Below are 288,358 nucleotides of genomic sequence, written 5' to 3'. Positions count from 1 at the left end.
CTCTCTTTCTGGGGGAGGGGGCAGGGGGTGGGGAAGTTACTGCAAAACTATCATAGGGCAGAGATGCTATTACAACAGTGAAGGATTTTTCCTGTAGTTTCTTAGTACCCATCTGCAATAAATTTTTATGAGGGTTTAGAGGAAATAGAGGCCTAGGCTAACGGCTAACCAGCAGGTTCAGTGGTTTGGAAAGCTGTGCAGCGTAGTTACTGGCAAATCTTTGTTTTATCCATCCTGACAGGTTCTGCCATATTATACAGGTATTTATTTTTCTAATGCAATATTATAAATCATTGTCAGGTCATCAGCATTCCCACAGTCTTCCAAAGTATTTTTGTGTCTGCCAAAGGTTCCCACTGGACCTATAGGCCTATAGAATGCTATATAAGCTCCTTTAATGGAGCATGTAGTGCTGAACTGTGCTCTGCTGCAACATTCCCGCTCAGAGGAAGAAGTGTAAGGAACGAGGTGGTCCCAAGAGTTGTAGCTTAAGGATACCACGAGACTTGTATTTAAGACCACCTCTAGTAATAACATGTCTTAAATCATCATACCAAAGTAAACCAATGTTTTACTTTAACATAAGCTTTTTTTCCTTTCACCATTTACTTAAAAAAGGCTCATCAATTAATTTGGTTAATAAGATGCTAAGTCATCCTGTTATTGTACTGCACATGCTATACAGTCTTAAATCCAAATGTTTCTTATGCATTTGCAAAATAAAAGCTCTTCACTCCTCTGTGTTAAGCAAGTCCCATTGGTTCCATTTTATTTATAGGGGAGCCACAAATAAGGTTATTTGCCTAAGGTCAAATTAAAAATTTGTATGAGGATCCCAGGGTAAAGTAAGACACCATCAAGAGACTCGAATCTCTGCCAGCCGCCAGAGGACCAGCCTCCAGCTAAGAATAACTGGAGTGCAATGTCTACTGACCACACGTCTTCCTTTGCCTCATTGTTCAGCCCAACGTGAGTCACCTTTCTTTTGCTTTGGGTGAATGAATGTTTTCCTTCTTTCCCTAAACTGTGGTGGAGCACTTTAAAGAAGTGTTAAAATAAATAAATTTAGTTTACTCATTATTTTGTGAGAATCTTACTTATCTCTAGGAGCTGAAATTATTGACTCTACCAGCTAATAAGACAACAAAAGTCCCAATAAATAGGAAACGGCATCTCAGATGCCGGGGTTACCAGCATCATACAGTGTTGCTTATGCCACACTGCAGCAATGCCACAATGCTCTTGTGCTGCCCTGCTTTGCTAAAGATTAGGAGATCAAAGCTACAGCCATGCTAAATGATTTGAAGTAAAACAGGCCCTTTATTTTCAGACCATCTCAAGGGCTTTTGAAAGCAGGAGGAAACAAAGTGACAGTTAATGGATCTAGGAGGGCCTGACCTGAGGATAAGGTTAAGTGGTATAATAATCTCCATACCAAACTTGGTGCTGTATAGCAGCTTCCCCTAATGTACTTGGTCACTAGGTGAACCACTGAGGGAACTCACAGATTTTCTGCCAATACCATTCAGATCAAAGCTTAGAGTTCTGCTAAACATAGGAACCCTTCCCTAAAACCCTCTCCTTTTTCTTCATTAAAGACTACTTTCCTCCATGTTACCCTCACTGATAACCTTGCTGTTATTTCTTATTCACTTCTGTGCACTGTCCTTTCTTTAGTGCTTTTGCCTCCAAAAATCTATCACATTTTCTAAATCTAAAGCATTTCTTAGATTATAGGCTTTCTTCGTTGAGAATCAAAAAGCTAATGCATAAGTTCTCTTTGTTTGGCTTTGTTGTTACGGAAGGGAATGGTCTGGCTGAAGAATTGTTTCTTTACAGCGAGTGCTGGATGGGCATATCAGGCAGATATTTTTTTCTTTTTTGAAAGAAAGATAAAGCTACCTAATGAATTACAGTTTCCCTAGGTAATGGCCTCCTTGTGCTTGTTGTTTAGATCAGCATACACAATATTATCCACAAACCTCATTAAAGGAAAAAATGTTTTAATGTCCTTCTCTCAGAGACATTACACATATCTTCCCAGTGCAGGAAAAAATAGCTGAGCTAAATATGGAATTTCTCTGAAATAAGAAAGAGACCGTTTTGTTTCCAACACATCCCAATTCAAGCCAATCATACTCTTGGTATACCATTGGGTTAGAGAAGCTCTTTACCTTGCAAGAATAACACTGACTTACTCTTACTGACATACAATGGTATTTCAATATGTGGAGAAGAAATAGTCATCCAATTAAGAAAAAAAAACAGACAACAAAAAAACCCCCAGTGAATAGAGGTACGAAAGCTTATCCTGCTAAAGACAAAAAGTGAAAGGAACTCTACTCATGCCTCGTACAGATCTCTTCGCTAAGCAAGATGACAGATTTAGTGTCATCAATTCAGGATGATGTATGAAGTAATAAGCATAACAAAGTCACTACATTGAAATACTATATGCTATCTGAATACACTACCTGAAATTTCAAAAGATCAGGATATGAAACAGGTAACAGGATCAGTCAAAAGAACCACTGGGGTAGGAGACCAACATTTGGTACGTAGACAAGGAAGGACTTTCATCTCAGCTAAGATAAGCAGACGGAACTTGAATAGTAAGCTACATGGTCAAGTAGATGGCCAAGAAAAATGGAAAGGAATTGGAAAACAGAAATTATAAGAATAGTCCTTCTAAGAAAATTATTAATCTCCTAGACAGGATGAAAAGGCTACTAAGAAGTGGTTTGGGAAACAGTGGCAGCTGCAATCAGAAAGCCTACTGTATTCATAACAAAGGAACACAGATATTCTGCTCTGACTTGTCCATGAACTGTGCAAGTAAGAAGTACAATCAGAAGTTTGAGACATTTACAAAGTAACTCCGCCTTTTAAATTTAAGTGCTCATACGAGTCAAGGAAAGGAGGGAGAAGATTCAGAAGTGGTTGCAAGTTTTTTATAATGCAAGCATTAAAGATAATATGGTTTTGTTTTGTTTGTCTTTTGTTCAGAAAAGACATCTGCATAACCTGTCATCTCAGCCAATTGTTCCAGAAACTCATTCTTCTTTCCTAAAGAAGTCATGTGTGATTGATCTCTGAAGCAACTGCTGAGTTACAAGCCACAAATAACATGGGATTTCTCTTTGTTAATGTTCTCCAGCAAGCCTAACTTTTTCATTTAGACTGTAGTTGTCAAAGCTCATGCTTTCAGCTCTGGAAAACCTTTGTGTGGCTCATTGAGTTGCCCAAGGGAACCACTGTATAAACACACTTTACAGATTTTGTGTCAAGGGATCTTCTCTTCTATTTAAGCCTCAAAAGGTCCACGTATCTTCAGTTTGGTTTATTTCCCAGAACTGAGGAGGGAACACAATAGCAAAGGGAAATCACACTCACCCCAATCCACAAGACAGTTCATAACTGAGATGCTAATGCACAATCATTAGGCTTTCAGACTGACACAGAGGTCTGGGAGGAGAAAAAAAATCTTCTAAGTCTTTGATGTCTCTGTCATACCATAAGACCTAGGAGGAGCTCACCACTCTGAACCCATTCTTAGTGTTCATTCCGACAGGCATACTTTCTGGCAGCACCTGAGTAACCTTAACTCTGCCCTTCTTCTAGAAAAGCAGTCACAAACCCCACTGATTTTATTCCACCTTATGTATCAGAGATACACAATAATACCCTTTTTTTGTTGAAATACTTTTGAACAATTTGCCATTTATATAACCATGTAGATCTACTAAATCAAAGATGCACAGAGATAAAAGAACAGTTTTTAGAAAGTCACAAAGCAAAAAACATAATAAAAGAAAGCATGAATCTGATTTAAAAACCAAAGGTGCTGAAAATATAACAAACTGGAAAGAAATAAATTCAGAGTCTTAATAAAACAATAAGTGTGGCAGAAAGAATAATGAAACATTGGAAATTATTTATGGTGTAGTGTATCACTCTATATATCTTTAGAGAAAGAAAATATCCAAATTACCTCAGCTTTAATAATCATATTCCCAGTGACTGCAGATGAGGAACTTTAAAATGTATGTGTAAGACTGGAAATGGTTATAAAAGATCAGAGGCTTTCAAAATTCGCTGTGTACCAGGTCTGGTGAGTGCAATGCCAAGAGTAACATATGTAATCTGATCTGACAGTTTTGTAATTTTCCTTTGTTTGAGGAGATCCTCATGCAATGAAAACGTACAGCATTGTGCCAAAACTGAAAAAAACTCAAGAGGTAACAACCACTAGTCAGTTTCTCATTGGCAAAGTATAAAAAGAAGATGAAGAATTAATTACATTAAGAAATCCCAAGGAACATGGTTTAGATTAAAAGATGCTCTTTTCAACCAGTCAGCTGGAAGGTTGATGTAGCACTGTTCATGCAGATGTTTGGAAAGTATTTCACAAACTCTCATTCTGGAGAGTGCTTCTAAAGGCTGTTGCTCTTCCACTGCTCTGTGCCATCTCCAATTTATCTTAAGTATAAAATAGAAAAAATAATAGAAACTACAGCTTCTAGTTAAATAGGAGGGGTCTTTTTAAAGCAACACAATAAAACATAAGACATTATGGTCCAAATCTAGATCCAGAATCTATAGTAGGTTGGCAGGTCCGCTTTTACCTATAAACAATAAAAATGAAGTAAAAGCCAATCTGTCAAAACTCAGCAGGTTTCATTCAGTCCCTTGGCTCAAATTGGCTTCATGCAAACACTGCACAGAGCAGTAAATTGCTATACTGAAATCTTGGAGTTCAGACCTGGTTGTGTGGTTTATCTTTAAAAATCTGGTTCTATATTACTCTCTGGCCAGTAACTTTTAGCAAGACTATGCACCTGGTAACAGCTCTTTCTTATCTTGGTGCCTCAGCCCACGTCCACCAGCAGTTTCTGATACATTCAGTGCTCCACTGTAGTCACTAAACATTAAGCACACAAAAAAACTACTAAAGTAAAATCTCAAGAAAAGGAGTAAGACAATGTCAGACATACAATTCTGAAAACAGTGGCCTACCTTCCTTGTGAGATTATGACAATCCTAAGTGGCTTTAAGACATTTCAAATTGGGGTTTGCCAAGGCAAAACTATTCATACAGTAGAGTAGGTTTCTTCCTACTCTGTGTCTTGTTCCAGCAAGTACTACAGCAACCATTCTCAAACACATTCCATTCTCAAAGCAGAAAATATTGGGAGAAAAAGGGTTTTGATCTTGACCTGTCCACAATGTATTAATTCAGTATTGCCCAAGTCAAAGGAAATGTCTGTGTCCTTGGAGGTGACCCATTCTGCTAGCAATTCTTTATACACAAGTGACTTAAAGTGACTAGACAAGGAAAAAAATGTCTTGCAGTGTTAACATTTGTACAGTAGTGATAAGAGGGAGCTCAGAGCTCAAGAAATTAAGTTCTGCTGCCTGATCAGGCTCTGCTTGGGATAGATCCACAGGACTATCACTAGAGCCCCTGCCAGTGGTGGCAAGTGTGCAAAGAGGAGGTGGTGGGGAGAGGGCAGCAGCACGTAGCAGTGTGGAGTTAGCAGCAGCGAGTGATGGGGAGGAAGAAGATGGATAAGGAGGCATGCAGAGGAGGAGAGGAATGAAGGGGAAAGGGAAGGCTTTTCCAACAAGTTTTGGTACAAAATCATTAGGAATCTCTGAGCCTGTGTTTGGGCCCAATTCTGGGCCAGTGCTCTAAGGTTCTGTTAATTAAGTTTGCAACTTCTTGATAAAATTCTGTCTTTCGATTGATGAGGAGCTTTGAGTGCTCTTCAAGTTGAAAGGTAAGAGTTTCCTCTTCTCTCAAACAAAAATAAAACCTGCTTACTGGTGGCAGTTCAGCTCTGAAAAAGTGACAAGCCAGCTCTGACTGCTTACGTTCCCTATCCTACGTTTTCCTGCAGTGAACAAGAGTCTGCTCTCCCTCTTAGAACCCTTCTCAAATTATGCCTTTTCCTTCTTTCTCTGCCTTCAGGCCAGACCCAGGGCCAGGTTCTGCAAGGAGAAAAGCTTCATGTGTTGCTTTCCCACTACCAGTTCCCCCATTCTGACTTTGTAAATTTTTCTGTATCTTTTCTGATCATTTCTCAAAGTCTGTCTCTCTCTCATTGTCTGGAAAAGGTATTACCTAATGGCAGTACCCCAATAAGACAATTTCGCATTTACTATCCACATTTTGTTGTCACAAGATGGGATAAGGGATGACTCCTGCGTTAATGAAAGAGAGGGAAGGTTCCATTGACTTCACTGGGGTCAAAACTTTACCCTCAGGGACCTATGGGTAGAGATGGGAGGGAATTTCCATTTTCACAGAGAATTTGCAACCCCTTAATTGTGTTGAAAACCTCAAATATTTTCTTCACAGGGCAAAGTTCGTATCTTATTTCAGATGAATGTAGTGGCTGAGCGTCATCTGCTGCTGGAAAACCTTTAGAAGTTACTTAAAACCAAAACAGGCATAAAAGAGAAGAAGGGTGGGAAAGGGTTGTTTGCTATTAAACACCAACACAAACCAAGCTGGGCTTTTTGTCTATTCCCTTCCCCCATTTTGTTCACACAGTCCTCTTCACCCTTCAGACAGCTGTAGAATGCTAATTTTTCTAATCACTTGGAGAATGAAAACTATTATAGAAAACAACTGAAATATTATTTTAAACCTCGTTTAATGAGCCTGGATCCACATCTATAAATAAACTCCTAATCTTTCCCTTCTTAACTTCCAAGAATGGTAGTTCCCACACCCTATACAACCTGTCATATTCAAATTGAAAGCAAATATTTGAAACTATTTTCAAAAAGGGTTGTTTTATTACGAACTGGCAGGTGGGTTTTATGAAGAAATGGTTTTAAATAGAAGTCTAATTGTCCTCTTTTCACATGTTTAGGATTTCTTTTCACATAGCAGCAGATGAAATGGATGCTTAGAACAATTCAGTGAAATGATACTGTAATGATAAAGCTCAGACTGGCTTTATTCTTTGTTATACTTTCCACCACTTTCTGAATTTTAAGGAATTCAATTATTCTGTTTTTCTCAGGGGTAAAATCTGTATGCGTGTAAACCCTCAGTTAGTACTAATAACAATGTGAAAACCTTCACACATCAAAGATGTGAGTACGTGCTTTTGTCTATACTAATGGTTTGAGAGAAAATCTTGCTAAATCAATGTGGTTTGGTGGGGGTTTTTTCCCCCCTCTTTCTTAAGTTTTGTTGCCTTGATTAGATAAAAAATAATAGGGGGCTGTCAATCTCTTTTCTTTTCAGGTCTTCTCTGTCTCTTTCTAAATTAGTTACAGCCTGCTTTTGGTAGCTTTATAGCCAGCCTGACCTAATTTAATTACCATGACTTGTGTGGCTTAAAGATAAATAGTTTTATTCAGTCTGCCTACTTTTGTATAAGTTTTCCCTTTCACACATCTCTCTATATTTTGGCATTGAGAATTCTTGTCCTCTGTTCTTTGGTAGGTTAACACAAGGTTAGTTTTATAGCATTGTCCATATTTTCACAAAAAGGCCTTTGACACAGTTCTGCTTAGTCCCTGCTTTGCTACATCTGTTTGTGCACTGTGAGTCTGTGGGCCTTTGTGGGACACAAACGAACATTAGCTGGGTCTCAGAAGCCTGCGATGGAAAATGCATACTCATGCTGATCATGAGGTAGAAATCATCAAAGTCTGTTCCTATACCAGCTACTCTCTAAGATTTTTTTCTTATTTGAGGAAAATACTTCCAAAATCAAAGCCTGAGACACTACAGAGATAGATTGGAAGGACTGGAAGAGTTAGGGTGGTGCCGATGGACCGATTACCACTCTGTTCTTGTAAAAACACTTGACAAGGCAGTACAGATCTCCTGCTCATCACAGGTTATATTTTTGTCCATTCCCGGTTTAAATGGCAGATGAGGCCCTCATCAGTAATAATTCAGCTTAATAATAATAATAAAAATAAAAAATGTAAAAAAACTCCCTAACACTAGTTCTGCATGTCTTTTGTTCAAAGGATGCTTTGAAATTATAATATAGGGTGGGATATGTGCTGTGCTTGAGAATAAGAAATAAAATCAGAGTTGTGCTCTTCATAGACATGACTTCCCCATAGGGGTGGCGGTAAGTCCTTTGCCTGCATTGGAAAGCTCCAGTCTTAAAACAAGCTGCCCAAGGATGGCACTCAGACAAAACATTTGACAGCAAATATATTTAGATAAAAATCGGCACGTGTTGAGCTATCCAGGAATGCATGAAAAAATTTTGCCACTCCTTTACAAAGGTGACTCAGAACGATGACACTGGCAAAAAGAAGGTAAAGAAATGCATTTCAATGACATTTCACTTTTCAGCCATTTCAGGTCATTTGTACAAACACAAAAAGATGTTTTGTTCTGCAGATGAATCAAAAGGGATATCATTAAACCAAGTTCTAGAGAAACTATGTATACAGTACCTGAAAATAAACACAGCCAGTCTTTGTGCACATCAGAAACCAACGTGCTACAGATATAAAGCAGAAATAGTATTTCCATGTGTTAACACCTACGGTAAGGAATGAGTCCATTGACACTTCCATGCTTGGAAAAAGGAGAAGCAAACAATCCCTTTTCAGTCATCATTAACTACAAAACCCTATGGAAGAAATGAAGGGGTAAACAAAAACAAAGGAACATACATTTGACTTCTGTTTATACTAAAATAACCCAACAATGCAGGGATGGATTTTTCATAAATGTCCACTGGTGCACTGCCTCAACTTCTCTTAAAGCCTTTGACTGGCTTCAATAAACAAAGAGTTTGATTACTAGTCACTTCTTTTGAAAAATCTCACTGAATGCTTTACCTTTATCTAGGTCTTCCCTTCACAAATGGCACCAAGCTAATTAAAAAGCATCCACCTCCAAAGTGCAGTGCTACATCCAGTCAGAAAACAAGCTGCTGTGACTCTGACTGGCTGGGGTCACTGGGGCAACCCCCTACTGTTGTTTTTGTTTGGGTTTTTTGGGTTTTTTGGGTTGTTTTTTTTTTTTTTTTTTTTTTTTTAAAATACTCCTGCTGAGAAGATAAGGTTTTAAAGGCTCCTCAGATAGATGCAGACACACGGGAAACTTTATGGCACACTATTAATCTTTCTTAGAAAGATGAAGTGTTGATGTGACCTTGATGAAATGTGAAGCTGCCATTTGGAAGGGGAAAAAAAGAGGAGACCAGAGTGCTCCAAATACAGTATTTTCATCACCAAGGTACATCTATGACACTGAGACTCTCTTTTCACTAAGAAAAATGCTTACTTTGATTTCCAATGTATATTTGCTTGAATTACGCTGTTTGCAGTTGCCCACCCCCACCTCCTCTCCTAAGAGATTTATAAGAGTGGGTCTCTCTTTACTAGCTTGGAAAACATGTTTCTTGGCCTTCTGCTGAACTAGCACAAGTGTTGCTGGTAGCAGGTCAGCTGTAGCCAGATTTTTGTGTCTTCTCTATCATGGAAGATAAAAATAAGTATGCCCACACTCATGTTCACAGTGATGAACAAGACGTCCATTAATTGGGTAGCCTTCCCAGACATTTGTTCTCCTCTTCAGTCATGGACCAAACAAGAACCTCTACTTCATGCACTTCTACTACTTCCTCAAAATTGCTGCAGCCATACAATACAACTTACTAACCTGGTAGAGACACTCCACAGACTTGGGGGGAGGGTTGTATTTTGGAGGTGTTTGCATGTTTTTAAAGAAGATCTAAAAGCATAAAGATGGCATAAAGATTGAACTAAATGTTCTGGCTCACTCAACTGAAATGCAACTGTATGCCTGTGCCTGTTCCAGATAACATTTGCATCACCAAAGATTTTGTGTTAACAATTACAGAATCACAGCCTGAAAGTGTACAATGTAAGAAGTAATGTACTTCATCTCTGTAGGACAAAGTAATTTGATATATCTCTGGCCTGTGGAATGTATTGGCACTTAGTCTGAATCTGATTAATAACAATCATACGCTTTAAATACTAAAAATAAAATATGAAAAATAAAACCCCTAACTAAAGGTTACTTTAAACTGTGACATAAATGGATATAAGATCTTCAGTGACATAACTTGGTGGTATGGAAATGCTTTCAAGGCTGTCCAAAGATACAAATGCTTTACAAAGAGATATGTCCCCTATACACATATTCATGAAGTTCATGCCAAGAATATTGACAAATCCTTCTACTACCCTGTTGGACACTTCAAAATACAGAAAGCAAGCGACCAGATTATACAGCTATAAAATCCTATTTAAAGAATGGATTGACCGGGAAAACATGACTGATAATAATAAACAATCAAAAAAAGACTACACTTCTGTTACATCCCTGTAATCACTGCATTTTTTTTATAATCTCACATACAACATTCAGATGGATGTTAGTATCACCGTACAAAGACTATCTCCATATAAATATATTTAGTGTTCATAGGTGAAACACTATAAGTTTTGCAGCAGTTTAAAAATAATTCTGCTGAGGTTTACTGAAGTTTTAAATACAAATGTAGATACATAATTTAGAAGTGTAATTTCATGCTTTATCTTGATACTGCTAGAAGAGCCTCCAAACCTTTTTAAAAAAGGCATCTACTTGGGTTTTAAAAGAGTATATTTGAAGTCATTAGCAAAAGAAATTGCTACCGTTAATTCTGACCTACCACAGGTTTTAAAAGAAAGGACAAACCGTGAAACTTAAAAGAAAACTCAACAAATGTGTTTTATGAATCCATGTGCAATATTTTGGTTACAATGAAATAAAATGCTGATATGTGCCAGACACCCTGAAGTTGCTCTCCTGTGACTAATTCTTCTCAGCTAGTTTTTAAATTAATCTCCCAGTGCTTGGCCTCTTCCCACCTTTGTTATTAAACTAACAAAAGCAGTTTATACTAACCACATTATAAGCAAAGAAGTAAAATAAAAACTTTCAAGCATTTGCTTTGCCCTGTTGGACTGCTTTACCTAAAAGCACATTATTGTTGAATAAAATTCCATACATAAAAATTTATTTCAATATATAAAATGTTTTGTTTCCAAACGTGATACTCCAATGCTTTGTTTGGGTATTGTTGGTCTGTTTCTCTGAAGAGAATATTCTAAGAAACTTACACAAAGCTAATCTGAGTAGCTGCAAAATTCCTAGGAAGCTGATTTGCTTCAGAACATAAGATTACAACATTTCTGTAGGTGAAAAAAACCACCTGAACCAAACCCTTCATGTGAACTTTTCAAGAAATACTACAATCCTCAACAAAATCACAACCAATGCATTTTGATAAAGTGTTCAAAACTTCAGCCTGAGGATGTATTTCTCATATAAATAGGTTCACCAGAGGAAATCCAGTCTGAGACATCCAAGTGGTCCCAGCCAGGCTTTCACACTATCCCTTTTTTATTTAATGATCTTTATGTGGAATTTTTCTTTGACTGAAACAGTGTATAATTTCAGAGTACCAACTCATGAACACAGATCAGAGTTCAACAGTTGAGGCAGCTGTCTTTAGCCCAACCTCTTTCTTGTGTGCCACTGCCTCTGGGGAAGAAAAATGTGAGCCAGAAGAGACAGGTAAGCACTTCCCCAATGGCTCAAGCTCAGTTTACTATGGTAACTTACAGCTACAGTTCTGATAATAACAACAACAACAACAAAAAATATTTACACACTGTATGGTGAAGAAGGCACCAGCAGTAGATAAGAACAGCAGAAGCAGGTACACAGAAACTAAGATAGGAAAGATATGTGGGACATGGAAAACTGCGCTGAAGGATTGGAATGATAGTAACTGGCCTCCTCAAGAGGTTCTGACAAAGACAAGGCATTCTTGGCAACCGTGACTGATCACTTCTACTCTTCTTTCTAGAAAAGTGTAAATCTGCTTCTTTCATCTGTCCAGAGTATTTAGATTTTAAATGTTTCACAGAAGGCGACCTCTTCCAGTATGAGAATGCAATGGTCCTCAATCTCATCTGGTGTCTATAGATATTTTCATTTTACCAAAAGTAATGTTAGAAAAGGCCGTTCCTTATTTATGTATCTTTATTACATCCTGTAAAAAAATGATGTCAGGATGAGATACGCCATGAGAAAAGAAGTATAGACCGATTGACTGAACTGTATGTGGATCAAACACTGACTGCATTTGGCAGAAGTGCACATCTGGTCATTACTGCAGCCAGATTCAAGAAAATAAAGGGCAGAATATGGCATGGATTCCACTGCTCTGTTCGTGCACAAAAAACAGCTGATATTTTGATGTCTGAGGTTACAACATGTGGCTCTTCTAAAGAGCAGACGGCAACCTTAAGGAGTTTGTTTTGTTTTTCAGATGAAATCTGACATGCATTACATGTGAACATTTGGAAGTCATATTGTTCATTATGCAATACATATAATTGCTTTAACTTTTATAGTATGCAGTCATTAAACTGACTTTCAAAATAATAGAACACTTAACAAAACCCTTACTGACATGTGACCCAATAAAGATGAATGAGCATGGTGTCTAACTTCACAAACACTGTTTACTTTAGCATAGGTGCATACATCCCCTTTTTAAATCAGTGGTGATGCTTGCAAATAGAAGGGGTATATAGGAAGCAGGCCACCTTGTGATCTATGAAGAGATATACACATATAAGTATACATTGTTTCTGGCACAGATTTATTTTACTCAAGATTCTCTGAACAGCAGGTAGAGATCTGCTATGTGAAACAGTAGGCCCCAGCCAATTAGTCTGTGACAGATAAGAACCCTTCCTTGATTTGTGCTGTTGGGTTTATATGTGGTCTGTTCCTTCAGCGATTTCACGCTCCCCTCTGACTTCACTGAAATCTAGTTTTTATCAGTTGGGATTCTGGCATTCTTTCTAGGTGCAGCAAAGAAATACTCCATTTGGAAGGAATAAAGTATGATTATGTGGGCCTTGCTTCTGTCTTATGGTAAGGAATGCTTTTGTAGTCCTACTCCTCAAAAAAATCTGTGAGCAAGGAAACAAACTAATTTACTATACACACAAGTGTACGCTTTCAAAGCCCCACAAGGGGACTCAACCAAGTAACATCCATTAATATCTGTAACAGCAGCAAGACTCAAGTATGCTGCTTCAGAAATTTGCCTTGCTATAGCTGTGCAGAAAAGGCTCCTTTAAAAACAGTCAAGAAAAGTTTAGAAAGTCTCCTACATCAATACCTTGCATTGCTTTTGATGTCTGTGCATCACTATGTTCTCAAAGTTAAGAAAAGTAGTTTTTCTAAGACAACATCCCCAAGGTACATAAAGACCCCCTGGGGTATGTTACATTGTTGAGATGGCAAATTCACTCCCTACATTATTAGTTCACGCTCCAGATAGGGGAACTTGTACAAATTTAGACTAGACTTGCATTATTCCACTACATCAGCAAAAGCAGCACCTCATGCTTTCCTCAGTAAGATTTTAATGGCATAAACCCCAATTGCCATTTACACCCATAGAAAAAGTAAAAGATGCCCATGTTTCTTTCCCTTGGATCTTACGGCACTGTATAGAAAGAGCTAGGAAGGCTTCATCCTACATTATGGAAGTGGAAGGAGAAGGAAGGAAGAAAGGGGAGCGATACTACACATCTTCCAAGAGCTGAAGAGGAGGGATGACACTCAGGAGCAGCTGGGACTGAAGGGTAGCTGCTTTTCCCTGGATCAAGAGCTCTGAGGGATGGTTCTTAGCTTCCACTGCTCCTTGAGTTTGGGAAGGACACTAAACCTTGCCATTCTTGGATATTCATTGATGGGAGAGCAAGTGCCTGTCAAGTATCAGTGCTTGCAGGTGAATTCTGAGCTGAGGAATCCCTGATAGTTGTACCTGGACCCAAAAGGTTTCTGACTGAGAAAACCAGCTCATTTATTAGACAGGCAGAAATGTGGTCTGGTGAACTCTGGGGGTGGAGAAAGGCTATTCTAGTTAAGCAGCTGTTACTGACCAAGGGTCTTGCTTCTGCAGCCAGCAGGATTCCTCATTGCTTCTGACCTCAGATCTGCTACCAAGGTATACAGTTTCTACTACTTAAAGCAGATTCATAGAATAATTTAAGTTGGAATAAACTGCTGGACATTATCTAGTTCAATCCCTTGCTCACAGCATGGTCAACTTCAAAGTTAGAATGGGTTGGTCAGAGACAGTCCTGTCAAGTTTTGACGATCTCCAGGGACAGAATTCCACAGGCAGATCCTTCCCGTGCCAATCCACTGTCATCATGAGCATCTGAGAGGTACAGATGTAGAAGACTTTATCTCTTACTGGGGGAAAATACTGCTGAACAGCAGATGGGCCAGTGCCTGAGACAACTTGCTCCCTGGTTAACAGCAGTATTTCGAAAAAGCGGACAGCTCTGAGGGAACTGGATGCCATCCCTTTCCACTTACTTTGGTCAGTGGGGACCGAGACAGGAAAATTCAGAATCACTCAGAACAGCCATGAGTGAGGACTCCCTAGTCCAGTTTTACATGGTCTTGTGGACGTACAGGAAAGTACGTCCTTGATGATTTCACATCATCACACTCAAGCAACCTCACTGGGTGTGTTTGCAGAAGACCATCCCTTCTCCTCCACTCCACTACTTGGTCTCCATACAAAGCAAGCCATGCATGTTGGGTGGCTGGAGGACAGTCCTCTGGGTGCTATAGAGACTATTTACTCTGCAGACAGAAGCTGCTTCAGGGACCTTGTACAGAAAATACTAGTCCAAATGTTCTAGGAAGCAAGAACTACCTTCTCATATACTTCTACCTTAAATTAAAAATTAAAAGCCCTGGCACAAAAATAAAATTGAAACATTTACAGTTCTTTTTGTTACAGTAGAGAACAACTTATTTTAGAGGCCTTACAGGAGAGATTTTTTTCTTTCTTGTTGTTGTTAACTTGATTTATTTATATGTATCCTTAGAAGTTGCAGTCAAACTTCACACAAAAATTATTTCCAAAAAAAGAGGCTCATGCTTCTGGATAGAAAACAAGCAGAACTCAGATTCAAATTCCTCTTTTACTTCTGTGACCTGGGGCAACTACTGCTGCCTTTTTAAATATGCGTACTTCTCCTGTCCCTGGTGATAGTTATTAATACAGTTTAGGGAAAGTGGTGATAAAGATCAATCCCCTACCCAGAAAAGAAACATTAACTGCTTCTTTCATGTCTTCCATAGTGAGTGAGCAGCTACAGTTTCAAATGATCCCCAGATGTTTACTACTTCTTGTGCTCAAAAGCAGTTTAGGCTTTCTCCAGAGCAGCTGTGCCATGTTGGGTATTTCTGGTTACCCTGCAGACTTCAACCTCTTGTCCTCTGAAGAAAATGTAAAGGTCAAACAGAAAGTCTGTGTGGTGTAGAAGTCCCCAGTGAAAAATAAACCAAGGATGGTCTCTTACCATTGGCCAACTTAAGCTATGCCTCTGCATGCTAAACAAAATATTCAAGGAATTCCTACAGAGATGGGTATGTGAACATTACAAGCTTTTCATTTAATTACAGAAAAGTTTAATGATTCCAGTAAAAGAATAATTGCTGAGGTTTCTCAGAACAACCATGTTATTTTTCTGGTTCTTCACAGCAGTGTTTTTCTATTTCTTTATTCTTAGTCAGAGCTCAGACTTCTCCTCCCTCATTCCGCCTGTCTGGAGTCCTTTCTTCATGGGGGCACAAATTTCTGCCACTTTGGCCATTACTGGGACCCCTGTTCACTGTGTGCCACAGCACAACTCCCTGCAATTAGGCCTGCTTTCTCCTTCTGAGCTGAAATAGCTGGGGAGAGGGTGACAGGGCTGACTGGTCAGAGTAGCTGCATGCCAGAGGCAGAAAGGCATTTTCTTAAATGTGGGAATTGATCACAATATTTGCCTAGCCTTGGGTTTGTGAATCATGATGTCAGACAACGCCAGTAAGCCACTGATCACAGCTGAGGAGCTAACTCAAACTTCAGGGGACTTTCTCAAGGCCTTTAGGCTTCCTCAAGAAACTCTGGTTATGCAGCTACAGTAATGACATGGACGGAAGTATAAAAAGATTAGTACTGTTCAAATAGATTTCAGGGCCAGTGTGGCATAATGTGTATCTGGAATCAGGAGATAAGGAGATACCTGTTATCTGTTCTGTTATTATTTGTCTGCCCTCTGAATGCAGTATGATCTGTCTGAGTTAGCTCAGAGACATGGGAAAGAGTGAAGATCCAGAAAACTGGAGCAGATCAAAAATCCTACTTATCTTTAAAAAAAAAAGGGGGGGGGGGCAGGGAAGTGGTGGATGGCATTTCAGGAGATTATAGTACAGACAACCTAATCTGACTATCTGGGAAAACATCTGGAAAAATTATTACAATCAATTTACAGGCACCTACAGCACTGTAAGCTGAAAAGCAAAAATTTATCAAAACCAAATGCTAACGTAGCTTACTTTCCTTCATTTACAACTGGCCTGGTGAAGAGTGAGAGGCTTACAATGTAAATCTGCATGGCATAAAGTTTTTGACACAGTCCAACATAAAAGTCCCAAAAGAAACTTAGATGGATGGTCAAGATTAAAAAACAGATGCAGTTATTGGAGGAAAGAAATACTCAGAAAGTAGTTATCAGTAGTTCACTCACACACAAAGAGATACTAGAGAGGCCAGTCTACCTTGTGTACATATGACACTATATTACACAGTAGTAGGAAACAGTAATTACAATATGAACAGCAACAAACAAGGTCACAAAAATGCCTTCCAAAGCACATAATTTTCTGCAAACTTTTAATGTGACAAAATTGGTTCTTCTCTTAAATTTAAAATATATCCTTTACTGCCTTCCTTTTTTTTTTTTTTTTTTTTTCCTGATCAGATGGTTTCTTCTTAGAACAAACATGAAAAAGCATAAATTAAACTTCAAAGTTTTACAGTTTACCATGTCAGCTGGTCCTGTGATCAGTGACACTTACCTCCATTAAGGAAAATCCTACATGTTATTGGCAAGTCAGATAATCGGGAACCACAATAAGGAGGCGTGATCACAACATTCTGCTTTTTACACATAAAATATTCTCTAATGCCCTAGAGAGTGACTGCAGTGAGGTACTCTACTCTGACACCATTGAAAAACGCATTATTTTCCAGTGCTTATATCAGAAAACTATATAGTACACAGAAAGAAAATAAGTTGGCTACTAATCTTGACCCCATAAGCCTTTAAGAATTTTAATATCCACAAACAACATCAAAATTTCACTTTGTAATATCACTGAAGACAAAGTGACCAGCTCAGGCTGTTGTCCTAAAGAACTACGGTGGCTGCGAAACCTCTGGGCAAAGGACTCACTTCATGTCTGGGCTGCTGCGCCCTTGGAAATGTTGACTTGCCTGCTCATTCTCAGAAGTGACAGTGATAGCTGGGGAAAACAAACCACTTTTCTATTTTACATGTACATTGATTTCCTTTTACCGTTAGTTACATTATAACAGATTACCACATCAAGCCAGCAGAGATATCACTATAAAATTTTCAGATAAGGCCCCGAGCAAACACAGGAATCTAACTTGGTATATTTTCTTTGAAAGTATTGCTATATTACTATTGATATATTACTAATCCTAGATATGCTATTTTTACATATATAATATAAACATAAAACACTTATAGCTATACCTAATACTATACATCTAGTATACTATATACAATATGAACATATTACAAGACTAAAACTATCTTATTCTTTCATCCCTCCACCACTGATCTTTCAAAAATGCCAAAAAATGAGTATAGTCCACCTAAGTTTGTAAACATGATGACAGCTAACAGAAAAACGAGAAAAATAATATACTTCCTCCTTAGCTGCTGCATACCTTACGTTTTCCTGTATTTGTCCAGATAAAGTCACTATGAAGAAGTCAGCCTCAAGCTGTTCGGCAGTGGCTGTGTTCTTCAAATAGGACACTATAAACTGTTTGTGTACTCAATCTTCACAAGCATGGCTTCCCACTGAAAGCAGCATCAAAACCAAAAATTAATAGGTAGCATTTACATAAATACAAGGATAGATGAAGGAAAAAAAGTCTTCCAAGTTAGACGATGTTTATAAAGCTAATAGATAATGTTTCAAGCAAGAAAAGCATACTGTTAGGCTCAGAACACAAATACACAGCAAAATTAAAAATAGTAAAAGCAACTTTCATTTTACTTCTTTTCCCTTTGCATTTGTCCTAATTAGCCCCTGATGACACGAAGACTTACCTTTACAAATGCTTAGTCCCGCTGGAAGCAATTAATACTGATAAAAACAGGCACTTTCCAAGAGCTTTTAACCAGATTATTACCTGAAGAGCCCAAGAATTTTGTCATTATTATAAACAGGTAAGTAAAGACAGATGATCATACTGTACAGACTATTAAGATTTTTTACCTTCTTGGTATGCACTATTCCTCTCCCTCTCTTCTTGTGAGGAACACTGCCCAAAGCATTTAGCGCTGTGTGAACAGCACAGATGAAGAAAAAAGTATCCCAAACCATGGTAGGACTCAAACCCAATCTCTTACACCTGGTATGGTGTGTATACCTTAGAGGATGTAATGAAAAACATCTGATCCTAATTTCAGGGCAATTACTCTGATTGAGCACAACTGAGCTGGGCTCCTCTCTTTAACTAATGCAAAGACGGCAATTTGACTTAATTGGAGCAGACCATATGGAAATTAAGCATTTATATATATTGTTAAAACATTTTCTTCATGCTACATAGGCAGGCTTAAAATTGACTTCTCTGGTCATGTGTGACAACCAGAATTAACCAAGTTGTTAAGTCTCTGTAGGATCAGAATCAAAATACTATTTGAAAGGTATTTTGAACAGACTCCATGATCTTGTGAGGCTGCCACTGTTTACTGTGTTAGAGGAAAGCCGGCTGAATTTGGCTGCTGTTTGTAAAATTTTGTCAGATGGGCTTACAGTTACCTTACACACAGCCTACTACACACATCACAGCTTCCACTCCATAACCAGTTTTGGGTAGGTCTGTGTATGTTTTAAGTATTTGCCTAAAGGGCTTCTAAATTTTAGTATTACAAAAGCATCCATGGAAAGTATCCTGCAGTGTATGCAATTTGATCTTATTATCTTTGCTTATACTGAGAAGGTAGTAGGATGGCCCTTGCACACAATAATGTGTTCCCAGTGGGAGCAGGAAGGTTTGAATAAGACTGTCTTAACACAGCATGGTTCTTCCAATCAGTAGCCTGGCTCAACATAATGCTACTCTTTATTCTACTGCTAAAATATTATACAGGCAAACAATTATGAACAGAATAGTACCTAGTTCAAATGTGAAACATTCTCATCTGTTAGCATTAAATGTTAATAACTGTTGAGTTAATAATCTATTAATACTGGATTATTATTAGTCATAGGTTTGTTCAAACTGAACTGTGAATTCACTTATTCAATTATTCCTGACTACATGTAATTTTACTCTTATGGCAAAAACATGTTACTTGCTGATGTATTTCACCCAGCTTGTCAGAGGCAGGTGGGAAGGCTCTGAAATGCATACACCACAGACAGAAGTCTTCCAATGCAAAGAGGCCAACCTTCCCTGCTGAGAAAGCTGAAAAAACAATAAAGTGCATTGTTGATTCTCTATGTATTGGGAAAAGGCAAATTTGTAATTCTAAGAATTTAATACAAATCAGAGTCTCTCCCATACCCCTGAAATGGAATTGTGAAAGGGACACTAAAATTTCCATCTTAGAACTATGCTGACAATTTGGTATTGTGGATTGCTGAGAAAAAATGGTAGAAAAGCCGAAAAGCAATTTCATTAATAATTTCCACACTGTTTCTCCTGCTTGTGATTCACTTTATTTCAAGTTTTCTTTCCTCATTCCCATGTCTTTCACCTTGTTGCTTTAGCACTTTAAAAGAAAACTTTCACTTCCAGATTTCCATTTCTTTCCCCAGTTTTTGCCTGTTTCGTTTCCCTCACATTTTAGCTCAGGGTAAATGAATTTTCAAAATTAGCTAGATGGCTATAGAAGAGAAAAATGTGAACACAGAAAAAATGCATATAATAATTGCAAAAATAATTTTTTTAAACTTTAAGAATTGCAGAAATATCCTCACTATTTTAAAATCAGTTTCATTGATGGGGATCCTACTTTAAAAAAAAAGTCTAGTGTTAAATATTAACATTTTGCTCCAAAATACCTATCAGCTCAATCATAATTAAGTATGGGACCACCTGGTTACTTGAAACATCAAGGATTTTCTGAGTCCTCACGAGCTAAGTTGTCTTAAAAGCTAGAACGACCTAGTTTACATAATTGTGCAGGCCACCTGGTGAGGATGTCCAGGGAAGCATAAAAGAAACGAGCTTCCAGTCACACACCTCCTCAGGATTAACTGGCTAGTAAAAGCCACAAGGCAGGAATCAAGAATACGTTACACCTTGTGGCCCCTTGTAGGAATTAGGATAAAAGGTCTTCACCCTTCAAGCAGATAAGGCAACAGCACACCTTTAACTGGCCAAGACAGGAATGGGACTGAGTAGTATGCATGTAATTAAAAACAGATTTATGGACTTCCCAGAACAGGACTAGGTTCCAACAAAACAGCCTTCTGTTTGTCCACCACCAGGAAGGGTGATTCTAAGATATCATGAAGCTGCCAAGACTGTGGGGCTTTTTAAATTTTCTTCCATGTCCAAATTCTTCAGGTGTCTTTTTTAGGTGTTATTTTTGTATAGATTAGCTTGTGGTTTCCATCCGAATTCTCAATGAGACTGCAGTTGCAGTGTGACCTCAACCTTCTTTTTTCTTTTTTTTTTATTTTATTACTTAGCACAGATTTTGAGATAGGAAATAATAGCAAGCTATTGGGCTTGAAGACAATCCCTAGTGGTACACACTTTAACTGGGGTATAGCTGTTAATATATCTGTGATATAATTCCCCACAAGTAAAAGTTAGCCAGAGAGCCTACTTACTCAAAGCAAAATAATGGTTAGGGCAAATATCCTGGGATCTGTAAAAACTACTGTTTCTAAAATTAATCTCCTTTACTCTATGAAAGAAAGCTATAAGAATTATACACCTGGGAAGTTGCAAAGAACACTGTATTATAGTTAGTTAAAAAGGACCAAACTCTTCCCTCATGCAAACTTCTGAAGCCAATGGCGTTACAAAAGCAGTGGGTTTGGCCTGCAGCATCTGATGGGTGATAGGTGCAGAAGATCTTAGGGACAGTTAATGCAGCATTACTGTATTCTATAATTTTGTAATAGGTAACAAAGTAGCCTTAAGGGGCCTTTACAGTAAAATGACACACTTCTACCTTTGAAACACTGGGACTTTCTGGCATAGTCTGACCTATTTTCGTGAGTAGGCTTGAACCATTTGGGCAAGCTCAGTGGCAGAGCAACAGAGTCTACAAATGGTTCCATTGTTCTACCCATCCACACATCTATCCCCCTAAAATACAAACTGGTGATGTGTAGACGCTGTCCTGAGACTTCTGATCTGTGCAAACTAAAATCAGCTCATACAGATGAAGAAAAGTACAGCTGAATGGCAGTACACTCCCTTTCCCCTTTCCTGTATTTCAAACCACAGTGACTCCCTGTGCACCCATGTTGAAGACTTAAGCACCAAGGACACAGTTTTAGAGCGTGTAGAAAGAATGCAGAATTGTATTCTGTGTCCTTTACATAAGGTGCACAGTAGTGACGTAGGAGATTCGCTCTTTTGTGTTCAGATAAATTTTTAATCCATCTGTGATAACTGCATCTCATGAAACTGTACCTGATTAAACACCTTTCCTAAAATTTATAGACTTCTAGAAAAGGAATTAGAAAGAGTTAAAGGACCACATAAGTATCTATGCTTCATTCTTTACTTCATGAAATGCTCTGGATGCAAAGCCACTTAATTGTATTTCAGCACCTTCTACAAGATACAGATTTTACTTTCTTAACCAGGGTTCTAAAGGCAGTTGTTTTTCTTCTGTGGCAAAAGAGAGGTAAGTGCCACCAGATAATACTGAGATTACACATAGATCCTGACTAGCACCAATACACACATGTATGCACATATATATGATTCATACGTCATTGTAGTGCCTGGTCATACCCCTCAGAAATGAAGGCCCTGCTCAGTGAAAGACTGCAGATGAAGTGAGCATGACCTCCAGCAACAATGACAGAGCCTGTGCCCTAACCAGCTGCAGTCAGACAGGATAGAAAGCTAAGCAAACAGAAAACTGTGGTGGAGATGGGCAAGATGACTGCAAAATGAAATAAATAAGCGTTAACAGAAAGCAGAAAAGTAGAAAGCTCAGCTTGTCCTTACATGGTTCAAGCTACATTTGCAAGGGAACATGCTTTCTACTAATAGAAATAAAGATCTTCACTGATAGTGTTTTACATGAAACTGAAGAATAATCAGTTAAGACAGAAATAAAATGAGTGCATGAAGTGCTTTGCAGAAGCTCGTACAACCCACTGTAACATTCTGAGCTTACTCAACACTTTGAAACAGAAACTTAACATTTCAGCAGAAGAACCCAGCTCAAGAGTCCTTGAAATTGGCTTTTGTTCATCACCCATAGATTATCTACTCTCATGACCCCCCCTTCCTTTCTCTACTCTCTTCTTTTATTATTATTCACGATTTGTCAGCAGCCAAGAAATTCCTTCAGGTTTCAGTGATGAAGTGCTTTATTTAGACTAATTGTTTCATTTACTTTAAAAGAACAAAGAAATATGTCAAAGTACATTTACTCTTTTGAGGCCATTTTTGGATATCTGTTGCCAGTTGTTATGATTTCTGGAACTAAAAACTGTTAACTTTCAAAAATATTTTAAGTCAAAGCAGCACACACTATAGATATTACGGAGACATAGTGAAAAGAGCATCAAAGTTCTTGCATTTGTGCCACTATACATTTCACTTTACAATCACTAATTTTCCCAGGCTGCCTTGGCAGATCCCAGCTATGATAGCACTGAATTCAGGCTCTTCATCCTCTGCTCCCTGGATGAACAAACAAGATTCAACAGAGCAACTTCTGCGGGAAGTGGAGTACAAGGTAAGAGCAGGGGAGAAAGTAGCATAAACTGGTACAGAACTATAACATCAGGACAGTGGAAGAGAGGCAGGAATTTGGGACTGGAAATGGGAACAAAACAATACTATATGAAAATACTATTAGTAGACAGGGGGATGGAAAGAATCATTGAGTAGGCACAGGTTGTCACAGGTCTTCAGGCTTGAGACAACATACCATGGATGGGTAACTTTGCCCGATCATTTAGCTACGCAGGCTCTTGCGTTGAGCTTTAACTGAGCTATATCGGCTAAAGAATGGGAAAGCAGGTTTCCCTCTTAACTCCAGTGAAACTGGAGCTGCTTACATTTCAGCTGAATTTGGCGCTCAGTTTCTTTTTATTTCTTTCTTTTCTTGGTACAGATAACAGGCCCTCTCCCATTCTGGGTGAAAGGAAGCATAAACTGAAATGGCTTACAGAGAAAATAAATTAAAATTAATTAAAAATTGACTCAAATTTAAAAGAAGAGTTTGATAAGGGCTATAGACAAAAATCAGGCTAATAGCAAAGTAGGTATTTTTACATATTCATTCCGAAATTGTGTTTCAGGGACAACTCACCTATGTATCAGCCCAGTCAATCATCTCTAACTGGTCTCCTAGAAAACATTAAATTATATGTTCACCTAATAATTTGCATCATGGGTTGTAAGAACATGGTTCAGGTTGAGCATGCTCTGTTCATCCAAAAAAAATCTTGAAAATCATTATTTCACTTTTCCTTTGACTGTACCTGGAGATGTATCCATTTAAACTGTTCTCTAGCCTTCCATCCCAGTGCCTTTGTGGCTAACAGATTAAAACCCTCCTAGCAAGAGAAAGTAATGTACCTTTTTGTTATGAACTTTTATGGCATTACTTCCTTATTATATCTGTACTCAAGAAGAATGTTAACAGCCATTTAAACTCAACAATTTGTGTGTTTCTGCATACTATACAGTTGTTAAAGGAATAAAAAATAAACCTCTATGTCATACTTTCTTAAGCTGAACTTCTTGCCTCATTGACAAGAAGTTACCTGTGATACTGACTCTGTGATATATTATAGGCTTTTGTGCAAGACTGAAAGGAGCTGGTTTGGTGCTACAGCTGATTAACCCTGAGGCAAGTAGAATAAATAAGAGAAAAAAGACTTAATTTTTACAGTTTACAATTGTGAAGTGTACCCTGATATCATACACACATAAAACTTAATGGCTTTTATTTATTCTTGCCCTTTATGGACAAACCAATTAATGCTATTGTGTGAAGCATACTCTACTTGCCCACTGTGTCGTCTACTGAAAAAAAAACAGTTCCCATTATTTTGATGCACCACCCTAACATGATCTCTAGTACATCATATCTTCAGGTGATGTCTGCAGTGGAGTCTGTGGCAGCTCTTAAATCAGTATTTATTTCACTGATGAGAGACATCAAATTGAAAGAGATTGACTTAGTGTCCTGGTCATGCTCCTAGCCATAAAATGTGACATACTGTGCCTACTTAGGTATCGGTATCTGGAGAAGTGACAATTCTAGAGGGAAGACGTATCATTGCTATCAGTTCTGCTGTGCAATAAAACCTGTGTTCAAGTAATAGTGCCTGCATACAGCATATTTAAACCAATATTCTTTTAGCTGGAGCAACTTAAGAGTGTTTCTTCTTTCAATGGTCTTTGGTGTTTTCTGGGAGATTTCTTTCAAGGAGATTATCAAGTTTACACATCATTCCACAGCTACCTCTGAAAATAAAGCAGTTCAGTAGTGTGGAGATGCAGCTGGTAATACCCACAGTTATGCAAGAGGCTGTGTACTCTGGAAGTCAGCTGCAAAGTTTTTAGGGATATGGCCACATTTTCTCCTTTTTGCTATCTACCAACTTGAAGATTTATTTGTCCGTCAGACTAATACTTAAAAACAGAGGACACATGAATTTTAAACGGAATTACACTGAGAATTTGCCTGTCACACTGAAGAATAGACTTGTTTCTTTGATATTTTTCTTTATATAGATCAGAAAATAAATAGTATACCTGCATTTTTTGTCACATACTAGGGCACAGTTGTATAAATGTTGCTTCTGCTCATCTTGAAGCCAAACAGACTGTAGTTTTTTACTCAATACTTGAGCAAACCTGAAGAAAAACTCATACAAGCAGTTCTGGTTTTTTTTCCTGGCAATCACAGCGAACCTGTCTTTTATAAACCGTTCAGGCTGTATAGACTTGAGCTGCAGCTCATATGGTAAGAAGCAAAGAGGATTTTGACACCATAAGATAAATGGAATGGAGCTGTTCTGGCTCACTCCAGTAACCACAGGAAGTTCTTAGATGGCCAGCAGTACGTGAGGTGAGTCCTACACAAGAGCAGCCCTTCCTGACTTCTTATGTGATCAGCTGAAATTTCAGTGCATATCCTCAGACTATTCAAAATGTAGTGATGCATAGAAAGCTAACAGTTACATTGGAATGTTACTCTGATATCAAGTTTATAGTTAATACTGAATTAAAATTTGTTCTGATTTGCTAATGTATCATTTTCTGTGAAACTAGTTCGCGTTTTGAAAGGGATGTATGTATTAATTCTCAACTCTCATATTAAAGAAGTACCTTGCATGGGTTAAGAAACAAATACCTGATATTGATGATGGCAGCAATGAAAAGAAATTCCAGTGCTTAAGTATAAAATCATCTCTCCAGCAGTAGCCGAGCACCCTCCTTGACTCAGCCTGCTGGCTGGTCTGAAGATTTCTCCACAGGGCAGAGGAAGAAAGATTGAGTACATAAATCATCTTCTTCCCCCAGAGTACATCCCATAAAGTCTATTTATTGCAGAGTTCTGTGGAGGCAGATCCTGTAACACTAGGTTTTCAAAAAGTATTTACTAAAAGTCCATGGCTGAAGTCCAGGACTGCAGTTCAAGACCACATTTACAGGCATCTGACAGGCATTGCATTCACCACACCAAGCAACCCATCTAGAGGAATGAACGCTACTTCCTCCAACAGACGACCATCTTTGTAATCTATTAACATCACACATCACCCCTTCTGTCCTGCCTTCTATGATTCCACATTCCCACAAGCAAGGAAATACTGAACTGTCGCTTTCTTTCAGTTCTCTAGCTTCGTAATTTCCACCAGCTTGCTACCATCAGGTTTACTCAAGACAGCTCCCTCAGATTAACAACCTTTTTCTGACAGAGTAGAACCAATACAGAAACCAAGGAAGAACCTAAGGCTTTCCTGGTAAGACACGCCTGTCCCATCTCAAAACTTTGCTGAGCACAAGGATATTCCTTTTATTCAACATTCACATTCTCTGAGAGTTTCAAACACATAATTTTTGGTACTATGGTACATTACACCTTTTGTGCAAGTTTTGCTCCAACTTCATTTTTCACACTTCATTATTGTCTCTTTAGTTTCTGTCTTTCTAGGCAAATAAGTAATTTCCCTTCACTATAGTTTGTCATTCTTTTTCCCCCCCCTTCTTTTTTGTCTTTTGGACAGCCTGACTCTTCATGGTGGTGTCCTTTGACTTGATTCTGTTCCTCAACTGGGAGAGATATATTAACACCAGAAGCTTTCCATTCTAGGTAAGAGGGCAACCTTCTCATTGGAGACACTGTCTCTCCTGTTCAGTTTTACATTTTGCCTTGTTATTGATATTAAAACAACAATGAATGTTGACTGCTTATGGAAATTGGGGACATAATTCTCACCATAAAACATTTACCAGAGTAAACTGAACCCTGCAAACAAATTGATTTATACAAGGGGAACAATATAAAAGCTATCAGCAGGGCACAGGTTTATTTTATGCAGATGTACAGTTTGCATATTATGGGACTCAATAGCACTCAAGTTTCCAATAACTTTTTTTGCTTGACCAGTTTTCTTCATTACTTATAGGTCCCTACAGGATTCAGAGCTGTTATTACAAACATACATGTTACAGAAGGAACACAGCCTGACATGCATAGCTTTTAATAAGGTTTTCATCAGCTGCTTTTACTGTCATTTTTTCATTTCTCTTACACTCTGCTTTTAATGTCTCAGTCTTCATTTGATACTGTAAAACAAAAGGAGTGCAATACTACCACAAAATGTGTTCATGGCTGAATATAAAAGTAACCACACAATGTACTTGAAGCATGAAGGCTCTGTAGGCAATTTCCATTCCTGTTTGCATATGCGATCTATGCATCTAGATTAGAAAAGTTTTCCTCTTTTCCTATGTCAGACTAACCCTGTAAAAAAAAAACCATTCTCAGAACTTAGACTCATAATTGAAAATAATCCATATTGACTTTTCAGTCTAACACTCAAAAGTAAGCATGCATATTTGTGCAAAGAATTTTGTGAAATCTTCCAAGACCTGCTCTTCTGAAACTGTACATTACAAGTTTATGTTCAAAACTCATTCCATCTCAAAGGATATGAGCCAAAATAAAGTGTCCTTTTATCACTGAGGAGTGATTATGATGTTCTAAATTTTAACTATTTGAGGTAACAGTCAGCAAAACCAAAAAGCAGTTCTCTATCCTACCACAGATGTCAATAAAGTGAGTGCCTGATGGTTGTCAAGTCAGGTCCACAGGACCTGAAGGCAAGTTTATTCTGGCTCTAGGACACAGCTCTGACTCATACCAAAGCAGCATACTTTAGGTGTGGCTACATTTGCTAAAGAGTGATCTGTACCCAAAATCAAATGTTTTGTCACGATCTAAACATTTAAAGGAAAGAGGTTGAAAGAAGTTGTAGCACATTTTTTCTAGATGTTTTCTTCTTTGGTATGGGGTATAAATTGTGCTTGCTCTTCAATGTGACATGTTTCACTATATGAAGGGTAGAAACAGAGTGAAGCTTCACACTCTGTGGTCAAAGGAGGTGAAAAGGCTTGCAGTGGGATTGCATCAGTAGGTAAATACACTTCTACTCACTTCAGTGGATTTCTATCAATGATCATCCTTACTAAACCTCTAGGCTTACTAAACCTTACTACTTTTCCTTAGTTCACAGCTTAGTTCTGATGCATGGGGTTGGCTTTGTCCCAGCTATGCTCTACCTCCAGCCGTTATGACAGATGAGGGATTCAGATTCATAACCCCTTCACTTGCATTGGAAATGGGTTACAACATTCTAGGCAAATCTGTTTTATTTTTTCCATCCCCATAAATATCAGCAGGCACCATGAAATCTGACCTGCATTAGCTCAGATCTGATACCCACCACTGATGCACTGATCACAGCACTGCCAGAAAAGGGTTATGTCGAAGTGTTCCGGACAGCTTTACAGATTGAAAATGCCGGCGCCAGCATGCCCCAAAATAATCTCAAAACTTGACTGTTGATACAATAAATCTGAAGAAGATGTATCCAACAACAGCACAGAATGAAGAAAAGCTGTGAAAGGTGTGGGGGAAGCTGGGCGGAAAAAAAAATAGGCTGAAAAGTGTGAAGCTGGTGTTCACCACTATGAATATTGCCTAATTATTTTGTCAAGAGCTCTCCATTCATAGATCATGCTGTATTCTTAGTCACATATCTATAACGGTGAGGGAACACATCCAGAATTAGTCAGAACAGCCTGTCAACTAAAATGATTCCCAAATGCTCTGATACCTTGCAACCTGGCAAGTAAACCTGCTGCCTACAGATATTCCTTTTAACATCCGTTGGTGTGATGATTCTAAGCATGTGCTCATGCATTCACACTCACAAAGACAGGATATTGCCTATCCTGCTACGTTCTCTAAAGCAAAATTCAAATAATATGTTACCAAGGATGAGACTCTTGAGAAGTACGTTCACATCACTGCAATACTTCAACAAAATTACAGCTTTATTCCTCTTGGCTCTAGTTGTACTGCACAACATCCATAGGACAAAGGAGGATGGTGCTGAAATTCAAAATAATAACCTGAAAATTCAGAAGTGCTATGTTTCTTAGAGCAGTGAAGCATGCCAAAGGCTGCATGAAGTTGTCCCTCTATAAAAAGAATGAGAAAGGTTTGAAAACTTTCTTCCATCATTGGCAAATTCTGACTGATCATCAGGAAATTTATTAGTACACACTCACATATACACATACCTACTGTACTGTGGAAGTGAAATTCAGTAGCAGATCATTACATTGAGGCCTAATAGTGCATGATCAGAAATTTAAGTGTAGCTAGTAAAATACCCTTCTTGCAAAAATCTAACTAGATTGTCACAAAGAGAGATAATTTGTAAAAAATCCCAAATTCCTACTCTGCTGGTCATTCACTCATGCAAGCAGCCATCCTGTCTCTCTTTAGCCTCTGTTAATGTAGATATTAAGTTAGATCTCAGATTTTATCTGCCTATAATGAAGCTCTCATAGCTACTAGGAGCACTCAGTGAAGTTATTTTACAAGACTTCGCTCATATGTCAGAAGCAATAGTATTTTTGTTATTAAATTTTACTTTGCCATGGCATCTACTTAAGACTGCCAATTGCAAGGTTCCTAAGACATTCCTGCTCCTACAGTTTGATTCAAGCCTTAGTAAAATTAAATGGGTATTTTGCGTCAGTTCTGATTGCTTTAAGCTTTCGATGTATCATCAGACAAAAACAAACAAACAAACAAAAAAGCCTAAAACCAGTCAAGAAATATATGTTAATTACCTTTTTAAAACCCTGCAGTTTACAGTGACATTTAATCCATCTTTCCAGAGCTTTAAATTGACAAGTATGTAATTACATTGGACCAGTGATAATCATAGACACAAATAAAATAAATCACATTTAAGATAACCTTTCTTAATCGATATTTGCCTGCAATTATTTATCTATTGTCTGTATGTATATTATTTCCAGTCAAGAAACAATTTCTAAAAATCTTCTATTATTAAATCATACTTTTCTAAATGAAAAATGGTATCATGGGTTCCTTAGTTTCTTCTATCCTAACTCAACAGTTGTTTTGAAAATAATATACAAAAATTCAGCCTGATTGAAAAGGATAAGCTGCAATATCAGAAGCATAATATTTTGCTTTACAAGAATTTTTTTTAAAAAGTGAACTCTGTTTTATCTTGTGAATGCATTTTGGCTAAAACAAAACGTTGGCCTTTTCTCAGCTGCCACGTGACCAATTAATAAAAAGACCTAAGATCAGAGGTGGTTAACTTCAGCATAATGAATGCTAGTCTGCAAACAGAAATCACATCAATTCTGGGATTAGAGCTGACTTCTATATTTCCCATTTTCAGTCTTCATTCCTTCTGGTTTATTGTTGGTTTTATTTTTTTTAAAAAAAATCTTGCTTTCTTTAATTTAAATTCCCTTGCTTCCTGATCTTTCTATAGTAGTGGCATTACAGTGCAAGTAAAATAAAAAGGACAGCAGAGAGTAAGGTCTAAAGGGCGTGTTCATTTCCCATCATCTTTACTTCTGCCAGGTAGCACGATTCTGACATGGCCCTCGCAGGCCAGACAGGATGCTGACTGTGACTCCCATGGCTTAGGGATGATGATGACAACACTAAGCTTTCCTCTCCTCAAGTAAAAACAATGGATGCATTTTATATCTGGAAACAGCTAAATCACACTGGCACGCAAAAAGCCACCTAGAAATGCCTTAGAATAGTTATTTAGGCATCCTGTGTCTGAATGCTCACTTATCTCCAAGAAGAACTTTCATTGCTAATGGGTAGGTATAACCTGCCTCTCTAATCGCTCCCCACAGATCTTTGTTTTCCATCCCCACCCTTACTTCAGCAATTAATGAAGTCAATGTAAGTCTTCCCATCTATTGCAGAAGGCTCCAGCCTTGCCTCTGAGAGCTGCTTTCAGTTCTCTTGGCTAAATGGAATTCGTTACTTTTGCAGCATTACATATTAATTCATACCACCACGTCTGACAGTCCACCTGGGGGGCAGAAAGGTTGTAATTTAATATTTTAGTCTATAATGTTCATTAAAAGATGTGTGTACATTAACTGAATGAAGGAGTTCACAGAAATTAATTTTTATATACTAGAGTTCAGTATAAACTAATGAGAAATAAAGGAATGCTAGTCACCACACCATAACAAAACATTCTCACATCTACACATGCCCCTGGAGAATTGTTAAGTCATTCTCTGTGTAATGGATGTCTACCAACAGTGGGCTTTGTTGTCTGAGGTGACTCACCTGGAATTACTTAATGCTTCTAAACGAAGCCAAGGAATGTTAACATTTTAAAGAGCTCAGTGATACAATAAATCCTTACACTGGATTTACAGTATTGGCATCATATTTAATTTTAGTATCTGTAATGTTTTTCCACTTTACATGTAGAAAAGTGGTGGAGGCATTACAATTAAAGTCTAAAACACCTCTCCACTTCTTCTGAAACTTCTTTTTCCTCCTCTAATCCCAAAGCTACAATGACATTTTTTTCTGTATTGATCCACCATTATCTCAGGATAAACAGATAGCGATCTTTAAAATTATAATCTGTAATATGCAAATTGTCACACCACATAGACAAATTACTGAAATTACACAAAAGTAAATGGAATAACAAAAGAGTCTTCTAAACCATATTCCTAATGGATATTAAACAACTGTTTTTGCATGCCATGTTTATTCCACCTTTAGTGTACACTCCTCAGGACAGATGATTTCTTATGGTATCTGAATGCAGCAAATTCTGTGAAAATTTTCATGCAGTAAATTTACCCAATAAACATTGGAAAAGATGGCCTGGGCCTAAGAACTGTTGAAAACCAAATAAGCATTTCAATTCAAGTTGTTTTGAATTAGTCCACAAGTGCAAACTACCTTTTGTAAATAAACATTTCAGAATATTAAGTCATAAAATACTACTACTTTCTTGTTCACTACAATATCTGCTTCCCAATATTATTCACCTTCCATATTATGTATCTATATATAATAAACAGACCTTTTCTGCAAGAGAGACTTAATATATTGAGACATTACAGTTTTCTTAGTATGCTTCATACTCTTCCCAAATTTGCTATTGACTCTAATGATCTATTATCCATTTTTAAGAGACTAACTAATCCAACAGCACCTCTTACAAACACCAGATCTTTAGAAATGCATTACAATGGACTCCAAAATTCATGATTCCTCTCACCTTTGACCAAGATGCAGAGTTTTCAATGGCAGCTCCACGTTCTCACATGAGAAAAAGAGATTACTCCCTGAATGTACTTGGGCTCCATGCATCTAATGCAAACATCTAGCAGTCCCTTGGAAATTGTATGCTACCATACAATTATTAAACGGATTTTTGTACAATGCCAGTGGGACTTTCCATTTTTAACAGTTTTCTGCTCCAGTAGCACCGGAGAAGAAAATGTCCATGTATTAGCAATAAACACTATTAACAGATATTCACTAATCGTAATATTCCACGATATGATATCTGAAGTAATACAATAATGCAAGCTTCAAACCCATGTACCAAAGAAAGCATTTAACTTCCACCTGTACTTGTATATATTACTCTTGACTGAATGCATAGAACAGGAGAGTACCGATGAAAAATTACAAAACAAGTAACTCACTAACCACTTCCATGTATAATCATTTACCTTATAGTAACAATGATGCTAATTTAAGCATGGCAGACAGCTCTCCACCACTACAAATGTATTCTTACATAAGCTTTCAAATCCCTGCATGTAGGATCTCAAGACTCTTTAACCCTAGGAAGCTATCTTATTAGGCAGTCAGAATTTTCAGATCTTTTTCTCCTCAAAACCAAAAAAATAGACCTAAATCTGATACATTTTTTGAGATCAAGAATAACAAAAAGTCAGTAAAACTGACTAGTAAAACCCAGTAATACTAAGATTAGTGTCTAAATATTATAGAACTACTTCCTTTTTCCCTGGCTTTTTTTTTTTTTTCCTTTTTTTTAATTTGAAGAAACTTCACATGGTGTAAAATAAAGCCCATTCTTTTCAATCTGGAATAGAACCAGAAGTTACCTACTATAAAACAACTAGGAAGCCTATCCAATTAATGAGGCCTCTGTGAGACTTGTTGGGGTTTATTTGCTGGTTATCGTGGAGGGTAGTGATGCTGATGGAATGTGAGCACAGGTACTGTCACTCCAACTGCAGCGCCGTTCCAGACCTCGTCCCAAATGGAAACAAAAACCAGTTGTGACCATCAGAAATCTGATTAATTGAGAATGGCATTCTGAGCCAGGTGCTGGTGACCCAATGACTGGGAATTGCCCTGGAGGTTTGAAGCCTCATGTCCTTCCCAGGGTAGCAGTCACACATACAACAAAACTGCCCAGTTAAATTACATTAGCCAACTACTGTTTACAAATTTCAGGATCACATACGGTCTGCCCATTGTTTGGCACAGATAAACACAATCAGCCCTGGCATTTGAAGCCGCTGACAGATTGCCAGCCACTGGTGCAGATGGTGGCAGCACAAGAGCGCTAATTACCGATGACATTAATGATGAGGTAACCTGTCTCTCTTCAGCTAATAAATAGATGGAATGTGTTTCCTATTAATTTTTTTTTTCAGATAACAAATTGTTTAGCTTTAATGGTAGAGAGCAACAAAACCAAATTATCTGTTCTTTGGAGAAATTTTTTTTCTGCTAATTGCTCTAAACAATCGATAAAAGAATTACAACTGGCATTATCCCACTGAGAACAGAAGCAGAGAAGTCAAAGTCAATTAGCTTCCTATAGTATGATGCACTCAGATGGAAAGAGTCATTACAACAGAGTGTAAAAGTCAGACTATAAAGTATGCAGTTCCATGAACAAAGCAGATTTGGATGGAAAATCTAACAGAGGGTTTTTACATACCTGTCAGGTTTTCATATATCATCGCAGTTTCTAGTTTTTCCTTAGATGTTTCCAAAAAAAGGTAAAAAACAGTTAAGATTATGTCCTTCAATCTTAGAAGGCTGTGTCTTAGGAGCACACTAAGGTTATTAGTTTTCAGAAGTCATGACTGAGAAGCTTCTCATCTATGGAATAAAACGAACAAATAACCAGCTCAGTTTTCATTCAATGATCCATTAGTACAAATATGATAAATATAGAAAAGCTGAGGACTCCACAGTGGCTACTGAAATATTATGCAAGTGGGCAAAATAGCTGTCATAGTTGACTTCCCAGCCTTTTCTCCACTACTCTCGGAATAATATAGGGCAACCGTTGTTGTCACATGATCAGTGCTTAATACAGAGGCTATGCTTCAAGTGGGGAGACCACTTCATTGGGACTGCGAGTCCCTGCCTTGTATAAGCACCAGATACCACCTGCGTGCTGCATGACTGAAGCATCCGTCCTCTCAGAAGCAGGACTTCAAGCTCTTGCTGAGTCCCTGAAAGCCCTGAGAAGTCAGATTCCTGCATCCCACAGGGCCGTGGCTCCTGGCCCCGCTGAGCAATGCCTCTCACCAAAGCCCGCAGCCTGCCCAGAAGGAAGCAGCCGAGAAGCAGTGGCCCCCATTCTCGCACACTAGCCAGCTAGCAGTCTCTTGGCCCTGCATGTGCAGGAACCCTGGCCATCCCATTCCAGACAGGGATGCTGCATAAGAAGTTGTGATAACCTGTTTCATAATTGAGAAATGGTGACGTGTATTTTTGCATATATCCCCATTTCCCCCACTATGGGTTTATGATACCACAGAAAGCACATATATATCCACATAGATATACACATACATAAATACAAACTGACTATTCAGGTTGAATATTTTAACTAAAAGCAATTGCATCAAAGCAGCAACCATGTAGCAAGGACAAGTCACCTTCCCTGGAGCTATTTAAAAGACATGTAGACGTGGTGCTTAGGGATGTGGTTTAGTGTTAGGTTTACAGTTGGAGTCTATGATCTTAAGGGTCTTCTCCAACCTAAATGATTCTATGACCATCCATATCAGAAAAAAACCCCAAGCACATAAGATGCAGATATTCTGCTAGAATAACTTCTTATTGCTGTTTTATTTGATTTTACTCAAATGCATGAAGCTTTAGACTTGCTTTTATTTTTCAAACATTATTCATGGATTATTTGTTGCTTCCCATGCATTCAATTAGGAAAGTAACATTTTAACACACTTTGTGTTGAACATAACTTTGTGTGCTGGAAGAGCCAAGTTCCCATTATTTCATGTAATACCTTGCACCCTGCAGTTTCTCATCAGTGAAAAGCTTAGTAGCATATATTTTGCCCTGGAAAACTCAAATCACAGAGCTTTACATGAACCCTTGACTGATTTAACATCTCTCTTGGGCTGACTCTTCCAGTAAGGATTGGCTAAAGAGCCAAAGTCCTCTTGCACAGGCTACTTCAATGACAGTGCTTGCCTCCCCCAGATCATTCCATCAGGACACTTTCCTGCACAGGTTTAATTTTCTACAGCAATGTCTCTAATTTTATACAGGGTAAAAATCACTGGTCACCCAAGGTCTTCTTAACACATTGAGCAACGTTTTCAGCAGTGATTGTATTTGAAAACACATTATTGCCCCACTTTCTTCTTTATGCTGTTGCACACAAAGGAGTCAAATGACTTTTTCATGCAAGCACAATTGTAAAGGCATACAAAACTTCTGTTAGAGGCCACCTACTTCTTCCATGAGTTATCAGAAACAACACAGGCAGCCTATTTAGAAGTGAATAACAATGAATGGCTGTTCTGGGCTGGGAAAGGTTTACATACATCCTCACAGTTCTCTTTATTCAGAGCTTGTAAATAATAACAGCATACAAGCCCTACAGCAACTAATTTAGCACCACATTGTGACTCCCTCTGTTTCTTTCCATTTGCCTCAAGCAAAGTCAAGTTCTAGTGACCTTTTTTGGCGAATATATGTGAAACTGGTCTGTGTGACCTTGGTACTGTTCCGTACAAAGCATTACATACCTTGTACAAAGCAAACAGTACAGTCTGTTGACCATGAAATTCCTATGAGTGGGCTTAAGTTGCTTTGTCTATGCATCAGTGAATAATTAAGTGTGGGACTAAATTTTGTTGAAAAGGAAAACAAACATTTTATTTAGTTTTGTTGTAAAACATTGGTAATTCAGGGGCTAATTCTGCTGCTAAGCAGAAAAAGGAAATCTTTAAGGAATGAAAAAAATTTACTATATTTAAGTTTTCAGTTTTTCTCCTTAGCCAGGATGCTTTTAAAATGAAGACATGATCCCTCTATGGCTATATGCACAACAACAATTAGTTAAACCACCTGTAACATGTTATATTTCCCTATGCAAAAAAGAGCATGTGGTACTTAGATCAGATACTTGGTACAAAAGGAAACATCTCTCTTATATAGACTGTTCACAAAGCCACTTAGGAAATTTTAAAAATTGCTCTGAATGTCTTGCTTACTTTTCCAGCAGAGATGTTTTCTTCCTGTGCTAACACAAGACAGATTTCCACAGAACACCAGCTGAGTGCTAACATTTGTTCTTTACAACATATCCCTCTACAGATGAGACTGAATTCTGCTTTCTTTCTCATTTTGGCAACTACTGTGTAAGTAACAGTTGCAGTGTCATTCTGAACCACAAGTTTTGCTTATGAACTGTAGAATATATCTCATGTTAGACTGCTTTTCTTCCTTAATGCTGGAATCCTTTTATTTTATCATTTCCAGATACACAGGGTGGATATCTAACAAAACCTAAGTCAGCTCTTACCATGCAACTTTTGTTTTCCCTTCATAACACACGAAGCACTCCTGAAGTGTTTCTACAGATGAAAGGAAATCTTCTATCCTACTTTTTGCTCATCTGGGTCACCTGAAATGCAAAGTGCAAAATTAAATTCCTACAAACAGTAAAACAGTTCATTCCTCTTTCTGCACTCTGCTACAATCCACCATGCACACAATGTGGTAATTGCTTTTGCTTGACTTGTTCAAACAGCCATTTTCATGATGTGACAGCTAGGGCACTAATATATTTATGCCCTTTGTAATCGGCCAGCACTGCTTGTAATTAGGTGCAAAGTTAATTAAGTGCAATACATCTAATAACTGCCTGCCAGTAATTGTAAAGATTGATTTAGCACATGAACTGTCAAGGTGTCAGAATGGTGTGTTAAAAAATAAGTTGCTAACAGAAAAACAATCCTGCCACAAGCCAGAGAAAAGCACTGTGACAGTGAGTCAGTTGAGAAAAGGAAAAGATATTCAATACTTACTATTTCTGACACTGGGAAATGACCTCACCTGCATGTTCATAAGTTGTATCTTGCTCTATTGAGCAAGGAATTGAAATATTTTTTTTACTTACCAGCCAATGTCTTCTATAGACAACCCTTCCCTTAAAAGCTATACATATGGTATTGAATTTTTTAAAGTCTTTAAATGTCAGTATGAGAACAGATTTAATTTTAAAAAAATAATTAATGGATAAAGAGAGTTATAAAAAGAACCAAGAAGGCCCTAAGACTTACAGTTTGTGTTTAGGGACCTGGTTTTGCTTATTTATTTTATTGTACAAAGTATAGCTTTTCTTCTACTGAATATAAGATAACATGATGCGTATCCCAAATACATATATATAATAATAGCATAAGTATGCTTTAGTTGTTTGTGCTTTAGTAAATTTCACAATTTCAATTCTTCACCTGCGAAAAAAACATGTTGTTCATGATTTTATTCACTACAGGATATCCTTTCTCCAAACCACAGTTTCAAACTACTTGTTCTTGGCTTCAGCTGTTAAATTGTGCTTTTATTTATCTCTTTGGTTTTCTTGAAAACTGACTCCTCTCCTAATAATTGATGATCCCTTCTCCATGAGCACATTGTGAGTTTTCCAGCTCCATGTTCTTCTTTCTTAAATTCAGTTTTGATTTGCTCAATGTTCCCCTCACCTCCACCCCTGTATGTTATCAACTGTAAAATGTCCCTTTCCTCATGCTAGGCAGTCAAGGCAAGTTTGGTCAACAAAAGCATAGTTGGTCAGTGGGGTGGTGGGCAGAAAATGAACAAATTACACAAATACCATACATAGAATAATTTAGCACCAGCTGTACATCAGATTAGAAGTTACAGTGAGCACAAATGATGACTTACATATGTACATAAATATGTGCATAGTTCAATAATACTTTATTACACACAGATGTATGAAGCTCAGAAAATTATAAGATATCAAGAGGGAAAGCATGGACAATGTTCTGAAGCATTTTTAAGCCAGCAGATGCAAATAAATTGATGGAGTTTGTACACATATAGGATAGCCCACAAGCCCTGAGAAATAACCTAAGTTCAAGGACAACATTGCTACTTCCAAAGCAATCATCAGTAAAGCCTTCTTTCTAAAATACTTCATAAAAATCAATGTCAGATAAGCTAATCTTTGTGGTTAGTTATTACAAACTGATATTTGATCAGGGAAATTATGCTCTAGATTGACATGAAATTAATAATGCTTGTTGTGTGGTGCCCAATGACAAAGGTAAATGCTAATAGCTCTGAAATCCTAATGATTGCCAAAGTACTCTTCCGAGCTTTGATTAGTGCTTGTGTTGTGCAATTATGCTTTTCTATAATTACTGTGAATTACCATCATGATATTATTATTCTCATATTTTTTATTCCTCTGAAATTCTCAGAATTTCCTGCAGCTAAAAATGGATTTCATTTGCATTATCACAAGCTTTGATTGTTTAATGAAAAATAATTCCATAGAGACCATCATGTCAAATTGTCCATTTAAAATTTTCCTGTTACCTAGATCATGTTGAAGTGTCCCTTCTTTCATTTATCGTTTGCCGTTATTATCACAGTCACTGCCCTCACCTCATGCTAGATTTCTCAGACAAGGAAAAATTGAAAGACATTTTTATTCATATCCCTGTCTTCTGCCTGGAAGCCCTTTTTCTGCATGTTCTCCCTTTTCCTTAAAATTCCTGATTTGGAAAGCTTAAAAATGCCAGGATTTTTCAGACAAAATGTATGCAAAAAATACAATTTGGTTTGATTGCTGTAGTGTCTGCAGAAGGCTACCTCAGACTTGTTTAAGACTTAGAACTATGCCCTAAGCAAGTGAGATGACCAAGGGCCATCCTTGTCTATGCCTGATGGCTGCTGGATATTTCCCCTCTCAATAAATACACGTAAAAGGGCAAATGCGTGCTTCTTAGGAACGTCCACCCCTCTGCTAGGGGCACAGCTACGTCTGCCTCACTACTGAAATGCTTTTGGCAACTATGGACATCTTCAGTGCTTTTCAGTGCTATAGTGGCTTTAGACTTCACAAGATAGCCTAAAATGACCACCATCTTTCAAAATGAGTCTTCATTTCACTCTGCTAAGCATAAAGCAGATTTCAGGACTGATTTTCAAGGTATTTGCATTCCCTGTGAGCAAGTACTGATCAACTTATCATTAATCAGATGGCTACTTAACAGCCTTGCGAAAAAAACAATCATGAGATTGCTTCACCTTCAGAAATTAAAAAATAAATATATAAGCCATTTGTTTGCATGTTTCCCAATGACTTTTCCTTATGCACAGGAAATTAGACACAAAACACTAATTTTTGTAGTCTTATTTTTTCCTATCTGTAGATACTGATTTTCCTCCTTTCTCAATAATTGTACAGAGCATCTGATATCTTATGAAGCAACAGTGGTTTTCAGGGCTCCCAAAAGCTTTTTCCATGGCAGCTTTCAAAACACGACTGCAACTAGGTTGTAGGGGAACACTCAAACCCTGTATTCAGCAATGCTGTAATGAAAATTTAGCTTAAACCAGGCTCAAGGCTGATCTTCAAAGAACTGTTTAGAAGCAGAAAGGAAAGAGCAATTGACTTCAGTAGATTACTGTATACTATATGCATTTCAAAATGTGTACAGTCCCAGAACCAGCAAAATCCATCTTGCAAAAATCATGGGAAATGTGGGTTTATAAGAGTATGTAGGGGCTTTCTCAGAGGCACTGAGTTTAGTAATTGTAAAAAAACACCAGGCAGACATGACTTTCAAAATTAAAAAGCATGAAAGTATCCTACAACCTAAAGAAGAGGCCATCTGATAATTGAAAAATTTCCCCCTACATCTATCACTTCTGCATGAAATCCACGTATGTTTAAATAGATGGATGAAAAGAGATAGAAAGACAGAATCTATTCTTCAAAATTTAGTGACATTCATTTGACTTTTTCTTGGTTTACATAGATGGTTTGCACTTCTACTGCAACAAAAATGGAAAAATCTTGTGACCTTTGCACAGTTCTGGTCTCATTTAATAAGTTTCTCAGTCTAGCTCAAGTTTACCATCATTTTTCTGCCTCTACATTAAAAGCCTTCACTGCAGTATTTCTACTAAAACAGTAATTATTTTTTTAAAAATAGATATTTTTGAGCTATTTTGTGACGTATTCACAAATACTGGACTAAAAGATGGTCTAGAGAACTAAACTTGTATTACGTATTTTGCTACATAGACACAGAATATTATTTTGTTATTTTGCCTCCCTCGTTTCTTTCCAATCTTTTTCAACTGGTTCCATTTTCACCTCATATATGCATCTGATTTCTCTCTCGCATACACGAGTCTCCTACGCAAAGTGTTAATATAACACGTGTGGTCACAATTTCACACTTGTATATTCAAATAGGTTCAAAGTTAGTCAGAATAAGTTTGACCATGCCCATATGTATACTGGAGATGAAAGCCCCAATCAGCTGAAGGAAAAAAAACCCATTATTTTTTAAAAAATCTTATGTAAGGATACTTATCCCTTAAAGATAGATTTTTTTCATTTGCACCATGGATAATAACAAATGGAAGCACTTCATCTATAACTTTATCGTGATATGGGGAAAATTGAGCCCACATTGAATATCTATAGATTGCCCCTTTCAAAACAGTGTTCCACCAGCAAGATTGCATGATCGCTAAAGGATGTTGAGTTTCAAAGTAGCAATGTACACTCATGAAACTACGTCTTTTCATCTGTTTGTGCTGCCAATCTATTCTCATTGCCTCCTAGATAAATCACTATTCCACTGAGCTGTGTACATGCCCTGATGAGCGTCTGCTGCATGGCCATTTCTGACTGCCTGAAGTATTGATTTTGTATCTCCTAACCCAGCTACAGCTGCTAAGTGAATGAACACGACAGTGACACTGACAGTAAGATTTCATCCCAGTTTGCTTCATATCAGTTCTGCTTGAAGTCACACTGTATTAAGAAGGGCTGTTATTTTTAGGTACCCAGAACAAGGTTACATAAACAAGTGGGAAGAAGTCATGCATCGGGCACCGACCTTGCCAGCAAGCCAACTTTCTCTAACTGGAACCAGTATGAATATAAATTATTAGAGAAGCTCCCACCCATACTTCATGGAAACTTCCACTCTACCACCCACATGGTCACTAGCCAGTCCTACCCCTCATATGGGAGGTCAGCACAGATCCTGCTTGTTTCAAAATTTTTCTTTTATATTACAGATCAGCTTCAAGAGCCTAGGAGAGGAGCTAATCCTACACACATGTGCCTCTGGTGAGATGGCAACTATCCCTGGCTAAGGAATTAACACCCCTTTTAAAGTTATCCTCTTTATTCTGAGCTTCCAACAAACAAATCAAATCCAGCATTTAGCAACTGCATGTTTCACATCACCAAAAGCCCTTTCAGATCTTGAAGCTGTACACACTGTCTGCTAGAATAACCTCAGGCATTCTGTGACAATTGAATTATAACCAGCGACACCCTCCTTCCCATCCCATTGCACTGAGTTACCTCCACTGTCTACAGAGAGGACTTCACATGCTTTCATGCAGGCAGCAATGTGCTGGACAACAGAGAGAACATATTATTAAATATTTCTTTTATCTTCACTTACAATAGCCACAAATTTAACCAGTCCTCAAATATTTTCCATTAGAGTATTGCAGCCACAAAGGTTCCAAGCCTTGGAGACTAAAGGGGTTTTAGGTGATTATGGCTCTTCAGTCACTTCTATCTAGTCCAACCAAGTGTATCCACAAAACCTTGAAGAAAATATCCAGTCACATGCCACAGCACAAGATGAAATGTACACAATCATCTGTGCTGCTCTGTTTCCTTCTAGGCCTCCAAGGTACAAGTTTAGCTGTTGACCTTTCTAGTTTAAACTTTGTTTGAGGATGTTACAAGTATTTCAGCTCCTGAGTGTTTGCCTGTGATTGGAGAGACTGCAGCCAGTGAGCTGGGTGGTCCTTTCTAGTTAGAGGCTTTTCTGGGCTCTCAGGAGCCAACTATGCTAATCCGTCACTGAACTCAGTGTGCGTGAGTAGCCATATTACTTCATTATTGCAGCCTACAGTGTAAGTGTGGAGGGATTTCCTTTCTGTATAAATTGGACTGTCATTGACTCTGGAGCCTGCCAGTAAATAAATATTTGCACAATTTTTTTAATTATCCTGGTACTACTTTGTGCAATGCTTTACATGCATGCTGGCGGGATTGTTCTTCCTTCCCTCCAAACGTACAGCAAAGGATGGAAGAACAGCCTGAATGCAGAGACATGAAGAAATCACACAGAGTGCTGTATCCAGATTCCTTCAGACGTGGAAATGGTCTGAACAGTTCATACCCATTATCATATGGATAGTCCATTTACAAACTTTTATAAATCTGCCCAGTTATGGCTAGAGCAGTGACTCTAAATTGTCTTGTGGGCAACTCAAGCACATTTGGGAGAGGCAGTACTGGTCCAGGAACTACTGCTTAGCTGATGAACAGTCTTGGATTGATCACTTTCCTCCCAATGTTACTATGTCTGTTTGCAAAGTATGGAGTTACTTAAGGGTAGGAAGGTGTACATAAAAGGTCATTATCATTATTATTATTACAGGATACTCTACTTTTCACACTCCAATGAACTGCAGGAAGGTTTAAAAACGTGCTGCTGTTATCAGTCAAAACCATAAAATAACAAAAAAAAATAGCGTTTTATTGGACAAAGCTGATTCTACCTGTCAGCAACTAGAGACACCTTATGTAACTGTGGCCAAACTTTTAAAAGTATTAACTTTTTCTAGGCAGCTAGTGTGTTAGAGTCTCACTAGAATACTACCAAAAAACTTCAGTAGTTGCATACACCTTTCTAAATCCTTACTTGGACATTCAGGACGATATGCACTAACACATACAGCTTCAATTCACTTGATCAAACAGCTGTGAAGTCACGAGGAAGCTCCTGACTGGCTACCTGAATAATCCTTTTAGTGGGAGTCAGATATACACAACACACCATTGTGGCTGTATCTGGACCACATTCAGGTTAGTATGTGCTAAGATCTTCTAGGCAACCCAAGTTACGCTGAAATGGGTTGACACAGTTGACTGCTCTCAGAATACCACCTGAGTCACACATTTTGTTAGTCAATTCCCCAACTGAAATTTCAGTCACAATGTATAATAAACTAGACCAGTCACCTAACTGTATTTCAAAGTGGGTAACAAAAGAATGTAATCTGTTCTAGATAAAAATCAGACCATGGCCACCAATCCATAAATCTCTTTGTACCATCCTGAAGGCAGACATAGCACCAGAATGGCAACATTTTGGAGACTCTGAAATTATATTTACCACAGAGATGACAGATGAGATACTGCAGAGCAAACATCACTGGACTTGTGGCTACTACACTGAAAGAATACTTGGTAGCACAGCTGTGCTGCCAGGATGCACGAATAAGATTGAAGATGTAGCAAGTTTGAAGGTCTTCATCTGGTTGTCCTGCACTACATTAACTAGCCCAAATATTGGAAAACAGAAGTTTTCAGCCTTACAGATACAAACCAAGGTCATACAACTAAGCAATCTGTAATCACAAGCACAGTAGAAAGCCAACATGCTGAAGCAATGTTGTTGACCCAGCCAGCACACTGTATTCTCTCCCTCTGAGAAGAGCCTGGCAGGCAAATGAGTGCCAAAAATGTTTACACTCCTCTGCAAAAGAAGTACTGACCTTCTCATGTAGAAAAAAAGCCTAGGTAGCTATTTGATCTTCCCTCAGTTGGTTTTATAGTTTTAAAAATCCTTTTGTCTTAATGCAGCTATCAAACAGAATCAAACAATTTGAAACTTGCTTTTACCAAAGCAAATGCATGATCATCATCCAGATGTTGATGGCAGCAAGACAAGCTGAAGGAGACCTGTTGTATCTGAACTGCTGCATGCAGACTTGCATTCTGGTTGAAATCTTCACTAACACAGAGTGAGCTAGAACACTGAGCTGTATGTTGTCTAGGGACAGAAGAAAATAAATATCAAAAGAAATTTCAAAATTAGACCAGGAGCAAGGAGAACACATGGATGAAGAGCAGAATGTTCAGAATAGTAAGACTAGGAATGTTTACAATGAGAGCTGGTTAGAAACCATGCCAGAGGATATCTCTGAGAGATTACTAATTTTCCCTGAAAATGAAATTTATCACAGGTGGATATTTATTTCTCCTGGAGGAACTGGGCCTGGCTCCAGCGTTAAGGATGTCATTTCAGGGGCTCTCACCAGGAGGCCTCATCCGAAGGACCCCAGATGTCCCAAAAGCCAAGCAAAGCCAGAAGCAAGCTAGCAGGGGAGTTTAAAAATTCTGCCCCGAGACAGGTCTGGGCAGCTCCAGAACCCACAGGGACCAGCATCTGTTGTAAAGTCTGGGGGACAAACTTAGATAGAAATGCCATGTTTAAATCTTTCCTACACCTTACATTGTGGAATTCCTGACCAAAAAAAAATAAAATACTGTTGTTGTTTTGGCTTTTTTTCCCTTAAATTAAAAGATGACCAGATTAGTTGAAGAATTTGTTTTGGAAATCCACAGCAATACTTAGGGGTCATGACTTTGACTAATGCTATTCATTGTTCGCAGTTCTTACCTTAAGCTGCTAAAGAGTGTTATGTTGTCCTCAAATCTCCTGTTCTCTGAAACTTTTACCTTTCCTCTTCTTTTTAACCCTCACATACTGTTTTTAAAAAGCATCATTCCAAATCTCACATATTTTTGTGATTCAGGAAATAAAATATTCCATTTTTTTGCAAGTTTAATAGCTATTGTGTTGTTGAGTAAAATGGGAACATCAAATACAAAAACCTCAACTTTTTTAACTAATCAGGGAACTTTCAATCTTTACCTCAATAAACAGAGCTGCTAATCTGTCTTTCCTCTTCCAAGGCAGAAAGATGTTTCAACAAACAAGGAGAAAGATGGATGAGAATGTTAGAAATAATAAATATTATTAGCTGCCACAAGAATACTGAGAAATGTTCACAGCTAAGGAGGCTTTGGGAGTGATTTGTGTGTGATGTTTTGTTTTGTAATCAGTTTGATTTTTTATAATTTTTATTTCCTTCTGTTTCCAGCAGCACTGCTCTCCCGTGCATCTGGAGTTATCAAATAAAGCAGACTCAGTATCAACTTATTCCTAAATTGCGACATACTAGGTCTTTGCTTTCTAAGCTTAGCTTCTATCAAGAGTTTAAAGATGAAAACAAGTATCTTGAAATTCACAAGAAGAGCTTTCTGACACAAAACCGCTATCTTGGGTACCTATATCCACTAACATCATTTTTATATTATTTTCAAAATACATTTTAACACCACTGGCAAACATAAAAATAGCCTTTCAGAGAGTGGAGAGGTTACTTTGACTCTGGCACCATCTACTGAAAAGTGAATAAAAGTGCCTGGACTACAAGACCAAGAAAAGATATATTAATCAAGGAAATATGCCCTAATTTCTTCTTGCAGTGTGAATATTTTTATTTTCTCATCACCAAGAAGGATTTAACTTACACCTTTCAAAAATATTTTCTTAGCTTCTCATTACTGTTGATATTCATCAGAGTGCAATGATATAATGTAAAAGGATCTTTCCAGTCCGTAAGATAACCAGTATAAATAAACAAAAAGTTGCTTGCACTGACTTTGCAAGCAATTCTTCACCACACAGACAGTGAGGAGGAACAAGCCATTTCAGTGTAACTGCCAGGAATGTTCTTAGCTGTGCAGAATCCATTAAAATATGAATGTGGAAAAAAAACTCACACAAAGGCTTAGTTTAGAAAACTGCTTTCTTATTCTTGCCTTTCTAAAGATTTCATTCTCCCTTCTAACTGAATAAACTCTCCATGCATTAACATGAAAACCATAAATGATAAGGAACTGTATTTTGTGATTAACAACTAAGTTGAAAATGTTTCTAAGTAAAAGCTTAGAAAATCGAACCTTTTAACCTATTTTCATGGTTACTGAAAAGTAGCAAAGTTGAGTTTCATAAATTTTTGCTACTAGTGAAAACCGTGTATTCAAACAGAGGACAACATTTCTACTAAATAAGAGTTAAGGGGAAAATAGGCAATTATTTTGCCTCTGTCTGCATGTTTATACAGAACTCACTTAAAAGGGGAACAGAATTTAAACTAAAATCAAAATGCACAAGGACAACTAGGGGTTACAGCATATTCAGAAGATGAAGGCAGAGGTTAATAAGTAAAAAATGCTGCAGAATAATAAGAATTGATCACCTGTACCTCTAAGCAATGAAATTAAGACAAGGAATATTGTCTTAAGCCTGATGGACATTCAGAAGAACAAAGCTGTCATGCTCGCGGGGTCTGCTGATTAATGCTTGGCTTTAGCGTAACATAAGATTTATTGCATTTTGCCTAAAGTGGGTAATTGAATAATCCCTCTAAAAAGCAATAATTTTCCCATGAAGTTCATAAAGTTAATACACTCCAAATCTCCAAGCAGCAGAAAAGAAACAGCTAAGCGTCTACCTGTGGAAATTGTTGGATGTAATTCATAATGTACAAACGTCACTTCATAGAAGTTTGTTATTAAAGTGTTTTACAGGGAAGAAGAAGAAATAATTTTAAAATATTGTCTATGTACACATATCATGATTAGTTGAATGAACAGTGATTTCTGATCTCACATCTTTTTATATCACAGTAGCTGTACTGAATCACTGAACACTGTTCTCATCTTATATGGACTAAAATCAAATTGAAACTCAGATAGCCTGACTCAAAATCTGTTTATTTTTGTTAGTCTTTCAAGCTGTACTGGCAGTATTTCCAGTTGCTGGGAAATGGGAAAACAAGTTCCACATGTACCACATAGGCTCTTGATATCAATGGGAATATGGGGGAAAGGAAAGAAAATTCATAGTGATTGCTGCTGTGTTTGGGATTTATAGAGCATATCCTATAAAATGCATGTAAGACTTAGACAATCAGCCAGAGCTAGCACTGTACCATCTAGTAATCACTATGAACAGATGGAGGATATAATCTGTGTCCATGCTCCAGAGCAGAAAACACCAGAAGGAATATCCTGACAGACCAAAGAGGAAGGCGATGTGTCCTCTTCTTCTGGACTGTGCTCTTCTAGTTTGTCATACCTAAACTAGACCAAAGGGGCATACAATAATGACCATACTCCCTAGGGTTGGATTTGTACCTGTACAAAGGTGTACGTTAGACTAACAGACCAAAGATGTGTCACTTAATTAGTTTATGCAAAAAGAAACTGAAAAAAAAATATTAAAAGCAGCATTTGGACAACATGTGGCAATCATAAATTCTTCTTCAGGTGATGATGTTCAAAACAACAGAAAGCAAGTTGCAATATCCTCAAATCTAATAATATCAAATCTATCAAAATCCTCAAGTTTCTGTACTCAAGTAACACCTGTAACCGTTACCACACCTCTAGACATTCTTCTCCAGAGAAAACACTCTACAGATTTTGATTTTTGAGAAGAAAATATCAAGCACTTAGACTGTCACTAAGAATGCTGTATACATGAAAGGCAAAAATCATGCTATTGCAGCAGCAGGTGGACTCTTCTTCAGATCCTGAAAGATGGCTCTAACTAGCAGAACTGTTTCACTGCAGCCCAGAGTCTCCAGCAAGAGTCATTTTTGAAGACATCTTACATGCTGCAACCTTGATGTCTGATAATCAGGCTGCTCCTGAGATCAAATTAATAAAAAAATTGTCAACACGTAAATGATACGGGCCCATAATGTTGTGATGCAAGTCATCCACTAGTATTTTAAGAATGATTGTAGGAAGTACTATTAACTACTACAGTCATCAACTTGTGCACATGTTGTGCCTGATTTGGGGCCTGCTCCATTAAGGATACTGATATCAAATTTGTTCTAATATTTTATTCTAATGCTGACCTCTTAGCCACACATGACCAAAACAATTCTGGGGCAAGGCAAGTTCACTGTGAAACTTCCAAAAGACTTCAAAACATTAAAGTAACAAGCTCTTTTTTTCTAACAGTGCCCTCAAAGACACAGCCAAACAAGAATGAATCATTTCTAATCTGTCAGAATGTCAGCTCACTGCCCCATGGAGAATGTGCACCAACAAGAGAGGTTAACCATGCTTGGGAACACATGCCATGATATTCTAAATATTGAGTCCTATAACATAGGTAGAGAAATATTTCAAGCTTCAGTTTCAACAAAAATTTTGAACTCTGAATTACCTGCATTTTCTCTACAGGCCCTAGGTAATATTACAATTCAGAGATGCAAAATTATTAACTCTAACCCAATCATGCCCATAACTGTTCCAAATTTGGTTCCAAGTATCATATCCAACTGTTTGGCTGGAAGCTTCCAAATTCATAAAGATCAGTATAGGACAAATTCAATCCTGGTGTTAGTGGATGCAACTTGGCAAAAGCCAATGCATTCACAAAAGCTCTGACAGGTAAGCATTTCTCAGATGGTTGGAAGCTCTACATTACTGTATGGCACATACTATCTAAATCTAGTTAGCGCCAAAAGAACAAAGTTACAGTGTTTCTCTTGTGAAGCATCCACTAATTTATTTTGAATAGCAGATGCAAAACCATAACAAAACCGAATTCCGTAAAAGAACACTTAAAGTGTAATTCAGAACAATTGAATAAAACCAGAAAAGCAATAAACTGCAAAAAAGCTCAAGGAAAAAGTCAATTCACAGGAAACCAGTTGATGTACTTCAGCTGTCTAAACTGCCCTCTTGTCTGTGCCCTCATGCATGTCAGAAATGCCCACACAGCCATACCAACAGCTGGCGGTATGCAGCTATTGCATAACATGCACCAGAACGTCAAAGGACTTAAGCTGCACTGGAGAGAGAGAAATGAAACCCAAAGAGGAGGAACAATGCTCTTCTACTAACCCTACCGACTTAAACCCAAAAGCAAGCCTCTTCCCCAATGGGCCTCTGTAACTGTCCTGGTTTCAGCTGGGATAGAATTAATTTTCTTCCTAGTGGCTGTTATAGTGCTGTGTTTTGTATTTAGTATGAAAACAATGTTGATAACACATTGACGTTTTCAGTTGTTGTGAAGTAGTATTTACACTCAGTCAAGGACTTTTCAGCTTCTCATGCCCTGCCAGTGAGTAGGCTGGGGACACAAGAAGCTGGGAGAGGACACTACCAGGACCGCTGACCCGAACTGGCCAGAGGGATGTTCCATAATGTATAGTGTCATGCTCCATATATAAAGTGGGAGGAAAGCTGGCCAGGGGCCTCTGCTTGGGAAGTGGCTGGCAGGTTGGTGAGCAATTGCATTGGTCATCATTTGATCTACATATTATTATTATTGTTGTTGTTATCATTATCATTATTTTCTTCCTTTTCTCTCCCATTAAGCTGTCTTTATCTCAACCCATGTTTTCTCACTTTCACTCTTCCAATCCTCTCCCCCACCCTGCTGTCAGGGGGAGTGAGCAAACAGCTGTGTAGGGCTTAGGTGCCAGCTGGGGTTAAACCATGACAGTAACACACAGAGAGACACCACCTCTTAAATGAGGTCATTGTGTCTGTCAAAATTTTCATAGCTTCTCTGTGTCACACTGTCTGAAAACATTTTCTAGAGACCTGCATAGCCTCAGCTCCTCAGTGAATGTAAACTAGTAAGTCCTGGAGTACAGTCAATGGCTCCAATACCTAGCCACAACAGATCAGAACTTGGACTCCAGTTTTCCACATAGCTTTTCAATCTTTGTTTTTCACCTGGCCATGACAACAAAATGGACTTTTTGCTGGGGTGTGCAACTTACACTTCCAGTATTACCCTCAGTGGATTACAGAGTCAAGAAAATTGTGATTCTTTTTTCATTAATGAAACAATTCTCAGGCTGGATTGCAGTGATACAATACATTTCAGACATTCTTCTTCTCTGAATTAATGCACATGGGACTACTAATGTAGTACTTTTGACATAAGAGATCTTTTCTGATTGTACACTTTGTGTTACATAGCTTTACTAGAAACACTAATGGAAACATTAGATTTCTCTATTCATATTTTTCACTTTCACTTTGAACCATCTGGTAATCTCAGCCAGGTATGAAGTAAATTACGGATCTCCAATACATTTTCAGAACACTGTCTACTACTTAGACTAGGTAAAAACCACATTTTAAAAATATGATATAGACATTTAAAATTTGAAAGCAACGTTATCACAACATATACAGTAAGATAATGGAAGAAGGAGGGCACATTTTTGGTACTGATATGTACTTAGAAAGAATTATACCTCCATCCTAAAATCAGTTTTAGCATAATACTGCCTTAGGAATTCTGTGCTAAGAAAAAGACCAGATGGGACATATTGGTCCAATACCTCTTAGGGAGTAAAGGTATTTGGGTTTGCTCCTGTTAGGGTAGATTAATGTCACGAGAATGGCTATGAGAAATATGGGAGCTGTTGGCTGAAGAAAAATTACTCAATCTTGAAAGCAAGCAAGCAGTGTGGGCCACCAGTAAAGCAGTCCTTAGTGTAAGATACTGACCTCTTTTGTAATTTCATTGGTTTAAGAATTTAGAGTTCTTACCCATGTCGGTCCAAACCATGATAAACGTTGGTTTGTGTTTCCATAAAAAGTCTATTGTATTTTCTAACTCAATGGAAGAATTGCTTGGTATTACACCACACTCTTCAGGGCTGGCAGCAAACTAGGCCTGACTGACTGATCAGTATTTGTGATGCCAAATTTGCATTCTACATCAAGAAACCAAAATGCATTCTTTGGTGTTGAATTCAGGAGTTTGTGGTAACACAGTACCATATGTAGTAAGTTCTGTTCCAGATAGCACAAAAAAAATGGCGCGAGAAAGTCACAGAATCATAGAATCATTTAGGTTGGAAAAGACCTTTGAGAACCATCAAGTCCAACCATTAAACCAGCACTGCCAAGTCCATCACTAAACCATGTCCCTAAGCACTGCATCTATGCATTTTTTAAACACCTGAGGGATGGTGAATGAACCCCCTTCCTGGGCAGCCTGTTCCATCCTGGGCAGCCTGTTCCAATGCTTGACCACCTTTTCAGTGAAGAAGAAGAAATCCATGCAATCATGTGGGCAAATTACAGTGAAGCTCAGTGGGGACCATACAATAAAAGAGGATGGAAGTTTGGAATGGCTCAAATATTTGGAGGGGAGAGGACAGGATTGAAAACTGGGAGTAATGTGAGACAGAAAATCTTGCCAAAATATTTATGTGTGTCTGACCTAGGTAGGCTAGATCTTCAGATGAGAATCTGTTTGTAACCAGGGGCAGCTAATAAAAAGTAAAATTTATGGCTTTCTCATCGTAAACACTGTCCCAGATGTTCAACCACAAAGTACATAGGTTCACCACCTAACCAAATACGAGGAAGATCAATAAACCAACATCAGGGTATCCTTTTACCAGTAAAGGCAGAATATTTGACTAAAGAGCAAACAGTATATGATATCTCAAGTGACACACTAAAACTCTTACCATAAAATTATTGGGGATGTTCATATGAGAATTGCAATATGAAGACCAAACACCGTATTTTTTACTCTTCTCCTTTACAAGAGGAGTAACAGAGCAGGTCTTGAAACCTGGACAGGACTGATACTGTCCCTGATAGGTTATGAGAAGTTCATATAATGAGATAAAACCCCTAAAGGATGAAACATAGAATCATGCTGCCCTTTTATTTGTTCGGATGTAATTTCACATGGACTTTGATCTACACGCTAGCAATAATCTATTTCCTGAATTTCTGCACAAAGAATAACATTGGAATTACTGTACCTGTGACCCCAGTGCTGTACACCACAAAGTACTCTATCACAATCCTTCACTTCACCCATGAGCTGGTTTCCAGGCAGGCATTGCTGTCTTATGTATAAATCTGATTAATCACTGTGCACCCTTCACATTCTACAGCCAAGAACATCCAGAGCTTTAACTGTTGAAATACAAGATTTCCCTTGTTGCTTGCTGAGGAAGTCCAAAAAGCCTCAGCCTTAGCTCAAAATGCCTGTTGTCACTTGCAAATAAGCTTTCTGCTATTATTCATAAATTTTAGGGCTAGATGCATGAGTATGTTAATCCTCATGATAAAACAGCAATAAACTTGCAACCAGCAAAGGTGAATAGTCCCCGCAAATGATGGAAGACTAGAATAGATTTGTGAATGTTTATGTGGACCAAACTTCAATCTTTTGTAATATTTGCCAGCAGATAGTTTTCTGTTTGCCTTTTTCAGTGTTGAGGCTTATGACCTCTTGTTACATTTTACATAAAAATCAGACTTCCCTGCTATTGCTTATTATACACATTAGAGAATTTTTGCTACTGAATTTTCAGAGATCATTGATGATAGACAGGTTGAGTACATCTTGCCTCTAGTAAATTTGTGAGGATACCATATGCCTGGTCCTCCTAAACTGTCTTAGTGTTTTTGGCTCACAATGTAACGAGAATGAAAGATGACGACTTATTCCATGTGAGAGACCTTAAGAGTTTATTTGGAGGGAGGGGGGGGGGGGGGGGGAACGACACAGTTTTGGAAACACATAGATGTTGCAAATTTTGGTTCTGCTTTGCATAGGAGATAAATGAAATGCTTGTCATTTGCTGAAAAGCTAGAAATAAGCAGACTGAAAAGAATTACAAGAGTTGTCATCATTTCTCAAAGCTAAATTAGAAGATCAAACAATTTAGAGGGTTGATCAAGGTGTGCAGAGACACACTTTGGTTTTTTGGTTTGACTTTCTCATAAGCATAGCACAATTAGCTATTCTAATTGGTAATTTGCATCTCAGCTACTTTTCCCCATCCATACCCAATGATGCAGTATGATGAGGCTCAGGTTTTGAGCTCTAGCCCACTGTTTCTGGTTAGCCAGGGCTTGATTTCAAGAATTCGGCTTTCAAGGTCTACAGGTACACAGATGCAAGAGGTATTAATGTAGTTTTTGGACCGCAAGAATTGATTATACACTCTCTTTGTAGACATACATAGCTGATGAGTATTATTTATGTAAAAGGAATGCACTGGAGCAAGGGAAACTTGGAAAGTGTAAAATATTCCATATTCTTTTAGACCATTTTTGCATCTAATGCCAGGTGCAGTTTTAATAGTCACTTTCTAGCTACGTTATTTTCTTTTAATCACTTATACCCCAGCATAGAAAGGGTTGTTATAGCTTCCCACTTATGTGTTGATGAGTTTAATTTTATTTATTGTCATTGTATAATTTTTCATGGAAAGAAAAAATCACATCATTGTTTGAATAATTATATTCTGCAGCATTCTGTGGCAGTGATGTGAGGCTCCATCTTTTTCACTGTTACTGACATTACATTCCAGCATTATTTTATCAATATTTCAGTTGCTAACATTCAGTCCTGTAAGTGTTTATATGCATGAAGTATTCTTCATCAGTTGTATCTCACAGTGATCCTGTTACCTAAAAAGGAATGCAGACAATTTTGAATGGGAAGCCCAACAAATTGTTAGATCCCTTCTGCTTTCCTACTATATACTGCTGCTCAACACATCAGAAAAACATCTCTGGTCAGACCAAAGGTCCAGCTAGCTGAGTAGCACATGCTTAGGAAAACAAGGTATTTAGAGATCTATCCTTCCCTTCAGATGCCCTCTCAGGTCCTGGCGCTAAGTCACTCAAGAACCACCTGATGGCATCTAACCAGGCACCTCTTTTCTCTTATTGGAGCAAGTAGATTCAGGATGGAGTTTATTTTTCTGTGCTGAGATTTGTGAAGCCTGTCAATCTTCATGCTACTTCCTCTTAAGTGTAATAGCCTGACATGCGTTACATGCTCCTGACTGTGGAGACCAGTTCTGGTTGCACATAAAACTGATCTGTTGTGGGATTTGGGATAGGACACTTTTTGTTTCCTCTCATACCTAGTACTGGCATGGTGTTTAACATAAACAGGTTTCAGCTGAACCTCAGCATTCTTGTAGCAATAGTAGTAACACTGCACATTGCATTTCTTAACCAGTGAAAATAATTGCTAACATGGAACTCGGCCCCTTAGCTCTCCACAGTCAGCATCTATATCTTCTTCCACTACTCTTCTCCATGTTGACAACACTTCCTTTTACCCTGTTTCCTCTTTTTCCCCTATTTCTGCTGGTATCAGAGGTAGATATATACTGCCAAAAGCTAAATTTTCCAAGGTAAAAGAGGTTTTCTGGGATCTTGGTAGCAGATCTTTGCTTCTGGAATGAAGTAATTTTACTATCTTTATCCTATTACAAAAAAAAGATGGGACAAAGGGGATTTAAAGACAGCTGAAGCCTATAGAGAAGCTGCGAAGAGCCCACCTTTGCGTTGTATAGTAGGAACCCAGTAATCCACCACACTGGATTTACTCATAAAGTGGTTTTTTTTTTTCCATTTAGTTACAGTTTCAGCCTTTCCTTTAAAGACCACTGCTGTGTCTGTCTTCAATAGCCCATGTTTCTGGATCAAAACTTTCTTTTCTTCCTTGAAGGATACTGCTCTTTATTATGTCATTTGTAACAACAGAACTATTAGGCTAACGTAAATTTAGTCCAAATTTCACTTCCTTTCACGTTCCGTTTTTCCTGAAATGAAGTAGATGAGAAAAATACAGAAACTTCAATGGGAATAATCTTGCACAGATGGAGGGAACCCAGATGCATTTAGTAGAGCAGCTCTTTGTCAGTCAAAGGAGTCCAAAGGACAGATGTGTTGTTTGTTAATCATTCAGAAAACCCTTGTGATTAGGAACTCCTAGATCTCAAAAAGGCCAGCCAACTAAAAAGGATACACTGTGCTTCAACACTCATAGTAGCCCATTTGGGAGAATAAGACGATTCCTTGCCCAGAAGTAAGAACAATGTAAATAAGGTTATTATACCTAAAAATCAGAGTGCATGCCCTAGAGGATGAGGATATTTCAGTTCTATAAATCAGCTAGGAAGAGCTGGCAAAGTTCATTGTTCAACTGGCTTACAAATTTAACAAGAAGACTAGTGCAGACATTTCTTTGAGAGGCTTAAGGAAAAACAAAGGTAGAATCAAGCCAATTAATTAAAACATTATGAAAGGCAAGTGAAAGCCATTAGTAAAGAACCTGAAAGCAATACACTGTGATCCCCAGAGAGTATCCCCCAACTGTACAGAGTATAAGGGTGGAGGAAAAGCAGAGCATATCCAATGTGAGCTAACATAAATAAAAGCACAAAGTCATGTGGACTATAGAAAGGGTTTAGAAAATAAATGTCTCCATTTTATATAATTCATGTGATATCCTGGAATTTCTAACTCCTGTTACATTTAATCAATATCATAATAAAAATAAATTTTTATTATTAGTAATTATTTGTATTACTTAGGACATGATCCAAAATCAGGGACTCTAGTTGCTAAACAAACAAAGTATATAGCTGCTGTCCCCAAACATGGACAAATAATACAAAAAAAAGAAACTAAGATTAGTTAACAGTATGATCAATCATTTCAGCACATCTGCATACTTGCCTTCAATATTTCTGTAGACCTCATGACCAAGTATCAGAAGCTAAAGAACAGTTTTGAAGTGCCTTTGCTAATTCACAGGGAGATCCTTCTAAACATAAAAGACAACTTAGAAGAAAGCACAAGATGCTTGTCTGGAAGTCTGTGTAACAGGGGAAGATGCTCTCATGGGGAAATCAGTTTGGCAGAAGTAGCAAAGCAGTGATGGAGCAGTGGCTCACACGGTAACTGGAACAGAGAAGAGGAACAGAGTTGTTGAGCCAAGTTGATGGTAAAGCATTCAAGAATGGAAGCTAATGGAGAATGGCAAAGATTTAATTCTGGACTAAAGGAGACAACTGAATGTCCTTGTTGAGAGATTATCCAAGGTTAATATGTAGAAGGAAAAGATGAGGAAACCACAGGCACAACACCCCCACCTCTCCACCCCCCAGAAAAGGAGGAGGGAATTGGAGAGGATCTGCTTGGAGGATGTGCTGAGGGAGTAAATAAGGAAGTAGAAGAGAAATTAGGAGAAAACAGAGGCACAGCAGCCAGACCAGGCATAATCTCAAGCAGACAAGCACAGTTGGATGGGTCAAAGAGAAAAAGCAGGGACACTGGTCAGAGACACCACTAACTCTGGATAGAGCTTCAGTCACACAGAGTTATGAGGCAGCTGCAACAGCCACTGACAAAAACTGGGCTCAAATACGCACCATATTTAAGTATTGATACTCACTCACTGGTACTGCACAGCAGAATCATTCCTTTTTCTTGTTATTCTCAGGTATAAGGACTGACTGGGTATTGAACAGCTTTATGATCTGTCTCTGGGAGAACATAGCAACAGAAATGATACATGAACAGTAGGACCTTGGTTTGCAAAAAAACACGGATTAAAAAAAAAAATCTTTGTACACATTTTAGTAATTTTTTTCACTCCAAGTAAGCACTGAGCCCTGGAAATAAACAGATGAACACACCACTGACTGTGTCATAGGTAAATCCATTGGGAACAGTTTTCTTCTACCCTTTTTCTACAGATCTGAGTTAATTATTCACTGCAGGTTTTATTTGTTGTGCTTATTCTTCATGTCATGGCCTAAAATATTTCCTTAGTCTCTTAATCAGTCTGCCTCCTTACTGGTTGCTGCCCCTCCTTTTAGAAATTACTGTACATATCTCATTTGCAAAAACAATAAAAGATAACAGTTAGCAGTAGCAGGGGAAAAAAACCAACCAAACAGAAACAACTGGGAAGTTTCCTCCTCTCTAAAAATACTACAATGAGAATAAGTTCACTGTAGCATGTTACTGTAGATCATGAGCCTGCTCATTGTAGCACTGCACCTGAGGGATAAAAGTAGTTCTATAGGTCTGATCAACCAGAATTTAAAGTTTAGCTATTTTATTACACCAAATTAATCCACATATGAAGAGCTTGGAAAGATGTTAGAACATTTTATAATCAGTAATACTAATGTTCTCTCATTATGCATACAAAATATCCTGGACGATTATATATTCAGTACATTATTTTCTTGTTTTGATTTGTTAGGATAGACTAAAATCTCACTGTCTAGTATCTTCCACTGTTCTATATTTTCAATCTTCCCATCTCAGTTTTGTTGAGCTGAGAGTTACTGAACAAAGAGTAGGGAAAGAAATTCAAATTCCATTGTCTTCTACTCACAGAGGAAACAATCAACAAAAATTTGCACTTCCACATCAAACACCTTCACCCACGCTAGGTCCAAGGGCAGTGTAGTAATTTACAGCACACCCATGCATGCTCATGAAAAACATATTCTTTTTTGTGTGTGTGTCGGTTTTTCCATACACCGTTGAGGGTTTTGGACAGAATAATGTTTACAGCAGTAGTGAAACACAAAAAAACCCCACTGTGTTGACAAGTACAAAATTACATCAGCTAACATATCACCTGGTTACCCTTTTACAGTTTTTGAAAATGCGGAAGAGATTTGAGGAGCCACAAGCTACACAGCAGATATTCAAGTTTGCACCTCATGCTTAGCAAATCTGAGGCAAGGTTTTGATCCAAGGGAAACTGGGATTTAAAATGTTTGCCCAGAATGGCTAAGTGACTTCCCCACAGTCAGATCTAATGTGGGAGGCCCTCTACAGACAACATCATGAGTAAATCCAAAATGAAAAGAAGTATTCTTCCATTTACTTACCCACACTCTGCACTGAGTTTTTATAGATCAAATAATTTAAGTGCAGGTGAAGTTTTAAGAAAGTAAGTAAAAATTATTAGCTGTATATCGAGAATTATAGAAGAATGCAAAAAATTTTGATCATGGGATTTTGATCCTGCTAATTCATTTCAACATTTAGGTCCTCATCATTTCAGGCATAGCCTACACTAATCATACATGTTTAAGAAAAAAACTCATGTCAGGTAAGTATCATCTGCCAAGAACATGTATTTTTTAACATTCTTTAGCATGCAAGGAAATACTAGATTTCCATGAATTCACCGTTACGTTTTTACTAACAACTGTGGTGGATGTGGTGGACAGCAAGTAATAAGAGATAGGCCAGCACAAAAGTAAAATATGTGAACACATCGATTTATATAAACCAGCATTTGGCTATTACTGTTGGTTTTGAGGAGCAGTGTTGCCAGCTGTCACAAAATGCATAAACAGTTCATAATCTGTAATCGTTCCTTAGAAAGTTGGAAGACTATAAGGAACCAACTTTTCTTCCTCAAAATCTTCCATGGATCATGTTATTTAGTTCTAAAATGGACAGCTATTTCAGAAACCATATACCAAAAATACAGAGGAAAAAGTAAATTTCTCTGTTAAACCATTTTGCAGAGTAGTCTGGACAGTTAATTCTGGGCATCATGTCCTAAAAGGTAGCAACTGTTATAAAATACATAGGTCCAGTGTAAATTAAGTATATTGGCTTATTTAAATTTGTGAAATTAATCTAGGTCAGGTGACTTCACCAGATGAGTGTCTACTTCTGAGTGCCTTCACAACTTGTCATTCTTAATCCACGGATTAACTCAAAGCAAGCAAAACTGTACCAGTTAGGCAAATTCTACTGCTCCATAAAAGCAGAAAGTTTAGACTTCAATACAAGCTGAGCAACAGTAAACAAACATAAATCTTCACACTCTTCATGCCACTGTTGCTTATTGCCACAGGCCAGATTTCACCTCCTTCTGTTACATTACTTCAGAAGCCATATAGCTATGACAGTTCATAAGCATAAAGGACAATTTATGCCAGATGGGGAAAATAGCTTACGGATGAGCAGAGTCCAAGGGAAGACAAAAGGAAGCAAGGCCCTATGTGGCACAGATATACTTCACAGCAGAAATGCATCAGAACTTATATTCAGCAGAAAGTACAGAAACAAGGCAGGTTTGAACCTATGGAATCTACAGAAGGATGTAAGGACTGCCCTACTGACTCAGAACAAAGGGCCCATACTGTGCAGTGGGCTAACCTACAGTCGCTAAAAGACAGCAGGTAAACCTGGCCAGTTTTTCTGGCCCACACAGAATCATTAAAAATGGCTGAGGTTATCCTGTTCACCCCCTCTGCTCAAGCAGGGCCACCTAGAGCAGCCTGCCCAGGACCATGTCCAGACAGCTTTTGAATATCTCCAAGGAGGAAGACTCCACAACACCCCAGGCAACTTACTCCAGAGTTCAACCAAAGTGTTTCTTGTGTTCAGATGGAATCTCTTAATTTGTGCCTGCTGCTTCTTGTCCTGTCAGTAGACACTACTGAGAAGAGCCTGGCTCCATCTTCTATATTTCCTCCCATCAGGTTATTTATACACATTTGTAAGCCCCCTGATCCTTTTCTCTTCTCCAGTTGCAGCTCTCTCATCCTCTCTGCACATAAGAAATGCTTTAGTCCCTTAAACATTTTTGTAGCCCTTCACTGGACTTGGTCCAGTAAGTCCATGTAGAGACATGGACTGGGGAGGCCAGAACAAGACCCAGCACTCCAGATATGTCTCACCAGTGCTGAGTAAAGGGACCTCACCTGCTGAAAATACCCTGCCTAATGTAAATCAGGAGGCTGTTGACCTTCTTTGCTGTGATGTCACATCACTGGCTCATGTTCAGCTTATTGTCCACCAGAATGCTCAGGTCCTTCTCTGCAGAACTGCTTTCCAGCCAGTTGACCTGCAGTTTGTACTGGTGTCTGGGATTATTCCTCACCTGGCGAAGAACTTTGCACTTCCCTTTGTTGACCCCCATGAGGTTTCCTTCTGCCTGGTTCTCTACCCTGTCACAGTCCCTCTGAATGGCAGCAAACTCATCTGATGTATCAACTGCATAATTATCTGTGTGACTTTGTGCAATGATGTGGGCCCACTGAGGTTTTGTACAGTAGCATAATGACACCTTTTGTCTTGTTATCAATATTCTCTCAGGGATGCCCAACATGATGTTGATTGTTTTGGCTGGCATAGCACATTAAGCCAATGGTTTTGTGGAGCTGCCGATGATGGTAAGATCTCTCTTTCCTGAGTTATAACCTCCAGTTCTGAGTCCAGGATTATGTAAGTACAGTTTACTTTTTCCCAGATGCATAATCTTTCAGTAATTTACACTGACACTTTTCTGTCACTTTTTGCCAATCTATTTTGTCCCTATATATTTCTATAATGTAAGCATGGCATTTTGCTAGCTAAGCAGCTTAGTAGCAGCTACAGACTTGAAAATCTCACTGCTCTAGCCTCTTCTGCATGGTGCCCATGAAGACATGGAATAAAATTTTTGTTTGCACTTGTAATGGTTGAAGTAATCACCAAATGCTATCCTATGCTTTCTACCCTTTCACCAGCTTTCAGTCCATAAGCAGACTCTTTCTGCAATTCCATGGTGACTCAAGTGTCTTTAATAAACCTTTGTATGAAAGGTGGTCAAAAGCTTATTTAAAACCCAGTATGAAAATCCAGTACGTCCACTAGATCCACTTCAACCACATTCTTTTTTACATCCTTGGAGAACTCCAGTAAGCTAAAAAGTCAGGATTTCTGTTTAAAGATGCCGTGTTAACCTTAGCCAGACTGCTTTCCATGCATTCAGAAATCTTTTTTTTTATTATTATCTCCCATCTTGCCAGAGAAGAAAGTCAGAGTCAGTGGACTGTAATTCCCAGGATCGCATATAGCACACTTCCCTAGGTAGGATTTACAGTGGCAATCCACAGTCCCCTGGCAGTTACTCTTTGCTATGTAGTGAGGCTGTAATACTTCACTGACAGCTCTGTAATTTCACATTATCTATTCGTTGTGCAATGGTTTTCTAACGTTGAATCTAGGACACAAGAATACAGTGCTGAGTAGTTTTGCTCTGAAAATCAAGACTTTTTAAAAGAGTTTTGGGTTTCCAAGCCGATAAAACTAAACTTCAAACACTTATTACCACTCACAAGGTCATGGATGAAGGACAAACTACTTTCCAGAACTCCTCCAGTTTCCTGTCTCTTCTCATAACTATATTATGCAGCAAATGAAGGCTCCTAACAGTCATGGCATGAAAAAAATAGCAAACACAGGAAGATCACAGAAATAGTCAGACTATGCAACAGAGCTATTCAGAGTTGGTAGTTTTCCTTTGCAAAAGCTTGTGCAAACATTCTGTTCAATTTCATATCTGTGGGAGTTTGCATCCCCCACATCTAATTTTCAAAAACAAACTCACACAAACCCTTATTCTCATAATAAACACCCCCTGCTACATCTCACCTAAATTTTCCATGGAGCTGAGTTTAATAAAAGTTGGATTTAGCACCATTATTTGGATAAGACTTGTTGTAATGTTTCTGATAATCCTTTTATTCATCTGCACAGAGCGGCATAGAATTTGGTGTCATGACACTTCACATGACAAGAGTTCTAAAAAAAGATAATTTGAAGATGAGCTTAGTGATTCCAGCATATAACCCCCCCGCCTTTTGCAAAGGAGAAAAACCCCACTGTTCACACTAATGCCTTCTATGTGTAGTATCAGATGGAATAATTCTGGTAAAATACAACACAATGTTCAAAAATATTTTGTTTCCATGAACAAATTCTAGTTTCTGGACAATATACCTCAAATCAAATTTATCTGTGATGCTACCCATCACTACTGTGCCACATTCGACAATTTTTCTTACAGCAGCAGACATTCTTCAAATACTGAAAGGCAGGCAAAGTTTATAGGTGCTAACGTTCAGTTTTCAAATAGTTATAACTGTACTAAAGCTTAAGGTTTAGCATTTTTAGTTAACAACATTCTACCACACTGTGATCCAACCAAAGTAATCAATTACCAACGTAATCTGAGATCTTGCTCTTTGAAAATTATCCTGAGTATGACACAGTGCAGGAAAAAAAAAAAAAAAGATTTAAAGTTGTCTAGTATTATGATGACATTGCAAGGTCCTTTTCCTTTGTTACAAGTGCTTTAGAACAGCTTATTTATGAAAGTATGCACATCACAAACAACAGTGTTTCATGACAAGTATCACTGCTGAAAGACTTGGTTTACTCACGTTTGAACGTGTTCTCTCTGAAACTATAGCTCCTAGTTTTTCAGCCTTCTAAGTACAGTAGAAAGCACTATATTGTGTTTCTTTCACCAGAGACTTTGATAATGGAGCTCTCTGTTCATGCTTCCTTGCTGAAGTTTGCATTGCCTTAGGCTGATTTGGAAGGCCATCTGGAAATTGCAACTGATTAATTAGCTGTGAGCCTATGATGTGAAGAGGGCAGATGGAAGAACACAGTACTTCATTGCTCCCTACCCTGCAAGAGCTACCAGTCCAATACCTGATCCACATCAAGGTCCCAGTCTCTTTCCAGGAAGATTTAGAAAGATACAGATAAGCCTGCCACAGTAATTGTATTTCCTTAGCTGCTTTTTCTCCCAGCTCCGTTTACTGGAGATACCACTGACAAAGATGATGTCTAAAAACCATGAGAGAGGGGAGCTGTCAACAGTTTCTTCAGCAAAAGTTCTGGCTTGCAATCCACAGAACTTAGGCAAAACCAGCATGGTTTTACATTTATCGCTCCTAGATGTATTCCCAAATGCAAAAGCTGGGGTATTATAAACCTAAATTTTGTCTAGTAGAAAAAAGGCATTTGAGAATCCTCCTGGCCTGTGTGTATATACTGGATTCACTTGCACACATCACACATACACTCATAGTTACTGCCTATGATTTTCTGGCCAGAGATACAGAAACCCTTCACCAACATCCTGGTGTTGTAAATATCGCAACTTAAGTACTAAAAAGCAGTTTTAGACCAAGGAGGGGAAAGCTATTCAGCTTTACCTCCGCACCAAGCCTTTCACTTCCCCTCTCTCCATACACTCTAAGTGGGAAGGACAAGATGAAATTAATATCAAGTTAATCTTGCAGACATCTCTGAGAACAAAGACTTCCCCTCTAATGCTTTGGATAATGCTATCCTTGTGGTCAGCTTGAGTTTACAAAGTCAAAAGAGCTAGCTGATCCCTTTGGCCTAACAACTGCGTGAATAATGTTAATAAAAATAATACCCAAAAGACTGGAGATTAAAAAAAAATAAATTAAAAAAAATCACTCTGTTTTTCATTCTCCAGTTTAGGAAGTGAGGAAGGTCTGAAGACTAAAAGAGCACATGATAAAAATCTTAAAAATATTATTGCTATTGATAAGGTAATTACATTTTGGAGCTCCAGTCATGAACCACCACATTATCTAAGGTCTTAGGCAATCAAAGAGAAATATCTGATACAAGCAAAGTAAGAGAGACAGACATTACTTACTCCATTTAGAGGTATAACTATGCATGAACTACAAGTAATCAAGTGGCTCTTCATTTCTTACTGGATGCAATACAACATTGCAACAGATATCCTAATAAAGGAAGTCTAAGTTGGCTTACAAAGCACATTTACACAAAGCAAATTATTCTGTTGTTCTCTCCTTACTATTTTGTCAGATAATTTTGCTTGAAAATTAAGACAGATAAGCAAAGAGGTATCATATTTGATAAATAGCTTTTTCTGCACAAATAGTATCACAGCATACCAGCTTAAATTTAAGTCTCACTTCTTTCAGATTCATCGCTGATGAAATATATATGCATAAGCATCACTGAAAACTGTACTTCCACAGGTTTTCCAAGAAACCTGGTCATAAATAATGACTTTAACTTAAGATCAACAACATCAAATGCTTGCCAGAAGACGGCTGGTAAGACAGTGATGCAGAATTACAGCACATCTACAATTAAAGTCGAGACAATATTTAAGACATTAATTCTTCAATAAACATGTTTAAAAATACCTCATTGTACTTGGCTTAAAATGATATTTTGGTCCAGATCAAAATATAAGGCTCAGTATTTGTTCAGCATATTCTTTTTCTCTCTTTGCATTAGTAAAAAGCCCATGTTTTGAAACACTAAACTCCTGACTAGAGACAGAAAAAAGCTACCTGATGTCCACTCAAAAAAGTCCGTCCTTCCGTACTGAAAGCAGTCAACCTCTGCCTATTTTACCCTGTCATACTTGCTGACATCAGCCTTGCCATTTTCCATTTGTCAAACAGCCCACTGACTAGCTATTTTAAACTAATTCCAGGACTAGACCAAGGGAAAGAAAAAAACAGTATATTTGGCTTGCAAAAAATTTCCATCTCATTAATATTTTCAAAGTGGGTAAGTCTGAAGATCTCTTTTTTTTTTTTTTTTTCCTCAGTAGGAATGAGTCCATACATTAAAGCTCTTCAGTTCTTTTCTTGTCCATAACAAGGTGAGAAGTTCAAGGCTTCTGATACTAGCTAACAGTAATATATATGTATGCAAAACCTTGTTTACCTTTCCCTCCTATTCTTCTTTCCTCTTCTTCCTTCCCTAAACCACCTCAGTGCCCATGCCTTGACATGTTGAACTCCACAGGTTAGGCTGCTTTTGATTTGCGAGGAGAGTTACAATAGTTAATTACAGAGCACGGTCTTCTGTGACTCAAACATTTTGCATTTATAGGCTCTTGATATAGTCCAGAGCAAGAGGCTAACCCATATTTAATTTGTCCAACACGTTTCTGGTTAAAGTTCCATCAAATGGGTGACTGGAATCCCTCCGATTCAGCTGGAAAAGTCACTTTGAAGGAGGCGTTTATTAGCAACATTTGCCTCAGTCACAACAGGAGGCCCTGAGGGCCTGGGGAAAATCAGTGGTTGCTTATAATAGTCAAAACCAGCAATTCCCCACAGGATAAAGTGTCAATAATAGGTTAGATATTATTATTTGGAATTGATTTTACAGCAGGTATAAAATTAAAGAAAATGAGGCTGTTTCTTTAGGCAGCAAAGGTCTGTGCTTTGAAATGCCCTCTAGCCTGACCCCCGCAGCCCCAGCCCCAGGAACCGCAGGGAGGCTGCAGCAGGGCTTGCCTCCCAGCCAGTGTGCCCAGTGCAGCACAGCTGCTCCACATCGAGCATGATTAACATAGCTGAAGGCCCACAGCACTTAGCACAATTAAATCAACAGGCTGTAGCTCATTCCTCCAGCATGACAGGAAAAAGGCGCAAAACCCAGATGCCTTCGCTTTCTTCTATCTTTATGTTTGCTGGAGCGATTTTTGTGAGTGTTTAATCCTCTCTGCGGCCCAACATTCACACGGAAATTTAATGCATGTGGTTTTGACTGAAAAAGTCCCAAGCCAGAATATCATTAGCTCACAGTCTTTCAAGTGATATATTCAGCAGTTAATTCTAAGGGCCTTCTACATTAAAATAAGAAACATTTTCAGCAGTATTGTGAAGGAATGTACTGGGCAGCCTGTAACAATTAATACTTCTCATTTCTTGCAAATGGACACTGCAGAGCACCTCTACAGAGACCACCACAAACTCCTTTAGCAAAAGGAGCACTGTCAGGCTGCTGCATCTTGAGAAAAAGAGATTCTGTAATCTTCTACATTGTGTTACTCATGAGGTCTTTCACAGTGTTTTACTTTCTGGACTGTCCTGAACGAGAGAAGACAGCTTAGTAAGAGAGTCCTGCCACATCAGACAGAATGTATTACTATTGTAAATGCGACAAAAATTCTTTGCAGAACACAGCAAAGACCATCCTTAAATATCTATAGAATAAAAATGACCTTACTGGATAGCTGCATTAAACAAAAATGTGGATACATTCTCTCCCTTTAGCGTCCCAGCCAGGCGTGGTAAGCAAAAGTTGCTCTTGTTCAAGCCAACAGTTATTATCCTTTCTTGATTGTTTCACTGTCCCTACAAAATTTAATGGATACTGTTCTCAAAAGCATTAATGTTCAAATGTATCATGGAACTTAAGCTCCTCATTGACAAACACCTCTAAAATTCAGCCTAAGCTTAAGTCTTGAAATGCTATAGGCACTTAGAAGCCGAGTCTCAGTGGAACCCTGATACTCGTAACTCCTTTCTGAAAACAGACTGGCTCATAAATCATTGAACATTTTGTCCAAAACAAAGGCTACATTTTTGCCCTGTTGTAATCAGGTACAAATCCACTAGTCCAACTGGATTTATTCCCAGCAATATCAGGTCTAAGTTTCGCCAACCCTATGTAAAACACTTACTGTATAAAACTTACTTTCAATCCTGTCTTTTTCTTTTGAGGTAGTTGTGTGGATTCTCTTTTTTAGATTTTATTTTCCATCTTTATTCCCCTCTCTCTTTACCTCCTTCATACCTTCCTTTTACATTCTTCTCTTTTGTTAGTGTTTCTATCCTCATTCAGTGCTTCTGCATTGCCCCTTTTTAATAAGACTTCAAAAGTTATTTTTATGCCTGTTAAAACTGGGAAAGTAGGACTGAATCTCCTGATGAACACAGTATTTTGAAAGAAACCAGACTGTATCTAGAAAAGGTGATTTTTGTTTTCCTTTTTTTAAAAAAAAACAACTTTACTGCTTTACCAGTCTGGATAGGTCCTCTGGGTCTGAAGATGGAGACCATAGTGCTCTTGATGGAGAAGGTAAAAAGTGCACAGCCTCAGTGAAGAATAAGATGATGGAACATTTGTTCTGTCCACACCAAAATGCATTAGCCACAAAAATTTCTTCTAAACCTGTCAATACATTGCCTTTTTCTCAAGGGAATCAAATAAATGTTTGCATACAGGAGGTGTTTAGACAGATGTTAACAGCACATCACGGTTACTGACAGGGGCCTGTGAGCACCACAACCCACTGCAATGTTCTTGATGTTTGACAGCTTTGCATCAGCCTGTCACCCAGGTCTGTCCTGAGCTTTCACACCAGAGGTGGTTGGATCCAACAAAGAGTGGAGGAAAAGCTGAGAACTCTTTTTTCATACACATTTGGAAGTCCCAGCAATAAGAATGCCAATACAAAGTCTTGGTCATCCAGCACTGTTTAACAGAACTTGATGTGGCCTTTATTCTCATACTATTCACCTGTGTACAGAAAAAGTGTGTCTTGTACTTTCTCTGCTTTGAGTTGCAAACTAGTTGTTAAATCTTTGTGACAAATGTGCTCTTATTCAGTAGCAGGGACTGTTCTCAGTCTGTTGATACTTCAAGTATATCTTACATTCACCCTCATTCTCTTCCCTAAGCTGTCATCGGAATATGAATCTCAGAGCTGGGGGGACTTGCTAAATTTTCCTCACCGTGAGGTTTAGGCAGACTTTTCAGAAAACAGTGCTGGCATAAATACACATCTGACTTCAGTGCTACAATGCCTAGCTGGGATGAGAGCTGAAGTAAAAAATGGGTAGTTCCACAATTATGATACAAGTATCCTTCTACCATACACAGAAAGCAACAAAAAACCCGTCCCACCTTGCTCCCTCACTCCCCATTATCAGTGCATGTCCTCTACATTACAGAAAAAGAAACAGCCCTTACGGGACCATAATTTGATTTACATCATCACATAACCAATACATTAAATAGTTGTTGGAGATTATTTTTGCCATGTCCTTGGTGCAGTGCTTTCTGATGAAGTGTGCACAAAACACACATCTGGTCTGTAAAGCTATGGAAATGCTGCGTGAACCATATGGTAAGGGCTGATGAAAAAAGAGACCAAGTGAAATCTTCAAGCCTAAATACACTTGCCAAAGTTGGGGGTCAGATTCTGGTAATAGCCAGTACCAAGCTGGAATAATGTAATAACAAATGTGTGATGTTACATAGGTCCAAATATAGCAGGGGATTCCAGCGTGAAACCTAATGTGCCACACTTCATTAGGTGAAGCTTCTAACAATCATATGACACTTCTAAAAAAAAAAATTTATCAATACAACCCATGTCAGTGTGAAACTGTGTAAGTTTCCATGTGTCTTTTTACAAAAAGTACCAATTTAAACAGATTTTGCCACTTTTATGAAAAGAAGCTGCTAGGTTTCTACCTGGGATTAGGATGTCTGACTAACAAATCTTCAAAAATGCATTTTATGTTCATTGATATCCTTGAAGAGCTTTGCAACCAAATTTACACTTAAGTATCTCTAAATATGATATGAATCATTTTTCAAGTAAGATACTAAACTAGCTAGTTATATTAAAATACTTTGGAGTATTTTGGCTGTTTGGATTTGTGAAAGAGATAAACCAATAACAACTTTTGATTATGTAAAATCAGTGTCTTCTGGTGGCTTCGAAACTGTTACTTTTGATTATCAGTGCCAAGACTCAGGCACACCTTTTTAAGTTTTCAGTTTAATTTTACATATATGATTATTTCACTTTTATTTTTTACATAGGAGCAGGTAGCTGTGCTGAGTTCTGGTATTAATCACACATGGAAACAGAAAACCTGAAGTAAACCTGGTAGCATTTTAAGAATCCAGCTATTGTGAATTCATCTGGAATTCATTGAGCTACCCCTGGCTGTAATAAATTCATGCTGTATTAGTAGTAACATCACATATATGCTAATAAAATAATACTGATCTCAGTAGAACATCAGTTGACTCAAAGGATTAGTTTAAGATCAATTTTCTTTTAACTATGTTTTTAACATAGCTTTCTACTGAAGCACAGCTTCCCACAAGACAAAAAGACAAAAAAGATCAGAAGAAAAACATGCATAAGAAAATACACAATGTCATTTTTGTCTCCTTAGGGAAGATACAAAAAGCATTAGAATCATATAGTCTATCCCCCATGTAAACAAATACACTGTGCTTATTTATAAAATAATTTTCTCTGTAGGAAACAAAACATTCAACACTACAAAAGTGAACATGTGTAGATTCAAGAGAAGTATTAAGACGCATCCAAGTAAAAATTATGTAGCTCACTTAAAATGAAAAAATGATGCAAAAAATCTGTCTGTAAAGAAGTACTGAGCAGTATCATCTGCACATTTCTGCTTTGTCAGGCATGCTAAATAAGAGAACACAAATAACATGCAGAAGATGGCACTGGTACCAGCTGCATGACTGGGATATCGTAAGTAATGGAAAAACAACAGCTTGGATACTCTGTGTTGGAAAGGGAAGATGTACTTAACTGTTTGCTATGTCTTGTGAGCTCCAACAGAAACACCAATGTGACTAGCGTTACCCCTTTGCAACTTGGGTCCTGTTCACCTAAAAATTTATACTTCTTTCCTTAGATGGCTAAGATGAACAGGCTGATCAGACATCAAGGCTCACATCCACTTAATATAATCAATCAGCACGTCTAAGACCAATGAGAAAAAACAACAGGTCTTCCCGAGTCTACTGATTCAGCATCACTCAATAAAGGATAAAAAGTAAAAATAAAGAACTGGTAAGCTCACTGCTGCTCATGTTTTTATGCCAGCCTCAGTAATGTCATGATTCAATGCTATGCCAAAGGAACAGTGAAATGCAACCACAGAGAAAGAAACAAATGTGTCTAAAAAGAGACCTTGTCTCCTAACCAGCCAACAGCCAACTAAATGTGCAGGTACACAATTAAAAGCATATGAGTGAGAATTTTGTTGAAAAAAATCTTGCAATTCCAACTTATATTTCTATCTACTCTCCTCTAGAGAACCTGGAGGGGGCAGGGGGAAAAGGCATCTCTCTTTTTCCCTGTACTTTGAAAATAGCCTGGCTTTCTTCATTTTTTTTTTCAGAGAAAGAAACCACTGCAGGGAAAGGGGAAGGGGGGAATAGATAAATAGGGGATACCTGGTTTGGACAATTCTACTTTTCTCAGATAGTATATTCCACCTATGGACAGCAAGCCTTAGAAATCATCAACATTCCTTATATCAAACAGCTGCACTTTCTTATCCTTTTATTTCAGATTATCTTCCTCCCTGGTTCTATGAATCAACAGCAGAAACAGCTCTTAGCAGATTTTAGGGCTGTGATCATAAAAAAAAAATAGTCTGAAGACCTAAATCAGAATTCTTTCTTTCTTAAGAAGCAAGATTTACACATTCACGTATCATCCGTGCATTCATGTTTGAGCCATCCCTCTCTAACTTTAAAGCTCCACCAGCCTCCTTCAAACAGATTTATCATAACAGTAGAGATCTCAAAAGATGTTAAATTTCTACAGTTTTCAGGAATGAAGAGAAAACGTAACCATGTGGGAAATGAATTATATCTCCCAGCCCTTTGTAGACCATCAGATAATCACACAGGAGGGTATTACAAATGTCCTAAATGCAGAAAAAGGTTGAAGGAGGTCTGCAGTTTAGCAGACCTCAGTGAATCAATCCATTTCCAAGCCATGCTCTTAGTCCTGTGGATTTTTCTAGAATCCTCTTCTATTTCATGCGTCTCATTCCTCTTCTCCTTTCAGATTAGCTGGCAATGCTTCCACGGATGCAGTTCTTACAGTAAGATACTTACAGTATCATCACTTTCACAGTGACTTTAATTTTAATAATCATAAGGTATAGCAAGATATAACAACTTAAAACTTCCCACTATGCAAATTTAACAACAGCTTTTATTCCTGTAGGTCACCTATCTACTGCTCTAAACTTACATTTGTGTAAACCTTTTAATCAGCTTCCAAATGCAAAAAAAATATATTCAGGCAATCTATGCCTACAGGACATGTGGCCTACTCTAAGCTCTGAAAAACAACACTGAAAGTGAAATGGACAGAAATGGGACAAACGGAGGAAACATGCAGAGACAAGGAAGAAAGAGGAAAGGCAAATGGGAACCCAGGCTTGCCTCTGTCCTCTTCAGAGATAAGGCAGCAGAAACCCCGTTTTGTTTATTTTTTTCCAAAATTAGTTATCTGATGGAGGCAATACTTTGTACTGATCTATTTTTCACTTGCAGTTACTTCAAATACTGAGGTATCGGTATCTCTTCACATATTCCGCATTCCTTAGTGCTTGTCTCAGTATTCACAACTATCCTTCTGTTGTGGTCCTAACCATATTCTGAATTTCAGTGCATGACCAGGAAGTTCCACTCCCTCAGTGGCATCGTTATGATAAAGCTTGCATTTAAGGGAAGTATCACAGTAACAAATGCTGTGGCTTTATACTACTCATCTACTACATTTCTGCAAAAAAGCTCAACAGGGAGGTCTGCCAAGTGTCCCCTAGGATAGCCTTTGTGTAAAAAGGAGTACTTTGGAAGTTAATTAGACACAATCTGGTTTTTATACTGAGTTTAAAAAAAACAATTAGAGTTAATGGGAATTCATATGATTCTCATTCAGATTTGTTTGACATGGTTACTGTTATAATTCAGTTTTTCATAGCAAAACAGCAAAATGGACATTAAAAGTGACGGAACAGTGAAAGAATCCCAACTCCCTGGAATTCAATTTTCTTACAGCAAACCTACCCCTTGTGTAGGAGTTGTGAATGCACTGGGGATTAATTAAACAGCGTAAGAAAGATATACTGAACATATGGACACAACAGCACTACAGAACTTGCTAACATTTCCCAAACCATTCAAGCAGGGAAAGGAGACCTCCTTTGTGGAGCAAGCTGTCTCCTAGCATGTGTGAAAAAGACCATTGTTACATTGCCTTCCTCAAGCACAGCCAACAGCGAGGACAACAGCAACAGCCTCCCTTTGAAGACACACACGCTCAGGAGATTAACTGAACTAGAAGCGGCAGAAACTATTAGCGGCCACCAACCAAATTATATAATTAGGTTTCCAAATAGTACAGCACTTTGATCACAAGGGCTACGCTGTGCAGCAGAGAGCAGGGAAGAGTTCCTTGAACCAAATCTAACAGATTCCCATGCTTCAACAATGGGCCAGTGCAGTACTATTATCCCTGAACCCCAGCTGCAACTGGATCCATAACAGATCCCCAAGTCTATTTTAGGACAGGTATCTGCTTTTGTTTGCAAACCACCTATTGTCAGGCAAGGAGAAGAGGCTGTGCATGCTGTGGACAGCCAGGATGGGGCTATGAATAAAACTGGAGTAATGCCACAGGAAGTGGGACTCTGGAAAGAGGTTAGTGCTGAGCTGGGACACCTGGCACTACAGATACCTTGCACTCCAGGGACCACTTTACCTACCCCACTTTAGCAGAGGTTTAGCACCACACTAGGATAGTAATAGGCTCTGCAAGGGTAGCACAGATCCCAGACTAATTTTGACACTGAACAGTAAGTCGAATCAAAGGTTTCTCCTCTTCTTCCCCTCCTCCAATGAAAACAGTTATTTTGGCTCAAAATGTTCACGGAGGAGAGTTCTCATGGGTAACATTTTGTCTTTCTTAAGAAAAAAAAAGACATAAATCACTAGATTATTTTATTATAGGCTTTTCTCCACCTTCCTCACATTGAAATGGTTATTTAAAATGTTTTGATGAGCTTCAATTTAGTGCCATGTTTTTAAGTGCCATGTAAAGGTAAAATAAAATAATAATAAAATTTAAGACAATAATAATGAAAAACTACCAATTCACACTTACATATTTTTTTCTAAACTGCAGCAAGAAACCAAACAGTCTGGAAGCTATGTCCAGCTATCCTGGACAGAAGGTATGCCATTGTAAGATGTTAATATTTCTGTCCTTGTGCTAATACAGTCACTTGTCCAGGACTAGCAGAAAGCAAATTATTCTGTATTTCTGAAGTGCCACATAAAAATTGCCAGCTCTGGATGGATCTTGTGTAGTCTTGTGTGTTGCACACCCACAACTCACCCCCTCTGAAGCCTCTTACTCCCCCTGATGAAATGTCCACCTCGTCAGTCCCAGCAACTGAAACACTAGTAGCTCTGAAAAGGCCCTTTCTCAGACAAATGCCTTCTAACCAGGACAACACAAACACTGGGGCAGTGTACACAGCCCTTTACCTTTGCTGCTCTTAAATATGATTCCCATCTGGAATGTGCTCTACTGGAATGCTTTGGAATCCTATTCAATCATTACTGGGGAAACTACCCCTTTGTTTTCACTTCAGTCCCTACCTACCTACTTATTGTTCCTATTCATAGAGCTTGATGGCAAATGATTAAATGCAAAAAAAAAAAAAAGTTTCTGTCAAAATGCTTGCTGGATTAAATAAACATTACATTTTGATGAAAAATGAAATCCCATTAAGTTCCAATGTCATTAACCTCAAATCTTTCACTTTTTTCACTGACATTTTCACATAACTGTATCTTCTGGCAATACTGTATTTAGCCAGAGAACTTCCAGCTAAATCTAGGTCTTAATCTGTCTCAGAAGCACTGACTTCGTACTCCAAAACTCTCCTACATTTTCCATGAATCTAATATATGTGTTTACAATACACTTTATAATCCACATAGGTTTACATGATCATGGTAAATTTTGATGTGATGAGCACAAAAATTATTTTTCTTGCAATCTACCCAGTAAAAACTTTTCAAAAGATACATATCTCAAAAAGTGTGCTTTAATTTAATTTCATGTAGATCAGAAGTTAAGAATAACTTCAGTAGACCTTCCTACAGAAGCAAAAATCTTGGGTTTATTCCAGTTACCATGTCTGGATCCAGACATTTGTACAGACTTCTGTATTAGAAGTTCATAATCTTCTGATTCTCCCCACTCCCTCCTTGATTAAGTACCTCCTGATAGACAAAATTTCCTGTAACTTTTCACAGGCCACATAATAACAAACTCAGACTACCGATTATTCTGTGCATTATAATACTGTACTTTCCTTGGACTGTGTTCTTGAGCCAGAATCAGACTTAAATTGTGTGACCTCTTTTAATAATACCAACACCAAACACTCCCTACAGGGTTCTAGAAATACCAGCTTCACAGCATTTACTAGACAGTTCCAACCATCTTCACACACTCATGGAATGACTGGGGGGTTTTACAACTGTCGGTTATAACTATTTCTATCAAATGCAGACCCAAAATACGGTGAATCATGACTAACTTTCAACTTTAGTCTTCAGTTCACAATGGCAAGATCCGCTGGCGCTCTAATAAAAGTGGCACATGATGCCATCTATCATATTCCAATATGCAAATACATGCTCAGTGGATTTGTAATTTGGAATTTTTGTAATTTTAGGGAAACACCTAAGAACATTTTCCATGAAATTGTCACTTCAAAAGTGTTAATTTCATGTAAACATGGAACAAAAAAATCAAGCAACCTGGAATTCGTGGAATATACAGCAATCAAATGAAAGCTGCAGTCTGCTTGTACAGGAGAATAATCAAGAAACAAAGCATTCAATATGGGATATCACTCAGAACAGCACATGAAACAATGTTTTTTCACAAAAACCACTCTGTTCGCACCACACCAAAATATTCTTTTAAAGTGGATTTACATACTGAACACTAACTCAGGAAAAATCAAACAATTAGACTCTTATCCTTGTGCATGTAGGTAATTTCATTAACATTCACTATGGCAAAGAGTGTTTCAATCTCAATATTTACTCTATAAGACTGATCTCTGCATTAATAAAACTAAGCTTGAGGCTCGTCCTATCTGAATGCCTCTATTCCTGACCCTCCTTTCAACATTAATATCCAAATAGATTTACGAGCAAGCTGATCTCCTCTAGAATGAAATATATCCAGACAAGCTGAACATAAAGAGGAGAAGAAAATACTCTTTCTCTGCAGGAAATACATAATGCACCTTTTACAGCATTCACTGTAAAGCAGGCTGATGTGCTAGGCTCGTATACTGATAAAAAGCTGCTGTTTCAATCACTTTTAAACAGAAACTATATGAGCACCAGCATAATTTATTGACAATTAAATACATTTACTAAAGCTTCCAGTTTGGATAACTTATAAAAACTAAGAGAAATACCATGTTTCAAATATCATCTATTCTTATTGTTTCTTGTGAGTTACTGAGAGACATCTGGCTTCACAGGTATTGTGCCAAAGCCTGTTACTGTTTATATGAATGTAAACATGGTTTAACTATACTGGTTTCATTGTGTAACTGAGCTTGCCTTGCTGAATGTTCCCATAGAGGAGAAATGAGATATTAAGCATCATTCCTGAAGGTATTACGATGTGAATTTCGTCATGTCATGACAAAGGCTGCAGGCTTTCACTCCTTAATAATCACATGTAATGTTATATTTGCTGTGTTAACTTACCCAAGTGTTCAGGAGAAAGGAGAGACTTAGAGACAGAGGATGGTCAAGCCCAAACCCTCACTATCAAACCACCACTCACATACTCCATTACACAACCAGTTAGGATTCTTGCCACCACTGAGACACTGGAAAGGTGAGGAGTTCTGTTTGGCATTTTGTTTTCTTGGACAGAAGCAGCCAAAGATTTCTTCACTTTACAAAGATGCCAGACTTTGCTGTCGACCTTCCCACCACCAGGTGCTGAAAGCAGCAGAACCACCGTGCTGTCATTGACAAGGAAGACGTCACTGATCATCTCTGAAGAAAAACAGGTGCATCTGGCAGGCTTAACTCTTCTGTGGATCCCTGAGGCTTCCCCTGTTCTGCCAAATTTTATGAGAAAACGAAGAGACTCCAAGTGTTTCTATGGTGTGTAGGAAATGGCTGGGGCTGTGAACCCTTAAATACATCCAAGAGACAAAGGAGACTGCTTAGTCCCAGAGCCTTTGTGCCCAAAGCCCTTAAGATACCTATGGCGCACAATGCCCTAAGAAAGAAATCGCAGCGCTCACAGAAAAGAGACACAAAATTAAAAAAACCCAATCCAATAGGATTTTGAGAATTCCTCCTTAGAGAAAAAAAAAATGTTTGGTAAAGCTCTTTATCCAGAGCTTTCTTGTAACATTTTCATTAGTGGTCTGGGCCATGGGGCAGGGTGTACCCTCAACAAGTTTGCTGATGATACAAAGCTGGGAGGAGTGCCTGATGCACCACACGGCCATGACAGGCTGGAGAAATGGGCTGACAGGAACTTCGTGAAGTTCAAGAAGAGGCTACGCAAAGTCCCGCACTCATGAAAGATTAAACTAACCCCCATGCACCAGGACATGCTGGGGGCCAACTAGCTAGAAAGCAGCTGTGGAGAAAAGGATCTGGACACCAGGTTGAACACAAGGCAGCAGTATGCCCTTGCCACAAAGAAGGCCAACGGTATCCTGGCCTGCACTAGGAAGAGTGTTGCAGCAAGCTGAGGGAGAAGATCCTCTACTTGGCACTGGTGAGGCCACACCTGGAATACTGCATCCAGTTCTGAGCTCCCCAGTACAAGTGAAAAATGGAGCTACTGGAGAGAGTCCAGCAACAGGCCACTAGGATGATGAAGGGACTGGGGCATCTCTCCTATGAGGAAAAGCTGAGAGAGCCAGGACTGTTTACCCTAGAGAAGATCTCCATCCCTGGAGATATTCAGGAGTCGTCTGGACATGATCCTAGGAAACCTGCTCTACGTGACCCTGCTTGAGCAGGGGGGTTGGACTAGATGACCTCCAGAGGTCCCTTCCAACCTCAACCATTCTGTGGTTCTATATCTCCTTCAAAGTGCTAGAAATAACATGTGTTATGAATAAGTACATATTGAATTACATGTGTAACCTTTTCACTTCTATTACCTGAAAAAAGCATCAGAGAAAAAGGGAACCAAATCCACCAGAGTGTGTTGTGTGTATACATATATTCGTATATATAAAACCATGTCTGAGAGAGAGTAATACAAAAGCATATAACACTGTAAATACAAATGAGGAATATTTGAAACTTGTCTTACTCATGACTATTTCACTGCCACACACCATGTAAATTTATGCCTTTCCTGGTTTCTTACTTTATTCAGAACTTTGTTTTTAATTTTCCTCAGATATAGACAGATTTGGATGATTTATAAAATCTGCCAGCAAGCTGTTGCCAATTTTAGCATATACATGATTTAGACCTGGTTTTAGTTTAATTGACATTTTGCTTATTTAAAACACAAAAATTGGACACCGAGGAAAAAGCACTCACTTTTAACAGGATCATGGAAATATTAGCAACAGCAGTCCATAAATCACTAAAAATTATTTTTAGATTCCCAGAGAACGAACAGCCAGTGTGTCAAATAGAATGAAGGTTGGATGGGGAAGGAACATGTTTTCCTGGGAACAATTATTTAGCTTCACAAAAGCAAATCCAGTTATAAAGGGCAGTTCTATTCTACCAAGACAAATTAGGAAGAAATTCTTTATCATGAGGATGGTGAGGCGCTGGCACAGGTTGCCCAGAGCAGCTGTGGATGGCCCCTCACTGGAGTGCTCAAGGCCGGGTTGGACGGGGCTCTGAGTAGCCTGGTCTAGTGGAAGGTCCCCCTGCCCATGGCAGGGGGCTGGAACTAGGTGATCTTTAAGGTCCCTTCCAGTCCAAACCATTCTATGATTCTATGCTAAGCACAGTTTCTAGTGTTCCACTTAATACATTAAACCAAATATAAGAAAATTAATTCTCAAGCACATGAATAAGTAACAATACCTTTATCAAATACAAGACAAAACTGGGTCCATAAAAATCTGAATTTAGTGCTGTTACAGACACCAACAATTTCAGGCTACAAATCTCAAGAGGAAATAAGGGAGACATGCAGTTCTATGCCACAACTGCAGTCCATGTCCTTCTCCTCTACCCAAAGGCAAGGTGAATAGGGCTGCAACCAGGAAAAGAAAGGGGGGGGGGGGGGGGGCGGTAAAAGGCTCATGACGGGGCTGAGTAGGGACTGATACTGCCTGTTTTAAGGAACACCAAGCGTTATTTAACAGAACTCTGTAGAAAGAAAAGCTCGGGTAGCTCTAGCTAGGTCACAGATCAGCATTTTGTTTCAGACCAATACACACTAGCTTTTATCCAAACCTGGCCATAGTAACTTGTGGTTATTATTCATTAACACAGGGGTCAGGAGCTGTTTGTGAATTAGAACTTAATCAAGTTTCCAAAAATGCTTTTTAAATCGCATCAAAAATTGAATTGTAAAGGTGGAAAGCGTGTCACTGCCTTCTCAGATGGCCTGCAAAGGCATGCATTGTCATCTGCACACAAACACAAGTTATTCCCTTGTCACAACAGCACAGACATGAGCTTGGCCTATGTCTAGTAAAGTAGGTACAGTTGATATTTATGAGCTTTTAACATACTGAAAGTTAGCTAAACCATGCTTAATCACAATTCATCATCTCAAGAAATGGGGCCATTTTTTAGTATGTAAATTGTTTGCCTGAGTCTCAAAATACTGTGCAGGCAGTAGTTTCTCATTTGTGATTTCTCCACACAAATTTAAAGCCAACCATTTTCCAGTTCTGGTTGCGCTTAGCAGCTGTAAAATTCAGTTTATACTAACTACACATACGAGAACGACTCTCTCAAGCAGAGGTGGCTGATGAGCAGTACCCAGACAAACATCACAGAATCTTTTATGAACCTGTTATTTATGGCAGCATGACTACTGCAACCCCATCTTGAAGTAGGTGAAATTGAAAAATGGGGTCAGAAGTAAAAAAGAGGTAACATGACACAGCAAGTCATAGGTAAACGAGAATGTGAGAGTAAATCCTGTGCTTCCTGAGCTCTAGTTTCTTGCATACTCCTAAGAATGCACCCATATAGAGGTCATCTCTGTTAAATTGTTTTTGTTACTGCATGTTTGAAGTTGCTACACAAAGCTTTTGTCTACAATGCTTACCCACCATTAGATCATGCCCTTTGGCTCTACAGCACCCTGTTTAATGTTGGAGGATATCTAAGTAACATGTCTGCTACTGCATCTTTCCTCTGAGTTTTTGTTTAAGACTAGGTCTGGTTTTGTTACTATCAGTGTTTTTTCATTTTTCATGAAATATCAGCGCCACTGTCACTGGAGATGAAGTAACCATGTGTATGTCCTCTACTGCCTGCAGAGAACTTAGGTAGATTATTTTTCCTCTTTGTGAATAATGGTGCCATTTGCTTGGTAAATATAATGCAAAATCAGCAAGGGTAATGTGTAAAAACCTGCAGGTCAGCACAGATTATTACAACTTCCACATTCATGTGCAACCTGGTTGGCCAAAATGTGCCCAAGGACGCAGCAAGGTTAAGGCTGCTACAGAGATGAAATCTAAACATCATCAGTGTAATGCAAAACGCGTGTGTGGCAGTAACTGGAGACAGCCATTCACAGGGAGATAGAACTTTTGGCAGAGGTCAGCAATCTGGTCATGCTGTCAAGTAGAGCGAGTTCCATGTAACTTTGGGCATGGTGAAGAGAATACAAAAAGATGCAGAGCATTTTCCCCAGCAAATTAGCACAGGCAGCAAGCAGATATGGTAAATCATCCTGCAGCACTTTAGGAGATTATTTAGCTAATAACAGGAGACACGTACCCCTGAAGTTTACTATGATCACTAGGGCAGCATATCCTTATTATTGTTTCCCACCAATATTGTTTTGTGGGGTTTAAACATTGCTTACAATGAAAATGTCATCTAAACAAATGCATCTGTCGTTAAAAAGAAATATTGAAAGGGATTTTTGGTCATGAGTTTAATTCAGAGCAGATCTCAGTAACTTTAGATTTTACCAGTACTGAAAAGCTTACGCAAAGTGAAATTGTATGGAAAATAAAGTATGTGAATCACAAAACTTGGCAGCTGGACTGTGATTCTGGACTCTCTTTGCCAGGTCTGACCATTAAAACTCAATCTCTTCCTTTTCCCTTCTGTCTTCAAATGGATTTTCAATTCCCTTTTGTTCTGTGGCATAGTTTCAACAGATGGGACAAAGAATGTTGCCCAGCCAAACTAGCCTAAAGTTTGATGATGAGAACACTTCTCTAGGCATGGGAGACGAGGGTTTGGGTATCTTCTGGATACAAAAGTTACTGAACCTCAACCTTCCCAATGCTAGAAGACTTTTCATACCATAGTACTAAATAAGTGAGCATGAGCGTCATCACTGTCACATCTCTAAAAAAAAAGAAAAAATAGAACCTCTCTGTTCTTCAAAATAGAAGTACAGCAGTGATCAAGGCATCTCCAAGGTAGAAGTTGCAGAAATGGGGTGTACCTAAGCTTGCAGGACTTGTAAATCCTTTTTTGGAAACTTAGATCAAAACTGATTAGCCTCCCTGACAAGCAAGGCCGGAAATGAAACAGAGTGCTGACTCCCAGCCGCAGTAGCCATAAGGAACAGCGTCACCTTGCAAAACATTGCACAGTCACACCGCAGGGTCCCTGCGGAGAGCTTGTAACAAAAAAAGAAACCCTGGCCCAATATGTGGCTTAAGCCAAGAGCACAGCAAAGCAATGACACCACCACTTGATGCAACGGGGTAATCAGTTATAACTCAGCTTTAACCCTTTCTTGGTTTAACAGATTATATTGCATTTCTGCAAAAACTGCACTAACACTGCATTTAATTAAAAAATACTTCATTTTTTTCTCTCTGACAAATGTTAGATCATTGCTTAGGTTGCTGCTTCATTACATGCAAGTCCACATCCATGGTCTTCTTCATTTACATCTTCACAGGCTTAAAGAAACTTATGAGATCAAAGACGTGGCAAATCATTCAGCTAACACAAATGAATTAAACTTTGCTGTAGCTTAATGATTTTTTCCTTGGTAACAAGAGTGACCTGAACCTCACAGTAAGTACCTACTCTTAGCCTACCTGTCCACTAACTGTCTGATTACAACCATGGAATGGCTTACCTTAAGCAATAATGCCATGTTTTCACCCAAATCAGATTTCAAGGAAGGGAGCCTAAGGAACTATTAGCATTAAACTGCTACCCCCGTGACCAAGCCATGTGCTTTCCATTTTTACACTCCTAGCAATGTCATATCATGAGGTTTGGATGAGGCCATCCATTGTGTGAGAGATGCAGAAAACTAGCACGAACTTTCAAATATTGTTCCACTTTCTCTAGTTTTTTTTCTCTAAAAATTTTGCCAGTACTAACATAACAAGCAGTGAATAGTCCTTCTGGGGCCATTAATGACTTATAAAATAAGTGATTTTATTCAAATTGTACTAGCAAATCCTTTCTTTGCTTGTTTTCCTAGCTGCTTTGCACATGGTCCCACTGTCCACCCTGAAGTTATTTTTTTAAGGGCAAACAGAATCCAAAATAGTCTTCCCTGGTTTCTTAAGTGGCTGCCAGACTGAAAATGAATCAAGGACTAAACTCTAAGAAACACTTACATACTTACTCATTATTTGATGAGTGTCATTAAAAAAATAATTAAGTGGGACATTTCACCTTCCTGTGATCTACTTGATTAATAGAGAGAGAAGAGCTTCTTTACACTTCAAGCAGAATTGTATAAGCTTTGTACCTAGCTCAATGGTGTTCTTGTGCAAAGCCATCTTCTTTAATTGCTTTTAAGCTATCAGTGTTAGTAAGCAAATATTGCCACAGTTTTCAGAGGAAGGTATTTTTAACAATCCGTGTCACTTCTAGATTGTTCATATTTATTCTGCTATTAACCAGCAGAGCAGACAAGTTCTGGTGAAGACATCACTGAATGTTTAGAAGTCAGGCATTGTCTCTGTGCTATAGGATTAGATTTCCCAAGGCTGCAATGTGCAGTGAGAGATGCCAGTAGTGAGATGGAGAGGAACAGCTCAAGGTATAGTCCCAGCACAATGGCCTGGGTGCCTCACGAAATATTTTAGCTCATCTCACTGTCATGACACATCGATGGCCATTTGTTCTTCCATTTTTTTTTTAAAGAAAGGCATGCATAAATTTCTCAGAGCACACAAAAAAAGATGCTTTTCTTGAAACAAATTACGTACTTTGAAGAATTCCTCCTTCCATACAGGAATAGCTATCTTATTTAGAAAGTTATTCTTTACCATTTTCTTAATCTGTCCAATACTTAGGAGATAAGAATTTGAATATTTTGCATGCCTGCTTTCCCTAATGGTTATTATTATGACAACCAGGCACTTAACTCGCCCGGGGATTTAACGGTAGAAAAAAATGCATAAACACACCAATTTTCAAAAGGAAATTAAGGAATTACTCATATTTTTGCTTAAAATATTTCTAATGCTAATAATATGCTTTTCACAATATACTTACCTCTTCAGTCATCATAATTCTTAGGCATTATGTAATACAATTATGTAATTGTATTCCTTAAAACAGAATTAATTGAACAAGTCCACCATGGTTATACATCAGAAGTGACCCAACTGGAAAGCAATTACTAAATAACAATTGTCACCTAACATGCTGTAAACATACAACTGGATCCTATCAAAATTCCTTATGGCACTATCAAGGTATATTTACTATGCTACCAATCTTCTGGACCCTTTTGCTCCTCAGTATCTGATGACCCATTGACAGTCTAAGCCTCTGCTGATAAATCTCTTGTAGTACTCTTTAGAAGACCTGTTTTGAATTTAAAGCTAAACTGTGGTATACTGGCTTAGAAAGTCTAAACCACCTGAGAACTCCTCAGTTTTCCATTAATTTATCCATATGAAAACTTCAGATGTGACAGGAGTTAACATGAACTGGATTAACATTCATCTTTCAAATTATCAACTTTCAGCTTGGGAATTTAGTTGTAAAGGGGATTAAATTGTAAAGAGCTGGATTCAGTGGATTTCACATTACTTGTTACCACTGTAACATGACATCATCACGTACTATGGATTTTTCAAGGCATAAAAAGCTCATTCAAATTCTGCTTTTTCTGAGTCTGAACAGGATTCCTGTCTTCACTTGAAAACTTTAAAAATAATTGTTCATCAGTTAGTCTTGAGTGCAACAGCAACAAAAAGTAAACATCAGAACTGGGTATCAGGTTAAATATTTCCTTCATTCTGGAACAACGTTTTTAAAACTAGCAAAAGAAATGCATCTAAAACTTTTCTAAGCTGAAGTAGGTAACAGTGAGACGAACTCACAGCAGTTCAACACTGAACTGAAACGATGCAGATAATATATGTGCCTGCTGCCATCTCCCGGTAGTTTAGAGGTAAAACCATCATAAATGTACTAACTTTTTTCCTACTTACCCTTTAGAAAAAAATGCCAGGTCTTCGCCGTGGGCCGGGGGTGTGGGATGTGGAGAGAAAGACACAGTTGAATGTTGTTTTACAGAAGTATCTTTCAAAATGCTCGAAATCCACAAAAATTTCTTTCACTGTACAAGGCTGCCAGTATCTGGATGCACCTACCTTCTTACATTGCCTTAAATAAGGAAACATTAAATCAAATCTCTTTCATCTTACAGAAGAAATAAGTAGTTATCTGAGTAAGTCTAACTTCAAAATACATTCAGTACCACTGATAACATTTTAATTGAAAATTAATTTTAAGTTTCTACACTGTGTGTAAAACCAAAATAAGGAAGTCCCTTTGATAAGTCTACTCATATTAGAAGTTACAGTGCAGCTTATTAGCCCATACCAACTTATTTTAAAATATTTTTTTTTTAATGAATACTTAAAATTCCAGACAATCTTTCCCAGTCGCACCACTCTTTCACCCCTGTCCATGAAAGAATACAGTATTGCTTTATGCAATAAAATTCCATGGTTTATGTTTTAAAAAATAGCATTAGCCAGCTTGAAAAGAAATACAGTTATTTTGACAGTTGCCACAAGGTATCTGTACTTACCCTGCAAACTTTAACACTAAGACTGTTGAAAACAAACTGTACCAACAACAACAAAAAAGAAAACAAAATGAGCTTGGTAATAAAATGTCTGTCAAAAAGTGCAGTATTTTACATTGATTCTAGAGTTAATTTCAGAGAAGAATACATCACCAAAGGAAACCTGTGAGAGGACTATGAAGACACAATGGAAGACAGTAAAAAAGCTCACACACCCCAAAGCAATTTAAAGTTAGGAAAGTAACTTACAGACTTAGAAGATTTAAAAATAACTCTTACGTAAAGGAACAGTAATGGTACTTGGCTGTGCTGGTGGTCTACCTGATGTCCAGGAAAAGCTTCTCCTGGGAATCACCCAAATGTCACATCCTCCTATAGCACAGAAACTAAACAGCTGACAAAGAAAGTAACAGTTTCGCCAAGTATCAGGGAAGCTCAGCCAACTGAGGACTGCCTCACCTGGCAGGTCACCTACAACAACCACAAGCTGGGCTGAGAGAGGGAGCAGAATGCCTAACCTGCAGAAAAAGAATGAGCTCAACACTTGCCATGGAGTTTGAGTGCTGGCAGCTACAGGGATGGACAGCATTCTAAAACCCTAAGGAGAATCAAAGCAATGCAGAGAAAATAGGAGGGAAGAAGGCAAAAGGACTAGCTATTTCTATGGGCTCGAAAGTACGGGATCTCCTCCTGAAGCGTGGGAAATCACTCACTAGAGCTTGAGGTCTAGCAGAAAAGGTGAAGCACTAAGGCTCTGTCGGTCAGGGTAAGACTTCCTTTCTCTGCACAGGAAAAACTGGCTTTACTGAGGCTTAATATGACAACTTGTTAATGTGATATGAGGGCTTTTGTAGCAAACAGAACTTTCATTTCATAGACTATTTTGCTCTGCAGGAAGGAGAGACCTGTCCACATGATCCTGAGGAGAAAAAATCCCCAACAATTGGGAACAAACTCTACAAGTGGATTATGTCTTCCACTGAATGACTATGGGAATGTGACCTGGGTTGCCTTAAAAAATGTGAAGGCGTACCAGTGATATGGACTGTTCTAGGTTCGTTGACAATTGCTATGGAGAAGCAATCATTAAATGCTGCAGAAGAGCCAAGCTAAATAGGGAACATTTCCTTCCACAAAAAGAGAATTAAAAAAACTCTGTCATAACATGAACCAATAATTGACAAAGAGAGCAATGACTAAAGAATCGTAAGAGACCTAAATTAAATACAACTGGGATTTCACATTCCTTATGAAAATTAAGGGTTTTAGCATGAGATAATTAAAGCAAGCCAGCTCCTGGTGTGCCAGAACATATAACTCACCCTGTCAACTTCGTTCCTGAGGGTCCCTCAGAGCTGGTCAGGAAGCAGGCTGGCAGCCACAGAAATTATTCACTAACCCGTGGCAGGCTTTCTGCTGCCCTCCCTTGCAAGAGCCCTGCAGCCTTCCTTCTGTCACGTAGCTGTACATGCACCATCATCGCATGGAGCGTACCCATTCAGTAACACGACTAAAGGACTTACGTACTTACAACCTCATCACGCTTGACCGGGCTGCAGTCAAGTGGTGGCCACAGATCAGTTACACAACAGATAAGCATACATTCCCTGGGTGCCTATGTTGAGGGGTATTGGACTGACCTAGCCAAGAAGGTGAGTGACACTGACCTAAACAAAGTGAAGAAAATGAAGCTTTATGGAGCTTAGGCCTCATAACAGAGAAACAAAGATGAGATAATCAGAGAATGTGAAGGGAAAAGCAGCAAACACACATTGTCAATAACTAAACCTTCACACTATTTGGGGGGGGGTGTGTGTGTGTGTGTGTGAAGAACATCTCGATGACACGAGAAGACCACGAAGAACATTCTAGTAGAAGAAATACAAAGGCTAAGAAAAAGCAGGACACTACTTAATGGAAAAGACTGAACTTCTCAAAACTAATGAACCGGTCATGGAAAAATAATATGTTAGAAGGCAAAGGGAAATATTAGCAGCTTAGGAGAAAGGAGAGGTATTGAAAACATGCAGTTCTTATCATTAGATTACATTGCAGCATATATAAGAAATGTAAAGAAGAGCAGTAACTCATTGTAAAAGGGAAACATTTCCCTAAAGAGTGAGAAAAATTAAAATTCCAAAATGCAAAGGTGTTGCTTGGGTTTGTGGTTGTTGTTGCTTGTTGGAGGTTTCTTTTGGGTGGTGGGTGGGGGCAGATGACACATCAGGGCAGAAACCAGTGTTAACTGCTATACAGAACTGGGAATAGAGAAGTGATCCAAAACTCTGTGAAATACCATGCCAGGTTCACTGAAGGAAGCTTAGTTTTCACGGAGGTACTGGGGATCATCACCACCTCTCAATACCTGCCAGATGAATCTTGCAAGGAATAAAGATGCAATTAAGCCTATTGTTGATAAGCATATCTGCCTGATCATATCAACAACAGATCTTCAAGCTATCTACAATGAAATGAATTTGCTAAACCAAGAAGCATTTCGATTTTTTTCTTCCATTTGGTTTTAACAATAAAAAAAGCTAGAGGAGAAACATTTAAGTATTAATCATAAGTTCTACTGTTTTTGCCTAACCTCAGGCAACTGGGCTTTCAAGCCCTTATATATTTACCACAAAAATGAGCAGCTCACCAAAAACCCCAGAGAAAGCAAAACAGATGAAAAGCCAAGTGGGGGAAAAAAAGGGGAGTTGAGACCATTTTAGCATAGATGAGCACAATAGTACATAAGGTTTGAAGCAAAACAGCCAATATACACAGCTATCTAGCTTCTAGAAGCTGGGCTTCGGATGAAAAATGCTTCCATTACCATAGGCTTTGAAATACACCACTCAAAATATTTTATTCAGAAGATAAATGTGTAACTCAATCACTAGTGATCAAGACCCAGAATAAAGTTCTCTAGGTTAATAACTGAATTATTCAGACGCTTTCAGAACTTCAGCATATGATTACAGGTCTGCACTATTTGTTTTAAATCACAGCACCCTGAAGCAACTGTACTTCCTCTTAGAGCAAAAACTGGAACAAACCAGGAGTCTTAGCTTTTGAGAAAAAATATTGTATTATGATAAAATAAGCCATCACACCATTGATTCACTCTTTTAGCACTTGGCCTACTGTGCCGTGTATTGATCATATGACTTTTGTCCTAGGCTAAAAAGGTCGCTTAATTTTAAGGCTGTTCTGATCACTTTAGGGCATCTAACGCAGGTGTATCTTAGATGGTAACGTCTACTCATTCCAGATGCTTCAGAAAATCCTATTCGGGGAAGGATTTCATTTGCAGCTCTTCCATGCCCAACAAACCCATTCACTTTTCACGTATTTGCTCAATGTTACCAGCTGACTAGCTGGCCACCTAGTTACTATCCCAGTAGACTATGGCCTCCCCTCTTTTTGATACTCTTCAAATATATGAACACTTAACATTTACTTGCTGTTTTGCTTGGTCTTTCTTACCTATTAGCCTCTGCTACAGTTTCCTCCGTTTGATATCCACCGCCAACTGCAGTATCTTCTTTGGTGTCCCTGTAATAAAATGATTGAAGTGCTTTGACAAACTAGCAATTGCCCTTCACCATGGCAGCCAGGCAGCAGAGTGGGTATGCCCTGAGGGGTGAACTTGTGGGCTCCCTACCACTCTAAATGCCTCTTAACCCCTTTCTTTGTGTGTTACCCACTACCCTACGGATTTAAGGAAAAAGTGTCCCATCCTGCCTTCCCCGGTTCTCCCTGCCTGCCTTTTAATAGTGCTTGCAGAAAAGGCCAGTTTTTAGTCAGCTACCACATGATTTACAGAGTGAACGCTACCAAAAGTCACCTAGAGGTGCTTGCTTCGCTTCATTCGTGCCTGGAAAGCATTACTTCAAAGTTCAAAAGCGCCTTCATAAGGACGAATGTACCTAAACACACCGAAAGCAAACTTCCAACAGCACTTCCAGGGCGAAGCCTCACTGCACCCCCAGCCTGCTCTTCCCTCAGCCCCGCCACAGGTGACTCTTCCCTCGGCCCCGCGCCACGCCACGCCGACTCGAGCTGGTGGGACGTGTAACGCGCTAAAACCTTTGTTTTCTTACAGGTCGCCGCCCAACCTGCAGCTTTCTATCGATAGCAGCCCCGCTTCGCCACAAAAGTCGGGCCACAGCCAGCGCACTCCTTCCCCTCAGGAACCGCCTCTCCTCAGGCGCGGCGCGCCCCCCCCCCCCCGCCTTCCCGCCTCCGGCGGCACGCGGCGCAGGCGCAGGCAGGCGGCGCGCGGCCCCAGGCGCACGCGCGGCGGCAGGGCCAGAGCCGGGCGGGGCGGGGCCGGATTTGAACCGGGCGGCGGGGAAGCGGTGGCCGCGCACCGCCATGGCTAAGCAGCAAGGCCGGGAGCAGCAGGGCATCACCCTGCGGGGCAGCGCCGAGATCGTCGCCGAATTTTTCTGTAAGGGGCCAGCAGGGGTGGGGGGTGGGGAGGGGGGAGGGGGAAGGCTGGTAGGCTTCCTGCGGGGCTACATGGCCGCCGGCGGGGGGGCCGGCCGCCTCACGCTGCCGTTCCTCTTCTCCCCGTCCCAGCCTATGGAATCAACAGCATCCTCTACCAGCGTGGCATCTACCCCCCCGAGACCTTCACCCGCGTCCAGAAGTACGGGCTCACCCTCCTGGTCACCACCGACCCCGAGCTGAAGAACTACCTGAACAACGTGGTGGAGCAGATGAAAGGTAGGTGGGCGGGGGGGGGGGGGGGGAGTGTGTATCCCTGCCGGCGCCGCTCGGCGTAACTGCTGTGGCTTCTTTCAGAGTGGCTGTACAAGTGCACGGTGCAGCGCCTGGTGGTGGTCATCTCCAGCATCGAAAGCAGTGAGGTCCTAGAGCGGTGGCAGTTTGACATCGAGTGCGACAAAACCGCCAAGGAGGAGAGGTGAGTAATGCTGCCTGCCGCGCCTGCTCGTCCCTGTGCCCCATAACTCTGCAGGGACAAGGCAAATGCCGTGTATGTTAGCGCCGTCCTGGTTCCGCGGAGCAGCCCAGGCAGCCTGCCCTCAGTATGAGCATGGATGGTGTTCTTTCAAACCTTACCGAACCTATACAATGGTTGCAAAAGTCTTCGAAGACCATCAGGTCTGACCGCTGACTCAGGACTGCCGTGCCCACCACTAAACCAGGTTCCCTAAGCACTGCATCTATGTGTTTTTAAAACTTTCTTTCTTCTGCTATTCCTTCTGTTTGTCTGCAAACTAGTCATATGATTGAAGCATGTATAATCCTCAGGTGTTGGGTTTTATTTTTTAAAGCATCAGATCAAAGCTTGATTTTTAATCTTCAACAAAGTACATAAAATCCTGTTGCAGGCACGTGCCCTCAAGAACTACTGCTTTTCTGCTGTTATGCCAAAATGTTTTCATCCATGACGATCTGAGAATAAATGTAACATTCCTTACAAGTACTATGAGGCTTCACAAACAACAATAGGAAACTATCACTTAACTTTTCTAAGCCTATCTACCTAGGGCTTAAAAAAGCATCACTACCGTATCAAAATCCAACACCAAACAAACAAACAGAGCTCAATAGAGAGAACTATTTAGAAAAGTAATTATAGTGGAAGCTTCACTTTCTTAACAGAATTTTCTTATTTTTCCAGTGCACCACGAGAAAAATCTCAGAAAGCTATTCAGGATGAAATCCGATCTGTTATCAGACAAATAACTGCCACAGTAACTTTTCTGCCACTGTTGGAAGCTGCCTGTGAGTACTTCTAACTTCACTGAAGAAATCAAACATTTCTTTTGGAAAACCTTAACAACTTTGCCACTTTAGAAAATAATTTTCTGCCATTTAATCATTGCATGTCATATACCAGCACATTTCTGAGACAGCGTTTTCTTAGACTGAGATCAGGACAGAAGTCACGGTGACTTAACTAAAGTTATAAAATTAGTATGTGTACTCTGAGGAATGTTTTCATAAACAATTATTTTGTGACAGGCTTGTATAAATAACCATTGAGTTCATGTGAAGTGTTACACAGAGCTCAGCTCCACAGCATTTTGACATTTCAAAATAAAAATTCACATAACTTTCGAGAAAATAAAAATGGCTACACATGAATATAACCAGACGTGTTTCCATGCTTGAACTACTATTTCTTTTCCACATAACTAGCATCAGTGTAATTATTGAGAACCTTGGTTCACGTCTCAAGTTATAGAAGATGCACTTTTTAATATTAAACATGCTATTTTCTTCTCTGTATGTTACTGTTAATTTGTTCCCACTTGTTTACAGGTGCCTTTGACTTGCTGGTATATACAGATAAAGATTTGGTAGTGCCAGAGAAGTGGGAAGAGTCAGGACCACAATTTGTAGCCAATTCAGAAGAGGTTCGTCTTCGTTCCTTCACTACTACCATCCACAAAGTAAACAGTATGGTGGCTTACAAAAAGGATTCCTTCCCCTAAGACATGGAGGGGGGCGGCATTTGTATATATCCTCTCACCCTGTATAGTTTGTTAATAGCGCAGCTAAGCCATGAACATGTCATTACTGTTGCTCTTGCTGAAGTATAATACAGAAAAAAAGGCAATGTGTTTGTCTGTGATAACGTGGTGTAACACTAGACTAAGGAGGCATTGTTTTTAAAACTGTATGAGCTAATCTAATGGTGTGTTGAACTACCACATTCACTAGAAAAACTGCCAAAATCTAGGATTACCTGCCAGAATTATTTTCAGATCCTGTTATTTAGTATTTTAAGATTATAATAAACTACATTCTATTGAGAGGTTTAAGTTCTCTCTGGCACTAAAAAAAAAAAATAATCTCATTTCCAACATGCCCATTCTTTGTTAAAAGCCTGGGCTGTTTTGAGAACCTACCCCAAAATGAATTAACAGCACAATTCTGAAGTTACTTGTACCTCTTTAAGATGAAAGCAGCTGTCTTACAATGAAAATCTTAAATATGCGAAGCCTTGTATATTAATGACTGCTAGGCTTGATTCTGGGGACGGTGAAGTCAGTTTGTCTAGTGTTTGTCAAGCATTTTTTATGTATCATTTTATAGATTAAAGGTTGAAATTGTATAGTGTTCTAAGTCAGAGCGTGTATAATGCTTTGAGATGGTTTTATAAATCTTTTTTTCTAACTTGCAGAACACCCTCAGGGCATCCTACTTTATTGTTACTTTAACTGTGTCCTCCAAGTCTCAAAACACGCATTGTGGAGTCAATATGAAATCCATTCATGGATTAATAGCTTATGTCCACTTAAGTCTTCAAGTAACAGTACAAATGGTCACAGTGCTTTCCATATTTGTTAAATATACACAGGACTAACCTGCTTTTGTACTCGAAGTTAGGGATTTAAAAGTGTGTCTATAAAACTTTCAGGCTCTTCCATTTTTTGCTCATTTCCTTCACCAAATTCACTTCAGCCAGAGTATTTTAACTTTTCCCGCTCTTCTAGAGAGATACACAATTCTTCCTGTTAATTTCAAATGTTTATTTCATTTCAAATGTTTATTTAAAAATGTTGCTTACATGTACTCCACCACTGTATTACAAAGCTTCTGGGCTTTCCCAAAGCCAGCAGTTCTCTCCCCAATCTCGCAGAAGTGAAGAACAGGCAGCCTTTTGTAAGTCACAAACTTCTGGCTTTTTAAAATAAATACAATACTCTGAAAAAGTGTTACCTCATTCCCTACTAGGGCTTGCTCTGCAGTAACAGGAACACCTAGTGTCTTCCGCCTGTTAGCAATATCCTTAAGCAGGTGACTGCACTACCCCTTTACACCTAGGAGGTGCACTTCAAGAAGTGCAACTTCAAGCACTTCCCCTGGGGAGGACTGGATCAAAGCAGTGAGTGCAAATCAACTCTTGACAGAAAGTTGCACCAGAGAACTGACAACCACTGCTTTATACCACAGATGAGATCAGGATGTAACTGGTACAGAGCCAGCAGTAATGAGCATTAAAAAAATAGAAATTGTTTTACAGAGATGCAGGAGTCAGGTTTCTCCAGAAAGTTGCTTCGTTCTTGTACCAATACAATTTATCTTCTCCTTTAAAAAGGACCAGCCCAAAATCCATCAAGGCCATCTCCATTATCATCTGTATATTTTTTCTTTATTTTTCACAGAGGTATTAACAGTCAAGAGATATAGTGTATCGCTGCACAATGTCCATGAAAAGGAGCAGGTTACAAATCCAGAATATTTCACAAAGACCCTGCACAACAGAAAAAAAAGAAAAAAAGCCCTGTCACATTAATGCATTCCCAGCAGTCAAGCTTTTATAGAGGTGTCCAATGGATTTGCTGATACCTAATGGGACCCACACTCTTATCTTCCCCAGCCATGAGGGTCAATTCTGTAGGGCAAAGGATCAAAACCAAAGAAGTCCCCCTCATCTCCGATGGCAGTATAGTTATTCTTAGGAAACCGAACAAAGGGTAAGATTTAGAGGGTACACAACAGGCATTCCTCACCTGACTAGTTGAGCTGACGTATAAGCTGGTTGATTGCTTCACCTCTGCAGCCAGGCTTACCCATTTCCTTGAGGAAACCCACTTTGTTACGTGAAGCATGGCGAGCCACTGACAGATGGAATGGCCACAGAAAGCTTGTGACTTTTTTGAAATACTTCCCAGCTGAGTAGATTTCATGAATAAGGTCTTCCAGGCAAATAATACCACACCTCCCTGCAGGAGAAAAAAAATAATTAAAAAGAAAACAAACAAAACAACAAAAAGGCCCCCCACAAACAACACATACATGAGAGATGCCTGACTGTATTACCTTTCCTCACACCACTCCAGAACTGCCAATCCCCCATATACGAGTCTTGCAAGGTACTTCTCCCTCCCCTCCCTCTTAGATCAGATTGCAAACTCTCAACATTCGCCTCTTTTCTTGATTAACTTCCTCATCCTCTCCCTTACCTAAATGTTCCTCTATCAGCACGTTGTCTGTCAGAGGCATCCTCTTTTTGCCAATCTTGGCTTGGCCCCGCTTCAGGATGAGCTCTCGTACAGATTTCAGGTTAGGGTGCCTGTACAAAACCAAAAAGACAGATTCTGTAACACAGAGACACAATACAGCGGGAAGTCTCACCCCACTTCTTCATACACAGGAGGAAAGTAAACCAGTTATGTTTAGAACAATGAGAAAAGGGACGATAACAAGCTTTATATCTAAAGTTGATACAGTTTTGAATGTTACTGAAAAAGCCAGCTATGGATTTGTGATACCATATGCAGAATCAAAAAGCTACAATATTTACAAACTACCATCAAGTCACAGGACTGGTACTTACCCCCACGCCACATAAGGTTCCACAATCCGCAGCATCTTCAGTGATAACGGAGTTAGTTTAACAAATGTTCCAGTGAAATTTTTTCTCAGACGCAGCAACTCAATCACTCTGCTTACCCTCTTACTCACTCCCTTAATACTGAGTAAGAAAAACACACAACTATTATTAATCACATTTCTCTAATACAGCAACAAAAAGCCTCAGATTACCTACAAGGAGCATGTCTTGGTAAATCACACTTCCTTTGCTTAGAAACAATATTACAGCTACATATGATAGCAACAATAAAGGTAAGGAGTAACAGAAGTTTCTTACTCTGCAATCCGCACAACAAAGGCAAGTTTGTGCTCCTGAGGTACCACTGTCTGTCCAGGTCTCTGCTCCATGCGCCTCAGCCGGGTTTCATCTCGGTGTTTTCGCCATGAATCTCGAACAAAAGCCTCAAGGCGTTTAAACTGGATTTGTTTCCCCTTCTGGTGCTAAAGACAAAAGGATAAGAAATTATTGCCCTTCCCAGCAGTCTTAACAGGTTTGCATCTCAAAGGCCAAGTGAAAATCAGAACTTGACGAGCTACGCTATTTCAGTTTTGGAGACAGTAAGAAGAAAATAAATTTCATAATCTAAATCCAAGGGAGACAGAACTGAGGGACAACATGAATTTACAAACAGCAAGCTATAATTCATGAGCACTGAACAAAGAGGTTTTCCCCGGGGGTGGGGTGGGTGGAAGGGGCGGGGGGAACAGAGCAAGACCAAGACCCAGGGTACTTCAGGCACAGGAGAAATCAAATGGAAGCATTTGCAGCCACAAACAAACAGATCTTTGCAACTGCATACACAGCGTAGCCAGCCACTGGGAAAGTCAGAAATGTATGTATCTGGGTAAAACAAATGCTACAGAAATACTCTAGTGTGACTCAAAATTACCATCCCACAAAAAATGACCAGGTTTAAAGTCCTTTTCTATAAAGACACACACAAAAGAATCCAAACGTTCTAAGAATTTACTAAGTATTACTAATTTAAACACACAACACTCACCTCACTTGAAAAAATAATTAAGCTACTTTTCAGAATGATGGGAAAACTTAGAAGTTTTTTTTTTTAAATAAAGAAGATGTTTAAATGCCTATCCTTAGCTCAGGAACAAGTACATCCACCTAAATCATAGTGCTTTCTCATACGAATAGGAGTTAAACATGCATGACAGTTACCCAGTACTACTCAAGATACACTACTAGCTAAATTACTAGGCCATTTCAAATTAAAGAATCTTATGTTACGTGTCTTCTATTTCACCTTGTAAGTCACCCATGAAATTGGTTTGAATTTTCAAAGCAGGTAGACCGAATCGAAATTTTACCACTAGGGTCAAATTTCTAATAAGAATCTTAAAAGGTGACTATTTTACATTACCACTTATGGTTCCACTTCCACCTTGGAAATACAGTAAGCCACGAATGCATTTACAAATGCAGTATCTAACAAAAACGGCAGGGGTTTTGCACACAATCCCACCAATGCCACAGAAACCAATTCACTGGGAAAGCTCTGAGGCAGTTCCAAAACAGGCACCTGCTACGTCAGCCAAGATGGAGCAGAACAGGTCTCAAATTCTGAAACAGAAAGGTGTGTGATGCTCTGCCAGGCTGGAAACCGCAGCCTGCCTCTGTGTTAGCAGACATGCAGACAGGGGCTTCACTGGGACCTGTCTGTGCTCCAACAGATTTACCTAGCTAATGACAGGCAGCTGAGCCTAAACGCACTCTCAGCAAAGCACAGTCTCCAGGAGGGTTTCCAATGCAAAGGCAACCTGGTTTCAGACTATGTAATCCCACGGCAGCACTACATTTTGCCACGCGTGGCTGTACACATACCCACCCTAGCAATCACTGATCCAAGAGGCACAATTCAGTCTTCCATACACTACTGTGGCAGCCTAGCAAGCCAGGAAACTTTGTCTTTTTCACAGGGCTCAGGGCCAGGTTCAGAAGACTTTCAACAACTGAAGAGACAACCCAGGCGTGCCCTCAGAGGTAACCAACAGGCCATCACTGTACCAAGGCAGTCTCTGCCACCTCCCCTCGCGGGGGGGGGATGAGCCCCACGAAATTACGCTTCCCCCCTCCAAAACACAAGCAGGGGACAGCTGCGGACTCCCGCCGGCCTCAGCTGACCCCCCGCCCCCAGCCAGCTCCCACCGCCGCCCCGGGGACGGCCCCAGGCCAGCCCCTACCTTCCGCTTGTTGAGCAGCGCCTGCTTGGCCTGGGTAGCCTTGATGGCCTGGTAGGCCTTCCTCTTCTTCAGCAGGTTCTCCGGCACCAGCGGGATCCGCCGCCGCGGCCTGCAGGGCGGGAGAAGCCGGTCACATCCCGCAGCCGCGCACCCCGACCCCCCGCACCCCGCCGCCCCCAGCCCCGCCACCACGCAGCCCCCGCGGATGGCGGCGGATCGCGGGCGCCCCGCACTCACTCCTCCTCCGCCATCTTGCCGCCAGCGCCGCTGCGCACGCGCGAGGGCGGGGCGGGGACATGGCCGCGCGCGGCTCCCCGGGCGGCGGCGGCGGGGGGCGGGCGGCTCCCGCTGTCACCGCCCGCGTGACGGGGCACGGGCGGGGTGGCGGTGGTTTGAAAGCTTAAAGGTTAACGGCGAAGCCTGCAAAGCAAGGCCGCAGCCTCAGCAGGGACTGCTGTGAAACCGGCTGCCTTCTCCGCCTTGCCTCAAAGCTCCCAAAGAATACTGGAGGAGAAAAAATTATTTATAAAAAATAATAAATAAAGGCACAGGCAGTGTCCGTAAATGCCCTCAGCTGTTCCAGCCGGTGCCCGGCCAGCGTGGGGGCAGCTGAGGTGGGGGCAGCGCAGGCCTGGCCTCAGGCACGCTGCTGAGGCGGTGCTGTGAGAGGCGACAGCAAACCCGCGCAGAGCTGTGCCCGCGGGGTGACGCGCCCTCCCTCCCTCCCGGCCGCAGCTCACTGCCCCTCAGGGGACGCCCCGGCCAGGGCTGTGCCCACAGGGCGCGGTGCCCTCCCTCTGGGCCGCTCGATGCCCCTCAGGGGACGCCCCGGCCAGGGCTGTGCCCACAGGGCGCGGTGCCCACAGGGCGCGGTGCCCTCCCTCTCGGCCGCTCGATGCCCCTCAGGGGACGCCCCGGCCAGGGCTGTGCCCACAGGGCGCGGTGCCCTCCCTCTCGGCCGCTCGATGCCCCTCAGGGGACGCCCCGGCCAGGGCTGTGCCCACAGGGCGCGGTGCCCTCCCTCTCGGCCGCTCGATGCCCCTCAGGGGACGCCCCGGCCAGGGCTGTGCCCACAGTGCCGGTGCCCTCCCTCTCGGCCGCTCGATGCCCCTCAGGGGACGCCCCGGCCAGGGCTGTGCCCACAGTGCCGGTGCCCTCCCTCTCGGCCGCTCGATGCCCCTCAGGGGACGCCCCGGCCAGGGCTGTGCCCACAGGGCGCGGTGCCCTCCCTCTCGGCCGCTCGATGCCCCTCAGGGGACGCCCCGGCCAGGGCTGTGCCCACAGTGCCGGTGCCCTCCCTCTCGGCCGCTCGATGCCCCTCAGGGGACGCCCCGGCCAGGGCTGTGCCCACAGGGCGCGGTGCCCTCCCTCTCGGCCGCTCGATGCCCCTCAGGGGACGCCCCGGCCAGGGCTGTGCCCACAGTGCCGGTGCCCTCCCTCTCGGCCGCTCGATGCCCCTCAGGGGACGCCCCGGCCAGGGCTGTGCCCACAGTGCCGGTGCCCTCCCTCTCGGCCGCTCGATGCCCCTCAGGGGACGCCCCGGCCAGGGCTGTGCCTGCTGCGAGCGCCGCGCAGTGGAAGTAGCAGCCTCGCGGGGCTGTGGCCGTGCCTGACCGCTGGCCCTGCGGCCCATGGGGCCACAAGAGGTCCTTGGGCCTGACGCGTCCCTCTGCCCAGCTGTCCTGCTGCGAGGGGGCAGCTCACCGTGCCGGGGCCCACCACGCAGTCAGTGCCTCTCAGAGACAGCCGGCCTTCCCACCCTCGCCTGAGCATCCCGGGGAACTTTGCTGGCAGGAACTGGCCATTTTCTTCCCTTCCGTGATGGCTCCCAAGCACAGCAGCCCTGCCCCCAACTGCCCGAAGGGCCGCACAGAGCCACCAGGGATGCCTGGGGTGTAGGTGGGTGGCTCAACGCAGCCATTCTGAGGAAGGGACCCCAAATGTGTCCTGGGTCCTGTAAAGTGAGAAGGCGTGCCAACCTCGCCTGCCGGGAGCCGGGCGGTGCGAGGGGGCGGCACGCCATCCACGTCCGGCTGTGATGGAGAGCCGGGGTGGTTGTGAAACAAGGGCATCCTTGGGGATGGGGAGCTGCAGTGCAGACAAGCCCTTGGGAGAGGGGAAAGTGGGACAAGTGGTTTGGCCAGCAATCTCACCCGTAGATGGTGCCATAGGCTCACACGAAGGAGATGTTGATGCATCTGATGAGGCTGTATTGTGTTCTGCCTCGACCTCTTTGCCAAGTGGGGTAGAAGAGGGGGGACATCTTCATTGCCTTTCTAATCAACTTCATTTACACCAACCGTAGTTTCCTCTTAACAGCTGAGAGCTTGAGCCTTTCACTAGAAACGACAGCATTTAACTGCTCACCTCAACGACTGCAAACCTTTATGATGCTGTAAATTAGGCCACTTCTATTTTGACACCTAATACTTGAATATCTGTATTTAGAAGCGTGACCCCGCATTCCAGTACCTGCTCAGACATATGCTCTGCAAATAACACACCCCTTGGGGAGCAAACTGAGCTTCCTACCAACTGTTCTCTGATGCAACCTTTTGGATTATGAGACAGAAAGAAATAAGCTTATGAAATAAAGTGCATGAAACTTTCACTGAAGAAACTAGAAATAAATCCATTCTATATAAATTTAACTCTGAAATTAGGGTAAGCTGCTCCGTATAAAAATAGCTGAAGTCTCTGGTAGCTCAGGACAGAAAATGTGGCCCATTTAAATCTAGACATGAACATGCATTGTTTAACAGAAGGAAAAGGCAAACGGGATCTTGGGTATTTCATTATTTATGGTAAGGAAAATAAGTAAATATTTCAAGTGCTGTTGCTAAGAAATGTCATACAGCATAACAGCATATGTAAGCTGGCTTGTTAAACTTTAACTAATAGTTATATTGTATTAATGAATGACTACTCAAATGCCCTTGTTTGCAGCGTTACTCAAAAAAAAATATTCTCACTTGCGTAGACAGTAAGCTGTTGTAAACTGAACTTCAGCACTCTGAACTCACATGCTCTCCTTTTTTCTTGACAAGGCCCTACATTTTCTGTGATTTCCACAAACTGTTATAGACAAATCCAATGACTGCGTGCTTACGCCAATCACCATCCATCAGTGATGGATTAAATGATTTCTCCTAGTTTATAGGCCATTCAGCATGATAGGTAAAATCTGTTTAAAAAAATTCTGGATATCTAGTTATGCCGCTTTCAATTATTACTGCTCAATGACCACAAACCAGCTATTGGCTTCCCATCAGTATTTTTGATGAAGCTCCATCATGAGTGCATTTTCTCTGTGCTTTGCCAACGCATCTCAGAACACACCCAAGGAAATTATGTTTGAAAACAAGGTTTTATATAATTAAAAATGCCTGTTGGTTTGGGGAGGCTGCGAGGGGAAGGCAGAGGTCACCTTTAAGGACCAAAATTGAATATGTTGTACCATAAATAAGTCATCCATAAAGCAAGCCAGGAAACCTATCTTTTCATCAGCAGGTTAGAATATAGCCTTTTTTTGTTTTCCTGTACTGCATGGAAGCTTTTTGCACTTTCATTTATATATATATATATATATAAAAATCAGAATATAATTTTAGCAAAGGATGCTACCTTTTGATACTACCTGGAGCAGGTTTTTTGTGCTGTGTTAAGGAGATGGTGTTTGAAAGGTTGAATAGAGAGATCAAAATCCAAACACTGCAGATATCTTTCCGGAATGGGCAGGTTTTTTTCTTCACCCTGGAACGAAAGAATTTTTTTAAAAGAAGTATCAGAAAGCTAGGTCCTGCTTTGTCTGAGGTGCTTGCGTTTATAAATAAAATTGGGAATATTTTACAAATGACAAAGTGACCCTGCTGTCATCACACCAATCCACATTGGAGTGCTGCAGCACACTCACAAATCACTGCCCATGGTTTCTGCCTACCTTGACTTGAAACTCTTCACAGCGCATCTACAATAGGCAGAGCGGCCAGAAGCAGGTCCCTTCATTATGCTTGGGACTTCCCAAGAACATTATAGAGTAAATGAAAGCAACAAAGACAGACCTGCTCCCTTTTTTCCCCCCGCAGGCCTTACACAGCTCACATTCTCTAGCCTTATGTCTTGCTAGCTTTCATTTTATAGTGATACTTTAGACAGATATTTTGTATCATGTATTTTCATGTTTATTTCTATTACCTTATTCACAGATACAGATACAAATGCAAAGTCATTAGAAAATAGCAAACTCATGCTGATGGGTGTGAATCTCACAAAAGGAGATGCTGTTGCTTTGTTTCATTGTTGGATGGGTGTAGCCCTCTGAAAAAGTGACTGCAGCTCTTGTTTGGATTAAACATTTAAGGCTATTTTCTAACTGCAGTAGGAATAAACAGTGTGGACTTTAGCCACAGCTTAAATCTTCGCTTTCATTATGCCAGAGGCCTAGATTTCTGGAAGTATCTGAATGTCCTTCTCTTCCCATCAACTGAGACATTTGCTATTTGGCACACAGACCATTGGTTTTGAAGGTGAACTGTACATGGTTGTGGAATGAATAAGTTGTATGCAAAGTTCTAGTCATCTACATTGCCAGGCTGTTTCTACACTTGTGCATCCGTGGCAATCATGGACTCTAAATTTCTGAAGTTTTTAATCCTAGAAAACAGTGTATATCCCCAAAAGAATTTGTTATGACATGCCTACTGTAATAGAAATTTCCAAGCCTTTCTTTATACTTACTATGCTTTTGTTTAGATACTGCTAGTTACAGTTCTTATATTACAGCCTTTCTTAATATTTCTATAATGAGCGGATAGTTAATAGTAATATGATATAGTGCACTGCCATAGTTCCATAACTGTAAGCCATATACCTCTATAAATATAAAGCAAGACAGCATGCCTGAGAAGCTGTCACAGTATTCAGGCTGGTATTTGATCTGCAGCTTGAAAGTGCCACTTATGCATCTTGAAAAAGTAACAAAAACATGTTTCTAGTTGAGCACATGAATTTATATAAAAATACATAAAATCCATATATGTGAATTTATGTAAACAAATGTAAGCATAATAAAAATGTACATCTAGTTAAGAGAAGAGCACGTCAAGAACTGGTTCGCTTTTGTGTGCAAATATTTAGGGCTTCTGTGATGCAATCTACAGCACAAAGAGGAGGGATGATGCTGACCTGACTGCAGAATCAGTGCCTGCATTTTAGAGAGGACAGCTGGGTAAGGAAGCAAAAGGTGGATACTAACATAGGGGCAACGATTCCAAAAGCTAAGTCAGGAGGTGAGGTAGGATGTTAGCATCCTGTCCACGAAACTTCTTGCCTTATTTTATGATCTCACTTTAAGAGTATAAAACCCCATTACATTCATTTCAAATCCCACAAAATCTCTATTGACACTGTGTGCAGTCTCAAAACAGCAAAAGAGCCATGCTTGAGGTCGGTCACTCTTGCCAGTGAACCGTGCCCCAAGCTGAAATCCATCTGTAATGAATTCCCTATAAAAAGGGCTAAAGAATTAAATTCTGTTTATTTTGCCAAACTGTGATCTAATCTTGGGAACATTTTAATGGGGAAAATACCTTGTGATTTTAAATTATGCCCATTTTCAGATCTTTTAAGGAAAAGGTTTATATGATTTGGAAAGAGGCCCAGGAACTACTCTATACATACACTTAAAGCAACGTTTAACAGAGAAAAAAACTGGGTGGTCCAAGACTTTCTTTCATGAAAATAACAATCATATGGAGATGGACTAATATTTAATAAAAATATTTTTGTGAAAAGCTGTGGATAGATGCGTATTTTTATCCCTTTAAAAATAAGGTTCCTGAACATTGGAATTTTTGTTAGAAATCCTGCAAATCCATTTCATGCCTCAAAAGGAGTAATCTCAGTATAATGTAGAGGCATGGGTGAGACTAACATAGGTGTGCACCCGCAGCTAGTGGCCAACTAATATGTCAAATTGGAAAGGCTAAAAAAGTTAAGTTTCTGGCTTTGTGTCTTCCTGGAAAAAATGAGTGGGGAAACCCAATTCATTTAACAATAAATGTTTAAGTTTTCAGATTTCTGCCTTTCTCTTTTCACGCAAGGGATTTGCTTTATTCAGACTTTACAAGTAACCCCTCAAAACTCTACTTTGTGACCTTACAATTGGTCGAAAAACTACAACTAACTGCATCACCATAGTGAGCTCCAGGTACCTGTATAAAACAATACTAGTGACTGAGTCCGTCCCAGCCACAGGGTATACACCTCCTGGGTACAGCCCACACGTAATGGGGTTTATTACATCTGCATCCATGGTGACAGCAGCTTGCTTGGCATAACCAAGGTACAAATCACAAGGCTTTTCAGGATTTGATCCTAGATATGGCTTCCTAATACATAAGCACAAATTTGATCCAAAAAGGGGTTGTATATTTATAATTAGTAAAAAAACCAAAACAAAACACCAAAACCTGTCATAATAACTTAGGATTATTCTTCCATTTTCACTGAATTCAAAGAAATAGGATCAGCCAGAACCCAGTGTCATTTAAAACACTACTTTCAAAATATCGTGCAATAGAGATATTACAAACAGGTTCAAGTATGTATGTCCATTGACTATGACAGGGTGATAATTAATAACACACCCATTGCAATGAGATCATGCTGCTTGCCCCCCCTGTTGTGGTATAAGTAACCACCCCATCTTGCAAGCACCTATTTCTGTGAGAAATCCCCCTGGTTTCCATGGCCCCACAGACAACTCTGAACACCTCCCGCTTGGGGGCACTTGCCGTGCTGGGCCAAAACTGACTATCTGTGGGAGGCAGGAACACTGCATCTCTCAAGAGGTACACAGTCCTACTTTATAGGAATGAACGTGAAATTATTGCTCAATGTGCTATTTCATTTATGCCATCATTGTCTTCTTCAAGCTGCCTCCTGTGTGAGAAGCAAAGACTAGGCAGCTATAAAATACTTTTTAATGTGGGGAGTTTCCCATGTACACAAGACGAAGTCCTCTAGCTCTGCCCCAGCAGACAGACTGGCCAAGGTTTTTTCAGTAAATGCTACTACTGCTATTTCTTTTCTTTCTTTAGCGCAATTCATTTACAAGCATTGATGGAAAATATTCTAACTCTGAAAACTCGGATTTACAATAGCTATTGAGAATAGTTCACTAGAAGAAAAGCAGACTAATAATAACCCCCTGATACTATTCACGATTACTGTCTCTGGAAATTATACCTGGAGTTTTAAGTTATGAATATTAAATTGCAGATTTACATCTGTCAAAATGTTCTGACATTTTCTAAAAGAGTGGTGGTATCTATAATAACAAGTTTCCAAAAGAAACACTTGTAAGAAATAAAATGTAAATTAATTTTGTTTTACTGCTAATATACTTGTAAAGGCTTGATTACTGAACCTGAAATAGAAAAAATAATGTTTTTCTATTACAATAAAAAGCAATTAAAATATTTTTTTTCTGTCTTGTCTACAAGACAGCGTACAGAGTGTCTGCAATTTGAGTGTACTACAAATTTAATTGCATTTTTAAAGAAAAGTGAAGCTAAAAATAGATGTCGTTATATATGGTCTCCACAGGTCCCTATGACCTCTCTCCTTCCTCCACAGGGATGAAAAGATACATTTTATTTGGGAAAAAGGCCGATCGAATTATGTCTGAGATGAAAGACAGCAAGAACAGAGTAGGTGTCTTTCCCACACTCAGTAATTGGGAATCCTACCTCCTGCTAGATTATTTTTTAATTGAACCTTCGAGATAAAAATGCAACTAATTATGCCATTTAGGTTGCAGAAGCATATTAATAAGTACACCACAGCATGAACTATTCATAAAAATACTACAGACTGCAGAGCCATAAAAAGAGATGGAATGGAATAACCTTATTAGGAATTTTATCATTTCAATTTAGACAATTGGAAATGCTTTGTACACCCAGATGCTTTCTGTCCTAAATGTCAATGATCCTGATACAATGGCAGTATGCGGTAGACGATGAGTTTTACCTTTTAAAAAAAAATATTATTCCTTTATGGCTCTGGTTACTGTCACAACTACGTAAAATCCTTTGACAAGTTCTGTTTCGGAGACTAGGGGATGGAGCTGTTGTTTCAAGCAGAAATAGCAATCAAAAGAGGATTAAAACTTCGTCAGTGAGAACTGATTTGCAGTAACTTATGTAAAATCAAAGCAGAATAGTTTTACTGGTTTGTAGATTGCACTGTTGAGCTCTAAATGAAGCTGTGGTTCTGAGAGCTGTAACAGTGCATGGCAACAGGGCTATAAAGATCCACTCACTTTTTTTCCTGTTAATTTGTGCAGGGAAAGTTTTGGTTGGAATATTTTATTTTGCCTACAATTATTTGTGGCAACTGCCTAGATCAAGATAAAGATACAGAGCATTCATATTTAACCAGGAAATATCAGGCAAGGAAATGCACAGCCTGAAGGATATAAGTGGTCTCCCATAGCTTTATCCCAGGAGACGGGCTGTGTCCCAGCTACTCTGAGCTGCCTACGCACGACAGGAGCAAGGGGAGGGAGGAGATACTTGCAGGGTTCTCCTCATGGCACAGCAGAAGACTTTAAAAGGCTGAGTGCTGAGGGCAATAAGATGGCAGATAAAAATCAGTAAATGAAAATGCAGCAATGATTCACAAATTTATATATGAAATGATGGGCTCTAGGCTATCTAATAAGCTTAGGAGTAGGATTTTGGAATTACAATAGATAAACAAAAATACCAGCTCAACACTTGGGACAGCAAACGGAATACTAACTGAAAACTATTAGAGAAGGGATAAAGAACAGAGACCATCATTATATACTGCAGCCCCTTACACCCTCATTTTGAATGCTACCGCTTTGCTCACATTTTCTTCCTTCTGTCCATCCCATACCTTCACCCACCTGCCCCCATGAAATACTTGGAAAAGGTTCAAAGAAAGAAGATCAAAGATACAAAATAATTTCCATCTGTGGAACAGTGAAATAGACTGAACCCTCAGGCTGGAAGAAGGGTGCCCAAGGGAAGATAAAATAGTCTGTAAAATCATAAATGGTGGGACAGTTGCTCCCTCTTTCTCCCAGCACAAGAGGTAGAAACCTCAGATGAGGGTAGCAGGAGGCACGTTCGCAACAAACAGTAGGTTTTTCCAGCAAGTAAACTTGTAGTTAAGGCACAGACCTCTTAGCCACTGGCTTCTGAGAAAAGTCAGGTGAATAAAAAATGAGGAGAGGAACTTCTTGACCCTATCATAGATTCCTGAGTCTCAGAAGAGCATCAGCGAGGCACATCTGCCAGCCATTTATGTATTATGAAGATGCAAGGTCACATGCCATTTACTGTTGAAGATACTTTTCCTGAAGAAGACTGGACACTTACTTACAATATTAAGCTGGGCCTGAAAATACAGCATTAAATAATTGGATTCTCAAACACTGATAGTTCCTCCTTTGGTACTCTTGGCAAAATACCTTTCAAGTGGGCATCTGTCAGATGAATGCAAAACATAATTTGAAAATACCACCTCACATGCAACGTTTAAGTGTCTTACACAACCTACAGCATTCATAACTTAAGTTTTGTAGCACTCTTGACTGTCTTTATATCTACCTTTTCTTTATATGTTTGGGCTACATCATTAAATTTATCCAGTTCAATTCCTGAAGAGGTTAACTTTTGCGGTATTCTTTTCTCTCTCTGTAGGCAGTGAGACTCCCAAATATTCTTCCATTTCTCATAATAGCCATCGCTCCATTTTTTCTGACAAAGAGTGCAGATGTTTCTTTCACAACACCCGGTCCATTTTTTTCCTATGCCTTTCACACACTGATCCTAATACAGATCAGCCAATTCAAAACGCTGCTGAAAATGAATAGATCAAAGCCCTGGGGATGAACCAGAAATAAGAAATATATCAATGCAATGCCCCAAACCCTATTCTCCAACAATGTACAAGTCTATAACAAAAAGGAAAATCAAACTGAACAAAATCAGTGCTGTCGCAGAGGAGCCAAATGATCCTGCATTCTCCTCAGTATTTTCAATACTTATATTTGGGCGGAGATAAGAAATACAGTTGTAGGCCTATGTGCTGTTTCAAAAAAAATGTTAAATAATCTTTTAATTATACTGCTACCTGACTTTTCCCTGATAGGCTGATTTATATTAAAAGAACATCAGCATTTGTATGCACGCCTCAGGTTTGGTTGTTTTTTATGTCATGTCTCAAGCCCTGCTGAAATGCTGTTACACAAACTGTGCCATCCTGTCATCGCAATCTCATAGCAAGATCTGTAACACCTTTAAATAAAATTGAGGCAGGTCTGTTCGAGGCTTTCTGTCTACTTTGTCTTCCTACAGCAGAGAAAGTCCCAATGATTGTTCCTCCTTCCTAACATACTGCATTTTTATTTTGTTGTTGCAGCAGACAGATTCTTGGCTGACTTCCATGTTTTTTAAAAAAATGCTTGCATTTAAAACTGAAACATTTTTCATTGCATTCAAAGCATATGGTAGGTTAGATACCTGCCACAGAAGGATGCAGTCTCAGCATTGGTAACCCCCATCTCTATAAGCTAGTTTTGCCACGCCAAGGAGTTAAACATTCCAGCCACTCCTCCCCTCCCCAGTGGATCTGGCCTTTTTACTAGCTCAGCTCTAAACTTTCCATTTTAACTGAGTTCTATCTCATTTTATGCTCCCCCTTGCTATTACAGCAAAACATTTGAAAAGGCAGACGGAAACTGGTTCCTTTCTTGCATATAGAAGAAGGGCTAATTTAATCTGGGTGCGTGTCCTTCTCCCCTGTTCACCTGCACTGCATCCCATTTTCCTGCCTTTGAAGTACATCCTTCTCAGATCTTTAAACAGCCTTAGATAAATGAATCCATTCTTGCAACGACCTATTATACTGCTGTCTGAAAGCTAGAAGGATGAGAAAATTTGCCAAGAGCCTGGGAACAGATGGAATTGACGAGAAGGGGATTGAAGAGCTAGTTAGCTCCAGGTATTGCTATCTGGACCACAGCTGTGGAGAGCTCTCACAGCAAGCGACACACAGTTGCTTGGTTCCAGCATCTTGGAGCATCATCGTTCCAATTGTAATATTGATCGATCAACTGATAGAATGAGATTGCAGGGGTACGCACTCATCTTGAAAGACAGCAGCTTTCATATTGCTCAGTTTAGCAGTGCGGGGATGTAAGATGAGGGGCATGCCTCAACAGGAATAAACTACACAAATTCAAAGCAACTGTGCTGCTTCTCTGTGCTGTGCTCAGCGAGACTTATTTCTTTCCCTGATAGTTTTCCACACATCCTGGCAGGATCAAGGCCCTTCTGTATCAGACACTGTTTTCACATTTAAGAGAACGTTTATGACTCAAGAGACTATACGGAGGAAAAGCTAACAAAGAAATACTGGGTCGCATTTCTCAACCTGGCAGCAGGGTAACAAACATGTCTGGCTAGTTTCAGTTTTCTCCGCACATACTAATTATACCTAAATTATTTTTTGATATGTTATATAGACAAAGAAAAAGAACCATCATTTTTTAATAGTAAGAATAAGCTCCTTCCCATCAGTACACAATCTTAATAGTAAAAGAAACTGTTTGGGTGCAGATGTGCCTTAAATGAACATTCTCAAAACAGTATCTTCCTCATCGTCATCTGACACAGTGCAGCTGTATCTGAAAAGCACACAGACACACACATTTTTTTAAAACAGTTTTGTCACTCCCTAACATAAGAGTTCGTGCTGTGTGAAAAGGCAAAGCTAATTAGCCAGGTAGATTTTATCAAGGAAGAGAAGGCTCTTAAATTTGCAGGAGGGGGGAAGAATCTGACCTACTTTATGCATATAGTAGTGCTTTCATTGTAGGTGTTTTCAGTATTCCTAAAGGCAGCAGCCAGATTCCCTATATAGCCAATGTAGAAAGGCTTTGTGTATTTTCATACTGTTTAAATTAAGTGCTTCAACTTAGGTTTCAATATCTTCCTCTCAAAGAAAAATCGTTTTTCTCAACCTCTTAGGCAACAGAAAATGGAAATAAATACCTTCAAATTCACCCCTTTCCAAAATCTTAAAATCTCCATTCAGAAACACTCCAAAATCCAATATGTAGAAAGAATGGGGAATGATGGCTTCTTCACCCCTCATTCTCTTCAAATCCAGACTAGCTACCTTTCTAGAAGATAAGCTCAAATGAAAAACACATTATCTACAGGATTCAGCACAGAGATAACAAGATGAAGTGGAATGGATTAGCAAATGCACTACTCTGACGTGATCTTACTTCTTGTGTCGATAAGAACGTGGGTCAGTGAAGAGGTGCCCGTGCCAGGGCTGCCTAGAGCAGCTCCCCAGCTCCATGGACATACCGTAGCTGTGCCCGACTCCTGCCAGGCCAAACACTGCTCTCCTCTCCTTCTTCCCTTTCTACCTTGATTTCTACATGAAAAAAGTGCTTGTGAGAAAAGAGCCACAAAACATTCTTGCCACATTCTAGTGAGGCCGAAGGACCACAGACTACATTGCAGCACATACCTGTAAAGCCCAGGCATATACTGTAGCCCCTCTATTTCATTTTGATCAGAAAAGGATTTGATTTGAAGAGCTCACTTCTTCATAGATACTCCAAAACCTGGAAGGCACTATGGAATGCAACTCTGTTATCTGTTTGTAATGATCTGAACAGACACCTGGAGCCAGTGGTGTTTTATTACGATTACGGATCATGCACCAGACGGTTTAAATAAAAATACTTCAAATTATGAACAGCTCATGAATTCTTCATGTCACTCTAACAGTTTGCTTTCCTGAGTTTGTGTTGTGCATGTTTTTTGTTGCTGATTGTCTTCTCCAGTTTACAAATGACCAAATCTACCAGCTGCTTTCAGAATAATCACATCTACCTGCAGACTATGAATGCTTCTGCCAGTACACATGAGCATTTCCAGTCCTTTCTCTTTCTACAAAAAGGAATTCACTGGAAAGTTAATATAAGGCTTTCCAGATGGAGCCAAAGGAGAAATCTAGGGGTTTCAGTGAAACAAATTGAAATTATTTTTTTATTATTTCATTCAGCTCTAATTAAAATTAATATCACTTTAGCTCATACTAACACCACTAACTGTAAGGAAATTTGTAGTTCAAACTTCCAGTTCGCTAAGCTTAGATGCTGCTGCACATATGGTATGTGTGATCACTGACTGTTCCTGATAAAAGCCCATATGGGCTACAACAACTATGCAACAAAGAGAGTGATGCTTCAGCCTCACTTGTTATTAACTTGTATCTCAGTTTCACTCTGCTTTTAACTATAACCTGTTTGCAGTCTATTGTGTTTTCCCCTTATGCATAGTTTTTTCACAGCCATCACAGCTCCTCTATAACCACCAGTCAGGTATCTTGCCTTTATAACCGGGATTCACACCACTATCAGCAATACTGCCCTTCCACTGCACCGTGCCAGCAAGCCTGCAGGCTGGCAGTACAAAGCCATTTTCTTTTACATTCTGTTGCAATGAACAGGAATTTAAACTTCATTCTGAAAAGGTACAACACCTGACTGCGACACAGCTTCCAGCAGAGGCATGAGTTGCTATCGTAGCCAGAGTGAGCTGTGGCACTGTGTGCCCTCTGGGCTACTGGCACAAGCAGTGAGCAGTGGGAGGGCAGCAGCTGGGAAGAGCTGGGGGAGGGCAGCAGCTGGGAAGAGCTGGGGGACAGCACTGGAGAGATGCCTGCAGGCACAGGGAGTGCAGCAGCAGGCAACATACTGTGTCTGCCTGACATCAAAACACCCTTCTGACTGAGCACAGGATGCATATCTGAGCTCTGCAGAGCCCTCCAGGAGAACAGACCACATCCAGCCCTGGTTTGGGGAATAGCAAAAGGAAGGTCTGCCTGTGTTGTGGAGGTTTGGTGCAATGCCTGGCATGTAAGCATGCACGTACGGGCGCACAGAAGTGGAGACAAGACACTAGGCCACACAGACCATCGGGCTGAGCCAGCATGACTCAGAGCAACTACATCTTCTGAGCAGTGACCAGGTGGGCAGCTAGGGAGGGCACACAGCTCCTAGCAGCAGGAGTCAGCAGCCCTGGGCCACCAGCTCACACAGGAGCAATCACCACGGTCACTCTTTGCTGGTTTAAGCAGAGTATCCCTTCCTTGCAAGTGTAGACACCGAGAAATTCTGCAAAATTCAATCCAAATGCACAAGATGTGGCTCCCCAACTCATGCTTTTCTTATCAGCTCCTTCAGATCAAACGTAATTCATCAGCCCTTTCTTGCAGCCCTCTTTTATCAACAGAAGTCTTACACAAAAGCAGCACGACCAAGAGCCACACATCTTTACCAGTCTTCTCCAAATATATCAGATTCTTAGCACAGCAGTGTCATTAATAACCACTTATCATATCATGCAGTCCCTTGGGAAACTGCACTACCTGCCAGTAAGAAACTTTTTTTCCTGTTACTTCCAAAGTGGTCATTAAGAGTCTTTCACAAATGTACATACAACAGGAAACATTATTCCTCTTCTTTTTGCAACTTGATGTTGAATAGAAGTATCTTTTTTGTTGTTTGCTTGATAGATTCTATGGCTGTTACTCCTAAGGTGTGAAAGATTCCCTTCCATTGCTTCCAAATTATTTTAAAAACTAGGGCTTAAGTTACCCTTCCCCCGAGCTTAACGCATTTTTATAAGGTTTAGATGCTTATTTTGTTTCTGTATTTTATCTCATTCATCTCCTAAATCTCTTTCCTTGCTTTAACATACCCTTTGGAAGACACATGCCCAGAATACCTTAAGAATAATAATTACCACTGGTGCAAATACAACAGTTTAAAGGCATTAAATTGTAATTACTGGGTTTCTGAAATGCAGAGCACATGCCAATGCCAATTCACATGCTGGAGAAGATAGGGTGTAAGGTAAGAAACCAAGGGAGTGTCGCTTTGGTGGCCATCCATTTTATGTCTGCAATTTTTCTGCAGGTGTCTGGCAGAAATTAAACATGCTATCTGTAGTGGAAGGCTTATACATACAATCATGAGAGTATCGGTCTATTGTGAGCCAGCACATTTCTGTATCTAAAAGAAATATGAGGGAACACCTTTTAGCAAAGTAAGATAATCCACACATTAAGTCACAAGGACATTTAAAGAGATGACTGTGTTACTTAATAGGATGCTATTAATAAAGCAGGAGTAAGTGTACTGTTCTCTGACCAAAGTGAGGAAGATCATTCCCAAATGTTTAACATCTTATGCAAGACAGGTGACCGAAACATTTGGTTGTGCATAGTTTAAAACTTCTTTGTATGTATCCATCCCCAAGCGTCTAACAAAGCACTTGCTGCTTCATTCTTGGTCTCAACAGCTGAGCAGGAAGGTGGTCATGGCCTCTGTCTCTTCCATGGCCTCCTTCCTCCAGGGCTCTGGCACCTCTCTGAGGTGTTTCCTCTTCAGACCCTTGTGTTCAAGCTAGGTTCAAGCTTTCCCCTCTTCTCCAAGTCTGATCTGGTAGAATTACAAAATAATTCTCATTCGGAGGGGTCTGGTGGTGGTTGGGCTTCTCATACTTTTGTATTGCTTTTACAGTGGCGGTATCTGAGCACTTCATAGAGATTTCATATCTCATTCTCCTGACAGGGCCACTGAATCAGAAATTCCATCAGCCCTCTAGAGCTGCTCTTCCTTTCACAAATGAACTTTAAGCTGAAAAAGAAGATTTGGCCACATACTCTGACAGCTTGTATTTCATTACTTTCTGTCCTCAAATGCCAGATCTTTATTATACTGACAAAAAAATGCATAAAAAACCAGAACTATGATAAAGCTTGGTTTATATAACACTAATTTAATAGTGAGCTATTAAAGGACAGCTAAAATAGAAACATACCCTTTAGCCCAAAACTTAATTTCAGCTGAACCTGTGCGCTTTCCGAGATAACAGGAGGCCCATGCTAATTCCATAAAAATGAACTTTAAGTTATGCTTACTTATTAGTAGTATTTTCATTATGACTGATAAAAAAAAAGAAGTTAAATCTTTAAGCAAAAATTGTTCCCACAGATATATTACTGCAATGAAACTTGCCTTGAAAATTACTCACTCTTAAAAAGCTATTATATATCAAGATAGTAATAAATTTGTGATTTTTTTTTTCATTTTAACACATGCTATTTTTCAGAAACAGCCTCTTGACTTTACTGAAATCGGAGTTAAGCAGTTTCTTTGGAGAGAATTTACAATGCAATAGGTGGTCTGGTTTGTGTTAAATTAAACTTAAATAACATCTGATCTCATGATCAACATGGCTTGTAGGTACAAAGATCCCTTCACCTACAATATCTTTTGGTAGCACCTTCCTTATGGAAGAAATTCTATGCTTAAAAATACAACCTAAAAGGTCACCTTTGGCACGTTAAAACAAAAAAATGAATTGATGGTTTCATACATTATTTTTGTTTTCCAGAAACAGAAGTAAATAAGAGTGTTTACAAAAGCAAGAAAATTAAATAGGCTAAACTACAACACAAAGGCCTTTATAAATACAACTGAAGCAGAAACGAATGTATAACCTTCAGAGTTGCACTTGAAGCTCATTACAGTGGTGTTTATTTTAAGTGGACTGTAGAATTTTTTTATTAGATCTATTAAGCACAGGGAAATAAGTAAGAGATAAGTCCAGGCAGTTAATGCACATGTTTACTAACTGATAATCTTTGTGTATGGCTGAATGGGACCATGTCCTTATTGCAGGGGTTTACAGGGCTGTGGCCTCGCTATCCCAACTGGATGAGAACTTTCTGCTGCCAGTAGTTTAAAATCCAGCTGCAAAGCCACCTTCCCATGACCACATTGCTAAGGGCATGGCTGGCGTGGGAGCAGAAGTGATATGCTAGAGACATCTCATGACATCCTGAAGACACTCTGGGAAGCATTGAGGCTCTCGACAGTCCTAGGATGCTGCCTTAGCTTAGAAAAGTCTGCAGGGTGCTTACAGGAAAGATAATTAGAACTGGGGAGAAACAGTTATTTTTAAGAGTCAGCTCCTTGATGCTTTGAATGGCAGCAGCTGTCTTGCACCTTGTGGGGGTGCAGGGCAGAAACCACACAATTACCAGCTCTTGGCAGGAACCGTGACCACAGCACCAGCACCCATGATTTCAACAGGGCTCAACGCTTTCCACACAGACAGAACTTCTCTTTTTGTGTTTCTAGGAACTAAGTATCTTGTCTTTCTAACACTTAATAAATGCAGCTGCACTTAGCTAGGACTCTATCTTCCACAAAAATGTCTCTGCTGACAGCTAAGCTACCGGGCTGTGCTGTTTTGTGAACTGCCCATGGCGGGCAGTGGGCAGCGGAATCCCAGCCTGTTATGAGCAAATTTATTGTGTGCAGTAGGTAAATATTTGTAGTGAGTCTCAGAGTTGCTTTTCTAGTATTTTTTCCAGAATCATATTAAAACTGGATTATGGCTTAATACTGCTTTAATAGTCTCCACTTTGCCTGCACAATAGTACAGAGAGCCTGTTACCTACCATTTTGCAACACTTTCACAGTCACATAGCTAAAACAACATTTCATTTGGTAGAGACCCTAAGTCAGGGGTCCTCAAACTACAGTCTGCGGGCTGGATACAGCCCCCCAGGGTCCTCAATCCGGCCCCTGGTATTTACAGAAAACCCCCCCACCCCCACCCGCCGGGGGTTGGGGGGGAAACCAAGCAGCCGCAGATGACTGCCTGCCACTTCATCCGCGCGCCGGGCCCCTGTTTAAAAAGTTTGAGGACCCCTGCCCTAAATGCATGTGAAGGGAGAACAAGAGAAGGAATAGATGTCCACAGAAACCTGGCGAGGATGAAAAAACAGAAACCTGGCCAGCATCTCAGACAATAAAAACAAACCCCTGGCTTCCATGGTGGAACCAGGTATGTCCATAACAAACAGGCATGGGCTGTAATCTGTAATGTACTTCAACTCTTCCAAACTCTGATACAACAATTCCATGTTTGTAGAGCTACCATACAGTTAGTTTCAGAAAAAATAGCTCAGAGTTATTGTTCTGCCAGTTAAAAGTAAGTAATATATGACAGTTTAAAAATCAAAAAGGCACCAAGAAAGCGTGGATGAAGCAGCCCTAGAAATTAATCTTCACTTCCCAAATGTTCAAAAGACTTTTTTCACTTGCTGCAGTAACAAAATGATCGCTGGCAAAGAGCTCTGTTTCCCTAGGAAAGGTCTTGACTTCTCTGAATGAGTCAGGGGCCACTTGAAACAGAGGAAAAACCTGTTGTGGTGACCAGTTCTGTGCACTTTGTCACAAGCTGTAGGAATTTCCCATAATTACAATTTGCAGGTAAATCGCCATCAACACAATAAACACATTCAAATATTAAACGTGAAGAGAGATATTTCTGGGATCTTTGAAGAAGGAGAAAATGTAATGCGATTAGAGTTGTTCAGAAGATAGCCACAAAAGAACTTCCTGTTTGAAAGGATTTTGCCTACATCTCCTACCAAGAATAATACTGAACAATAGCCATAATTTAAATTTCTACAGGGCCTTTGACCCAAGATGCTTACAAAACAAAGGAGGAATTCCTTCCTAGTTATCCAGGGTTTTGTTTTATTTTATAATCAGGGACAAGAGGGCAATGCTCCAACTTCAAGCCATGCCTCTTGGTGGGGGATGGTGCCGATGTTCACGACACCCATCAGGGATGCTGGAAAGACTGTGCCTGACAGGCAAAATGCCTGTGGTCATCCACCCACTACCATACAATCAAAATCCCTTGGGCCAGCACAGGAAGACCCACTTCGCCTCATGTGCTTTTCTTAGACAAGTAACCTGGGCAGTCCTTGCGCTTCTCGAACAGAAGTGTTGGAACTGTTGCCATTGCAACTACTGGCACAAGCTGGTTAAGTGTAACTTAGTGGTTTCTAAACACATCTGTTCCTCAAATTATTTAACATGCTAACTTGATATATGTCTAAATTTAACCAGAATTACTATTATTTGGAGTGGATGACTCCTTAAGCGACCTAACAGCTAATAAAATATGTGTTGGTCTACATTTAAATAGCTTCCCTGCAGATGTGGAGCTAATTCCTGTGCTAACTGTACCTTGCATTTTACTGAAGGGCGGTTCCTCTGGTCCACTGCTCTTAACTTGAAACAATCACCAATTGTAAAGACTAAACTGCATGCTTTAAAACTAATAAAAGAACAGAGAAAATAATAGATAAATGTCCCATTTGAAAGATGTGAAACAGAGGGGGACGCTAGAATGTGCCCAGTCTGCCTGGAGTTAAAGGGCTTAACAGTAGGAACCAGCTCCAGCTCCTTCCTCCATCTCTTCCCAGTAACCAAATTTTAAGCCTGAGCACACTCCTGTGGACTGTTGCCTCTGTTTAAGAGCAAATTACTTACAGGCATATTGGAGAAGCAAACAAATTAAAACCCTCTTGCCTCACACTCTTGCTTTATGTATTTGTGTCCTCTGGTTTGAATTTTCTAAAAGAAATTGGACGATTAAAACTAGGCAGTTTGGCATGCAGAATTTCCTAGTGACTAAGTAGCCATGCTAGAGCCGACACATGGCTGTGAGATGGCATCATCCAACCAGTCAGCCAGAAGCTTGTAAAAAACTAATTGAAAGGATTAATGGGAAGTACCATACGCTCACAATTTGGATCTGGCCACAGGCAGTGCAGAGCACACAGCGACTGAGTGCAGCACAAGGCCAGAAAAGGTCATGGGTGCCACTATCTCTAGAAACCAAGAGAATAAATCTCAAATGAAAAAGAGTAGTTACATGTAGGACATGGGTGTTAGTCGATGAAGGATCTGGACAGATGAATCCTAGAGGATTTTTCTGCATCTGTCCAAGATGTTTCTGCAAATCCAGCTGTGAGTGGCTGGGGACAGATCAAGAATTGTTCCTCTGCCTCAGCCACCACTGCTGCAGCCCAGTTCTTAAGCTAAAACATTCCACCTCTGTGGGTTTCGTGCTAAAACAAGGACTTCTAACTGGCATGTCAACAATGAAGACACATATCCCGCCCTGATGCAGCAGAGCAGAGAGTGCTGAGCTGCCCAGCTGCGGCCAGTACTGCCAGGAGCCCCTGCCAGCTCAGCTTTTAGGGTCCCCTGGGAGGTAGAAAGAGGGTCTTGTTAGGGGAGCATTGCTGGCTTACCACAGACCTGTTGTGTGACTAAGTGCCTGCTGTATCACTATATCCCAAGCACATGAGCAGAGTCACGGTAGAGGAAGCTTCTTCCAGGTCCTGCCCAGACACACCAGGGCTGTTCACAGCCTGGCCTGGAAAAGGAGATTTGAGCTGCTTCTCACAGGCTTGTGTTTTCTTTCTTCTTACCATACATCTAGAAACAACACACCTGAAGAAATTAACCCAATTAAAAACAGAGGTAAAGGACATACTGTCAGTATGTCCTTTTACTTTCAGATAAATAGTTAAACTCTTCCCAAAATATCTGACCGCCAAAGACAAAGCTGCTTTTGTGACAAAGTTCAGTAAAGATGTGGGACTCTGCTAACTCTTCGGTATACTGAACTCTTCTCTGAGCTCACAGCCAAGAACAAGACATGCTGGGACAGCCTAAACGCTGACAGTAGAGCCGAGGTAAAGCAGTGCTTGCCTGCTATATAAGGAATAGACCTTCAGGCTTGCAATCTCAGCAAAAGGAGGAAGACACACTAATAAAGTACTATAAATACAGAATTGTTTATAGGACATGTTACATAACACTTCACCAGCTTCATGCCTTCCCCTTCGCTGACAGACACCACAGAATGTTTTATCTTACTGCCTCTTTATATTAAAAGAAATCTAATTTTAAAGAACCAAAACTGGGCCAGTGCCTCATGATTTAAAACTACACATTAGCATTCACATGAGCAAGGCGTTTACTTTTCATTCCGTTCTATTTACTGTTTCTACCATGCCTTTTTTCTGCCAAATAATATGCATCATTTTTTCTGTTTGCAGAGTAACGCTGAATGCAGTATATTTCCACAATTCCAGCATGCACTTGAAAGAAAAAGTTGTATTTTAAAATACACTAATTGGAGAAATATGCTAAAAGGCTTAAGTAATTTTTAAGATAGGCAGGGTAATAAATGGCATCTGTTGTTCTTCACAAATAAATGTCCATTAAGAAGCCTACGAACTTAAAAGATGTGAACAGCTGCTCAAGAAAGGGGCCAGAAGTTACAGCAGAATAGTCTTACAGCCTTTTCTTAATATATTTTAAGGAAGATGGTCTGGGTTTGCCTGGCTAACACAAGTAGATGATAGTTAGATCCCCATATAATCCTGAAGTTGAAAGAAAATGCTAATAAAGTGATACTTCATCCCAACCCATCCAAAAGAGTGAATACAGTAATTATATTGCTGGCTCAAATAGGTCTAACTACCATGCAGAATATAAGGCAATAGCATGTACGTTTTCAATGTAATAAAGATTTTGTCATTTTCTCCAGAAAGATGCAGGTTATGACAAATAGATTTGCTACCTCTGGTCTTTAAGGACAGTTTTTCTAAACAGTTTGATTTATAATTGCTCAGTCCGGTGCCGGAAAGGAAGAGAAGGCCAGCCACGTAGGAAATAGCCGACAAAAAGCCCATGCTGTGGGAGTGCATCCCTGGAGTACACGCATGGGAGGGAGCCAGCTTTGTAGCACTGCAAGAGGTTCAGCTGGCAGCACACCAGGAACATTTTGCTCCCAAACTCGGAGTGAGTATGGGAAGAGGTTGGAAAAATACAGCACCTTCACAATATGTCATTTCTCATTGTAACTAAAAGCTGTCATGGCCTGAGGGAAGAATGTAGGAAAAAGGAGCAGGAAAGAAAGCATATGGAAAACACAGGAGGAGAAGAGAGTGTGAAATATGGAAGAGAAAAAAAATAAGGAAAAAAGGGGAACAGAGTGGGACGAATTAAGAGTATAAATAGTAGAAAAGAAAAAGGAATAGGAAAGGAGAAAAAGATCAAAGGCCAGTCAGTTTTTTCCTAGCACTAAGCTAGAAGTGGTCCCAGTATGGTCAGGTCTGGGGCCCAGCAGGGCTGCTCCCAGAAGCAAGTCTAAATCCAGTCAAACCAATTGCCTGCCCGAGGCTAGTTTCCACCCAGGCATGCCTCATGTTAGGTGTTAGTGACCACAAGATGGGCAATGAGGTAGAACAGGTCAGGGGCAAGGCAGAGTCTCAGCTAGGAGGTAACACACAGTGACTCGTACCTGAGGTGTGCATGCTTTATATGTTATTTCCATTGTGAATGACACAGTCTCATCCTTTTACAGGATATTAGAACTGCTAATTTGCACTGCTACTGCCAATTTATTCTGACATCGGTTTCCCTGTTTTCCATAGGACTCTCTCTTTCAATTTCTTCAGTGGATACCTCTCCCGCAATTTCCTTTTCCTTACCATCCCCCTTTCACACCTAAAACCTCACAGTTCAAGGTGTAAGGAGAATTGCTTCTTGACTTCTACTAGAAAGACCAGAAAAGCCCTTCTCCCCACAGGGTGGGGCTCACTGCTCCCCAGCACTGCCCCAGCCCCGCGGCTGCCAGGGGAGGATGCCACTGACAGGGAAACCTCAGTAGCGGAGCACTAGAGACACCCGGCATCAGGCTGAAGGGCAGAGCTGGCCAGGGAACAAATCCAGATTGTGATTGCATTCAAGCCTTCAAAATCTATTTTTATTTCAATGAAGAATTAAACCAAACCCTTTCAAACATTTCCATGAAACAGAATTGTGTTGAAACATCTGTTTTCTAGCAGAAGACTTTTTCATTACTCTCAGGATATGACCAGGGACCCTGTCCTAGATCCTTCCAGTTAAATATTTTGTTAATATATCCATTAAATATTTCAGCAATACCAAAATAGTACAATTTATAATTTCTTGAGTGTGCATTGAGTGGAGGCTACCATGAATGGCTACGACTAATGCAAGGCCATAAGCCACAAAACCATTCCTTAGATTAAACATTTATTATTCTTTTGCCATTAACAGCTTTTCTTCCTGGTTTTAACCCTGTAAAAGACCATGAATTTTTTAACCGAGGTTTTCTTAAGGTTACTGCTCAGATGTGTTACATACGAAATACCCAGTAAGTTGCAAAAAATTCTTTGTACTGCATATATACCTACAAATAAACTACCTTGGACTCCCTTAATAATGAAGAATTCAAAGATGCCACTTAATTTGTTCATTAAAAAAATAATTTGGTTGATGCATGATTAAAGGGTATTTCATATGCACCTATTTCTCAGGAAGAAAGGAAATCTGAAATCAATACATGGTTCAAGCTCTGTTTCACAAGGATTAATTTAATTCTTGGCAATTAAACTGAATATAATTTCAGATTCAAAGAAAAGCAGGGCTAGGAGAGAAAGAACCAACTTGCAGTTCATGCAGCCATTGAGGTCGTGGGGAGACACCCGAGTCTGTTGTCTTCTGAGCTACTGAAAACAGTCCACATGGGCCAAAAATGAAAAATGGAGGTTCAGTGGAGGTACAAAAATGTTTCATGTTAAATATTTTTTCCACTTAAGTTTCACCTACAGAAATAATTTGGCTTTGTAAAAACTCTTTCAAGGGGTCTGTTCAGGCAACTCACTGTTGAAACCTTATTTGTGATACTTCAGTTTTGTAAGCTACCCAAATGGGATATTGCATTACAATGAAAGTTATTTTGAAACATTTTAAAAAACAACAACAACAACAACAACCTTTTGCTAAGGATTAAGGATCTGCTAAGGAGTGAACTGAAGACTCCTGCTTTTTCTTATTGAGGAGTCTGAACTTGAAATTTTCGCAGTTGTTTTTCTTATTCCCTCAGCTGTGGAAGTCTTTGGAGTCCAGTAGGGATTCTGAGGATAAATACACTGAACATTTTGTCTTCGGTATTTCCTCAGAAGCAGAGAACATAATGTTAGAGAATGCGTTACCCACTTCTGTGATCTGTCAATTGATTCTAGCATAAGGAATAATATTAAAAATTTCTCAGAGAAAAATAGATTTCAAGTCCATTAATTCGGACAAACTGTCATTGTGTCTTCTTGATGTCAAATCAAGGTATAGGAGCTGATTTCAAGAATGGTGTTTTGTGGATCCTGCTCAAACTGTTGAAATTTGAGCTGGACAGAAAGAAAAATCTCTACAACCTTTTCCAACACGTAAATATTTTTTTAGTCTATTTCCAAACACTGATCCATACAGCTCTTTGTTGATGCTTCACAGCCAAGCCGAGTTCACAATGCTGGGCAGTTCCTCCTAGCCCTCAGGAAGAGACATGGAGCCAATGGAAAGAAGAGTGGAAACCAGCACCAAAATAAAACACCATGCTTTCCTTTCTCCCCTCCCCTAAATGACCGATTTACTACATGCAAGTACTTTTTAATGTTACCTCTACACATACACCATTTCCTATCACTTCACCCAGGAAATGAAGGGTGGGAAGTATCACAGCAGCAAACAGGACAAACCAGCATCTCTAAGATATGGGCCATGTTATTGAAATACCAGAGAACTTCAGAGCACAAGAATATTATTGGAATTTTTGCAGAAAGCAGTTTCACCATGAGTTGCGCTGGCCACACAATGCTGTTGTTGGACTCACAATGAGATAACCCAAGTGGAGGACAGAGTTTGGTCTTTGCTGTAGAATCAGAAAAGCATGAGGACAAGTCCCTTCCCTGCCAGGACACAGCAGTCACACACTCAGATCGATTGCTTGCTTCCATCATCATCACCTGTTGGGACTGTGTGACTACCACAAGCTTGAGGTTCTTGGCTGCCTCACACATATCGTTGGCATAGGCTGCAAAATGTCCCTTCTCAGGGTAGGGTGTAATAGACAGTTAGAGCATAGATTGATTTTCACACCCTAGCCTAAGCTTGGTAAAAAGAAAAAGTTTAAAGAAAAACATAATTTTAATAAATTAGAGGGCATCTTTACAGATCAAATTTCTATCTACAGGTCACTTTCTCCAGAAAAAGACTTTCAGAAAGGTTAATTTTCACATTTGTGTGCAGATGGGCACTCCCACTACTGAAAAAGGTTAAATCAAAATTTCCAGACCTAAGTTCCCAAGCTCATAAATTAGATGTTAGGCCCTTACACCAGATTTCAAGGATTTGCAGGTAACTGCAAACAGAAGATACTGACATCAGTGAAAGGCAGGTTAATTACTTCTTTGGGTGCCCAAGTGTGACTGCACAAGCCTGGGACTCTGGCACAGAGGCAGAGTACCCAGTGCCAGTGCCACCATGCCCCAAGGCTCCCACTCAGGACAAGATGGTGCTATTTATTTTGGCTGTAGCAAATTACGTTCAGTAAAGCAAGTTAAAAAGAAAAGAGATAGCCTAAGAGATGTCAGAAATTAATAACTTCTCGGATGTAGGCTCTAACCAGTTCAAAAAGCTTTTCTGCTGACAGTAGGTTGTTTTCAACACTAAGAATGCAGTATTTATCTTTATCCTTTGAAGCTGTGCCGTTCACACCAATAAATACACAAGAGTCCTGAAATGGATACTTAATAAAACAAAATGCCTGTTCAAAATTAATATCTTTTTCTATTTCAAACCACATTGTACACAGAAAGTCTTTGGAGCTTTTTAAAGACAAAAGCAAGAAAAATAAAAGGAAAGGAAAAAAAATTAAACAGTACTGTTCCTATGCACTAAGCAGTAATGTAAAATAGAAAAGTTATGTCAAAGCGAACCACTAAATGGGTACGCTTTCTGTAAATGAAGCCAATACAAATTTCATAAAACTTTCCTTGTTAGAGGTACAAACCATCGGTTAAAAGAATAACATTGTCATACCATAATATTATCATTTGCACTGCTCCAGCTGAATGTGAAGTTGCCTCTTGCATTGAAACAACAGTATCAGGTATCACAAAAATGTATCTAGACTTATGACAGCACACTCTCTGCAGGCAGCCTGACACTGGGAGCTGAAATCTTAATTATGGAGGAACTGCTGAGATACCTTCTTCCAAGTGTAAGGTTACCGGTGCATTGAAGTTATTAAATGGGCATCTATAGAAGTGAATATCACTTTACTATGGTTTCCTAACAAATACAATAATTAGTCCTTGCACACTCTGCTTGTATTTGGAAAATTAGCTTCAGATCTCTGGGAATTTAGGAACGGACTAGCCATTGCAATAATTACTTTTGGCTGTCCTTGCTTTTTGCTCAATAACATATAAATAGCTATGTATAAAAGTAGTTAAGATTACATATTATAAGATAAAGATCAACAAACAAACTAAGACTTTTTAATAAATTTCTGCAATGCTTTTATTGTCAAATTTCATAGTCAAATTTGTGAGCATCTGGCAGCTGCACAAATGACAAATCATGACACAAAGCCTTAGCTGATACCACATGAAGCTGATGCTTCAGGGTATGATCAAAGCCACAGTGGTAATATATTAAATGTGTAACTAGTAATTTTCTGTCATATTTAAGTATTTGGATCGTTAAGATGAAGGAAGTAAATGCTGAGGTTATGCTTGAGCATGAAAGGAAGAGCATTTATAGGAGTCACTCTCCGCCTGCTTTCTAAATTCCAGAGAGGTCACAGGGGTCTACGCAGATCTCTATCCAGTGACAAAAGCTACCAACTCTTTGTGTTTGTTTTGTAAAATACATCTTTATGAAGTTACTGCCATTCAGATTGCTCACAGATAGGCAGTGTTATTTTATTACCAGAATGAACGATGTCTGTATTCACCCGATTGATTCAATCTTCTTTCAGAACTACACTGACAGGGTGACACTTTGAGAAGAGCCTGCTATCCAATGACTTTCATTAAAGCACCTAAACAGAAGCATTTTATGCAGTTCACGTAAACACTATAGCTATTCACTTTTAGAAATAAGTTGAAAAACACTCCACCTTGAATCCCACTGCTATCAATTCATTAACCAATCATGAAAAGAAGAATGCATCTAGAGAATTCCCACAACTTATCCTGAAGTTTTCTCCTCCTGTCTGCTGCTGTCATTCCCTGTTTATGCAAGGAGAGCAGTGCCCTTCCATACCTTAAGGCATTTAGTCATGTGTCAAAGCCTTTTTTTTTTTTTCTTTTTCTGAACTAAGAGAACTCCTGAAAGATACTGCCAGGGGAATCAAAGTAAGGCAGCAGATAACTTGAACATCTTTTGATTATGATAAAAGGCCACTATTTGTAAGCCTGAAATTAAAAGGTACACCAAGATTTTTCATTAAAAGCTGCAGATTATCCATTACCACAGAGCCTGAAGCACTTGCACACGTTTGAATTCTGGATAACTGTCTTTGTTGCATTCATTTCATTTTCAAACCTTTTTTAATTATTTGAAAATCTTTTACATGCTCCATAATTTCTGAAAGAATTATGTATGGCTATTATAAATGAGTATACTCTTTTAAAAGGAAAGGAAGAAAAAAACATCTAGAAAAGCACAAAGTTAATTCAGAATTGAGTTTGAAAAGTTGTTAAACTGCAGGAAGGAATACAATGCAATAGTAGTTTACTGTATGTACTGGGGTCTAAAGATCAATATTTCAGACTTACACACGTGGAGCACTACACTTGTTTTAAACTATCCACTTTCACAGAGCAAATGTTTGTGTTAGAGTAACACAAGGAAAGGTGGATTCCTACTACATTTGTGCAGGCAGCAGTTACAGAACAGATTTAACACTAGCAGTCTGAGAACAACAAGACTGAAGGTTTTTTCATTTTATTGTCAGCTGCTTCTAAAACATGTTGTCAGCTACCTCGGTTGTTGCATTTTATTATGACATTCTGATTCACCACTTCAAGAGGAACTCATTACTTTTGCAAAAAAATGTAATGACATGCCAGCTCCTTCCAGCGAGAGAAGACCGCAGCATGAACAGGAGAGGAAGCTATGAAAAATGCATTTGGATTCAGCTGATTTGTTACGCAAGGTCATATACAGAGAGAACTAGCAATCACATATCAACTGCAGATCTGCACCATGAAGATGAAGAGCACTAAAGGAAAGATTCGTGTATTTATCAGCTCTGCTTTTAGTCTTCCTCACAGCAAACACACACATAAAACCGGGCTTAGCAGTTCAAGTGATAATTCTTGCCTCCCAGTTTCTCTACAGCAAACTAGCATCTGCATAGAGTTCTCCCATAAGATGACAGTTTACTACAGCTGGAAACATAAATGCTGAAGCTGCTCAGCTATAGCCTGAAAATTCACACTTTGAACGGGAGGCCCTTGACATTAGGAAGACCCTCCTTCTGAAGTCTGAGCATAGGCAATTGATGCAAAGTTGCGTTTTCATTATCTTAAATTATTTATTCCCTGTCAGAGTACAGAGCCTTGAGGGACTCATTTAGACAAACAGGAAGAATCCTTGGGCCCCCACTCTTGCAGAGCAACAGGTCTTGTGCAGAGAAGTCAGATTACCTATACCACCTCTGGTATTTCAGATTTCAGCTTGAACACATAAGCCAGATGGCTCAGTTTTTGCATCCATATACTTTGCAATAACTGAGCTGCATTACAAGCTGCTTACACCTGGACTGGTGTCCCTGCTTAGACCCAGTTCTCTCTCACACTCCATATTCAAGCTGGAGTGAAAGCCACCAGAGACAGATTAAAGCAGCTGGGCTCAAGTGCCCAACTAAATCCTCAAGCTATCATCATCATTGACCTCAAAAGGCAACTAAATTATTTTCTGCATCACCTTAATAAACTGTAGGATTTCTGCGATACCTAAACCATCCGGAAGAGCACAAATTCTTCACCTCAAGTTTTTAAACAGATTGATAGATACTATCCAGTTTCTTGACAGAGAATAATACAAAAATCAATAGCAACTATGTGATCAGAGACATAATAGTGGGGATAGAATTAAGAATAGTTGAAGGTTATTCAGATATAAGGTTATTATTCAGATAGTGTTCCAGCATTTTTGTAGTTGTTTTCTCTGTATATAAATGAAATTGCACACGTGCCACAACTATTCAGACCTCCTGGTTATCAAGCAAGAGAAGGAAGAAGAAAACTCAGGTCAGGTCTATAACGGACATTATTTTAGGAAAAGTATTTCCTCAGCAATTCCAAGGAAATATAAAGGATGAGGATAATTGATGTCCTCAAGCACAGGCGAATCTCTGTGGGCATGAAGGTAAATAGTCTCAAAGGCAACTGGAGAGCAGGCCACTAATCCTACCCTGTCCACATTTGTTTGATCACAGCAGTGTGGAGAGATGCAAACAGAAATGCCAGATTTGTACATTTCTCCACACTGGTGCTGCAGTTTTCATACGTTCTGTGGAAATCTTAGTAATGGGACTACTTCCTATCATCATCTCTCCACCCATCCCCATGGCCTTTCCAGAGTGGCCCTGTTCCACAAAGCCACTACTATGGCTATATTGCTATTTTAGTCCATCACAAAAGCCCAAGAGCTTTCACATGTTCCCTTATACATTTTCTTTGTAGACTAAATTTCATAACAATTTATAATGTAAACTGATGTAGAGAAACCTCATTATCTGAAGTGTGTCAGGAGGCAATATAAATATCAAAGCCTAGGAGCCACTGCAGTGTTTGTGATGTTTTATTAATACTTTAGTAAGGTCTCCTAGAAAACAGCCTAGAAAAAAAAAATCAAACCCACACACCACAACACAAAGGGTTCATAGGAAAGACACAACAAGGGACTTCTACATCAATTAATTTGCGTACTAATCTATGACAAAATTGCTTATTGGAAGCAAGGAAAGGACATCAGACAGGTACATCACAAGTACTATGGTGAAACCTGTTGTTCACCAACATTTGAAGACCTTCTACAGGGGCATGTGTGATTTAAGATACACGACAAAGCAAAAGACAATTTATGCTTCAGAAATATATTTTTTTCTGAGCCCAAGAGTGTTCTGCTACAGGGGTCAGTTTTTGAAGCAATGATGGTAGCTCAGATGAGGGACAATCTTCCCAGGCCCCCTAAGAACAGCATACCAGACCTTTACCACAAACCTCCTGTGATTTACCCCCAAATGTCAGAGCCAGCACACTTACACCCAGATACTGAGGCAAAAAATGTCTGCCATGTTTCACAGGATGACCTTCAGTCTCTTAACCTGTGATCAAGGCACCACAGAGGACAGATCCCTGAAAAGTGAGACCCACCTTCTGCTACTTCACCATCTGTTAGTGGGATGAAATGGTAACTTGATAAGCTTTCAAACAGTAGCCACCTGCAATTGAAACCTGGCAGCACTATGAATACATTAGCAAAGGTGTCTATTTGCAATTCAAACAGCTTTTCATAGCTTTTTTTTATTTATTTCCATAAAGATTGACCATGAAGGATTTTTTCTTAATTAGAAAGTTATCTGATCAAAAATGGGGAGCAAAAATACTTTCTTCTGAAATTTAAACTCAATGTAATCAACTTATTCTATCGAATCTGAAAGTATCGTGTGTCAGAAGTCAGGACATGAAAGTGAGAAATTTTTTTGTCAAAGCCTAAGTGGGAAAGGTGTAAATTTACATTCTTCTACTATATTTTGCTTCTGATTAGCTTTCAGTGTTGAAAACTAACTTCATTTGAAAAAATCTATTGCTTTTGTCCTACAGGGAATTACCCCATGTAGAGTCATACAGACTGTACAAGTGCTGGGTTTTGGAAGCAGTAAACCCAGATCAAGCAGGATAGCCAGTATTGGTTAACTTTAGATTTGTGTTTGAAAAGTAGGATTATTTTTAAAAAATCTTTTTTTTTTTTTTTTTTTTTTTTTTTTTAGGAACCTGGATGGTTTCACAGAACAAGTCTCTAAAAAAAGTCTGTACATGAAATTTCTTATAGAGGACTACAAATCTCAGTTACAAGGACAGAGATGAGAGCACATGAATATTCTTTTTCTCTGCCATTATCACAGTCAGTCTAGAGCAAACATGAGAAAAAGAGTTAATGAATTATGGATTTCCACCATGACCTCTCCCTCGCACCAGGGAGCAGCAGCAGCACAGAAGAAGGAGGCAGGAAGACACTGCTGCCAGGTGGCACCTCCTCACTGCCAGTTTTCCCCAGCAAGGAACTGTCTGTGTAGCGTCTCAGTTCACCAGCTTGCCGATACTCAAAAAATACCAGAGGAAGCAAGAAAATTCCTCTCTGGTATCTTAGGATCATATCTCTTTTGAATAATACCTCCTTTATTTCCAGTGCAGAATTCCTAGTCAAATATGCTTAAATATGACGCTTGACTGGGAACACAAACAACTGGCCAAGTCTCTCCCCTCATCCTTTTACAGATGTGCTGGAGCTCACAGTAGTACCCAATGGCCTCAGGTGAGTAATTCCCTCATCCAGTACCTGGTTTGATGGGCAAAAGATATTTTGTTAAATAAGTCCTGGCAGAAGACATTAGGCATCTCATGGCAATCAACGTAGCAACTCGTTAAACAAAACCCAGTGCATAATGATGATTGGCATTAATCAGTGACTTTAACAAGGAAAGAAATTTTAAGAAACAGGCAAAACAGTTGTGGGTAGAGTAATTCATAATCCCAGAATTCAGTGATGGAGAAACGTGCTTGTTTACTATACTCACATGAGAAGCACTTCCTTTGGTAAGGATACTCGCATTAGTACATGTTATAGAGGGTGGAAATGGAGGCATATTAAGCTCATTACACCAGCCACATTTTGAAATAGCCTTAGTTCAGTGTTCTGTATGGACACTACACACTCTCCTCATCTCAAGTCATCTAACATTTGCAGACAATTGAAGGCTGGAAGAATGGAAGGAACAACTCTGCTCTTACACATTGAGTTGGAATGAGTAGAACTGAGAATCAATACTGAAATACATGCCTTAAAAACAGAGAGTGTCTATTTATCTGGGTCCTGAAGAAATATCAGGGAGGCACTTTTGGTTAGATAAACAGGCTAGAACTCCAGCAGCTTTTCAGTCTGCAGTAGATGCCGGAACAAATTTCATCAAATTACTCTTTAGAATATTACATAGGATACCTTTTACTTTTGTTAGCTGCTGTAGCTTGGGGCAGATGTGACATGATGAAAAGGAACAATGCAAGAGTGGTTCAGTGGGCATGGGTGGTTTAATGTCTCTTTGAGAATCACTTGTAGAATTAGTGTGAACCTGAGACTACTGCAAACTTATTGCCAGCAACCTTTTAAGTTAAGCTGGTGGATAGGTGACCACGTCCCTCACTCTTTCCAGCCACTTCCAGTGGTGCCATGGCTCTTATGCTTGAATACATTCCTCTAATCAAAAAGTGACTTGTAGTAATTACAAGGTTTGTTGCTGGTAAAAACTGCCTTTATTTGTGGCAAGGCTGTGTGCTCAGGGCAGTATGGCAGAGCAGACTGGTCCATTCTAAAAGCAGGATTTTATTTTTTTTTTCCAGAGGAGTGGTATTTCTATAATCATGAAATGTTCACCTAAGGATTTTCTTTTAGTATGCATAACATCTCGCAAAATGAAGCATCCCTCTTTCCCCCTGATAGGGTTGCATCCCCTAGTGCTTACATCAAGGCTAGCAATATCAGCTAGATTAAACAGAATTACGAAAGAAAAGAGTCTTGAAAAGTTGAGTCTATCATTCCAGATTACAGTCTTTAAGAGAAACATTCTGTTACAAGTAGATGATTGCATGTGACCTTACAGTTGCATTTCCTACTTGCCACCACCATCTACAGTAGCATACCACTGATCTAATTCAGCACAACCATACACTTATTTCACTGCAAATACACTAAGTAATCCTCTAAATTTTCATTATGCAGGTAAGTAAAACTAACTACTTCCCCCCCTCCCCCCCCCCGAAAGGTTCATTGCAGTTCATTTACCTTAAGCAACACACTGCTCTTGCTATGACAGGCAAGGCCTGTACTCCCTTGGCACCAGGGAGTACATGGTGCCAGCCTTATTCCCACACTGCAGTGTCTTGCAGACTGATTAGCATTAGGAGACTTCAGCAAGTCTCAGAGTTTTACTCAATTTCAAATATATTCATATTTCATTGGCCAAGGGATTAGCTCATTCTCTGTTTTCCAATTCTAGATGGCTCTGAAACACTTCTAAAATATTCTCCAAGAAAAGCAGGGCTGTCACCTTGACAGTTTAGAGGCGCAAAGAACACTATTGAGCTGAGGAACATTTGTGTTTCCACACAGCAAACAGCATGCCACAGTACAGCAAGCATTTCATATTGGAATAATGTTTAGCCAAGTTCATTCTTTTAAGCTAAAGAGTTGCAGTTACATCAAACACCTTGAATGTTTTGCTGCCACACTATCTGTCTTTTCAATAAAATCAAATCAAATCATTATAGGACGCTATCTGCACACCTGTTATGTGCTAGAAGCAGCTTTCCACAGAAGTCATAATTGAAAAATGAAAGTGTCAGGACATGCCAAAGAACTCCGGTGTTTTCTGTAGCTAACTAAAGGAAGCCTCATCCGATGAAATCATTGAATTATAGAAGCAGATTCTTATGACATCTGAGGTCTCTCGGTCAAGTAACAACCAAGTCTAGGAATTCCAGTTTTCAGAGGTAAGCTACGGAGGTTATCCAAATTGTACTTGTACACACACAAACATACAGGCACACAAAGTTTGAGTATTTGGGTGTGTGAATTCACGTTTAGCAAGGAAAAAAATGACAAACAGCTTCACCTTTGGGTTATGTAGACCTCTAGACTACCTGAAACCTTTGGTCCCCCTAAGAAAGAGTGGATCATTTCCTCAGCATTAGTCAACAAATTTAAACACAATTTAAAATTGCAGCCAAAAAATGGAATGAAATAGACCCACAAGAAAGAGCAATTAGAAGTTTGTTAATTTATTTCCAAATACATGCCATGCCTCTGCTTCCCTTCTTTGGGGATCAGAAGCAGAAGTACCAAAATAGAGCGAGAGGCACTTCTTCCACTGTTCCTTTCCTGGCTGAAACCAGGAAAGGCTGGAATTCTCAGAGGCAAGACCTTTTCCAACAGCAGACCTTCATGTCTGCTTCAAGTAAGTGGAGAGTTTTGGATAATTACCTGTCCCTTGGCCAGATTTCCCTAGCTATTCATTGAACTACACTATTTGTTTCTGATCATCAATGAATACATACAGTTTATTTTGGCTTTCATTTAGGTGAGCCTTTCTTCCATTTTCTCTAAACTTCTCAGAAAATACAATGTTCAGAAATTCTTATGAAACTAAGGAGCCTGAGACTTCTGAAATTCGAACCTAAGTGTTTGATAATTGATTTGTTTTTTATGAAAAGCCTAGGCACGCAAAAATTTCAGCCTTTATAACTCTTCTGTATGCAGATCAGTGCCTAGTATGGTTTTCAGAAAATAGCTAGGGAACTAAGCTCCTTCATAAATGTTCTTCTTATTGGCTAATCTGTTCTGAAGTCATAAGGAAATCTTCTGGAAAGTTATTTATATCAATAGCTATCACACCACTGAAGTCATCTAATCTAATCATCCCCAGAGAGCTGCAACAATGGGAATTATAAATAGCAAAAATATCCTGGATATTGCCTCCACTATTTTATAAACACTGGTCATACAGACTTGTAACTAAGAAATCATCTCAGGACATAATCCCTCTGAATATCAGAATATGTGCACATTTGTCACTGCCAAGTGATGTTCTTAAGGGTCAGATGCTTTTTTCTGAGAAAAAAACCATTGAATGCAACAAAAGGTGTCATGACAGTCCATATATTTTCTGCCTGGCTCCTGGTTTCTCTCTCATCATCATATATGTAGGAGCAGCTAAAGGGATAACTGTAGCTGCGTTGATGGATGGCCTGGAAATGCAATAGATGAGAGAAGCTAAAAAAAAAAGCCCTATCCTAGCTTCTGAATAAAAGGAAGATTGCACCCAAGTAGCTGTTTATTTTGAGTCTATTTGTAAATTAAATAAATTTTGCTATCATCTTCAACATCAGCCTAAGTGTGTCTGGAAGAGACTGACTTCAACAAAGTCTCTGTTTGTTTTATAATCTAGTTCCTTGTGAGAGTTCAAAGTGCTTTAGATAGTCGAATATGCATTATTTCAATAATATATAAGCATGTTTGTAATTCTTTGGTGAAACTACACACTTGCCTTTTCTGATGATTACTGTCTGAGAAAAGCCAGGCTCTCTTAGCCCCTTTTCACTGTACAGGTTTTGCAGTCTTCAGCAGATCCTCCAAAGCCAGCTAAAACCAAAGATCTCCCTACATGTAGTTCCTCAGCCAACCATATAATATAATAATTCTAATGCTGACAAAAATAGAAGTGGTTTGTCAGATGACATTGAAGTAGACTTAACCCCATAATGCATTAAAAGAAGTAATTACCAACGTCACTTCTGAGAGTATGAAGTTATTTTACATGAAACTAAGAAAGCACGCAACACAACTAGAATGCCAGAAAATATTTTGCAGCTCTTGCAAAACATGGGCACTGTTCTATAATGAACAGGGGTCTTTTTGTTTAGTGAAACAGAAGAAGGAATTTTTTTAATAGTTTAATGAATACCAGAAAAATCTGCTACATGCTGGGAGGCATCCTGGGAAGAGTTAAGCAAAATTTAAAACTTTGTAAGTGTTGATTACGCTTTCCAGAATTACTTTTCTGTTATCTTTAAAAAAATACATATGATGTACAAACATTTTTTTCCTATTTTCCAATAACATCCAGGTAGCTAATACATACCACACACACTATGTTCAACTCCACCACTGGAACCCACTTTATGAAGTCCTGTAGCATCCAGTTCTGTTCAAGGATTTTTGTTTGTCTACTAAAGTATCTTTTGTTAGAAAGAAACAGAATGGAAATATCTCGACCCTTCCCTTTAGTCTTTATGTGACTTTTAAAAGGTGAGCATGTTGTGCTACTGACAGTTCAGTCTGACTACTTATGTCATTACACACTTTAGTTTTCAAATATGTCACACTTCAACCAGCTAGGTTGAATTTTTTTCTTCTTCTTAGACTCTGGATTATTATTTTTTTTTTTTTTTAAGTTTATAGAAAATAGTTCATCCATTTTTGGAACAAATGTGGTGAAGGAGGGTTTTGCCAACATTCATATTTTTCATCTGTTTTCTGAAGAGCCATAATGATTTATAACAGGAGCTTGAAATCTGGCTGCGAGACAACCCTCAAGTTAGAACAGTATCTTTTTTGTCCCCAGGAAAATCTGTTCTTAAGCAGCTGGGTTAAGAGTTACAGAAAAACCTCAGTATTTACAAAACAAATGGTTACATTTTCATTTTTTGAATGTTTCACCAGGAACATGCAAGCCCTGAAGCCTGCTGAGCCTCTTGTCCTGAGCAGGTACTACACATCTGAAGGTACAGCTCAGGAGAGCCTTATCTTGAACAGAGCTCTTGTTTTCTTATAGCAAAACGATGACATCAACAGAAAAAGTATAATGGAAAAGTTAATAAAGAAAAAGATAATTAGAAATTAGTTGGGTATGAAACAATCTTAACACTTTATACACTGTAAGGCAGCATTATTAAACTCAACCTGTATAATTTCCCTAGAATTTCAGGGCTTGTTCTTCAGTTGTAACTCAAGGTCTATTAACCTATCAGTGGAGTTACATTAGTTTGCTCTGACTAATATTCTTTAGTTAAGCAGCCAAGCAAATAAAATCACTTTGGCTGTGTTTTTAAAGCCCTTCCCAAATATTATCTGAAAGGCTTCTTCAGTGGAAAAAGCCCTCAAGCATAGGACCCTGATGTAGGACACAGCCCTGAACTGGCTGCACATTCCAAATTGTGGGTCAATAGGATTTTCACAAGGGTACCCTAGTTCACTGCTTCCTCACAGCAGCTTCAGAGGGAGGGGAAAAAGGGTCTGAAAAACATTCCACATTTCAGCAGAGTTTTTCTAGCTGTGCAGACACAGAAGTTGCTGAAATGTCCAGAGGGACAGCCTTAGCAAGCCTGTGACCTTCTATGACAAAATGGACCGTGGTATTTCAGAAGGGATTTGGTTGGGATTGTTAAACGTGCTAAAAAGAGAACTGCTTCTTGGAGATTATATTTTTTTTTTCAATCAAGTAACACTATATTTGGATTGGAAACAGCCTGTGGATGAACAGGAATAACCATCAGAAGGCAAGTGAAAAGTTTCAAGCAGATACTACAGTCAAGGAAGAAACAACTTGAACGTATTTGGGCAAGTTTCCATATTGACTCAAGCAACACTTTTTCCCATGACATCAGATTCAAAACAAACAATATATTATAGTCCATATGTTAATTAAAGAAAGCCCAAGCAGTGCAGAGGCATGCACCAGCCTACCGAACACCGACTGAACAAAAGCTGGATTGCTTGCAAGCCATGGAAGTTAATCAAACAAATAAAAAGCCCCGAGTTTTCAGGATAAGGAGCCTGGGTAAGACTTCTCAGCAAGATGAGGTTGTGAATACTGAGGTAAGATTGAAAGCAAAACTGCCTAGATACAAATTATAGAGTCTAAATAACAAGTACAATAAGTAAAAAGTGCTTTGAATATGCAGCAAACTCAGAAAACTGTAAAGTTGGTTGCGGATAATGTGCTTAGAGAATCTGAAGTTCTCTACCTGCCTGAGGTCATATGGTATTTGCATGAGAAATGTGGGCTACAGAATGGTTTGCAGTCAGAGTTCAGAAGATCTTTTGGCAAATTGAACATGTTCCCAGTAAGATGATGCTGAGGAGGAACATGCAAGAGAAATATATAAATGCTGTTTTCACAAGAATAATGCTGTTTTCTTAGAACTGGCTGTATTTTAAGGGAAGAAAGCTTGCATGCAACCCTCATGAGATGCCAACGTAATCTATCAAGAACAGTCAGTAAATCACACCATTTAGCAACTTAAAATGACATGGTACATTTTAAAATGCAAAACAAAACCAAAACCATGTTCTACAGGAAAAACAGGTACCTGCTAGGCGTAGCATATTGATGGCATTTACAGAAGAACCGGTAATTGCACTTCTACTTTAACATGGCCTAATAACAGTAATGCTTACTACATACAGCTGAATTCACTGAGGTATTTTATCACACCTTGAATTATCTGATCCATTGACCCTGAGTAATAAGAAACAGTAGACCACTTTTGTTCTTTCTCACAAAATTTAATAAGGTAAAATTAGAAAGGAGCCCTGTCAAATGAGGACAAATTTGACTAGAAGGATAAAGTAGGCAGGTTGCTAAATTTCAATTATGTTTTAACAAAGGGATCTAAGCTCATAGGATTAATAGCCACAGAAAATCATGAAATCAAATGTTGTATTATTGTCACTGTTAGATTAAAGTGGAAGAACCTAGGATTAGAGATGTATTAAGGGAAAATAACATTTGGTTTGTACAGTACCATACACATTCACAAAAAACAAGAAATACCTTGTTCTTTAGCCAGACTTCTGAAAACGCAATTCACCTATAGATATTTTTTTCCCTGTTTTAAATGGTGGATGTAGTTGAAGGAGTTGCTTTCTAGTTTTGTACATCCATCTCCATTCTCCTATATTGTTTCCAAATGCTTTAGTCCAGGAATGACTTTTTATTGTCAAACTACACAGTGAAACTCAGCTAAAAAGAAAAAATATCTATATAACTATGTAAACAAATTTGGCAACCATAATTCTTTGCCATCCAATCTGGATTTCTGCAGCAGGTTCCTTCAAGATAGATTCTTATCTATAGAGATATTTAGCTAACAGCAGACTTAATTAAACCCAGGTACTGTCAAGAAGAGGCACAGAAATGTGCTGCTTCCAAGTAACAGCAAATCTCCTGAGATAGCCACAACAGCAAGCTGTTATCTGTCAAGAAAATCCTCAAGATTCGTAGTATTGTAGATTACCTCCCACATCTCTATGTACTTTAGCATGTATCTACTACAGTTATTTGGAGCATACAGTGTTTTAAAAGTTGAATATTACTGCCAGCTGAGGTGTGTTAACATCTGCATATTGGTCTTGCACTGACCTTCAGTGCCTAATTCCTAATAGAAAACAGCTTTTTTTTCCCCACATATCTCCTAATTCTGCTTTACGGGAAGTAATGGTGACATCCTAGCCAAATCTGTTGCATAAAGATCACAAGGGTTTGGAGGAGGAAGAATTTCACATCTTTATATGACTAGTGGGTTTTTAAGTATGGTCTCGAGGCCCAGCCTGAAACCACAGGTATAGAAAGTGCCTGCCATCATTCCACAGCCACTTGCAAGTTACACAGGGTATATCACACACGAGCACTCCTTTACAACTCTAAAAAAAAGTACTAACACTGGGTGTTTAACAGCTTCCCTTAAGATGTAGTTAACTATAACTTGGCTTTCACTTATCAGTTTAAAAGACTGTGCTGTAGGTTCAAGAAATTTTAGAAGAAAAAAGTAGAGTAGGTCTGGTAGCCTTAACTAATCCTTATAAAGTCATTAATGTTAAGCTGAGGAAAGCAAATACGAGTAGTCTGACAACTGTCAGGCACGTTAGCTATCTTTCAGCCCTTCCTCTTGATCTGAAGTTGTGGCTGTACACTCCCTTGCAGTGTGCAGAAGACAGAAGGGAGCACAGCCAGGAATGACTGGGAACATTCTAAACCTCACAACAGGCACAAGTGTATAAGACTAAGTAGTTAGTTATGTTTTCAACAGCGCTACACTTCTGGTGTCCAATGCCTAATTCCTAACATACAGGCAAAGGATACAAAGCGAGAGACAGACATGGTGTAGTATAATTGCACTTAATGCATTGCAGTGAGTAGCACTGTATCCATTCTGTACAAGAAAAACTACCTTTACAGAATAATACATGATTAAGTAACCATTATCTTGATTAGGGTCAATACAAAGCACTGATGTCACTATTGCAAACACTTTGTAGGAGGTTTTTCTGTGTTCCTATTTCAAACTCTGGCAAGTAACATTTGCTTATTTAACAGTGAATCATTTAAGTCTTAGCAATTTTTTTTTCATTAGCATAATAAGCACAAATTACCCCAGTATCTATTTCATTGGATGCACGTAAGACAACATCTCTGCAACTGTTTTGCTTTTAGTAGTCATGCCACCAGCAATCACAAACACTTCAGCTATACAGATCATAGTTTCCATGCTTTACCTAACTGTTCTGTGAAACTTCCTTTAGTGTAACATGCCAGCATTTTGTTAATAGAAAAACCAGATATTTTCACATTTAGTCTCTTAGTATATTCTATACATGGAATTGCTTTTAAGATAATATTTATTTTAGTATATGGAAAGCAGTCTAATGGCATAGTAGACTACCATGAAACACTGGGCAAAAAACATTCTGCTGGACTGAACCAGCTGTCAAGCATGTCTTTTCAAAAAACTTGAAACCATGTTAACTGCTACATCTTAGTTTTCACACACCTCAGCAGTTCTTTGTTCTGGCTGGAAGTATAAACCATGAAATTACTGTTCTTGCAGTATTCAGAGTTTGGCCACAGCCAAGAAGTCCTGGAATTGTAATAGTGTATTCTTTGGGGTATATTCAATGTTAAACTGAATCTCCAAATGTTTCTTGGCTCACCTGCCATTAACTGGACCTTGAACTTACCATTTGTATTCAGTGGCAGGGGGCTAGCGCTGCCATCTGTTTTGACAAATGTTTTCCATTGCCTCTGCATATCTGACAGAACATGCGGCATATTAGGGGAAGGTTAACTTCTCTTTCTGAGCCACCAAGAATTCTTTGAGTCCTCAGAAATCTCATCAGAACATAACTAAGAAGCTAATTGTAAATCTGTTTATAAAGCATTGTAGTTTGTCATGAGCTGCAGGTCTTAAAATCTTCCTTGATCCTTATCACTTGTTCTCTGAGCATGTGCCTAGACTTCATTCCTTTAGGTCTAAAACCTTAAGAGTGAAAAATCATAGCCGTAGGCATTAAAAAAAAAAGTCTGTATTGCTATTACTTTTGTCTTCTTTGTTTGAAATACAGAGCACAAACCAGTGATAACTGCACAACTGCTCTTTAACATGCACAAAGTCAGATTTTATTAAAACCAGCAATCCCTAAACAGACTTTGAAGAACAGGACTTTATCTTTCTTACAGTAAAGCCAAAGACTGCCTGTTTAGAGTTGTTAGTTTCAGGTGCAACTTTAATAGCTTTGGCACAACAATAGGAAAATATGACATCTCTGGACTCTAATATTCAGTGCCAATCAGCTCTTGTTTATCCTGCAAGAGACTTTGATAATCAGATGTATTTCTAATAGTAGTTTCCTAGCAGAAAAGCATTAAAAGCACTTGTTTCTTAAAAACAAAACATATGCAGCACCTTTATTTTAGTGTAACTTCACAGAATGGCTGATGTTTGAAGGAACCTCAGGAGGTCATCTCAAGTAGGGCCACCTAAAGCCAGTTGCTCAGGATCACATATAGATGGCTTCTGAACATCTTCAAGGACAGAGACTCCACAACTTCTCTGGGCAATGTGTCCCAGCGCTTGGTCACCCTTACAGGGCAGGGGGAGAGAGAGTTTCCTGATGTTCATGGGAAACCTCCTTTGTTTCAGTTTGTGCCCACGGCCTCTGGTCCTGGCACTGGGCACCAAGAAAAAGAGCCTGGCTCCATCCACTCTGCATCCTCCCTGCAGGTATTTGTACACATTGATGAGACCTGCCCCGAGCCGTCCCTTCTGCAGGCTGAACAGTCCCAGCTCTCTCAGCTTTTACTCACAGGAGAGATGCTCCAGTCCCTTAATCACATTAGTTGCCCTTCACAGGGCTCTTCCCCCACAGCTCCACATCTGTCCTCTACTGAGGAGCCCAGAACCAGACCCCGCACTCCAGGTGTGGCCTTAGCAGAGCTCAGCAGATGGGCGAGGACCACCTCCCTTGACCTGCTGGCAACATTCTCCCCACGCAGCCCAGGATGCTGTTAGTCCCCTGCGCAAGGGCACACTGTTGACTGTGTTCGCTGGGTGCCCACCAGGACCACCAGGGCCCTCTCTGCACAGCTGCTTTCTAGCCGGTCGGCCCCCGGCACGTCCTGGTGCCTGGGGTTGCTCCTCCCCGGGTGCAGGACTCCGCACTTCCCTTGTTGAACTGCATGAGGTTCCTGTTGGCCCATTTTTCCAGCTTGTAAAAACATTCTAAAACCATGTGCAAGGCTTAAAGCTCTTGGGCAGGAAAGCTAGCAGAAATCAATTACATTTAATTTATCTTTCCAGGGAAGCCAGCCTTTGGCTTGGAAACATGGGTATCTGCTAGGTTTTCTTCTCTATTAGGTCAAAGCCTGATTTCACCTCAGTTGTTAGATCCACAACATGCAGGTCTGCATAGCCCTCAGTACTCCAAGACAATAGTAGATCAGCATTAAGATATGAACTCTATATTGAGCTACTTCCCAAAGAACTGAGCTAATTGCTTGCAAGACAGGAATAAAATTCTTTTATTTGCCATCCCTTTTCCATGTAGAAATTAGTCATTTATATTGTAATGAACTGATCTCTCTGAGCAGTAGCTAGAAATGCATTATTTGCATAGGCTTACACTTCAAGGTAACACACACCAGTTTCTTGGGCAGGTGCTCCTCTGAAAAGTACATCGTCAAATTTATCTCCAGATTTGAAATGAGACTAATTTATTCCTAATTGAGAGGGATCATGAAGACTTCCTGCCTACTTTTATAGCAGATAGTATGCCTGTGTTCTCTGATTACCAAAATCCCAGTTGCTTAAGCAAACTGCCCTTTTAATTTGGATGGTAATATTAACTTCAATGTCTTAATAGTGCGATCTTATTCTCCAAAATAAATATGTACATTTGGTGCTTTAGGGTTGCCTTATGTGTTTGCCAGAGATATTTAAATTACAACTTGAAAGGTATTTCTTGATTTCAGCTCAGCAAGATTCTAGCCTGGATTCTGAAAATCAAACTTTATGTGTTCTGGTTGATACACTGTCACCAGTAATAAGAATTCAGTGGCATGTAGACTTGTAATGACTCGAATAGATATAATTTGGTTGAAATTCAGTGAAAATACAATTTATCTACTTGCTCCCTTGCTTTGCAGGGCTAGTAGAACAAAATAAATGTGTTTATCACTAAATAGATGTGATGCCACATCTAAGTAGGCAGGTCTGTCAGGCAAGAAAAAAAATCTTTTTTTATATTGTTGTATTTCAGAGGAATAAATCCAGTGTTGAGCAGTCCCAAACTTAGTTTGCTTGTGTAAACCATTAGAGATGGGAGGCAGAAACAACACGATGTCTTTGCCCTTTCTTCATGCACAGGTACAGGATACATGCAGGACAGGGTACGTACCTACAGACTAGTGCTACTTACTACCTAGATGTCATGCTGCATCACAAATTCACTCACAGTCCCATTGCTACGTCTGGTGTTCATCACACAGAGAAGTACAAAGAGCAGGGAATATTGAAGGAAGTAATGCCGGCTTTTGTGTGCTAGAAGCTTTTCAACCAGCATTAGTTTAGGTAGCAGTGGTAGGTACCACCATCAGTACTGGGAACAGCAGCACCTGTTCTCACTTCAGTTGCTCCTGCAGCACAGTCTCTCTTAGTCCCTCCTCTTCCACACACTGCCTGCTCACACCCAAACACAAGTTGTGCCCCTCCAGCTTTACTCACCAGGCTGAGACAGCACATCCATGCCTCACTGCCACAGCCCTACTCTCTAAGCCAACGCCAGGTCTTAGCAGCACCCACGGCAGAGCTGGGAGGAAGGCTGCCAAGCTCTTCCCTCTGTGAGGCCAATGGCTCCACTAAGAGTCTTTAAACAAGCCACTACTGCCAAACAGCAATTTCTCACCTGAAGGCATTTAGCCTGCAGCTCATTGAGACAATTTCAAAGGCCAGTTTGAGAGCTAGCATCATTGCATATAACAATTTAAAAACAGCAGTATGGGACCAGCAGTAAATAAATGGTTTGCAAGTCTCTACCTTGAGATCAAGTAGAGCCTTAGTAAAAAATTGTTTATTCTATGTTTGTTCCATTTTTATGGAATAGTGTTAGTGACCATTATAAGAGCGACCCTATTCTTGTATTTTTTTCTTTAGCAGGAAATGCTACTAAGGGTCAGCAACAGTCTGGTTCTGTCCAGGGTGATTTGGGATTTGCCTTTCCAATTTCAGACTTCCCTTAAACTTACCACATCCCAGTACTCATTTAGTTTTATGTCCATCTGCTCTGCTAGTGGGTCACTTTGATCTCCAGGCTTCACTTGCATCCTACCTTTCCCCCAAGTTTTTACTATTTCATTACCTCTTATTTACAGTCCAATCCTGTCTCTTAGCCATTTCATTATTTCATCTTTTCACTCAGAACTACATGCTTGTGTTTAGATTACGGCTCTATAACCAAAAGCCTCAGCATTTTCTCCTTGAAAGGAGAGGTGAGAGAAAGCCCAAGCAGCACTGTTGCATGCCAACACCAACAAGTTGCTGTTAACCTCCTCCTTTACTGGAGCAAAGATGGACAAACCAGAGCAAAGTCTTTTGCTCCAGGGAACAGATCTGGAACCTAAATAAGGGTATGAGCACAGCCCAAAAGTGGTTTTAAGCAGACGACTCATGCTAACATTTCAGTAAACAGTTAAATGGTACCATCAAAATCACATGCATTCTACACAGTTAAGGAGACTGTCCCTAAGCAGTAACCCACAAGATTTCTGTAAAGGTCTAGCATGACATTAATTTCTGTACCTGAGGCTTGGATAAACTAGCACAGGCTTCCAGGGCAAAAAGAGAATGAAAGACTTCAGATATATTCAGCAATGTTCTGGTGCAATTTGGTCTTCCCTCTACAAGCAGGGATAATATATAAACCAGCAGCTATTTCAGACTAAAAATAAGAAGCATTTTTAATAAAGATTTCTGATAATTTCCGTATTTTGTGTGGCCATGGCATCATCGTAAGAGAGATGTAAAACCTAGTTCTTAAAATTACTTATGTGGGCCCTGGAATTGGTTTCATCCAGCCCAAGTACCAACTTTGGCATGACAAATATTAGAATCTGCCTACATGCAGCTCTCTGCAAGACTTGATCCATTAACTCTATCAGGATACATATAGGGATATACAAATATATATATATATATATATATGCATGTACCCAACACTGAACATGTTTTCAAATCTTTCATACCACTATTTTATGTACAATCTTTCTCCTTACTCAACACAGACTTCAGACATATTAACAATTATCTGACGCTCTTAGAAAGCCACCTAACAATATTATTTATTATCTGCAATCCTGTTTATCCTTTTTTAGTTCACTTATTTTATTTTTATAGGGATGATCTACATAAAATTTCAGGAGCCATTTTTTAAACTTATGAATCATTTTACCAGTACCAAACTGAACTGAACATCTGCCTAAAAACAGTTTTTCTAACAGCAATAAATTCTGTCTTCTGTCATTCTTAGAACATGTGCTTTCAGCCTCTAACTAGAATCATGAGAATTGAGGGAGCTTGATGAGGGTTGTGAGTTATGATATTAATAAAACAAAGTAAGAGTCCAGAAAAAGTAGTAATGAAAAGCTACAGTTCATCTTTACTTTTACAATAAGCTTTCCTAATTTCTGTAGAAAATATGTAATGATCTACAAACTGCCTTGCATAAATCTTCTCACAATGTGTGTGTTTAAAATACCTGGTTTTGGACTCGAACTGCACAATGAATTTAAGCTACCAGTACAAAAGAAGAAAGGAAAGAGGAAAAATTAGGTTGCCCTGTTAAGTGAGCTCCTTAAGTTTGAATCACAACAACATGGAATATACTACTGTACAATTCATGCCACATGTGACAAGACAACCTACCTATGATTCATGCTGTGTACCACAGAGCCACTGTGCACATGTACAAATCAAATGCAAGGCACACAACTGGACTCAAAATTGTTTGTTTCAGAGGTGAAATTTCACCACAGAGAAGTAGCTGTCACTTTTCACAGACTGGACTGTCACTAACTGATTGTAACAAAACCACAACAGCAATGTTCCATATTCTTTTCACATGGATCATTTAGGCATCCAGCCATACTATACATGCAGCCCTGTATCATGCTGTACATATACCAGAAGTCTGTCTGAAACACCCAGAGAGATTACCAGCCTTAACCTGGCAATCACTTACCCTACCAGGGCACAACTGAAAGGTTTTGATCTTACCAATGCATCAGCTGTTCCTGTGCCACCCTATGCTCTATGAAGAGCTTTAATAGTTTCCAGATGTCAGCTCATAGGGTGCTGAACTCTTGTACAGTTATAGTATCATACAACAATATTATGAGAAGGATCAGAAACACAAAAGAATTTTACAACACTTGGAAACCTTAGCTGACAAGAACAAAATACAATGCTGCTTGTAATGCTTTACTTGTTCAGCATGACTGCCTAGGAGCCAGCAAGGCTCAGGTACTAATTCTCTGAAGCCTTTTAGATCAACAATAAGAGTGGTTCACACATTATTAGTTTTCTCATGTGTGAAGAGCACAAAAGAGTCTATATCTATATGCTTTGGGTAACTGCAAAACTACTTCTATGCATAAAGGTTACTGGAGTTCTTTAAATACCATTTGGCTATAGCATGAAATATATACATGAATATAGCTCTATGAATTTAAGTAAATTCGGCTGGGCATCATTCATGATTTTACTATTGTCTAGTGCCATTTGCTTCCAGAAGCATTTTTTCCGAAATCCTTCTACAGACATAAGGGCATTTGTTCGGATTAGACTTATACTGCAGCACCACAATAACATGATTGAAGCATCCCTTTTGAAAGCAATCTTTGCATTTACTCTGTAATTTCTTGCATTAGTTATTATTTCTGAAATGCTATATAATTAATATCATGATTAAGTATTAGTAACTAGATCTTGTTGAAAATTATAAAATCATTTAACATAAAATATTGTAACTTTTTCTCCATCACTGTACTTAAACAGATCAATTTTCTGAAATGCCAAAGTCTTCATTCTGCCTTTCCTATTTGTCCTCACTTACAGAAACACATTGAAAGAAGAGAAAAAGAATATAAGAAAACTAAGAAACTGATCACATCACTCTTTAATCATTATCACATTAAATGATAATTCTTTCTGTACAAAAATGAAAGACAGGTGAAAGTACAGGTATAATCTGGAATTTTAAAAATACGGCAACATTAGCATTTCAAGACTTGAGACAGACCTAAAGAGGATTAATTCAAGCTTTTCTTAGCATATTTGAAAGATATTAGACCCTGGAAAGCTCGCTATTTTTCAGAGTTATCGTTTTAAATATAAAGAAAAAACTTTAAAAGTTCTGCACACACCCTGTTTAGAAACTATTCCTTCATCTATGAAAGCAGAGACAACTCTGTTCATACAGATTACAATAAAAGCAGCCAGATGATTTGTGGGTTTACCTTGTATTTAAAAAGGTGACTGTGTAACAACCAGTAAATACGTATCAGAAGAGGAGGGAAACCCAGTGATATTAACCATAAAACATTTAAAAAGCAGACCTAAGAAGAAATATTATTTGATCTGTTTTAGTCCATCTGACATTTTTATATCAACATTTAACTAACAGGTCATTAGTAGCCAGGCAAATGTAAGCAAGGGAATTTTGAGCAGAGATGTCTCGTTCAACGTAATAAAACCTTTATTCACACTCAGCTTGTATATCAAACATTTCATAACTTGGCAGCCCTGAACAAATACTCAGAGAGCCATCAGTCCAATTGCACAGACAGAATCAGTCAGCAGCTGTTCACAAAATTCTTGCACCACCATGGAAAAAAACCAGTTACCATTTAACTTCTTCCCTCAAACCTGGCTACATATGGAGAATGTGTTTGTGGAGGGTGGTGGTGGTGGTGTGTGTGTCCGCACGTGTGCATGCGTGTGTGTGAGATAGCAAGCTGTGTGCAATAAGGGCTTTTACTTTTCCCTTTTTGCCTTCTAAGTACAAGAGATTCCTTGCAACTGAAGTTCTTTTACAGATTATAACTTCCTAAAGAGCCATCAGAGAATTTACTCATCCAAATTCTCTTAACTCTGTCCTGTCCTGTTCTGCAGCATTCTTAAATGCCAAGCTCAGCAGATAGCAAGAACGCATGTCAAGAGAGACACGCTAGTTTTCCTTCAGGAGAATAAAAAAATGATACCAGATATCACTTTTCCAAATCAGCCAATTTCAATTTATCAGAAACACCTAGCTTACCACTTCAGACCATGATTTCTGCAACTGAATTACTTTGAGCAGACTATACTTTATCATGTACCATATAAAATAGAATATAATACAAATTAACACAGAATAAAATACTAAACAGAATAGTATTTTTAATATGCTGCGCTTTTTTTTGGCATTTTCTTGTCAAATTTAAGTGGAAAACTAGTTTGAGATGACCCCTTAAAAAAACCCCAAACAAACCAGACAGAATCCCAAACAGAATTATGTCTTCCCAACTCCAAAGAAATCAAATTGCTTCAAGGCTTTAAGTTTGTAAAGAATGTCTCTTAGGTCTGGTTTTAGGCACAACTGAAGTTGCAAGTCTCACAATAGATCCTTATAGGTTTAATAATGTCAGGGTTCCCAAATAAATGCTATGAATAAATCCTTGGGAATGTTTTAATTGACTTTGAGTTCCTTATAGCTCTGATTTTAATACTTTTTATTCTATGAACACCAACAGTATGGATCAGGTGTAGTAGGGAGTCTCATTTCAAACTGGGCTTAAACTGAAATGATTAAGGTTTCTCTTACATCTTTCCCATCCTAAAGGAATAATCCTATAGTACCTTAACCTCATAGAAATGAATGGTCTGTTTGGAAAGTCCCAGTGTTTTCAGAGGCAAGTACAACTTCAGTAAGTACAGCATTCTTAAAAATTATTCCTGAAGGTCTTTGGCAAAATAAGCAAATACATATGTTACTATAAAATATGCTATACGTACACAGAATTATTTTATTACAGTGCTAGACCAGCAATAATTCAAAGAAAAGAATATGTAAGGAAGAAACTGGATAGGAGACATAGCCCAGACTTCAGAACGACTAGCTGAATCAACAATGTGACTAACGCTATGAATTTCAGCTGACAACACATCTTTGCGAAGCCCCGCTATAAATGTCTAGTCAGAGTAGGCAAACTAAGGACTGATTCTGCCAAAAGCATCTCTGAATGTAAATGCAAGCCGAGAGTATCTTCAGAGCACATGGAAACAAAATTGGTTGTCTAGGCTTACAGTAATCAGGCTGTGAGTGGTGCACACTCTGCATGAGCTCATCTTTCCACAACTCCAAAACGTGTTTGTGTCTCAATTGTAGCTATGGTCATTTAGTTCAGCAAATATTCATCAAAGTCAGACACTTCAAAGGAATGTGGAGACAGCCACAGCTATCAGAGAAGTCTGATTTTAATTACAGAACTTAACTGCTCAAATAATTAACATCCACATTGCATTGCTTTGGGTCCATGACATGTATCATTATAGTTCTTTAAGTGGTGTGCTGTGTTTTACAGCCGAGCTTATTACGCGATTTCAGTTTTACTTGTAATCACTCTGGAAAGTTTAATTACTGCTGCCACTTGTGTATGCATTTTCTCCGTGTTAGATACCAAATAAAACCAATTCACTTCAGACAATTCCTGGGGCTAAGTTTCTGGAAGGCTATTTTAGGATCTCTGTTTAATTTATTACTAATCCCAGTTCCCATGAACTGCAACAGGTTCTAGGACTCTTTAAAGGTAGACCCCTTACACCCCCTTTGATTTAAGCAATTATACAGTGGTAATTACTGTGAACTAAATTACTGTTTCTGATGATGCACAGACAGGAGTAGAATATAGTCCTGCCAAATCTTCTCTGGGAACAGAAAACCTAGATAAGAGGTGAGTTCTTGAGGTTTTGAACCTGATCTCTTGTATAACAGCAACCATCTCATCTAATCTCTCAAAGAGCTCAAACTCCACCACAGAAGTGGCCTGCTTTTTTTGACATCCTTGAGTCAAATGAAAAAAAAAACCAAAAACAAAAAACCAACCATACAACCATCAAACAAAAAGAAACCCACTTGCTCCTGGCCTTCCCTGTTTTAAAAATTAAGAGCTCCTTCTACTTTGAAGTCTAAAATGGCTTTCAGTCAGCATGATTTTGTCTGTGTGTTGTGTTATCACTTAGCTTAAATAAAAGAAGGTAAATGCCAGTGAGAAGAGATTATGTAATATTATGGCATTACCTGTCTTCTGTTTTGCTAGCCTAAATAAACCAAGTTTCCGCATCTTTTCTTATGGGTCAGATCAGCTGATAGATTCAACCACGCCATCTTTAATACTTCATGTTTAGGTTTTTCTCCCATTTTCAATTTCCTGCCAGGTATTCAGAATAAGTTCTGTAGGAAAGTCTGGGGCAGGACTTTTTTCTGTGGTAGGTGGCAAAGTCTAACCAGATCACCAGTCTCACTCAGGAAGAAACAGGAAACTGCACGCTGTCAAAGTGCACATTCCCTGCAGTTTAGGCCACAAGTCTAAGGCAAACCAGGCAGTAAAATATACTTATTACTTGTTACGCTGCTCAGTTCATTTATATATTTGTTGTAGCATGCCTTGTTTGCTGACACACCATCCTGTTTGTCTTCCATGGTTCTCCATTCTCTTTGAAGCACTGAAAAAGCACACAAGTCCACAAACAGATAAAGATGAGGATTGTGGGTTTTTTCCAGGAGAAGAACAACTTTTGCAGTTATGTCTCCAAACTTCATTTGCCTCTCCTTACTAAATAGCATCTGTTTGGTTGGTTTGGGTTTCTGCTATAATAACATCTAGTAGTTCTTCCTTCGCTATCCACCTATCCCTTCTTCTTAGCCAAATACAGTTCCTTTATTGCCATTGAGCACCCAGACTTTCTGGATCTAACAAACTCTCAAATTCAGAATAATATTGATGAGTCAAAGGATGACAATAAAGTCACCCTCCTCCCCTCACAGAATTTATCATTTCTTACTCTGAAAATTGTTGCCTCTCACTCCTATTGCTGTTCCTTGAGACACATTCTGACAGAAGAGTATTCAGCACCAAGTGATGAACTCATTTTAAGAGTAGCTTTCAACAAGATTTCCACATCTAGATGGCATATGAATTATAACCTTCTATCATGGACTTAAGCCGTGGGCTGCAGTTCATTGTCACTTCCAGGTTTCAGTGCTGTTTATAAGCCACTAATAAAACCTGCTGTTCTTACAAATTAGAAAATTCTAATTTTTATGGATACACTTGGCACCCTACTTTCCTTCTCCCTCTTATTCAGTTCCTGCCTTAACTTTCTCCTCTGCACTTCTCACATCAAATGATGTGAGCACAGGTCAAATCTTGTGAGTTTATTGACATTTTCTTCATATCTTTTTAAGGCAGAGCTCCTCAAGGGAAGAGCTATAGGCCAAATACTTTCTGCTGTACCTACTCGTTACTGAGAAAAGAACTGGCCCCTTCCACATTTATTATTCTGAACCAGATTCAGAGTCTCTGATGAATAACGTGTAAACAGAATGCATGCAATATGAAAATGCATTTAATATTTTATTATTTTTTGGTTGCTTGTTGGATATCTTACCCCAACCAGCGATTTATCATCATGTGCAACAGGCAGCTTCCTGGATTTGCATAGCTTAGAAATAGCAAAGCAGAAACAACATGGTGAGGGTAATTTTTTATCTTTTTAACATTAAAGCAGAGCTTCATGAATCAGTGCAGCATCTGCAAGTTCTGCCCGTTAGTAATTGCATAACCTTCAGATGAGGCCCTCAAGAACACAAGCTGCATGAATTCAGCTTGTTAATTGCAGAGGTTTTATTAAATTAGTTGCCAGATAATTGTAAAACAGGCATTGGAATCGGGGCTTTCAGAGTTTCTTGATAAAGTGTAGGGTACATAAACACTACTTGAATTACCAGAAACAAGGCACTTGCATCAGCAGTTTCCAGCCCAGGACTCCTCTGCTTCCCCCACACAGCTAATAAGACCACTCAGCACCTCACATCCAGGCAGGCACGTGCTGCTTCCCAGACACAGGCATCCACGCTTCAGGGTTAGCCAAACTTGTCCATACGTGTTAGTAGGGCTCCAAAAGGCATCGAGGATATGCAAAGAGAGGCAACAGAGTGCTAAAAGCAGGATCTCAGAAGATGAAGATGTGCAGATCTCTCATCATCACATTCCTCCCCCTGCAGTAGGCGTTTGGAAGAGCAGACCCAGGTCATGCTTCGTAACCGCAAAACTGCTTGGCCAACCCATCTATAGATGGGCTCTCCAAGGGAGTTACTTTAACCTCAGGGCCATATTCACAGCTGTAAAACATCTACATGGCCTGGAGAAAAGGATCCCTCCTTCAGCCTCCAAGGCATTTCCCAGAACACAGTGCAGCTGCTTGAGGTTTGTGCTGGAAATAATTTGGAATTATAGCTTTTAAAACCCTGCACTTTTTTTTTTTTTGTTAATTGAAAACTAAATCCGATTGGAACTTACTGCAGAGAGGTCAGATAAACCAGAAATGTGGTTTGCATGCTTCCTCTAGATACACATCAAAGGAAAACCCCAACGACAAAGGCTATTCTTTGGACTTATAATTGGCACTAGCCATAGACTTTATACAACAGATTTAAATTCCCTAGGCAGGGGCATGTTCTCTCATACATGCCTCTGACTGAAAGAATAACAACCAGATAATGCAAGTTGAAAACAGATAACTCAATAAAAGTTATGTACCCTAAGTTAGAGAGATACCGGGCATTGCTAGTGATCCCTTCAAATTTATTAGAAAGTAGAGAAGAGCAGCTCATCCAGAGCAAATTACATTGGCACAGCCTGGCAGCTCTGGGAAGGGGAAAAAAAAATAAAAAAATAATCAGGCAGTGTCATTTGCCTGCTCTACACCGAGAGCTGCTACATCCCCCTAACCACCAGAGCTCTGCTCAAGCCTCAGTGTCTTTACCTACACATGGGAAAAAAGTTATCCTGGCTCCAGGATCGAGTATACACCATAGAGCTGGATCCTCGAGTTCCAAGTAGTTCTTTAAGCCTCCAAATGAATAATAAACCTCTTCCTCAGAACATTAATCACACTTAAAAGACAACTATTACATGTATGCACATGAGATACCAATATACTATAACCTTGTATGCAAAATAGAAAGAAAATCCAAGTAAAGTTACTTTTCAAGCTAGCTTCCTCTTGGATTTTGGATCTGGACTAAGTACCGCTTTGCCTTTAGAGATCTCCTCGTCTAACTCCACGCACTAATACAGAAGCAAGATGGAACTATATGCATACTGCATATTAAGATGTACACACCGTACACTCATTTAATCATTCGTGAGCTTCCTGACCTGTATTTTCCTTGCCATGTGAAAAGTGTTATTTTTCATCTGTTTTCTTGAGTAAATAATTTAGAAAAAATGCTGCATTCTTCCAGTGTTTTGGAATGTGTATTTTGGGGTAAGAAAGTATTATGTTGGATTTACTGTACTTTGGTACTTCTGTCTCAGTTACTCAAGATCAAACCCAAATTCACCTGACCATGGGGTGAGGGAGGGACAAATCACAGTAACCTCAGGTTACATTATACAAATAGTATTTACATTTGAATATTATCACACAACTCCAGCCATCAGTAAAACAACCAGCCACTAAAAGATACTAACCAAATTCGGTATTTTCTGTTGATTTAATCAGCTGTCCTGACTTTTGTTTCCATACACTGGATGACATTATATGTCTATCAAATCTGTATGGTTGGTCTTAAGTTGCAAGCATTTTGTTCCCAATGTGCATGTGGTCTTTAGGATATTTTGATACAATTGCATGCAGAACTGCATAGTGTAGGTTTTGTCGTGTTTTCCATAATAGTATATAGTGATTTCAGGCAGATTTTCATTCCTGCAGGAGATGTTACCAAGGTCAACGGGAGTTGTGAGCATACCATAAATGGCCCCAAGTCTTCAACAAGCAGCATAACAGTTGAGTTCATTTCCACCGCTCAACAAATACAAATGTAGTAATTGATGCAACATGCTTGTATAAAATATGGATTAGTTATGTAATTATAGGTTACAAATGGGTTGAACATGCAAAATGTTAATGATTCTCTAGTATGGTTAGTTGGGTTTCTGTTTTATTGGATTTCTCTGGTATGGTGTCATTTCATTTAAGAGGAACATCTCTGCAGCTGCTCTTCTGGCAAGCAAAGGCAACTCCTTCAGGAATCTTTTGCTTCTAGACATCTTGGGTCAGCTCCTCTCAAAGGTCAGTCTTGCAAACCTTCTGGGGCCCAGGGAGAGCTATGTGCTTTTCCTGTTGGACAGTTGATATAGTTGATAGCTATAACCCATGTCTTGAGGTTTTTGGATCATTTAACTCCTTTTACACATACCGACTTTTTTCCTGAAGTTTTCAAATATTTTCCTGTTGCAAGCAGGCATTCAGCATGCAACACAGGGCAAGGCCTGCCCTTGGCACCTAGGATTTTCAAAATTTCACTTCCCATTCAAGCCCCTCAGAGTTTCACACAAGTAGTTTCAGCAACTACTCTGACAACACTTATCAAACTTTCTGATAAAACATACCAGGCAATATACAGGGGTTCCTCAAAAGTCTCATTCCTTGTCTCAGTCACTGGAGCCAGGCTTCTTTGAAAGTCTGAGCCTAAAATTAGCATTTCCCTCACTGTCTCAGATGTTTGGAATCCCTGTGTAATCTAAATTGCATACAGCAGAAATAATCCTGATTTCAAAGGAAAGCAGAGCTGAAAGGTCAAACAAATCTCAAACTATGCTGCCTCAAGCCTTTCTTCTTTCAAAGGAGTGGTTAATAACTTGTTCTTTGGGAAGACTGGGAAGAGATCAAATATGAAGCCATGATTAAGAGAAGTCTTGCACACCAATTACAGCTTCCATGCTTTTGTCTAGAATCCGTAACCCAGCTTCCAGTGGCAGCCCAATGACTTTTCAATTGCCTTATGCTTTACAGTGTCAAAAGGATGGATGCATGCTATCAGTTTGCTATTTCATAAGCCTGAAATGAGAGAAATTGGATGGGCAGGCTGCCTCAGAAACTCTGTTGGAACATAATCTACACAAAAAAATTTCCCAGAAGAAAAGGAATCATATTTCAAAATTTTCTGAGATTGGGGACTGCACACGAACAATGTGTCTCTCTAGCTCCCCATCACAACTGTTTCCAGTGCCATCACAGCTTCACAAAAACCTTAAGAACACAGAAACTAGAATAACGCAACAAATTCCACCACTCTATAAAGCAATATGCTCTGCATGCTCTCATTTGCCAAGCTTACTGTTTTCCAACGCTAGTTCACATGCTCTTATCTTTGTATTTGTCTACAGCTTTTTTGGCTGATACAGGTAGAATTGTTGACAACCATCCCAACAGTGTTCAAGGAGTTCTCCAAAGCAAGAACCTATGCATTTACTGATGGCTGTCCAACAATTTGGAGAGTTTCAAATCCTGCCAATGTTTTAAGTATTGCCAGGTGAGCAAGAAATGTCAATCTTGGTTAGGACATGAGAATTTTAGTCAACGGAGCAAAGATATACAGGCAAAAGGGATTACATTGCAATGCTTTCAGAGCTGCATATACACCTCTGAATAAAGACAGGAATTTGAGGAGGAACCATCACACTTGCAACTGCACATAGGAGAACCACGGGTTACATGCCACTTTTACAATAAGGCACTATCTATCTTTCAGGGTTTGTCACCAACTCAGTGGATAAAATCCACAGCCCTCAGAAGGCTCCTTTGTGCTCCTACAGGTTTATGGTTCTACCTCCACATCAATTGAGCACAGGAGCAGTTCAAAGGTAAGGTAGGAGGAAAGGGAGCAGAAAGTACTCCAACGATGCCAGCTAGAAGAGTGGCTCCTCCGATAAAACATGCACATGGCTGTGTAACTTGCATTAGGAAATACTTTGTTCCACAAAAGTCACAGAGATGTCCTGATCTCATTTATGTGATACAAAGTAAATTGGAATTGCCCATGTCTTTTTTCTGCATACATCATGAACAAAAAAGAAGTTGGCCCAAACAGTGCTTGAAGTTTGCCAAGCTTTCTGTTTTTTTCACTTCCTGGCTTATATAGCTGTGATCAGCAGTGTGTTAAAGAAGAATTGAGCTAAGAGGGATCTTTCCAGTTCACTAGTAGTAATTAGATCTGTGAGCATGAATATAAATCTAAAGATCTGAGACCCAAATGGCTGCTTCTTCATTTGTTTATATTTACGGTCTCAAAAGCCCTTGTCATATCTCTTATAAAACTATGTACTACATTCAGATTAGACCCTAGGATAAGTTTCTTGCCTTTCCACTTCATGCCCATTGAAATTATTTGGCTGGGTTATGCAGTAGTCTAAGAGTTATGACCTACAGATGTCAGAACTCACCTCAGTGGTAAACAGACAGTACAGCCATGATCACACCCACTTTCGACTTAATGGCTAGGGTTGGCTTTTCTCCTTCAAGCACACAACCAAAAATATAGTTTGCCTTAACAGAATTGAAGAGGCTGACAAGTGGAATTTCCTTTTGGATTCCCTTATTTCCTTACAAGAGGACTAATACATTATTTCTCAATTACATTCTGCATTTTGGCACAGTTTAACAGAGTGGGAGGACAACAAACTCGTTAAAGATGTAAATGGTCCTGTGAGGGAGGAATACATGTTCCGATGGTTGCCTGCTGTATGTAACTGCAGCTCTTGGCTTTTTTTTGAAAGCAAAAGTATCAGTCAGAAATAATTGGAAAATGGATACCGAGAGGATGAACAGCCACAGGAAAATTCATAACTAGGACAAACAACATGGCACAGTCAATAGCTGGCATGTTCCACTATTTCTCTATCTGTATTAAGAATCAATTATTTATTACCTTTAACATACCGCACATTTTACAGTGTAGCTCCAGGTCTGGTTTTTTACTTTTTGTTTCCAGCACAGGGACATCTATATTGAAATGGGGCATCAGCATGTGCTGATACGGTAGACACACATAAGCAGTGCTGCATACTAAGAGAAGTCTTATCAAATCAGACACATGCACCCCCATGGGCTCTTGAATAAGAAAACGGATAACAACTATTTCCACAAAACAGCTATCAGTGGACCAAAACAAAGCTGAAAAAATAAAGCCTCTTATACCATCTCTAAAAAATTGTTTCCAAAATGAGGACTGTTAGTACATTTTACAAGTTAAACGTCAAGTGATAAGCCAAAATACTACCAAGGAGTATTGGAAGCTCCTACCTTTAATGTTTAAGGCAAAATAATTCTTTCAAATTTAAATTGAGATACAAATTTGCTTTGTGACTTTGAGTAACACCTTGACCTCTTTGTGCCTCTATCAGCCCAGCTGGAAAGGATAGTAATAAATTAAGAAACACAAAAACAAAAAACAGGTCTTCAATGAGATCCAGATGCATTATTAAAACTGCTGTTCTCCTTAAATACATCTGACAGCTGAATTTTAAGCATGCATGTGAAACTAGAATTGTCTATTTTCCAACATTAGAAGTTACCATACCTCTTCAGGAACTGGAACAACATTAGGTTCTCCTATCCATAATAAAGCTAATTACAAAACTGCACTGATGCCACCTCAAGATTAAAAGAATCATACATTTCATGATTCTCTGTTTATACGGTAACATTGTGTGGTTTACCTTGGCTAGGCAATGCACAGGCTGAGGTTGATGCTTACTATATGAAATAAAATCTTTTCATTGTTACCATGTCCTTTTTCTGGCTTTTAACTCCCTGCCCTTTTAAAACTTTGTGTGGGGTTTTCTCATCTTAACCTTTTACGATCACATCTCTTTACCAAAGAAAGCATATTTTTATTGTATGTACACACAAAATGATAATTGGAACTGAACCTGAGCATAGAAGAAGTTATGTTCATAAAAGTGTCATTCTCTCAAGGTGTTTTAGTCAGTGCTTTAGCCAAATACACTTATTTCCTGCAGAAAGAAATAAGCAGAAGATGAGAGAAAACTACAGGGCTAATCATGTAACTAGAGACCAATATCATAATGGACATGGAAGAAGTTAAATTTGCAGCATTTGACTTCACTACAGCAACTTCCTTTTTAGTGTAACTTTCGTAACAAGCACTTGCAGCACATACTACCAAACACTATACCTTGTGCAGAACATGTTTGCTAATTCTGTTGACTCAGATTGCCCCATCAGGAAACTAGAAGTGGTGAATGAAATGAAGAACACAACCTGAGGCTGCTTCAGAGGCAGCTGCTTCTTAGATGCAAAGGAAATGCCTATGAAGCCTTATTGATACAGTACTCTACTAACGAAAGTGCTTTGGTTTAAGCGTGATACCTACATAGCAATGCACTACCACACACAGGTAAATGGTTCCCAGACCATCCATTAAAATGAAGATTTCCTAACGCCTACCTTACTGCAACTTGGGACTTGTTTTGACAACAGCTCAATTACTGCTGAGCCCTGCTGGTGTTCTTGAGGCTTATCTTCTTGCTTCAACAGGGAAAAAAAAAAATCCTGGTAGAATATTTTTACCCCTTTTCTTTGTAAAAGTTACAACAACAGGATAGACCAGAAGAAAATATTTCTCTCTGAACTCATTCTTCAGTTATCACCACCTCTTTGCTAGGTAATGCAGAGTACCCCACATGCTCGTATTTCTTATAGCTAGAAGCAGCATTCATCAACCTGAACAGATTTCCAGCTCAGCACAACAGATAACTGGTATTTTCTTTAAAAAGCCATCATCACTTCAGCAGATTATCAGGCTCACTGCTGAAAGAACATGGTTGCTTGCCAAAGGACACGGAGAATGTTAAAATACACTACAGATGACATTGCTAAGTGGCAAATGACAAAAGACAACCAAGGGAATGAAAATCGATTCATACCCCCTGGGCCTTAAATGAAACTGCAGTCACTGTCAGTAAGCTGAGGTCTGTCAGAAGCCCCAGGGCGTGATGCTGGACACTTAATCGGAATATGGCTTCTCGCATCCAGTTCCCAATATTACTGCAGATGGTCCTCCTCTGCCTCCAGCAACAATGCCACATCTCATTGCCACCTAGCGGCTAACAGTATTTAACACATTCGACCTTCAGTCACGGGGTGTAAATCTTTTCAGGAGGGTATTTTTTTAATTTACTCACCATTTTCAGAGGAGTCCCTTACCCTAACATTGTACAGGAACACAGTAAACACCCACACCAGCAACTTTAACTTTCATTAGTTTTTGAACATGACTGGAAATAATTATCTTTTTCCTCAAAGACACAAAACCAGAAAAGCCAGCAGCTGGATTTCTGTGTATGTAGCACGTTGCTAAATCAATTCCCTGATTCTAAAGTGATACAGATTAAGACACATCAGAGGGGATTACTCCTATGAGGAAACACCTGAAAGTTTTAGCACAGCTCCTGACAGCAGTCATGCAGACTTTGAGAGACCCAAGAAAGTTGTGTGGTACAGAATCATTAAAGTGCACATAGATAGAACGTTGCTACTTGCAGTCATACTGGTTTTTCCTTGAGACAAGACACTTAGTTTTTCACTTCTGGCTACACGATGCGATACAGCTATGAACAAACACACCAGAAATCAGAACTGTGCGGGTTAATTTGAGAAAAGGCATCCTTAGTGCACATATAAGCTTCCAGTTTAAGAATAACATGTAGCTCAACACAACAACCTGAAGTTGGATCTGTATCTCAGCAGTAGCCTGATCCCTATGTTTTACCATAAAGAAAAATGCTTGAGTTTATTCAAAATAAGTTCACAGGCATTTACTTTGAGATTTTGATTTCTACTCTGCATGCGAGCCACTAAAATTAAAATGCAAGAAGAAAATTGGTACAGGCTAATAACAAGGTTCACTTTTATAATAGCCTGAACCTCAGCCCCTAGAATCCAATACAGATTTCTTGCAGTATCATAAGAAACACTTCATACCTCTCTGCATTTTTATTTTGCAAGCTTGCCTACCCCTAACCCATCCCATCAGAACAGGACAGTTGAATAGCTGTGGCCAGACAATTGCCAGTTCAGATGCCAAATAAATAGCCCTTTGAAAGACAAAGCCAGCTGTGAATACAGAGCTGTACAAAGGCTCACTGGAAAGAACAAAATCATAGGCTTAACCTTCCTCCACCCATTCATCGGGGTGAGAGCTTCCCTAGAAAATTTAGTGGTTCTGATCTCAGTTTCAAGAGCATGAAGCTAGATCATCTTGACCAAAGCCTTTGATGTCAGTGAAGTTATGCCTAATTTTCCCCAGCATAACCAAAATTAGAATCTAGCCCAAGAGTAAAAATGACTTTTAAGTTACCCAGGCTAGTCCTCCCCCGTGCAAGTTTATAGCTGCACCAGTGACTGTTCTCACATCACCTATTCCTGTATTTCATTGTTTCCTTCTAACCACAGCGTGGAAGAGATTCTCAGGCTCATAGTTAATCACAGGACTTGGCTCAGTGAAGGGAACTTTTCTCCCAGCCTTCTCATATGATCTCATTTATCTGCATTTTCATCTAATTGCATACATCTCATTTAGTTGCATACATCTCACATGATCTCATTTATCTGCATTTTCTTCTAATTGCATACATCTGCTGGGCAGAACCAGAGAAACCCACTGGGCAGGATAATCTACATTTTCTGAGTCTGGAAAGGCAATGGGTAGTTCCGAAATGAAATAAAACAAGTGAAGAAAATACAAGTTGTATACATTTTGATGTTTCTCAGAACTAGGATTTCCTCTAGCCTGGGCTAATTAAGAACTAATTAAGTCAAACTATTCAGGGAAGGAGACACTGCATTAGTGACAGAAAGGGTGATGATGAAGTAGGTGCAGAAGAAACTTGATCAAGTGAGCAGAAAGCAAGTTTATGATTGGTTTTGTCTTGCAATCTTCCCATATCTCCCTCTCCTGACCTTTATTAAGTTAAACCCCACACTGTTCTTTCTTGCTATGGAACCATACTGAACATTTACTTTCCTCTGCCCTAAAACAGAGGATCAATACAGGAAAGCCAAGCAAACTGAAAAAGGTGTTCAGAAACAGACTAGCAGATCCACAATCACTGGTCATAGCCCTAGAATCTCTAGTGAGCCTTTCCAGAGGCTGCCTGGGAGCTGAACTGAGTGGCTCCACTGAGCACACCTTACTGTAACTCCACTGAGAGGCACTGAACAGGCTGTGAAACCTCGCAACTCAGACACTAGGACATGACTGCAAAAGGCTACAAGCATCATGCTGTCATGGTGAGATCAGCCCTGCTTGGAGCAGAGGAATAGGACTAATTCTGTTCCTGAAATCCCTTCCAACGTAAATATTCAGAGGTACTACCAATATCTTTAAAATTTCATCTTTTCTAAAAAAAGTTAAAAACAGAACCGAACCTCTCCAGAAATAAGCTGTGCACTATTAAAAAGCACGCTGTATAAAACCTTTAAGTGAGTCTTAAGTGACTATTAAACACATAATAACACACCTTTCTATAGACAGCAATTAAATTGAATACTAAGCACTACAGTCAGAACAAAATAATTTAGCATAGATGCCTTGAAAATCCATTCTTAAAATAAAAACAGAGAAAATTTGCCCACCATACATAGGCTGCTATAGGAAGAAGTAATTCCCACATTTCTACTATAGACTGGCTTAATTGAGCTGAATGGCACTCTGCTTAGGAAAACAGAATTAGATATAAAGCTCCTTGAAAGTCACTATAGAGAAGGGAATGAAATCTACCTAAACTTTCACTATTTTACCAGTTCATACCAGGCCAGCCTTAACTTCTTACCTGGGGTAAGGCCTTTTCACAGTTCTTGCTGTTGTTAGGGGCCACAACTCTGCCACATTAGGACTGGTTGTGATAGCTCAAAGACAAAACAACCAGCACCCTCTGACCAAGCCAACTAACCTGGCTGTATCCCCACAGACTTGCTAACCTTGGGGCCAAAGAGAGATGAGCTTTACAGTTAACCCAAATTACAGACACCTGCTAGTTGTCTTCATAGCCAGCACTAATCCATCTATTAACACTCTGCCCAGGGCTGAGCCGGAGCACTTTAAGCCAGGATTGCAAATGCGTTTGTATGGAACTGGCTCCTGGCTCTATATTGTAAGCTGAGGGACTCTTCCCTCTTTGGAGAGTTTGGATGTAGTCATTTAAGCCAGCTGGTATTTGTTGTGCATAAAGCAAAGCAGCATTAATTCAGGAAATTAATCATAGACTTGCTCCCTTTCTATACCAGCCTTTATCCATTAATCTGTACTTGAGGCAGAAACTCCGTAAGTCACATCAGTGACTGAGACAGCCATTGTGAAAGTCTGATAACAAGAGAGCTGGAAAGCGCACAAGCAACGATAAAGAAAACAAATCAAGGTTGTAGTATCACAAAAGGAACTTTGTCAGCTTGGCCAGAAAACAGGGGTTTTTTTTACAATATTACTTCCTCATTGTCTAACAAGTGTTTGGTACTGTTAATTTTAAAAGTTGCAAACAAACCATGTGAGCCGATCACAATATCCTCTACCAAGCAAAGATCACCATTTCATATGTACAAGTATGTGATTCAAGTAAGACTAAGTTAGCAATGCCCTGTGTAGTGCTAGAGAGCAAACAAGGAAGTAGAAGTGCTGCAGCACCATGTGGAAGACAAAACTGGTTTAACTGCAGTACCTAGATCAAACTTTATGATAAGACATTAAACCAATTCTATTTTATCAATACAATGCTAAGAAACAATCAAGCCAAAGCCACTGCAATGCCTTTCTGTGAATTTCTGCCTAAAGTTTATGCCTGCCTTGAGGGCAACAGAGATATTGCACTGATGAGAATTGTTACTACGCAGTTCTGGCTGGTTGGACAGTTTAGTTTGCTGCATCAACCTGTTCAGTTCTGATTTATCCTCTGCCTACTCCCATGTACAGACCAGTCACAGTGGTTTGTTGGATATTTGTAGTTCAGTAATATATTGTAATAATAACATATCACATGTTTGAACCTACATCTGCTATCTCCACCTCCAGCTGGGACAGACAGGCACTGATGGATTTAGCTCTAATGTTTTAAGGCATTACTACTCTCAGCTGTCCACTCACCCCTTTGCCAGCAGTGATTGCCCTGTGGCAAACACATGCCAGTCCTGCAGCTTCTGGAATTCACGGTTTGGCAAACTAAACTGCAACAGTTCACTTCTGTAACTCCTGCAACGTAATTTCTGCAGAAAGATGGGGTAGACACCTGAGAGTGGGAATGTAATAAACCATATGCCTTAATCTGACAGAACTCATCCATCACAGCCAGAAAGGCCCATTTCAGCGACACAGGTTTCAGGTATACACCCCAAACAAACACAAGTTCCTTCTGACACAAAGCTCCATAAAATCTAAGGACAAGTTCTTCCTATTTCTACTTGATCAGTAGATGTATCAAACTTTTTTTTTTCTGTGTGGTGTTTCCACTATAGAACTACATGAAAAGTGAGGTCATGTAGCCTGCCATTTCAAGCACCTTGATGTTCTTCCTGTAGTACAAGTCAAATTGGCCCTAACCCAGTAAATACATATTTCCAGTGTTGCTGCTTTCTCTATATCCTGCTGAAACGTAATGATACCACAGCAACAGTTCCAGGCACTCCAGAGATGATGGGAAAGTATAAACAGTGTTCCATCTGCAGTTCATTTGCTATTGCTATAAAAAAAAAGAGCAAAACAGGCTTTTGACTGATGGTTGGTTTCCACAGTTCGGTGGCAACAGCTTTACAAATGAAGTATTTCAGGCAAGAGCTGGTGGCAGTTATTTGATAAAATGCAGCAGTTCTGATAATACGTGGGGTTTTTTAACACGGACTTTGTAAATGATAGTATTCAAGGACAAACTTGTCTGGTCAAATTTGACCCAGGTGCTGAATGTGTAAAAGCTGGGAGGCAGAGATTACTGCAGGAAAGATTAATGACACTATTAACATGAATATGTGCAGCTACATAGCTGCGCACAGAGGAAAAATTTTGTTTGGATGCATAGTAAATGAACTCTGGGTATGCTCTAGGGATATTTGTGTTCCTTTTGTGTACAGAGATATTTTATCTAAGAGTTATTCAAGTATACTTGAGTTTCTATAAACCAACTTTAAAAATTAGTATTTTTTAAATTTTACCTGATGAATCAGTTACAAGGTAAAATCAACATAGGTTTTCATCAAGATACACTTTATTTAACGTTATCCTGCTACTCAGTATTGAAAGTGAAAAATTCTCATAATGACATGCACAGCTGCTCCCTGTATTATAATATTTTTCATGCTGCTGCAATGCAATCAGTGTGTGATATTTTTAATTATTACCATTCCAAATGTGCAAAATTGAGTTCTGATTCTCCTGAGGAAAAACATTTTGTAGTTCATCGGATGTTAAGTACAAATATGTGAAGAACACAGTTCTTGCATTAAACAATAAGAAGACTTTAAGCAACTGGGGACTATATTCTTACCTTGTGAAATCAGCCAAGGCTCTTCTGATATCATTACTTCGTCCATTTATGTTGGCTGAAGAGACCATATGGAAGGGAGGCAGGGCCACCCAGAGAGAAGGAGTGGGAAGACCAGTTGATCTTGCTGCCTGCTGCGCTAACTAGAGGGTCTTCCACCTCGTTCCAGCAGGACAGCTCTTAACAGACAGGGGAGAGTAGTCTATACTTGTACTCTTTAGAAGCTCTAGGCATTCCTGTCTGACTCCTTGTCTGATGTTTAGCTAGCTCTCAGAGTTTTGCCCCAATATTCAAAACTCTTACACGTCTGTAATCAAAGCTATATGGTCTTTGCATTCATAGGTACTTGTCACCCAGTTGGTTGAATTCAGCAATGCAGCCAAATCTCAGTGTCACTTGACCAAAGTTCTCACCTCCTCAGGGGACAGTCAACACCACCTCGGTGTCACTACAGGCTTCTACAGTTTTGAAATTTCACATTAAAACTGGCCTCTGCAAAGTCAAATAGTATTTCTTCCCTTGACTTCAATTCATCCTTCACTTACAGCTGGCCTGGTCCCTGCTGATACTGTTAGGTGAAATTCTGACACCTGCTAAGAGATTTTAGCTCATCTTCCTGTCACTCAACAATTTCAGTTTCAGGAACACTAACCTGAAGGAGCAACTTTGGAGAAAGTGGATTGTGAGAACATGACCCGAATGTTCCTCAGTCCAGTGGAAAACTCCCTGACTTGTTCAGTCTCCTTCAGTCTTCCCTGATTTTCCAGAGGTGAATAAATAATTGAGTCAAACATAAACATAATCAGTTTTGAAATCTGCTGAATAAAGGAGCCAGTCTTTTTGCCTGATCACTTGCTGAGGTTCATTTTTTTTAAGTGGAAATGCTTTGTGATTAGAACACTGCACATTACTGGAGAGACATCCCATTCCCAGGCCAGCCCGTGAGGACTGCTCCTCACTCCCAGGCTCTCAGTTTGAAAACTTCCTGAATATTGACCAGCCTTATTCTCTTCGGATTAGGCTAGACTCCTCCACTACCTCTCAGCTGTAAACTTGCTGTACTCAGATTTCCCAACTGCAAAACCATGCTTCTTTCCACCACTGAGGTGTGAGAAGCATGAATCCAAATACTTCCCAAGCAGTCAGAGATTTTGGAGTAAGGGGTAAGTAGTGGCTACCTGCACAGATTCACCAGGTGTATGCAGGGGTTATTGTCCCTTTTGCCCCCACGTAAAGTCCCTGTCATGCGATGTGGCCATAATTGCATGCTGGCATTTCACTTCTGATTGGAGCTGCTTCTGCTCCACAATATTATAGGAAGCTAAAGAGCCTGTCGGCGTTTGAAGTTCAGAGCTGCTTGGCCATTTATCTCTCAAGTACCTTTCTGAGCTTCTAATTGAAACTGTGACATTCTCTACTAATTAATTTAAATATTTGTTGTCTTAACTATGAACTTCTGCACAACTTGCGTCTTTTCTTAATCACACCCTTTCATTCTTTTCACAATGAGCAACTGGAATTGCATCTTCTGTTTTTTCTAAACAATTTATTCATTCATACTGGCAACTGGGATATAACCTTTCCTTTCCAGCTGGGAACTACTTGCCACAATCCCCTGCTATACACAACAGAAATTTAGCAGGATGAATGAAGGCAGTGACATACATAAAGCAGTATGCCATGTTTTGTCGGGGTATGAAATTTCAGAATATCTGTTAAAATGCAAAATAGGTGTGTAACACCATCTTCTTCTGCTTTCCTCATAATTATTTACATGGAACCACTGGGAGACAGCCTGTCATAATATTCATTCATACTAGCAAACCACAAACAAGGAGAAAGCTGAGCCAGGCCTAATGCAAACAGAGAGACAAGTACATTTGGCTATGAATAAACAGCCAGGTTTTTGCTTCCTCTTCTGGAAACTTTCTTGACTTGTGTTCTACCTCAGTTTATCCTGTCAGAGATGAAATCGCCTGCTTTGGTAGTTGCATAACATTTTAAAGCCCCCTCAGATCCAGGTGTCATAAAAGACTTAAAGTGTAGAAGAGCAAAAGTAGAACTAATTTTTAGAGTTGACAACCCATCTCTGTATAGATGAGTATAGGCTGAAGAAAAGAATCATAATCATATGATCAGTTCTACATATACAAACCCAATACTAATGGGGGTGGGCAGTCAGACGCTATGCGAGCTGAGTCAAATCCATTCTATGAATGGCCAGGTGATCCTAAGCACAAGCTGTTTTGCACACCTGCAGCACTGGCAGTGTTTTGGAAGGGAATGAGCAGCTAGCTTTCAGACATGGGGCCAGAACTGTGCTTTCCCACAGAGAATAGGAACAATGTCAAAAGAAAATGCAAGGAAGCCCATTTCACAGCACAAAAACAGCACTATGCACCAACCAGATGAAAGGTGCCAACCAACATAAGAATTCATGATATGAACTGTATCACAAATCATGAGTTGGTGGAGAACTTCCCCTGACTTAGGTGGACCTTGCATCAGGTCTACAGATTACAATACACACATCAGGATTTAATCACTCTTCACCTCACAGACCTATAGAACTGCTTTCACCATGAGCGGATGGGATCCCTCACACTTCTTACCATTTGTCATTGCTCTTCTAATGTTTGAAGCACCCTGCATCATAAGCGTTTTGAGAAATATCCATAACAAATTGAATCAAACTGGAGATGTTGTTTGCCTGTAGAACAGACTTGGTAAACTAATATTAGAAACCTTCACTTTATTTTTTCTGTCTCCATACCATGGAAACAACAAAAAGTTTAGCTTACCCTTTCTCTGAAGTTATTCAAAATGTAGTCATTTATCTTTTATTTAACAAAATTGCAACAGAACATCATAAAAACATCCACTGGGGAGTCTGAAAAATGGTAAGCAGAAGTATTTGTAGGATTTAATAGTAATATTTGTCATATTTGTCGCAGATGAGTAGATACATCCAGTTATTTCTACTGTTCCTTTAACCTTAAATCTGTGTTCCAGACAGAGTTCTCAAAAAGATTTATTCCAAAAGGAATGAATTTTCTCAAAATTCAGTCAGTTATGTTTAAAAACTTCATGTGGAAAAAACTGTTAGAGAAAGGTAAAATGAAAACAAATGTTATCTCTACTTTTAAAGAAAAAAGTTCTCTGTTTAAGATTGCAATTGATTATCCTAAAATGAAGTCATATACAGCAGAAACACAAGGGCTATTTACAAGCTAGAAGCTACCGGAAAGATAAAACCTAATTATCACTCATACCTTTCAACGGCCTGTATGTGGTCTTTATTTTTTTATTTACAATCATTTGATGCTTACTCATAGAACTTAATTTTGTAAAGTTTTCCTGTTATGTTTCTTAGTTATATATCTCATCTCTTTTCTAATGGAGTGGACTAAGCTTTCTTAGAGAAAGGGTTTCCATAAGTTGGTTACAAATCCTTGAACAGCAGCATTATGGCTGTTCAATCAATCCATCCTGTAAATAAAACAGCATTTCGAGAAAAGATGAGAATTTGCTTTTGCAGGTATCCTCCCTGTGCATCTGTTCAAACTGGAATCCAGAGTTTCTTTGCTTTTAGCACACAAACTTGCAAATAGATAAGTTGATTGCCAAAAGTTCACAAGTAAGAGTGCTTTTCTACAACTGGATCTCTCTGCCCAGATACTTGGATGTACATAACTCTCCCAAATTTAAAAGAAATCCCAGATTTGTAAGATTAGGAGCCTTTTTGGTCAGGTGGCCTTGAATAAGCTGGGCTTACCTGCAGAAAGGGACCAAAAATAAAAGTTAACCGTATTGGGAGGGTTAATATATTTTGTGTAAGAAAACTTAATCTTTCAGCCATGTTTACCCATCTCAAATGATAAGATCACCACAATCCTATCTGCCTTACTATGGGAGTAAATCAGAGACTATTTATATCCAGAGTTTTGAATATTTACTGCCTAGTAACACAGGACAAGACAAAAGAGAAAGATAAAGAGAGAGCAGTTCATAGCTATCTGATAGTTGGAGACTTTTCCCCATTCTGGAAAGTTTTACAAACAACTGTTGCTTATTACTTTACATTTTGAGACCTCATTCTGAAATCAGGGGTTTGAAATTTCATTTGAAGAAATTTGCCAAATCTGGTACTTAAGTTTTAATGGTGCAACACTAATGAAAGGGTAGGATATGCACTGATTATCGTAAATAAATAGTATGATATGTCAGGAATAATGACAAAGGGAAGTAATGAAAGACAAATATTGTGCTGGGATTTAGAGAGTTCCATCACAGATTGGCACAAGCACAGCAAAGTTCTCCTGTTACAAACTCCAGCAACGCTGTAAGAAGTAAATCTGTAAGTACTTCTCAGGAATTTATCATAATGAAGAAAATCTGCATTTCCTTATTTGCACTCTCTGGTTTTAATATTTTAAGGTGAAATGATTTGGATTAGATATTTTTCTTAAAAAATTTTTTCCATTAAGGGGGAAAGAGACAGATGTCCCAAAAAGGATTTAGTGCAGCCATTCAGGCTCTGCTGTTGGAAAGGGTTAGTAGAAAGCTAAACAGATCTTGACTGTCAACTTATTTTCTTTGTTATGTTTCGTTGCAGTTAGGCTTGGGTAAGCTTCAGCAAACTGAAGTGTGTGCATACACATATCCTTCTGTTTATGGAGAGTATAATAACTCTGGAAAAGCTGACATATTGTGACACAGAATAAATACACAACTGTGTAAACAGATTTCATTACAATTGGTAGTCCTTAGATAAAACTTCTGTGTATCCACACAGTGTTGTTGACCTCAGTAAAGACAGGATTTAACAATGTAAATGTTAAATGTAAAATCCAAACCAAGGATCTAATTCCATTTTAATGTATATTATATAAAACTAGGATGCAAGTACTTCATTGCTAATGTGCACGTAGAAAGCTCAAGGTCTGGCCCCCTTACAGGAGTATAAGTACAAGCATTTGAACAGGCAAGTTCAGTTTTCTGCAGATCAAAGCACACAAAAATGTGCTAAACTTTATCATTATTATTTTTAAATGCTCTTAATTAATCTCAGAACAAGCTGTGGCTAAAAGGTCATGATTTAAGTGCTTTAGACTACAGAGATGCAGCTCCAAGGAAAAGTGTGGTTTTGTGTTGCTAGGGGAACCCTCAATGTGCTATGGCACCAATCAAATTTTGAAAAACAAGAAACAAAGCCAATGTAGATATTGTTTAATGAAAAACATTAGAAGATGAAATCAAGGTCTAGAAAACCATTAAGCATAAAGAAGAGGGATAGACACAACATTTATAAAAGTATTTTAGAAAAGTGGTATGTTTATTTAAAATGTTTATTTATTAAAAATATATTTAGTTATTTCAGAGAAGAAGTTTAGTAAAACCTGAACTATTGCCAGGGATTGCTTAATGAAAAGGACTAATGATGCTCTGAAGGGACCTCAGAAGCCTGATGTGAAGCCAGTGGAAAGGTGCGGACTGCAGACCTTCCACAAAATTTTCTTAAAAATCCAGAAATCAGGTGAAACTTTCTTAGCTTCAAAATTTGTTATCAGATCTCAACAAATCTGACAAACTTGTATGCACAGTTATGTCATATTTTACAGTAATCTGCTCTGTTTCCAGAGTAATATGAAAATCCTTGTGAACAGAACCCTAAACAAAGACTCTGTCCGCTATGGGTTGAAATCACTGCTCTAGAACAGAACCAAAAGTTATGGGATCAGAGTCTCAGCTGAGCAATGTCCATTTATATCCACTGAGCAGATAATCTATAAAAGATGTAGATGTATAAAAGATGTAGAAAAAACATTTTGACCAGTCTCTGAGAAATCTACTTTCTCTTTCTCAGGTGAAAACTATTGAAAAAACAGCCTGCAGTTCTTTAACAGTTTCACTGCCTTGCACTGAGGTGGTTTTGGTGCACAAGGCATCTTTGAAAACCTCTACTTCCGATTGCTCTAAAGCCCTAAATGTGCACCTTCTACAAGGATAAACTATACAGGAGAGATCATAAATACAGAGTTTCCTCTTCATTGTTCCTTCTTATAACTGTCCTGGTGCCTTGCAACTGAATATTGTCATTGGTTGCAATCCAATACTTTGGATAGGCCAAAGAAAAACCCAGTTCTACTGGTCTCAAAAGAAGGAGAAAAAAATACATGTACATAATCTTCTATTAGTTATAGGAAGCGTATTTTATTCACATGTTTAGCAGTGCCTCATGTAAGGGCACCTAGCACAGACATCACAGCCAATCCATTAAGAATTCTTTTTTCCTTCACTACTCGTCAGCTCCATTAAGTAGCACAGGAAATTTTTATCTTGAACAAATCGGTCTGATAACAGAAATCATTTTCACTAGACTGAAGGAAAAGGAAGGACTAATGAGATATTATTAGCTTGCTGCAGATTTTTTTAATGGTAGAAGTAATTTCTGAGTTCTTTTTAAATAAATACGTTTGGTAAACACACTTGGGAATTTGCCTGCCAAAATCATGAGTATTTCTGGGAAATAATCTACATGAATAGGTAAAAAATATTGATTTAATACACACTTCTAGTGTAGCTCTAAAACAAAAATGCAAGGAAAGCTGATACAGCATGAAAATTATTTGTAGATAGGCTACTGCTTGAGAATTCCCAAACCCACTACAGAAACTATAAATTGTTAACTGTAAAGTCTGAAAGTGTGTGAAATGTCTATAAAAGTACCTGATGATTTGGATGTATTTCTCCACACTGTGTACTTCACACGAGCTTAACTGTCAAGGAATCCTACACTGAAGCAGCAGCAAAAAACTTACTACATACTCTTTAAGCCAAACAACGTCTATAGCCAGACTGTTCATAGAACCCATAAAATACCAAATTACCAATTAATTTACCAGTCTTCATTCCAGAGTAACATTTCTATGCACAGGCCTCAGTTCTAATAGGTAATTATTGCATTCACAACTTTAGCTTCTTTTTCTGACATTTTGGAACATTGCAGATGTTGACAGAAACATATTCAAAGGCCTAAATTGGAAATCAAAGATCAAAAAATGGGAAATAATAACACTGGAAAGACTAATTAAGACAATAATATTAATTGATGTTTTTCTTCTTTGCATCAGACACTTAGGAAGAATATGTCATGAACAAACTTCCACAGGGGAAACTATGATAATCTCTTGTGAGAGTATATGCTTTCATTAATATACATGATAAACTTACAGTCATCTATCATAATAAGGCTGTGACTTTAGTGTTTAACTCTGCTTTCAGTTATGTGGCCCAACACATCAGACTTTTCATTCTACTAAGTCTGACCTGTGCTAGATCTTTGCAATAAAATGATGTTTTAAAAGAATTATAGAAGACAGGAGAAAACAACATTGTTTATTTCTTATTATTCATGACTTGTTCCAGGTAGGAATCAGCTTATATCTCAATTCTCCCTCTTTTTCAAACAAACTTTAATTTCACTTTACTTTCAGATACTTCAATAGCATTAGTAAGAAGATTAAAGAAAAGTAAGGCATATTTTAGTTGAGCTTACTATAAAAAACAAGGTATAATCATGACTGTATTGTTCCCATATTACAATTCTATAATTGCATTAACTTTAATAGTACTACACCGGCATGTAACAAAATAGCACATTAGTGGCTAAGTTCTGGAACAGATGAGCTGGTCATAAGTCAGTTCCCCAGCTGCTACATGCCAGCACACTCTTGAAACCAATGCAATTAACATTAACACCAGCCAACGATCTGTTCCACTGGATCATAATCTGATGCATTTGCATGCATAGATATACATCTATCAATACAGCATGCACCGTGAATGGCATTAAAAGCACAGCCTGATGAGAGTGGCTGGGACAGCTGTCCCATTAGCACATCCACAGCTGTGGCCAGCCACAGGTACGTAGGAGAGAAGTGTGAGAAACTGAGAATGTATCATTTGAGTTTCCTCTTGTAGGGTTCCAGCTTTATGGGGAGCAATCAGTGAGTTAGTGACCTCTTGAGGCACAGTTTGCACCCAGCTCGTAGAATCACAGAATCATTTAGGTTGGAAAAGACCTTTAAGATCATTGAATCCAACCATTAACCCAGGACTGCTAAGGCCACCACTGATAGTCTAATGTTTATGACATTTGTTAATGTTTTATTAGCCCCTTTCTATTTTTGGCTTCCGCAACGTGCCATAGCAATGACTCCCACAGCTGTGTGAAAATGATTATACATTTTTAAATTTTTAACCAATTGCTTGATGTTTTCATTGAATCTTTGCTAGTTCTCATCATAAACAGTAAATAACTGTTCCTCCAATTTCTTAGCCATCTATTTCACTCCCTAATGTCCTCTCCCCATTGAGATGCCTTTAGAGCACCCTGTGACACAACCACCCTCTTTTTTTTTTGATCATTCCAGCTGGGTATGTATCACTAAGTTTGTACAGGCCTCAGTGGTCAGGGCTTTACCCCTTCTATAACCATTACCACACACAGAGGAAATGGAAATAAAGTGCAGCATGGCTGCTAAGCAGTCCTGATTCAAAAGCATTTTATACCCAAATGCAGGACATAACACATGTTTAATCATACAGGAACTGACCACTGCTTGATAGAAATCTTCCTGTCTCTCGTAGCATCAACAGAGCAATGTTAATTTATACCAGATGCACATCTGGCCCAGCCTGTGTAAGGAAGGTGTTGAGGTGGAAATTTAATATTTAAACTAGCACAAACCTACAGAATCCTGCAATAAAATTAAATTTGGGTAAAGGATTAGTTACTACTTTGATTATCTACAAAAGAAGGCTTATTTTTACAGCAAACAGAAAATTGCAAATAATTGAAATCAACATTTTTGCTGCTTATGTAGTGCCAATGGCATGATACTTTCCTTTAACATCTGTTACTAAAGCAGGTGAGTGACATGGCTAAACATGGTGAGACGAGTGACCTAGTACCTTAGGTTTCTTCCCTGCTTTTCTACAACAGCTAGACATAGCCACAGCCAGCCAGCCACATACATGAGCTACTTATGTAGAGATTAACTTTGATACATTACAATGCCTTAATAAGTCATAAACTCTGAATATGAGGGAATGTGAGAATAAAAATATTCACTACTAATTACACTTGGCTTTTTATCTATCAAGGGTTGTTGAAGATACTTTTGGGACCAAGGCTTGAGCTAAGCAAGCTCTTAAAGAGAAATAGCTTATGCATCAGTCTCTTTTCCCTCTAAACTCCCCTAGTTCTTTTCCTTCTCCCTTCTGCTTCCTTCCCTCTTTTTATCAAGATATAAGAAGGGAAACTGGATAAATTGGGCCTTGACTTATGAAACTTAACTTCTGTATTTATTACTGATTGTTTTCAAAAAGTGGGACTGGTCTTGAGGCCAGGTGACTGGTGCCCCCTTAGCGGTTGAAGAGCATGTAGGAGAGCAATATGGTTTGCTACCTATCGTCCTGGCTTTCCTAAGCAAGCCTTATTCTCCCTGCCCTTAATGCAGCTTCTCTGTCTTTGCTACTGATGTGTCTGAGTGATCACGAATGTTAAGATGTGGCAAAGACCTGAAAAAGATAAACAGCACAACATGATAGTAAGCTGCTGTGTGGTTTTCATTAATTTCCACCTGGTATTGCAGAGTTTTCATTAAATTTTTCCAATTCTGGCCATTGCCAGGAAGTATGACAAAACAGTGACGGATCACCTGAGTTTCTGCAGTCCTCACCTGACCTGAGGCACACCAATGTCTCATGGCACTGGGGGAGGGCATGCTGCAAAGTCCTTCAGAGAGCCAGAGAATACAACGAAGGCTGTAGCACATCTTCACCCCTGCAGCAGATTGCTTATCGTATTCTCCTCACATTATTTTCCTTGGACTACTCTGACATTTTTTTCAACGTGATGCCTGTTGGGTAATTGGAGCATTTAGATGCTAAGCAGAATTACAGCTTTTGCTTTTCTCTATAAGGGTGTCTGAATGGCATTGTTTCCATACCTGCCTTAAGTATATTCTGAAAAAAAAATACTCTTGGAAAGGACGGTATTGGGAAAAACAAAAGGCAGTCATCATCAACAGGAAAGTAATAATTCTTTAGATATGTATTTTTTAATCTATCTTAGTCTCTTTATGCACTGTTATTGCCTCCCCAATAAGAAACTCTTGTAGAATGAGCAACAGAATTCCCAAAGCTTAGTAATGAGTAATCGTGCCCTTTAAGTCTGACTAGTAAAATTGTGAGAATGGTACAAATAACTATACAACAAATTGTTTACGCATTTTAAGAAACAGAAGCATCTGGAGTTTTTATAGGGATGACAAAGCACTGAAATATGAGCATTCTGATGCCCTCTTTTTTTAAGAATGGGTTTGAATCAAAGATGTTGAAGCACAGACAAGGACTTCATTCTGTAGTAATGCCCATTTATTGCCCCTTTTTGAAGTATCAGCTGTTTCTAGACTTTTTGGTTTAATAAGTTTTCTTTATATTTTAGGCCACCAACTAACTAATTAGACCTAGATTTGATAAGGGATCTTCTAAGCACTCATCCCCATCAGTTTGTCCTTCACCACCAGCTATCAGGGAGCATTAGCAACCTAATTTCACAATTACAAAAAGCTATTTGTGATAGTAAAAAGTAGTCTATGCCCTTATTTTATTAAGATGTATTATTGTCACAGAGTTTGATTACTGGTATTATTTTTTAAAGAAAATATGAGAAATGGCATGAAGGCAGTATAAAGATCTGGAAAAAATATTGAAATGTATATGAAAAATGTCTTTCCTTTTGGATGTTTTGAACAGTTATTCTGTTGGGACTGTCTCTGTTTCTTTTTGTAAGGCTTCATTTGAAGACTTCTCTCTGAACTGTGTGGAATCATAGTAATACTCATAAGGCTATGGCAAGATTAAGTGACAAGACATTCATAAGACTACAGCAAGATTAAGTGACAAGACTTGTGCCTGATCAGCATTCGAAGACCCTTTTGAAACAAATCCAAAATAGTTCACCATAGTACTAAAAAGTCTATAGCCCCAACCTGATAATCCTCTATAATAAATTATGGAATGTTGTTAAGATTTCTGGCAAGCCAGGTACATAAAATACAAAACAGCTACAAAAATTATAAAACAGAATTGACCTTATGGACCATTTGGTTAATTTTTCATGATAATTTCCCATGTTAGCATGCCTCATTAGTCCACATAACGATGGTATTAAATCTGTGCCCAAGGCCATAAAAGTAAGCATGAAATAATGAATCTAGGTCTTGTCAGCGGACAGGAACAGGCAGGAAATCTATGTGAAATGCACTCAATTTAGTATAGTTTCTAAAATTCTCTATTACTAAAAATTATTTAAAAAGCAATCAGTTACTATTAAGTTTTGTTCTGGTAGATTAGATGTGCAAACTGGATGCTCAGTTCACATACTTTTAGCAGATGGCTATAACCTTGACATTGACAGACAAGCTCTCATTTTCTGTGTAATATTAATTTTTACTTATAATAATTTTCCAGCTAGACTGAAAGGGCTGTCTTTGCGATTTAGCGCAAATGTGCCCCGTGGAAGACTTTTGTTTTTAAAAAGAAGGCAGTAAGAGTGATCTTGCAATGATGAACTATACATAGTCCTACTAGCAAAGAGTTTACATGTAAATAATTCTTCTGGTGTAGTAAATCAGCAAGAGTGCCAAAGAAGTGATGTGAGGGATGAGAAAACCAGGGACAAAATAAATTAGGAATATGAATTAAAAAGAAAACAACTATGCATGAATTATGAAGTAGAGCTACTCAGCTAAAAAGAGTTTCTTTCTGGCCCCTCACCCATAGGATTTTTCCCATGATAACATAGCATAAGCAGTAATAAGACCTTCATGAATGATGTTGCAGACAAATTATGGAAAAAAGATCAGATCCTCTGAGTTTGGGAGATTTTATGACTCTGTACACGTGCGCTGAATGCTTGTCATCCTATTCATGCCACTATGACTTTCATATGTTCATAAATGACCACTAATTTATTTTCTGTACATCTCTGAAGTTACACATAATTATAGCATGAGCTTAAGTGTTATATTTAAATTTAATGAACTCAATACTTATCAATGTTAAACCAATGAAAGAAGTGTAATCAAAAATAGCATTAATTATTTACAAAACCTCTAGAGGAACCTAGGCTTATATGATGGTAATGTTTAAAAGAGAAAACCGTCTCCTCTAAAAAACCACAGTTGCTAGATGTACTGCGAAAATTGTCCTCCAGTTATATGAATGTAATCCAAGCACAAGTACAGAACTTCAGAACTGAATGCAGCAGACTTTGGATAGCAGATCTTCTGCATTGTTTAACTGCTTGATTAATTCACTTATTTCAAAGAATAGATTCTTTACAGTAGACAATATTGTGCCCCATTTTATTATAATATTGCTATAACTCACAAGTGATTACTTTAAAGTAAAAAAGTCACAAATATAAACCTGGCATAAGGACCAAACAGTATATTGCTATACATTCTACATTGAGATAGTAGCTATTCTATAAACACAAAGTATGTAATTTCAAAAGAAAAGGCAAGTGATCTGTTTTTTATTTCAGGGTTTCTACATTTGTATCTGGGAACCGTATACTTTCAGGAATTATAGGTTAAGTGGGAGGAGAAACAGGAGCAACTTGTTCTGTCAGTTTAAAACAGAGTTCACTGATTTCAGGAATAGTTTCTTTTCCACATACTGAGACTTCTCTAGTGGGAATAGCTCACTCATACAGTAAGGACAAGTAGAGCAAGATATTTTCCTATAGTGTAAAGTCAGAACAGTAATGACTACATAGAAAGTCTTGTAATTTAATGCTTTGAAAGGACAAACATTTTGAAAGCATGTTTCCAAAATACATCTGCAAAATAATTTGTCATTTTCTTTCATTCATTGCTTCCATAAGAATCAGGCCATTATGTTTTATAGTTGATCAACTCTATGTGGAAACATTTTCCTGCAGAAAGAATGGTAATTTCTTCTGTAAAAACATAAGCAAAAGCCAACGTGGAAGTACATATCCAGCATGGATCCACTACAACCAGTGCACTGTGTCTTTGCCAATGACAGCAGCAGTAAAATCCAATACAGGTCATTACAAATGAATTGAAATTGTACATGAAGTATATGATATTCATGATCAAAGATCAGTGTCATTATTACATATTTTTCAAAACCTATAATTAAATTATCAGCTGCTAAATTTATGGGGTTTGCATTACACACTATATTACTTTTTGCACAATCAATACTGGTGTTTCAGCGACAGCTGTAGTAGAAAGAAAAAGCTGTTGAAAAAGCTCCTCTGACAAAACCAGACATAGCAATAAGGTCACCATGTATGGAGAGATCAGCGAGCACTGAGCATTCTGGACAATAAAAAGCAGAATGAGTTTCCATAAGAAACGGGAAAACACCTGAAGAAGTATCTGTTAGTACAGAGCAAAGCAGGTCCATCAGTGCCCTTAGGAAACCTACGTATAAGAGCCTACCTTTGAGTTCTTAGTTATGTAGGTTGCTATTTTTAATGGGAATGAGAGACTAAAGCCTGGTCGTATCACGCAAGCAGACTTCTATACATAAAAAGTGTCTTCTGCATTTCCTTTTCCCCAGAAAGTTTAGAGTTTTGAGCTATGCAAGATGGATGAACGAGGACATAGTCTTGTCTTTGGAGTTTATAGTGTTCTGATTAAACTGAAGACATTTTCCAAAAGCATGTGTTATGTATTAAAGTTCACTGTGGGGTGACAGAGATCAACTTTTTTTTTCCTGGAAGAAGTTTTGTTTAGTTTCCATTAAATAATGAGCTGCTAAAGAATTTGCTGCTACAAGAATCCGAAAAAAAAGACACCTTAAACACACTAAAGCAAGGCATTGTCCTGTGGGACAATTCTGTAGTACAAACTGGTGCCAGTAGGCATTCCATCACTGAAATATCAACTAGAAATAGCTAAACACTGAAGATTCATTCCAGAAACATTCTTGAGAAAATTGTTTTCCTGAAATACATAATCATGCTTATTTTTTTTTTACATTCCAGTGTTTTTACTGGTTTGGTAGCCTTGACAGGAGGCATGAATCACAAACTTACAAGCAGACAGCATTCTGCATTCCTTTTTCTGGAAAAGTCAGGCCCTAATGATTTTTGCAAGATAGACCAAGGGAATAGGTAACATGAACATTGCTTACTTGAGTTTCATTTACATAAAAATTAGAAAATAGGATACTTCTACGGTTAGTTAGAGCTAGACACAGAGAATAATGAAAGAAAGTAGTGTCCAAACCATGTTCTTTATTCTTTATTGCGCTAGGTAGTAATTTATTTTATAAAAACAATTAGTTTCAGTGAAATACTCTGTGAGGTATAACGCTAGTAAACATGAGGTAGAAGAACAGAGAGGCAGTGGAGTCAGCCGAATTCCATGTTGAGGAATTGTCAGTCAGCATACCACTCAGTATGCTGAAAATGTTTTCATTCAAAAATTTACTCACTATTAATTTCCAAAAGATAACCAATGTCAACCCACACAAAACTTTTCTGAGTGCTCAGTATTCACCATACAGTATCTGAACTGTTTGCTCAACTTAATTCCTTGATACTGTCCTGACTGGACAGCCTTCCAGATTAAATTTTTTTGAAACAAACTCTATCTTATCATTAAATTAATCTCAATTTTAAGTCCAACATTCATGTTCTGCAAGCATATTGTCACAACAAGCAAATAAAAATGAGTGCAAGCATTCACTGGAAAAATGACGAATATGTTCTTGTAATGTTTTTGTTGCTTTGCTCCTATCATACAGTCTTCTGTAAAATATACCAGCAGTAAAAAAGTAATAAACAATTGACCAACACATATCCATTTATTTAGAAAAAGTTTATTGGTGAAGATTTGAGACTAAGGCTTTGCATATGTCCTCAGTTATATGAGAGATTTTTTGTTATCTCACCACACAAGAAGATCTCATCTTTAGTTTCTAGTTGTGGAAGTAAATTTGGCACGATATCAAGCCACAGCTCCTTACACATACACCTTTCCCTGAAACCAGATCTATGTGGACCTCAAAACAGTGCTTTTATATGCTTAGTTACATTGTAAGGCTTCCTGCACTGTAACACCAATCACTAGAATCAATCCCAAACACCAAAATCAAGAACTAAGTACAATCCAGCCATGCTGGAAGCCCACAGATTTCAGCTCTAAACAAACTGCAGTTAGCTGAAGGCTCACAGAAATGTCTTCTTGGCTTCAGGTTTGAATTTCACAGAAATAGCCTGATCCTCAAGACACTCATAGGGAAGACATGTATGTTCAGAGGTACCAGGATTCCATGCTGACAGCCTACCCTTCTGCACCAGAACAGTTCTGAAGTTGTTTGGACAAACAGCTTTGTCAAACATCCAAATTAAAAGAGCTCTCCCTTGCAAGGGCATCAACAGAAGGAAGGCAACACACAAAGTTCACTTCTGCCTAAAGTGCAAAGCTCATCAGTTCAGCTTGTGAGACCCACGTAATGTCAACAGTACTATTAATCTATGTATTTGCATAAGGATTTCCCTGGGTGAATACCAAGAAAACACGTTGTGAAGACAGTAGATCAAGTTCTACACAGATTTCAACAAGTATACAGTTCAGGTCACCTAATACCTCTTTGAGATCTCTCTGCAGGACAGAAAGACAAGTATCACTTGTAAAAGGGCTACAAGTGTTGTACAAAGTCTGGGAGTCCTTCACTTCTTCCTTGTTCTAAGTGATCATCAGCTTGTAGGATTAAACCTGATATTCATATAGGAGACCACTGAAGCTCAAATCTGTGTTTCTCCTCTGAACTGTGGTAAGCAACTTAATCCTTCAGAGACAAAGCTTTAATATCTGCAGAAAAAGGTTTGAAAGGTAGTATTACGCCCCTAAAGGGAGCATTACAAAGTGGAGTAATTAACGCTTAGAAAGGGTTTAGGGTTTCAGGAAACTAAGCGCCATGGAAATGAAGGGTGCTGTGATCCCTTTGTAGTGGAATATCTGCATTTGGCCACTATTTGTGGCTTCTGCCATAGCATCATGTGTCACACATCCTTATCAACATTTTGTTTTCTGCACTCACATCATTTCCAGGCAACAGTTACCTCTATCATCCAAAAGTGGCAATTTCCTTACAAGTCAAACTTTGTTTCACTGTTATTCCATAATATCCTAAAAACAGATACCATAGGTTTTTCCTTGTGTTTTTTATTTCAGCTAGACAATTGTCCACTCCCTCTGCTTAGAAAAAAACTGAGTACCGTAATGGTTCTTCTTTCAGACTACAGAACACTCTACTTCACACTTTGACTACTGTTGTATAGAAAATATACAATGCTGACAGCAATGATATGAAACAGTCTTTCCGAGTCATAAACTAGGTGCTTGGCCTTTATTTTCTGGATTTGAAACATGGTATGAATGTTCTAAATTAAGAATCAAAGCGTTCCATATTTCTGAGTACAACTATAAATAAAAGGTAAGCATTTATAAAATACTTCAGGGCCTCAAACAACAGCAGGACATCACAGCCCATTCCACAATCAGTTTTGGACTGGTCCATTAACATGTTGTATACAGTTGGGGATACACCTGATAAACACCCCTACATAACAGCATTTTTAAACAAACAAACAAACAAACAAAACACTTCACATATTAAAATAAAGATGTAAGTAACACAGGACAAACCAAAATACCAAATGCAAACACCTGTAAATTTTCAGAACTCTGAGATCTTAATAAAAATTGCATCCTGGATCCAAGCATTCTCACACGGATTTTGAGATTACTGAATGTCTGGAGACTTCAGAGTAGATGAAATCCAGTCACCAAATGCTCAAAGTTTCTAGAACTCCAATAATTATCTGAATTTGAAATAAGTCATGAGTTTCTTTTCGTATAGTAGAGAGAAATTGGTACATAGCCATTAAATTATGCAAACTTTTAAAATGTGCAGACTTAGAGCAAGTACATCAAGAGCATTCAGATCGAAAGAATATATCCTGATATTTTAATTCTACATCCTGAAGAAGAAAAAAGCCATACAAAATATGTAATCTTTAACGTGTGCTTTGAAAGGTTACTCTGGTAACGCACATCAAGCCAAATTTTTCAGAATTGTATTCTTGAGAAATAAAGCTCTTGAGGAGATACATAGCCTTTAATGATGCTACAGTTGCAGTTTCAGTTTAAAAAAAACACCTTAAAATTAAGTCAGAACAGATTTGAATGCTTTGCTGAAGACTTTCTTTATCCCTCAAAAGAGGAAAATAAAAGTATCGATCTTATTTAGCATTCATTAGTGTTATGTCTATAATACCGTCTCATGCGATCACATCACTCATCATAAGCCGTTTAGGGAAAAAGGATCTCAAATGTGAGTGCAAAGCTGAATAGTTGGGCTCCTTACCAAAATGGAAGAATGTATCAAATAGATTTTCCACTGGGGTCTGTCCTGTGTCCAGTACTAGTCAACATTTTCACTACTGACCCAAATAGCAGATTACAGAACAGGTTCATGAGATTTAGAGAAAAATGAAGTCTGGTACATTGTAAGTACTTTGGAGGACAAGAATAGGATTCAGTATGGTTGTGATAAACTGGAGATATGAATGGAAAACTTCAGATATTTTTCAATTTGTAGAAGTGCAAACACCACACTCAGGAATGTAACCAGCACAGAGTCAAAACGGGGAAGAGCTGAGGTGGAAGAAATACTGATAGGAAAAGGTATAGAAATTATAGTTGACCACAGACTGGACATGAGTTAACAACAACATGCTGCTGCTAACACAGAAATGTCAGCCTGGAATGCAGATAGCATGCGAGTTTGCGGGGTAACTCCGCACTGATAAGGCTTACACCATATTACAAGATATTTATGAACCGGTCAGAGACAGTCCCAAAGATACCAATAAAAATGATAAATGCTCTATAAAATATTAATTATGGTAAAATATTGGATAAATGGGATTTTTAACCTAAAAGACCAATGGAAGGCATGATAACACTTTCAGACACGTAGCAGGCTACTTTATGTGTCTACAGAAGTAACAGGCTAAAATTCAAGCAAGAAAATTCAGATTACCTCTTCAGAAACATTTTATAATGAAAAGGCCATGAAGAGCAGAAGAGTTTGACTGAGGGTTTGTGAGTTCCTATGAGGATTTCAATGAAGGCTGACAAGTGCCTGTCATGAAGGACCCAAAGCCTGTTGCCTGTGCCTTGGATTAGGTGACTTCATGTTCCTTCCAGCCCTATAATCCTACAGTCTCTAGCTGCTTTATATCCTGCTTAATTCAAAGCACTAAAGGTCATGACATACACCAGACTGCAAAATACCTTTTATTTCGATGAGCCCAGTACATGTTTCTGCTTCTCTACCTTCTGCTTTCACTTTCTACTAAAGGCAAAAGGCAAATTAATACTGTTCTCATTCAAACCAATTGTTTTACTGAAATGTCAGCTTCTCAGTGACAATCTAGAAGCTTCAAGTCTCAAGCCTATGAGACACGAACATTGTGGTCTTATTCAGATAAACAATAAGGGCATGAAGAGCCAAACACATACTTGCTGTTTAAGGAAGTGTGTCAGTATCTGGCAGCTTGTTCAGAAAGCTCATTATCTTGTACGATTGAGCCGTCAGTGTTGTTCACTAGAATGAGCTGTATATATCTCATTCAGTCAGATAGAAAACAGAAAATTTAATCTTGAACACTGTCACAAATATCTCCAAAACATCATTTGTTGTTTAATTTGCAACTTCAAATAATTGGTACAGCTCAATCCGAAAGGACAGAAATGATGCAAGTGACCACAGAAACAAAGAAAGAAATTTTCTTGTATTACGAACAGTGGCATTAATCCTTCTGTGGAGATGATTAGAGAAGTTGGAGTGTAGGGAAAAATGTATTAATTTTTTCAAAAGCAGCCCAAGTGTTATACCAAATTTCCATCCACAGCTTGTTTGGAGGTATTGTAGGGAGTAGCTGAAAGGCATAAACTGTAATTACGTGTCAAACCATGCCAAGCCAACATGGGCATTGTTCAAGAAGTCATGCCAAATGACATCCCAGGCACACAGTGTGGAAAGAGGGTTTGCCAACAATTTTAATTTGTGAAAAATTAACTCAGTATTTTCTTTCACTTCAATGTGAACATTGTTTTTTAAAAATGTCAGCCAGTTACATAGGGGCTTGGCTGAAGTCCAGGTGTGAAACAGTGATGAAGAGGGCCATTAATGAAAAGTGCCAAGCCCTGAGTTTCATGTCATTAATATTTATGACACAGTGTGAAGAGTCTTATTTAAATGCCACTTCGTGTGTGGGTTGGGGTGGAGGAAGAGAGGGACAGTAGGGGAAGAGAATTACAGTATTTATGCTAAAGCGTCAAGGCTCTTGACAGGGAACAAAGCCCTTTACAGACAGCCGGTAGTAATAATTAGTCTAATGTTTGGATAGTCACACTTTATGCGCCCCCTGATTTTAATGGCATATAATTGTAAAAATTGACTGTTCTGTCAAGCTGCCAAGTGGAATGCATTTTGATAGGTATCTGGAAACCAAATTTAATTTTTAAGCATCATCTATTATTTTTGGCAAACTGCCTAAAGTGGACTGACCCTCAAATACTTCTTTCATGCCAGCCTGCTCCTCCTGAAATTATGTTGTAATTTCAGGCAGACAATATGTTTTGTTCAACATGGTGCTGTAACTCCTACCAGTGCCTGCTGAAGTCCTGAAGTAACTGATTTCCTCCCTTTGCAGGCAGTGGGCAAGAAACTGTGTGCTGCCAGTAAGTACTGCCCTTCCCAGGTCACAGGAGGTAACCAGGCATTTGCACATCCAGGACTTCCAGAAGCAATAGCTTTTGTATGCTTACTAGATTTAGTATTTAGGTTCCTCTTTCATGAAACACTACTCCATATTTTAGTGTCATCTGTCCTGGAATGACAATGCTCTACACTTTGTCACATGGATGCAGCGAGTCACTTTCATACTTTTATACAATTCACGTAAGATTTACATGAACTGTGTAGCCAGTCCTCGTCATTCTGGTTTTAATTGCAAATGGTCTCCTCCTATTGACATAAGAAGTCTGTTTTATGTCATAACTTAATTCCTACAAACGGCTGTGTTTTTTCAACTTCTGTTGTTATGTCAAGAAAAAAATGAAGTGCACTATACACATCATATTTTTCATGCAAGTGTCTGGCATGTGTATTGCTTACATAAAAATACAGCATTGTTTAAAAAAAAGAAAAAAATAGAGGGAGCTGGTATAAGATATTCACTTTTTTTAAGCGTAGCAATTCCTTGGAGATTTTTTTTTCAAATGAAGGTATTCCATAAGCTACAAAGAAAAATCTTCTTTTCAAAATGAGAGAGACATCAAGTGAAATCAAATTTACAATTTTATACAAAGTAATCCTCATATTTGTAGCACTAAAATATAACATGAAATAATGCTAGAATTAACTGTTGAAAAATGTTTTAGTATGTGCTAATATAAACTTGGTAACATACTCTGTTACCCAGGAAATGTATTAACTTTGAAGTCACTATCTTCTGTTTCTGTTCAGAGAAGGTCAAAGCTGAGGCTCAGCAGGAATCTAGAATCTCTTAAGGCAAGGACAAATGAACCCCCAGGGCATGTTAGAGTTTTTCTGTAACTATAGGCGTTCTGTAGTATACAGTAACATCCAGAAGGTAAGAATGGGTGATCGTATTTGGACTACAGAGCCAGCCCTGAAATAACAAAGAGGTTAGTTTCTCCCTGACTTTAAACCGCTAAGTGATGACCACAGAGAAATTCCTCCTAATGAATGCTAATGAAATTTTCATCAGTACAGAATTTCTTACATGGAGCGTAGTGTGCTGTGTTTGGATGCTGTGGCAGTGGAGATCAGGAGTACTCAGTGCTATGTAGGTGGCTTGCAAGGGCATTAGCAGCTGGAGAAGGCACCTAAGCATTGTGTTACGTGTCACAGTTCCAATAGCACTTAGAACAGCAACCTCCCTCTGTCGGTCATACAAATGGCATGGGATGAAACTCTGCAATAAGGAGCAGCAGCAGAGGCATCAGTTCCTTGTGGCACAAGCCATGCACTATAGAGAAACGGTGCCTGGAAATGACAGGGTGGCAACATGTAACCAAGACAGAGTATTTTCTGGCTGTAAGATGACATTCACCTATATGTGTGCTGAAGTCTCTATATATACCATCAAAATAGTCAGAAGCCAGTCTAGACGTATTCCTGATTACAGAAGTCACTTTTTCACATACATTGTTTGTATTAATCAACAAATCAATATAATTTTCAGTTCCATTATCCACTTACTGAGTTTTCTTGGAAGTCTCTGATATTCCTTATCGTTCTCTTTAGTCCTGACTAATCTAAGTAGGTCACTAAAACCCTTCATATGATAATTTGGGGGGTTTGCTACTTTGTTTACAACTATTGCTTAATTCAATTTTTCACAAATAAATTTAAGATTCATTTGCTCCTAGGTTACCTTCAAAGCATTTAATACACATTGGCCCATATTTAGCTCATCAGATTGTCTATCTTGCTAATCTAAAAAAAATAACTGAATTATTCCATAATTCTGGAATATGCCTTTCTGCTTTAATACAATACAAAAGAACTGACACTTCCAGAAGCATTCACTAAAAATGTGTGCCTGCCTTTGGAGTGCCCAAATCGTATTAGAATGATCAACACCCAGATTGCCAAAGCCATCAGAATTCTTAAGTGCTGTCAAAAGAAGGTGTAGATCTCCACTGTTCCTGAAAATAAGAAACCCTTCATCTCAAACTGAGATCACAAAATCTGGAAACAGTAAACTCAACAGCTGCTTCTCACAATGTGATCCTGATTTTCAGTACCTGTCTTTAATAAATGCAGACCTCCAGAGCCCCACTTTGCAAGATGCATTTATTTGAGCATTATGTATAAAGACTATATTTGTATGCACACTCAGTGTTTGTATTTCCCTTTTATAAACTCATGTGATGGCTCTGTAAATCTGACTTCAACTTTTATGCATTTGCTAACCTCATCTCAGGGTCCATATTAATAAATTAAAAAATACTGGTTGCCATTTCAAAAGCAACCTCCTTTGAAGGAGAAAAAAAATCTCTTTGATAATTCTAGGATGGCCATGTTCAAGATGCATTTAGGATCCAGGCTAGGGGGCTCCCCCAATAATTTTATACTGCAGTGCTAAGTTCAAGGGGAGGTTGTCCAGCATCTGGAACAGTTTAGTTTTTACTGAGCTTTTTCTACTGAGCACTAAGATTATCTTCTCTCTCTTTATTACCTTTGTGCGATGTATATTTGTGTGTTTCAATGAGGTTATCATTTAGTGGGATTACTACATTCACATAATTGTATCAATCAAGTGACTATTTTAGACACAGTTCCGTGGCATTTGATCAATTTCCCAAAAAGGAGGGAAGGTCTTTGATTTCAGGCCTAAAAAGGGTCACCGGAGAGTGATACCAAAGATGCTGAATACTGATTTCAATGGAACTGATGATCAAGACTTCTCAAAAACAAGTGTTTAGGTGAAGAGTTCAGCTAATAAGGTCCCTGGCTCCTAAGTGCTGGGCACCTCCTGGGAGGTACTGAGACCCTCCAGCTGCCCTGGCATTAATGGGAGCTGAGGATGTGCAGTATTTTGCATAACCCAGCTATAAATGCATTACACTGAACTGCATAATCTCAAGGATAAGAGAACATCTGTCATCCAATAACAGCAAACACCATCTGGTTTTGTATCACTATATTCCTACTTACTTGAACAACTGAAGCTCAAGTGACACTGGGCATTGCTTCAAAGGAAAAACAAAATGTATTTACACTTGTTACTTTGCTCGTTTCCACATTTTGAACAGTTATAATGAAAGGCTTTGCCTACAAAAGCTTTCATTAGAATAATTTGCTATTTGTGCTTTCTCTGCTGTTGATTCAGAAATATGTATTTCAGAATGATTTTTCTTTAACCAACCCGTGGAATATATCCAAACTAGTTATGAAGTAACTCACCTCCCACTACTCCTGACCTTAGACAGTAGACTATTTATTTTTCAAAGATAATATCAAGAGTCCTTTTTGATCTTTTCAGCTTCTGCTCCAAAGAAGAATGGCTGCTCCAGCCTTCCTTCTGCTTCTCTTTGTTGGTGTTAAAACAAAGGAACTGCAACAGCAGCATAGTATCATCCCAAAAATATTTTCTGTAAGACTAAACTAAATGTCTGGAATTTCGCCAAAAGAAATTTTCAGTTGAGTTGGTTTGAACACTTTCTACTGTTCATAACTCATAGTGACTTCTTATTAATATTTTTAATGTCTGGAGGAAAATGAAATTATACTTTGCTGTGCTAGGAAGTAAATTTTTAAAGATACTCAAATTATCTGACTTGACAACTGTTCCTTTTCTGGCTTTTGACTACGGCTGTTCCTTCTGTCACTTGACTAAATAGAGAGCAAAGCATGTGCCCTCATTTAAAGTAGTAAATGGTTCTTTAAGGAAGCTTTGGGAAATCCATCATTTAACCCACTACTACAATGTATTCTAAAGGCAGTTAACCATAAGAATTGATTCTGTACTTTCCAAATTTATCCCTCAAGGGATTAATGTGCTAAGTGCCCCCAGAAGAGTACTCAACTTGGAAATCAGACTTAGGGACTAGCGATAGAAAAGGATGCTCAAGTAGGTCAAATGAACAAAATATAAACACAGCTCTGAGAACTAAGAGGAAATTAGTGGAGAACCAGAACAGCTTATATAAATCTAGAGAGGCAAAAATATGTTTGTTTGGAATCTTGGAATTCAAAGTCAATTTGTATCCAGTGCTTGGTTGAATTTTTCAGTCAACATTTTACCACATTTGTCATTTTCTATAGAATCTGTACATTTTATTATAATTTATGGAAATAATCTCCCTTTTCCCCTAAATATGTACAGAGGCAAGTTCTGTTGGTAGGTTTTTTTACATACTTGACCAATTATATCCATGCACACACACCTTCAAAGAATAAAGCTCACAGCTTTAAAACAAGCAGCATTTTTAAAGCCCCCAAAGTCTTCATCCACACAGCTGAATTCCACATTTGCATCTCTATTCTCACCATAAAACTGAAAAGTGACCTCTCAAGGTAATGTTTAGTATTACCTATTATGTCTTACTATAGCACTTGAGAACCTGAATGACATATTCCCGCTGTATTTAGAACTGTGCAATATCACTAATATGAGGCTGTCTTGTAGATTTACATTGTTAGCTCCTAACAGACTAGAGGTAGGAGGAAAAATAAGCTCCGAGAGATGAAATGTTAGAAACCAGCTCTACTGACTTCCAATCCAGTGCATTACACAACAGAATATGCCAATTCTTAAATTATCGTGAAAACTGTAGCAACTTTTGAAATGAGACTCACGTACTTGTGTCATTCTTCAAAACTCTCTTCTAAGTCACTAAAAGAAAGCTTTGTACCTCCTTGCAAGTTGCAAATAAGAATTTGTGAAAATTCCCCATGAGAACATCTGGAAGAGTCTCAAATATTTTGCTGCCATGAGAGCTAGCCCTCAAACACAGACGCTGCAATGTTTTTCTGGTTTTATCTGCACTGCACACTGTAGTGCAGTACAGACATAATTGAGCTAGTTCTGACCACACTACCTCAGCTGCTGAAAACAGGACCCTTATTAGTGCTGACATTAGTGCAAGGTTATTGATCTCACTCTCCCTCAGCTATATTACTACCATGCTTCTCAGAATGCCTTCTCAGTATTAAATTAAAATGTAAATTATATCATTAATTGAATTGTTCTTTTTTTCTGGCTATCTTCCGTTTCAGAGAAGCCTTACTTCTCTAACAAACAGCACCTTAAGCCTTAGAAAAGAAGACATAAGGAGAAACCACATCTTTTGGCTGCAAATCAACTGGATGAAAAGGTTTCTGTCATGATCACACTTCTAGATTACCACCTCCTTTCGTTGACATAAATCAAAGGTAGTTAAGCCCTTAATACAGATATTTCAAAATAATCCGGGTTAGTTTCACTATTGCTAAGAGTAGTCTGAGTTGCTTTATTTGCCTGTAAATGAATGTTGTTTAGCACAAATTTCATGAATAGTTGTGGCACCAAATTTTAGGGATCAGTAACCTCTGCTGGAGGAAGGGCAAGTCCTGATAAGAAAGTAATCTGTACTGGGGGGCATTAACCTTATCAGTCTAGTTAGCTGGAGCCACAACAGGACCCAGCTCAGCAGCCTCGCTAAACGACTGGCTGACAGAAACAAGTCCTGCATCTGGGATGTGAAAGAAGTCAGGAAAGTGTCCTTCTTTACAACACTGCATGTAATAAGGCCTATTCCCCTGAATAATTTCAGATCATTCACCATTTCATTAGTATTGAATGCTTCAGTTCAAGTCATCACTTTCTGCTGTGAATTATCTACCCCTTTTTCAGGGGAAATCGTTTTAACGTAAGTCACTGCTCAGGACAATGAAAGCGTTATGACAAGCAAAGATGTAACAAGCCTTCTTTTCCACTAGGAATATGACCTGTCATACTATAGAGAGCCCTTAGGACACTGAAGGAAGGAGTATGAACGTACTTGTACCCATTCTGTTCCCTGATAAGGTATTAGTGGAGTTTACCATCTCCCCTTTTAAAGGGCAGAAACCTAACTGACATACAAGGTGGCCACAATGCGTCCCATGAGACTATCATGTGGCAAAATGCCTGACCACTGTAGCTGTTTCCCAGCAATTCCCCATAATCTTAATCACAGAGTAAGATTATTAAATAATGGCAATTATTTTATCGGTTAGAGCTGACATAACCAAAGGTAGACACTGTCTGCTCTACCCTGCCAAACAACATATCTGTGAGTACCCACCAGCACTCTCCACTGCCACACAGCCACTGCTATATAATTGCATGCTGAATCTGTGCCACATGGAGCTTTGAAGTAGGTGTTTTCTCCTAAAAATAATTTTAAAGATATTCCATTTCCTTTAATCAGAAAACTTTTTCTGAATAAGGTCCTGGTAAGCATTATAGGGTTTTTTCCTTTTAATAGAAGACAAGTTCCAAAGTGAAAATTTCAATCTCACAGTGGTAAAAGGAATTTGAACTTTTCCAAAGAACCAAGTACTTTACAGTAATGTGCAAAAGCTTAGCGGGGGTGGTGTGTGTGTACATGCACGCCTATGTGCATGCATGTGTGTGTGACTTTTTCCAGTTTGGTTGGATAAAAGTCTTAAGGAGTCTTTCAGGGATCACACGCAATAGTATCCACTCGTTGGTAGAGACTCTGGTGATGAAGTAACACCTTCTTTCCTCCTGCTGTTTATAAATGCTACAGACCAAACACCTTTATCTCTTTCTTTGATCTCCCATATACTCTTTCACCTTCCTGGCACCTTCCGAGTGGGAGCAGTTGCTGGATGTTTTCAGGTTTGGAGCTGGGCTCGGTGACAGTGAGAAAGTGGGGGGACAGTGTTGTGGCTAAGAAAGCAGAGAGCCCCTATCTTGTTGCAGCTGGTCAACTCTGAGCATTGCCTGGTGTCACCTACATGACAGGAAATTTCAAACAGAGACAGAATTCTTTCCTGTATAGGCTGTAGGTGGATGGTACACTTTTGTCTTGGCCAGAAGTTTCAAAGCAGGCAGTGCAATCCTCCTTACTTTAGCAACAGGAATAAACCGCTGTTTGACAGTTCGCTGATTCCTACATGATCTCTTAGATAAAATAAATTGGCAATTTTCTCCACTTCCAGTCACTAACATACTTTTATATGTCAAATGACTGGTGACATGAAAAATAATGACTCAAAATCAGAGATCAATGCTTTAGAGTAGACGGCAAGTGAAATGTAACCTATGACAAAGATCCCATGTATTTATAGTGTACCTTCTGGCCAGGCTGGTGTTTCAAGCCTATGTTCAGTGCACTTCTCCATATGGGATTCTGACATATTTATTGTGAATTGACCACACCTTTCTCCTATCCTATCCTCAGTAATACTTTGACATGATATAGGACCTCTTGTCTCTCTTATGTAAACATTTTTAGAAGTGTTAATGAAGGAAAGCTCACAATACCTTTGTAAATTAAAATAAATATTTTATACCCAGTTTGCAGCTGAAGTAACCTGAGACAAAGATAATTAAATAATGTAAATTATTGTTCATTCTGGTCAGGGACTATTTTTTATTTATTTATGTCCTGAAATAAATTAATAATCAGTTATAACAAATAATCAGCTATAACAAAAATAATCCTAGATCATGACAGTGGTAGAAAGGGAGATAAGGGATTCTGACTCTTTGCTGTATCAAGCCACTAAAAATTAGCCAGTTAGAGAAAAATGACAGGAAATCAGAAGGAAGCCTAACTAAAACCCTACTTGTATATGGGAAGCAATTACATGGTGGGAAGCCCGGCTCATGAACTGAGAACTTGAGCCGCTAAGGTACTCAGTGTCTTTCTCTGGTTCATGGCTCCGGCTTTCCACCCATCTTTCCACAGGAATTTTATTGCTGGTCTCTGCACCACAGCCATAGATTAATTGTGAGATAGAAATTCTTCCTCTCCATGAAGAAGCCAATTCAAACAGAAGAGCAGGCTGAGCGACACCGGTGTGCTCCCAGCCAATGCTAAACCCCCTACATCACACATCTCTGGCTATGCCTCAGCATTGCCTCCCACTATCCCGGCAGCACAACTCTTGGGACAGAGCTGATGGCCAGGTCTCACCCTGCCTGTGCCCGCTGCACACCCCCTCCATCCCACACGTGCACAGCAGAGTGCACTCTGACTCTAAGACCAGCACTGGCAGCTGTGGTTATTCAGGGTGAAGCACTTGCATAGGGCTACCCCGCTCTGTTATGGCAGGGCTGACTGCATGTGCATGCCTCTATCAAAAAGTAACAGCCACAAAGTATCAGAGACTGTTTTTCCTCTCCAAACTGACTGCCTGTTGTTTTTTCTCAAAACATGAGTCCATCTGCGTCTTCCCAAGCGATGGATGTGCGGAGACATCTGCGTCATTTTGAAAAAAACATGTGTGTTTGCTTCTAACGGGAAGTTGGAAATGCCAAGAAATAATTGTCAGGACCCTTTGTTGGTTTGCTTTTTATACCTGTTATTTCTGAATCTCCTCTCTTTACCAATGTAAATCTGAATTAAGCTCACAGAGTTATGGAGAATACAGTCCTTAAAGCATCAGAACAAATATTCTTGAATCCAGAGGATACTTCTTTACTTTATTTGATCATACAGATAACCTATATCTACACTGAGCTCTTACCAAACATCATTGTAATTCCTGTATGGTAGCAGAGCTCATGGGACGGATCTGGCTCACCTACTATATTAGCCCCTCAGAGAGATTCAGACTGATGGCCAGCACTAAGTATTCCTACGGCAGCACTGGAGACAGAGAGAAGACCATTTCTGCAAACTATTGTTGTACACAAGCAGTAAAAATGTTATTTTAGAAAAAGCTGAATGTGGTAAAGAAAAATAGTAACAGCCTTTAAAGCAACATTGCCAAGGTGAAATAAACACAATACCATCATCTGGATTCGGCACTTTCTTACAGTTCTGATGGAAAAAACACTTCAGCTACAAATCTCCCCAAAAGGACAAAATTTCCTTTTGAATAAGCTTCTACTTTTCACTACACTAGCATAATTCTAGATAAACCCTAGTGAAATGAGTCACTCAAAACATACAGTACAGGGTAAAAAGAAGAATTTGACCCACTGCACAGTGACTGTGCTTTCTGAATTTATTTAGTTTTGCAGTAGTGATGAGAATATGACAGTGAAGTGGACAGCAAAGATGAATCCAGCAGGCATCACTGCAGCCATTTCTCATCCTAAGCCTGTGACATTTGTACTGCATTACTGCATTTGGCGAGGTTAATGATGGGCATGAACCTACACATCATACCCTGCTGTTATCACAGAAATAAGAAACAACAAGCCACTCCTTGCTATAAAATACCTGTCTTTCACAATTCCTCCTTTTTTCATCATTACAATCAATTCAATTTATTTCAAGGCAACTAGTAAGTAAAAGCAAACCATTTTGTTTCAACTCTGCAGAAGATGTGGGGCTTGCCTGAGGAAAATCAAAGCACACAATGACAATAACTGTTCACTAAAAACACAAGATCTGCCATGCAATGCAGTTTATGACTTACCCTTTATATGGCAAGAGGGCCATTCTTATTTTGATAATTGGAATTATAAGGTCTGGAAAGAAATCAAAAGCTTTTACCCAAATCTTTTAGATGTATTCTTAAAATACAACAATAGTTCTTCATTAGTTTTCCTTTTTCTTTGGAGACTGCATTTGGAAGCTGCAGCTCATCCTTAACTAATAAAAGTTTACTTACAAGTGAACCGTAGCATGAAATCTTCAAAATGAATGAGATAAGAATAAAAAGTAAACAAGATTTAAATATTTTTGCTTCTCAAGACCAAATTAGCTTTTCAATCATATATTTAAAATCTGATTTACATTTCCCAAAGTAAGAACTTGTAGCATGATACCTGAAAATACAGTCTTATGGGAATAGAGTACAATTTCATAAATATTAGTGTTCCTCTTCAGAAACTTCCAGATTAGTAAGTAAAATCACAGGTTTATTAATCAAATGCAAATCTATAAAACCTTAGCTAGCAGTGGCAATATGTAGCAATTTGGAGTTAATCTAAGACAGCTATCTGGTTGAAAAAAATCATCTTCCTACAAGAGTTTCCTTGGTGGTCAAAAGACCTCCATCTTAAAATCACATTACAAAATACTAGAAAGTTAGAGGAAGTGATAGATTTCCTCAGAGAGAGTTCTATCTTTGGACATTGCTAGCTTTTTTCTCCTGACATGATTACCGTATGGGAGTTATACGAACTCTGAAGGCCACAATTTTTGCTTCAGAATGGCTCAGACTGTTCTGAGCTGCAGGTATTTTGAAAACAAAATTAAGTTTCCATACAAGGTTAAAAATATTCACTGAGCCCTCTCCCACATCAGACTGCAGGAGCTGAATGCTACTATGCTAGCAATACAGTCAGTATGTTTTACAGGAAAAAAATATAAACATTGAGTTAGAACACTTATAAGTTTGCTAAGTACTTTTGCTTCCTTTCTTGGTCATGCTTATGAGAAAGTGTTTGTTTAAATGTGGAGGAAAATGAATAGATTCCCCAGACTTCTCTCCTTTGCCAGCAAATACAGTGCTCACCGTACATTGCATAACATGTGGTGAAAAGGGGAAAATCAGATTCTCTAGTTAAAATACTTGTTGTCTGTCGCTATTTTTTTTTCTTTTTTCCTATAAATATACACTTAGGGCCACCTCAGTTTCCAATGACATCTATAGGGACAAGTTTAGCTCTTAGGAAAAATGAGAAAGATCTTTGGTCTAAATTCTGCGCTCTCATGCACTGGCATTAATCCCAAGCAACTTTCCTACCACTGACAGCAATGACGAGGAGGACCAGGGAGACGGCAGTTCTGTGGAGCTGCCCTGGGGGTAAAGGCTCTTGATGTGAAGGTTTAGTCAACTATAGCAAATGTGTGGTATTGAGAAGAGAATGATGTACTTCAGCCTCACATCTCTGCTAGGCTGCTGAGATGCCCAGCAGTAGCAATGAATTGTACACGATACCTTAAGAGTGAGCTTCAGGTGAGCAGGGCTGGGCTCTTTTCAGTAGTGCCAAGTGACAGGACATAGGGCAATGGGCACAAACTGCAACACAGTAAGTTCCTTCTGAATGTGAGGAAGAACTTCTTCTTCTTTACCTTGAGAGTGACAGAGCACTGGTGCAGGCTGCCCAGAGAGGCTGTGGGGTCTCCTTCACTGGAGACATCCAAAACCTGCCTGGACGTGACTCTCTGCAACCTGCTCTAAGAGATCCTGCCTTAGCATGGGTTGGACTGGGTGATCTCGAGAGGCCCCTTCCAACCCCGGCCATTGTGTGATTCTGTGATTCTGTAATTAGAGAATCAGAGGTTGCAGAGCAGCCAGGTGTAGCGAATGAGTTAACCCACAACTAGTAGGAGAACATGCACTTAAGTAAGCTTAAACATGTATGTGCTGCATCAAGCTTTCCTCTTTCAAAGAAATCTTCTAGTTAATAGGAACTAAGCCCACCACCCATCTAGAGGTTTTCTGACAGTGCGCGACAAGTGAGATATTTTATTTCAGTCACTTTCCAGTAGACGGTGTTAACATAAGAAAGTCATTACTACTTTCACTATTGAAAGTACTGAAAAACTGCCGTGGTTTAAGGGAGCCAAGGGATGTGCACAGGCAGAGACTCATCTAGGACAAGGAAACCTAGGTTGCTGTTTGGGCACATTAAAAGGCTCTTTGAAGGTCTAGCGATGCACCGTGCTCTGTGGATAAGGTCCCTGGCCTTAGCAGTGACAGAGCAGTGCCTTTCACAAGCACATCAAAACTCTCACATACCAATAAAGCAGAAAGGGTTTCTTTCCTTATTTCTGGGATATATAACTCTCAAGATGGAATTTTAATGCAATGTGCATATACCATTTCCTACCAGATCCACAGAGATGGACTTTTATAGAGTCTGATGAAGACAGCAGTAAGATGATTCTGTGTATTAACTTTGTATCCCTTTTCAATGAATTTCTGTTACAGCCCTGTGTGTCAAACATCTGTGAAAGATTCTGCCAAAACTCTGGAAGCTGGCTAGGAACTACCAAGTGCAAGTGAAAGCATCTGGGCTCCAGATAGCACAGCTGTATGAATGATGCTGCTGGTCTGCCTGCAGATCACGTACCATGCCAGCTGTTTGACGGGATGAATTGGAAGGGAGATCGATGAGAGGCTCTCTGAGAGAGGCCATGGCACACTTCAAAAGCATTTTTTCCTTTCACTCCCCTGCTTTTATGCACTGCTCATATTGCTTCGGTTATTTCCCTTCTTTAATCTGATAAACATTAATAAAACAGCAAGTTATCCTCCCAGCACTGATTTTTTTTTAATAATTTCTTTAGGCAGTGAGCTTACAGCCTGCTACTTTGCCAGGGTCATACAGCTCAGATTACATGGTCATACAGCCACCTTCCTGCATTAGCACCCAAGGGTTTATATAAAGTTTCTATTCTGCTTTGTAGTCAGTGAAAATCAACAAGGCCTGCAGCACAGCCAGCTTGCCTGTAATGTCCTGCACTGAAGGGAACATTGTTGTTGATTACACAAATGTTTTTACCTTTAATGGCTTTCTTTAAATTGTTTCATTTTGTCGTGCTGTGCTTAGCTTGCTGACTAATCAGCTCTTCTGGGGAAGAAAAATACCAGTTATATTTTTCTCATCTTTGGAACAAAACCTGATTAACCTGAACCCAAATTGCCTGTTGTGTCAACAAGAAAGAAGGAAGATACTAAGAAAAACTTTTCTCATCCTTTTGAAGGCCTTTTCTTCTGTTTTACAGCTCTTTATCTGAGCTTCATAAACATCTGTGTGGGCAAAGTTGGGTTGGCATGAACAGTACGCAGAGAGAATTTCAGACCTGTTACAGAAATTTGCTATCTGTGAATTAGATTCTTGTTTAAATAAAACACATTTGACAGGCTCGGAGTTGCCTTTTAAAGGTCAAGACATTCAGCCAGAGAGATGAAACAACACTATGTACAAAGCACAGAGGCCTGCTCCGTGTCCCAAAGACCTTCACTAAGCAGCACAGGTCTGTGAGCAGTGTACAGTAAGATCAAAAGGACAGCAATAAACCAGAACCACCAGTGTGCATGGTCAGGTGATGATGGCTCTCCTCTATTGCTATTAACTTGCATTTCTCAATGCTGTGGAAGGAGAGTTTTCTGAGGGAGATTGGAATAGGAGAGGATATTGTGCTTTTGCACTAGAGTGTAAGGTATTTTCAAGCAGTGGTGATGGTAAGAGCGCAAATGAAAAGCAGTATGGTGAAATGTGGCCCAGAACACTAGAGATACCAGAAAAGAACTTTACTCTTGACCTGGAAGCTGACAGGGTGATGGGCAACATGCAGAGGGGCGTTTCTCTGATTCCTTCAAAAAATAAACTAAAAATAGGAGGGCAAATCAAAGTTAGGCTATCTCCATGCTGTTTTTTGAAGTAGTGGGTAAGAAATGTTTAAGCTCAACCTTAGCAGAGGGATAGAAGCAAGAAAGCAGGTAGATTCCCACCTGAAGCAGGAGAGCCATTTCTTCTGGGAGCATCAGAATAAACCCAGCTGTGTTTTTTCTATTTGTATTTTGTGACTGACAGATTTTTAATTTAATTATACTAACACTGCAGATAGTGAAGAACCCACGCAGGAGAGACCTCCCTGTCTAACACCTATCTGGGACTGTTCAGAGCTCCAGCACCTGCAGGCTGTAAAGCTGCCTGCCACCTGGGTGGTGTGGGTACTCTCCTTTCCTGAGACGTTCAGTGACACCTTGACTCTCAGCTTTCGATGTGTCTCTTTTCAATGGAGGTCTTGGTTTTTTGACATGTTCACACTATTTCACAGTTGTTATCTTTCCACCAGATTTGTCTGATGCTGGCTAGTGGATGTGAAGGATCCCGGAGTTAAAGGAACTGACAGATAGTCAAAGACATAACTGAAAGACATTTCACCTTTTTTTTTTAACTTGTAATAAGAACTTCAGAGATTATTTTATATTACTATCCATGGGCATAGCTCTTCAGAAACAGCAAAAATCTTGAGAGAAAAAAAAAAAAAGAGAGAAAAAAGAAAGAAGCTCTATTTATGATTGAGGGAGGTTGTTTCAAACTGAAGCTTTCCTACAGAGATATAAAGTGACCAAACCGTCCTGGTGCTTTGAGCCACTCTGAATCAAAACCAGCCTGAACCCTCAGGGACTACCAAAGCAAATGAAAACAATAGTACTATGCATGTTTCAGCTTTATGCTTAGTGGGGTTGTATCTGTGTTAAAATCTACATTCTACAAGTTTCTATGGCTGGAAAGCACTTTGGAGAAGTTGCAGCATTCGCTTTCAACTTTACCGACTAGTTTAAGAACCATTTATATTTACTTTCTTCCCTTATTAACTATAAGCTTTGTAGAATTCTGATTCCCGTTGCTTTTGTTTATATACACATATTTATATCCTTCGTTATACATTTTCCGTTCTAAATAATTCATACTATAACAAGCAATAGAATTACAAGATTGCAGCAATGGCAATTTTTTTTCCTAGTAGTAATATTAAACCCCATGCATCAGTTAAACTGAATATTAGTCCATATAAAATTAACAACTTTCAACCTCACTATAAAATCAAAACCATCAAGAGAATTGATTCGGTGGGTTTTTTTACTTTTGCTAGTTTTCCTTCCATGCAACTCCGTATTCTCTTATGTCCCTAAACTACTCTGAAGCCACAAAACAAGGTCATACTTTTATTTGCATACAGCCAGAGATCAAGAAATTAAGAGTCTGCCAGTATGTAACTAAAGGGAATAGCTGTGATACATCTCCTATAAACTAACAACAAGATTTTGCCTAGGACAGAAATGCTGGAAGGATAAAACTTGTGCTTGAAAGACACCTAAAGAGCAGATAGATATAAGATGTAAAATTATCAAAAGAACTAATCTGGTCGACTATCAATAACATGTTGGGTTTCATTTACACTGAAAGAACATAGAGTGGCAAATGTTTCCTGATTTGTCCTGGGTGTTCAGGACCTGAAAGTAAGAACAGAGGAAGAAATGTGATTCAGGGGGGCCTGCAGTAGCTGTTTTCCTGTAAATACAGAATCCAATCCTGTCAAATTTAATCAGCCGTGGGTTTTTCTCACAAAATCCATAAAGTCAGCTGTCAAAGATATAAGACATTGTGGCAGTTATAATCAAAATGCACCCACTGCAAATTCAGATGACACAGTATAAATGAATCTGAAGTCTGTATAAATGTACAGAAGTCCACTACCCCGATACTTTCCTGCATATGCTTGTATCTGTTACTATCACCATATGCCAGTGTTTCCCATGACTTCAGGTAGCATAAAATTCTTATAAAACACAGAAGGTCCCTCTTCTAGATCACTAACAAAGGAAAATAAAATGACAGATAAAGGCCATGTACCACATACACAAAAATTCTGCCTTTCAGTCCATTTTGCACCTCTGTCATCTGCTCTCATCTGGAAAGGAGGAAAATAGCAGGGGATGTGTATGTGTTCAGCTCAGGACAAACTAAGAAACCAGGCTGTAGCCTGCAAGCACTCGGCTGTCCTCACAGGCTGGCCCATGCTGTGTCACATTTCATTTCCTCAAGGGTGCTCATATTACTATTGTAGCTGTGAGAACACCACACGAACTTCTGCTTCCACACAACCGTTTTACTTGGGAAATAAATAAAATTTTAAAAAAAAATCAATAAGCTCAAATAAAAATTAAGTGTTTTCTCTTTGGATTTCTAAAAAGAGACCAGACTTTGCAGCCGGAAAGCAGGAATGTCAGGCACAGCCGGTAGCTCGCAAGCAGCTGGAAAGAGTTTTAGGCTTATCAAGAGTCTCCTTAATGTTGTTGTTCTGAACTGGAATGGTTTAGCAAAATTATGTGCTTATTTCCGTATCGCCGTCCCCATGTACCTAGCTCTTTCTGGCAGCTTTGTTCTCACACAGTTTGATTCTCCCCTGGTCTAAAACCTACCCTGAAGGCCTTAAAAGTGGGGTGCCACAACAGCTAACATGCAGGTACTTGCCTCCTTCATTGGATATGAGACTTTTTGCTTTTGAAGGATGAAAGCCACAGTTCACATTTTCATAGTCTAGCAAAATAAATGTATGCCTTATTTGTAAAGTGAAAAATCCCAGGTAGCAGATCACTGATGCTTGGCTGTGCCTTCCAGGAGTACTTACATACGGCACTTCTGGCATTTTAAATCCCTAGGTGTCTAACCAACTGCTTAAAGACATGAACAGAGCCCCCTACACCCATACCGGTGTCCCCTTCAGACACTTAATACCTGTTATACTAAAGAACTGGCTGTGGCTGAGCTCCCTCAGGGCATCCCAAGAGCTTGACCCTGCCCAGGGATGAGCCAGCTATGTGCTTTCAGCCCTGAGTGGCTGAGTTTTTCCTTCGCTGGAGTCCATAGGTCAGCAGATCAGGCAGTCACCAGTGAGGTATGTGCTGTTTTCAGACACTCACATTATCCATTTGGGAGCAAAGACACCATATCAGGTCTGCCACATTGTTGACATAACTCTTTCTGTCTCTCCTAGGACATGGTATAAGCTGCCAGAAGTAGCTGTGTAAACCCCATGGCTACAGAAAGCACAGACTGAGTAAAAATCAGCTCCCCAGTGGTTTAAAAGACTAAATGCAATACTAAGAACAAGTGACTCTGCTATAATTTTAGCTACAACAGAAACTTTGTCTATAGCCTAAGTCATAATTTTTCCATTTTGTTATAGCCATCTATAGTATAGGACCAGTGACAACTATCGCTGCCCTCACTGATCTAATGGGGGACACTGATTAATAGAAAAGCTTTTAGGAGATGCAAATGGTATTTGGGTTTCAACACAAATGGCTTTATCTTGTCATTTGCATTGGTTTTACAGCAGCACGTGAAGTACCAACTATGCTAAATGCCGCAGAAACACACAGCCATGGACAAGCCCTGCCTCAGAAACCTAACAGTGTGCAGCCTGCCAGTGAGGAAATGTAAGTAGCAATTTCAGAAATGGAGCACCAAGTGTGGAAAGATACGTAGCCATGACAATTTGGACCTGATAGCTCTTGGATCGCTCACTATTTTCCTGAGAAATACGGCTTCACTTATTCAGGAAGGCAGGGGTGGTGCTGACCCACAGCTATTTGATGGGAGAGTCTAAAGATCCATTTCACTTACTTGCTCTAATAGTTTTCTTCTTTTATTTACCAGACAGAAACTAGTTACCTAGTATCAAAAAGTTTTGAAGGCTCCAGGCCCTCAGGCTTGCCAAAGCTTTAAAAAAAATAAATGAGATGAGACAGTATGACCCTCCACCGTGGGGAACACTTTTTCATCAGATTGCAGCTGATCTGGGATCAGCAATGGTACATGGTGAATGTGCTCATTCAGACTCCCTTGGCTGAACAAATGTCTACACCACAGATGTCTTGAGGGATAGGCATGAAAACTGAAGGAGGAAATGTAAGGATCCTGGGTATGCCATACCCCTCTGAAAAAAATCAAATGGGATCCAGAAATAGACACACGCTCAGGTATAGCAACCTCTTTACAGTCTGATTGTTCTTACACATTTTGTTCTTGAGTATAATTAAAAAGCCATACAAGCCCGATATATTCATTTAGCATTGCTGCAGTTAGCCTTAGTTACAAACTAATCTCTTACACATTTTCCTTGCTTGTTCAGAACAATGGAGATTTTCTGGTTATATCTTTAGGTTATAATATCCCTGTTATACATAAGTAACCTCTCCATTCACCTTGTTTACTGTTTAATTTTTTGTTGCTTTTTCAGTCACAGATTAACGCTTTACTTAATTACCAGAGTATGTCTGTACATTGCTAAAATGCCCTGACAATTTTTATGCCCACTGCATAATACTTCAGTGATATAATCTGTGTTAACTTGTAGGCTTTGTGTTGGACTGGGTACAAACCTCCATTCCCACCCTCCCCTTCTATAAATTAAAAAAATATGTGAATATTTGATGACATAACCACTCAAGCAAGAGATATATTTGTGGTAGAGCTTCCAGTACAAAGAAGTTCTGATTCCAGTTGTGGTCTTTAGAGAGTGAAGTGTTGAATTTCATTCATAGTTATTTTTCCAGAATCAGTGATGCATATAGAATACAAATGATGTTTGTTCTCATGAATAAATCAGACCACAGTTTTACTAAAGTATGTTTCCTCCTAATGGGTCAAAAAGAGTTAATTTACTCAGTTAAGTACAGTGCAAGCTGGGTCAAGGAACACCTCATCTTTCAAAAATGCCTTCCACAAAGACCAATAGGAAATGTTCAGTTTAATTACTTTGGGGTCTGGATAAGATCAAGTCTTCTATTACTTTAAATAAATAAATGAGAGAGTATAGGTTAAGATTCAGAAAATTCTTTAAACTTTGGCACTGGTCAAATTTATTACTTTTATCTATTTGTAGCAGGACTGCACTGTTATACAAATTTTCTGGGCACCTTAGTGTACAGCATACACTTCACACAGTTTCCAGGGCAATGTCTAAAAACCAGTTTTACTTGTTATGGTAAGGTAGAAAACAACAAAATTAGCTGCATATACACTTTTGTTAATGTTATATCCTGGGTTATGAAGATTTCATAGTGATAGTAACAAACATTACTAGAAAGATTAACCACCTCTATGCCACTAAAATACTCTTCATGTGATCTGTCACAGCAGCAATTCCTATGTTCACTACTAAGATACCAAAATATCAGGAAGTAAAATAATACCTATTTAACCCTGGACATTAACCCTAAACCTCACTAAGATAAAATTTAAAAGAAGCAAACTAAGAAAAACATGTCTTGAAATCCCACATGAGTTCCCGAAGACAGAGGAAAGCAAGCATTGTTCCATTATTTAATAAGGAAATTGCAGACCATTTTGCCTGACATCAATGTCAGGAAAACTGATGGAAAGGCTGGTACAGGAAGAAATCAGTGTACAATTAAAGGGTGATAGTATAATTAATGCCAGTCAACACAGAAAATGAGTTTTGTCAGAAAAAAACCCCACAACCTTCTTATTTTCCCAAGAGATTATGAATTAGTTTGATAAAGGCAACTTCTGTAAGATTTCTGTAGGGCTTTGGCTTGTAGCTTTACAGCATTTTTGGTAAAAACCCCAGCAATGTATACCATCAGTGTGGTCCATACAAAATGGACCCAAACCATACTGAATGATCTAAACAAAAATATAAAATTATTGCTAGAAAAAGCTGCAAGTTACAAAAAGTAACAGAGTGATAAATAATGGAAAGGGCAGGCCATTAATATAGAACAACTAAGATCATTTAGTAAAGGTCTGGCCTATATTATCTGGCCAACACAGAGAAGACAAAGTCGTTCATTAAAAGAACAAAGAAAATTAGTCTCATTTCCAAGATGGAAAATGATTTTGTGAAAAGCAGTCACTCTGAAAAGAAAGAAACAGCAACAGTAGACCCAAGCAGACATGCGTTCTCAGAGCAAAGTGTAGGCAAAAGTTACTCTTACTGTACAAGATGAGGGAATAGCTGGTAGGAGTTCTTGCTGCTGTTACACCTCTCTGTGGTTTCAGAGAGATCACTACTGGGAAAACATACTGAAAAAAGCATCTCCAGTAAACCAGAAGCTTTACTGAGAGAAACGATACTAATAATTTGTGGTGATATGGAGCCTTTAGAAACTCCAGCTGTTAATATGTGAGAAGTTTGACAGAGAATTATGGTCTATGAATACAGAAATGGGATAGTAGATGGCTTTCTAATCTATCGGAAACCAACATAGTAGGCTCTATGCACGCTACTGAAGACAGATAAATGCAAAAGAAAACCAGTAAAAATGTTGAGCAGCACGGAAAACTAACTGTGTGAACAACATACTCAGGGACATGTTGGATTCGAATCCCTGTATAATAACAATAGTCTTTCTAAAACTTTGCATTAATGCTGAACTGCTGGGTGAGGTTCCATGGCCTTTTATTAGGAAAATACAGGGAGATCATCATAAGAGTAATGTATTTTGAACCGCTGCGGATTTACTTCTCGTTTTCCCCCACAAAAGTATCCCCTTCATGTTCCATTTCTGGCATGCTATGTTATGCAAATATAGCAGAAAACCTTGGGCTGTACATACCTTCTGCTGCCCACTGTGCCAGTGCTGGTCAGACCCTCAACAGACTTTGATACATATCCTGCTCTCTTCTGCAGATACAGTATTCATCAGCTGCAAAGTCTCAAGCGAAGCAGCATCACATTTAAGAAACATAAAGAAAGAGAAGAATAGCACAGAGCTGCATGGTGGTGGGAAAGATGCCTTTAGCTACCGGGCACTGGGGCAACTCTTTATAACTGTCAATTGAAATGCAAGGAGATTGAAACTGTTAATTGAATTAAATTCTGGATCATGGACATGGGTGAAAGCTATTGTACTACTCCAGTGGAGTCAGGGTTCTCCTCCTCACACACACCTAAGCAGCCCATACAATCCTAAACAGCATGGTCCAAATTGCAAGGAAATGAAAACTTGAAAAACACCAGACTAATCTTTCATTTATATAGCTCATCACTGAGTCTCCTTCCCTCAACAACCACAAACAGGAAAAAAAGCCCCTTATAATTTGACTTCATAATTATCTGTAACTCCAAGTACAAAACCAATACTTCAACTCAAAATCACAATTACTAGTAGAAGTCCTAATAAGAGTAACTGCTAAATGAAAATAACTAACCAGCTGGTAGTTGCTAAAAGCTCTTTAAAAATAAGCTAAGTATCATGTAAATACAAAACCCATTTGTTATGCACATGAGAAGGGTCTGGAATGAAATCTGATCTACACAAGGTTCCTACTTATCTACCACCTCCTGTTTAAACTCTGCCAAACTCTACGTCTACATTAAAAGAAAGAATATGTTAATCACAGTTTCAATATTCAACATCTCAGAAGCCCAGAAGGGTCTGCTGAATGCAACTGCGAATGGACTACGTGGGTACACAGTTACCAGGGATTGTAGCCCATCTGAACCAGTCAATGCATTGCATTTGGTGTTATCCCACGCAATACAACCATGGCGTAATCGTCCTACTTAGATCAGGGCTGTGTTTGCACATTCACTGAAGATGTGCTTCTAGCATGCAGGCACCAGAAGCTCCAGCTAGCTAAACCAGTAACAGCACTGAGAATTCCACCTAGTCCACCTACAGTTTCACCCACCTGCACCTTACCCAATCATTGCCCAGACCTCTGCCCTTCAGCAAAACTGCACTAAACTTGGTGAGGCCAAGTACACACTTGAGGACAGGCAGAGAATTCAAAATAATCTTGATAAATTGGAGAAATGGACTGCAAGCACAGGATGAAATTAAAAAGGTTCAAGAGCAAGAAAACACAGTTAGGCAGAAGTAGGCAGATGCACAGGCAACATCTGACTACATTACAAGTATTTATAAAAAGGGAACAGAGTACAGTCGGTCACCACAAGTCAACAGTATCAGACTGTTGCCAAGAAGGTATATCCAAGGGTGACAGTATTAGGAGGGAAATAGCCCACAAGGTACCCAAAATATCCCTTCCATTTCATGTAGTGTGGATATGCATTCAACTGGATTACTAGATCCTCACTTGGTGAGACACTGCAGGAATGGTAAAGAAAATATGGCAAATGGAAAACATGACATTCAAGGAAGAATTGAATTGGCACTACTTAAGCTTAAAGGAGAGAAGACTGAGAGAGGGAGGACTTGGTAACAAGTCTTCAAATTTATCCTGAGATTTCCAATAGAAAGGAAAAAAGGTTACAATTTGAGGATATCAGTTGGCTGACGTATTAAAGGCTAATACATTAACCTCAAAATTCTAAATTACGTTTTTCAGTAGATATAGTTAGAAGTATTTTCCAGACAAATGCCTGTGTATTACAAACTTGGAGAAGCTGCTGCTTTCTCGACGTTAACAATAATTTTGCACAGTACTTTGATTGACGCAAATGCTCAATCACATTCAAATCAAAATAGGAGGAAGCTCCTATTTTACATGGCTTCCTGTAGGCCATATGCAATGCTATCCCAGAGGATAAGGCAGGTTATGCAAGGAGTGAGTAGCTCTGCCTAGCTATGTTTATTTGGGAAGCATTTCCAGTAATTATTTGGAAACGACTGAGAGAATAACCTGATAAGACATTCTCATGATTTAGTATTTTCATCAGTAAAGTAACAATTAGGTTTTAAATGAATTTGATTGTGGTTGCTATTTCACTCTTTTTATGCAACTTAAATAATGGAAGGGAAATGGAAACTTGCTTTACTAATATTAGGATTCTTCCACTGCGTGTGTGTTTGCATGTGTGTGTAAAAGTGCTGGCTAATAGAGAAGCAGAATAGTTTCCTCTACCTTATCATATTCTAGCCTCATTGGCAATATAGTACAGCCCTAAACTCGTTTTAGGAGCCAAAATGGACCAACTGTTTTCCAGATTTAAGGGATGGCAGAAAGACAGCCAATTCCCACTTCTTAGCAAAGCTAAATGCTGCTTCAATTCATCTAATGAGTAAGTCAGACAAATAAGTCAACTGTGGTGACATTTGAAACCTTATTTTCTTCTATTTTAAAGGGAAACAATATAGAAATAAATTACTTTCAAGTAAGTGTAAGTAAATATAGAGTTATTTGAGCATAAAATGTCACATAAGTACTTCTCGGATTACATACTTCCATACTTGTTCTTACTAATTAACATGAGTTAGCAGCATTTCTAATTTGTGTGCCTTACACATACAAAAAAAATTTCCACCTTTCTTACCTCCTTACATGACAATATTTGCAAAACGTACAAACAAAAGACTACAGCTAAAACGCTTTTCTGTCAACCAGTCCTGTGATAGAATGGCCTACTGCTGGAAAAGCATCCTGGCTTCTGTACGGAGCTCTCAAACATACTGCTTTGCCACAAGCCGATTTAAAACTTGACATGCTTATTTGTATCATTACTACAAACCCTTCTCAGGTTTATAGCTACTGCACATCAATTCTGTCATCCGAGTTCTGGAAACAAACTGGAAAGCTGGGCGTGAGCTAAGATACACGGAGCTTTTTCAGAGCACTTTGGAAGCCAGAATCATGGAAGACTTTTTCCACTTTTACCGTTAACTTCTTTGTTATACTTGGCCTTCATCCCCTCCTGTCACCTTAAAAATGAAAACAGCATGTTCATTATTATTCATGGAAATTCATCGGATACAGAGACAGTATCCCTTTTTCCCCCCACTGTTCCATTTTTATTTCTTTTGGGAAAGACTCTGCTATTCTTTGCTTGGGTAGCAATCCTTTGAACTGCTGCTTTACCATTGAATTTACAGGAAGATAATAATTTGCATTGGCTTTACTGATTCTTATCTGTGGGCTGAATAGCAAAGCAGTGCTGTTGCACTGCCCAACTTCCCCCTCCTTTGGTACACTGTCATACATCTACTGGCCCAGCCTGAGCAGCTGCTGGCAGGTAGAGGCAGCTTCACCTAAAGGTTCCAAGCTTTGTGGCATGATGTACAGGGATGCTGTATGCTTCTCAGCTAGCCTAGTACTCAACATAACATGTTTACAGTGCTTAGTACAATATCTGTTCTTAACTGGGGCTTACTGGATGCTACTACAGTATAAATGCTTATTTCTATTAGTGCTACTCCTGATTAGGTGAAATTGTAAAACGTATTGCAGCTGACATAATTTCATTGACCATTACCTTGTTATTCTCCTATGAGACAGAGAGAAAATCCTATCTTACTTTTTAAATACTAGTAATTATGTATTTTTGTTCAACCCTTTGTAAACAAACTCTTTCTGCCTCTTTATAGAAAAGGTATTTCCGTGTGTTTGGTCATTCTTGGTTTTCCTCTCTAGGTCACCTCTGATAATTCTGCTTTTTGAGATGTGATGAGCAGTACTATGATCAATATTCCATATGAGACCATGCAGGGAATGCCATTTCAGACATTTATGAAATCTGCATTTTACAATTGTATGTTTTAAATTTCTGTTATACTTCTTAAGCATTCTAACATGGTGTTACATTCTAAAAGCTCTGCCTAGCTTACAAGCTTTCATTGCCATGTACACTGTTAACCTCAAAACCCTTTTCCTAACACGAAACAGTTAATTTAGAAGTCTATGAGTTATGTGAAAGGTTTATTTTCTTTTTTTCTAACATACCATACTTTCCAGGCTTTAACACTAAACATTGGCTTCATTTATTGCCATGTTGTCTGTTTATGCAGTTTGCTTGGTAATTCTGTTTCCCTGCTGAAAGATTTCTCTTTGCCTTGAATAGTGTCTTGACTCTTGCAGCATATCTTAACTGGTTCATACCTTATCTTCTCTTTTGCTCTTTGGTCACTATGCAAGTTTCTCCTGCGATTCCTTTTATAACAGAGTAACATTCACGTAAAACCTCCCTTTCAGAGTGCCTCCTATTACACACAAACTCTCACACAGCCAAAAGACACACATGTCCAAGTGAGCGTTATGGGCAGATGTGACACAAAGACACAGAAGAGGAAACTTTCCCCAAGCTCATGGACAGGCTCTTAATCCCTTTGCTGTGAAGTTCCTGCTGCTGCTCCTTCTCAGGCTGCAGAATCCCACCGAGATCTCCAGATGCACTGCAAAAAAAATTGCTAAGGTGTGCAGGGATATCTGCTCTATCTGAAGAATGCTGCTTTGCATGCACTCAAAGGGGTTTAGGAGCAGCAGAAAACATTTTATATGATCTTTCTCAACTGATTACACAGGAGAATGATTTTAAAGAGCCTGTACGTCCCTTTCCCCAGAAACATGCTGCTATTTGTTATTCATATCTTACCTTCAAAGATACTGCACGTGATGACACAGGAAACCACACATGCGCATCATACTTTGTGCAAGGTCTTTTGTGAATGCAGCTTCCAAATAATTACAAGTGTGAGTGCATGCATACCTTGGAATGGAACTACAATACATGAGAGTGATGTTCAGCGTTAACCAAAATTTCAGTCCTGGCTGTGTAACATTGGAGAAAGTAGGAGCTGCGTGTCAAGCATCTTCAAAACTAGGCTGCGCTTATTGAACATGTAAAATGGATCTCAAAGCCTAACTGCAGGCATGAAGGACTGAAAAGCCAGGGCTTTAGCACCGCTTTCCAGGCTGAGGTCTGTCAAAGATCACACACTGACACCCAGGGCAAAACACTGCGAAGCAACACCCTGTTAGCACCGAAGCAGGCCGTACCTCGGGACGAGCCCCTTTGCCAGACAGCGGGAGAACAAATTACTTTTTCACGGCTTGCCTTTGCCCCCAGCCCCGCGGGGAGCGCCCGGCCCAGCCACGCCGCCGCAGGGCCGCCCGCCGCGGGGCCGCGCACACGAGCGCGCCCTCCCGCCACCACCGCGCTGGGCACCGCCGGGGCCGGGGGCTGCCGCCGGTGCGGCCGGGTCGGGGTGGGACGGGCCGTGGTGGGGCGGGCCCGGGGCGCGGCAGCCCCCCGGGGCGCTGCGGAGGTGGAGCCGGCGGGAGATGCGCTGAGGTGCCGCCGGGGCCGGGCAGCACCTGGGAGCGGGGCGGCAGCCAGCCGGCTCCCCCCCGGCCGCGAGCACAGGGCCGGCAGGGGGAAGCGGCGGCGGCCGGAGGCAGAGCGGCGGCGCGGAGCGGAGCATGGAGCGCAGCTGCCCCCCCCCGCCGGAGCGGGAAGCGGTGGAAGCGTGGCTGGACGATCACGGCGACTTTACCCGCTCTTACTTTGTTCGGAAAGCCACAAGGTAAGACGGGAGCGGCGGCGGGAAGAGGCCGGACTTTTCTTCCCAGCAAAAGGTCGCTCTTCCCTTCCCCCCCCCCCCTTTTGCCGTCTGCATTGAAAATAAAAAAAATAAAAGACAAAAAGCGCCCGCGGGGCCTCGGAGCTGCCTGCCCTGCGGCCGGCCGCGCTGTGCGGCGGTGCCTCCCGCGCCTCGGACGGCCGGGCCAGCGCCTGAGCGGAGCGCGGCGCGGTTCCCCCGCCCTCGGTGCAACTGAGTGGAAATCTGTGGGAGCCTGAGGTAACCCCTCGCCGGGAGGGCACCTTATGTCATTACTTAGTGACCCGAAACAAAGCGCTGCCCATGGCGACCTCGCTCGCTCCGTGGGCTTGTCACCTTATTCTGGCCCCTCGGCGGCCACCGGACGGCGAGGGCGATGGGTTCGGCGCCAAGGCAGGCAGCTGGCGAGGCGTGCGGGGCCGCTGAAGCCGTACGCTGTGCATTCGCGCCCGGAGCTCCCCCGGGGGCCGCGGGGGTCTGTCCGGGCGGGACACCGGCACCTCGGGGTGCGGCGGCCGCGGCGCGGAGACGCTGAGGGGAGCGGGCGCCGGGGCGGGCCGGCAGGGGGCGGCGGGCGGGGGGCAGCGCGCGGCCGGCAGGGGGCGGCCTCTCGGCGCGCGCCTGGCGGTGGCGTTGGGCTCTCGCACAGAACCTGAGGTAAAAGCCCTGAGGAGCTCGCCTGGGTGCCTCTCCCCTGGCTTGACATGCTGCCTTTTGGAGATAAGACGAGGTATTTGCTCAAACTTCCAAGTTGACAATCGAGTAGATGAGGCTATTTTTAGAAGTGGAGTCAGGTTTCCATTTTGAGTATTTTCCGATAAACAAAGCAGTGGGGATGCGGGGAGCACAGGCGATCTGCACCTCCCACGGTGTATCGCAGTGGAGAGCTCGGGTTAGTAAGTCCCACGGTTTGTTCCTCGGACGCGCGCCTGAGCCGGCCGCACCATCTGCTCGCCGCTGCCGGTTCACTTCTTTCCCAAGTCACTTAGCAGGGATGGACGCGCTCTGAAAGAGGTTTTGCTGCTGCTCCTCTCTGCATGGGATGGGGCGGTAAGAAGAGAAATCCCCATTAATAATTGACTCGCAGTAAGCTGCAAAGCTTCAGGGGTCACCTGCTTTCTTGTGACCATCTGTCAGGCAGACCCCTTTCTGCTGCTGCTTCTTCCTTAGGTTCATTTAACAGAAAAACAATAAAAATGCCTTTTAAAATGTCTTTTAAATGTTGATTTTATGTTTGTTTTTTTTTTTAATAAGGCTGTGCATAGGTGTAGGATGCCTAGATGGAAGTAGTTAGCCTTGGTATTCTCCAGAACACTCGTGCACGGTACGTGGCTGAGGGGGTAGTTTGTTTGCCCAGGAAATAGGGTGTTAGCAGCTTTGAGAAGTAACATTTTATTAGTTCAGCCTGTCACACTTCCTTTGGAAACTGGAAGTAGTATTGAACAAATAGGAATGCTAATTAATAGTAACTGCTGTGTCAGATTTGTTTTACCCGTGGAGCGGTTTAGGTTTGGTTAGTCTTTTTTTTTTTAATTTTCCTTTTTTTTTTTTTTTTCCTCTCTAATGCTGGGACACAGTTTTGTGTTTGTGTGGGTCTGAGGAGAGGCAGTGGTTCATAAGATGCGATTCAGTCATGTCTCTCATGATGGTGATGCCTCTGCATTTAGGGAGGGTTTTGCAGAAAAACTGTTGACTTTGAGTTCTCGCTTGGCAACAATTCTGTGATGTTTTTGAAGTGATGGAAACTGTGTTTGTCTCAAAACTCTCTTCTCAGCTGTCTTGCGTGGAATGTTTTCTTTTTTGTCCTTACTGTATAGATAGAAAACTGTAACTTTATAATTAGGAATATCTCTTTTATATGTAAGCTTTTATTTGAAAAGGCAAATGACAAATTACTTGACTAAATGTTGGTTCAAATTTTATTCACTAAAATGATATCCTGTAATGCTGAGTGGTTTGAAAGAACAGATGTACTCTGTAAAAAGGTGTAATGTTTTACATTGTAGTGTTATTTAGAGCTTGAAAAGAGAAAACCCCTAAAATTCATTGCCATGCTTTCGGTTGAAACTTTGTACAACAGCAATACATTGAACAGAGGCTTACTTAGCATTGCATTACTCTGTCGAGTAAAACAGCTTTCCTTGAATGAGATTCAAGTGTTTTCTAATCTTAAATTACTGCTTCATAATTTTTGGTTTGCTTCATAATATGACAAGGTCCTCACACGTCCTAAAAGCAATAGACCAAGTAGTTAGTTAATTTGGTATTTTGCAGAGCACAGAGGCATATTCTACTTCACATTGCGAGCTACAATTGCTAATGCGTAAGGATAGTTTCTCTCTCTGTTTCTCAAATATTTATGCAGGGGAATAGGGAAAGATCAGCAGTTCAACCATTTATTACAGAGTAACACAAGCCCTCTTAGCTGATAGTAATGAACTTTGAATCAGAACCTAATTTAGCATTTTGATAGGTATTAAATATTTTTCCCTGCAATTAATGAATTCCCTACAGTGTTTTATACAGTAGTTCTTTTGGTAATTTCCACCAAAAAAATGTTTTAATTAGGTGACTAAATAATACTTAAAATGCTTGCTTTGGGTGGTCTCATGCCTGCAGATGTGTTTTGTTGTTGTGGTGTGTTTTTTTTAAGTATGGGAGTCACATAATCTCATGTAGTCATTGAATAGTTACCTCTTGTTCCATTTTGCATTAGTCAGTTTGATATTAGTTTCTGTTTTCATGGCTTAAATAAAAATTATATTTTCTCGTAAGGTGGTACTTTAAAGGAAAATGCTGGTTGGTTGGTTGTTTTTTTTTTTCCACTATTAGTTTGCATTAATTGTTGTGCTAAGAGTTGCTAGGCTTCCCGATCTGTATTCTGCATTCTTGTGGAGAAGGGCTGCAGGTCATCTACTTAACAAATTTGCACCTGTTTTCCTCCTCTCCCCTAACATGTGTTGTAGAAGCTAAGTATATGCAAGTGGCTTACACCTTGTATTTTGATCTTGCGATGCCTCAAGGTTGGTAGCATCTACAGGCAGGCCTCATTACTGCTTTCCTCCAGCCTTTGATGGCTAGGTGGACTGACATGTTCTGCAATAAAGCTATGTGTGTTGGCTTCCACCTGTGCAGTGCAAAGCTGCAATCCTATAAGCCTGTAGTCCAGGCGAGTAGCTTTAAAATGTGCCCTCCTTTGAGTATGCGAATAAACAGTGATCCTGTGAGTAAGCTAGAGAATCAGTTATTTATTACTTTATGTTGTACAAGTGGTGTTCAGAGATAGTAAGTAGCTATTATCCATGTAGTGTTGTTACAGTATGATCAAAGTGCAGAACAACAAAAGGGAAGTGTATCACCAGCACACTCAGTGACAAGATGAATTTGGTTCACTTAGTGATACGGTGTGCTGGCTGACAAACCTGGCTGGAGAGTTTGCCACTTACGGGTTCAAGATTTCTAAATGTCTAAGCTCCTACTAAATTTAAGGTATTTATTTTTTTGTTGTTGTTTGTTTCAGCTCTTCTTGTTATTTTTTTTCCCCCCTTCAAAGTTTTAGAATTGCCTATCATACTCTGGCTTCTCAGAAAGCAGAAAGGTTTTGAAGTAAAATTATTCTTCTTTTAGATTGTATCCTATGTTTACCCATACTGTTGTTACAGGCTCTCTGTAGCTGCTGCAAATACAATTGTTCTAGCTAGATGCTATAAAGGCATAATCTGCAGCCGCCTTTGTCACAAAATTGTACTGCATTTATGGCTGAATTTGTTACCCTTTTTCTTTTCCTAAAGTTTCATCTTTTTAATTTCTTTAAAAAAAAAAAATCCATGCATTGTCATCATGTTCAAACATCATACTTACTTTAACCTCCTATGGAATATTTCTGTGTTTCTGACTTCCAGCTTGTCCCTAATCTTAAAAATACGGGAGTGAATCTCATTTAGTCGTCTTTGCGATCTGAAGGAGCAGACTGCCAAAACAAAGTCGAAATTCTCCTCTCAGTTAGAGGCAACTGCGTTGTTCCAGGCAGTTTGTGTCTGGTTTCCTAAATGCATGGCATGACAGATACAAATTACTAACCCAAGTCTTGTTCTCCTTTTACTGGAAATAAGGTAAAATTTTTTTGTTATAAATACACCTTGGCTAATTAGCAGGGCTGGGAAACATTTACAAATGAGGTAAGGTGGAGTTGTAGTTGGAAAAAGAAATGTCATTAACTGCATGGTACTTCTTAGTGCTTCACTAAAGATTTCAGTGGCGTTTACTGGGAGAATGTACTGAAATTCAGAAATTGCACAACTTGAATATATCAATTACATTTATTACTTTGAAAAAACTCAAATACAGTTGTTTGGGGTTTATTTGTTTTTCATGGCTGATGGACAATTAGTTCGTAATGTGCTGCCTGCAGTACTAAATTACTGAGGACATTTGCCTTCTAATCTCTGTGTCTAGAGGGCTTTTAAAAAATATTTTTCATTTTGAGCTGGCTATTTGATATTTAATCTCATAAATATTATATGTCATATGCTTTAGGTCAAGTCATTGTTTGGTAATATATGTATTTTTTTTTCTAATTGGAAGGAAATTAATTTTTTGAGATGGTGTATAAAAATTCAGATTTTTTAAGATAGAGCTGTCAAAGATTTTCTGCAATGAAATGTGCTTTGGCCTGTGCCTTTTCTTAAAAAGATATTGCTGACAAACCAAAAATAATAATCCTAAAAATATACAGGTATGAGCCATATTCATCCCTAACGTGACCTTGGGAAGTAGGCAGTGGGTTTTAAGCCTCTATGATTGAAGGACCCCTAACAGTTATCCAGTGGAGGTGCAGAATCCTGTGCACATTGTTCGAACATGCTGAAAGGGGACTTGCTTTTCTAAGTTACCATATGTGAAGCATTTACAGGAGGACTGCAGATCCACTGGTTGTTTGGACCATGGTTTGAAAACCACATGAAACAGTAGTGTTAATGAAGGAATCAGAATTTTCTCCCACTTGCTTGGGTTTTTTAGATATTGGCAAAACTTTTCTGAGAATGAAATACAGAACTGCGCCCCGCGCCCCCCGCCCCCCCCCCCCCCGATTTCTGTGAAACCTTGGAAAGTTTTATTGCTCATCTAATGATCTCCATAATTGTCCCACTTATAAATATCCATATCTTTATGCCTTTCTTGATAACTGCAAAGTTTTAAGGTCATGCCAAAATACTTCAAGCTCCTGATTCAAAAAGCACTTGGGAAGGTAAGGAATGTTACTCACATGCATGAAGTTGTAAATGTGATTAAGTATTGTTGGCATTTATTCTTGGAAATAAAGCTAGGTGTGTGCCAGAGTATTTTGGAAACGATGTCTAAAACAGCAATTACTGTTTTATTGTCAAAGAAACTGTCATTTGAGAAACGATAAGAAATCACTTACTATCAATTTACATCTTTAATGCCCAAAAAGCTATAACCTGAACTCCTACACAGAATCCTTGGTGTGAAGATAAACTACTCAACAGATAGTGCTGAACAGCTGCAAAGAGAATGTGGTTTTACTACATACAGTTTGCTATAGGTAATAAAGAAACAAATGGGTGTGCACATTACATTAATGAAAATACAACTGCTAAACCTTAGAGGACAGGTAAAAGATAAGATGGGATGAACTGTTAGCAGTTAAAATCTTTTTGCCTTATTTTGATTCAAGGTAACTTTATTACCATATTGCAGTACTTTATCAAAAGCCAATAGGCATTTGAAATCTCATTTCCATTTTTTTGCTCTTCCTAAGAAGACTTTAGAGAACAGGGTCAAATTTCTGGAAACTGGGAAGAAAAGTGGAGCAGAGACATACATTGTCTCTGCAGGAGACAAGAAAGTCAGATATCTTTTATTTCTAAATTGTAGAAACTCGTGGAAGTTTTTTGTTGGGCATGTATTGAAGAATCATTATGTTAGGAGGAAATTTATGTCTGTATTCTTATATAGAATAAAAATACCAATTGGTCTAATTTTGAAGCTGAAGTGAGACTTCCATAGTGCGTTGAAATTGTGCTAGCTCTCTGCACAAGGATAAAAACCATGGTATATCACCCATGATGTCTTTAGGTCAAATCAAGTACATCATAGCCTATGTTCATCCTTATTTGAATGCTAGATTAAAGCTTAATTGTGTGGGAATATATGGCTCAGATGAAGACTTACAAACAAAGCAACTTTAGACAATACATTCTTGACTTGAACTAATATGCTACCACCTATTTTAATTTTCACCATTAAAGAGGAAGCATTTGGCTTTTGTCATGAATAAATATAATTAAGAAAACCACAGAATACAAGTCTTTCTCATACTTAGTGGCAAAGAAACATACATAATTTCAGATGGAATGCTTTCTTATTTTTATGATTTACTTGAAGGAAATGGGGGGGGGGGGAAGGCATTAGGCACAAAAGGAGCTATTTACAAAGTGCCAGAAAAGAAGCCCTGCTCAAATGGCCCTTGTGAATAACTCCATGGTTGTAATTTCACATTAGGTCTGGCACTGAAAATATAGCCACAAAATATATTTGCTTAGTAAAAGATATATATTTTCCCATTTATTTGTGCATTATGGTGAACTCACCCCAGCACAGAGAGCCATCCCAAAGCCTCTGCACCACTTAAGTCCTACTTAATCCCTATTTTAGGAATTTAAGTGGAAATGAAGTGGTGCCTAAGACTTTGGTGAGGTCTCCAGGCAGGTGTGAAGTTGACCTTTACTCTGTCTTTCACCTAACTCACTGGCATTGTCCTGTTCTTTTCCACAAGAAAATAATTAGGTATATAGTTATTTTTAAATTTTTTTGAGTGTGGAAGAGAAGTAAACATTTGGAGGAGAAATAAAGGTCATGTTTTGCAATTTGACCTTCAGTCCCTGAGTATTTATTCTGCCTGTCTTTACAGTATGAATAGAAAGTCCCTTCCATGGAAGAAAGCTTTCCTGTGAAAAGTTAAGCTTGCAGTTTAGTTGTTAAAGAAAACTTGAAAATAGCCAAGAACAGCCTGTTAGTGTTAGTCCTCCACTTCAAATACTTTTGCTTCAAATAATAAAGCAAAGCTCTGCCTCCTATTTTAAAAAAGAATATGAGCATTCAGACAAGATTTACGTTATTTCACAGTTCTAAACAGTTATTTCACTCTTCCGTGAGCATGGTTTGAATCAAGAATGAGTTCTTAATTTAGATCTGTATTCAAACAGAAGTCAGTTGGGCTACTTAACATGTTTGAAGTTAAATGTATGCTTATATATTTGACTTAGTTGTGCCAAAATAATTGGTACTGGCTTTTAAGTCATACTTTGTCTTCAAAAACTGTTTGCCTACGACTGTTAGAAATAGCATCTCTAGTAACTATAATTGGAAAGGGTTTAAGGAAAAACAACTATTGTTTTTGTCAATCTACTTTTCTAGTTGGTTTGAAAACACTTCTTTTACAGTCAGTTTACTGTTTTCCATCTCTTGAGGCCTTAAACAGTTTACTTAAATCTTTCCATGGCCAGAAAGGAGACAAAAATTCTTAGAACATGATCATGAAATAGGAAATACTGGAAAGAAAATGGGTAGGCAAGTATAATATCCAAGTGACTTTGAGTTTCAAACTCATTTGTTAAAACTGAATAGTTGTGAAGTTGTTGCTAATGCTTTAAATTATTTCTATGTCTAAATTATGTCAAGATGTGGGAAAGAAATTTGAAGACATCTAGTGGTTATTTTAAGGAAAGCAATTGAGAAAATAGTTACAAAGCTTGGCTTGAAATACTGTTGATTTCAACACTACCAGGATTAGGCCACAGGAATTCAGATACCTGAAAGCTGGCATTTTCTATTAGGCAAGTTTGGTGTGAATCTCTCTCCTGCAGTGTATTATCAGTAACTGCTAGTTTGAATGAAAAATTAGCATAATAGTCCACACAGCTACTGAAACATTACACATTGTTTACACAAAGGATTTATGAGCAACAGAGAAAATGGGGAATTTTTTTGTTTCACTGAAAAAAAAAAAGTTTCACTGAAAGCTACTCATTGCTCCATCCTCTTATGGCACGGTGATTATTATACATTCTTTGTGCAAGATAAGATGCAGTATGCTATCATTGTTGCATCTCAGTATTACTTTCGTGCTCCATTTTTGCAAGATTTTTCAAAGATACCAAATACTTGCTGAATGGTCACACTAGTATGGTATTACATATGTAGCATGGTTACACGTGTGAGCAAGACAATTATAATCTGGCTATCTTCACTGTTTGAGGGGTTGGTGGGGATTTTTGGTATCTTTTTGTTTGAGAAGTATGCCCTGTATTTTGAAGCTAATCACAATGATGCAAAGATGGGTACAATAAATTATTTAATATTCCCAGTGTACAAGCAGAATAGTAATTAGTGCCAGGTCAGCACAGTTTGATAGGTAAGGCACAAGAAATAAAGCAAGGATCTCTTCAGGTCTTAGATCTGAAGTTATCTTCAGGTCTGTTTGTATTGTTCTGCATGACCTGGCTCAATCCATGTTACTTCCTTGTGCCTGTGTTTTGTCACCCAGTGATGTTCTGGTTTTGTTGCCTATTCATACTGACAACTTCTTGCTTTAGGGACAAGTCTGCTTCCTGTACGGAGTGTAACAAACCAGGGCCACAGAGTCTTAATTCCCCTGAATATGTAATGCAGATGGTGTGTACTTGTATACAAATGATTATAGAGAGGAGGGTCACCCAATTATTTTTTCTAATTCAGATGTTTTACCTGCCATCATATTTTCATCCCCTTCTCATCCCTGTCTCTTCAAGATTCCTCTCCAATTTTGTCATCTGCTGATGAGGTCACTAGCCAAATTCAACAGTCACTATTGTCATGCTCCTTTGAAACTGTTTTATAGAGGAAAGACTGGATTTGGCTGATAGAAGTGACTAAAAAATACTTATTTCACTTTAGTTCAACTATTCTTGTTCATGAACTCTGAGATAAATTATAGCTGTTTTGAGTGGCGGCACATACTGCAGTAAAGGAGGCATGCAGCTCATGAGGAATGGGTGCTCACGCCTGCAGCTCCTCAACATTGCAGAGATTACTATCCTGGGATGGAGGCATTGCATTGGGTTTAACTATTTGTGTAGATCAGTATGGATCGGTGTCTGCTCTTGTTTAGTGCACTCCTGCAACTTCTAAATTTACTTCTACAGCAAGGGTCTTGCCCTTACAATCAGCTATTGACAATGCCAATGCATACTGAAGATTATTCATAGGAATCGAGTAGTAGCAAGTGTGTGTTTCTTTCTGTAGTCCTTTCAAAATGATCTCTTAATCATAGCACTTGTTACTAACTTCCGGTAACATCACTTGTGGTTCAGTATGTGTCTGCCATCAGATAGCCGTTGAGCTAATTCTGTGCTGAGAAAGTAGTTCTGTTAGTAATAATACTCTTCTTGTCAGGCATTGTTGAATAGAATTGTGTGTCAACAAGCAAATGCATGTCAAAACTCTGATATATTTTAAACAGAGTTAGCGTATGTCAGTTAATGTGAAATACTAGTTCTTCCACCCGTGTGCGTAACTTAGTAAAAGGAGCTAAATAGCTTCCTTGTTAGAAGCAGCATTCAGTAAAGGTCAGTGAACACTGTTCTTATTCCAGCTGAATTTGAACAGCTTTCCTGTTGCCCAAATAGAAATGGCTAAATGGTTTGAAGTTGAAAACCATGCTTTCAACAGTATAGTTAAGGATTTGTTGTTGTTAACCTACAGAGTGTTTTTGAGAATCGCATGCTATGCTGGCAAATTATTGGACCATCATCTAAGAGACATTAAAGGGGACAGGAATATGTTACTCATAATTATACAGTTTCATATATAGTTCTGTTCAATGTCAAAGTGCCTCATAAATAACACAGTTACCTTTACTAAGAACTGACTATTTGTTAGGTATGTAATTACTTTCATGTGAAAGATTTCACAGTTATGTTCCACATCGCTTAATAACCTCCGTAAGACAGAGAAATTAATACTTATTTTACATAGTAAAAATGCAGGAAGGTAAAAACTAAATTATCTCATGGCCACAGGTTAAGAACTGGTATTAGAATTTAGAATACATTGTTCCTACTGATTACTGTTACTATGCCATCATTACACAACACTCCGGAATAAATAAAATGGCAGGTTTCAACTGATAAACCAAATTTCTGCTTTAGCTTTTGCTTTGTCTACAAAGGGTACCTGATTCTTTCTCTGCTGTGTATCTTTTATCAACACATCCATGTATGTAAATTCAGTGTAAAACAGATCTAAGTGAAATGATAGCATTTTATATTCTCCTTTACTCATGTGTAAATAAGCAGTGAATCAAAGATTGCTCTACAAATTGCTGTCACTCAGTAATAGTACAGGTTCGCACCTGAGCATTTTCAAACACACCTAGACAAAGTGCACAGCTTCCTAATCACTTGCTTGTTTAAGAATGCTCTCCATCTGAAACTAGGTTATTACAGTTACTTTTAAATCTTATTTTACCTAAGTGCCAGTTCTTGGTGTTCAAAAATCAAATCACCATCCACAATCATGAAACTGGGTCAAGTCACAAGCGTTCTTTTAAAACTTCTGAGTATTCTGTATACTTTCTTTGTCTAAGGCTTTAAATGCACCCAGTTCACAGTTTTTTTCTGCAGCCTTAGTGCTAGATGCTACATTTTGTTTAGAAAATACTACAATTTCCAGTTAATTTCTTCTCTTGAGAAGATTAAAGTGGAACAAAAAGAACCCACATGTAACACAATACATACGATGACAAGAGTTACCAACACTGATTTAGAGGCTGTACTGTGTTTACTTACACATTTTTACATTTTAAGTCTTTTATTTTTCTTAAGGATACTTTTGGTCATTTTAACCATGAATTTTTAATCTGTTTTCTCATTCAGCTTCATAAATGAAAATTCCAAATTATCACACACGAGCTTGTTATTTTGACTGTCATTGAAACAGCATTTTCACATGTGATATTGCCCTATGCAGATAGCATTATGCATTTCAGTAAGACATGTTCACAGCTCCCACATTTAATATTTATCCTGTTTAAGTACTGTAAAGTAATCTTGTTAAGTTCAAAGTTCTAATAATAAATAGTTGTTCTTTATGCTTCTTCACTGCAAGAAAACATTTGGATGAGGTAACTCCACCAAAAAAAAAAGTACCACTGCTGTAATAAAGAAAAATAATTGAGAGGTTTTATTAATATACTTAAAAAGCAGAGCTTACTTCCTTTAAAAGTAAGTAGCTAAGCAATGAACCACAACTCTTTCAGAATAACAGTGGAAATTCATTGTGTTTTCTGGCACCATGTTTCCAGTAACTGGACTAGCTTTAGATAGCTGGGAAATTTATAATAGATGTTGATTGAGATGTGTTATTGCTACAGCAAGCACTGTTCCAGGAGCTTCATGGAAAATGTAAAAACATTGAATGAAATCCTAGCTCTGTAGAACTCAGGCAAAACTCCCACTTTCTTGATTGTGTCCAAGTTTTCATTCAGCAGTTTTGGATACTCATTGTCAGAAGATTCACAAACATCATATGCGACCACACTGACCATTCAGCCTTCAAGACCACTGGGGCTATAAATGATATTAACCATGTATGTAAGGTTTTGCATGATCAGGACCGCAGTACACAGATAGAAGCCAAAATAAGGGAAGTCTATCATCCATTTATTTGGAGTTGCACTGGTGTAAATAAGAGAAGAGTTTGGTTTTACAGTGCTATACAGTGATACTTCAGTCAGATATAGTTTTTTAAGGAGCAAAAAGTTACTAGGTAGCTTGCACTGAAGTGGAGTGGGTAGAGTAACATAATTACTTTCTTTTGCCCAGGTGCTCCCTTTAAACTCACATGATTTCCTAAATCAATTCAGTTTTTCATAAATTTTTTTGCCTACAGTTGAGGTCTCCAAATGATGTGTTTGCAAAATCTGAAAAACTCTTTCAAACCTTCCAAATAGAAGACAAATAAGCTTCCTGGTATGGATTGCTTGCTAATAAAAATAATATTTGTGGGCTTTATATTTTAATTGATTACATCACTTTGAATTAATGGTACTTGCAGTATTGCGTTCTACAATATAGAAGAAGCTGTTCTGTAAGGAAAAAAAGGCAATGTACAGTGCTTTTCATATTTAATATACTGATGCATGTAACTGATCAGTGGCTGACTAACCTGACTAATTTCCATGGTTTCATTCGGCTTCACTCTTGAAATTCCTGTGGTCTGCTGAGCAAATAAAAAATATCCCAAATTTAAGACATGACCACTGTGAAAGGTTTCCAAAAGATCGGTCTTTTTAATAGGATTTTTGCTGTTTGTAGGCCCAAACATTATGTAATTCAGAAGAAAAACATTTCTTCTGAGAGTAGATCATGTGCTGCGAGGAATCCTTGACACTGAGTAAATGAAATAAGAAGCCCTGTATTTGGAAAAAAAACCACACACACCCCCAAAAAAAAGCCCCACAAAAAAACCAACAACCAAACAACCAAATCAACAGATTTTGGTCAAGAAAATAATGTAGCGATAAGAAAAAGCCCACATATCATCAATATCATGAGTATACTTATTGATAATTCAAGATATGCTGTATTTACTGAGGATGTTATTAGGGTTGGCATTGTAGTGCTAAATTAATTTGAGAAACACAGTTAAATCCTAGAGATGCGTGACATTTTTAAGTTAATGATAAACTTTAATTTGGGGGGCATTCAGGCTTTTGGGTTGAATTAGGCAATGAGTTGCTTCTGCAAGGAAAGGAAACAGGAGAGATGCATGAAAACTGTCTTTTCATTATTTTGAAGGGGTTGGATCAGAAGTATTCATGTTTCTTTCTGACAGTTTTTAAGCAAAACTTTTGTGCTTTGAGGCACTGTTCATTAACTCTGAGAGCTAGTATATAAATGACAAAAGTAGGAGTGGCTGCAGGTGATTTGACAGAATTAAAGTTAAAAATTATCTTTTAAAAAGTTAGAAATGGTGTAGAAAAACAGAATTAAACCAGAAAGTTTTGTCTTCATATGACTATATATACATCTTATACTGAAATCCAAATCTTAGGAATGGGAAGGTCCAGAACTTCTCAAGCACAAAATTACAGTGCAAGCTTCTGATCTATATTCTGAAAGCCACAGCATATGCAGTCTTCCTCTGCCTTATTCAGGTATTTCCTTTAGGCAGAAATAGCTTCCTTATTATGGGGCATAAAACATTACTGCTTAATCTAGGCTAAGTGCTGCATAAAATTAGAATATTGATACAGAGAAGCACTAAAGGTGCACTCACATGCACTGAATGAAAAGGCTGAAAGTTACCCGCTTTTCAGAGTCCTCTTGAAGTATGTATTTGTTCCTGAGGATTTTTAACTTACATCATTTACTGTATTTTCGTTACAGAGAAATGGTTAATGCATGGTTTGCTGAGAGAGTTCATACCATCCCAGTCTGCAAGGAGGGAACCAAATCCCAGAGTGTATCCTGTGCTTGTCACCAGCCAGCCTGTGCTGAGACCACCAACTCTGGGACACCAGCAAGGAAAATCTCTGCTTCTGAATTTGATAGACCCTTACGGCCTATTTTTGTCAAGGACTCGGTTGGAGCAGTGAGCTTCCTCTCCGGCTCTGAGAAGAAGGAACAGATGCCTCTGCAATCTCCAAGGATTGAGACCAGTGCAGGGGATCAATGCTCAAGACTATTAGAACTTGTGAAGGATATTTCTAGTCACTTAGATGTCACAGCGCTTTGCCATAAAATTTTCCTACATATCCATGAGCTTATAGCAGCTGATCGCTATTCCCTGTTCTTGGTCTGTGAGGACAGCTCTAATGAGAAGTTTCTTGTAAGCAGGCTGTTTGACGTGGCAGAAGGCTCAACCCTGGAAGAAGCTTCCAACAACTGCATTCGCCTGGAGTGGAACAAGGGCATTGTGGGTCACGTAGCAGCTATAGGCCAGCCTCTCAACATCAAGAATGCATATGAGGTAAGCCAAGAAAATTTATCTTGAACAAATCTGAGAAAAGAAAAAGCCATATTAGCTGTTGTACTAGTGCCGTTTTAGTATATGTATTTGGAGCTATATTGATTTAAACCACTCCAGATGCAAACCTGACACCATGTTTTTGGTTATAATACATATATTATAGATAAACATGTAGCTATGACTAATACTAGAGGAGTGCTAACTTCAGAGTAAATTATGGAAGCTTGACACTAGCAGGCAGATACCAGCCCCATCTTAACCAGCTATGTGCACACCAGTATTTGCAAGAAACTTTGTTCCTCTGTGGCCATGTCTTTCGGTATATTTCTGTAATTTCTTTTTGATGATAAAAGCTATAGTAGGGATGGTTAGTCCATGTATACGTTTATAATGATGGTCTAGGCTCAAGAAAGGCTTCTCCTAGGGTTTGGGGTTTTTTTATTCTTTCTGGCAGTTGTATTTATCCACGGGCACTCATGTTCCACATAAATGCGTTTTGTTGTTTTAACCCACTGAGAGTAACAAATTTATATAACTATTAGCTAGTAATGGAACCTTTATTATCCTGGGTAACAGTTGAGTCAAATGTTGTATTTTTCTTAACCTTTAAACCAGGGAAGAAAAATAACTGGTCTTCAGGCAAGCAGTCAAATAACTGTGGGTTTTTTTCAGGATCCAAGATTCAATGCAGAAGTGGACCAGATCACAGGGTATAAGACTCAAAGTATTCTCTGTATGCCAATAAAGAATCATAGGGAAGAGGTAAGTTGGAATATGGGTATCACTTTATGTAATACTGGTTACAGCTATGCTAATGCTTTAAATGTCTATTAGCTGGCAGTCATTGCCTACCGTATAAAGCCATCTTTTTTTAAAAAGATTGTTTATGTTTGCTTGGACTTTGAATATATCTTATCTAGTTCAGTAATGTAAGCGAAAGGGAATTGTCAAGAAGAGTTTAATCCCAGATGCAGAAGTAGAATATATGTGTTTAACTCTAGAAGTGCTGTTCGTGGTTCCTGTACCAAGTGTCTGTTAGCCTTAAAGTTCTCTGTACATTTATTGGTCTATCTTAGTGCATGCTTAGATTGCAGTTAAGAGTTGCTATACTTCAGCTTAGCTTGTATCTACCTTATTTTCCTCAGAGGACGCAAATTGTATTTTATCATTGTCAAAAAGGCCGGTTTTTACATTCTATTAACTCAGCTCATAAGTAATAAGTTCGGAAATATGTGAAGCGCTTAACATCAGGCACTGAAAAACACATGGTGTTGATGTGATTCAGAAAAGTCATTCACAAGTCACATAACTTAAATCACTCCTAATTTAAAACACTGTGAATCTGCTCATTGAACTCTTGTACATATTTCCTGTTCATGCTACAGAATTTCTCTCTTCCTGTCTGATGCTATTGCAGTAGGGAGAATTCTTCTTATGGACTAATGATGTCTTCTTGCACTGAGTATTTGAAAAGCGAATTCAGAAAAGTCAATGAAAGACCATGAATGGGAAAAAAAGAGGTCTACTGTTTTACTTAGTAAGTAAAGTAAGTTTGGAGGATTTTTATCCTGAATGTACTAGTCTTCAGCCACATCACCAGTTCTTAGAATACTCAAAGTGTAAGGCTCTCTATAGAGTGTGTCAGAGCTTTAAAATGGAGATTTTCTCTCCTGTAAGTCCTTTATTTTTCAGACTATTTACAGTTTTCTTCCAGAAAACTCAAACTCCAAAAAGAAACACTTTCAACATTGCTTTGAAGACATCATACTTCTTTTTCTTGCTCTTCCATATTTTACTGCTCTTTTGGAATGTGTAACCTTGACCCTTACTGCACAGAACGTTGGGGGTGTTTTTCATTGAATAAATTGATCAAACTTTTGATTTAACTTGTTTGTTGCATCTTACTCTAGTTGGCTCAGATGATCAGCCAGGATTTCCTTTCTTTACCTACTTCTAATTTTGTTTTAAAATATTTTATTCAGTTCTTCCAAGGACAGCACTTGATCTTCTTCTGCTCCCACTCCTCTTTCTAACTGGCCCCACTGCTGGCCGTGGCCCAGCTAACGAGCAAAACATATGTTGTATAAAGAGCTGTCAGGGACCAGTGGTCCCTGGCTTTAAATTTCACCCTAGCCATAGCATTTCTTTTTGTTGAATGGAAAAAATTGCTATGCTTTATGTAATTGGGATCAGAAATTAATTACAAAATCTTGCTGGCCAGGGAGCATGAGAGTGCTTACTTCCCACCAGGTCCTGATGGTAGGTGGGGGAAGGAGTAAGAGCTGTAGTCTGTTGGTCCAATACACCATGACTTACCGGCTGAATAAACCTGCAATTGGCCATATCTTCAGCTAGCTTTCTAATCCTAAGTGCATTGGCAAGTGGAAATGAAGCAGGAATTCGTTTATTTTGAAAAGCTCAGCTAACCTGAAGTTTGAGGAAAGTGTTACACTCAGACGTGGTAATTTGAAGGGGCTAATCTCTGATATTTCTTATAGGAAAGGATGCAACTTTTTATTTTTTTCTGATTTTAAAGCCTCTGCCAGAAGGTTTTTCTCCCTCTCACCATAACAAATGGCTGACACGTTTCTGAAGAGATGTTGGAGTCAGTCCTTAATTTTCCATTCGCATTCTGCTGCTTTTTCCATTTTGAAAATAACCCGAACAACAAAACTGGAATACTTGGAATACTGGCTCCTCCCTGTTAAAAAAAAATAAAAATAAAAAATTAAAAATCCCCAAAGCCCCTCTAGTAATATTGAAGCTACTGAATGCTGCCTTAGCCCAAGATGTCAGCAGCCACAGTCAAAAGATGATTCTGGAAGACATCCAAAACTAAACACTGAGAAAGAGAAGCAACTGGTATTTTCTGTTTGTTTGTATAGTATTAGTACTATTTTTTAAAACAAGAGAGTCTGTAATTGAGAGGAAGAAAATCTCATGCTGATTATTAAATCCTCTGGGCCTGCTGAAGTATGGAGATTTTTCCAGTACATGTTTTTCACATTTGCCTATATTTCCATGAGGCATGTGAGAAACCAAAGTCTTCCTTAAAAATAACAGCTAGTAAGAAATTCCGTAGATGAAATGAAGAAAACAGTCTGATTCACAGAAGAGCTCATAAAAAGGACCCAGGAACTAGTAAAAATGCGAAAAAAGCAGTACAGTAGGAGGACTTCACCTCTGCACAGATGCACATGAAGAATGGAATTATGTTCATTTGACAGTAAAAGGACTTTTCTCAATCCCCTACTCAACCTCTTCTTGCTGGCAGAAATGCCACAGGAGCATTGCATTTCAGATGCAGAAAAGTCTGATTATGGCCTTTAAGATCAGATTATAGAGACCTGTATAGTGGTAGCTTTATGAAGAGTTATCATTTTTCATTTTACAAATGCATACTGACCGAGCTTTGCATCTGGCCTGGGGGGCTCTGAACAAAGTTCTGATCTCTGTAAACCTCTGCTGCACAGCCTCTAATAAGACAAATTCTTTCCATCCTGTCATATGACAAAAGTATTGCCACGTGATGCTTTCTGGCATGCAAGGCTGTATCATTTGCTGGTTATTGCCACTGAAGAAAACAAGGAGGAAGGAAGGCCTTGGGTAATCAGTTGTATTCTGCTTTAAAAGGAAAACACAATGGCTCTAAGTCAGATAATTTTAGCATCTATCCCTGTATTCAGATTTGCCATAAGGTGAATGTGAAGCCATAGCAAAGATTCTATTTTGATCTTGAAAGATTTCCTTTCCTGGTGATTCTTCTGTACGAGCTAACTGTATACAGCTATCTAGACATCAGTGTGTAAGACTTGCTGCTTGGATTATCAACATGTTATCAAAGAACACATCAAAACCTTCCACACTGACTGAATTATTATCCTCAATAGTACAGAAACCACAACAGAAAAGTTAGTGCTAGCCACCTTGTGCAACAGAGTTACCATGGCTATTACTTTTGCAAGAGGAAACTGGTATTGCTGGCCACAGGCTTGAGCTGTAGCTATTAGTGCTAACCATTTCAGTGCGACAGTGCTCATACAGAAGTCAGGATTTTGCCACTACTGGCAGAAGACTGAAGTTTGTGGCAGTTCAGCACTGTGTATCTCAAAAAGCAGCTTTCATTCCTGGTGTATCCTTAAACCTTTAATTTTTCAGAAGCTTCAAATGGTACTGATTTGCCCTCTAGAGCTCCTGTAATGAAGTCAGTAAATGCAGTGGCACTTTCTTCCGATTTTGTTTCGTCTTGGATTCAGAGACTCAGAAAAAGGCCTACAGAAGTTGTTGCAAATACTTATCACCTCAGATTTCTCCATCTGGTTTTGTAGACATTTGTAAACAAACAGTTATTTTAGCAAAATTTGACAGAATTTACTAGGGAAGCTCAAACCAGCTTGTGGAGTTAGCCAGAAGTGCTGCTCAGTACAGCTCTCTTAACTGCTTTGGAATGTCTGTACAATGGATGGTCTCTGATGCACAGTCATTGCAGCTCCTGTAGAACATCTACAGGAATGACATATTTTTTTTTTGTTACTTCAGCATTTTTTTTAATTTCAGCTGTGCAAAATAATTTCCATGAAATTAAATTTCAGTTTTAATTTCTACTAAAATCTGTAGGATTTTCTCATATTGGAACTTTTAGCTGAATTAACTGAGACCTACCTCCCAGGCTCAGAGTATGTAAGATTGAACTTCCTACTAATTGGCTAGGGAACTGTTTTATTCTGGCAGTGCTCACTCCAATTGTTCAGTTTGTTGTTTACTTTGCCCTATCTCCTGTCACTGGGAAGCTCTTCCCAGCAAATCGGGGGTGCTAGTCTATTTACAACAGCCTTTGAAAATATCCTGTTTAATTGTATTGTATAAAATGTGACCAGACATGTGAGCCAGCTAAGTTACTTTCTCCCACAGTGGTCACTTCAGGTATAATACATTGCAGTCACTGCAGGACAGCGTAGATCTAGCCAAGCCAACTTTAAGCAAACTAACTCAGGCTTCAGTAGCAGTCTTGCGGCAGGATTATAGAGATCAGTAATTTGCTTCTTGAGTGGATTTTCAGCTTATGCTGAGACATGTGTTATAGTAGCTAGACTGCTGGAAATCATGCAGGCAACTGCTGGCATGAATGATAGAAGAGGATTTGAAAGTTTTGTTGATTAAAAATGAAAGTCTGTAAATACAGTTCTGTCCCTGCAGGATAATTTTATAAGCCTGAATCAAAGCTCTACAAGACCATGAGAACAAAGTAAGGTTAAAACTACTTTGTCTTCTCAAGTAGCTATGTTCCCATATTCAAAAATGAGAGGAAAGTTGAGTTTCCCTCTTCCTGTTACCATTCTTTGGTTTAATGTCATTTTTCTTCACATACCAGCAAAGTAAATTAAAAAAAAAAAATACATCTTAGGAAGCAAAATTGTATTAATTATACTTTTAGGTCAGCTGAAGTAAGAACAAACTAAAAAGGGCCCTAGCTGCCTGTAGAGCTGGAACAGCTTTCACGGAGTTAGGCCTGTAATCTTAGTGAGTAAAAAAATCACAGCGTGAAACAATCCAGATAAAATTCAGAGCAGAGTTATCAGCACCGATGTCATCAGTCATCATCTACTGGGAAATACTGTAGGTACCCTGATACTTTTAGAGGCAGGAGATGGCTATTGCAAGAAAATAGTAGTAAAGTTCTGTGATAACGAGAAGAAATGTCTCCTTGTAATGTGGATCAGGCTTTATTAAATGGGATAACAGGTAACGATCAAGAAGAAAGGTTACAGAACAAGTAACAGCACTTGAATATTACTTGTGTTTCCAGCAAAAATACAATTAGGAAACCTGTGTTCAGATGTGGTACAACAGATGTGGATATTGACACAGTAACTGCTGGAGGGGTTTTTTTCTCCCTTTTTGGGACTGAAAGTGAGAGAACAATTCCATCATCAGAATTGCTTTTTGTCTTCATGGTCTATGTTTGTCTTATGTGATCTGAATGGAAAATAACAGAAGTTCTTGGTTTCTCATCCAAGGGGAATTGTTCCAACAGACTTTAAAGGGGTCCTTTACATACAGCTTGTTCCTCTCTGGCCACCCTTTTTGTGCTTTCAATACAGCAAACCTGGATGAAGGTTCTCATTAGGAACTGCATGACTACTATAGATATACCTTATTCTATAATCTCATTGTATTGTGTGTGTGTGTATATATATATATATATAAAATTACCTACTCAGACTGGAGGTGAAACCCATGAAAAAGTGCATAGCACTCAACAGCTGACTGGTTACTTTGGGGATTAGGCCATAAGCTCACAGGTAGCAAAGTATAAGCAGATACTTCAGTCTTTCCTCTGCCTTAGTCTTGGTTTTCTTCAGTCTGCCATACTACCTTAAGCTTTTCTAGTGGTCATCCCCTTTCACTGCTGTTTTTAACCCCTTTCTTTCCTACTAGTTTTATATTGGGTGAACAAGGAATATACAGGATAATTCTGTAGGCCTAGTAGGAAAAAGACAAGATTTCCAACATACATACCTTTGCTTCATTGCTACAGCATTCAATTTTCAAAAAGTTCACTTGGTGCCTGCCTGTTAGAGAATTAAAGATACACAGAACACTGTGCTTAAGTAACTTAAAAACCACCTTTTTGTTAGACTGGAACAGTGTTTTGATGAGCAGTTGTTTGAGTGGACTGTAATATTTTTAGTATTCTCCAAGCTTTATCTCAGATATGCCTTGTTTATTGCCACAAAAATTTCATACTTTTAGTGTACCTGTTATCTGACTGTTTTCTGTATAGCTGAGCTCAGAGCAGTCAGTCATCTTGGATTTGATTTTTCTGCTAGTGCAAACATGACTCCCAGCCTGGAGATCACAGATTAGGCCTACTGTCATTTTGTATTTGTTTATATTAAGTTAGATAAATGAGGATTTGTGTTTCATACTGTGCTTAGTATTCTCTAAAATGTAGGCATATGTTCTCAGTGGCCTGAAATGCTACCACATGATTTACTTTTGTCCTAATTATGTAATTACTTTAGTAACAGGAACAGATCCTCTTGAGTTTCCTACATCTTCTCTTAATTACCTGGTTGCCAGCAAGACTCCAATGGCTAAATACTATCCATCTGAGGCTTTTCTCATTACTGTTTCTATGGCACATTCTACAGAATTTAGTGAAGTTCACTGGAATTTGTAGTGAAGGAAATGAGGCCAGAATTTGGACAAATTTATTTTTTAGAACTGCTTATTTTGTATGGGAAAAAATGGCACATACTACAAAGTTGTCTTTAAAAGCTTGAAATGCCACTGAAACAACAAAAAAAATTGCATCTGCACAAAGTTTTTAGCATCATTAAGACAACCATGAATTTTTAGCAGGTTTCTTCTCTTCATTACTCCCTCCCTCTTCAGCTAAAACCTTTTATTAAAGATCTTAACAAAGACCAAAAATGACCATTGCTCTTGGAACACATGCCTTTGCTAACATATTAGCACTGCAGATTTCTGATAAAGGAAACCTAAATAGTCTTTCTGCTGTATTAATATGGTCCTTTTACTGTTTTCTTATAGCTTTTTTTAAGCACCACAGACTTTCCTTTCATGGAGGGGGTGTGTTTACACAAGGCAAAAGCACTCACCTTTTGGATGCTTTAAAAAGCTTCTGACCTCATTAAAGTTGTCGCGGCTCATGTTGGATCAAAACTGAAAAAAAAAATATTAAATAAATAAATACCCACAGAAGACAGTGGTACGAGAAAAGGCCTAACCATTAATCTTTGCACATGTAGGTTAACATGAAAGCATATTGACTGGTTAAAGGATTTGATTACTATTCAAAGTCTGCTACAGAAGTATGTAAGGCTGGTTGTACATTGTTATTATATTAAGAAAGTTCACTGGATAAGACATATTCCTCACTGAAGTAAATGAAAAGCTGACTGGGAAAAACTGGGTTGTATAGAATAGAGCTGACAGTTAAGCTTTATTTCAGACAGACATTTTTGAGCCCACAGTTGGCAGTGATTTACGCTGCAGAACAATGACCTTATTTGTGACATCAGTATTTTTGGGAAGGCTTGGCTGAGACCTAGTAAATTGTCATCTTTTCCATTACAAAAACAAAACTGTATGCTTTCCATCAGTTTATCAACTATAAATTTAATGATTAATTTAAGTACAACTCTTCATACATGCACACCACACTCTTTTCTTCTGATATTGTTTATCCCCAAAAAAGCAAGATGAAAAATATACCATCATTAACACCTTGCATTGGTCTTATGCTGCTTGGATCTCAAACAAAGGAAGTTCTTTGCAGCTTTGTCAATCATTTGTTGTAATCTTGCCCAAAAAATCTAAAAACAATCAGAAGTTTTATGTACTTTATGGCTTCTTACTACGTACTCTTTCATGTTACTGTACTTGGTTAGGTGGGCTTTACCTGTTCTGGCACATTCCAGCCTCTGAGTTTACTGCACAGCAGACTTACTGAGTTTAGCAGATGATATTTAGCTAATTAAATAGATGAACGGTCTAACTGCAAGAAAGTGCAGGGGTTTAGTGAATGACTTGTAGCTCCTCCCAGTTTCCAGCCTCCCTTGCCAACCTCTTGGTCTGGTGCTGCTCCTCTTTCAGCTCTGCCTTAACCTAAACCCATTCCAGGTGCTGCAAGTCGCTATTCACCTTGATACCATAAGCTGTGGGCTTTATTTCTGGGTACCAATGTAAGCAGCAGTTCAGAAATAATTGCCCCCACCCTCCACTTGGCACCTTCCTCTGAAGGTCATCTACTTTGGTCCCTTTCTTATCCGTCATCATTGGGTTCACCACTGTATAGCGCCCGCTCTTGATACCAATTATAGAAACTTGTCATTACTCACTAACAATCAGAATATTTTATTTATTTTTTTTTTTACTTCACAAATCAAGGAAACTATACTTTTTCCAATTGTTTTAAGCCTAAAGTCAGATTAGTAATGATTTGCAAGGTCTACAAAGGAGTGGAAACATACTGAATAATATTGGGGAAAGGCTAAGGCCTTGAAAGCCTATCATCTAGGAAATGTTTATGCATGAGAAACATTTGTCGTAGTAACAATTTATTTTAATAGAGAACAAAAGTGTGTATTAGTAATGTGTAGTATAATACTAGAAACAAATAACCTTTTTTAATGTAATGACAAAATATTTGAGTTAGAAAACCTCATTTTCACCTTACTGACAGTGATAGTCAGCAATATCTCAACTGAAAGTAACCTGTCTTTCCTGAAAGCCTTCGAGTTTTAGTGTGCTGTGAAATTACATGGATAATTTATGACTCGGAGGAGTAGAAGCATAGAAGTACAAGGATAAGCACAGAATCCAAAAGTTTAAACTAGTTTACAGGACAGAATGGTCACTGCCAGTACACAGCTTGAATAACTGCAGTGGGGAATCTACAGAAAGACTACCCCGATGAGTTATTTTTTTAAAGACATGCTCACTTTCTCTTCATGCTGACTTTTACAAAGTTTTCTTTATATTCTCTGGTTTTCTTTGGGCTCTGAAAAACAGATCCAAGTTAACCAGTGTCTCCTTACCAGACATTATCAATGTCTATGTTGAATATGAATTCCAAAGCAACCACCCAGTTTCATTAGTCCCCAGACGTTGGTGTTAGAGCCTCCTTTAGAAACTGGAATCAGTACTAAGCAAAGATCTGAATTTCACTTTCATTTTTATAAGGAGTTCTTCTGTTTGCAAGGCAGACTAATTTCCTGGGAGGCTCTCACCAGGATGCGGAACTGAACTCCACAAAGACTGGCAGTAACAAAAGCATCATGCTTAAACAGCTGTGTTATTCTCCCACATTCATTTCACATTCTTTTAAAATCTAAACCAACATCCTTTATCCAGAGATCATGTTTATTGGCTAACTGTTCTCTGTGTAGAAAGTTATCAAAGCACCAGCAGATTGGGCTGTAATTGACTGTCCTTAAAGGGAATGTTTTCTGTTTTGTAAGAAATCATGTTTTAATTTCCCAGTTCGTGGAATTATGTTCAGAAACTTGAAATCCAATTTTACCACAGATTATTTCTGTACTAAAAAAGCATAACTTGGGATTTAACATAATTTAGACAGAACTTTGTAAGAACAAAACTAGATGTGTAATCTGGCTTGGTTTATTGTTACATGGATTCCATTTTCTTCCACTTAAACCTAAAAGGAGACTAGCCTACATAGGTGGTAAAGGGGCTGGTCTGTTGATGTCTTTATTTCATAAATCATAGTGTTTTTTTTCTAGTTCAGATAAACTCTCTTTGTTACTATCTGTGCACCGATTTACTTAAGTGGGCAGCCCTAATTCATGAAGCTGCTTGGCTGGTGATCCTATTACATTGTCCATTTGAAACCTAGGTTACTTAAGCCATGTGCAGAACTACTTTCTGGAAAGCCTTTAGTGTTGATCAGGGCATATGAGTTTGCTTCTTTGGTCCACTGCAGATGTCCTGCAGGACCTGTGAATGACTATACCCTTTGCTTCGCTTCTCTACCTGTAAACCAAGATTCCTCCCTACTTTCTGAGTTGCTCCATAGGAAAAATAATTTTAAATGGCAAGGTATCAGCATGTCTTGGCAAGAAGGACAGTCCAGCTACCAGCTGAAGCATAAAAAAATACTTTTCTCAATGTTTGTTTAATGTGGTCTTAGTAAAAGCCTACCTTTAAAAACGTAGTTAGTTTGAGTGACAAACTTGGGTCTGGCGGGAACACAACCTTTGTATACTATTTTTCAGCAGATGAAAATGAATCTGGTCAGATTTAGGGAGATACAAAATGCAAAAAGATCACTGTAGCCAAACTCTAGATCCTGTAAGGAGGCTGTGTTTTGGAAATTTTGTCAGAGCTGGCAGGAAGGGTGTTTTCTACACACACAAGCAGATGAACTTCAGAGAGCTGTTGTGTGGTTTGGCTTATGACTACAGAAGCACACACTATTATTGTCTTTCAGGGAGATGATTAATCCATTTTAGAGAATCAAATTTGGATCAAATCAACCCCTTTTTGTAAGAGTATCCAGGACTCATGCCACTTTTTTTTCTTTTGATATTTCAGGTTCATTCTCAGCTATTTGTTACATGAATAAACTGGGAAAAAACAGGCTTAAATATCTTCTCTTATCCAAAGGTCAACCACATGAATACCTGTAATGATCATTTATTATCTTCTATAAATAAGTCTAGAAATAGAATCCAATGACAAACTCCTAAAATTTATCTAATTACTCCATTTTGAATACACTAGGTTGTTGGTGTAGCTCAAGCAATCAATAAGAAATCTGGAATTGGAGGCACGTTCACTGAACAAGATGAAAAGGTATAAAAGCTGGACCTTTATGTCTTCTATTTTCACAGGGGAATGGGGGATGGATATGTTACTACATTTAATGCTGATCAGAAATTTTAAAGTTCGCAAAAATTAAACATCTCTGAAAAAGTAAAAATACCTGGTAATACTGTGATTTTCTTTCTTTCTTTATGAGGCTCTGAGAAGTGTGGATGTGAAATAGTTTTAATTTCTGGATCAGCATAGCATCTCTCATACATCTCTGAAATGCAGGCTTGCTCTACTGAAATACATTGTAAAACAGTTTCACAACTTTTAGTAGGCATAATTTTTTATTTATTTATTTATTCTGACTCTCCTGGCATTCCCCAAAAATATTTTTTGAATATTTAAATTCATGCAGTGATTCTTTGTTAAATAATGTATCACTTCTCAATATAACAATTGCAGGATGAGAAAATGTTTTGGATAAATTATGAACAGTATATGAGAGAATCAGTAGAGTAGACAGCACCTTGATTCCTAATTCTTACACTGAAGTTGCTTTCCAAACATTTCCCAACTTCACATTCAGATTGAAAATTCACATTCATAGTGAAAACCAGGCTGCACTCATGCTGAGGAAGTTGACTTAACTCTCAGCAATAAAAATACCAGAATTCACCCTTTCCCTTTGAAGACTTCCCCTTTACAACAGAATGGATACTGAATATCTGCAGGATATCAGAATTAATCCCATTCTGAAAGGGAAAAAGTGTGGGTTTGCTATACTACTAAAATTTTATTTCTACTTTCCAAGAGACTGAATTCCCCAAAATGAGAGAGGCTGGTTGTCTGCACTCAGTTTTTCTAGATTAAATATGCATTGTTGCAAAATCACTTGATTCCTCTGAGCTGCTTCTTGTATCAATCCTACCTTTACCAGGATAAACTGTGAAGATCACTATTTAAAAAGGAAAGAAGAGATTCTTGAGGAAATAACAAATGATGAGTAACGGGAAAAAAGCCCACACCCGAATGTATGGTCACCAAAAATAACTTAAAAATACCAACTAATACTTCAAAGCGAGAACAAAAAATTGCAGTAGCTTATCTTTGAATATAGTTAAGAAGCTGTAAGACATAATCTTCATGAGGTGTTGATGTTCATTTGTCTTCAGGATTTTGCTGCATATTTGGCATTCTGTGGAATTGTTCTTCACAACGCTCAATTGTATGAGACATCTTTGCTTGAGAACAGGCGTAATCAGGTATGGTTAACAGGTTTGTCCCAGGAATACAGGTATTACAGTGGTTAGCTAGTAATCAGTGCCTGCTCCTAATATTTCTCATATGGTAGTTAGTCCTTGGCTATTTTTAATTACTCTGGCTGCTGTGTATCTCTAATAAAGCTCTAACTAACTGCACAGAGAAGCAGCTGGGCACATTCCAGCTTGGACTGTGAGAAGTGGATTATCAAGGGGAGGAAGGTAAAACTACATGTCAGAAAATTAACTCCATGTCAATATACTTGATATTGCCTGAAGTTATCCTGTGGTTCACTGTATACAATACACAACTGGAGATGTATATGCTCCAGAAATTTCAGATGGAATTATCTGTACAGAGCGGTAGAGGTTATACAGATTGCTCCTTTAGTTTACTACAACTACAAATAGTCACTAACCATACTTTCAGTAATGATCAGATGGAAAACTGAATTTCCTTCTGATTAATGTAACTGTATTTTGCAGCCATCTTTATCACAGATGGATCATTAATGCCATGGCCTTTACGTATGAATATGTCTGCCTATATGGTATGGAAAGATTTTGCAGAAACAAGTAGGCAGATGTTGTTTTAACAGTTTTCTGGTAGGTCTGAGTTTCCAAGTAACTATCAGTGTTTGTAAATTGGTACAAATTTGGATAATCTTTTCAAATTAGCTCCATGCTTTTTGTGAGTAAAAAGGAATATAATGTGAGCTTACCTGAGCAGCTAAGTTCTTTGGCAGCAGCTTTGAAATACAGCAGACTGTATCTAAAGGATGTTTTCACCAAACAAGTTCGTTAGGATCTGTTAGAATTACAACAGATAATTGTGTTCAAAAGTCTTAAGAAATTTAAATATCACTGTTTTCAGAATGCACATGAGCCATGAGAAACTAGTTGGTTTCCTAAGGACAAATAACTGTGTGGATTTCTCAGGTTTCATTTGATGAATTGTTAATGCCTAAACCTATTCTGTCTTTCTGACCAAAACCATCAGACAGCTAACTATGCTGTTTATTTCTTCCATCAAAAGCATCAAGCTGGTTATTATGTACCTTGCAGTCTGTGTGAGAGCCAAAACTTAGTTTTTGTCACAGACATACATGTTGGCTTCCTTGATTCAGGGAAGAGAAGAAGAATAATGATAATTATTGCTTAAATCACAGTTAGTCAAAATTTCACAAAAGACCTTTTCCCCAGGTGCTTCTTGATCTTGCCAGCCTGATTTTTGAAGAGCAGCAGTCTTTGGAAGTAATTCTGAAGAAGATAGCTGCCACTATAATATCCTTCATGCAAGTGCAGAGGTGTACCATCTTCATAGTGGATGAAGATTGTCCTGTGAGTATGTTTTTTGTCTAAAGGCAGAAGTACTTATTCCCTGGGAGCAGTGTGGGCCTCCCTCCGTTCTGACTCAATTGTAATTCAAACCCAGAGTTACATTCTGCACCTTTTTGTTCTCTGTCTTTTCTATTAGAGCGCCTACTCGGGTTAGGTGTTGACATGGGAGGTTTCAGTCTTTGCATAGGCCAGACTGCCATTTATGCAGCTATTTTGCACTACCTGTAGGTAAACTGTGGTTTTAAGCTCTCTTCTGTGGCATAGAGCTTGAATGTTGAACTCTCATAACTAGTTGTCTTGGCTACTGGTGGGTGACAGAAAAAAGGAAAAGGCTGGGAGAAAAAAATGTGGCTGTTGCTTCCTGTGCAGAATCAGTTTTGACAGCGCTTCTTATTTCTGGAGTATAACTAAGCAGGGAATATCTAAACAAAGTATCTAAACAGAATCATGGCCTGTCTCAGGATCCTGGCTCACTGAAGCAAAGCACAACCCCTTCCCAGTCTGCCCACCTGTGTTTACTTCCTATTGAAAATAAGCTGCAGAACAAGGAGCAGGAGATTGTTGCATGCCTCCATCTTGTACTGGGATTGCTAGTTTTACTACTTGTTATAGATACAGGTCTACTAAGATCTGGAAGTGAGGAAGCATCTCCAGGTTCTGTAGTACAGCAATAACACACAGCACTTGTGATCATCTGCCACAATCCCACCTCTCACTGTATTTAAATGAGTCACTTCTGCACACAAGAATACAGAAGAGGAATTTACATAGTTTTTGTATTCACATATTCACACTGTCCTTGCCAGTCAGATAAACTCCAGCACCTAGTTTGAAATCTGTAGTCTGAATGTTTAGTACAGAGAGAATCTAATTTCTCTCTACATTCAGGCTTCTTGACTGTCAAGAAAAGCTGCATGAAAAGCAACACAGAGATCAGTCAATATGTTTAGAAGTTTTTGATGTCCTCAACTGTCCAAGCAAAGCATGTCTAGAACCGAATGAATGTTAAAGTTCTGCACTGACAGATTGTAAATACTGGCATTTCTTCTCAGGGCGATCACCAGAGATTCAAGACACTTGAATGATATTTAAAGTTGTATTTAAATGATATTTAAAGATAGTTTTGTGTTGGGATCCTGTATGCTTGCTGTTAGATTTGAAATGAAGTTTATTATAGGTTTTGATAACTGCAACAAACTTTTCATTAATACTACTGTTCTAACTTATGACAGTCTTATACACTGATATATTAAACTATCCTCTTGATATTCCAGGATTCATTTTCTAGTGTGTTTCACATGGAATCTGAGGAATTGGAAGATTCAGCTGAAAATCTGAAGAGGTAAAACAATGAATACAAACTTTTGTTCATCCCAGGAGAATGTTGAAACTATGCTTTCAATGTTTTTGTTCGTAATAACGGACCTTATTTCCATTGGGTACCATATATTACTGCTATTTTTATAGCGCAGGTTTTACCCTGAAATGTACATAGAGGAATTCTGTTGCCTTAGAAGGGGCACTGAGCAGAACAGGAGAGTAGGACCTGATCTCTCCACTTGGTCAGGTCTGAGTACACAGTTGTACCACAAGGCTAATCTATGGGACTGTACAAAATTGAGAAGTAAAAGTCTTAAGTTGGTGGGCTTCTCTAAAACTGATTGGTAAGAAATCTGTGTAGATGTCTATGTTGTAGAGCAGACACATAACACATTAGTGGATCCTAATCCTAATTTATTATTTTAATCAATATTCTTATTTCATAGATAGGGAAGCTGACTCAAAGAACGTGACTGACTAAATCAAGAATAAAGTCCTAAAGTTCTAACTTTCAGTCATCTTTGAGAAACCATTAAGAAGTTCAACTGGGAGAAGAGAAAGGTATAGAAACAGTTGAATTAAAATAGCCCAATTAAATAGTTTCCAAATTTAGTCTGAACCTCTGTACTGAAGTTTGAAAATTACTGTCTCCGTTACCTTTCTCTGCCATCAAAAACAGTTGTTTCAAATGTCAAGAGTGAGACAGTTGTTTATAAAGTGCATTACTACAGATACAGTGTGCAGAGAGAAAATCATGACTTCTGTACCCCTTTGAGCTTTTTTGCAGTGAATATTTATTATATTAAATTTAATTCCATGTATTAGAAAATTATGTCCAAAGTGTGTGGCTTGAGCAACTAAAAGCTGTTGAACTGTATTGTGATTTTAGACAGCGTAAAACCAGGAAGTACAGAGGTAAAACAGGCTAGTGAGATCACAGGGTGAGAAAGTTCCCATTTACTTCCTCTTCTACGCTATGGGAATGATGAAGAGAATTTTCCCTTCCTATTCATTATCCCTTTAACAGTTACTAGTTAATGGACTCAGAATGTAAATTACTGCTTGCATGGGCTATCAGTAAATTATTTCTCATAACCAATAGGGAAGGAAGCTTGGAAGCTTAATTGCATATCTGAATCCTGTTCATGAGACAGCACAATTAATATGCCAAGGACTGTAGTACAAGTCAGCTGCTGGAGTTAGAATTTCTGCTATGCTTGAGGGGCATGATTTTGGACAGTAGCAGAGATACAATGACATGTATTAGATGAGAAAGTATTACTTTAAATAATAAATTTTCAGGCTTATTATGTGATCAAGGACCCTGAATCAAATCCTAAATCAGACTGGTTTTCAGAATTGCGGGGCACTGTCTTATATAACCAAGTTTGTGAAATATCGACATAACAATTCCTTTCCTGCAGCACTGTGAACATCCTTACATCCGAAGGATAACTAAAGTCAAGTCAAATGTCAGAGGGCAACTACAGGAGCTTGATGGGAATAGGTTTATTATTAGGATATGCGTCCTCCTCCAGAGCAGGCAGAGGGTCCAAGAGAATTGAAATGCCTTAATTAAATACACCATGGCTAAAAAAGTAGGAGATGACTGTTTCTGTAAAGATATTTTATGTCCTGATTAGGAATAATCAGTTCTAATTCAGTAACAGAATCTTCATGCAAATGATTATGCCTTTACTTTTAGAAAAACTTTGAAATGAACTTAGAAGCAGAAAATTCATAGATGTTACCTGCTGCATTCTGTTTTGTGAATTTCATCCAGTATTGATTTTTCAAGTGTGTCAGATTTGTGAATGGAGTTTGTTTTCAGAAAGTTCTGTTTATTTCAGTATAAACCCGGTTGTTCATTCTTTATCCTCCATCTGTATAAATCGTACTGATTTCTTAAGTCTGGTGTTCAGTGTTAACACTGTTGAATATTAAAGAAATGGCGGAATGTATAAATCAAACCATGCAGTATTGTGATGACAGATGGATTAGGATACAGGATTTGAACTCATCTCCATTATATATCTATTGGTTATGTCCTTTCCTCTTACAGCATAGATATTACAATTACCTGCTTTGCATAATGAAATGACCCATTTTTATACTAAGCACATAATAATAATGTTGTCTCCTTCAGGGACTATGATACAAACAAAATCAATTATATGTATGCTCAGTATGTCAAGAACACAATGGAGCCTCTCAACATCCCAGATGTCTGCAAAGACCGAAGATTTCCCTGGACAGTAAGTAAAATAAGCTTAGATTAGAAATTCAGAAACAGAAGATGTTTTCTGTTTACTTTTGAAACCTTATTTTTTCCCCCCTTATTGTTTCTATTAATTTAATGGCCACAGTTAGAATTACACAAACACAAAGGAAGGTGTATTTGCTTGATAAAATTTGTTATCAGTGAAGAAACAGTACAATACTCACACAGTGAGCTGTGTGGCCAGTGGAGGGATTTATCCCTACAGCCATTATTAAAAAAGCCTAACATTAATTTTTCCAATAAAGAGTGTGATGTGCAGAGTTTGCAATATGTTCCATGGAAAACATTTCAGTGAGGAACAGTTGGAAGTTTTCACTCTGTAATTTACTGTGAATGTTGGGAGGCTCTCAGAAGTTCCCTCCCTTTTATCTTCTCCTTTCCCTTCTTATTCTGGCAAAGATTAATGTTATAGATGCAAATCCTTTCCTGTTTTAGAGAAGGAACAACTTCACTTTTCTTAGGGAGCTTTTGCTTCACACTTGGTCAAGTGTGACCTTATGGTGTGGTATGCTACTAAACAGACAGGTACCAGTGAGTTAGGAGGGAAGGTCACTTGGTAAAACTCAGGTTGCTTTCAGTCAACATTAACAAAAAGCAAACTTGTAATTCTGTATTTTCCTGCCAATGCAGAAATTAGAAAGATGTCTGCTTTTCTTGTTAAAATTAATCCTGTTGGGTGGAGGGGCTCAGGGAGGAGGGTGGTAAGGGGGAGAGGAATTATGATCAGCAGATAGCTCTTTACCAAACTCTTCTGAGGTGCACAACAAAAAGGTCAGAAAATACAGTGTTCAATGTGATTGTTGCAGGAAATGGGAAGAAGGGGCAGGCTTATAGTGGGGAGCTGTGTTGCTTCCCTTTTCCTCTGTGCAAGGTTTTTTGAGTGTTTTTTGAGTGGGTTTCTATGAAGGATTGAGCAATGCAGAAATTGAGTGCTCACCACTTTGCAGTACAGGGCCCAAAGGTATCTTAACTGCAGGAGTGGAAGTAAAAACAGTATCAGATGGATATACTGTATAGATCAATAGAGAAAGAGGTGATTATTTTTGAAGACATTTTTTGAAATGAAATTAGTGCCTTGAGAGTCATCCAAACAACTGTCTGAAACAGGCTTTTCACTTTGTTAGTAGGATTAGAATTCTGCATTTTTCCCTGGGATCTATGTGACTTTATACATGTAAAAGAAACTCATAAAAAGAAAATAATAGCACTGCTAGAAGGAATTCTGGCTAATGTTTTTCGAAACACAGTGGCTGCATCTCCATCACTGTGTAGGAGCAATCTCCACAGTAGGCAGAGCTGCAGGCTAAATGTTTTGAAATCTGATGAACCCTGACATGAGGGAAATCCCAGGTGTACCTAGTGCCCTAGAAACCCTGACTTGCCTCTTTCTTTGGAGGACATTCAACAGCATGCTCACTCACCTTATAAAAATAACTTTGTGCTTTCTAAATGCTTTGGTGGCCTCAACTACCTTGGTAGTGATGTGAGGCAGAACAGCAGCTTGGGTTTATTTGTGGAAGAGCTGTGATGTTGCCTGCCTCAGGTTCAGGCCGCTTACAAGGACAGTACAGAAGCTAAATGCTAAGCTTCAGCAGTCATGTGTATGTGTTCTTCCCTGAACAACAAAGTTAGTGCAGTGGAGACAAAGTTTTAAGTATCTACAAGACACCTTAGAAGCATTTAAGCCTTTTTTTTGCTTAATCTCTCTCCTGTTTGTTAATACTGGGTCAGGCATTTTTATTAAGCAGTGTGCACTGTGGTCTTACCTCCAATTCAGTCCAGTTTGACTTTCGATGCATCTGAGCTTTACCATGAAACAGCAGGTTCTTCTTAGGGTAGCCATAAACCAGTTTTCATGCAAGCTTGACTTTGTGTTTCTCAGCTGCCCTTGCTGGAGAGGTCTAGGGAGAGATGCTGATTCTTACATCCTTTTTTACAGCTGATTTTACAGATATGTTACAGTTCAGAAAACAGCAAATTGTACTCTCGAGTTATTCCATATGCTTTCTTGATAATGGCTACTGTTAAGTAGTAGTACTTAAGTTACTGGAGTCATGTAAAGTATCTGGCAGGACATAATTCTTTAATGCTTTCTTTAAAAAGTCACGTTTCCTGTCGCCACTGGTAAGCATTATACTGTTTGTGCATTTGCCTCCAAAGAAACTGTCTACAATCCCTGCACAGCACCAGAAAGCTGAGCAATAATAATTTTTAAGAACTCACCAAAATAACCTTTTGATCTAAAACATGTGTACCCATTTTTTTGTGTCACATACAATTCAATGGACCAAATGTACTTCTGAGCAAGTGCCACGTTATTCCATGAGCAGTCAGAGCAGCACTATGTCCTTTTCTCACCAAGTATTTGAAAAAAATGCATTGTCTTTTTGTTCTACCCTCCCACTCTGTCACCCCCCAAATAAATTCAGTTTCCTTCTCTTGGGGCATGAGATAGGATAAAAGATCTTTGGAAGACTGCAGAACGTTGACCTAGTTGGTGGTATTTTTCCTACCTGTTGTTCTTTGGATCGTGATCCGGTCTCCACTAAGCCCCCTTTCATTGCATTGGTGGATTAGTCAAGGCATCTCAAACAAACTGAAAGAGTTTACAAAAATTTTAGTGCCACAAAATGCACACTTACTGTCAGGTAGTTACTCTTGTTCTTCATGACATCTGTTCCTTATGTTGCCATAATTTAAGGGAGGGAATATGCTGAAGAGGGGAGAGGTCATTTCCTTTTACAGCTCATCACCTGATGAAGAGTAAAAAAGGTTTCCTAAAGCATATCTGATCTCTTTTCAGCTGCACTCAGTTCCACTGAGTGGAACACTTCGGTGCAAAGTTGTCATTTTTGTGGAAGTGATACCTTCTAATGAAATAACCTCTTATAAAATTAGCACATTTTTAGCACAATTACACAAGTCACTGTAAAATCCTACTGAATGAAGATTATCATAGTTACCTGTATTGTGATTAACCAAAGCTTGTATCAGATACAGTGTTTATTACACCATCGAGCCAAAGAGTTGTGCAAACTCTTTGAAGACATGGTTACTTTTTGAGGCAGTATGTAAGCCAAGAATAGTTGTAGACCTCATCTCAACAGCTTTTTCACTTCAGCCACTTGAACATTAGTCTTTAAAATTGTAACTGTATATTTTTGTTTGTTTAACAGAATGACAATGCAGAAAATGTAAGTCAACACATAAAGAGTTTGCTGTGTACACCAATAAAAAATGGGAAAAAGAATAAAGTGATAGGTAGGTATCTCTACAAAAAATATTTTTATACATTTCATAGAAATATTTCTGTGCTCCAAAGTAAAATATCAGCAACATGGAATTGCAGCCCAGGAGAAAAGATCCTTAATTAATCATGTTTTCAATTAGTAAGTCCACTGCAGCCTCGACTGTAAATTGCTTATGAAATCAGTTGCCATTTACAACACTTTTGTGATACTTCACCATTTTTATGGCTTCTTTGCATTCCAAAATTTTCTGTAAGTAAAATGATTTTCACTGCTTCCTGTTCAGAGAGTCAGTTACCACTCTTGCTTGTGTAGATCTTCTACAAGGCAGTGAAAAGCAGAGAAGACATAAATCAGTAAAGAAGCTTTTCAGGCCTGAGCTGTAGGTAGTGCTGGACTTTAAGGGAACAGTGGTGGCATGTGGAAAGGCAGGTTGAACTGACAGTTTCCTCAAATGAGACTCAGCTATGGAAAGATTCATACTAGAAGGCTAGCTGCCGTGCAGTTTTGGTGCTATTGTGGATTGCACAGGGAGCCTACAGTCCTACCATAAGAGTCTTAAGTGTCTAAAGCTACCCAGTGTAAATATGTCTGCAGCAGCTCCTTTGCTTTTTTCTAGAACTGCTTTTCCTCTATTTTTAAAGAGCGGCTGTAGTACCACTGATTCCTAGGGTGACATTTTCAGAAGTAATTTGACATCACTTAAGTCCACAGAGGCCCAGATGCTTAACTTAGAAGCCTAGTTACCACTAGTTCCCTAAAAATATTTAGGTGACCCTGGTCTTGGTCGTCAAAGATGAGTATATACCTGAATAGTTTTGAGGATCTGGTCAGGGAATAAGCTTAATGAGCTTTAAGTCTTTCAATGAGTTTCAGATTCACCTTAAATAAAGGGATGATGATGCTTTTGGAAATTACTAGGACTTCCTTATCCTCTGAAGAGCAGAATGAGTGTCAGCCTGCTTTCCTGGCATCAGTAAGTTCCACAAGGAAACAGATCATAAAAGATATCGATTCCTAGATAGCAGCATGAATCCAACTTCCTCAGCTTTACAAAATTTGGCAAGTAAATATTAAGAATTCCAAGAATGTGTTTTTTAATGATCTTCAAATAATTTTCCTTGAGAATTACAGCAAAACTGCATAACCCAATGTATATAGTAAATGTGAGGTCCCTTTTCCATGAAGACAGATATTGTTTTTTAACTCCTGAAGCAGAAAGAGCAGCATTGTCTTTACCTAATAGAGTTCTTTGAAATTTCTTTTGATATCACCTTCTTTAATGAGTTCTTTTATTACTTTATTTTAAATATTCTGACAGACCCTAGAAGACCAAGATGAAGATTGGTAACTGCTTTAGTTCTAGGTATTTCACTATGCTGTTAGCTACTGATAAAACAGTTCCATCTGATCTCATAGAGGGTTTTTTCTGTTGTTATTTTCTGTGGAAGTTCAAACTGAGAGTTTCAGTCAGGCCGCCTGTTTAGGTGGGGTTTTCAAATCTTGAGTAATTCTCACTGGGAAATGTTCTTTGAAGTCTTCTAAAGTTTCACAGCCAGCCTAATGTTCAGATCTTTAATAGAGTAAGGTCAAGAAGTTGCCTTTGAGACAATACCCAGAAGATCCTTTAGCATACTATATACTATGTAAGACTATTATTATAAGTCTGCTTTTTTATTTTTAAGATTAGCATACCCAAACCCAGATTTTAGGAAGTGGGCTGTGTAGATGGGTGTGGGGTGGGAAAAACTGTCCACAGCAAACCCAAGCAAATCTTACTCACAAGACAGGTGAAAAAAACTTTTTTATTCTCCTGACTGGTGCATTTTTCAAGTATGTGGTGAAAGCTTTATGGAATCTTTCTGTAGTTTTATAACTACGTCACAATAAAAGACTTTTGAGTTCCTGTATGGACCACCTAATGCTTTGGGAAGCTTTTGAAAGAGGTTAAAGTGTCTTAAATACTATATCATATATTTACAGCAGTTCTCTTTTTAAAGAGACATTTACGTGCATCCAAATGCTGTCTTTTAAGAATTCCTTTGCTTTTGTGGCTTAATCACTGTTGAGTCTTACTCTTGTGTTCATTACATGCATCACAGTTGCTATGGAAACAATTACACTGTCATAAACAGTACTAAACAGAGATCAAGTGAGTTTCATGAGACTTTCTTACAGAGTTTTATAAGTCAGTTTCTTTTTCCCATTGAAAGTTAATCTTGTTCTTAGTGAACCCATATTTGCTAGGATAATATATTTTTACTATCATTCTAGTATCTAATAATCTCATTCCATTAAGGTTCAGAATCTTGTTTGCAATATTCAGATACCACAACCCCTGCCACAACAGTTTAAAGCTACAGTTAGAATACTGTGACTGATCTCTTTAGAGGAGACTCTCATACTAAAATAAGTTCCTGCAACAAAATGTCATTTGGAAACAGGACAGTGTTACATTGTCAGCAGACATTAAAACTTCTACATGCAATGCCAATGTTCTCCTACATCCACAGTTGGTATGTGTGTGTTACGTTCTTTTCCCTGGCTTTTCTACGTACTGTAACAGGGAAGATACACACTTGCTCCCTCAAAGACCTTTCTTCCTTTTATTTAAAAACCTCAATGAGCTTGTTTAGTTTGTAAATATGGAGTAAGGAAATCCTGGAAATACTATCCTATTAAAAAATATTAGCACTGACAAGACCTTACAGTAGCTGCTGACTATATTCAGTTGGTTCACTGTAAAATAGTATTCGTTATAATTTCTTCCCTACCAATAAGCAAAGAGCGTATCTGGCCTCCCTGACCTTATGGTGGTAAAGTGTGTAAGGCATTCAGATTCTGTTCATATATCCTGTGTAAGTTAGGATTAGCTCTACTGATGCAAGAAAACCTAAAAATTAAGAATGTTCTGGAAACACCATGCTAAATAATCTCCTCTTTTGCTATATACATATTTAATATTTTACTCTTTCTGCTGCAAAATGTTCTTCATAAAATACATGAAGTACAAAAACAGGTATGCAATAGCAAATTATAGAAAATGAAGACTTTTCCAGTTAGTAATTTTTTTCCAGAATTTTTATTTTGCAACTATTAATTTCAATGGGATAATTATTCGCACTTTGCCAGGAAAACACTGGTTTTTATGTTTGAAAGTATTAGTACTCTAATTCATGAGAGTGAGAAAGCATTTGGACTCGCTTAAGACAATAATCACCCCCAAAGCAGTTTTGGCCACAGACGATGTATACTTAAAATGCAGCTGCTTTAAATAATATTCTGATTTCTTAGCAAAAAATTCCATCCACTAGGTAAAACTAAAGGGAGGTGTATGTGTGAGCTTCTTGCTGCTTCAAATGGTGTCAGGGATTTAAGCTGCAGCAAGGTTTGGTAGAAGTTACCTGTCAGACCTTTCAATGGCATGTGCACAGCAAAGTCCAGAAATTCTTAACGCAGAATACATGGACACAAATATCAACAACAAGTTTGAACCTAACAAGCTGAATTCAGTAAGATGCTTTTCGGTGAGTTCAGTAGTCTTTGGGGCAGGCTGTAACTCAAGCACATCCTCATGGAAAAAGTGAGTATACTTAAGTTTTGAGCCTCAACCTGGATATTCTCTGTGTAGTTCATTTATTTTAAAAAATTTCCAGTACTGACTCAAATAAGGAAGTGAAAACTCTGTGTACCACCATTCTGACTTTCCTAAATGTTCTTTTGGCGTGGTTACAAAAATCTAATTAGCCTCCAAAGGACAAATTGTCTTTAGGGATTAAGTCAATCTAGAATACTATTAATAATAAAAGTTAGGATGAAAGCGACCCTAGAATTTCACAAGATAATCAAGTCTGTAAAGCCCTAGATTTTTACTTTACAAATCCTAATACATAATTTTGAGTCTACTAAGTAACACATAACCTGTTAACATTTATTCTATAATACAGTGAAACTACTCTAAAAAAAGTTGGGGAAAATCCTACAGTACTCCCATGTGTCACTTTGATGTACATTGGTGGTTTATACTGTAGGCTAAACTGTTCTAGACTTAATTTTTCTCTGGCTGTTCCATACAATAGGTGATATGTTGGCAGTTCTCTGTATTACTTGTTTTAATTTCTGTATCCTGGCATAGGGGTTTGCCAGCTTGTGAATAAGATGGAAGAAAACTCGGGCAAAATCAAGGCTTTCAACAGAAATGATGAACAGTTCCTGGAAGCATTCGTCATCTTTTGTGGCTTGGGCATCCAGAATACACAGATGTATGAAGCTGTAGAAAGAGCCATGGCCAAACAGATGGTGACGTTAGAGGTGAGCTCAAAATCTAGGTGGTCCTTAATTAGCCCAAACAAGATCCTAAGTTTCTCCAGAACCCTGTCTGTTTTACACATTGCACTACTCACATGAATACTGAACAGAAACTGTTCTCCCCCAGGAGAACAGCATTTGGCCTGTTGAGTTGCAGAGGAATTTTCTGCTCCTTTCCATATCTGCCAGCAGACTATTTTATTTGGTATTGTATTTTAACTTTACTCATGAGATTCAGTGGTGAGCTGAACGTGTCTTTTCCTCCACATGAGGCTACACACTGGCAACATAGCAGGTTTGTTCTGTTGCGTAGGAAGAGGAAATGGTTTGGGGGATTAGGGGCTTCCTTTTCTTGTCAGAGGTTTTCTGTGATGATTTTGGCTCAGTCCTTTAGACAAACTGGTTTGTGGAGTTACAACAGCATTATTGTAGATTTTCAGCAATTTCCTCAGACTCCCAACAAACCATATCAAGATGAGCATCATCTGGTCTCAGCCTTTGAATTGGTTACTGTTAAGTTTAATAGCTAAAGAGGGCTTTAGTCTGAGAAGCTGAATTACTCAGAGGTGATAACTTGAAGCTGAAAGTGAAAAATTTGTAGACTTTGGATCTCCTAATATTCATTATGTAAACAGAGTGTTTGCAGAATTCCTAAAATGGGGAATATGTGCCCTGTGGCCTCTAAAAGAAACGCTACAACACTCTAATAAACCTGTATTAAGTCGTGTTAAATAAAAATGAGGTAAAATTAGTGTCAAAATAATCTCAGTGCTTTACAAAAAAGAGCAGTTTAATATGGCAGATGAGCAATTCTGTCTCCTACCGTAACACTTCATAGATAATATAGGAAGACCAGACAGATTATAGATTCGTATATAAGATGGCTTCTTTAGAAAAAGTCAGTCTCATGTTGCTAAAAAAAATCCATAACATTTCCATGTCCTATGTTCTCAACAGCTAGAAAATATGAGTTTATTTTGTTAATTTAAAACAAACATATTGTCTTTCAGACTTTTTTGCCAAGTTTCAGTTAGGGCAAAACTTTCCTTCTGAAGAAACTCCTGAAAGGATTATTATGGCAACAATGTCAGGCTCATAATTATAGCTGTTTCATTTGTTATTTGTCTTTGAAAGTGGGGCATGAAAACTTTCCAAAGAGAAAAGCAGAGTTCTTTGCTCTTTTATAGAAACTATTTACATTTTCTTGGCCTAATTATCTCAAGAAGATTCTGTGCTGTGGGAGATTTGTGAAAGCTGCAGATACCTCCCTGTACGCTTTCAGAGTGCTCCCTTAAAACCAGAGTGGGCCCTGTGTGGACACTAGATTTTATCAGCAAATGTAATGCAGTGCAGTGCAGCTGCAAGCTGAGAATTCTGCTCTAGGAAAAATACCTTTTTATCACATTGCTCTTTTGTTTGTAATAAGGGTTGCTTTTCTCTTTCTGTAGGTTCTCTCATACCATGCTTCTGCTGCTGAGGAGGAAACGAGGGAGCTGCAGGTAACAGCGGTAATTGAATTTTTTACTATTACTTTAGAAATACTCCATTAATGGAACAACAAAGGGCAGTCTGTTACACAGATGCGATGCCTAAACACGCAGAAGCAGATCTTCCAGAAATCAAAACCATAGTGAACCTTAAGCGGATCAGTTCCTGAGTTGAATCAATACGTCACATAAAAAAGAAAATGTTACAGTGCCTGCAGTGAGATACAGGTTGGCCAGAGACTTGCAATTACAGGAGAACCAGAACTCATAATGATTAAGTATTTCAGAAACAAAATGTTGAGAACTTTTCTTTCTGCAGCTAAGTCTGAATGTTGTGTATCTTTGGTACCTTTCAAGCATCCCAGGTATGGGTGCAGCTTTATGGGCCTTACACAGAAATACTGTATTTAATTCTTAATGCAAGGATTTTTTTTTTTTTTGTGTGGTTACTTTTCTGTGCAGTGTTCTGCTCATGTTTAATTCTGAGTTTAGAAACCACTGCCTAAGGAGTAACTACAGCTATGATTTCAAGTGTAGTTCAAAGCACAGACTGTGCTTAGTCTCTCCAGTTTTCTCTGTTAGAGCAGATGTTCTGGGGGAATAGCATCACCCCTGATGCACAAAAAATATTAGAGGGATGGAGAGGAAGGTGGACATAGGAGACCACAAGCTGGGTAGTATGGGACTGGACTGGACAAGTAGGGCACAAGACTAAGGATAGCTCTAGAATGGTTAATGTCTCACAGATTTTGAACCTCAGTCCTACCACACTGTTGCTCATCAATGAAGAGGCACTGACAAGACCAGCAAGCAACACATCTCCTATGGTTCCTCTTCAGGGCTTGTGCTGTAATCTCTGTGTTTACATCTTTACTGCTTGTCGTGGTTTAACCCCAGCTGGCAACTAAGTACCACATAGCTGTTCGCTCACTCCCCCCACCACCTCAGAGCGATAGGGAGGAGATTAAGGAAAAAGGTGGGTTGAGATAAGAATGATTTAATAATTAAAATAACATAATAAATGACAACAACAATTGTAATGAGAAGGAGAGAGAGGGAGAAAAGAATAAAATCCAAAAGGGAAAAAGACAAGTGATGACCAATGCAGTTGCTCAGCCTCTGCTGACTGATGCCCAGCCAGTCCCCGAGCAGCAATCGTCCAGCTCCAGCCAACTCCCCCAGTTTATACACTCGGCATGACATTCTGTGGTGTGGAACGTCCCTTTGGCTAGTTCAGGCCAGCTGTCCTGGCTGTGTCCCCTCCCAGTTTCTTGTGCCCCTCCAGCCCTCTCATTGGCAGGGCCTGAGAAACCGAAAAACCTTCAACTTAGTGTAAACATTACCTGGCAACAGGTAAAAACATCAGTGTGTTATCAACAGCTTTCTCATACTAAACGCAAAACACAGCATTGTACCAGCTACTGAGAAGAAAACTACTCTACCCAAGCCAAAACCAGGACGCTGCTAAATAAACAGAATGACAATAAACCTAAACACTGAACCACTGTCCGCTTCTACCGCTTCACTGTCCACGTGCTTCCTAACACAATCGTGGCCCATGTCAGCCACGACCTTCTAAGGCGGTAGGTACCAGGGCACGTGGTACCAGAACACTTGGCACACACCATCTCCAAGAGGCAGTGTGGATGAGTGCACCAGATCTGGCTTCCTCTCGCCTACAGTCTTGCAGCACTATTTGAGTGGATTTCACACCCTCAGATATACCACGTAACCTCACATCACATCCCAGGGCATGAAACAAATACACTTATTTTCATGCTATAAAGCCATCACTCTTTAGTGGAAATTGAGAAGCATAAATTTTGCTACAGCATATATTTATTTTTTGCAATTAGGTTCTTAAGTCTATGATAGTTGAATGTTAATTGAATGTTAAAAAAATCTGTGATAAGTAGAATGATAGTTAATATGCTGAGCAAGCTGTTATAGATGAGTCTGTGCAACTGTTGGTTTAAATTGATTGTATTTGGCGGAAAGGAACTTTGCCTACCTGGTGATTTGAGGTAGCTTCTATTCCGTGTATTCCTGACCTTTCATAAGTAGCAAGTATTTCAGAGGAAGCTGGGAGACTAAAACGTGCGGGCTTAATGTAAAAAACAAACCAACCCCAAAACCTCTCAAAAGTAACAAAGAAGAATTTATTTAATAATGGCAATGTGATGCTGTGGGTATTTGCTGGTCAAGATGAAACATTTCATCTTGTGAAGGGAGGCATTTTAATAGAGCAATCAGATTAGGTCAGATAATTTGAGCTAAAAAAATAAAAACAGGCACTAAAAATAAGGGTGTCTTAGAACTTCAAGGTGCCACATGGAGCCCCAAAAAAACCACAGACCAAGTGCTATGTCATATGGACAAATCGCTTTGTGGCATTTTGCCTCATTGCTAGGATCCCTGTCCTGTTTTATACAGCAGTATAGATCTAACCACCTCATTGATATTTGGTTTCTTCTTTGTGCTTTTGTGAATAAGATACCTAATTCAGTTACCATTCCTAAAATTGTTTCTTTAGGCATTATTCTTCTCTTTAAAAAGTTTAATTTCTTTCATTGGTGCCACATTCCACCACTTCAATTACTCAAAATTTCCCTATTGGCATATAGACCTTCTAATTGTGTTGCTTTTCATGAAAGTACTTCTCTCCTGCTTTTTTCTAGTTTGTTTTTCTGTGTAAATTGCAATGATTTAATTTCTTCATAGTTGTCACTTTTTCAAGAGGAGAGAGCAACTTAGATTTCAACTTCAAATTAGAAGTTTGTGGTGTGTATTGCACAAAAGAAAACATTGATTCTTGATTTTTTTCTGTCACTTACTGACTGCGAAGTGATTTGAGATCCTCACATGCCAAGCATTATGGAAGTGCTGTTACTATTACGGTAAAAGTAGCTCAGAAATACTTCTTGCTTTGTGGAGTCTCTTCATGTTAAAAGATTTTACTACCTACTACTGTGTATATGGTCTCCAGTCTGCTATTCAACTATTTCAGTATATGACCCATATTTTTGCATCTGGTTCTGCATGTGCCTTAGCTATGTCTTAGACTACCATTCAGTCCCTGACTTCCCAGTAACCCGAGCTTATGTATGTCTTTACTTCATTGCTTGCTCACCTCACGGATGTCCATGATAGCCAGATGGTTAAAGCTGAGTCAAAACATTACAAATCTGAAGGAAAGTTTATTAAATTGAGAAATTACGTGGTTTAAAATGTGTTTAAGAGTAAAAACCCAGCCCATATTTAGCCTTAAGCCTTGCACACAGTTTTTACGGACTACAGGAGAGGTTTATTCTGGACGTAGGTTGAGCCTGGCATTCAGTCACATGCATGAGCTTACACAGAATGTAAAATAGGAACATACAAGCTGACTTATTCTTTGCTATGGAAAAAATATGTTCTGTAACCTTTCTCAATTTGAATAACAACCAAGAGAAACACTTCTAAAAATTGTCTTCAATATCTTAAAGACTTTCTACTTCCTTTAATGATTGTTGGGATTCTTCCTGCTTAGCAACAAAGTCAAGAAACCTTCTTCTGATAATAGTTCTAGATAGGATAAGCTCTCCTGAGCATGCCAGTGCATGATGGTGTATATACGTCTCTGCAGAAGGTCAAAGGGATTCAAATAAAAATTAATGTAATCGTCTAAAATCCACGAAAAGAGGACTAGCAGTGGCATATCCCATTCCATTCACTTTCTCTTCTCAGGAACCAGGAAGGGATTGGCCAGTTTGTGCTGTCTGAACAGGAGTAAGAATTTGCCCTAGAGTACAAGACCCTGATAGAAAAGACCTTGCCAAAAAATACCTATTTTCCAGAGCAGGGTATGGAGAACAGGATGTTAATTTTGGATTTGTTCTGCAGCTGACCAGAACAGTAGCCTCATACAGCAAGGCAATTTAGGTTCTTCTTAAAGTGGATCTCAAACAGCGTTGTGCTTGAAAAATCAAAATTAATGTAAAAAGAAAAAAAAAACATTAAAATACTTTTTTCTCCAAAACTTAGGAGTATATAACAATTCAAAACATACAAAAAATAGGAAGAAACACAGTGGGGGGAAAAAGTGGTGGGTTTTTTCCCCAGTTAATTGCAGATTGCAACTCTCTGAGGCCAAAATCATTCCATTAAAATTCAGCTGGAGTCCAGTAGCCAGCTTCATGAATGATGGCCACAAAACATACATCTTCCCTAACTGAGAGACAGAACCTGTATTAATGGCAGTTCCCATTGGGTTTAGGAGCAATGAAGGCCATAAATTCACAAAGGTTTGAGGCAGAAGTTATCCTGAAGTATTTCAGTGGGCATTGCAGAACTCAGTCTAGTTTTGGAAGTCACTCTTGACCTTTGAGGATAGAGCACTCATTAGCCCTTTAAAGTTTACATTCTTCTTCTCTCAAAATTTAAAGAAGCTCTTGTCTTTTCAGATGTACAGCTTTGTAGTACCAAAAAAAAAAAAAAAAAGTAGTTCTTTCTGTTTTGTAACTGAACACAACGTGAAATTTAGTCTTTTCCCCTAGCTAGGACACATGCTGTCACAGAGTTACTCAGCAGAATCAATGGTATGTGAAAACAGATACAGGACTTCAGCTTTATAACATGATATTGGAATTGATACTTGTACTATCTTTGAATCATTACAGTTAATATATAATTTATTAGTGAGACATGGCATTGGCAACAGAAATCAGTACAGTAAGTTGCAAGTAAAATTTGCAACAACAGAATTATGAGCAAGTGGTTTCTCCAACTTAAAACTGTACCTTCAAGTAGATCTAATTTGTGAACTCCTGAAAGGTTTAGATTGGAGGAGCAAAGCCTTACATGCAGAATTTCAACCTACTGCCAATAGCCTTGGTTTTCTCCTCAAGGACCCTATGATGAGACATGATTGCAGACCGTTACCCTAAAAATCCACATGTTAGTCACGTGGTTAATACTCCTGCACTGCAGTCTTTAAATTGAATCAGTTAAAACCTTATTCCTAAAACAAGGAAGAGAGACAAATCTTGCTCTTTAAGTATCTGCTGTTAGCGTGTACCCTTTGAGATACGGGATCATTGCTGCCATTTTCCTTTGCCTCTGTATTCTCAAAATAGAATACAATTAAATTTTGCAACTATCAACCTCTGTCATTTCTTTTCTGAAACTATTTGCTGTTTCTGTGCATTGATGAAGGCAGCAGTACTTGAAAAGACACAGGGCCAAGTGAGTTGCAAGATCAAGTTGTTCATGTTAAAGACATCAGCACTCCTGTTCCTAGTCTTAACCTAAGTGCTCGACAAATAGTGACAAAGGGTGTACCTGCTACCCAAACTGAGAAAGCTAACTTACTTAGCTTATCTTAGTTGTGGGAGAGACAGGTGATTCTAGAAAGCATTTTAGAGCAAGTGATTATTTTAAGTACTGATTCAGGGATATATTTAAAAGTGGCAGTTCCTTTGTTTTGCAGACGATGTTTTCCTTGCAATCTAACTTAAACTGTTAGCAGGGGGTAGGGAAGGTTTTTTTTCTTTTTCAGTGTGCTGACAAAGACTTTCCAAAAACTTACCTGAGGTAGTTGTGCTAGTATTTTCCCCTAATTAAGAATAACCCTTACCACGTTACTGGGATACCTTTGTGTTGACTATCTTTCCATTAACACATCACAGAAAGACTTCAGTTTTGAAATCAGCATGTGGAACAGCTAACTAAGATAACCACCTTGCCTGAAGTGACAGCTGACGTTACTCATAGTTGATTCCAGGCTTGTAATGTTATGTGTGGAGATGCAATCCAGGTGCCTAAATTGCAGTGGTGTAGCAAGTCAGTGTCTATAAACTGGACCCTCTGTGGTGGCTAAAGCTAACACATGTCATATTATAACTTTTGTTCCACTACTGAGGATCAGCTGATGAATGGCAATTTACTTGGCTTCAGATTTTTATTAATTTCTAGTTTCTGCTCATATCATTGTATGAAGCCAGCCAAAACAGATTAAAATCATGTTACTGGATGTACCTTTTTGTGATTTGCTTTGTTTTGCTTCTAAATAATCTGACAGCACAGAAAATAGATGCTTCATCAGGCAGTTGGACTAGATGATCGTTGCGAGTCCCTTCCAACTGGAACTATTCTACTCCGTACTATATTCTATTCTATTCATTGATTATCTGCCTTGTGTAATGGGCTGTAGTCAAATTTTTCACTTTCATCGTCATTTCCACATGCTACGGAACGTCATATTGCATTAGTTACCTCCTTTGAGCCTGGATACTGTCTGCAACCTGTGTTTCATCATACAAAGCAGACGAAACAAAGCAAAACTGTTTATAGTTGCCACTCAGTTTCCACAGTGGTCCCACGTTTTCCTTAGCCTTCCTTTTGCTGCCAGTATATTTATAGAAATCATTTTTGTGGCCCTTCCCACCCCTCATTAGTTCCAAGTCAAGCTGAGCTCTGGTTTTCCCATCTTTATCCCTGCACATTTTGGTAACGTCTCTGTAGTCTTCCCAGGTAGTCCATCCCCATTCCTCCTTCTGTGTACTTCATTTTTTCATTTGAGCTCACTCAGGAATTCCCTGTTCATCCATGCTGGCCTTTCACCATGCTCACCTGGCCCCCTGCATGTGAGAATACACTGTTCTTGTGCTTGAGGCTTTCATTGAAGGTAGTGCCATGGTGTATGGAATGAAGTTATAAGCTTTACCTATAGGTTTTTCAATCACAATAGAAGACAAGTTTTCAAAATTATTTTCTATACTTAACCAGATAACGGAGTCACTAATTAATTATTCACTAGTAATTACTATGAATACAATGCCTATAGTGAGCAATAGTAATTAAAAACTGACCGTTATGCAAAGAGAGGAGTGAGTTAGCACATTTTCTTCTTGACTATTTCATGCTCTTTATAGTATTCCTGAGGTGAAGAAATGGAGCGAGAGGTTATAGTTTGGTCAGTGCTTACAGAAGCTGACCATAACTGAATAACTTGAAATTAAAATAGCTGATGAACTTTCATGCTGCAAAATGGGGGGCACATAGCTCTGCTGGCTTTCGTAAGTAAAACAGGAAATATCTAATCCACTTAAATAACACTTGAATAGCTACAGAGTGCACTTTTTTATGCCTCAGCTGAAATGAAACTTATTGTTGTGGATGTCAAAGGCAAGAGATCAAGGAAGGGAAAGATAAATTATAAACAAAGTCAGAACACAGGCATGAGGTGTTCAGTTGAACTCCTACGGTGTCCTTCCATCCCTTTCCTCATAAAATACCAGAAAGTTGCAGTTTTTCAAAGGATGTCATTAGAGTTCCTGAATGGTTGCATTATTTTCCACTGAACATACAGACCTGGTGGTTCCTTCATATGCTCATAGGTGAAATACCACATGAATCCAAACCGAGGAACACAAAATTAATGGTACAAAAATGTGTAAGAATGCTGGATTTTTTTTCCTGTGTAAATGCTATTTTTGTGATTTTTCCATGATTTTCCAATTCTGACAGACAGGAAAGATAAAAGCAAACTTACACGGAACAGAGACTGGTAGGCAGTTATGAGGAGAGCTGATCTGCGTGCTACATGTAATAGTACTGTAGATCATGACACATGCTTCCTTTTCAGTGTCAGTCTTCTAGGACACAGTTCCCCATGTTCCCCATGCTGGGCAAACGTTTTCCCCTAGAATTACAAAGAGGAAGACAAACACATGGATTTGTTAATTTCCTTCACCATTTCAGTTTTACCTGATTTTATTTTAAGCACACTCGTATATATGAGGTGAAACAACTGTAAAGAAGTAGCACTGAGAACTGAACCTTCTGTTTTACTGAAAAAACTCCTACTAATTTTTGTTCCATAGCGTAAGGCTTGCTCCGTTTATTTTGTTACAACCTTAACATCTGTATTTTGAAGGGCAACCAATACCTATACTCTGAATTTTATAACTAGAAAAAGTAGATTTGTGATACATAGAGTTGTAATACATGTAATGAATGGAGATATTACTGATAATAAAAGTTACAGATTTTAAAAGTATAGAGTTGGGGGTTTTGTCTACTTGATAATTTCAAATTTCACGTTGAAAGTTTGTGATTGTACTCTATTACACCAAAAACATTGTCCAAAGTTTTTAAAGGTTACTGATCACAGGTGAACCCTCATTTTTTTAGGTTTCTAGCCCTGAGAAAACTCTGGCTGTAGATGTTCTACTTCAGCACTGAATGTGGATTCTGTTAGGAATTCTGTTCTACTGACATCTCTTCCCTTACGATTTTTAGAAGATTGTCAACAGTTACAGATTTTGATGTCTGCCTGTCCACAAAAGCAAACATACAACTCCTCTGCCTTATTTCCTCAGTCTCCTAATTTCATACATACTCTTGGTTACAATTTGCTTTAGGTGATTTAGGTAACAGACTGGCCAGGTAGTCCCTTCCTGATTCTCTTACCTATGGAAAAGTGAGTTAAACCTAAGCAAATAAGGTAACGTTAAACAAGAAAGGCTAACGACAGATAAATAAGAAGTAATCATCAGATTTCAGTACAACGTGAAGGCACAATTTAGTATCTCACTACTTCTCTGTTGAAAAAGCAGGTATTCATATTAGCTTTCTCCTTCCTAGTGCTAAGTTGTGTTCTTCTGTTCTTCTCTAGGCTGCCGTGGTACCATCTGCACAATCTCTCAACCTAACTGACTTCAACTTCAGTGATTTTGAGCTATCAGATTATGAAACAACGCTGTGTACAATTCGGATGTTCACAGACCTCAACCTGGTGCAAAATTTCCAGATGAAACATGAGGTATGAATGCTGTCAAATGCTGCTTCACATAAAAAGACAACTTAATTATTAGAAAATTGGGAGAACAGTGAAATGAGCCTACCGTAAATATGATTGGAAATCTGTATTGAAGAGTAGTTAGCGAACTAGGAAGGCATATAAAGTGGGCAGTACTGGGGTTTGTCCCAAGTTTGGTTCTACTGAAGGTTTTACTAATATTTTACTAACAGTCAAGTGCATAAATTAAAAATGGTAAACAAAAGAATAGTTTGTGGTAACAGAGAAAACCAGGTCACAGCTACTAGTGTCAGAAACTGTGTAAAAGTCAGTAATGTGCCTTAGTAGCAAAAAGGGGCAAATTTCATTCCTTACTGACAGTGGTATTTAAGGCCCATGGAGTAATTATATTGTAGCTTATATCTGAAGCGACACACAAAGATACAAATGAATTTAAAAAAAATAACAATTTAGGAGACTGAGCAAAGTTTGAATGAATTAATCTTGTTTTCTCCAGAAAACAGAACATCAAGGAGGTAGATGATAGCAGCTTTTCAGTTAAGTGAAAGTCTGTTATAAAGAGGACCATAATATTGTTGTCTATGTCCATATAAGGTAGTAAAAGTAATTAGTTTAGTCTTTCCCCCACAAAAGATTAGAGATTAGGGGAACTTTGTAGTTACGGAGATAGTAAAGAGTGGAACAGATTACTTAGGCGGGCTGTGGAAACTTCCCTGAAGGTCTCTACCAGTAGATCTAGTTGTAGATATGCATCTGTCAGAGGTGATCTAGACAGGTATTCTTATTTTACTCCTGGTGGTCCTAGAGGTTGACTAGATCATCTTTTAGGCCTATTCCAGTCAATTCACACAATTTCTGTTTGTAAAAACCTTCGGTTTTAAATACTTTATTTCTGCTTTATGTATTTTTCAACAAAACTTCCAAAGCTCAGTATCAAACTGCAAAATTAATTCAGAGGGCTTCATAGGCAAGCAAATAGGTAAAAGAAAACAGGTTCTCATTTCCTAGATCACCAGTTTATAGACCAATTTAGATTAGCAGTGTTTCAGGGCTGAAAGAAGTACTGTATTACCTAGTTTGATCTCTTGAATATCCCAGTCCTTAGTTTCACCTTTGTCATAAGGCCAAGAACTTGTACTTCCTTAAGGGTTATGTCCCATCAGAAGAGAGGGAGTCAGGTAGCCCAGTAATGAGTGGGCTCCTAGTTCCTAGTGGAGCAATTGTAATGGATTTGCAAAACCAAAATAACACAACAATAGATGCATAATGATGACACGTCACTAGAAGCAAGAGCATGTTGACAGCTTTGAAGCTATGCTTTCAGCTTTCCAACCTACAAAACTGGCAGTAGCCTAGCCTTCCTTTTTTAACAGTGGAAAGGCAGAGAATACTGCTGCCTTTATCTGTGTGGAATTGTTATGTGGGTGAATGATATGGTATTTTCATTTCTGTCAGTACAACATCCTTCACTAAGAACACTAAACATTTTCTTGAATGAACCAAAGCCTAGATGCTCAGGCAGCATTTAACATAGAGCAGTATGCTGCAACAATTTAAACCAAGGGACCTGTTCTAGTATACATCAAATTACTATCTGACTTTCATATCTTTTACTTCATTAGAATTGAAGTATAACCCACAACTTGTAGCACTGTTGTGTAAAACTTCCAGGATATACTTTCTTCCTGCATAAAACAATACTACCCAGCAATACAGTAATCGCTGTCTTTCTTCATACTCACTGGCTTTCCAAAGTCCAATTCTGCTTGTCTTTTGACAAGCTGCTATGAGAGAAAAGCTGCATGTTCATTATTAAAACAGGTCTTAAGAGAAATCTGTAATTAAAAAAATAAATTTTCTCGATCAAGTATGTTGTTAAAAACAAGGATTTTTTTTCTCCCAGTTATCTCAGCATAATTCAGTTTCTGAGTTAACAGCAGGGCACCTGACACTAACATCAGGCCCTTAGTAATAAAAACCCAAACCCACAACTACTGCATACTCCATGAGTAACTGTAAGCCTATTCTTACCTATGTTCATAGTTACAAGTATGTTATATTTGAAGTTACTTGAGTTAAAAGGAGATATTTTTTCTGTGAGAGACAGTTTTCAAGTGGGATTAGAGAAATATTTGTTTTCATAAAAATAATAGATTTCTAATACATTTACCGTTAACTTTATGATGCTGTTTCTTAAAGGTTCTCTGCAGATGGATTTTAAGTGTAAAGAAAAATTACCGGAAAAATGTTGCTTATCACAATTGGAGACATGCCTTTAATACAGCGCAGTGCATGTTTGCTGCTTTAAAATCTGGTAAACTTCAGGTACATTTTGCTGTTTGTTTCTTCATTAAGCATTTTCTGGCTAAACAAAGTCTATAATGCATTGTTCTGATTGTCGTGTCAGTAGGATGTTCATCATTCTGTGGTACTCCTAGTAAAATCCGAATATTTCTGCTGAAGACTTCTGGCTTTAAGGGCTTGCTTTGTGAAATTGTTGTCGTGTTGTTATGTCCCCAGTTTCAGTTAAATCCTCTGGAAGTGATCAGGTGGGTGTTCCCAATGGCAGTATCTCAAATAAGGCACATATATGATCATGCCTTTTTATAAAGTTAATGCTTATGACACAAGCAAGTCGAAAAGGTGGAGAAGAAAAGGAACAACCCTGTTTCAGGATGCTTCCTTATAACATTTACCAGGAAATGTTTTCAGTTTGAACACAGAGCTGAGTACAGCTTCAGACAAACAACAGAACATTTTCGGGAAATAAAAGATTTGAACGCTCATTTCGGTGCTTTTGAACAATGTTTCAACCTTCCACTTAAGAGACATAATAATTTTTACTAAATCATAATAATTATTTATTGCAAATACTGGAGGGCTAGATGATCCCCCAAATAAGAAAGGTATTGATTAGTAATTTTTGCGAAATACCTTTTTAGGGTTTGGTTTTATATTCTTGAAGAAACCAAAATGTTTCTGTTCATTTTAAATTAACGTGTTTCTTCAGTTTGATTACAGAGAATTGTTATTAGCTGGTTTGTACTATTTTACAGTAAGCACTTCTGAGAGAATAAATAAATGCTATTTGTAGACCAAAACCCAATAATGATAATGAAGAGACATTCCCTTCCTCTACAAACTTTGTCTCAGTCAAGAAAAAAAAAAAAGATAGACAAAAGGCGCTGGAAGAGACAAAGGCAAAGGGCTTTCACATTCATTCTGTACTGAAATGGACACGTCTGCTCTGTGTGCAGTCTCGCAATCTCTGATGATCCTGATAGCTTGCTTGCTATTTTTGGAATCCTGTCAGTCTTCACTGCAATTTCCAAAATTGTTTTATTCATAACTACACAGTTAGGAACTCCACACTGATTTTCATGTCCTAGATTCTGGAGTCAGAACAGCATTGAACGTAAATCTCGGTTTTCTCTAGTTTGAAGGGAAAAGCAAGCATCAGGGGAGACATCTTCCCAGCAGAAACAGTAAATCAGTCATTTCCAAACTGATTTGTCTTTTGACTAGGCTAAGGACGGGTTTCGTTGTCTAAAAAGCAGATGCAAGTCTACAGAAATTGTAACTTCTTAAAGAAAATTTGGATTTGATTGTACGGAGGGTAGAGTGGCAGCGCTGTCACTAGGTTCTTCAAATTCCTGTCCAGACTGCTGTGCCTGCTATCCTTGTGCCATTACACAATGCTGCATGAATACTGTAGCTTTTTCCAGCTTCTGTTTCTCACTGGACAGACTTGCATGAATTTTCTATCTGATTCTATTGAACAATATTAAAGATTTGAAATAGTCACAGAAGAGAAACTGTAACCTCTCTGCTAATCCTTGTTGGAGCTCTAGAATAAACACTTCAATAACGGTAGTCAGATATTGGTTACTTTAATTTTCCATGGGCTTTAAACTTCTTCAATTTATTTGCCCAGCAATCAACGAAAAACATGACATTTTTCTCTTCTGGTTATTCCAAGGACGTTTGTTACAATGAATTTTTAGACCTCCTTAGGGTACGTAGCCTGACTCCCTTGAGGTAACAGAGGGGCTGAGCTAAAATTCATGGGGCCAGATTTTAAAAAAGATTCCTCATTCTCTCTCTTCGCTGCCAGGTGACATGACGCAAGTCGCTTCCTCTTCCGTATCGGTTTTCTCATCAGTAGAGAGGGCTAGATGATGTTCCCTCTGAAAACTGCATTGAGGTCTGTGGAGAATGATTATTACTGCACACCATGTCTTCAGAGATAACCCTTATTCTCAGCATTTTATGTCCTTGTCCTTCATGGGCCAGAACTGTATCTGCTATGTGGGTAAAGACAAGACAGCAGATATAAAACACATTGTGCAAAACAAATCCCCATCACAAAGCTAACTCACTTCTTGTTTTACTGTCTACAGAGCAGACTAACTGACTTGGAAACACTGGCTTTGCTGATAGCAACTCTAAGCCATGATTTGGATCACAGGGGAGTGAACAACTCTTATATACAAAGGTAAGTAAGTCTGAGAGAAGTTAAAAACAAATGAATACCGAAGTCACAGAGCTATAATTAAGTACAACCTAATTGATTTGATGCTGTGAGGCCACGCAAAGGAGCAGGTTTTTACAAAGCAGTAAGTGTAAGATCAGCCAGGAACAATCAAGAGTCCAAAGCAAAGGTGCACCTCAATTGTTGACTAACTGTGATGACAGATGAAGTGAACTCTTTGTAGACTGAGCAGGGGCAGCATCTTTCTGCTCCTGTTCTGCAAGTCTCATCCCCTGTTTTCCATACAGTGACAGCAAAAGGTTCCAGCTTGTAAGGGACAGCGTGTAGGAAATGTGCAGCTTTTCAAACTGTTGTTCCCCGTCTAGTCTGGGCAAGCACAGAGCTGAGATCTGCAGCCTTCTGTTACAAAGGTGTCTCCCTGCCACTCTGAACTCTGATTGTTTTACTCATGATTTAGCCATGTTTTTCCAGAAATCTAAGTTGATTTGAACAAGATACATATTTAAATTCACATTAAAAATGTATGACTGTTAGGCATTGATTTTGGGTTATCTGTACTCTTTTAACTTTGATCAATTCTGGAGTTACAGAAAAAACCTTTACAAAGTCAAAATATGTTTAAAACCTTGAAACAAAATATTTTTGCTAAACAATTTATTTCTCTTTGAAGTTATCAAAATGAACCACCTGAACTCTTTTAAAATCTTCTCCATGTTTTATTTTTTAACTAAAAATACTTGGGTTTTTTAGAATTCATTAATTGTTTCAGATCTGCCCAAATGTGGTTTTCGGTGAATTTAGTATTCACTTCAAATAACAGTATATGATTCCTCAATTAAACAAATAGCTTTACTTAAAACATGGTATAATGTGATTACTGTGATACAGCAATGTGTCCTGATCTGACCAGATACAGAGAAACGTATACTTGTTCCTTTTTCTGACAGAGCTGGAGAGTGGTTTTGAAGCTACCTTTGGAAGAAGTAGTCTGCTGTTCTCACTGTGTGTAAAGTAAGATACTAGGGGAAGAAAAGATTGTCTGAGACAGAGAATACTGAAAGGCAGGAAATAATTAAGCTGAAGCAGAATTCCTGCCTTTCAGATATATGTTCAGAATTATGCTAAGATTGATGTGTAAAGCAAAAAAAAACCCAACAAAAAAACCCCCACAAAACTGAAAGCGTAACCTTTTTCTAGTTCCCTAATGGGGGATTCCAGCAGTAACTGTAGCCTTGCAGTGATTGGAACCAGTTAGCTATTTTTTGCTTTATTTATTTAAAAATAAATTTCCTGGAAGACATCTGGAGATGCGTCATCTCCTCTCAGAAATGTCCTGGGAAAGTGTCATAGACAGCAAAATCTAACATTCACACATGTTGTAAAGCAGAGATGGTTACAGCTTAATAATTCTTTTTCAATAGAAAGTTCAATGAATTTTGTTCTTAAACCCCTCTTTGCAATCTAAATGAAAAGTTATTTTTTCCAGGAACAGATGCCTTTTGTTTCTTCCTTGGAAGCAGGGGGAGTGAATACTTTTATGATTCTTTCCTTAAGCAGCAGGGTTTCAAAAATTAAAAAGGTCCTGGTAGGAGAAATTACAGGAAGGGAACTGCCCAAAGGTCTTTTGGTAGATACACAGGGGTTTCATTTTCTTTTTCTTCCAAACCCACAGGTAAAGTAGGGCAAGCAAAGAGTATGAAAACTGCCTACCCAAACCACTGTGTTCAGAAAGCAATGGCGTCCTTTGGCCTGGTGTGGTGGCTTAATAGAAATGCTGTGGACTACAGACATAGGACCTGAGTTTATTTCCAGCACTTGTGTCTTCCCAGCCAGCCAGGGTCTGCAAGTCCTGAGCAAGCTCTAGTTTGGTGTAGTACTTGGGAAGATAACCTAAGATATTTCTCACATATTTCTCTCTTCAGTCAGGATGAACTTTAGGGGACACAGTATGCATCCCACTTAACTCAATGGGAATTTCACCCAGCATGTGTTGGCACCATCCTACAGTTTGTTTCCTTACAGAAACACGCCAGTGTATTTCTCTATACTGCTTTTGCAGTGGTCTCAGAGGAGGTGCTGGGCAGCCAGCCCATAATCCTCAGGGGCTTGCATCCTTTAATCTCCCTTTCCGCATTTTTGTTTGTCTTTCCATCTTTCTCTCCACATTTTTGTGCTTCCTAAATCCCCAGAGTCTCCTCTCATGACTTTTATTTGGGTGCACTCCTTACGTAGGGACCCAGTCCTGCAACTGCTAGTTCATGTGAATGATTCTTAATCATATAAAATGTCCCATGGAACTATATGCTAAAAAAGAATTTCTTGCACGATTACACATTTGTAGGTCAGATCAGAATTAGAGTGACTGTTTCAGGATTAGCAGCAAAACAGACTTCTAGAAGAATCCCAGTTTAGTTGAAGAGATGACAACATGGGACCAGGGGCTGAAAATGGAGATACAGTAGCAAAAGCTAAGAACTGTTTCATGCAATGAGAAACAGTGGGAAATTAGAAATCATCAGAAGGGAGGAGTTTCTGTATTTTGTCTAAAGCTACCCCAACAGTAAATTCTGACTTTTACACTAAGGTGGCTTTAAATTCTGTGTCTGCCCCATTGGTTTCATGTGGTTTTTCACTGCCTGAAGTACAACCAACATCTTGTTTCCCTTTTGGATTTTACCCTGGGCAAAGGATAGGTAACAATACTGCAGTAGTTTGGTCATGAAAAGAGTGGGGATGAATGAAGTACCAGTACAGCTACTAACACTGGGAAATTACTCCAGCAACGTTTTGGGCCCTGGTCAGCAGGACTTTTTCCATTGGTATCAGCAGGCTTCCAGTTAGGTCTGCATTGTCACTTGCAAGCTCAGTAGTTGAGCTGACTAAATATGCCAGGCAGCTGCTTAAAATGTTACAAAACCCAAACCTGCCGTTTACATTTTGCTTGTGAATGATCCCCCCTTCTTGCCTTTCCTTTTCCTACAAGAACTTTCACTTTTTATAAAACCTTGTATTACATTCTCAATCCTTGCATGCAGCTGGTCTCTGCAGGTAACAGAAGACAGAAAACTAGCGTTGTCAGTGCTCTGACAAAGTAACAGTACTGTCTTTTTTTATCTGTACTCTCCCAGCATCCTTCCAAATGTATTCATTTTGTCTGGCCAGTTACACAGAAGGGGCAAAGGAACTGGTTAAGAACAAGCATGGGTGGGTGGGGTTAAACTGATAATGAGAAGAGGATTTTAAAAGAGAAGTTATTTCTGGATTAGTATCATGCTTAATTTAATTTCTCCATCTAATGGGTCTTTTTACTCCTCAGAAGTGAACATCCACTGGCTCAACTGTATTGCCACTCAATCATGGAGCATCATCATTTTGATCAATGCCTTATGATCCTGAACAGTCCGGTGAGTGCCACAGTTTTGTGTATGCTGAAGGAAACTATTCTCTATTTTACTTTTTATTTTTAGCTTCTGGATAGATTCCCACCCTTATACATTCCTAACTGATCTTTATTCCTTTTTGGGTAACGAAAGCAAACGCAGCAGTTTTGAAATCACAGTGCCGTTGCTGAGTGCCACCAAACCTTTCCAAGCGTTGCTAATAAGGGAAGCCTTGTTAATATCCTTTTGAGTACCTGTTTCCTTGGACCAAAGGAAACAAAGAGCTTTGTTGCCATTTTCATGACCTCTTATGATCCACCGAACAAACCCAAGTCCTTGCTCTCAGTTTCAAAAAACATTCCGGCCTATACATACACAAAGCAGCCCTGATGAGACCAAACCAAACACTGCTAATGTTGACATTCCAAAGTGAAGCCAAACCTAAGTTAAGTAAATATGCAAATAAAACTACATTCTTCTCGTTTTATATTATTAACTAGTTCTAAGACCAGTTACTCTGCCTGCACGATCATTTCAAAGCAGTATGTGTTCACTGCTCATTTCATATCGCAGGTATGGTACTTCTGGCACCCTTTGTACTGTAATGATTCTTTCCAAATCAGACGGAAAAATATGGAAAAAAGGTGGAGGCAGGTTGCCATTTCACCAGCTCCAAAGTACTCTGGTTTAACAGTGGGTTGCTGAGCTTATATTTCTATGTCATAGCTGGTTATTTTTGTTGCTTCATAAAACGAAAGTATTTTCATTTACACAAGGTGTATAGGCAGGTGCTGGAATCTATTAGAGTTCCTCTGCTTCAGGGAGGGGGAAAGAGGAAAGAGAACTGCTATGATACGGCTTGTGGCAAGTGTAATTTTGATTAATGGAATGCACTTAAAGGCTTTGATGTTGCTCTGCTTGTAGTTCCATTTTGTAACAGTCGATTATGATGATGTTGCTGTGCCGCTTTCTGCCATTACTCAAGAAGACTGGCAGTTTAGTTTTTAAATTGGGAAATTTGCAAAAGGAAGCAGGGCAAAAGAATGACATCAGATGTCAGCAAGCAACTCATAATGATTTAGTACCTAAGAGACATTTTAGCAAACTGGTGTGCTGTTGCCCATTTCACTAGTAACACTGGTTTTGTTTTTTTGTAAAGGGCAATCAGATTCTCAGCAGCCTTTCCATCGAAGAATACAAGGCCACACTGAAAATGATAAAACAGGCCATTCTTGCCACAGACCTAGCGTTATACATAAAGTAAGTCAGAAGCAAGTTTGGCTGGATCATCATTGCTGGACGTTTGGATTGTGTCAGCACGCTGCAAAATCTTTTGTTTTAACTTCTTTTAAAGGAGGAGAGGAGAATTTTTTGAACTTCTAAGGAAGAAGCAATTTAATTGGGAAGATCCCACCCAGAAGGAGCTATTTTTGTAAGTAAAAGCAGAATGAGTAATAAGTCAGCTAATGTTACCAGGTACCCACTTTTCCTTTCCATGTTGCTGTGGATTTCATTAAGACTAGGAGATCTGTGTGCTGCAGGCCTGGGCAAACCGGCACTGGTACATAGGTCACTGAATGACTCCCTGGGCTGGAAGTACTAAGTCTGCAACCTGTGTGCTAAACTTTGTTAGGAAGCGTGTGGAGTCACATGAGCATTTCTGTTTTTCCTAAAGAGTGCAGGGTTTCTGTCTAGGTGCCATGTTCATTTTCTCTTGATACTTCATACTTAAATATTGAATTGCTGAAACCAGTAAGTAAAGATTCAGGGCAGGCAGTTTGTTTTGAAGTGGATTCCTTAGCGGCAGTGAATTAAAAATAAGATTAATAGAGACATACTGTAATGCGCAGCTACAGAAAAATAGTCTTACATAGGCTGTCTCAGAAAGGAAGGATTCCGTATTTCAAATTCAGTGCCTTTAATTTAGTCCTGTTCTGTGTCTGTTCTTGTTTCAGTCCTTGGCCTTCATATTGTCAGTAAAGATGGCAGTTACTGCTAATGTCAGAATAAACAAATGTCTGTCTAGTATCTCTAAATAAAGAGTTCATTTGATGTGAATCCACCAAATGAACCAGTCCAGATTTGCTCATTTCTGTGTGCTCGTTTCACACAGGTGAAAGTCTACTACACCATCGAACCTTGGATAACTTTGTAACTTTGCTTTAGTTTCACTTGTTTTTGACTTTGATGTTCCTTGAAATTTTATATTGTTTTAGTAATCACTTGACTTGGTGGCTACATACATTTCATAATACAGTCACTCATAGATTTCTTTCTGTTTTTTTCGACAGAGCAATGCTGATGACTGCTTGTGATTTGTCAGCCATAACCAAACCATGGCCAGTTCAGCAGCGGGTATATGCTTACTTTTAAGATTTACTAAATACAAACTCCACCTAACAGTTCTGCTTCCTCCAGTCAGTCCTTATCGCAAAGGCAGTGGTGGAATGCAGAGATTAGGTAGCAGTCCTTCAAAGTGCTGTAAGATGTTTTTGTGTCTTTATAGCAAAATGCATGCATTTAGCTATGACACCATGTCAGCAGCAATCTGAAGGTAAATCAGGAATCTCAGTTCTTTCCAACATTTCTGTGTTGACTACAAAGCAGTCAGTTGATACAACACACTAGTGTTGGCTGATCTTTTTCTATGCGTTGATCATTCCAGCCATTATCAGCGGTAAGATGCCTATGTGCCATTTTTTTCACTTTGCTTTGTCAGAGTAAATACCAGCACATGCAGGTGTTCTGTTTGTGCGCAGATGTGCGCACAATTAGAATTCAAAAAGCTTGCTGTTGAGCTGGAGAGTCTCATTATGGGAAGTCCCAATTTGATATATCCTTAGGAGAGAGAGGAAACGGTTTTACAGCTCTCAATGTGTGAAATCTCTTACAGATTGCTGAGCTTGTAGCTACCGAGTTCTTTGATCAAGGAGATAAAGAACGGAAGGAACTCAACATAGAACCAACAGTAAGTGACAGAATCATGCAGAATCACCTCTTTCAATACGACTTTTACAAACAGCACTTCACGCTCCATTCAAAAGCCAGGGTTCTCCCACTGACCAACTCCTTCCCTGTCTTCCTACTAGTCAGTTTTCTTCTGTGGCTCCCAAATACCACCAGTGTGTCATTATCTCTGAGCCAGAACAGATAGCATTATTTCTTTAAATCAGTATTACTAAATTGTCTAGGAAATATATTCCTAAATTGGTACCTATTTGCAACCTATCCAAACCGAGTAAGCTTGTGTGTTCTTCTAGCTATTTGGCCTCTCAGTCCAAGGACAATCTCCTAAGGCAAGTTCACGCAGTTGAATTACCTGCATTGCCCTTCACATATACTGATACCCCGCTGTGCTGAGCTTGCTGTGCCTTTTAAGGTGCTGCTTTTTAATTCCAGCCTGTCTCTTTGGCTTTGGTTGGGTTTTCTATTTAATGCATTTAAACACAGAGTTTGTTTACTTCTTCTCTGCAGGATCTAATGAACAGAGAAAAGAAAAATAAAATTCCCAGCATGCAGGTTGGATTCATAGATGCTGTTTGTTTGCAGCTGTATGAGGTATGGTGCCTAAGAAAGAACTGCACATATCTAAAACCAGAACTACTTACTGTAGCCTCTAATAGATGCAGATTTAAAATGAGAATAAAAATCAAATTGAAAACTAGTACCTTAATTTTTTGTTAAGTGTTACATAAGGTTCATTATTCCGTTGAAGATATTATTTAGTATTTATGATTAATGGCATGTTTGTTTGATTAATGCATTTTGTTGTCATTTTTACAACCTAGTGGTAATTGCTGTGCTCAGTGCACTTGGTGTTAGATCTCTGGGTTATATTCTGGATTCTAAAACTAACGCTTTGCTATCCAGGAAAAGAATGGTGTCCATGTAGTGCATTGATAAAAAGTTTTGTTTAAGAGTTTTAAAGAATTCAGAATTCTTCCTGCAAAAGGTGATGTGTGACATGCTGAGCATAGGAAATTTAGCCAAATTTAACATTTCCCATCCCATTTATTTCTTTCATCAAACAGAAAAGCAGTGCATGAGGGAATTCATTGAAGTGTTTTTCATCCTGGTCAAAAACTCTCTAAGGAAAGACTTAGTCAGATATAATGTGAAACAAAACATAATGATTTCTTATTTTTTTTAAACCAGTAAAGCACTAGAGTGAAAGCCTGTTCATTGGGACTATAGCAAGTATTTTACAGGCACTGAGGTAAGAAGAAAGTTGAGGAACAGATAGCCTAACTTGTAAAAATCTTCCAGTGAGAGGAACAAGGCAATTACTCCATATTTTCCCTCTTACACAGTAAACTTTTCTAAAAAGAATCCACATCCACCAGTTGGAAGGAAAGAAGGATAGAGGACAGAGAGGGAGCTACTAGCTGCTGCTCCTGAAACTCACATGTTTCTGTGCTGTAGAAACTGTTTTGTCAGGAAAATAAGGCAGCCTTTGCTGGGAAGCCTCCTAAAACTGCTTCCAGCAGGAGGCAGGCCACTCAAAGAAGACCGAGTATCTGTGGAAAGGTGCAGATGATACTAACAGAAAATTCTTTGAACAGAACTCCTGAGCAGGTTTGAATGCCCACAGCTCCAGAGCCTGAACTTCTATACTTTTTCTTATTATGGGAGGCCTTTACCTTTCCATTTATTAAAATAGCAGAAAATATCACTTACTCTGAGATAAGCACTGCAGCTTACATCTGCAGCTACCAAGTGATACTAGTCCAAACTGTACCCAGCACCTGTGCAGTCCCTGCAAGGAAAAGAGGTGCATTAGTATTTCTAGCTGCTGGGCCCCTGCACTGTAGCTGCGGCTTTGTTAGCCACAGTGAATACAAAGCCATGCCTGGTTAGCAGCCGGCAGCACCTACAGCTGTTTGGAGCCTTCTTCCTTCTCTCTAACTGGGGATGAAAGATGCTGCATCCAAAGGAGGGTCTGAGCAGCATCATTTTTGTCAGAACATGTAGCCTCCTAACAGCTCTGTGTATCACTCTCACTTGTTACCTTGTCTCAAAGCCTGACCTGAACTGGAACAGCACAGCACATAGCAAGCTGACAGTGTCTGGGACTTGATATAGACTCTGAGTATGCCAGCATGTGTCCTGACCTGACAGTGGCCTGCAGGGACAGAGAGCACTAAAGAGGATGGGGAGCCTGTGAGGAAGCGACCCAACCCATAACAGTACTGGTAAATGCAAGGAAGGGGCTACAGTTTGAGCTGATTCAGTGTTTGTTTAGTTTGACTGGGGTGCAAGTAGGGGTTAGTACCTGCTTACACAGGTTTTTGTTTTCTTCAGGGAGTAATAAATGGCAAAACATACAGACAACTTCAGTGTTACTATGAAAACAGACAAGCATATACAGTTCACTCTCTAAGGTTCTAATGCTATAAAAGCAGACAATAAACAGGGTTGTAATGACAGCCTTTCCACTGTTTTCTCAGCTTTCATCCAGTCAGCAGGAATTTGACAGACAGTGCAAACAGAGATGAGTTCCCAATAGAGCACTGCAAGTATGTGACTTACCATGTTATTCAGAGTAGGTCAGATCCCAGTGAACTGAAACGTTGTGGCTTCTGTTAGCTAGGTAATTAGTACAGTTAAACTGAATGATCTGCAAGTCTTCCCTTTAAGTTCAGAAACCTGAAAAAATAAGAGAAACGTGTTCCATCCTTTTCATTTTTTAATTGAATAAAGTACCATTTAGCAGTTTTAAATCCTATTTAGATAGATTCAGATAAATGAAACAGGAAGACACCACAGAGATTTGACAGCTCCGTTCTTCTAGTGGTGTAAATCAATAATAATTCAGTTAAGTCTGCTGGAACTAGTGAGGAGCCAATAAAACCAAAAGGAACTATGAAGACCTGTACAAGCTGATAATTCAGTAGGGTCCTTAGGTAAAGTTACAGGAGAATTAGACCTTGCTACCTCAAGTTATTTGAATGACACCTGAATTCCATGTGAAATTCTGACTGATTTTACGTTTTGTATAGTGACCAGCAGAGGGGCCAGGATTCTTCTCTGTGTACTTGGCAGTTGGTTGTAGTAGTTACAGAATCAGTGAGCTCAAACAGCCTTTCCCAGACCTGGTTGTGTCTGGAACTATTAAGCTTCTGCTTTATGCTCCCAAATAGCGTGAGTTCATTCCAAAAGCCAACAGAACCCTTTATGCAAGTAAGGACTGACTGTCATAGTGTGAGGATACATCTTCATCACTTCCAAGATACAAAAATACTTTTTTCTCCTCCAATTCTATATGTAAATATCGGAACTCAGTTTTCCTTCACTCTGATGTAGTAGTGCAGCCACATCGTGAAAAAATACTTGATCGACTCCAGTCACAACGTTTCCTAAACGTCACTAAGTGTCAAATATAATTTATCTATCATGTGCATACTGTCTTGAAATCAAATATTTCTGGGAGAACTCCTCAGAATCAGTTGATACACCACCAGTGAATATGATCCTGTTGACTGTACCTGCTTGGTGTCCTCTTACCGTTCCAAGGTCATCCTTATGACCAGCTTGCTCTACATTCAAAGAACTGGCTTGCAAAGTCAGTCCGTGCATAGTGCTTCACTAGGAATACTGGACAGGTCACTTGCACATAGTAGAGCATAATATTTCACGTGGCTCCTTCTGTACCTCTGTATCAAGCGCTGTACAGACACTGCCGCTCAGTCAGGTCTGTACTAGCGCCAGGTAACGGTGTGTGTTTGACGTGCAGCCGGGAGCCTTCGAACTTGAAGTGCAAAATACAACTTACATTACAGACAGACCTCCTATTTCAATCATTCTGGTCTCTCTCATGGTCATCTTTAAGAACGCTTCCTTTGTTGTTAAATATAATCTCTTTTACATGATCTTAATTTATTTCAGGCCCTAACGCATGTGTCAGAGGCCTGCTACCCTTTACTGGATGGCTGTAGAAAAAATAGGCAGAAATGGCAATCCTTAGCTGAACAACAGGAGAAGAATATGATTAATGGAGAAAGCAATCAAGCCAAACGGAACTGAGGTGCCAACTGAACAACCACAAGCTTAAGTTCACATAGAAGACACAGCAATAGGAGAGTACTGCATTTTGCTAAACACTGTATAAATTTGGCTTCTGTTTCGCCACTGCTGTATTATTTTTCCATATATCAAGATATAGCATGACCACGTATATGCCAAGGTTATATGAAGATAGTATGTTTCTTTCATTACCTCTGACCGAGATGGAAAAAGATCTGCCAGGGTAGTTTTTGCTACCCTATTCCACAAGAGGTACGCGTGCAGTTACTCGGCTGTCCCCGAGAGCCTATTACTTTATAGATGTATATAGTTGTTTAGCGATCGTGTTGTGGCCAGTATCTTAAAGACTACTGCATTTCGCACCTTTTTTCCTCTTCCAGTCTTGCTGTGTTACGTTATAAAAGTAATGAGCAGTCTTGCCTGTTCTCTTGCCAGAGGTTCTGAGGAAAGATTGGGACTAACTCTGGGGAGCCAAATCCAGCGTTTACTGTGCTAACCTCTTTCAGGAGACAGAACCGGGCTTTGAAGTAAACAAGCCCCAGAATCTGCACGCCCAATAGTTTTTTTTCTTATTACGGGAATGTCCTGGCAAATGTCTTACATTTGGAGGAATTTTTAAAAACCCTGTGAATTACTAGGAGTTTTGTGGTAGAAGTGTCATAATTATCCACGAATAATGGAAACTGCTGGAAGACTGATGAAGTGCCGTAACATAACTGACAGGCTGCCGTGGAAGAGTGGCTCCCACAGAAAGCTGCAAGAAGCACACAGAGAAATGGAGACTAAACAGGATCATTTTTATATGCTGGTTTTAACTTCATGTGGAAGTTAAATTTGACATCATCGTAACCAACACTGAATCACGGGCAGGAAAAGTAGAAGAGAATGTGACTGCAAGAGCAAGAGATGCCAATCTCATTCAGGAATGACACACTTTGGTGACTATCAATGACTGATTCTTTAGGCCAGTGCTATTACAAAATGGCTATGACCACTTTGAAGAAAGCTTTATGTTATCATCTTTTAAGAAGATTAGTTAACAATGAGTAATCACAATGTCTTAAAGGAATAGGAAAAAAGAATACTGAAAGCAAAAACAGCCAAGAATGCTACAGGGATTTGCCAGTTTGAGGCATTAACATTCAGAAAAGTAAGAAATCAATTAACTTGCACTAGAAAAAAAAAGCAGCATTGATATTTAAATGAAGATTACTAATAAAAGTTGTTTTGAATTGGGAACCAATTCAAGAAAATACAGACATTAGACAAACACCAAAAGAGTAATACAAAGAGAGTACTGCTCTTTGGGTAGGCAGGATTAGATCAGGATCAGCAATCTAAGATGGGTGAGCAGTAGGTGTAACTTCAGCTGCACAGAGACACAGAATATGTCTCTTTTTTTTTTTTAATCTGTAGTAATGATTGTTCAGTTCAAATCAGCAATAGTATTAGGCAAAAGTAATACATTTGGGATTGTACTTTGAAGTGTGGGAGTTTAGTTCCGTCACAGTAATCCAGAAAATCCTAGTTGGAAACTGCAGTAAATTCTTCTTCCCAGGAGATTTTCAATCCCCTCTTGTAAGAGCTGGTCAGAAAGACGACGAAAACAACCTCTTTTATCGGTCTCTGCATTTAGATAAATGATAGCAGAAGCTAACAGAAGATGAAGCAAATGTTTCAAAATGTTTGACGATACTAAGTTTCATAGTAGATTTATTTGTTTTTAAACGTAGAATAAGTTATGTGGCTAGTCTGCAGCACTTCTGCCAGCCTAAATGATTTGTCACTTAATAAATCATATTCCAAACTTCTCTAATGACTACCAGTAATATATTATTGCAGCTGAATTTGATAACATTTTTCTACAAAATTATTTATCCTGGTTTTCAAAAGAAATACGGAATTCAACAATAGTTAGGAATTCCAGGACTACTGTTACACAGTGCTCCATATGTGTGTTTATATGCATACACAGTACAATATACGTATGTAGTATGTCATAGCTATGCAGAAAAATGACCGCAGCCTGCCTCCCCAACACACACCACCACCACCACCCCCAAAAAAAAGCGCGTTTTTAGTACTTTCTGAAAAGTAGGAAACTTTGCTTCAGGATTTGCATAGTCCTTCTACATTCTTTTCCTTGAATGCTTGAGATAATTATTACACTGAGATACATATTTAATATAAATATGAACAAAGTATATGTATATAAAGGTGTATTCTTGCTAGTATGGTTGAGACTAGTATTTCATGATGACAACACAGCAGATCAGCTATGGTGATGTTACAGTGTAGTGACGTATCATTTACATTAAGATCCCAGTATTTCTTTGCTATATCGCGTGTTCAGCAAAGTGTTATTGTAATATAAATTTATAATTAATGCAAAGGAATGCTGGAGTCATATCTTTGACTTGAAAAAAAAATGGACATGACTTTGCAGTTTTGCAAAGGTTCGCTTAAAATGAACACAGTTATACAGTATGTTCATAATATCTGTACACATTCAACCCTCAGAATTGCTTCCACTACAAAGATTGGAAAGTACATAGAAATACAGTTCCTAGTAAATAAACCATTTAAATGTCATAATACACCTGTATCTGTATATATTTACGCAAACGCAAACCCTTTGAACTAGTGGTTTAAGAACCTTAGAAGCGCAGGTTGCTGTACTTCGTGAAATTTCAGAGAGTGATCAAATTCTTTATATAGTGTTTCACTCTGCCTCAAGGCAAGTGCTGGTTTTGTGTCATATCTTTGTGTGAAACGTTTGCAGAAATGGCTCATTCCTTTCATAATGTGGATAGGCAACAATATGAAAAAAAAACCAGGCTGTTTTCTGCCTGAAGTTTATTCCCTTCAGAATTCAATGTTTTCAAACCCAGCAAGTGGATTACAGCCATGCAGCTGCCATTAATTTCATCATGAGTTGTGTATCTCATTATTTTAGTCAGGTCTCAAACATATTCTCCCCAATTTGTACTGTCTCTCTCAAACAATCAGTGGATTGTACGAGAAACAAGCTGAAATGGAGTTTACTGCTTTGTCAGTTCAGTCCATTAAAGCCATTGTGAAATTCAATATTTCAGTCTTTACGTACAGAATTTGTTCCACTAATTTTTAATACTTGTCTCAATGAAGACATCTGTATTTCTCAGACACGGACATAGTTTCATTTAAAGTCACTCTACAGCACAGTTTAATGCTTAAAGTACACTTTTCTTTCTGGTTTTGTTAACCTTTTTGAAAAAATTACTTGTTGTACATATTAACATACACAAAATTACTGATTAACCTTACCTCTTGTAATTAAAAAAAACAGTGAGGCTCTTAAGCTGTAGGCAATACGTCTTTTCCAACAAGTTAGTCACACATCCAATATTAGCTGTAGAATGTTTAGGTTTTCTGTTATCTCACACAATAAAAGAAAGGAGGGGAAAATAATGTTACATTGATTTTGGAGATGGTATTTTTAATTAGTAGCAGTTTAAAGTTAAGAATAGATTATTCTCATACCTTCACAGAATACAAGTGAGCTAGCGATAAAAGCGAATCCTCTATTCCATTGGTGACCAGCTGAGCTCTCTTTAGAAGAGAGGACAGAAGCCTGATTTTATGCACCACGTTCAGACAATGGCATGCATGTAAAGATAAATTTTTGAACTCCAATCCAATATGTTTTATCTGGCAGTGGCGCAAACTGACAAAATCAGAACACTGTCTAATTAATTTATAAGATTTTTCAAAATTATGTAACTGATTGACCACCCCATTATACAGAAAGATCACGAAGCATCAGATCTAGCCCCTTAAAATTCGGGGATGTTGGCCAAATGATCTGGATGGTGCCCCTTGCAGTTATGCATGAGAAGACAGCAGAGAGTTTTGATGGAAAAAAACGCCTCATTCATAATAAATTCATACATTTTTAAAGGTTTTATAGAGACCTAGTATTTCAGGCATATTTGTACATTACCTTTGATTAAGAGCCTTGTCTCTGTGATGCTGTAGTTTCTTCTCCCTGTCAAATCACATGCAGTTTACATTCCACAAGGTTTCAGCTTTATTTCACAGTTCTCTGCCATACTTGTTCAGGGACTTGCGCTAATTTGAAAGATAAGCTTGAACATTGGTGCACTGGGGAAAAAAAAAAAAAAAAAAGAAAAGAAAAGATAATTTGGCTAGAGTATGATAAATAATGAGGGCTGACTTTTTTGGTTTGGACTTTCATGGGAACAAGGAACATCACAGAACCTGGCCTGCTAATTAATGACGTTTGCTAAGCACAGCAAATTGTGACAGCAAAATCTTTTGTCTTTGTCATTGCTAGGTGAATGGAAATTGCATGGGAAAGTTTATTTTCCAGATAAAGAAGTTTGTTTCCATAGAGAAACTCAAATCTAAGTACCACTGTTTGTAAATGTGTATTTATGTGACAGCGCTATATAATAGCCGTTTCCACTAACTTTCACAGCGTGAGCTTGTCATGCCAGGGCCTAAGGTGTGCTCAAATACCCATTTGAAGTCAATTCTATGATTCCCATTTACCTCTAGTGGGAGCTGGAATGAGCTGTATAGGAAGTGAAAGAACGGGTCAAATCCACCTTTTTTCCTAGAAAGAGGGACCAAACTCCTACCCTTGGTAACACCTGCCTCACCTGCTCTTTGCTGTACTCAGCTATTCCTGCTGATGCCCAAGGTACCTTACAGATGTAACCGAAGTTGGAATTTGAGCCCTCGATGTATTCACATGGCAGACACCTGCATGTGTCTCTTAAAGAATGTAGTGTGAAATGCACTGTAAATAGTTTTAATATACGTTTCTATTATAGTTTAATAAAAATCTGAATCACAGTCACTAGCCACTGAGTTTGTCCATTTGTATTCTTTCATCTTTTCAAAATATTTGAACAAATATATAGTTTCTGGGCACAGTATTTTTGTACTAGGTTAAGAGGGTTACTCTGTACATTATGTTTCACCTTAAAGCATCATTAAAGTCTTCTGAATGTTACGTGTTCTTGCTTGCTTCTGTCCTGTGACTACGTAGTAAAACTAATTACGTTACTTAAGAGAATCACTAGTCCTACTTACTATACAGCTAAGAGAGAATATAGTCAGGTTATTTTCTATGGTCCAGCTGCTGCTTACTACTTATTTCCTCATTCTTCTCTTTGTACTGTTTTCATGCTTTTTAAAATAAAAAGGATGATGTAAAATTTTACTGTTTGTTAATTAATATTACTGAGGTTGAATTTTCAGCACCTCATTGTTCCCCGATTCAAATAATTGCTTCTCTAAATTTATAAGCTGTAATAAATTCTCTAGGTCCTGGAAATCTTGAGGAGAAAAACTTCACTATTTAAATCAAGATGCCTGTAACGTAAGTCCTACCAAGATAAGCCAGTGGTAAAGTACTTCTCGTTTACGAAGAGCAAAAATTAATTCACCACTGCCAACCACTAGGGAGCACTGCAGCTACACTTAGGAGGAGCTGTCAGAAACCCCTTTACGTAGTGGATAAGCGAAACTGCCAAATACAACTGTGCTACAGACCCATCCTCATCCTCGGCTGCCAAATATCAATTCCTGGGGCCGCACGTGAGAGAGATGGAAATAGTCAACCCGATGTCTTCAAACAAATCCGTGAAAATATTTTTTACAATAAAAGCCACATCACGTGCAAACGGCTGATCCTAGAAGTAATTCTAAACCGATGGGCTTCTTGGCAATTTCTCTTCTTTGCCTATTAGGTTCTCCGCAGTAACACTTTTGGCTCGACTTTTTTTAGCTCTAGGCAAACCCAAAAAGTATGTACATCCCTGACAAACAACAGTCTCATTCAAAAAGTTATGAAGGGCCAATTTTAGTTCAGCACAAAACACAAGCACTGTTTGCTCGAACCAACTGCAATTTATGGGTGCAACTGCACAAGTGTCTATGTATATCTACATCTATCAGGTAACCGTTTGCTGCCAGGACTACAATCTTCCCAGCCCGCTCACCAACCCAGTCATGCTCCTGCTTGGCCGCACTGCCCTACTGAATGTTTGAATTCCCTGCTGAGAAGTGGCGCAGCCTGCAGCAGGAGTGCCGAAATACATTTCGTACCCAGCCCAGAAAAGGATATAACTTTGAACAAGGGCATTTTTATGGAAGAGGCGAAATGGAATATTACACTGTCTCTCACATCTTGCACAACTACGACGCCTCTTCAACAAATGGAAAAGACAATAGCTCCTTCTTCCGGCCATATTTCAGTAACAGTGGTGACAGCTACTGCCGCCACGCATTTCACATTCCTGTAAAATTGCACCCTTTAAGCTTTTTCGGAAATAATTCCAGCGTGAGAGTTTTTTACAGTAGTAAGCTTTAGGATCTAAATGTATGGAATCAGACAGCCATTGAGTTCTTCAGCCCTTCAGAGGAGAACAGCATTTCCTAGCGCATACAGAACTTCAGAACTTCTATTTCTGAAGTTGGAAAATATCACAGCTTACAAACACAGTGAATTTTCATCTCAGTATTCACAATGCAGAATTTCTTGAAATACCTGGCTGCATGTTTCCCCCCATTATTCCAAAGCTTTCATTTTCTTTAACGTGGACATTTACTTTTACACTTCCTGAGAGACTGAACTGTTCTCCAAACCTGCATTATTTTCTGTTCTGAATCTGTACTATCAAGTAAAGATAAAATCCTCTTTCCTGCTGAGCTGTGACAATCAATTTAGCCAGAGCCAGCTACTGCTCACCCAGTGGCTCATAATGGCTGATAAATAGATCTATATTTCACACAGGTTTCTTTCAACACCACCAAAGATCTTTATACAAAAGCTGGGAGTACCACAGTTAAATCATACCACTAGTTTACACCATACATTCACATACAGGCATTTCTGCAGAATCCTTTTTTGGAGTAGTTAACCAAATCACTGGCACGTTATTTTATGATATATATGGCTTATTAATGGAAGGGAAGGTCATTTTACAGGTATGTAGAGGGGTTCATTTCATCAAGGTCACACAAAGTCCATTTCTGTGCTGGAAATAGAATCAGAATCTGAGCGTCTGTCCTGCTTTTACATGAGACACAAATAAAAGAATGTTTTGCCTTGAAGCCACTTTTTCCTTTTGGATATACAAATATGTAACTATCTGAGCCATGCAGGGTTCTCTCTTGCTATTATGTCAAGCTCAGAACTCTGAAGCTCACTGTTTCACAGATGAGATTAGATTCAAGTCAGTAATCCAGATAATCACAATAAACTTTGGTGGAGTTTGGAGCTATATCATAGTCAAGAGCAAAGTGTAGGATCAGCAAACAGCTATGCTGACATGAACTAAAAGTCCAGGTCCAGTTTTGGAGGAACCACCATGACTGCTGCAGCCTGTCAGTACTGACCATTGTCAGCTCATGGGACTGTACCTCAACCCCACCCCTTGACCACATCTCCCATTCTGAACAAAAAGAAACTACTTCACCAGATTTTCCTGCTAGTAAGTATTTGGCTGGAAAACAGAAAGAGAGCATTAAGATACACATTTAAATACTTTAGATAAGCCTGACACAAAGCCTTACAGGTCACTTGGCATATCAGTCTCTATGTGACAGGTGACAAATGGCACTAACACTCGGAGATTCACATAACCTTGACTGGGAAAGTACACTTATTTTTATTGGCAATTCTTCTCAGTCACCCTCAATTCACTGAAACTAGGCTCGATTCTACTATTCTGGGAAATCCTGGGATTTCTTTTAGCATACAGTAACAGATAAAGTAAATAGCTGTTACTGCTTTAATAACATCCTGCATCTTGCGTCTAGATTTTTTTAACCTGGAGTTCATCAGCTCACGCACTTCAGTTCTCTCCAAAAATCAACTCTCAAAACCATGCAGCACTTTATGGATCAGAGCCATTACACAGAAATTTAAAAAACAGTAAATACAGACAATTAAGAGTAAGTTTTAAGATCCACAGCCCACCACTAACTAACCAGACCACTGGATCAATATACTCACTGCAAATTTCCAAGTAATCTTAAAATGCTGAATCTTTATGTTGAGCAGATTGCTGATAGCAGCATCCAGCAGATTCTCCTTGAACCAAAATAAAACCAGAAATTTAGCCAACAGGCAGCTGAAGTAGGACAAAATCTAGCTCAAGTGTGATCTAATCCTGCCGCAATACAACATCCACACGCACTAAGTACTTTGAAATTTATTATCCAAGGGTTGGCATCAGTCAGGCTCCATTGAGCTCCTCGTTGCTAGGCCAACCATGGCTACGCTCAAGTTGGCTTTACTGGCGTAGAATTATCTATTTACCCTATCAATATAAATTTGAGTACTGTGGTTTAAATGCTTAGTAAAACTTCACAGTAAGAGATCCAGGGGCACTGAAATGATTTAAGTGCCGAACCATCTTTGCAATCCATCCCAGGAAATAGAGGAATCATGCATAAACACTGCCCAATCAGTTCACAACTACCTGACAGAAGCCAGTTAATCTGCATGGTTCTAACAGAGATTCATCTCTCTCTCAATATAAATATTATATATAATAATATTTACATAAGTCTAGTATGTTTATGTTGGCACCGAGCCTTAACCACTGCATGGTAAATCTGAGTTCTACTGTCCTAGCTGATTTTAGGCAGAACAACTTGAAGACAAGCCACGAAACAATAAATAGGATAGATTAGTATAACCCACTGCAGGAGCATTTTTGTTACCCTGATCTTTGGAACTTCACTGTCAATTACCATCATCGTGCAGCTTGGTACGATTACCACAGACTGGCATGATGAGGTTGGCATGACCATATAAGTTAATAATTTCTTTCTATCCCCCTCATTTAAAGATCAAACTTCAAAGTTAATAAATTTGTCCACTTTCAGAGTTCTGAAGCTGGCAGGCTGAAGGAAGCCAAGTATACACACCCTTAGCTTTCATGACTTTCATGCAACCAGCAATACTAAAAAACCACATTTTTCAATGCAACATCTAAGCAAAAATTGTAGTTTTAAAAACCACACAAGGAAGAGCTAGACAGAAGGATAAAGGTTGTGGAATATTCCAACATTAAAAAAAAAAAAAGAAGTCTATAAAAACAATTTAAATTATAGTTTTAGAAGGAAACTCAGCTTTTGTAGGACCTGAAAACAGCTCTGAATAAAACTTATATCGTATGATTCTAGTCCTTCTAAGAAAACTGAAATCTGATTTTAGTGCATTAGTAGCCCTAAGCCATGTAAATTGAGAGAGCAGAAAGATAGCTGCTTGTTCTAGCACTGACATTCCATCAGACCTCAGAGAAGAACAGTTCTTTATGCTGTCAGTGCTACAGCAACACAGGGACACCATGAAACTCATAAATATTGACCACCTGTGGAGATTCTCACTTAACTGACAGATCATTGGGGCTGATCTGAACAGGATCCTAAGGATTCGTGCCCAGTGAAAAGAAATATTAAGGCAGAAAAAAAATGGGACAGAAATGGAGCAACAAGCTTTGATGTGAAATTCAGGACCCAGCTACCCGCTGCTCCCATGGTGAGGTTTGGAGTTGGCTGGTTAGCCTGACTGCTAAGGGAGACCAAAGAACCGCAAGGGCAGAAAGGCAAGTGGGAAGACAGGACTGGAAAAGCACATCTGAGAAATCTTCCTGGCAGTTGAGGACTCGATCCAGAAGCCCCTCCCCCTTTTTTAAGGTTCAGAAACACTGCTGAAGTAAGTTTGATGTAGAAATTCGTACTTCACCTGCAGGATGTCACTACTCAGAGTTATTTTTTTCAGAGGTTAAGAAGATAGACTGGATTCAAGTGAGGAAAGTAATCTGCAGCATTAGTTTTGTTTAACTATATAAACACCGTTTCAGCCATCTTAGCATTTCCTAAATGAAATGAAGCAGTAGGTTCTTGGAGAGAATAAAAAGTAGAAAAGCTTCCTTTACATGCTCAAAATAAAAGGTCATTTCCTATTTGTTAGATTTCATATACGCCTGAAATGATGTGAATAAATCACATCATTTCAGGCCGCAGTTTTCTACTGGATACAACCAAAGTGGTTCAAAGTTGGACCACCCCACGGTCAGAAAGAACCCTTCTGCAAAGCCTAAAGAGAGTCTTTAAAAAAACAGTAATTTTGTTAAGCAACAATAAATTGGATGAACTATAACCAGACACCAGGTATTTTTGTTTATGTATATATACTAAATAAATAATATATGTTGACAATGATAACTGCAAAGGTCAAGATACACTCCAATGCAATAAAAAGATATAATCTGACTTGGCTAGAAACTAATTTTGCCCGTCTTCTGAGCTGGCTGAGGGGTAAGGTGAACATCCACTATTAGCACAGCACTGGGCACAGGCCACAACACTTTTTGAGACCCTGAGTTCAGATGTGCAGCACCATGCTAACACAACTACTCATCTTCCAGTGTGTAGCTGGCCGATTTTTACCCAGTTCCAATTACAGGGCCTAACATTTATGTTCTTCCCCAAGTCAAATTGCCCTGTACCTGGCAATGCTCTAGTTCACAGTGAGACACAGTATTTCCATTTCATCCTCCACCAAAGATGTTAATTCTGGAGTTGTAATATTTATATAGAGACAGGATATTTTCCCTACCAAAATTATGCCTACTTCTTTGCAAAGTTTTAGAACTTTTATGTAAGTCAAGGTGAGAAAAAACTGCCTGTACAAACTACATAATGAAACCCAAATGGTGGTGGCAAATAGGTATTGTGAGGTACTTCCCTCACTGCCATTAAGAGTAAACAGCCTGGACACCTTCCATCTGGCAGGCAAGGCAGAAATATAAGAGGCAGGAAGAGGAAAGAACAAGCAGCTACTATAGGAAGAGCGGCAGGCTTTGTTTCTTCCTAGCCTTAGGGGGAAAAAGGCATTTCTGAGATGGAAGACATGGCTTTGAGGAAGGTGAATGACAGCAGCAGTACCAGTGGAAGACAAGAGGACAAGCTGCAGCCTGAAGAGGATGTGTCCACAACCTCAACCCTCGTCTCTTGCAGGTGACCCTGCCCACACAGACAAGGGACCACATGGCTGTGGGCTCCTGCTCTCTCCCAGCTCCAGCCGCACTGGCTCACCAGGTTAGTGCTCCAGCACGTCCAGCATGGCCCCATGGTAGGCGTACTGCAGCCTCACAGCAACCATTCATTTGGCAAACGAGATTCTTCATGTTCCCCCCTCCTCCCCATGCAATTTAGGCAAGACCCCCAGGTTTGCAGCATCTGCTGGGTAAGAAAGAGGATGTGGCTCACTTCAAGTGGAACGAATTATGAAACACTCATAAAAGGAGCTCTGTTGGCAGATCTGAGATAACCTCTGCAAATTACTGCTGGGACAGTCATCTTGAACTGAAATAGCTGTAGTTGGAACATGAGGTGTTCACAGCTACAACAGACTGGCTTGCACCAAATCCCATCTTTCAAAAGACCACAGGGTCTGGAAAAACAATTTTAACTCTAACGCATGGTCAGCTTCTAGCAGCCTGTTTTAACTGCAAATCCAGCACCTTTCCCTACATCACCTGCAACAATATGAACCTACAGACTCATTTTTTTTCTCCTTCTTTTCATCCAGTGAGAAATACTTGTTGAGCTATTTTTCCTCCCTGGTCTGTCAGACAGATTACTATTGATTTCAAAATGAAGCTGCCCGGAGTGAAAAGCCACACTGTTCTGGTATCGGTAGCAAAGTTCTAAATTTACAGTCACACTTCAGTAAAACCTCTTGTTCCAGGCTGCAATCCACAGATGTACAAGATTATGAAAACATGAGACGCTGCTAAAATTTGCTAAGTAGAGAATAACCCATCACCTGTGCACTAAGCAAAATCCAAGTCGGCGTTCAGGATTTACATTTACATTTTGAACCTAACAGATAGCAGAGCTGGTACCATCCGTGTGAACAGAATAATTATATCACCCTAAACTTGGTAAAGACAAAAGCTGGGTCAATAGATTTGCTCAGGTTCAAGTAGCAGCAGTTAGAAGGGAACAGGAGTAAGGGAAGAAGCAGCTAAGTCAGGGAAGACTCATGTCCTGTATTATTGTTGAACAGACAAAATCTGGGACCTCTGGAAATCAACCACATCAGGTAAACTTCCTTAGCTGCACATCTTTTTCTGGTGCAGGAACGGATTAGGTGCACATCACAGTCACTGAATGTGTTATAATGAAGAAAATTCATAGGAAATGCTCAGAATTTAAACTATAGAGTGAGCCCATGACTATCATCCCAATTTTCATAGCTCAGCACTAGACCAGAAGCAAGTGGACAGTTTTCTGAAACAATCTGCAGACATTCAGTAAATCCTCTGCCCCATGCTTATGTTGAGCAGAACAGATCTCTACCAAATTATAACAAAGTAGATAATTGTGTTTGGTTTGTTGGGTAAATATATTTCCTCCAGTTGCATCAAGACTCTCCTACAAGCATGAAGATACAACAGAGATGGAAAATGTTGAGTAATTTTCTTACTCTAATTACTGCTTTCACTAGATAGCTGATTTTGAGTACAACTCAAATACGCCAAATACAATGAATGGTTTAGCAATCCTTTATGAAGATGAGCAATAAAGATACTGTCAGGCAATAAGGGAGAGATTCAGCAAACCTTGTGGTCATGATTGGAAGTTTGATTGAACTAGAGTAAACTTCTCCTTGAAAAGATCAGTGCATCAGTTGAGCTTTAGTCAGCCACATCATCCTGTAAATTACTTTCAAGATAAGCCAGTACATAAATTCTCTTTGCAAAGATACCTTACTTCAGAACAGTCCTCCTACAGACAGAAACATGGCATTTAATGGTAGCTGGAAAATAGACAAGAATGAAAACTATGAAAAGTTCATGGAGGCGATGGGTAAGTCTTGCTTTTCTAATGGCTTCTACAAGAATAATAATACCACAATGGCTGAATACAAACTTGAGCTGTCTGTGACCCACCTTCTGACTAGCCTCTCCTGCTGTTTGCTGCTCTGCCCTTGCACAGCGTACTGCATTTATTTTCAAAAGATTCCACAGAGGGGGGGAAAGATACTGGGAAATGTTCTGATTTTAATTACATTATGTTAATCTTAAACAACTTGACAAATTCCAGCAGATTTATTTCAGCAAAGGAAAGACTCTCTAAGTCTAAAGGCTCGGAAAATTTGAATGAGAAACTTTCAGCAGAATTCTATAGCAGGAATATTATTCTGGTAACATGAAACTAGTTTCAAAATAACACAGGGAGGAAATCATCATTCTTCAATTTTATAGAAACACATGATTCAAGCCATTTTAACATCCTGATACTTAAGTTTGTACAAACTGCACTATGTACATATAGACATAACCATTCCAGTTGGACAGTGGTTTGTCTTATATCTTTACTGGTGAATATGGCCTCAACAAAAAGTGAAGAAGAATAAAAATTCAGGTAAGAATGCTGGAATAAAAACTCGGCCACATAAAAAGTCACTAAAAAGAGACATGTATGATGCTCTAGAGGTTTTTTTTCTGATTGATGTTAACTGATATTTCTAGGTGTTAACATGATGAAAAGAAAGTTAGGAGCCCATGATAACCTGAAGATCACTATTCAACAAGATGGAAACAAATTTTCTGTCAAAGAATCAAGCAACTTCCGTACCATAGTTATTGAATTCACTCTGGGAGTCAATTTTGACTACAGTCTGGCTGACGGGACTGAGCTTAATGTAAGAAACTTTCTATATAAGTATATATTTATGATATGATAATAGCTTTGTGCAGTACAGTTTCAAGATGAATGCCTTATCTTCCTATTTTTTAATTTAAATTTTACTTCTAAAGTGTGACTGGTTCAGGAATGCTTGCAGCTTATATAAAAAACCACAAGGTAGTATTAACTGTTACTGGTTCAGTACTGTACCATGATACTCAAGGTTCCATAGAGTGCCCCAAAACCAGAGTATGCAGCCAAAATCCAGGTGATTGCAATTTTACTTCTGAGAATACTCAAGTACACCACTAGACTGCACATTGAGTATTTGTAAGAAATTACTTTTTCTCTGTTGATACAATTAATTGAAATAAAGTGTACTCAGCATAATTAAAAAAAAAATCCAGGTTGACTAGTATGCCATTAAAAACCCCAATGTTTTCATTAAAATTTCATTTTTACAACTTTCCATCAATGTCCAAAAAAGCGTTATTACACTGTTTTAATCTCTTCTCACTTCTAAGCATTTCTGCAGTCTTTAAATCAATGCAGTGTCCTATCTATTGCAAAATATTTGGGATTTTTTTTTCCCATTATAGGGTGCTTGGAACATGGAAGGAAATAAACTCGTAGGAAAATTTACTAGAAAAGACAATGGAAAAATACTCACAGCACACAGAGAAGTCGTAGGTGATGAACTTGTTCAGGTGAGTTAAGCAGTCACTTAGCTACTTTACAATATAATTAACTGAAAAATTTTTAACAGCTCTTCTGAAAGGAGGAAATATTTTCTTCAAGCCAAATAACTTCATTTAGTTAAAATTCTCAAGTTGAGTAAGCTATCCAAATTTAAACCTTTAAAATAAAACTCACAAACTGATTTTATCTTTTTCTACCCATGTGAACAAATTCTTATCAATGCATTCTGAATACAAGCTGTACACAGTAGACGTAGACAGACACTGTATAGGTATGTTCTGACTGAAGGCCCTTTTCCAAGCCTTACCAGTGGCTGATAAACACCCTCTAAAAACAGAGATTGGGGTTTGGGCAGGGAGCAGCAACACAGAGGGGTAAGTCAGAGACACACAGGAGATGTTTCACAGCTCTGCAGTAAAGCCAGAAACTGAACTGTAATGCTTGAAGATCCTCATCGCTAGCAGGTCCCTTGAAGATCCTCATCGCTAGCAGGTCCCAAGCTTCTTAAAAGATTTTAAAAAAAAAAACAAAACAAAAAACCAACCTTATGGACAGGTGTGAGATTTAAGGTATCAAAAATGTACAGTCCAACTCTTTGGTGCTTCTTCACACTTCTAAGAACAGCAGTCATGCAGAGGACTCTTGCTAAGTAGTGTTATTGGGAATACAGTAGTTCAACACTTTGGGTTTTTTTCTGAGGCCCCCAAAAGCTGTCCCATGGTCGTTCAAATGTTTGCACAGAGAATTGGTGCCTAGGGACACCAGTCTGCTTTCCTTATGTTCCTTTCCAAGTGCTGACTTGGAAACGTGGCCCCACACAGCCACCAGTCACAATGAGTTAGATCGTTATTGACCATCTCTCAATAGCACCCGTGAAATGAAACTGTAATAGCAGCCACTGATTTTTCTTCTTGATTTCCTAACAGACCTACACATATGAAGGAGTTGAAGCCAAGAGAATCTTCAAAAGGGACTAAGCACTTCAGTCAGAACAGCACCAAAATCCAGTGGAAAAAAGACCGGTTTTCTACATGCGCTCTGCATTTGTTTTGTTTTTTTCTTTTTATCCACTCACGGCACTTCTTAAACTGCAATTTACTTAGCCCTGTTGAAAACACAGGCTGGTTCCTTATGTTTACTGTTTTGCCTTGAATAAACAAAATCCAAATACAATTTGATACAAATGCTAAAATGTTATTTGTACCAAGTCCTACCCAAGTGCCATACAGTAAAAGGCTGCAGAAACTATTTTCTATAAGCAGAACTGAAATATTCTTTGCACTGCTTCTCAAATGGCAACTTGGTTTCCTTACCATAATATTTATATTGATGAATGGTTTCTCTGTATTGAATATTGTGTTTATTAAGGATGGCAAGACCTAAAAGAAACCTGGCAACACCCAAGTCTCTGAGACTATTCTATGTAAATATAAATATGGAATAAATGCAAAATATGCTGTGATAATACAGCTCACTTGGATGACTTAAATGATATCACATCGATACCTTGCTCATATCAATAGGAACAATATAAAGCATGTACTGATGATATACAGATATTTCACATAAAGTAATTACATTGTCTTTGTTTCTGAAAGCATGATCATGCTTTGAAAGATGCAGATTTTGAGGTGTTCCAATTTATTAGGGGTTCAAATTATTCTGTGTCAGGAAAAGCATTAGCAGGCTCTGAGTGAGTTTCTTTCAGAACATGAAGGAAAACATTGAAGGCATCTTAAGAGGATAAAGAATGATTTCAGACTATGTTGACTTCAAACACTGGTGTTTCTGATGGGTGACAACATGCACCACCTTCTGCTCATGTTGTCCAGTCTGTAAGTGCTCTTTTCAACCCAGCCTCAACTCCCTTGAGTTACGCCATTTCCTAAGGGTTCCGGTAAAAGTGCCTCTCGAGGGTCAGCACTAGTTAAGATCTGCTGTGTCTAACTATGCCTGCCTCTTGGTGGTCACCTACTCCTGTCCCCACGTCTATGGGGCAGCCTGCTTCCCAGCCATGGACACTTTCTGACCCATCAGCAGAACAAACCTGGCTGCTGCCAGCACTCTTGTCCTTCAGCAAATACGCCCCAAGCTCTTTTTTTTTTGGCTTCTGAGCTTTCTGTGCCCATGCTTTTGCTGCCGTAGTTAGAAAACGACTGATTCATGTAAACCTTTGCTAAAAGTTCATAATACCACGTGGGCCTGAGGACAGCCCGGAGGTTTCACACAAGATACAAGTGCAGCCATATCTGTAAAGTCTCATGCATTTCATCACACAATTCCCTGACGACGGTAAGCAGCTAGATAATCTCCTGCCATATGGCTGTACACATGCTGTTTGTTACAGGTCCAGTTTCAAATATCATTTCTGAAAGGGTACATTTACATTATTATTTTAACGGGTTTTAAAAATACCTCGCAAAATTAACTCCCCTGTGTTGGCTCTTCTTGACTGCCCTTTTGCTGGCCATAAACGAATAAAACATAAAACCATTTCCCCCCTTATTTTTATAACCGTCTCCCCTTTAGCCTGTATTTTTGTGGTCTTCAGCATCTCGTAGCTCCCTCTACTGCCAAAATGCTCTCATGACGTAAAAAGAGTACCCAGGTTGGGAGTAGGAGGGATGACCCTTCTTTATGAATTTGCATTTCCTCTTCCAGATATTGATTGTATGCAACTTCCAGTGTAGATATTTTGTACATAGCCATCATTCAGTGGGTACATATATCGCTTATCTATCTCAACGAAGAGAATACCATCTTAAACAGTCTTCCAGTTTTCAGAGAGATACAAAACTGAAAAGCGAAGGTATGAAAAACTTAAAACGCCAAACAAAAACACCACTGTAAAATCTGGAAATACTATTACAAAATTCTGTCTATCTCTATGCTATTCTGTTTAGACACTAAAGCCTTTAAAAGAGAGAGGGATAAAGAATAATGGCTTGCAGTAACCTATTTGACAGATTCTTTCAGTTAGGCTATAGGCACCGAAATAGCTGTGTAATCTGTATGACAGAAGCCCTAATCATTGAAGTGCTGTTACAGAGTTTGACCTTCATTATCAGCTTCATGTCATTATCACTTCTAAATTGCAATGAAGTATATTAACAATTACACGTCAAAGGTTTCAGGAAATTAGAGAATGCCATTTTATTTCTTTTAGAGACTTTACTGTCTGGAATGAAAGCTGTATTAAGTTTCTGGATATGTTCCCTCTTTCTTCCCAGAGTATGCTGACCCCTTCAGTCTTGCACCCTTCTGGTTCAGAAAGTCGAACTCTAGCCCACACCTGGTATCAGTGCACTTACCTCTGCCACATCCCGCTCAGTAACACCCTGATCAATGGCTATTTTGATGTAGGTTACCAGATTTCTTTGATTGATTGGCTATAATAAGCAGTAGGGTATTTTTTTTGTGAAGTATTTGAGAAATTATTTTAGTTCATTCTGGATGACAGACAAAATGAAAAGTAATCTGGTAATTATTCATTTTTTAAAAAAGAAGAAAAAGATAAAAGTGCAAAAGTATTGAACAACTCCAAATACTGCAGACAGATGTGGTCAGCAGCTGTGCTTAAAAAATAAGGAAAAATTTTTAAAGACTCAGTCTCCAATACCTAAGATCAAGTAAAGGGATGGAGGAGAGGGATACAGCTTCAGTAAACTAACAAATTAGATCATTATATTAGAATGTGAGTGGGAGAGCCTACTGAATTTGACTGGAAGACTTTTGTTTCCTAGGCAGGAATTTCAGAATTACATTACTTTGCAACCATATAGGAAATTGTTTGCTTTGGGGAATCCTACAATCCACAGCTCCTTTTGCTCAAGTGAGGTAATACAGAGAGGTACGAGAGTTAAAGGGGAAGTATTGTCAATATTTTTCCCCCAAAGCTCTACTGTACTTCACCTAACACACCTATGCTTAACTGAGACTTGCTATATAAAGATGAATTCAA

The 288,358-nt window shown here is 39.0% G+C and overlaps 4 protein-coding genes and 1 long non-coding RNA gene across 9 annotated transcripts; 3 read left to right on the top strand and 2 right to left on the bottom strand.

Moving 5' to 3' along the window:
- Positions 1-52,951: 52,951 nt before the first annotated feature.
- LOC119154445 lies at positions 52,952-88,050 on the bottom strand. Its single transcript, XR_005106468.1, has 5 exons — positions 87,968-88,050; positions 87,351-87,419; positions 83,272-83,446; positions 56,622-56,712; positions 52,952-53,836 (listed from the first exon to the last, which is right to left on the bottom strand). It is a non-coding gene; the product is annotated as an uncharacterized LOC119154445 (long non-coding RNA).
- A 145-nt stretch (positions 88,051-88,195) lies between these two features.
- Positions 88,196-90,972, top strand: MAD2L1 (mitotic arrest deficient 2 like 1). Its single transcript, XM_037394483.1, has 5 exons — positions 88,196-88,317; positions 88,449-88,595; positions 88,674-88,794; positions 89,518-89,621; positions 90,162-90,972. The coding sequence occupies exons 1-5, from the start codon at positions 88,242-88,244 to the stop codon at positions 90,332-90,334; spliced, it is 621 nt and encodes a 206-aa protein (XP_037250380.1). The 5' UTR covers positions 88,196-88,241; the 3' UTR covers positions 90,335-90,972.
- Positions 90,973-91,772: 800 nt separating this feature from the next.
- Positions 91,773-95,776, bottom strand: RPL7L1 (ribosomal protein L7 like 1). The gene is made up of 7 exons (XM_037394467.1): positions 95,661-95,776; positions 95,424-95,532; positions 93,502-93,665; positions 93,187-93,324; positions 92,813-92,922; positions 92,360-92,572; positions 91,773-92,100 (listed from the first exon to the last, which is right to left on the bottom strand). Exons 1-6 carry the CDS (start codon positions 95,672-95,674, stop codon positions 92,364-92,366), a joined length of 744 nt encoding a protein of 247 aa, XP_037250364.1. The 5' UTR covers positions 95,675-95,776; the 3' UTR covers positions 91,773-92,100; positions 92,360-92,363.
- Positions 95,777-132,396: 36,620 nt separating this feature from the next.
- Positions 132,397-274,993, top strand: PDE5A (phosphodiesterase 5A). Of its 5 annotated transcripts, XM_037394438.1 has the most exons (22): positions 132,397-132,966; positions 196,771-196,873; positions 219,151-219,733; positions 220,406-220,495; positions 231,005-231,076; positions 232,207-232,296; positions 233,497-233,634; positions 234,909-234,976; positions 237,101-237,209; positions 240,412-240,496; positions 244,619-244,794; positions 246,240-246,299; positions 254,935-255,081; positions 257,278-257,403; positions 259,479-259,573; positions 262,887-262,974; positions 264,110-264,210; positions 264,305-264,382; positions 265,242-265,305; positions 265,844-265,918; positions 266,425-266,508; positions 269,836-274,993. In XM_037394438.1, the coding sequence occupies exons 2-22, from the start codon at positions 196,791-196,793 to the stop codon at positions 269,971-269,973; spliced, it is 2,550 nt and encodes an 849-aa protein (XP_037250335.1). In that variant the 5' UTR covers positions 132,397-132,966; positions 196,771-196,790; the 3' UTR covers positions 269,974-274,993. The 5 variants fall into 5 exon arrangements, with proteins under 5 accessions (XP_037250335.1, XP_037250327.1, XP_037250319.1 ...); XM_037394430.1 differs by lacking the exons at positions 132,397-132,966; positions 196,771-196,873 and adding an exon at positions 205,356-205,663 and having other exon boundaries at positions 246,240-246,290; XM_037394422.1 differs by lacking the exons at positions 132,397-132,966; positions 196,771-196,873 and adding an exon at positions 205,357-205,663.
- Positions 274,994-281,565: 6,572 nt separating this feature from the next.
- Positions 281,566-285,785, top strand: FABP2 (fatty acid binding protein 2). Its single transcript, XM_037401933.1, has 4 exons — positions 281,566-282,876; positions 283,542-283,714; positions 284,298-284,405; positions 285,324-285,785. Exons 1-4 carry the CDS (start codon positions 282,810-282,812, stop codon positions 285,372-285,374), a joined length of 399 nt encoding a protein of 132 aa, XP_037257830.1. The 5' UTR covers positions 281,566-282,809; the 3' UTR covers positions 285,375-285,785.
- Positions 285,786-288,358: the final 2,573 nt, after the last annotated feature.

The sequence above is a fragment of the Falco rusticolus genome, chromosome 1 (genome assembly GCF_015220075.1).
Source record: "Falco rusticolus isolate bFalRus1 chromosome 1, bFalRus1.pri, whole genome shotgun sequence".
Lineage (NCBI taxonomy): Eukaryota > Metazoa > Chordata > Aves > Falconiformes > Falconidae > Falco > Falco rusticolus.
This window is presented reverse-complemented; position numbering and strand designations above follow the sequence as displayed.

Coding starts and splice junctions, on each gene's coding strand:
- MAD2L1 (XM_037394483.1), top strand. CDS start 88,242: ATGGCTAAGCAGCAAGGCCGGGAGCAGCAGGGCATCACCCTGCGGGGC. Junction 88,596..88,673: donor CGTGGTGGAGCAGATGAAAG/GTAGGTGGGCGG, acceptor GGCTTCTTTCAG/AGTGGCTGTACAAGTGCACG. Junction 89,622..90,161: donor GCCACTGTTGGAAGCTGCCT/GTGAGTACTTCT, acceptor ACTTGTTTACAG/GTGCCTTTGACTTGCTGGTA.
- RPL7L1 (XM_037394467.1), bottom strand. Junction 93,325..93,501: donor TTTGTTGTGCGGATTGCAGA/GTAAGAAACTTC, acceptor TTTCTTACTCAG/TATTAAGGGAGTGAGTAAGA. Junction 92,923..93,186: donor GAACCTTATGTGGCGTGGGG/GTAAGTACCAGT, acceptor GGTTTTGTACAG/GCACCCTAACCTGAAATCTG.
- PDE5A (XM_037394422.1), top strand. CDS start 205,560: ATGGAGCGCAGCTGCCCCCCCCCGCCGGAGCGGGAAGCGGTGGAAGCG. Junction 231,077..232,206: donor TCACTGAACAAGATGAAAAG/GTATAAAAGCTG, acceptor ATTTGTCTTCAG/GATTTTGCTGCATATTTGGC. Junction 232,297..233,496: donor TTGAGAACAGGCGTAATCAG/GTATGGTTAACA, acceptor CCTTTTCCCCAG/GTGCTTCTTGATCTTGCCAG.
- FABP2 (XM_037401933.1), top strand. CDS start 282,810: ATGGCATTTAATGGTAGCTGGAAAATAGACAAGAATGAAAACTATGAA. Junction 283,715..284,297: donor CTGACGGGACTGAGCTTAAT/GTAAGAAACTTT, acceptor TTCCCATTATAG/GGTGCTTGGAACATGGAAGG. Junction 284,406..285,323: donor TAGGTGATGAACTTGTTCAG/GTGAGTTAAGCA, acceptor ATTTCCTAACAG/ACCTACACATATGAAGGAGT.